This window comes from Triturus cristatus, chromosome 10 (assembly GCF_964204655.1).
Source record: "Triturus cristatus chromosome 10, aTriCri1.1, whole genome shotgun sequence".
Taxonomy (NCBI): domain Eukaryota; kingdom Metazoa; phylum Chordata; class Amphibia; order Caudata; family Salamandridae; genus Triturus; species Triturus cristatus.
The window spans coordinates 1,169,702,801-1,169,991,158 of NC_140593.1; the positions used below are offsets into that span (position 1 = coordinate 1,169,702,801).

The 288,358-nt window shown below is 43.7% G+C and overlaps 2 protein-coding genes across 2 annotated transcripts in view; both read right to left on the reverse strand.

Annotated features, from left to right (window-relative positions):
- Positions 1-25,750: 25,750 nt before the first annotated feature.
- Positions 25,751-205,555, reverse strand: LOC146796878 (extracellular calcium-sensing receptor-like). The gene is made up of 6 exons (XM_085631412.1): positions 205,329-205,555; positions 119,646-119,937; positions 46,534-47,370; positions 46,041-46,268; positions 30,693-30,816; positions 25,751-26,670 (listed from the first exon to the last, which is right to left on the reverse strand). The coding sequence occupies exons 1-6, from the start codon at positions 205,553-205,555 to the stop codon at positions 25,751-25,753; spliced, it is 2,628 nt and encodes an 875-aa protein (XP_085487538.1).
- Positions 205,556-250,726: 45,171 nt separating this feature from the next.
- LOC146796879 (extracellular calcium-sensing receptor-like) overlaps positions 250,727-288,358 on the reverse strand; it is a 222,025-nt gene continuing 184,393 nt past the window's right edge. Inside the window, exons 5-6 of the mRNA XM_085631413.1 lie at positions 256,775-256,898; positions 250,727-251,646 (exon numbers count right to left, since the gene is read on the reverse strand). Coding sequence (XP_085487539.1) covers positions 250,727-251,646; positions 256,775-256,898 — 1,044 coding nt within the window. The remainder of the gene's footprint in view (positions 251,647-256,774; positions 256,899-288,358) is intronic.

Below are 288,358 nucleotides of genomic sequence, written 5' to 3' on the forward strand. Positions count from 1 at the left end.
CCTGCATGGCCTACATTGGTAAAATCTGGTACCTAATCCAGAAAATATGACTTAGAGATTTGAGCATGACTTGTATTCTTTCCTTTGCCATTGGAATTGATTAAAATATAAGTGTGATTCATTAGAGGTTGGAAGTTAGTAAAGGGTGGCATTCACAAAGGTAGCTTACATTTGTGAGTAATTTAAAGTGTGTAATTTACCCTTTGAGTTTGATTACCTTTAGTATCATTGGCTATTCACAAAATGCAAGTGTAAAGTTACCCAAAAGTGTGGTTTTACACTTCTCCACCCCTTGAAACAGGGGCTGAGGATACATTTAAAAGTGTCAGTTACTACTGCCAAAAAGAACCAGTAGTAAGTCCAGAACAACACATGGCCAGCCACTGGTACTGTAATACCCTTCTTTCACGAATAATGGAGGCTGAGAAATCATAAAAGCTCATGGGAAATAGTGTTAAATTAAAATAAAAAAATAGTTACAAATGCAAATAAACATATTTTAGTGCTAACAAAATCTAAATATAAAACACATTTATTATTTAATTATATCATTTTAACAAATAGTTTTGAATATATAAATGTATGTATCACTATTCTTTATTAAAATATAATTCAACTACTTTTAAATAACACTATGCATCACTTAACATTTTTTTTAATGTATAATACAAAATGTAAGCTGGAGACCCTGTTTGACCCTAGTAAATTTGAAAGTGCAGTTTGTAAATTGTAATCGGCTTATTTTTTGTAGGTGGGTGCATATCCACTCTAAACCTCATTAGTACCTTCCCTAAATCCTTCCATTTATGCCTCTTTTCCTAGCCCTCCTGTTCCCCCCACATTTTCTATTAAACAGTAACCTTCCATATGCCAGAATATCCCCAGAGAAGAAGATAGGACAGGTGGGGATTTACACGTGCAGGTTTGTGAGTAGCATTTTGTGTATAGTACTTTAGTAATATTATTGTAGTACTACTGAGGTACTATAAAATTAAATTTGTGAACTTTCCTTATATATCCAAGCCCCTAGAGTTATCAGAACCCCCATAGTAACCAAAGAAAATACTTATTTGAGGTAGGGAGATTTGTTGTTAATGCAGAATTCTCACTCTCTCTTTAAATTCTAAATTGTGCCATCATCTAAATAGCCTTGCAGTTTGTACATTAGCTACTGTTTTCTCTGGGCTGCAAACGTTTGGGTGAAGTCTGAGCAACATTAAACATACATCTGAGATGTAAACACACCTATGACATGAGGTGTACAACAAGAGAGACAGAGATGTAGAGCAGACCATGGTCATATTGTTTGGAACAGCAAATGTCCCCACTATTAGAGTGATCAATGTTATTTGTTAACTTATTCCCAGCAAGAAACAATATCTAGGCTTTTCACTGCTATTGTACTTGGCAGGATGTCTTATACAACTCTTGCTGTACAAGTGACTAGTGACCAAATGCAGCTGTTTACAGGGCCATTTATTGGATAGCTTTATCTCTTTCCCTAACATTTGTAATGAACAAAGAAATTAAAAAAAATAATACACAGAGAGCTTTAGCTAGTCATTGCTCGATAGGTGCATCATTCACATTTTGTTTTAATCCAGAGGACAAAACAATTAAGTCTTCATAATGAGTAGCTTTGAAAGTGGGCTGTATTTTCCTTAACTGCTGAGTTACCAATACAAGGGATACCTGTAAACCAGGAGTTTGGAAATATCCAGTTTATTTTGAGTTGGACTCTATGGTGCCATTAAGAAATGAGGAATTACCAGAGAAATCAGTAATTCCATGTTTGATTTTCCCCGTAGCTCCTCATTTTGGGCTTTACTTTCACCTAGAATTTCATTCAGGCCGACATGGAACAGCTGTCAGAAAGTGCCATCATAATCCCGACGGCAGAACTGCTGTCCATTAGGGATTATGAGTCCCTTCTGACTGACCGACGGGCTCCTTGAGCCCATCGGAACCTAGTCGGATTAACCGGCCAGTTTATACTCCGACCGCCATCTTTGTAATATGGCAGACGGAGTTTAAACCTTAGAAGTTGGTCAGAAAGCCTTTGTCCAGTGGTCGGAGGGTTTGTGACTGACATCCAAATCATGTGCACCAGTGACTGACATCTTCACATGGCTGTGATCTCCAAAGATACTGTTAGTGTTTAAATATAAAAAGCTAAAGCTGGTGACACCGCTTGTCATCAAGTGTTTCACAATCATTTTATGTACAATACAATGATTTTAGCACAGGAGAGAAAACATATTTACTGGAAAGGTAGAGTGGATTATTTCTAATATAAAGAAATGCCTCATGTTAGATTGGAATACAAAGTACGTCTAATTGCTGAAAAATCATTAAATGGTTGCTGCTATATTTCAAAGGAATGTTGGACTGCAGATGTGGGAATGCAGATGGCCTGCTGAGCCATCACCAGGGACAGGTTGTTGTATGGGAAATAAAGGGAACAAAGGCTGCAGTTTCACAGACAGAAGAACTAATTGTGATTGCTTGTGTTCACTTCAATGAAAAAAAAATAGTATATTCTGCGTATCTGCATATATAGTTTATACCAATGTATTTTATGATGTTATTGTTTTAACAAAACATATTTAACCAAAAACAAAAGGGTTTAAATGTGGGTAGCATGGGAAAATCATATTGAAGAGAAATTGTGACTATTAGGAGAGCTATTTCCATGTGTAAAGTTATTATTGCATGCAATTTGTGAGGCAGTTAAATGTATTTTTCTCCTGAAAATAATATTACAAGACTGGGCTTCAATAGTCATTAACTCTTGCTGTTAATTTTCATTTAACAGTTACGTTTAAGGATAAAATTACAACACCCATAATGCTTTTTTTCTGATAGGGAGTAGCAACATGAAGAAAAGCTCCCATAATGTATAAAAGTTCATCAAATCAGCACTACCTCTTTTCTTGCAGCTAAACTTAAAGTAACACAAAGTTTCTCTGTGTGCTATACACTACTTTCAGATACTTTTTATGCCCCATGAGTACTGAATGAGCATTTCCATGCAACCGATTTACTAAGATTTATAGATTGGCTTTGCATAAAACTATTTTACACCTTGACACAGGCCTGAAGTAGGAGAAACATTTATTTTTCTCCAAATGTTTCTCACTCTGCATGTGTGCTGGACTGTAGAGCAAACATCCAAAGTATGCATAAGCATAGTATTTTGTACTGGAAGGACACCTTCTCAGGACTAAACCTATACAAGAAATCAAGTGATCACCTTTGCTTGATGGTTCAACGGTGTGAGCATGGCACATGGCTGCCAACTTGTGTGCAAGCACTTGAAAAGAGAGCAGCGTTGCCATCTGTTTGTAGATTTGGCACTGTCCTGCCCTGCCCCTCTCATGCAGTGCAGCAGCTTTGGTTGCTGCACTGTGTTGTATAAAACATTAGTACATCTGCCCCAATACCAGGCTGTATACATAAACACAAATGTTTGGGCTTATCCAAGTAAATCAGTGTGACCTCAGCCCATAGTTGCGTTTAATTATTTATAATGGAACATTAGCATTAATGCAATGCCAGCTCCACAGTGAGGGATGGGAAGGTAAGAAGAGTCTGCTGTGGTCCAGACAGGCTTTCAGAAGAGGTGGAAATGAAACGAAAATGTAACATTGTATAATGAATTCTCTTTATATTACTACACAGTTCCTCATTTAATCACTATTAATACAGCAATACACTGTGTTAATTGATTGCAAATTTCACCCAAATTCTAAATGTTTTTAATTGATCATCAACCACTTTGTGAAAAAAAATTATATAGTACTCACTAGTGCCAGGATACCCTGAGTCCTCACCCATTTTGACTTTAAACATGTTGCCAGTAGGACGACATCTCCAGGGCGATGATTCCATACCAACTGTAAGGCTGTAATTCTTTCTTTTAACAATGATTGACCCTTTTTCATTCTGTCTTTCTTGCTGCTGGAAAGTGTGCTATTGCTGCTGAATATTTTCTACAAAAATTCTATTAAAACTGAGGTGCCTCAAATATTTTGAAAAAATAAGAGCTGAATAGTAACCCTTACCATGTAATGGAACTTTTCTAACATTGGTATTAATTCTTCTACCCTATTCTGCTGACCATCTTTGTACCTCTTCTGAACTTTCAACCTAATAAGTTGCACCTCAATGTGAAAGAAAAAGATATCAATAGTCATGTGATTCTAAATAACTCTCATCAATTTAATTCTCTGTAACAGTTTTTGTGCTTTGTGGGTGAAAAACCCACAGTTTTGAAGGAAGACTGACTATAATAATACTCCACAGAAAGGGTAAAAACATTTGCTGGCTCAAGTTCACATTCCTTTTTTTGCAGGCTAAAGCATGTTGCTAAGGAATAAAAATAAAACAGTTTGCGTCAACAAATTAACACTCACTGAGCTGTCAGGGAAAGCTGCATGCTTAACCATCTGCCGCAAGTATTCTCTGTGTGTGAAAAGGTCTGCTTATTAATTTGACTGCCTATATAATGGAAGCTTTTATATTCCTATTTACCTCCCTAGGTAGGTCGGAGTCCAGGGATATGGCTTCTATTAACTCACCTGCACTGATCCCTTGATCATGCGTGCTCCATCCCACATCCCATTCTCCTCCCACTAATGATCAAGTGGCTGTAGAAGAAATTAGCACCTTTCATGTACAGTGACTTACTCTATACAATCAAAATGCATTTGAGACATGACAGCTGCACAGCAAAGGAAATGACTTACCAACACAAGAATGATATCACCTTACTGATGGTCATTGGTGTCATTTATACATTTGCTATGTCTTCTATATTGAAGACTTCCTATCACAAAAAGAAATTAGAGAGGACCTAACCATATTTCTTCTCAGAGAGTACTCATTATTTTGAGGGTGCAATATTATGAGTAGCTATCATGTTGATTAGAATTAGAAATGAGAATTGTTTGCTCATGAGGAATTCAAATTACTTTCCATTTGCATTTTAACGTTTTTAATTCATTTTATACAACATTAAAGAGGAGCATCCGTAGTATATAGCTTAAATCTTAGCATGTCCTAAACCCTGTGGCCTCCTTGTCAGTCCCTAGTCTCACTCATTCCTTTCCAGGACCACTAATGTCACTATCAAGAAATATTTAACATCTACTAGATGGCAAGTCCCCGCATTCATCACACCCTGCTTATTTCATGTACTCTCAAATCAGTTTACCCCACATGCAGTTCCAGCTCCTTCAAATGTGTCTTCCTCAGTAGCTACATCTAACTAATGCCACAGTAACGAAACACAACATTGAAACCATGAACAGAAGTTAGGGAACCAAAAAGTTAAACATTACTTGCAAACAATAGAGGCAATGCCACATCATAGGCTAAATTCAAGTTTTGGACAAAAATGGGATCCAGGATTTTTGCTCTATTTGATTGTCTCCATCACCATATACCCTTCATTGCCCTCTTTGCTTCCTGCTTCAACAAAATGGATGTTTACTATGTTTCCTAAATGCCAGCAATGCAGTTTGACACCAATATAAAAAACAAGAAATTCTTTGTATTATTATTATTTTTATTATGATGTCATGGAACACTGTAACTAAAAAACATTTCACCAAAGCTGATTCCAGACTGTCATGTTTCTGCCATCCTTTCATCACATGGTGCTTAGGACAGCCCTGAGGGGTTCTGCCTATACACCAGTATATGTCAAAACACTTTCTAGTAGATTGCACAACTTGCTCGAAATCACACTCCATTGCAGGTTTCACACCACCACTCTAATGCATTATGTTCTTAGTAATTCCTTTTATTGACAAGTGTTAGCCGGATTGTGTATAAATCTTGCCTGGATCACGTCCTGGAGGTTGAGTTTTGTTCAGTATCATGGTTCCTAGATTCTAAGGTTATTGTAAACCCTACATACATGCAATCCCAACTTTTCTTTCTCCAGCTCCAATTCACACTCAGTTCCCGGTTTTCCCTTTTCCCTTCTTCCTATGATTTCCTGCACCAAAGAGCAGTGCAGCATTTCCTCCTTTTATGGTTTCCTGATTCCCGGACCCTGGTTAATTACTCTCTTCTGGCTCTGACCCTGAACCTGTGCTCTTACCCTTAGCTTCCCACTATTGCTTTCATGTTATGTTAATCAAGGGTTTTATGTAACCATCTTTACCATTTAGATTCAGTGTGAACTGTGGCTGTTTGATGCTCTGCAATAAGGTGTACTTCTGGTTTCTGTGTGCTTTGGGCATTCTTTGCTTCTTACTTTTCTCATTTCTTGTATTGTTCCATAAGCTCTTCTGTTCCTGTTCCTTTGTGTTATAGCTCCTCTGCCCCTGTTCCTGTTGTATATTCATTGTCATGTGCTCAAGTGTTCTTGGGTCTGTCTGCACATTTCTAGTCTTGTCCCTGTATGTATGGTGATTCCTTGCTGTAGATAATGCACCTTTTCTGTATGGCCATCCCAGATTTTTGGCCTGTTTCTGGACTCTATTTTTGTTGCACTTAGACTTCTGTGCACTGTTACCCCTGCTAAATAGCAGTAAAATGCCTGTGCCCCCCTTCTTTAAACATGGTTAAATTGAATCCAGAGCCTTCACGTTATATGCTACCCGTGGACTGCAGCACCTATTGACCCATCCACTAAGTTGATCTGTAAAGCACGTTTCGGGCCTACCATGTGTAGCTTGACATCAGTAGCCCGAAAATCTGCTCTTAAACATGTCATAAGGACCTTAGTACATGATAGGATACCCTGCTTTTAAATATTAATAAGTCACTCCTAAGTACACCTTGTTGACCACAAGGAATGGTGACCAATAGTTAAAAGTGGAACCAGTGTGAAATTAAGATTAGCATGCTTCTCCGGTGACTAGGCTCTAAAATCTATTTTTACTGGCAATGCTATAGCTAAATTCAGGAAAATATAAAAATACGGATTATATATTAACATATGTAATTTTTGAGAGGAAACAGCTGCAAAAATAATTCAAAAACTATTTTTTTATATTTTTTAAAATCCCAATTTAATAGTAAAGTAGGATTTTTAATAAATATTCAGGATAATAGAAAGTCACCTTTTACCTGCCTGAACCTCCAGTAAGCTAACTTGCTTTAACCTACTTATAGCTAGTCTGCCAGTGCTTGGTCTTAATGAGGAGAGATAACTGTGTCCTGAGCAGAAACAATGGCCTTGGGGTGTGAAGAAGTATTCCCCCTCACAGGAAGACTAGTTAGGGTGGACTCAGGAACTTCAGTTACTTGTAAAGGGACATCCCTTTCACAAGTAAATGAAAGGTAAGGTCTGGAGAACCCATCCCTTTGTTGCCCCAGCTAGGCTTGTACCAAACCCAGTGTGAACCTCTGACCTTACACTGCAATACTGAAGTCAATGAGTCTAGTCATTTGGCGCAAGCAGCATGCACTTGCACTCAGGTGTCATGGTTGACCTTAGCCTGCATACCTCTTTGCAGTCAGCGCAAGCAGCCTGCATTTGTAATGAGGTGTCATGGTTGCCCGAGGGTTGGGCTGAATCCTGGGCCGATAATAACATCCATATTACCAGGGCCTGTAAACTAAATGCTCCTAGTGGAACTGCTGCACTTATTGCGCCACCTGCTTAAGTAGCCTCTCAAAATATTTTCCAGGCCTGTTATTGTAGCTTGGATGTAGTTTTAAAATTGACAAATTCGACTTTACAACATAACCCCTTTGCCAAACCTTAAACTACCCTTTTATTACATATAAGTCGCCCCTATGGTTGATCCTACATAACACATAGGGCAGGGTGAATTGTTTTACATGTCCTGGTCGTGAAAAACTCCTAAAATAAGTTTTCACTACTGTGAGGCTTATTTGTACCATAGGATAACATTGGGTTCCCTTATTACATTAAAAAAGTGCTAACATTTGTTTGGGAACAGATAGCATTTCATGTTTGGTATCTACTCCCACCCAACCTAATTTAACTATCGAGGAGCACCCAATTATTCCACCCAATTATTCCACCAAACACTGGGACCGGTACTGATGCCCGGGTCGAAGATTCCGCCCAACTATTACGTAGGCAGTCCATCAACACCACTATGGCCCCAATTGAGTTGAACCCCAACAAAGAAAAGGACTTCGGGCCTAGGGAGGGCGCTATACCGAAGAAGAGAAAGGCCGTTACCTCGTCACGGGGAGGAAAATCGAAACATTCAAAAATTTTGACTAAATCTCCTCCCCGGACCATGGTCCCCACGGTATCTTTGGAGTCCTGCTCCCCTGGGACTCCAATAGATACCCTCGCTGAGAATGGCTCACCACCTGTAAATTCATGTCCCCTGAACTTAGACTCACTGGTGGGAAAACTGAGCCTTGTTCTATCTTCTCTCATCCAGCCCGTGGAGCAAATGCTGCAACATTTAGATGTCAGACTTGGAAAAATGGAGGCATTATTCATGGAAAACATGGCCACTACTAAAGACTTATTGGCCATACAAACACAAGCCAAAATCTTAGTTCCTCCACCTAATGCTACCAACCCACAAACTGATATCATTCCAAAAGACCAACCTTTAAGGCCCAACATTCAGGGCTCAACAGTGGGCTCTTTTATTACTGACTCTAGTAATAGTTCCAATCTCGCGGATAAGGTACATCCCATTCAACCGCTGTTACCGGCATCCCTACCAAACTCTGCTATTCCAGTGGTGGAGCATGTTGCCGAAAACACTAACTCTCAAGTTTTACCATGCATTAATTTACCTCCCGATTGCGCTCCATATGTTGTCGTTCTAACAGAGGTTCCGGAATTACCAAGTAATAAATCGGAATCTTATGAGGAGCTTAGGAATAAGACTATGCATTGGTTAAACTCATATAGACCCCTGCCTAGTCTTATTTATAGCAAAATTCTGCATGTCAGAAGAGTGAGGTGGGTGGGCTTCAGACCTAAAAATGTACGAGGAGATTGTATAATTATTAATTTTGAGGATTCTAGGGCAGTTGATCACATATGCAGTTGGCAACAACCAAGCTCTAACACAATGATTAAAACATGGAGGCTAGACTACTTTTATCCAACAGTTCATTCTTATTCCTCCCCCGAACACGGGGGGTCTGATCTGAGGCCATACCAAGAGGACCTCTGGCAGCTCGCACCCAGAAGTAGGGGTAGACCGCCTAGGGGGGAATTGATGGGTATCTCGTTACATAATCGATACAGCTTGCTTGATCAAGTTGACTGACTTTTTGTGCCGTCCCGTCGCCCCCTGGTCCACCTAATTGATGCCTACATAAATGATGAAGTTTCTGTAACTATTAGAAATAAGCATCCAGAGGTGGCTAACGTTTTATCCAACCCCAGATCGTCTAAAGAGGCTGATGCAGTGCCCAATGCGAACTTGCCTACAACATCTGGGGAGTCTAGGGACGTCCGATCATCCCCTATGACTCCTAATAGCTCATTGGTGCCTCAATCTCATTATATTGGTGTTCAGACAGATTCTAATCTACTTGACGCTGTGACACACGACCCTGCTGCTCCCTGCGATGAGGGCAATGTGGGAACTAAGTGTCTAAACTCTAGAGGCTCCCTAAAATTTTTATCATGGAACATAGCAGGACTTGTTTCTAATTTAGATATTCCTGATTGGTACACTTTCGTGGATTCCCATGGGATCTGTCTATTTCAGGAAACATGGGCTATGGCTCCCACCCATAGAGCAGGGTATGTAACATATGCAGAACCAGCAGTTAAAGGTGCAAGGGGTAGACCGTCAGGGGGGTTGTGTACTTGGATAGGCATCCACCTTGGATTTACGTTGAAACGAATGGTGACAAATAGTCCGGATCTCACATGCATACTGATGTCACATAAGAGAACACCCAAGCTGGCCCTGATTAATATTTATTCGCGGCCAGTAAAACCTGGTGGCACTTCAGACACTCTGGATATGCTAACTGCGTTACTACATAAACTGGGGGGCGATGTAGTATTGTTGATTGGAGGTGACTTTAATTGCCACTTTGAACCATTACATGGGGTTCCTACAATGACCAAGGCTGAGGACGAGACCTGGTCAATTCCTCCACCTATTGCTTACCCTGTAAAAAACTGGTCAGCTTTAGCTTTACAACTGACCTCCCTCTCCCTCACATTCTCCCTCAGAGCCTGTAATGGTCGTTTTAATAGCGACATCCCTGCTCACTTTACCTATAACGGCCTGGGGCACACATCAATTATAGACTACTTTCTGGTGAGCCTGATATTTTGGTCTAACATTTTGGATTTTACCGTCTGTCGGCGCTCAGAAAGTGATCACAACCCTTTGACAACTGAGTTGAATCTCCAACTAACTTGTAGGGAGAGTGTTAAAATCAGCTCTCCTAGAACCGATTTAAGGCTAGTACAAGGTGGGAGAAGAATTCGATGGGCAGCTGCAAATTCCTCTGCAGATATAATGCCAAATCTATATAGAAACGTAGTTCCCCTACTTGAAAAAACCAATCAGGTTATCAGTGACACTAATGCTATGGATATGTCTGTATTTACAGCTATCCATGGTGAGATGCTCTCTTTGTTAACGGACACCTTTTACAAAGTAGGTCCCATTAAAACCAAGCCATGTCTCGGTGGGAATCCCTGGTTTAATAGAGGTTGTAGAGATGCCAAACTAGCATTACTACTGGCTCTAAACCAAGGAAATAGTCAACACATCATCCAGGCTAGACAAACCTATAAGAAATTGATAAAAAATGCTAAATCCGAATGGGAGGCTGATCGCTGGGCCGCTATTTCAACTGCCCTCGCAGCAAAGGATGCGAGGTCTTTTTGGAACCTTGTCCATACTGGGAATCCAGAAGGAGGATCTGCAATTATCCCCAATATATCAGAGGAAGCTTGGTCCTCCCACTTCAAAGATCTCTACTCTCTCTCTCCCTCCTGTACTCAGGTGGCTCCGCAGAGTCCTCTGCCTGTGACCCCCACTCTGCCTGTGCAAAAAATTTCATTGGCCGAAGTAAAGATGGCAATACTTAGGATCCAGCCCAATAAAGCTCCGGGGCTCGATCGTATCCCAGGTGATCTATTTAGAGAAGAACCATCAGTCTGGGCCCCTTACCTTTTGGTTTTATTCAACGCAATACTGGAGGGGCAACCTTTGCCTAGTTCCTGGCTTGGGGCGGAGATCATCCCAATATATAAGAAAGGCTCCCCGCTCCTACCCTCAAATTATAGGCCGATTAGCCTCATCGATGTCACACAAAAAATTTACGCCAGGGTATTGGTACAACGTTTGGAGAGCTGGTCTAGTGACAATAACATTCTGACGCCACTTCAGGCGGGATTTAGGGCGAAAACCTCAACAATGGATCAACTATTCCGGCTACAAGTGATATATTGGAAGCATGTGGCTTTGGAAAGGGGTAGTCTCTATCTTACTTTTGTCGACTTAAAATCTGCTTTCGACATGGTGGATAGAAAACAATTATGGTCCATCCTATTATCAATGGGGGTTTCACCCTACTTATGCCACCAATTTAAAATCTTACATGCTGGTACTTTTGCAAAAGTACGCTTCGGTAAACAAGGACAGCTAACCGGAGCTTTTCCGATTGAGAAAGGTGTTAGGCAGGGCTGTGTCCTTGCCCCAACCTTATTTTCCCTCTTTCTCAATGGGCTTATCGAAGACCTCATGGCCATAAAAGATATAGACTCCCCCAAAATAGGCGCCCGTAAATTTCCCGCCTTAATGTTTGCGGACGACACGCTTTTGCTTTCAAAATCTCCAATGGGGATGCAGCGCGTGTTAGACCAATTCTCCAATTTCTGTTTAAAAAGAAACCTGGTGATTAACATAGACAAGACTAAGTACATGGCTTTTAATGCAAAAACTGTTAACTGCCCCCACCCAACAATGGGTGGTAGACCTCTTGAAAGGGTTTCAACATTTGAATATCTGGGTGTGATTTCAAATGATAAAATGTCTTGGGGTCCCCAAGTGGCAAAGTCTAATTTAAGACTAACGCAAGTAGCAGGGGGCATTCTTAAAGTACAGAAGAGTTGTACACTAAAAATAGTTAGTGCCCCGCTTGAAATCTTTAAAGTGAAAGCTAGGGCCTCCTCTCTCTACGGGGCAGAACTTTGGGGTCACACACCAATAAATACCCTATCTATAACTGAAAATAACTTTCTTAGACAACTATTGGACCTCCCTAAAAGCACTCCTCTACTCCCATTAAGACTTGATCTTAATGTCCGTCCAATTGCAGACGCTATTGCCATTCGACCGCTACTCTATTGGAAGTGTCTTTGGAGTACACCTGAGTTGGCGAGCTATAGGGAGGAACTACAAATTGTCATGGCTTCTATTGGTTCTGGAAGGATTCCCTGGCTAGCCTTTGTAAAACAGTCACTTATATCGAATGGCTTTGAGGAACTCTGGTTTAATCCTGAAGTTTCCTGTTCAGCTATTCCAAAGAAGTTTCTGAATAGTGTAGTCAGGGAAAATAACCTAAGTAACCATTTTCGCTCAGTAAAATCCTCAAGCTTAACTGATGATTTTCTGGATGTAAAATCCGTTTATAGCTTTGAGTCTGCGATTGATTTAATCCAACCAACACTAGCCAAGAAACTGTATCTACAGTTTAGATATGGTACACTGCCATTATTTTCTGTATCTGATAGGTGGAAGGGGGGAGCAGTACGACCCTGCCCGGGCTGCACTGTTGAGGATGAAACCCCGGTCCATGTTATCTTATTCTGTCCTGCTTATGCTTTTATCAGGAAGCCATGGATAATACAGTTGTGTAAGAACCTGGGCATAAAACATTATTTGGCCTTTTTTAGGATACTAAAAACAGACACTAATCCACTAATTGTCTGTACAGTAGCCAAATTCCTACACTTAATGTGGATTGTTCGAAGGAATTTGATTAATAATGTTATTTTAACTTAAGACTAGCCAAATTGAATTCAAGAGAGCAAGAAATATTTTACCTTTTTTAGGATTGTATTGTTATGATATCTTTTTAAATCATGGAATTATTTATATTTTTAACGGATCAATTGTTTTTAAATCATGTAATGTTGTGTAACTGCATCTATGAATCGGACTGTCTGTTTCTTTGTTTTGTTTATGTGCTTTTATGGTAAATTCAACCGCAATAAAGCTATTTGAATTGAATTGAATTGAAATTGTGAAAAAAAATCCTCTTTCATGGTAAAGTCGTAATATAAATTCAAATTTTGAAAATAACACTTTCAGAAAGTGGGCTATTTCCTACCCTTTGCCATTTGGTGCCTACAGAGTGCCCTAGGATATATGACTAGGAATGAATGGCAGTTAGACTTTGTGAATTATTCCCCAGACAGTCACACAATAGATGTAATATATGTGCTTGATTGGGCCATCTGCTGGAAAGCTGGGGAAGGAACTGGGGACAGCTCCACTTGCAACTAAACATGCTGCACATGCTCTGCCTTCACATAAAGGGCTTGTCAGCCCCACATTGTCCCTGCAGCCATCTTTGAGCCATGGCAGGAGAGTCATGACATTCCAAGCACTTCAAACAAAACCATCTAGAAACTTCTCCAACTTCAAAGAAGGCACCAGGTATAAAAGTAGGGTTCTCTGACCTACTCTACAGTTCACTTTCTTGACCTGCGGAAGGTCTCTTAGAGGACTGCCTGCTGCTGTGGCCTGCTGTGTACTCCACGAGGATGCTTTGCAGCCACTGGAAGGACTGCTTTGCTGCATGGAGCCTACCTTGAACCCTCAGAGGCCTGTCCTTCTGCTTGAGCCATGTGTCATCACCTGACACTAGGACTACCAGACTGACTCCAACGTCTAATTTGCTTGCCTCCTGTTCAGAGCTTCAGGTACAAAAAAAGCTCCCACCATCTTGAAGCCGCACCTAGTCACTGTCTGAGTAAGTACTCAACCCCCAAATGGTGCCCTTCCAGTTCAGAAACCTTGGTTGTGGTGTTAAATGTGTCCAGATGGCCAAAACCCTAAATTTGAGACTTTTGGCTAAAAACTGTTCTGAGAACCGAGAGAAGACAGGGACCAACCTGCTTGTCTATCTGTCGAAGGTGCATTGCCAGTTGGCCTGACATTGCAGCAGCTCCTGCTAAGTTCTTCTTTGCAGCAGAAAATCCTGTTCAGAGGTCCCTCAGCAAAGGGTATCCAGACTCCTGGAACTCTCATCAGTTACAGCCTCCAGCTTTGTTTTGGTAAAGACTTTCAGCTCCCAAAAAAGAGACTGGGGACCCGATTTAGATCTTGTGGATGGGTTACTCAATCACAATGTTGATGGATACCCTGTCCACTTAAATATAAATCCCATTGGATGTAATGGGATTTATATTTCGGTGGATGGGATATCTGTCACTATCGTGATGGAGTCACCAGTCCACCAAGATCTAAATCAGGCTCTAAGACCGATTGTAGACATTTTCAACTTAACTTTGACCAATCGCTCCCCGACTATGACATTTACTCCTCTAAAACAGCCTGCAGCCAACCAATCAGTCAATCTATCACGACATTTGTAAAGCGCGCTACTCACCCGGAAAGGTCTCAAGGCACTGGGGGGGGGGGGAGGGTACGTTACTGCTCGAACAGCCAGGTCTTGAGCTGCTTCCTGAAGGAGAGATGGTCTTGGGTTAGCCGAAGGTGGATGGGGAGGGAGTTCCAAGTCTTGGCTGCCAGGTAGGAGAAGGATCTTCCTCCGGCGGTGGCTCTGCAGATGCGTGGTACGGTGGCGAGGGCGTGGCTGGTCGATCGTAGCTGGCGGGTGGGCGTGTAGAAGGTCATGCGGTCGTTGAGGTACTTGGGGCCCAGGTCGTGGAGAGCCTTGTGGGCATGGGTGAGGAGTCTGAACGTGATTCTCTTGCTGACGGGGAGCCAGTGCAGGTCTCTCAGGAGTCCGGTGATGTGGTTTTGTCGGGGGATGTCCAGGATGAGTCGTGCGGAGGCGTTCTGGATGCGTTGGAGTCTTTTTTGAAGTTTGGCTGTGGTTCCGGCGTAGAGGGTGTTCCCGTAGTCCAGTCGGCTGGTGACGAGTGCCTGGGTAATGGTCTTCCTGGTTTCTGTGGGGATCCATCTGAAGATCTTGCGGAGCATGCGCAGGGTGTTGAAGCATGATGAGGAGACGGCGTTGACTTGTCTGGTCATCGAGAGGGAGGAGTCCAGGATGAAGCCCAGGTTGCGCGCGTGGTCCGTTGGTTTGGGAGTGGTGCCCAGGGCAGGGGGCCACCAGGAATCGTCCCAGGCGGAGGGGGATGATCCCAGGATGAGGACTTCCGTCTTGTCTGAGTTCAGTTTCAGGCGGCTGTTCTTCATCCACTCGGTGACCTCTTTCATCCCTTCGTGTAGTCTGGCGCTGGCGGTAGCGGGGTCATTGGTGAGGAAGAGGATCAGTTGGGTGTCGTCAGCGTAGGAGATGATGTTGAGGTTGTGTTGGCGTGCGATGGCTGCGAGGGGGTTCATGTAGACGTTGAAGAGGGTTGGGCTGAGTGATGATCCTTGTGGCACGCCGCAGATGACTTCGGTGGCCTCGGATCTGAACGGGGGGAGGCGGACTCTCTGGGTTCTGCCGGCGAGGAACGAGATGATCCACTCCAGTGCCTTCTCTTGGATTCCGATGTTGCTGAGGTGCTGCACTAGGGTGCGGTGGCAGACAGTGTCGAACGCAGCAGAGAGGTCCAGGAGGATGAGGGCCGCTGTTTCCCCGTTGTCGATCAGGGATCTGATGTCGTCGGTTGCTGCTATCAGGGTGGTCTCGGTGCTGTGGTTGGCCCGGAACCTGGACTACGAGGGGTCGAGGGATCTGTTCGTCTCGAGGAAGGCGGCGAGCTGTCTGTTGACGGTCTTCTCGATGACTTTGGCTGGAAAAGGAAGGAGCGAGATGGGATGGTAGTTCTTGAGGTCAGTGGGGTCCGCCGTTGGTTTCTTCAGGAGGGCGCTAAGCTCGGCGTGCTTCCAGCTTTCCGGGAAGGTGGCGGTGTGGAAGGAGGTGTTGATGATGTCCCGGAGGTGGGGTGCGATGATGGCGTCGGCCTTGTTGAAGACGTGGTGGGGGCAGGGGTCGGTGGGGGATCCGGAGTGGATGGTGTTCATCGTGTGGGTGGTGTCTTCGGTGCTGATCGGGGTCCAGTTGCCGAGGATGGTGGCGGCGGGCGTTGGTTTGGTGGTATGGTGCGTGGTCTGTGCTTTGAAGCTGTTGTGTATGTCGGCGATCTTGCGGCGGAAGAACGAGGCAAGTGAGTTGCAGAAGTCTTGCGAGGGAGTGATGTTGTTGTTTCCGGCGCTGGGGTTGGAGAACTCTTTTACGATGCTGAAGAGTTCCTTGCTGTCGTCGGCTTTGTTGTCCAGTCGTTCTTTGAGTGCTGTTTTCTTGGTGGCATGGATCAGCTGATGGTGTTTGCGGGTGGCGTGCTTGAGGGCGGTCCTGTTGCCTGTGGTCTGGTCGAGCCGCCAGGCTTTCTCGAGGGTGCGGCAGTTCTTCTTGGAGTCCTTGAGTTCGTCGGTGAACCAGGGGGTTTTCTTGCTGCCGGGTCTGCTGGGAGGGTTCTTTAGTGGTGCGAGATCGTCGGCGCAGGCGGTCAGCCAATTGGTGAGGTTGCTGGCAGTTTCGTTGGGGTCCGTTGTTCTGGTGGGAGGGTTCTGGCTGAGGGAGGTGGTGAGCTGCTCGGCGGTGATCTTGCTCCAGCTCCGGCAAGGAACCTGTTGCGGGTGGTGGTGGTTCGTGGTTCTTCTGAAGCTGAAGTGGACGCAGCTGTGGTCAGTCCAGTGGAGTCCGGTGGAGTGGCTGAAGGATATGTGCTTGCTGGATGAGAAGACGGGGTCAAGCGTGTGGCTGGCATAGTGGGTGGGGGTGTTCACCAGTTGCTTGAGTCCGAGGTTGGCGAGGTTGTCCAGAAGCGTGGTGGTGTTTCTGTCATTGTTGTTTTCCAGGTGGAAGTTGAGGTCCCCTAGGAGGATGTAGTCAGCGGAGGGAAGGGCGTGCGGGCTGATGAAGTCTGCGAAGTCTTCGCTGAATTGTGTGCGTGGTCTAGGGGGTCTGTAGATGAGGGTGCCTCTGAGGGTGGTCTTGGGGTCAGTGTGTATCTGGAAGTGGAGGTGTTCGGCGGCGGTGAAGGTTTCGTCGGAGTTGGTCGAGATGCGGATGGTGTTCTTGTGTGCGATGGCGATGCCTCCTCCCGTCTGGTTGATGCGGTCCCTCCGGGTGATCTTGTATCCGTCCGGGATGGCTATGGCGATGTCGGGCGCTGAGGAGGCGTTCATCCAGGTTTCAGTGAGGAAGGCGACGTCTGGTGCTGTTGCGTTGAGCAGGTTCCAGAGTTCGACGGCGTGCCTGTGGACGGAGCGGGTGTTGAGCAGGATGCACTTGAGGTGGTTGTTGCTGGTGCTCGGCTTGGCGGGTGTGGTGCCGGTCCGGAGGCAGGTGAATTTGCAGGCTTGGCAGGTGAAGGGTCCGTGGGTGCGTCTCAGGATGGCTCGGTAGCAGGCGGGGTTCCGGCCGGTGTTGAGTGCGTTGAGGGTGGTGGGGTCGTAAGTCCGTCGTGTTGGCTGGCGTTCTCGGGGGCCAGGGGTCCTGGCGCTGGGCGCAGTCCAGGCGCGGACGGGCGCAGACGGGCTTGCCTTATGCGGGCCTTCGGTGCGCCGGCGGCACGCCCGCTGCGCGCGCCTGCTGCGCAGCCGCTGCGCGGCTTCCATATGAGTGGGAGAGGGAGGGAGGAGCAGCTGGGAGGCGGGATTCAAGGGGGTGGGGCCGCAGGGACGCAGCGGCGGGAAAGGAGCGGCGGGGGCAATGGTACAGAAGGAAAGGGTGCAAGTGAAATTAACGGGCGAGGGTACAGAAGGCAAAAGTTAGTGCAGGCAGTGGATACAGAATAAAAATAGGGGTACAATGCAGAGTGACGGGCAGGGGTACAGAAATCAAAACTTAGCACAGGCAGAGAAGTGGCAATCAGGAAGCAGAGCAAGCGGCAGATGTGAGCGGTAGACGGCGGGATGCCTGACACACAGGGGGCTGCGTGGCGGTGAGGGGAGCGACCTACCTGAGGCAGGGACAAAGGTCGCTCTCTCTACCGCTGCGCGGCCTCCATATGAGTGGGAGAGGGAGGGAGGAGCAGCTGGGAGGCGGGAGCGGGGCGGCCAATGGGATTCAAGGGGGCGGGGCCGCAGGGACGCAGTGGCGGGAAAGGAGCGGCGGGGGCAACGGTACAGAAGGAAAGGGTGCAAGTGAAATTAACGGGCGAGGGTACAGAAGGCAAAAGTTAGTGCAGGCAGTGGATACAGAATAAAAATAGGGGTACAATGCAGAGTGACGGGCAGGGGTACAGAAATCAAAACTTAGCACAGGCAGAGAAGTGGCAATCAGGAAGCAGAGCAAGCGGCAGATGCGAGCGGTAGACGGCGGGATGCCTGACACACAGGGGGCAGCGTGGTGGTGAGGGGAGCGAACTACCTGAGGCAGGGTCAAAGCCACTGAACTGTACCTTCTTAGAATGTTTTCTTCAAAATTTCTTCATAGCCCGAAGGTAGCGCCGACCGGGCCCAATTCACTTCTTGCATCCAATCCGCATGGTGTCCCTTGCCCAGAGAGCAATCTGGAGCCACTCCTTCGTAGGGGCTGCTGGGTGTCTCCCAAGAGTCTGTGAGATTAATGGTTCTTTGCTTTTTGTCATATGATGTTCCATTACAGATAGACAATTTTCCTCAGAGCATGCAAACTATAATTTATGATAGTTTTTCTATTTCTCTCCAATGGCATTCTGTAACTTCACATCGATTGCTTACGTATGCGTTGTTGTCCAGTTGTGTCTTTTTTAGGCTTAACTCAATTCCTGGACAGACTTTTGATCCCATTCCATTCCTGTCTCCTGCTCCGATCCCTATAGTACTCCTTACACATTTTAAGGTACACCTTTGTGTGTGCTACACCTCTTCTCCTGAATGCTTGTGCTCCTGCAGGGTGCAGGCTCTCCTTGTTAGTGTAATCCTGATACCAGCAGAGGTCCTGACATGGTCTGAAAGGTAAGCCACCCAATGGTTCGTTATCTCAATTGCCTTACATTGTGTACTGACCATGCTTCATTGAATAATGGAAATTAAACTGAATTGAAATTGCATCTTTAAGAATCGGGATCCAAAATCCTTTGGCTTTTCTCTCTCCCAGAATATTGAACTAACAATAAGGCCCTGTAATTGTAAGGGAAATTGTTTAAAAAGTGTTTTTTGCTGACACACAACTGTGAGTGCAGTTCTAAATGCGTTCCCCTGCCTCTCAGCAAAAATGCCGCTCTTATGTATGAATAATAATAATTCGGTAGTGGAACAGACAAAAACAGCACCCATGTGACATGCACTGTATTCATATGTTTTTCAATGACAAAATGGCAAATTATATGTCTGAGGTTTTTTGGGTATAGAAATACTTTTGCAGCCAAACAAATCAGCCACAGACATTTCCTAAAGCAGAGATGCAGCAGAATCAAAAGAGGTATATTCTGTATAATTTTCACTACAATTGCAGTCGGATTATGCCCACCCCAATCACCAAACATCAAGTCAATGCAGTATTTCAGAAAATTAATGTGTTTTAAAAAATTCATATTTGCATGTGTGGTTGGAAACACAACATGGGAGTGGAATGTGCCAACATGTTAGCATGTTATCGTATTAAATGTATTAGTTGATGCTTTTTCACATTTTATAGGCTCTTTTTTACAGAAACTTGCCACATAGGATGTTCGTAATTTTAGGGTGAACATGTTAAAGAGGCATCAAGAGAAACCTACTGAACATAGTGTTTTTTTACATTATAGATCACAGGGATTGATTGCTATGTGACTCATTTGGATTTTATGTTCTTGCCTGGAATTCCCTGCATAATTGCTGTAAAACAATATTTCCTCACATTTACATACACAAATTGAATTTTCTGCCATGCCTCTTTTCCACATTTCTTTCAATAAATCAGAAACACATTTATTAAAGAGTTGCTTCTCCCTTGCACCGTGTATTGGGGCACAGGAGCGACGCAATTCTTAAGTTTGATTTATCAAGCCACATAAGGCTACCTTGCTTGGCCTTTAGGGGATTGAAAAATCTAGAGTAATGCAACGCTTGCAGCGCAAATTGCTGTGTTGCGTTACTCTACCCCAGGGAGGCATTCCATGTGTGGAGCTTGGGCATTCCCACGCATCCACCTATGGATTTTGGCACAATCCCAGATTTACCAACACTGGTAGACCTGGTAATGTGTCACAATGTTATGCCTCCTCAGATGAGGCATAACAAGGAGAAAGCTCTTTATTTCACCTTGTTACTTCCTCTTTCTATGTGTGCTACACTCTGTAGTCGATTCCCAGAAAAAAGTAAAAAAATAAAGAAAAGGGGACAGGGTAGGAAAACCCTGACCCCACGGATATGGTGGGGGTGGGGAGGGGGGATTCCCACAGGGAGCCCAGTGGGGTTGAAAAGCTTTTTTTATTTTTTTATTTTGCCACAGACTTGCGGGTGGATCCGCAAATCTGCAGCAACATTTAAAAAAAAGACGCACGGGCTCCCGCACATCTTTTTTATTAAGCCCCTAGGTGGGCCAAATCATGGGGGCATATTAAAAATAAAGGAGGGGGTGCACGAGGCCCCTCCTCGGGCTATTCAAGGCCCTGGAGCCTGCCACCTCCCTGGGGCACTGTTGCAAAGAAATGCGGGGGGTGCCACTGTCTCCCTATCCTTCAAGGTGACAGGAGATATGGCAGATTTATGATACAGTCCAATCCTAAAATATATGCAAAAACTGAAGTTGTGTGAGGCTAGAGAGCCTGTCCTTGTCTGTGGATCCTGCTGTTCATATCATATTCATGGTGTGCAGTGGGAATGGTTCCTGCTTTGTTCTTGAGTTTACAAAGACTAAGAGATTCCCAAAGATGAATCCTTGCCAGAGTGTTTCATTATATTGGGGAGAGTCTCTAAGTTCCATAGGAGCCCCCCCCATATTTACAGGTCTCTGGGGATCTGAGATATGTGCCCAGATGTAGTACTGCCAATCAGATGCGTAGGTTTACAGATTAAGAGCTACACAGGCTACCAATGAATTGCTAAAACCCAGTGGTGTGTGATGGAATGGCAGAGTATGTGGAAGAGGGTTTAATTCAAACCCAAAGTGTTGGACTATGGTAGTTACCTGGGAACGTAGGGTGCATAGCAACCTAGTTTATTCTCCCTTGGGATGCTTCTACTTCACTGAAGGGACCCTAGATGTAAGTACAGTCCCTTCTGGAACAGTCAATGTGCGGGCAAACATTGTATGCAAGTGCAGTAAGAGAGAGAATGCGTAATTTGCTTGGCTGTGTTCTCATGCAATAAAAGTAATTCCTCTTCCCATACATTTGTGATGCATTGCTGACAAAAAGAAAATGGGCAAGGATTTCTAAAAGACACATTAGTTGTGTACCATCTAAAAAACACTGCCCGAGCAGTCTGGCACATCAAGGTTGGGTTGCTTCCATATGCAGCCTGACATATGAGTCATAACCTGACTGGTGAATGTAATGTACCAGCACTAAACATGACATTCAGTTTTGATTTTGGCAATTGATATGCAAAGCACTCACAATTACGTGGTTTGCATAGCTGCCTTCTGTGGAGGAAGGAAGGAAGGTTTCATTAAGGCATTCTCACTAACCTGTGATGTGACTCTTCAATTTCCATTAATTTGGGTGAGATGCCCAATTGATCAATAGGGGTATGAAGATCAGAAAGCAGAGTATCTCTTATTCTGAAGTGATTTGCAGGGGAGAACATCCTAAATGTATCAGTTAGCCTCATTGGCATGCGAATCTTCAATATGTAATGAATAGAGGAAAGGTTAAATGTGTGATACTGCAAGACAAATTTTCCAAATTCTAACAATCTATTTCTTTTGTGTTTGTATGCAGGATGGAAAAACCAGTTACAAAGGCAAACAATCTGTATTTCCCTTTGGTGTGTCTTCCCAAGCAGACTGTAGGAGTTCCCTGTTTTACAGATATGTGCAGGTGCCCAAGAAAAATCCTTCTGCCCGAGATACTCTTGGAGCAAGAACTCTAGGTAGAACTATTCAAAACAGATACTACCCTCTTCCTGGAGCATCAATATTTTGTCCTCATTACTTAATCTCGAACAGCAGCTTAGCTTCCAATGTGTAAAAGGTTTTTCTCAGTCATGCAGTGTTGGACTTGGCCCTTTTCTCTGAATTTTTTCGCTTTTATGGGAAACAACATGTTATGTGAATGCATGTTAAACACAAATGTTAAATGCTGTGCAATGGTGTACGCACCTTTATCTACCCATGGTAGAGAAGTGTGTAGGCCATGTGTGGTGTGAGATGCCATAATGCATGCTGCGCAATGGCGTGCGCAGACTGACTTTTCCTATTTTAACATGCTACTTTTAAAATGGATGCCATGGCTGTGTGGTTGTGCTGCCTGACTGAGCTGGGTTACCAGTCTAGTTGTTATTTCCCAGCAACCCCAGCTTTTGGAGGGAAGCCTGGCACCCAGGGTGCTGGACACCTCCCCCTAGACCAGTTAGAGCCAGTTTCCCCAGACGCTTCTAGAAGCTTCTGGCACTGTCTGGTAGGTGGGGTGAAGGGCATATAAAAAGCGGAGCTGTGCTGCCATGTGCTCAGTCAGAGCGTGGACCTGAGAGAAAGGAGACCTGCTGCCACGGGTTACCGCCACATGGGCCTGTGTGCTGAGCCCTGAGCTTATCTGCACCCCTCTGCTGCCCACAGGGCCAGGGAGAGCCATAGTTGGGGCACTACTGGACCGGGGGAACCTCTGCCGGAGTATAGGCGGTTGGAGCTAGGAGGAGACTACACTACTGTAGCTGTCTGTGCTGAGGCTCTGCTGTCCCCAAGATAGCTGAGTAATCCTGCCTGCCTATCTGACCTTGCTCAGTGTGAGGGGAACCAGGGAGATCACCTCCCGAGTGCCTGCTGCTCTGCTGACTAGCGCCTGAGGAAGAAGAGCGCTATACTGGACTGGCCTGCGCTCCCTGCCTGCACCCTAGTGCCTCGTGGGACCCTGACTGCATTCCCTGCGGAAGGAGAGCACTATAGTCAAGCTGCCTGGGGTAGGTGAGCGCTATATTTGGTGGGCGCTATACTGTAATTGACTGTTTCCTGCCAGCACCCCTGCACAAGGAGAGCGCTTTAGGGGTACTGTCCAGGAGAAGAGAGGAGCTGGATTCTGCAGCGCAGTGTTGCCCTCGTGTCCCGAGGGAATCCCGGAGTGAGGTATCCCCCCCTGCACTGCTGAACGGCAAAGCGGGAGCCCACCCCGCGTTATTGCGACCCTTTTGATTAATTGAAACAGCGGGAGCCTGGGTACTGTATCTTTACAGCGGGTGCCCACCCCGCATAATGGCGGTGCTTTACTGACTGTCACAGGTGCCCACCCTGCATTGGTGACCTTTTGGAAGGCGGGTGCCCACCCCGCGGTTTTGGCGCCGCTTCATATTTACAACGATGGGAGCCCACCCCGCATATTGCAGCCGAGAAAAGAATCACGGCTGCAGCCTGGGTACCTGAGAGCGGGCGCTCTGGCCTGTAGAAGCGCAACTGGCCGAGATCACCCCCCCAGCCAAGGCACCGAGGAGAGAAGAAGCGCTGCATCCCTGGGCACCGCCGCGGCCCACGAGGCCAAGGGAGGGCCGCCGCGGCTTCAGCCTGGGCCGCGCTCCCCTTGAAGCCGCGCTGTGATTGGTTATGGATCCCAAGACGAGCCAGGAGCTCGGAACCCGCAACCAAGTCCACCAGAGGAGGTCCAGGGAGTGAGCAAGGCCTGGGGGACCCCCGGACTTCCCTCTACCCGTGGGGGAAGAGAACCGCCCCCAACCAGGCCCAGAGAGAGGAAGTGAATGCCGACTGGGAGCAGGGGCCTCGCGCACCTGCATGTACCGGTGGAGAGATCGCCGGAGGAGCCGATTCCACCAGAGGAGTACCGGTGAGTGGGGCCCAGACTTACTTGGGGGGGGAAGTCGGGGCACATAGTCGGTGCCCGCCCCCATTGTGGCTGCACTGAGGGCCCAGTGGGGCCCGTACTTGCTTTGGGGGCATTTCCTGCACTTCAGAGTCCCGGGGGGGACTCCAACATTACGGGAACTTGCTGCACTCAGCACAGCTACACCGCAGGTCTGTGGGCAGCTGCAACGCTTTGGGGCCATTACTCCAACCCCAGAGTACCAGAGGAGGGGCTGCCATGTTCCCCGTACTGGCCTGATTTACTTTCCACAGCTGCCCCGCAGGACAGTGGGCAGCTGCAACGTCCTTGGGCATGTGTAGGCGGGTGGCCCTCATGTATGCCTAATATTCGCGGATTTATGCTTATGATGATGTTGTCCTTCCACAGGCTCACATTGTTGGAGTTCGGCCTGCTGTTGAATCTATGCGTAAGATTGTTGGGGCACTAATGAAATGCTCACCCTGCTGACTGATGGATGCCTGATGTTTTTATTCCAGGTTAATGCTTAAGGACTTTACCTTTATTCTTCACACGTACATTTATCCTAACTGTACTTTGCAACGGTTTGGGGGCATTCTGTATGTCCGCGCCCCAGAGGAGGGGGCACCAAGGTGAGCCAGAGCCCCTTCATTATTGCCACGAAGGGGGCAACTTGGGTGATTGGAGTCCCAGAGTAGGGGCTGCCCAGGCGGAGTAGCGCCAGAGGCTAATCTACAACTTTAGGGCAGCTGTTCCAGAGGTATTTACAAAAGGTGTGCTGTCAATGTTGCTTGCGCCTAAGGCAGGTGGTTATAACGCTGATGGTTTCTTTCCCCCTGATGCTTACAGGATGTTTAGGGTGACCAGAGATGCACCATTACGCCAATGTTCTGTCCTAATGCGCGCAATGATGAAATGCCTCATGTGTATGCCCCATTCTCATATGATTAGGCCCCAAGTACCGCAGGAGGTGCCTTATGCATCTGCTAATGCCTAATGTGATGTTGCCTAGCGTTTTACCCTAATGAGAATGCTTCATGCCTACTATGTTTATGCCCACAGGGGTTATTCATATCGTTCATGCATATGGTGATGCCATGAAGTTTCATTGCAGGTGTTCCGGCCTAATGCCTAACGTTACGCCCTGATGTGTTTTTATTGCTGGAATTGAGGCTGATGGACTTATCGTCATTTTCTTTGTATGTCGCAATGGTTCTGGCAGGGGCCCGATTGGCCCTGCCATGTATATACTCTCCCCTGTAACTATTGACCTAGTGCCGGTTGGCGCGGTATAGAGATTACTGAAATTACCTTGTGTTTCTACAATACAAAAAAGTTATTCTTACACAATCTTGTGTAATGTCTCTTTTTGGAGTGTGCCTTGTATGTCGCCTGTGTGTACTGCGTGGATGCTTTGCACATTTCCTCCGGAGTTTGGCCCACCCGCTCTGCACCACGCTACCCATTTCCAACATACAGCATGTCAAAAGAGCACCCCTTCGAGATCCTTGGTGTTATATTTTATTATCCAATGCTTTCCAGTCAGGAAATGGCCATCTTAGTTTAGGTTTAATTGATTATGAGTTCAGCTCGAACCATGATACATATTATACATTTATTTTAACATATGAGCCAGTTGAGAAATTTGTGGACATAGGATATAAAAAGGTAGGGAAAAATGACAGGTTGTATATCCTTAGAATGCTTTGATTTAGTCTGTACAATTTGATCTAGAAGCAAACATTCCAGTTTATTCCATTGATGCTCTTATCCAGTACACATGGAAGTTGTAGCTTTTTTTACCAAAACGTCCTTGGTATTCATCTCTGGTCTGAGAAAGATAATGTAAATCTTTGGTGCAAAAATACAGTACATGAGGCCAGCACCAGAGGACAAGATTGCAAAAATTTCAACTGCAACAAGGTATTTTTCTTTTGTACTGAGATAAGCTGGGATGAAAGAAATCCAGACACTGACGAATACCAGCATGCTGAAGGTTATGAACTTGGCTTCATTGAAGCTGTCTGGCAAATTTCGAGCTAAAAAAGCAATTCCAAAACTTACAAATGCCAAGATTCCCATGAACACCAACATGCAGCAGAACATCAGGATGGAGCCCTCGTTGCACTGTGCAGTAATCTTCCAGTTGTCTGTACTATTGGTAAGTTCTGGAAATCCTGGTGAAGTTCCCAACCAGATGACTCCAATAGTAACCTCTATGAAAGTACAAACCAGTACATTGATGTAGGACAAGCTGGAGCCAATCCACCTTCTTAACTTGCTGTTGGGCTTAGTGGCCCTAAAGGCGATGACGACCATGACTGTTTTAGCCATCACACAGGAAACAGCAAGCGAGAAGGATATGCCAAAGATAACCTGGCGAACCATGCAAGTCCCACTGCTTGGCTGGCCAATGAAGATCAAGGGACAGAGGAAGCACATCATGAGAGCAAAGAGAAGAATATAACTGAGGTGGAGGTTGTTAGCCCGTACAACTGGAGTGTGCCGATAAGATACAAAAGTACCCAAGATGCCAACTGCATTAAAGAAGAGGAAAATGGAGATTAAAACCAGGATGAATCCCAGTGGTTCCTCATAGGACAAGAAGTCAATTTTCTTTTCAATGCATCTGTCTTTTTCTTTGCTTGACCAGTGATGAATCGGACATTTTAGGCAGTATAAGGAGTCTGAAATAAAAACAGATGGAACCCTTTAATTAAAAAGATGAAGAAACACATACATGCACTCATTTTGTTTCAGACAAATCAGCTTCCATATGCAAAGACAAGTGTATTGTTCATAGAAACTGTACATGGTAAGATTTTGTCCTTTCAGGCTCAATATTTTGCTTTTGATTAAAATATCAGTTGTAAAGGCAAAAGTCACTAAATATCTGCAACAGTTTAATACCTGCCATTGTTTCTTTGTCAGTCAGATTCCATTAGATGTTTCTTGTTATATCACATTTTCAGGAGGGCCTTATCCTAAAGAAACAGCCAAATTGTGGATCAAGTGCTCCTAAGTAGAAGCAGGAGTAGGAGAAAATACTGGGTAAATTTTGATACAGAAGTAATTGCCATTTTTTAACCTAAAAATGGAAGTAGGGTTGCCCTGCATGAGAAAAAAAATAAGTCCAATGCCAAATGGAGGTGCTTTTATTACTCTTGAGAGCAACTTCCCCAGCAGTGAAGTTAATGTGTGGAGTCTACCTGAAGGGCCTTCCCTGCATTCTAATAGGCAGGTGTCTGATACAGGATCAACTCCTGGGGAACTGATGCAGTGACAGGATCCAGATATTTGTGCTAACATTGTGCAATCATCATTAAGCCACACAGCCCTAAAACCTCACATGTTTTCCTCTTTGCCTGCATTGGGCTCCATAGTGATTTGGCCTTAGAGCACTGACATGTGCCCCTGCTGGTTCTGAAGGAGTTGTCCCATGACTGCCAGTTGACAAAGTGATCATTTGCCAGAGGACCTTCAGAAGCTAAGACTAACATGATGGTATTCATGTGATGGTAGTCATATTTTACTTCATCTATAATTCAAACACTGGACTCTGAGACGTTTTATGTTATAGTTTTAGGACCCTGTTCATGCTTTGCTCCAAATGTTTTGTGAAGTTGTATAATACATCTGTTGTTGATAGTTAACAACCATGAACAGTGATTAGTGATGTGCCATGATTTGCCTTAATGATTGTGATCTTCCTTGTTCTATTTGTTCACTCACATTGAAACATTTGTGATTATTTAGTGATCTTGAAAATATGTTGAATACTATCAAAGCTCAACCCTCAAACTGCCTCATCTGAGCTGGGCCTTGACTGATTGATGAGCCTTACCAGGCACTCAAGGTGGCTTGGAATGCAAACTTACTGTTGCAAAGCAAGTACTCACTGTCCTGGTTAGAATTGAATACCTGCATTGTCAAATTTGAAATTGCTTTGTTTTCCCTATGAATACATCAGGGGAAAAAGCTTGACAACAGGACATCAAAGTTTGAGGTGGTATAGTTTTTGTAAATCTGTGACAACTTCAGCTAGTCAGTAAGTTTCAGATGGAGGTAATCCAGATCAAACCACACAATTTTAAGGTGAACCTTAGAATGTTCAGTTTCAAGGAACTTGATAGAATTACACATGGAGCGTGTATAATGGATAATAAGAATAGGGTTACATTATGGAGAGTCGCCACTCAAAGTGGAATGGAACTGAGTATAAAATTATGATTTTTTTTAAACTGATTCATAACTATAACCACTGCAGTCATGTTTTTCTGGTTCATGCTAATTGTGCTTGAGCGGATGAGTTCATCTATGATAATTAAAACTTTCTTTTCACATTTTGTCTCTTGATATGATAACATGTTAATAGCTTTTGCAAGGAAAAAGTTATGTTCTTGATATGTTTGAAGACCATCTTTCTATTTCTCCCACATCAAACCCCTGCACCTACAATCTCCGCTTTGCAGGTGCAGCGTCATCGGAAGCATTTTTGTAAAACTAAAGATTTGTGTCTGATTTTTCTTCAGGTTGACCCTCTGTCAGATCGAATCTGGGACTCACAGATATACTTTTTCTTTTGTTACTGAAGTTTTTAAGATTTGTGCAGAGATTCTTCTTTAACTAAACTCTCCAGTGCTACTGGTTACATTGATTAAATGTCCTTCACATCAATTCAAGTTTATTGTAGATGAAGGTTCCTCACACCTTGCCACTGCCCTAACACATTGCATTTTGTGACTGTGGTTGCTAAAGTAAACAGCAGCTACTGAAAAGATAGTATGCTTGCCCTAGTACTCTTTACCCAGTTGGTTGAGAAGTGCCCAGGTGTAGGTGTCACTCCCACCCACTAGCTGTTGCCAGGCATAAATAGTTCAATCCAAGGCATCTCCTCACAGGTCTTTCTGGATCTGTGGAAGAACAGAAGAGGACTAGGCCTTCTGTCTGTGACCTGAGAGGAGCACTGAAGAAGTGGAACCGCTCACCCTTGAACCCAGGACAAAGCTGTGGACTTCAAGCATCAATTGTTGATCTCCTGTGTGGCAACAGATACACAGCAAGCTGCATGACGACTTTTCCCGGAAACTCTGAGCTGACCAGTTGCAACCAGCACTTGAACTGGACTTTAAAGGTGACCTCTGCCTGACACCCTGCGAGTCTCTAAGTGCCCCACTCACGTCCTGGGGGCATTAGGAGTGCACTTCTGTGCTTAGCTGGGCACTAAATAAAGTTAAGAAAATACTGATAAAAGTTTGCTCCGGATCCTAAAGGGAACCAGCTGAGAAAAGGATCCGACCAGCAGTTCCTTGGCATCGGACTGAATGTCAGGTTTCTGCCACACAGAGATATCCAATCCAGGTGAAACAACACAATTCATAATGATGCCCCAAGTGATTGTTTCAGGAAAAGGCCCACTCAGACTTAGAAAATAAAATTTGATTTTAATACCACAATAAGAATAACCCTTTGTCAGCCAGGAAGTGTTTCTTCCCCTAAGAAACACAGGATGTAGAAAGGATTTGTGTGCAGAAGTGAAAAATAAGGGTCAAGTACAGAAGCTAAGGGCCATTTCACAAAGAGCCTCTGCACTCATGGCGGAGGCTCTGCAGTCATGGTGGGATCTCCACACTTGTAGCAGGATCTCAGCAATGAATAATTGCAGTGAAAAGATCCCACCACGATTGCAAAAAAAAGCCGTCCGCCACAGCAGAGCCTCCGCCACAAGTACAGAGGCTTTTTGTGAATCGGGTCCTTTGTGTTTTATGTTGTGAGCAATTTCCTATCTAGGAAGATTTTCTAATGTTGGTTGAGATGTATGTAAAATATAAGTGACTTTTCAGTGAGTCGAAAGTGTGCTATTTAGGGGCCGATACCGATCTCGGTCGGAAGGGAACCGAATTGGGTTCTGCCGTAGTGGATCCGATTCCGATGCTTCTTTTCTGACCAATCCGTACATGGGTACGGACAACGAAGTATGATGCGAAGATGTGCGAATTCTCCGACCGACTCGTTCCCGGCTATAACCCGATCCGTCCGACTCGGTCACACGCAAACTGATGTGCGCAATGGAGACGATTCTTGACCAAACTAGTACGATGCTCGTATCGGATATCTTGACCGAGTCGGAGCGTCTGGCTCGCAAATGCTCCTGAAGTCGGACTTCGGGGGTCCGCGTCGGACCACCCGACACCCGCAGCCGTACGACTCTCACACAGGGGGAGACCATGGGTCTCTGCCACACAGGCATGTACGGCGTGGATAGCACCGACGCGTACCCACTGTAGGGGGCGCACTTGTTCAAGAAGTACCCATTCAGTCAATAAGAGCGCATGTACGCGTCGTACAACTGGCTCCCATTGACTTCTATGAGAGTCCGGCCGAATCGAGTCCGACAGCATACGTGCGCATCGTACTCGCTCGGCCGGACTGTAGGGGTCTGGCTCGGTCAGAAAACACTCTGGATCTGACTCGGTCGGAGTGCTTTCTGACCCAGATCGGAATCGGCACCTTAGTTGTTAGTTTCCTAAACAGATTATCTCTTAGATGCCTACTTCATCAAACATACCCACTGGCCATTTCCCTTCCTTTCACCGAGAGGCACTTCCTACCAGTGTAGGCTGATTTTCTAGTGCAAGTGGTCTTTGTCTGCTGAGGTGGAGCTGTCTGTTGAATAATATATCTTTCTATAGGAAGATAGTGAACCCACCTGTTTGGTTGTTGATGCTCCCATCAGGACATGGCATGCAAGAGAAGCAGCACTTGGGACGTCCTGTAATGGCAGACTTCCGGTATCCTGGATCACAACTTTCACTGCAGACTGACTGAGGGGTCTGTAATAATGACAGATTGTTTAGGCATTTCCAAATCACAGCTCTCCCTATCTTTAAGCATTTCATTGGAATGTGTGTTACTTGAAACTGTTCTGGATGCCATTTCAGGAAGAGCAGTGGTTCTACTAGTGATGGATTTCAGCAGTCTAAAAATGTGAATTGGTACTAGAAAATGGTGCATCCGGCGCATATTTGAGTGTTCCAACATGATATTACCACAAATAAAATGCCAATAAAGGGAACACTCAGTTTTAATCAATAAGGGCTACTTTACAAACTACATAAACATGTACAATGATAACCCCAGTCAAAGACAACGGCGAAAATGGAGGACCACACCACACATATATTACCAGACAATAAAAAGAACTATTGGAGCTCTCCATCTCTTGTAATGATAAAATCCATGGTCAAGGTAGCATCTGACATGATGAGAGAGTTGCAGCATAGCATATCACTCTTGTATTCACATGTGATGCTGCCTTCTGTGGCTCTACAACTGCCTCTGGTGCCAACACTAGTATGTGAGTATTAAAAAAGGCATTTTGCCCCTCCTATGCTTGGCTTGCTAACATGCCACTGCCAATATCAATGGTAATCTGCATGCCAGAGTCTGCACCAACATTTGACCTTTGTCTTGTCCTTTTGTCATGTTTGCATGCTGTCCTCTCCAGTCCCCCTTGGTGGTTCAAATGGCTAAGATTATTAGCAGCAGCAAAGCATCACTGATGCATGATTGTCAAAAGAAGAATGGTTGAGGGAGCGTTTTCAGGGTTGAATGTGTAAGGTGAAGTACAGGCGATGCATAGCAGAAAAAAGAATGTAGCAGTTTCCATTAGGTGACCCACTATCTTGACCATTATTCACAAGTGGGAATAAGCTGAGCTGTTTATTATGATGTCAGCAAGTCGAAAAGCTGGAGGAGTTGACAAAAGCAATAAATGTGGCAGAGGCCCAGTGAGAGGCATAAAGTGAGATTGAAGGTAGTTTTACTGGCCAGAAGTGCTGGGGTATCCTCTCATAAACAGTACATTCCATACTGCATAATCCTTTACTCCAAGCATCATTTGTTCAAAAGAGGTCAATGGCATTGCATCATTCACATAAACAAAGTCTCTTAGTTAAGGAAGACAGAATACAAATCCCTCCCCCCCAAAAAACACCAAAAATGTTTAAACACAAAAGCCTGCAGCTATTACTCCAATGAGAAAGCCAAAAAGGAACATCACTGAAAAGCTGGCATTTAAACTAAGAAGTGAGAAATGGCCGAATTTACCTTTTAGTTAACAAATGGAAAACACAATGACATCACAAAGAAGAGAGGAAATAAATATAGAAGTGGGGGGATTAGAAGAAAGGAGGAAGAAGCCAATATCATTTAAAATTTGCCTGAAAATTGATGACCAAAACGTCTTGAGAAGAAACAATCAATATAATTTTATTCAGTCAAGTAATCAATTGCTGCCTCTCTCTCTCTAGAGAGAGGCAGCAATTGAGAGAGAGAGAGAGAGAGAGAGAGAGAGAGAGAGTGTGTGAGAGAGAGAGAGTCTATAGATGTAGTTGTCAAATTTTATAGATGGAGGAACACTATAGAGACTTGTGAAGCTCCTGCAATTATCATACATTCACCCTCTTCTCTTGCGAGATCAATGTGAATATAGAAGATTAGAAGCAATTCCAGTAGGACATGACATTACAACACTTAGAAGGTTGTGAAATAACCAACAACACTTAAAAAGTGAGGCCTGCTAATGGCCTGCTTTTACCACCAAGTTCAGATGCTCCAGACAACGTCCTTTGCAAACCTGGAACCAGGATACCGAAATCTGAGTAGTCCAGTGTTTCATTGGATAAAAGTTAAGAGTTCCTGTGAACCGTAACCCAAATGTGTGCCCAAGGCTGAGGCCAAGAAAATATATATATTTTATAGACCAAACAACTCAAAGACATTAGATTGTTGTACATTAAACCAGAATGCTGGAAAAGGATTATTGTAGGCAATTAGCTCAAGAGTTCAAATGAGGTTTTTTTCACAGTTTGATGGGGGAATGAAAAGAGATGAAGCATTCCTAGGGGGAGAGATGAGATATGGGCAGGGGTGACCCCCATTCATAACTCCACATGAATATAATGTCAAAGAAGCAAGCATTAAGTAGGAGAGAAGGAGGGAATCAATATTATAAAACTGAGACAGAGGCAAAAGTAATTTGAAAAGGAATCAATGTAATCCTGACAGGGTCATTCAGGTAGGGTATCAACTATGGATTAGCAGATGGGGCAAGAAACGGAATACCCAAGGAGAAGGAGGGATTTTTTTCAAAAGTAGGACATTTAATGATCATTTGGCAGTCATTGAAGAAGGAATTTAGATACATTTCAAACAACCAGATTTTCTGTTTCCATGCGTATCTCAGAGAGTCAAATATTTATAGGTAAGGAGTTCCATACTGAGGTCACTACTCCTGAAAAACACAAGATTGAAGCTCTATGCATGATAAATTATACACAGCCTCATGCATCAAGCCAAAATCCAGTCGGTAAAATACCGAATCGCAAAAACCGCCCGTTACCGATTAAAAAATACCCACTTCAAATGCATGAACCCAAAACGTGAGCAAATAACGAATCGCTAAAATAAATCAGCCAAAATACCGAATCACTAATAACCAAAATGCAAAATTACCGAATCGCTAAATACCGCTTTAGCAGTTAACGAAATCACTATTAGCTCCCGGAAAGTGCCAATAGCAAATAACGAATCGCACCCCAATGCAACAAAAGTCGCTAATAACGAAAATCCCATAAATCGCTATTTTGCAAGAGCTAAATAAGGGGAATCAAAACCTGGAGGTAAAGTTAAAAAAAAAAAAAAAAAAAAAAAAAACAATTTCAACATGTGCAAATGATTGAGGCAATCACAAAACCCTTAAATGTGGCCCAGGAGACCCTGTTGGCTCCCACAAAATGGCTGCCCTCTACGTGCTTGCAAGGAGGATGCGTATCAATGCTGAAGGACAGCGCAGGAGAAGGGTCCAGGAGCGAGTTTTCAGACTGCACATAACCTTGCTCGGGCAGAATGAGGACGAGGTGTACGAGAAGTATCGCCTCAATCGTGCAATGATCATGCGCCTGATTGCATACCTGGAACCATTACTGCAGCACCAGACACACCGGACCAATGCAATCCCTGCGCACGTTCAGGTTCTATGCAGCCTGCACCTACTGGCCTCAGGGAGTTTCCAGGGGGTAATTGCGGTGGCCGGAGGCGTATCGCAAAGCGCACTGTCACGCTTCTTTAAGAAATTCCTCGATGCCATGCTGACAATGCTACACACCCACATCAGCTTCCCCACAACCCCACAGCAGTTGGACCGCACCAAGCAGGCATTCTACCAGGTGGCACAATTCCCACATGTGATTGGATGCATCGACTGCACGCATATCCCCATATGTCCACCCGCAGCAAATGAGTAAATTTTCCGGAACCGCAAGTCATACCACTCAATCAACGTGCAGGTTGTGTGCGATGCCAATAACATCATAACGGACCTAGTGGCACAATTCCCAGGGAGCACACACGACTCCTACATCTTCCGCCACAGTGGAATGCACAGGCGACTAATCAACGGAGAATTTGGAGAGGGACTCCTGCTAGGTACGTAAATATACGCTTCCCCACACCAACACCACACATGTATGTACATCACCAATGCTAAGTCTATGCTTCTATCTTCTAGGTGACAGTGCTTACGCCCTGCGTGAATACATACTCAAACCATACATCAATCCAGCAACCCCGCAGGAACATTGCTACAACGCTGCACACATCAGCACTAGGAATGTCATAGAGAGGACATTTGGGATTCTGAAGAGTCGCTTCAGAATCCTACACAAGACTGGCGGCGCATTGCTATACAAACCTGAAACATGCTGCCGGATAATTGCTGTATGTGCAATGCTGCACAACATTGCCACCAGAAGGGGGATACCCATAGAGGTGGACAGGGATGACGACCACCGGGATGACCAACCACCCGCCCAACAACGACAGGCACACGTCCCCAACACAGCAGAGGGCCATAGGAGGCGGACATACATCATGCAAAATCATTTTTGAAACATGTGAGAATGAGACATTACAAGTTAGTTTGGGGTGCAACTGTTTAATGCACAGTAGCACTGACGTTTGTGCAACAAAACTAGCTATGTAAATCATGCTCCAATTGCATGAAATAAAATAAAAGGTGCCTTAAAGTCACGCCTGTGCACACTCAGTAAGTGGATGTCCATGGTTGCCCCACCATGGTCCTGTATGCATGTCCAACTGTCTAGTGGCGCTTCCCATGTACCCCAAGTCTCTGCTCAGGTGTCTCCAAAGCCTCACCACGGCCTGTCCCCATGGATGCCCGCGAACTGCGGCGTCTGGTGCTGCCCTCTGCCACAGACACACTGCTCACACTCGAGGCAGCCTCACTAGCGTCATCCCCCCCCCAAAGCTGCAGCACTGCATGTGCTGCTCTGGATGTGTTCCACAGCAGTGGTCAACTGCCCCAGTGCCTTAGCCACATCCCCGCAGAAGTGCTCAAGGTCGACCTGCAAGGACACAGTGCGGCGTGCCAACACTGCGGTACTGTTGCTGTGGCGCGTGATAGCCTTAGTAGCGGCAGCGGAACGCAACAATTGCTGTCGGTGCCTCCTCTTCTGGCACTCATGGCCCTCCCTCATGGCACTGGTGAGCTCCTGTACATCTTCCCTGAGGTGAGCATTGCCCTCTGCCACCACAGTGCTCATGTCCCTGACCGCCGTGCCCATGGCCGTTACTGCGGCAGTCATGGCTCGCATTTCACGCACAAGGTGCACGATGTTGGTGCTGATGGTTGCCATGTGGCGTCCCTGCACGCGCTGGACAGACAGCATCCTCTCCTCAATGCCAGGAGTGTGTTGGAGATCAAGGTTGCCTGAGGAGACTGAACGTTGGCGAGACCTGCGCCGCTGTGTTAGCCTGGCGCGGACAGGTGGTGCATCAGGTGGTGTGATGGCGCGCTGAACGTGTCCCGTTTGTGTGGTGGGTGTTTCCATCAACGCCAAGGGCGCAACCTGGGACCTGCGCCGCGGCGCTTTGGTGGCTGTAGTGGCAGCAGCTTGTGTGGCTGGTGCTGGTGCTGGTGGTGCTGGTGTTGCTGGTGCTGTTGTTGCTGGTGCTGTTGTCGCTGGTGCTGGTGGTGCTGGTGGGGTGGCATGTGTAGGTGATGTGAGGGCATCCTGCGCTGTCTCAAGGTCTGAATCAACCGGTGTTTCGGAGATTACCAGCTGGCCACTGTCATCTGAATCCCCAGGTGATGCATCTGTGTGTGAAACAGTGCATGGTTAGTGGGATAGTTAGACCTACGTAGTGTTGCACACATACATCTCCCTCTGTGATCCACTAAAAATACTGGGGCAGATTTATGTTAACTGGCGCATCCCTGCATATAAGCAGGGATGCGCCAATTATTATGCGCCACAGCTGCGCCACCATGGATGCACCGCATTTATAATGCGGCGCACCATGGGGCAAAAACGGCACAGATGCGTGACGCATCTGTGCCGTAAAAGTGGCGCATTGCTGGAGTTGCGTCGCAAGCGCAACGCAGCTCCAGCAATGTTCTGGGGGGCCCTATCTGTACAATGCTGCGTCAATCCTTACGCCTGCTTCAAGCAGGCGCAGGGTTTTGACGCAGCATGGGCCTAAAAGTGACTGAGTGAAATCTTGTAGATTTCACTCAGCCACTTTTAGGAGGCGTTCCTGCGCCGGAACACCCCCACCTGCCCTGGAACGCCGACATGTGGCGCAGGGCTTTACAACGTAACGCATCTCCCAGATGCGTCACGTTGTAAATACCCTGCACCATGGCGCAGGATTTGCGCCGCTGCTGCATCACAAAAGTGACGCAACGGCGGCGCAAAAGTGGCGCAAGTGCAACATAAATCTGCCCCACTGTCTATACCCAGCTTCTACTGATCTGGTGAATGGTTATTGCATTTACCCCTGTACATGCACACTTGCCTGAGTAGACTACAACTCCCATGATGCACTAGTGTTAGGAGTAAAGCTGTGTGTTGAAAAGCTGCATGCACACTCAGATCCTGCTGGGGGCCTGGAATGGGATTTACGCTATGCTGGGTATGGCAACTGGCATGCATCTTACCTTGGGCACTTGTGGCTGCACCGGACGTGCCCATCTGGGTCACTCCCACGACGGCTTCCCGCTCAATTGTACCTTTCACCAGCTCCTCCAGGGCAGTGTTAGCCTGGACCGTGGAAGGGCCACCTCCCGTTCTGCTAGCATCCCGGAGCCTCTCTGCTATCCTCTCCTTCGCGCGCTTCCGCAGGTCGTACCACCTTTTTTTTAAGTCGTCGATACTGCGGGGCGTCACACCAACTGCATTCACCCTCTCGCGGATGCGCAGCCATATGCGGCGCTTCTCCGCCTCAGGCACCTTGAGGGACAGCTTGCCGAAGAGGCGATCGTGCTTGCTCGACACTCCCTCGATTAGGTGCTCCAGCTCCCTGTCGGAGAACTTGCGCTTGCGCGCTGCCTCAGCGCTGGATGGGGCTTCCTTCTCCATGGATGGTGTTTGTTTGCAGATGGAACAGTCTGTGTGGCTTCAGTCTGCACAGGCAGTCTGCAGTCAGTGCTCCTGTTTGCTCCTCTGTCGATGCAATGAGGGTGGGGCTGCTGTATTTCCTGGTTGGTGATGTCATCTGCACGTTCCCGGTGCGACGCGGTCATTTGCGATTTCGCTAATACCGAATTCGCTATTTGCTAAATTGGAATTACCGAACTCGCTAATAGCTAATCGGAGTTAGCATGCCCCGCTATTGTATAATCGGTAAAAATAGCGATTTTTAAGGAATCGCTAATAATTACCGAATCTGTTGATGCATACCCAAAAGCGATTCCTTAATAACGATTCCTTATTTCTCGCTATTAAGGAATCGCTTTTGGTTAGCTTGATGCATATGCCCCATAGTTTCCTACGTGAAAGTCTATATACTCCTCAGATTTCTATTACCACCCGATTGTTTGATTGTTGGGCATAGTCATCAGTAAAACTTTATTCGGTCATCAGACCATAAAACTACAGAGTTCATAAATACAGTCCAATAAAATGTGTTTTTCTTTATTACAAGCTTATGAAACCATCATTATACATAATAAAATTAGAAAGAATACTTTTAGCAACACAAGCCTTCTAAAGGGTCTAAAAATGTACAGCATTTGGCTTAAAAAGAGACAAAGTTCTTGGCTGGTCAATTCATGAGACCTAATGCAAAGATGCGCTAAAATAATCAGACTATGACACTAAAATTGTATACATGAAACTATTAAAGTGGTGCTTCGCTTGATGCAAGGACACATAGATAAGTACTCAATTAGCAGAACTCCCATTTTCCCTGCTGTTGCACTCACTGGAGTTGTAATAGTAAATTTGATTCCCTTGCTATCCAAAACTTACTCTACTTTTGCACTCAATGGAGTGTGAATAGTAATTTTTTCCCCTGTGCTATCAAACATTTTCCCAACTGTTGCACTCACTGGAGTGGGAATAATAATCTTTACCTCTCTGCTATCCAGCACTTTCCCGACTGTTGCACTTGCATGCATTTTAATATGGACGGTGGTGTCTATCAGACACCGCCACCATATTCAACCCTTTTCCGCCCGGTCGACAGTTCGACCGGGCGGGAAAGCGACGGACGGTCTTCCCGTCCGCCGCGGTACCCCCCGCCATACTGATTTGGCGGGGAGTAATTGGCATGCGGACGGACTTTTATGGCGAGCGGATCGCCACCGCCGTTTAAGTGGTGGCGATCCGCCCACCATACTAATAGGCCCCCAGGTTCCTGAGGAACTTGTTCTCAGTCACTATCAAATCGCTCACTTTCTCAAAGCCCCATAACTCAGCCCCATAAAGGGCACTGCTTACAGCCTTGCTTTAGTATATTTCAAGGGCAGGTACAACCAGTTTTATGTAGGACCAGCAATGTTCCTTCCTTAGAGCCTGTGCTACCTGTGTAAACTTAAGGTAGGCCTTATTTAGATGCTATTCTCAGACCATGTCTTCGGTCAGTTTAATGCACAGGTAATGAAAGCAACTCACTCTCTCCACAGGTGTACTATCTAGAAATAAACGCCCCTTGAATGTTTTGTGTGGGTTCATCATCATCAATTTCATTTTGGAGGTGTTTATTTCAAGGCTCCTCTCGTCGCAAAAGATCTTAAATCGATTAAGTACGGTTTGGAACCCCACTGGTGTTTTTGAGACGAGAAGTGTATTGTCTGCAAAGAGTAGGTGTAGGAAAGTCTGCTTCTATGGTTACCCTCACTTTTTGCTTGATGTAATGCTGTTTTGGACTCCATCGCACCCCACCTGCACAAAATCATCAACCTCTCCTTCGAGACCACCACCTTCCCTGAGAACTGGAAGCGCGCAGAGATTAACGCCCTACTGAAGAAACCCAAGGCGGATCCAAGTGACCTCAAGAACTTCCGACCCATCTCCCTGCTTCCGTTCCCAGCAAAGGTGATCGAGAAGATAGTTAACACCCAGCTCACCCGTCACCTCGAAGACAACAACATCCTGGACCCCTCCCAATCAGGATTCCGCAGCAACCACAGCACCGAGACCACCCTCATCGCCGCCACAGACGACATCAGGATCCTTCTAGACAACGGCGAGACGGCGCCCCTCATCTTCCTGGCTCTCTCCGCCGCCTTAGACACCGTCTGCCACCGCACACTACGCATGCGACTCCAAGACGCAGGGATCCGGGAGAAGGCCTTGGACTGGGCCACCTCCTTCCTCTCCGGCAGAACTCAGAGAGTCCGCCTCCCCCTGTTCCGGTCCGAGGCCTCCGAGATCATCTGCGGCGTCCCACAAGGATCTTCCCTCAGCCCGACGCTGTTCAACGTCTACATGGCACCACTAGCACGCATCGCCCGACTGCACAACCTCAACATAATCTCCTATGCCAACGACACGCAGCTGATCCTCTCCCTCACCAAGGACCCTCCCACCACCAAATCCAACCTCCACCAGGGAATAATGGCAGTCGCCGACTGGATGAAGAAAAGCCGACTTAAGCTGAACTCAAACAAGACGGAGATCCTCATCCTCGGGTCCAACCCCTCAGCATGGGACGACTCATGGTGACCCGCATCACTGGGGACCCCCCCCGGCCCCCACCGACCATGCACGCAACCTGGGAGTCATCCTCGACTCAAAACTCACCATGACCAAACAAGTCAACACAGTCTTCTCCACCTGGTTCAACACCCTCCGCATGCTCCACAAGATACACGAGGAAAACAGTCACATAGGCCCTAGTCAGCAGCAGACTCGACTACGGAAACGCCCCCTATGCCGGAGCCTTGTCCAAGCTCATCAACAGACTGCAGAGAATCCAGAACGCCTCTGCACGCCTGGTCCTCGACGTCCTGCGCCGCGACCACATCACCCCCCACCTGAGGAACCTGCACTGGCTCCCCGTCGACAGGAGAATCTCCTTCAAGCTCCTGATCCACGCACACAAGGCACTCCACAAGACCAGACCAGCCTATCTCAACAGTCGACTCTCCTTCTACGTACCCAACAGGAAACTCCGCTCTGCTGACCACGCCCTGGCCACTGTCCCGCGCATCCGTAGAACCACTTCCGGAGGCAGGTCCTTCTCCCACCGTGCAGCCAACACCTGAAACACCCTCCCCCTCTACCTACGACAAACCAAAGACCTGCTGACTTTCAGGAGACAACTCAAGACCTGGCTCTTCAACCAGTAACAGCAGCATCCCCCCCCCGCCCCAGCGCCTTGAAACCCTCACGGGGAAGTAGTGCGCTTTACAAATGAAATGATTGATTGATTAATTGATTGACTAGTGTGACTTGCTAATCAGGACCCCAGTCTCTCTGCTTTCTCCTCTAAATTGTTATGGCAAGTACATAGGTACATCCGAGATTGGATACTGGGGTATCCTTATCAGTCCCTTGTATATGGTACTAAGGTACCGAGGGCATAGGTAACCCAGAGGTCCCCCATAGGCTGAAGCATGTATTATGCCACCTATGGGAGACCATTCAAACTATCACTACAGGCCTGCCATTGCAGCCTGTGTAAGCTGGTGCTAGCACCACTTACGAAAGATATAGGTTTTCCTATATCTATGGTCACTGCACTTAAAACCTACTCACTACTACAGCAGGGCTTTTCAATCCTGAAGGCAGGGTGCTTGGTTCTAAGTATGAGGGTGCCCCTGCATGATCAGGACACCCCTACAGCCTTCAGAGTCCATTCTCCTGTGTTGTAAGTGAGATAGCCTTATTACATATAGAGGGGCACCGCGTCATTACGCGATGACCATCTCGAAACTGGCTGTAACTAACCCTGTTGTGTTTGGTATCAAACATGTTAGAATCATACCCCTACACCATAAATGGTGTGGGAGGTATGATTCCAAGCATTGTAAGGGCCCTCAGTACTCCTGGTACCAGTCTTCCAGACCCAGACAGCAAACTATGGCTGCTGCCGACCAGAGGCATGATTCTGCCCTCCTGCTGCTGAGCCAAGCTCGAGCAGAGGAAGGCAGAGCAATAGGCATCCTGTCACAGGGAGGTGTGACCACTGCCCAGACAGGGTTTAGTGTATTGGGCATGGTGTAAGCACTTGCTAGCACCACGTACTCTGCATGCAAGGCACAATTGGTGCCCTTCATGCATAGTTCCGTTAAAACCAGTTCAGGGAACCTTTGGCTCCCGCTCAGGTGCGAAACTAGACAAAGGACAGGGAATTTCCCTTGTCCAGTCCCACCTTGGGGAGGGACCCCTGAATCATCTCAACCCTTTTGTTAGGGTATTTAAGGACCGACTTGTGAGTGGGTCCCTAGATTCATCATGGGACATGATACAATTCAGACACCACTTCAACGCCGACTGTCTGGGCACTCTGGACTTCACTGCACTTTGCTCTGGGTATCAAGGCTGTAACCAGGAAGACCACTGCTGCTCCTAATCTCTTCGCCCTGCTGGTCTGCTGCAACATCAGTGCCTGTGCTCCATACAGGAACTCAACCAGGGCCTTTGGACATACAAGACACCTGAAGGAATCTCCCTTGATGTGAAGAAGTCACTTCCCTGCATCTGCAGGCACTGAAACTAAATTGACTGTCTGCTGACCCTGGGCTCCAAAAGACTCCCAAAGTCTCAGCAACACAGGTGGTAGTTATTCACATTCCTCAAGGCCTGCCCTGTTCTCTCACCCAGCTTGAAGCCAGTATCCCTCGTCGGAGCTGCAGGAACAGAACCCCTGTGCCATGCATTGACTTGCAGTTGCAAAGGCTTATTGGCTTTGTTCCACCAAGATCTTTGGGCTCCCAGTAGCCCCAACCTCAAGCATCTCCAGTGACCAAGATCTTCATCCTAATCACATCACTTGTACCATGGGCCTGCATCTTTGGTGAGCTGCTTGAGGTCCTCTGCGACTCCAGTGCCTCGGCCTGTGGGTCTTCTGGAGGGTCCCTTTTGAATTATTTTGGGCTTCCCTGATTGCTCGGAATGTGCCCTGATGCCCCTGCTTGTGGTGAGTCTCCTGGACCTTGCTGCTTCCAACATTGCACCTTCTTCTACTTCAACATTGTTTGCAATTGCCAAGGCTTGTTGGTGATCCCACCAGACACCGACACCACAACTCTCGTAATCCAACATGGAACAGCTCGTGTACAGCTCCTGGTCTTCCAAAGCATCGCCTGGTCCACACAGCTGCAGTTCCAAGGTCACAGTCAACTCTTTCACAGTACCCCAAATCATTTGGCATTCGTCTTCCATGCCTCCTGGTCATGTCCAAGTGGCATAGACTCTGTCCTCTCTGCTTTCATGTACATCTCGACTTAAATCCACCTTTGGGTTCCACTGGACACTTTCGCCTTCTCCAGCAGCGGCACTTTCCTGAAGTCCTCCATTGGGTTCGATGGCGGTTTTCAATGCCACTTCACACCTATGCACCCTTCTCCCATGGGGCAGGTATCCTGGTTCCTAAGGTGTCCACAGGTTGGATGGGTCGCCAACCAACCTTCTGTCTTCCATAGGGTTTCTTCAGGGTCCACTGGGAAGTGTCCTTCTTCTTTAAAATTGTAACTGTGACCTGCACTCTGATTTGTACGGAGAATGCAGATGTGTTCTCACACTGCAAATGACCTCCTTGGGGCTCCTAGATACTCACCTTGGGTGGTTCCTTGGGTCCCCGGCACTTCTATGTCCCTGGGTACTGTCTTGACTTGAGTCGTGGCTTGCATACCACTATTTTAGTATATGGTTTTGTCCCCCCCTGGTGACCACTGTGTATCCTGTGCTACTTACCTGTTTCTATTGGAAAGTATTGTGTGTATTGTGTATATCTCCGGCTACGAGATATCTAAATGTGTGAGTGAGTGTCTTATAGCAAATACATATTTTTATAACTACTCTGTGTGGTTCTTTTTCATTTAATCTATACCTATAAGATTATATACTGGTGAAACAAGCTGCTTTACACACCTTCTGGAAAAAGCCTGAAGGTTGCTCTCCACAGCTTCCACTAAGAGAGCTTTCTAAGGTTGCCTAAGACCACTAAAATCACCATAAAGGTTGTCTGGATCAGTGCAAGGTGTTCACTTATATAAGTGTACATCATATACTGAGCTAGCCTCTCACAGTAGGGTTGAAATGTTGTCTTTCCCTTAGGTGGGCACCTCTTCTAGTGGTGCGGATAAAAAGTTGACCACCTGATTGATGAAAAGGGAAAATAGTGTTGGGGCCAAAACACAGCCCTGTCGGACCCCCCTTTTGATTTTTATAGGATCAGTGACTTTGCCCTGTCCACTTCATCTCACCCTGGCATAATTATCTACTTGAAGGCGTTCAAGTAACAAAAAGATTTCTAGGGGCATCCCCATCTCCTTCAGCACCTGCAAAAGCTTGTATCAAGGTACAAGGTCGAACATAGACTTCGGATCAATAAATGCTACGTATAAAGTCCCCTTGCCTAATACAACCATCTTCCAGTTAAGGAGAATTAACTTGAAGACCTGATTGATTGTTCCAGTTTTTTTGCAGATCCCTGCGTGACATGGGGTCAGGATATGGTTGTCGGCCATCCTGTCCTGTATCCTCACAAGAACGGAGCGGCAGAATACTTTTTGGATGCAATCAATCGAGCTAATGGGCCAGTAATCAGATGAATTTCTCTTGTTGCTCTTTTTGAAGATGGGGATCACCTCAGCTCGTTTCCAAGATTGAAACATGAAAATAAATGAACATAGTCCCAGGCAACTCAAGGGGGTTGTTTTGAGGTCAGAAGTGAATGGAGCCAATGTCTGACCCATTGCAACATGCTGTATACTATGGTGATCAGAAGGAGAGCGTGAAGGACACAACAAAAGACAAATGAATGAAGAGATCCAACTGAAAGAGCGTAAAACCCTTGCCTAACACACGACCTAGAAAAAATTCTTCACATGATACACAATACATAGTGTAGGGCTTTGCATTAAAATAAGCTGGCAGCCCTGTGATGAATAGGTTTCAGGCTATATGATTCTGACAGCAGAGTCTGCTATGGTTCCACTGACTGAATCCAAGTAGTTCTACCATCTCAAACTGGGGTGGGGAACTAAATATTGCTGCAAATGGTGTCTGTCAATTTTAGGTGGTTGCGCCACATCGATGAAACCCTGAAAAATCCTCGTATTTCTCTTCATTATAAGTGGACATTTTCCTTGATCCATGATTATGTAAGCAACATGTTCTGTCACTATTGTGCATCTTTTTAAAGTAGACCTGCACAGGGGATGCAAACTGTTATTGGCTAGTGAGAAAACTTAACTCAAAAAAGGGAAATAGTTCTTGAAAGATATATGCAATTGGACATATATCTATTTAATGAGAGTATTGCTGGCATATCTTTCAAAATGTACATGTTTTAATGAAATTAAGAATGTTATTATAAACCCCATCACTCAGGTAATTCACATTCCTCTGACCTGGAGAGCCACTGAATAGCTTCTTTACAAATGCTTGTCAGCATATACTGGATCTAAGTAACACTCATGCAATCTCTCTAAGGATTATTTCAAATGGCAGTGTCATTGTTGTCATCTGTTGGACACATACAGAGTACTGACTCCAGTCCCTGTCAACAATTTCTTTCCTGTCTTTGATGTTGCTATACAGGAGGACATAAGATCTGCATGCAAAGGACCCCCTAAGCCATGCTGGGCTAATCTGAAAATGTGGTGGATGAGCTTTGCTGACCCAGTCTGAATTCTCTTATCATTTGAACATGGCATCATGTTCAAATGGCAATGTAGAGAAAGGATATGATAGGTATCCTAACATTTTGGAAATAAAACAACTTAGTCCAGGTTTTCTTTTATAAAACTTTCAAGCTGTAATAGGGATGTGGAGGAGGAGAGATTCCTTGTCTCCTGGACCAATAAGCAGAAGAACTCATTTCATGTGCCTGCCCAAGTTGATGATGAAACCATTTGAATTTACTCCCAGGCACTGTGGAATACCAAGCAGACTGTTCTTTGTATTTCTTTCCAACTGTTAGAGGCTGGGATGCCACAAACTGCTAGTAGTTCTCATATTCATGAGAACAGAGTGAGTCAGAAGCAACAACTATTGTCCTCAGGATTTATTATAAGGCACCTACAAAAATGAAATGCCTAGATATGGAACATTCTGCACCTTTTCCATACAATGCATCTTTGAGAGAGCCAAAATCTTCAAGACCCAAACTTTAGGAAGTTAGCTCTTTTAAACTCTACACAGGAGGTTTCCAAAAGTGTCCAGTGAGTGTGTAAAGTTTGGCCGAAAGATGTGTGGGCAGATCCCAAGTCTATCAACATTCTGGCGACATCACTGAATTGAATCTTGAGAAGATATCACTGGAGATAATTCATCATAATGGTAACCTATATAAGTGATGGTAATTTGGCAAGTTTGTTTTGTTTTGTGTGGATTGCTTGTTTAATAAAGTTTTGGAGTCTTTAACAACTCCCGTTCAGGATGGGGGAAGGAATGCTTCCTACTTGGTAATAAATATTCACTCTGAGTCATTTAATTTTGGAGCAGCTGTTGTCTTTCCAGACGTGCCTTTTACAAATGAGCAGAAAGTATTAGTTACTTTTAGTCAAAATGGTTCTCACCTGAGACCCTTTTCCACCCCACAAGCTGACATTCTTGTCAATTACCAATCGTAAGCCTTTGGGAGCACTGACGTCATAGGTCCCCACTTTCACAAAGCGTCTGGTTTCATTGGATGTAATGTGCCAATACAACAAATCAAGGACTGATCGGAAATCTCCAGATGCGTCAAAATATAACTCGCTGCCAGCAGAACTCCTCATGCGTGCATTCTTAACATAATGCAACATCTGCAAACAAACATTATTGTGGGACTTTAAAATGGGTGTAGAAGGATTTGGGAAGCACATTCACTATGTTGCGTGCAATTAGTAATGAAATGTTGAGGCCATAGAGCGAGCCATGCTTCAAAAGATGGTACTCTACTGTAGGTAGAAAGAAGTCTGTGATTGTGGGAATGAGCATGAGGGGGTGTTTTTAAAGCACACTACTATTTAGAAAGCATTTCTCAGACAAAAGCAAACAAGTGACCCTACAACAGATTGGTGCTCTCACCTGCCATGGCTGAAAATTCCTAGGATCTGCACATGAACCATTGGTGAAGGGACCTTCTTTTTCTTTACAATGAAACAGATCGTGTAATGCCTGGGCCAAGGCATAGATTGCTTGGTATGCTGAAAAAGGGTACCGGAAATCATTCACTTCCAACACTGAAGCGTCAAGAGATTCAAGATTTTCTGTTCCACTGCAGAGAGCCTTCTCAGCTTCTTTTTCCCCAGATTTTGTTCCATTAAATGTGTTCATCCATTTGCAACTAAAGGCTTGCTCCCAAAAGGTCTTCATGAATATGTCCTTAGTGTCCCTATGTGGATGTATATTGTACAGGAACTCTTTGAGTCCAGGGATCTCTCCACTATGCACTGCCAGTCCCAGAGTGCCATTTAATATATGCCACATGTCCCTCCATGAGAAAACTTTTGATGGAACCCAGCTTGGAATTCCGATCCAGATTTTTTCAGGGATCCATCCCTGAGATATCTCTTTTAGAAATGGTGCTATATCTATCACATAGGTGTAGCACACAACCACTCTAGCAGTGGATCTTCGCACAATATCAATGGCATGGGCTAAGGATGTCCTGCTTGATTGTGTGGGCAGAGTTTCAAAGAATTCAATGCAGATGTCATTCTTTGCAGCCTCCTCCCTAAGCATCTGACTACCTTGGAGACCATGGTCATTATTTGAGATCAAGATTCCAATCCATGTCCATCCAAAGAGGAGCAACATTTGCATCAAGCCATCCACCTGGAAGATAGCACTTGTTACTGTCCGTAGGAATGATGGGAACTGGATTTTGTCACTCAGGATTGGAAGTGCTGCGACATAGCTGATCTGTGGAGCACAAATTTAACATACATAAATCTAGTATTTTCAAAATAAATATTTGCTTTGAGCATCCTAGAGTAATTTCATATTTCGTTTAGTAAACTTTGCATAAAAGAAAACATGTCTGCATTCTATAGAAAATCAGGAAATAATTTTTGAACATATGTTGTTTGTTGATTACCACATGAAAAAAAAGAATAATGATGACACAATTTATGCAACTGAGTGAGTTTGAATCTATTAGACTGAGCAACCCCAGCTGCCACAGCATCATGAGATCATGCGCATAAACCATAACACATATGCAATAGTAAACTGCTCTGTAATGCTATCACATACCCCTAATCCCAAACCACCCAGTCCAATGAAATTAAGAACCATTCATCCACAAAAGAGAAGTCAGTCCTTAGGGGCCAGTCAGTTGAAATGTGGAAGATGCTGTGATCAGATTGTAATGGAATGGCAGCCAGATATTGCTGGATCGTCAAGTCACAGGAAGTAGAGAATCATGCATCTGGATATGGTTCAAATAAAAACCTGATGCAGGGTAACCTCCAACAATTTACAATGATAGGTCAGTTAGCAAACAAAAAGGGTAGTGCCACAAATCACCTGACCCAAAGTTAGATGTCTCTAGCATCTACCAACAAGGCAAGAGTTGCGAAGAGGGGGTAGAGAGCACCATCATCTCAGCCGGTTTTCCCAAGACTTCCTGAAAAAAAATAGAAATCATTGGGCAAGCCCAAACAAAAGGTATGAAGTCCGCCTCTGGAAACTGACAGCAGTGCCACATCAGTTCTCTACCAGAAATACGCCACACCAAATGTAAAAATTAAAACCAAATGTATTAGTCTATATCTGCTATTTAGTGAGACCAGTTTTGGAAGGGAACAACAGAAGTCCTAACACTATTTGACCGCTCACCTGCTAATCAATACCCCGATCAGGAAGGAGACAAATAAAGAGCTTAGACGGGGCGTAACATAAGTCCCTGCAGCACCTATGCCTCAAGTAGACAGCTAACCCTTTAATGGCGCCCCAAATCTTCAGGGGGCCTCTATTCAGTCTAAGGATAATGTATATCTGTGAGTTATTGGAGACTCAGGGAAACCTCATTACATTCTGCTGGGGGTCCCCATCATTTTATGTTTACGCCATTGCACTGATGATGAGAAAGACAGTATTTAGTGTAGGCAGTAAGTGACCCATATCAGTTATTTTGTTTATTAGTAATTGCAATGGGGTTCAGACAGAAGGAGCACCTTGGAAGTAGGGAACTGTAGTTAACATATAAAAATCCAGGAGTATGTCAAAAGAGTATGTTGGGTTACCCTCTTATCAACTGTCAAATTACTTCTTGAAAGCAACCGCCTCAAAAAAATATCAGTCATAACTACAGATTCAGTTGACACTGGTTGGCAAGGAGTTTTAGCAAGAGGTACCACTACAGGGGTGGTACCACTACAGGGGTATGCAAAATGTATTGTAATTGTTTTTTGCTTAATTGTATAAAACTTCAGAAAAATAAAGCAAAAGTATGGATAATTATGTAAAATGCAAAAATTTATCTGGCAATATATGTTATGGCGAAATACAACCTTGCTTCCATTCTGGACACAATGATGTATTTTGCACATACACAAATAGAAAAACTACAACCAGTCACATTCTGGTTATTTTCACTGTCTGTCCCATTTGCTTCTTCTAAATTTTTGCAGCAAACAATACATAATTATGTGCAATTTTAGGACTTTAGGGGGTCATTATGATGGCGGATGGACTTCAGTCCGTCTGCCATCGTCCCGTCGGGGATGGGGACCGCCCGCCTCTAAGGCGGCCGTCCCACACATGGAATTAAGATGCTACCACTACCATTGTGCCCCCCGAGAGCATACCCAAACTGCCCCTGGTCAATGGGGGCCAGCAACGGGCCCCCAAAGTACATCCCCTCCAGCCTTCCCATGGTGGTTGAACCGCCATGGAAAGGCTGGCGGGGATCCTGCATCCCAATCAAGCGGGCGGTGCCTGCTAGGCACCGCCACTATTCTGGGGATGCGGGGCGGTCCGACACACAGTCAGAACGATTGCTTCTGTCGAACCCATGGCGGTCAGACTTTCTGCCCGCCAGCACATCTCCCACCATCACAATCTGGCAGGCTGAAAAAGGCTGCATGGTGACAGTGGACCCGCCACCGACAGCCTGTCGGGATCACCGCTGTCGTAATCAGGCCCTTAGTGTAATTCACATAAAACGAAATTACCCTAGCTACCCAAGATTACGCCAGTTGAAGGAAAATTTGCCGAGACCTAAATACCAGGCTCAGATTTAACAAACCTTCAGACATTGCACCTCAACAGGGCACCTTGCTGAGCTATGTAAAATGGAGAGGGCAGTAATGCACCATAGTTGACATTATTTGTTGCATTCATGTCTTCATCTTGTGCTGGCACACAATGTACTGCCTTGGACCAATCCAGGTACCCTTGCACTGTTGTGCAAGAGTGCCTGCGCTATATCAAGGATTGTTTTAATGCAGGAAGGGGCACCTTCTTGCACAAAAACAATCGGCAGAGGAATTTTAATTCTTCTAAGCGCGCTGCAGAACGCAGCATACTTAGGGTCCGATTATGAGTTTCGCCAGTGCGAGGGTGGGCAGTACTCCACTGCCGCACCCCCACACCACTGAGATTCGCCACTGCCTGCCTGTCAGATTACAAGGTATTTGTAGTCTTGTGGCATTCCCAGGCCAGTGCCTCTTTCAAAGGTTGCAGTGCCTTGCAAAAGGCACCGTAATGGGAGTACCTCACAAGGGGGACTGATTAGGATGGCGGACGCCGTGGTAGCAGAAATTAAACGCCTGCAGCAAAACCTGCGGTCAGATTAGGATGTCCTGCCTGAAAAACCCTGCTGCGGCGGTTGGATTCCAGGATTCCCCTGCAGAAAAGCTGAAAATCTATCCGCGGTGGTCGGATTTCCAGCGGAAAGGCCAAACCCGCCCTATATCCAGTGGTCACGAACACTTGGAGCTCTCTGCAGTATTGCCACCGCCATCCCCGATTAGACGGATTCTCCTCTGCGGTGTGATGGGCTGTTTGAGGCATTGTGATATGACCGGCGGTCTTCAACGCATTCCGCACGGCGGTCCCTCTCTATTGGCTCCGTCCGCTACTGTTGCAGACGGAGATTTCTGGTGGAACCACAAACACCGCGGTAGACGGTAAATGGGCTATCAATGCCCATCATAATACGGCGGTCGCAATGACAGTCGATGGAGTGCGGAAAAGGGCATTTTCTGCTGCCGCCAGCTCGGCAGTTGTGCCTCCGCCCGCCATCCTAATGAGCCCCAAGGTTCCTACATGGCATGGACAAAATAGTACATGCCATGCAGGAACTGTTGTGCATGCACACAGAGGGGCACATGTTATGACAAGTGGAGGAGGAACAGTGGGTCCTCTAGGCCCCCTTTTGTTTCCTCTCCGTCGGGGTTGACATGAAGGAGGAACCTCCATGTCACTGCCAGCGGAGAGGAAACTGGTCCTACCAAGTACATTGCTAGATTTGATCGCCGCATCACCTCTAGGGAACAGTGGTTCCATGGGGGCGGTCCCATGGAGGTCCAACCGCCCAACTCGTAATGGGTGGGTTGGATCGCCATTGCGGTGGTGGCTGTACCACCAGCGCTAAGCCTCCAAGAGTCTGGTGGTCCTAGGACCGCCAGACTCATTTTCAGGCCCTTAGAAGAAACAATGAGGAGAAATAAAGATATTTCTCCTTGTTGCACCTCTCCTGGGAAGATATAGCATTTTGATGTATTTCCAGTTTTACCTGTCTTGGTAAATCTGGGAATTACCCATAATCCATGGGTTGATGCGTGGTAACACCCACACTCAACCCATAGAATGCCTTTCCAGGGCAGAGTAACACAATGCAGCGACTTGCGCTAACTTGTGTTTCTCCAGATTTAACAAGTCATGCAGGGCCACTCTTGGTGGCCTCAGGCGGCTTGGTAAATCTCATTCAAGGGTTTGCATTGCCTTACGTCGCCTTGCAAGGATGACACAAAAGCTTGATAAATTTGGTCCCAGGTGCGTAAAGTATATCACAAGAATTAGATGTCAAAGTGGCATGTTCCAAAGCAGAGGTGCATGTCACTGTTTTCCTAGCAGATCAAGAATTAGGAAGACATTTGATTTGTACAGTCCACATATATAAAGCGGCAAGCAAGTCAGCTTCTTCAATGAGTGGTGGAAGTAACAGGTTTGGGTGAAACCAATATTACAAGCAAAATCAGTAAAATCAAATCTGCATTGACTGAATGCAGAGGAAGGATGTTCTATCTAATATAGCATTGTTTACCAGTGTACAAAAGCTCAGAGATAGGATCATAAGTTAAAACAGCGTGGGCGAGCATATGCATTGTCTCAATTACATACAAGAACTCGGGAGTATATTTTTCAAAAAGCTATCCGGCCCACAATTGAGACAATTTTGTAATTTTGGAGTCTAATTTATCCATTCCAAGGCAGTCACTATTGCAAGACATGAATGACCTTGTGTATCAAAATGTTTGCCACATTTTGGCAGTCATTACAATTTTATCGGCAAAGGATCTGGTAATTTACTGCATGTGGTAAATACCGTTAAACCAGGGACAGGTATTTACCTCACATGGCAAATAAATATCCAACATTATTATGCATAGCATTGCATTGTGTTACTTAAAAAGGTGCTTTTTTACCGTGTATATATATATATATATATATATATATATATATATATATATATATATATATTTATATGTATATGTCAAGCAAAATATCCCCTGTTCGAAGAGCACTCCAGGTGCAGACGTAGTGAAAGCAGCCAGCATTTCTTTATTCAGAGAATCTTTTAAAAGCCTAACGTGTTTCGGAGTAAGAACTCCTTGCTCACAGGCATCTCCATGGGCTGCGCAGTATTTAAGAAGACATTGTCCCAGCATGCTCTTTTCACCGGTGAGTTCATTATTTTGCATGCTGGGATGTGTAGTACTTCAGTTAAAAAAAATGCCTTCCTTTTCAAGTGGTCGTCCCTTAGTAGGTTCTGCGCCTCCTCACGCTATTTATAGATTTGTAATTTACCCTCCAGTGAGCCTCTGAAAGAATGCTGATAATTTTGCAAGTCTGTTCCTCCCATACAGACTCGATAGTTTGTGTCCGTGGCCCCTGTGTCAGGGTGGTGCCTCTTCACGGCTGGATTGCCGTAGTTAAATGTCAAGCAAAATATCCCCTGTTCGAAGAGCACTCCAGGCGCAGACGTAGTGAAAGCAGCCAGCATTTCTTTATTCAGAGAATCTTTTAAAAGCCTAACGCGTTTCGGAGTAAGAACTCCTTGCTCACATGCATCTCCATGGGCTGCGCAGTATTTAAGAAGACATTGTCCCAGCATGCTCTTTTCACAGGTGAGTTCATTATTTTGCATGCTGGGATGTGTAGTACTTCAGTTAAAAAAAATGCCTTCCTTTTCAAGTGGTCGTCCCTTAGTAGGTTCTGCGCCTCCTCACGCTATTTATAGATTTGTAATTTACCCTCCAGTGGGCCTCTGAAAGAATGCTGATAATTTTGCAAGTCTGTTCCTCCCATACAGACTCGATAGTTCGTGTCCGTGGCCCCTGTGTCAGGGTGGTGCCTCTTCACGGCTGGATTGCCGTAGTTAAATGTCAAGCAAAATATCCCCTGTTCGAAGAGCACTCCAGGCGCAGACGTAGTGAAAGCAGCCAGCATCAGAGAATCTTTTAAAAGCCTAACGGGGATATTTTGCTTGACATATATATATATATATATATATATATATATATATATTTGTATATATATATATATATATATATATATATATATTATCTACTGGTCGCCAGTAGATAGTTATAGTTAGGACCGTGTTTCCATAGGAAATCTGAAAATTCTATTTTGAATAACTTTGGCGCTGGTTGACGGATCCTCGCGAAATTTTCAAAACTAATGGGGCGCTCCGCTCAGCTCCTACCCTGGAAGTCTCGGGGTGATTCGTCAAGCGGGGGCTGAGAAAAAAGGGGGTCCCAAAACGCGTTTTCCCCATGCATTTTCCCATAGGACCTTTAGTCGAAGGTACAGCCCGAACGGCTGAACAGAATTACTTGAAATTTGGCAAAGAGGTAGTCCTCAGGTCAGGGATGTGCTTTTTGCATATATGGTGTCAATCTGTTCAGTAGTTCCTGAGAAAATTGCAGTTAAAAGTACATAAATATCTATAGCCGCGCACCGTGCCGTGCGCGAGCGTAATTGTGATTGGTGGTTACATGTCAGTCAACATTCGAATCGGTTGAAATCAGGAAGTGTTGTCTGCCATTTTGTGTGTGACAGTGAAAAAGAAAGGTGGAGAATGTGAAAAGGGGGCAGGGTACAGAGTTCCTGACCCCCTAGCTTTTGTCAGGGGGTCCCTGAAGGACCATGAAGGGTGAAAAAAACATATATATATTTTTTTGTAAATTGCGGGGTGCAGCGGAAAAAAAATCATTAAAAAAATAGAATTAAAGATCAAATGTAAGTGTTTAGATGTTAGGTGGCTCTAAAAAGAGCCGTTGTGTTAATAGAGGGACAGAGGAACAGAAAAATGACAAAAACTATAGGGTGCTGCACGTGTGCTGCTGTATCTTGCTCTCTATTAGGGGAATGCTGGTGTCCCCATAAGAGAGAAGAGCATTGCACGCATTGCACCGTATATGCACCATCTTAAACAGAGGGTGTATATCCAGAGGAACAGAAGCAGGTGAAGCTGCCGCCGCAGATGAAGTGCTCGGCTGAGCTGCCGATGATGTGCTCGGCTGAGCTGCTGCGGATGTGCTCGGCTGAGCTGCTGGAGGGTTTTCTCTAGCAGCTCGAGCATAAGCCACAGGATGTACATCTCTAACGTGCCTGATCATAGTGAAGATACTAAAAGAGTATTTCTTTTTAGGATCTCCTCTTGATAAAACACGATCACAAAGAGTGCAGGTGACTTTTGGAGCATTCACCTTCTTCTGCCCCTCTGGAAATGTAAAAAATTGCCATATAAAAGAGTCTTTCTGTTTCCTCTGTCTCACAAGGGTCTCCTGCTCACTCCCAGAAGATGACTGCTGCTCTGCCATTCTCAAGTACTGGAGTACTGGAAAAGCTGCTCAGCTCCTTCTCCCAGGGAATCAGAAGTAATAATGAGGGGAGTGGGTGTGGTGTTGGAAGTTTCTGGAACTGAAACTACTATAAACCAATGAAAAGTGTTGTTTCTTAATCACATGACCTGAAACTACTATAAACCAATGAAAAGTGTTGTTTCTAAATCACATGACTTGCCTTGCGCGCGCACGGAGCACGCGCGCGTGCGCGTATGGAGCAAGCGTGTACGGAGCACGCACGATGTACGCATGCGCATGTAGAGCAAGTACGCATGCGCACAAGGAGCACATACGCATGCGTGCACCGTGCGCGCACCGTGCGTGCACCGTGCGCGTCCGGACAAAAACCCTTTAAAAAAAAAAAAAAACATTTTTTAAAGTGTTTATAAGTTTATAGAAGATATTAACTATGCTGTTCAACTCTATCCAAATTAAAAAAAAAAACTGAGCCATTCCATATTACAGGATAAAGTTAATCTATAACTATATATATAGGTAGCTTATTGTAAAATAAATATTTAAAAAATATAATAATACATTCATAAATTAGCATTTAAAAAACCTTGCAAATTCACTTAAAAAACCATAGGTTTCACACACGTTATAGTTAAGAATTAGCATTTAAAAAACATTTGAAATTCACTAAAAAAACTATAGGTTTCACACACGTTATAGTTAGGAATTAGCATTTAAAAAACCTTGCAAATTCACTGAAAAAACCATAGGTTTCACACACGTTATAGTTAGGAATTAGCATTTAAAAAACCTTGCAAATTCACTGAAAAAAACATAGGTTTCACACATGTTATAGTTAGCTGGACATTTCACTCGTAAAAAACCAATGAAATTCCCCCGTTATAGTTAGTTCAGCTAACTATAATTCGCACGCCCGCAATCAACTGCTGATGACGTCACATATTACATCACTCATGACATGGTCAGTGACATCACTCATGCCATCACTGATGACATCTCAAATGACATCACTGATGACATCACTGATGACGCCATCCATGTGATAAATTACCACATCTTCTCACACCCTAATATAACCTTTGATACTCCGACTCAGAGTTCCATTCTCAAAACCATACATACTCCAATACCAATAACTACATACCCACTTATTAACTGTTAGGTCTACATACACCTCCACTCATTCACCTGTACAGTCACTCATACTTAAAGTCACTCCATACAAGACATCATATGCATTTATACACCTATATAGACACTCTCACACCTAGTCAGTCATGCAAATAATTACACTCCCATTTACTCACCTATGCGGTTATACACACTCAAGTTCACTTAATCATAAAAATAGTACCACATTCTTCCGCTCTTATAGAATCATTGATACAAGCACACACTCATCCATACAGTCACTCTCACAATCACACACTCTCACATCTACCCACTTATATACTCTTACACGCATATATACTGCCTTTCACATATGTAGTTAGTCACAAATGTACCACTGAGATATACATTCAATCCCTAACACACCCATACATACAATCACTCAACCATACAGTCCATCACAGATGCACTCTTAAAACCATGCACCCATAGAATCCCCCACGCACACATCTATGCATAGAGTCACACACACCCTACCCACACAAACACTCAGGAACCCATACAGATACTGAGACAAGCAATCAATAACTCATATAGACACTCATATAGGTATTCACAAAACCATGCAGCCACTTATACACCAACATACAGAAACATACAGACATTTACACAGTTTAGTCACCAGTCTGCAGTAAGATACATTTAATGACTCACTTATAGAGTTAGTTACGCACCACAGAAAATCATCCATTACACACTTGTACACCCACTCATTCTTCAACAGGCCTTTCCCTATATATATTAAACATATTAAAATTGTTCAGAAACACATACTCAATGGATGATGTCATCAGTGATGTCATCAGTGATGTCATTTGAGATGCCATCAGTGATGTCATGAGTGATGTCACTGACCATGTCATGAGTGATGTAATATGTGACGTCATCAGCAGTGGATTGCGGGCGCGCGAGTTATAGTTAGCTGAACTAACTATAACGGGGGAATTTCATTGGTTTTTTACGAGTGAAATGTCCAGCTAACTATAACCTATGGTTTTTTCAGTGAATATATATATATATATATATATATATATATATATATATATATATATATATATATATATATATATATATATATATATATATATATATATATATATATATATATATATATATATATATATATCAACTCCACTCTCCCCCAGCATGTAGAGGAAATGAGCACATGCGGGACTCCAGGCAAACTGTAGAATTCCTGCTTTATTTAGGCGTTTAGCATGACGCGTTTCGTTTTATATTAAAACTTCTTCAGATGCCACCAAGGAAATAGACAGTGCTTCTCCCACCCTTTCTTTAAACAGGATGCCTCGCTCTGATTGGTAGGGCATCCCTGGTGTGTGAGCATTGGGAAAGTCGCAAACCCAGGACTGGATTCACGTGGAGCAAACACCATGCGTCAGTACTGGCCCCAGTGGGCGGTGTCTGCTCCCTTCTCCCCGATGCACACCGAGTCCTCTCAAATTGGCGGTGTTACAGTTTGTCTTCTCCCTCACCCCGCCGCTCTGTTTCCCAAAACCGGAGCTCGTGCTTGTCCCCTCAGTAGGCAGCATAGTCCCTCACGAAGTCGTGATCCACTGGTAGTGGCCGAGCTGATCCCAGGTAAGCGGCGTGTCCAGGCGCCACCACAGAACATGTAGTTTCACAAAAGGTTGCCACCAGAATCGCCGGACTCTAAAGGGGTGGGTGCTCTCTGGGACGCTCGTGGCTGCATCCCCAAACATCAACTCCACTCTACCCCAGCATGTAGAGGAAATGAGCACATGCGGGACTCCAGGCAAACTGAAGAATTCCTGCTTTATTTAGGCGTTTAGCATGACGCGTTTCGTTTTATATTAAAACTTCTTCAGATGCCGCTAAGGAAATAGACAGTGCTTCTCCCGCCCTTTCTTTAAACAGGATGCCTCGCTCTGATTGGTAGGGCATCCCTGGTGTGTGAGCATTGGGAAAGTCGCAAACCCAGGACTGGATTCACGTGGAGCAAACACCATGCGTCAGGCCCCAGTGGGCGGTGTCTGCTCCCTTCTCCCCGATGCACACCGAGTCCTCTCAAATTGGCGGTGTTACAGTTTGTCTTCTCCCTCACCCCACCGCTCTGTTTCCCAAAACCGGAGCTCGTACATATATATAATTTACACCTGCCTTTACAATGCATTTCATTTTATAATGCATATTACATCAGGTGTAATTTATGAATTAAAAGATAAGGAAATTAAAAACTATATTAAAGAGCATTAAAAGTACACAAACAATATATTTAAACAATGTACAACAATGAATCTCCAACAAACATGGTACCCACATGCTAAAACAAATATAGGTCAAGACATACATTGTAAGTAGCAATCAATAAAAATAGGTTTTAGTCATACATTGACAGAACAAAAAAGTACATTCTAAATCATATTTTAAAACTCATTAAATACTCTTTATTTCAGCATTTTGTCATAAGGAACAAGTAAATAAATAATTACAACACAAGACAGTACACAATTTAGCTTTGTCACCGACTGAAAAACGAAAATAAAAAAGTATTTTTTGCTGCACTAACACTAAGACAATAAGGGGCCGATTACGATATGGCCCATAAAGGCTCCCACCTGCGGTCAGAGCGCTTATGGCCGCTCGGTTTCCTTTCTGACCGCCTCATTTTGTTGGAGTCATTTGGAAAGCAAACCGGCCGGTCATTCCGGTTGGTTTACGACGGGCTTGGAGAACCAGTCCACTAGTCAGAAGCCTGCAAGTAATCTCAAGGGCAGGTCTTTCCGCCCTTGAGATTACGATCGCATTTTTCGGCATGGTTTCCATGCTGGTCTGTCTGACATGGAAACCATGTTGGACAGCATATTTGGGGCCCCCAGCAGGGCCCTCCTTTGGTGCACAGCCTCCAATTGGAAGCCGAGGAAGCACCTACGGTGCCCCCATTAATCCCCGCACCTAGTGGCAGGCACCTTGAGGTGCCTGCCATAGGGTGCAGGGATGAATTGCACTTCCCTTTTCTTAATGGAAGCTTATGTTATAACCAGTTTACGGCCTTAACACAAGCTCCCATTGAGGAAAGGGACCATGCATCCGAACTGTGTTTGGTCGCATTGAAATCAGTCAGTCGGGACCACAGACCGGGTGTCACTCAGTCCCATGACGTGTCATTGTTGAGTGTGAGTGAATCCGCCCAACATCCCCTTTGCCTTGTGATCGACGTGGGACTACAGCGTGACTCTTTCTGCCCTTCCTGCTCCAGCATCTCGCAGGACCCGCTGCGCGGGTCCCGCAGCGTCCACCGAACACCGTAAGGGCGGTCTGGAACGGGGTTGCCTCAATCGGGGGCAGCGTTATTGTACAGGGCTGCGAGCAGCAGGGGACTCCATTGTCCAGGAGTCCCTGCGAGCCCAATTGCCTACACCTGGGCTGCTCTCCCTGGACGACACGCCCCCCTGCATAGCGGTCAGTAAAAGCGGAGCGCCAAACCTCTATCCTTGGGATTTACCTTTGCCTTGTGATCGACGTGGGACTACAGCGTGACTCTTTCTGCCCTTCCTGCTCCAGCATCTCGCCGGACCCGCTGCGCGGGTCCCGCAGCGTCCACCGAACACCGTTAGGGCGGTCTGGAACGGGGTTGCCTCAATCGGGGGCAGCGTTATTGGACAGGGCTGCGAGCAGCAGGGGACTCCATTGTCCAGGAGTCCCTGCGAGCCCAATTGCCTACACCTGGGCTGCTCTCCCTGGACGACACGCCCCCCTGCATAGCGGTCAGTAAAAGCAGAGCGCCAAACCTCTATCCTTGGGATTTACCTTTGCCTTGTGATCGACGTGGGACTACAGTGTGACTCTTTCTGCCCTTCCTGCTCCAGCATCTCGCCGGACCCGCTGCGCGGGTCCCGCAGCGTCCACTGAACACCGTAAGGGCGGTCTGGAACGGGGTTGCCTCAATCGGGGGCAGCGTTATTGGACAGGGCTGCGAGCAGCAGGGGACTCCATTGTCCAGGAGTCCCTGCGAGCCCAATTGCCTACACCTGGGCTGCTCTCCCTGGACGACACGCACCCGTTCCTACGTACTTCCCAAATATAAGGACCCACCCTTCCGCAGCGCGGGAGCGCCCGGGGCTAAGCCCGGGCAAAGGGCGGGCCGTCTGAGGCCGTCAGAGAACGGAAGAGACCGGACCGGGCCCCGTCCCTAAGACGAACCTGCTATACGTAGTGGTCCGCGTTTTGAAAATTAGCGCCATCACCAGGCTACTATCTTTATGTATGAACGCCCCCTAATTGACTGCACTTCTTTGATTCCATTCACATAAGCTGTCAAGTAATTGTATTGGGTTTTACTAACTATGGTTGTAACAAGAGGAAACAAAATTAAAGTAAAGGGGGGCGGGGGAAAGTCTCTAGGCCCTATGGACGATTTTATCATTAAGGCAAATACTTTTATAGACCAAAGCATTAGTCTAATTGAAGGCAGGGTGTCTTTGGATCTTGCGTTGGCAAAAAGGTCATCTATAGGAAATTTAAGGGACGCAAAAACTCCGGATATGCCGGATAAGAGTGGGCGTGGGCCGATTTGTAAGGGCAGGAGTAGCCTTCCAAACAATGTAGACCTGTCGGCCTCCCAACTTTCCAATTTTCAACTAAGCCTAGATCTAGAAAGGACACCAGAATTGATTCCCGAATTAACACCAGATGAAATAAGGCATACTAGAGGAAGGAGGGAGGGTGCGATAAGGAAACGAAAGAAGAATTTAAAAAATCCTATCCACCGTGACATTAGCATCCAACATGAAGGAAAAGCTACAGCACCTCCACATGTAGATTACTTTCCTGACTCCTCGGCCATTAACCAGTCCACACATGAGAATTTAGATCCTATCAGTGTGGAAAACTCCACCCATTCTCCATCCAGTAACATGCAAAGGGAAAATGAAAACTCACAACTGATAAATAACATTGCAGAACTTCTAAAAACCTTCATCGCTCCACTTGAAGTAAGATTGTCCCAGATGGAGCACCAGTTACTGCACCTTGTTAATATCATGAAACCTAAGCAGGTTCAGGGGGATAAGGGAAGGAGGGGAATTAAGCCACCTCCTCAAAAGACGCCACACATGCAAAATAAAAAACACAAAACTGCACCCTCAGAAACTCCATCTAAATTACTACCTTCTGAAGCACGAAACATAGACAGAGCAGAAGAACCTTCCGTTAACATTACTACTCTCCAGGGTATTGTCCCGATAGTAAAAACCTCAGGGCCCAAAACTTCTCCCCCCAAAAAATCGCTGTTTAAAACTAATACTCTGTCCTTAAATAAACTGGCTCCTAAAATAGCAACAACTGGAACCATCAGAGCCGATATGGGGGGATTTCCTGAAAGTAGACTGGCGGTAGACTTGCCACCGGAAGCAAGCCCATTTGTTGTAGTTATGACAGGAGTGCCTGAGCTAGAAGACCATGTTGTGGAACCCACATGGTCGCTGAAAAATAAGGTTCAATACTGGTTAAACAACAATCGCCCCATCTCAGAACCTGGGTCATCTAGGATTCTGATGGTTCGCAGAACCCCTTGGGTGGGAAATAGTAGGAAAACGATACCGGGAGACTGTATCTTGATTTCATTTGAACATCCTTGGGTGGCGGATTACATTTGCTCATGGGAGTTTCCGAACGTATACGGTGAAATAGGAACCAGGCGACTCTCCTTTTTTTATCCCTCTGGGCTTCTTAGGGAGTTTCCCAATAACTATGCTCCTCCCTGGGAAACATTAGCTCCAGCTCACGGCAAATATTCTAACCAACGGCAAGTAGTGGGCCCCCGTTTCCGCGAGCATGGTGGTCCTCGGTATATACCGGGACCACGATATTGGGGTGGAGGACGAGATGAGTGGGGTGCCCACTCACAGCGGACGGCAAACAGAGAGCCACCCCAAAGGGAAGCCTGGCCCAGTATTCCAACGGACAATAGATTCAGTGTCCTTGAAATGGTTGACTGACCACTAACTCCATCTAAAGTTACTAACTATAGCATATCGCATCCAACGCCTAATTCTATAACGATTTGCCCAATACATGAAGTTGTGACAAATGCAGAACCGCAGCCGTTATCTATTCTCTTTTGGAACATAGCGGGTCTTCTCTCCAAAATTGAAGATGGCTCGGCTGCAAATTTCGTAGAGCAGGGTAAAATTATATGCCTACAGGAGACATGGTCTTTGACGGAGCTTCATCTCCCGGGTTTCCAAACATTCTTTACTCCAGCTTTGGGAGGTGGCATTGGCAGACCCAAGGGGAGGTTGACCACCTATATAGCTAATACAGTAAACTATTTCAAAACATCTTTAGTTGTATCCGACCCAAATTTACAACTATTTAAGCTTGTCTTCAATAAAACAGAGTCTATCCTCTTGCTTAACTTTTATAACAATTTAGAGGATGATCAATTTTTGACTCTTCTCTCCAAAATTAAGGAGAAATTAATAAATAATTCTACGGCTGGTAAAGGGCCAGTCCACCTTATATGGGGTGGAGATTTGAATCTACATCCATGCCCACACGTTGGAAAAAATAGGTGTGGGATCGTGGATGAAGACAATGCTCCCATTATGCACTTTACTCATAGCAAAGTGGGGACCGCCATGAACAATGTTTTACTAGACTTGGAACTTGAAATAGCAAATGAATCAATTCCAGGGTCAAATCTTTTGCAACCAACTAATGTGGGTAGGGGCCATAGTACGACAGTAGATTATATTTTCTTCTCGTCAGGTTTGTCCCCCCGAGTGAGGTCTTTTGAGGTTTTGTTAAACACTTTAAGTGATCACTCTGCTCTTAGATTAGAGTTATATCGAACCAAGTGTCAACCTGCAACTGTTGCTATAGCGACAACTCTCGCACAGAACAACCTGGAGCTAGGCAGGATAAACGGTTATACACTGAAATGGAGAGCGATAAACCCGGAAGTAATTACTGGAAAACTGGTAAAGGAGGCATATATAAATATAATTAAATGCCTTGATTTATAGCAATCTGATGAAGAAATTTTAATTAATTTCGTACAAATATTGGAGAATATCAAGGTACTTCTTACCACAACTCAAAAGAGGTCACATTCAATCAACAAAGGGTGGTTCAATCATTGCTGTACTACGGCCCTAACTAATCTAAAGAAAGAATTGAAGAAAACAGATAGAGTTCCGGCCAAGATACAACTTTTGAGACGGCAATATGTTTGTGCACGTAAGCAAAGAATCCATGAACTAAAAAAGAAATTATGGGATGACTTACACTCTAGTGCCGTCTCAAAGAATAGTCGGATTTTTTGGCGAACTGTTAAATCACCATATTTATTAGATTTAGATAGTCCCAAGATAGAAGTGGCTATAGACGAAGATACTTGGGTGGCACACTTTTCTAAGATCTTTAAAGAGACAGCAACAGCAATAACAGGATCAGAACTCTCTCTCCCAAAAGTTGACTACCCTATTTCCCTGCACTTTGACATTACCGAGGTCCTAGCGGCCCTGGAAGCAAGTAAAAGTGGGAAAGCCCCAGGCCCTGATGGGGTCCCAGTAGACCTGTTTAAATTCAATCTGGATCTCTGGTCCCCCATCCTTACCAGAGTATGTACTGCAGCGGCAAAGGTGGGTCTGATTAAATCATGGACTAATTTAATTATGGTCCCAATCTTTAAAAAAGGAGATCGTCAGGACGTTAAATGTTATCGTCCTATCTCCCTATTGGACTCTCTAGGCAAGGTCGTTGGTAGAGTCGTGCTTGAACAACTCCGGCAGTGGGCTGAGGAGGGAGATATCATCTCAGATCTTCAATTTGGATTTCGAGAGGGGTTTGGAATGGTGGAGCAGGCCCTTAATCTTAGCCTGATCATGAGAAAATATTTCCAAGCAAAAAAGGAAATGGTATACATTTTTATATTGGTAATGAACATACATATTTATATTACATATTTAAAAAATCCATATGTGCTATAATTTTATTCAAAATATAACACATTCTTAAATAGTTGTTAAACAAATACAGAAACATGTATCTGAATACCTTTTCAGTAATATTTATTTTCCTATTTGTTTCAACATTGTAGTTTTTATATTTTGCAGAAACATATAAATATACATTTTAAAACTGTTATTTAGGATCCGTTAAAAACAATTACAGTACGACTCGTATCCGTATTTTTTTACGTACGAATCGTACAAGTCCCGCACAAACGGCGGAGTACGATTCGTACGTGAAAAATACATACGAATCGCCTTGGGAAAAGTCTACGAGACGTCCCCGGACAGTTTTACTTACAAATCGTAAAACTGAAGTTCGAGCGTGCAATTACGATCCGTACCGCCCGTCCGAAAGCGCATGGAAAAGGCCCCGTACGGAGCGAACTTTGTATGACCCCTACCCCGAGTACACTTGTGCCCGGGGTACGAGTCGTACAGTCCCCCCAGCCTCCCACCTCTCCCGCGTATGTCTGCATCGTACCCCCACCCCCATATGTACGGACCGTACCCCCCACCCCCCGTAGGTACGGACTGTACCCCCCACCCCCCGTTTGTACGGACTGTACCCCCCCACCCACGTATGTCCGCACCGTACCCCAGGCGTACCCCCCCCACCCGCGTATGTAAATGTAAATGTAAATGTCAAGGTACTTATAGAGCACACTGTCACCAGACAGACACCTTGCGGTGTCGCCTTTGCGGTTTCCTGGCGCTGATACTCATACCGCTGTGGAACCCCTCCTGGCTTTCCCTGTGAAGTGTCCACTCCTGGGCACCCCCAGGGTGAAGCCAGGCTTCCTTAGCGCTGTTGGGGCCGGTGTGGAGGCTAAGCAAGCTATTGCCCAGAGTTGCAGCGTGGGGCCCGTGATTAGAATAGGCACCGAGGCGAGAATAGACAGGTCCGAGGAAATTGAGCCCGAGCCCTGCCGAGGCAGGAATTGAACCCTGGTCTCTGGCCAGAACTCTGCTTCAGGGTCTGCCGCTCTAACCATTGAGCCACACTCCTCCTCCTCCTGTCTGCACGGTACCCCAGGTGTACCCCAATCCTCGCGTATGTACGGTCTGTACCCCAGGCGTACCCCCCACCCGCGTATGTCCGCACCGTACCCCAGGCATACCCCAATCCTCGCGTATGTACGGTCCGTACATACGCGAGGATTGGGGTACACCTGGGGTACGGTGCAGACATACGCGGGTGGGGGGTACGCCTGGGGTACGGTGTGGACACACGTGGGTGGGGGGGTACGCCTGGGGTACGGTGCAGACATACGCGGGTGGGGGGTACAGTCCGTACAAACAGGAGGGGTGGGGGATACGGGCCGTACATATGCAATGATGGGGTATGCACCGTACATGATTACATGTACGATGTGGGTGATGGCGTGTACGTCGCGTAGCTGGCCCCCTTTTCCTCATGCATCGCAGCGTACTTAGATTTTCCGGCACTTTTTGGCTCCCGTAAAAATATAGCCGTGCGGAGTGCTGTAGGTACAAATCGTACTTGCTGGTCCGTAAAACGCTGCCTGACTCCGTGCGGACGTCGCGTACGCGCTGTCCAGGATCAGAATTGTATGTATTTTTTAGCCGTACGGTGTTTTGTACGATTCGTACGGAAATGGTATTTCTGTACGAATCGTACTTGCTGGTTTGTACGGTGGAATTCCCAGGTACGAGTCGTATGGAGAAAACGCTCCGTACGACCATTTGTACCCGGGTTTTACAGGATCGGAATCAGCACCTTAATGTAAAGATTTTTAATATATATTATATAATTTTATATGTGGTATAATATTATGTAATAAATATTTTACAACATTTATAATGCTGTTTGGAGCGCATATGTATTATAGTTTTTTAACATTATGTAACTTTTTATTATACATTTGTATAATATTTGTGATATTTTTCCCATTTATTCCTATGGGGGGTGGTAGTCTTTTTCTTACTTTTATTAGGTGCCCATATTTGTTTACAGCTAACTCAATTAAGTAGTCTATTGCTGTTATTTTTCGGTCATTCATGGAGGAAAGAGGTTACGTTTGGGTGCTGCTCTTCTTCAGTCAAGGTAAGTTAATTTCTACCTATTTTTAAGGCATTTCTGGGGTATGGGGAGATAGGAGAGTTGTGTATATGATATGTGTGGTGTTAGTAGAGATGATTTTATTATGTTATTTATTGTTTTGTTGATGCTATTTGGTGTTGTGTAGGTATATTATGTGTTGTAGAAATTAAAGTTTGTATTAGTCTAAGTTATGTGTGTGTATGAAATTTCTGACTAGTTTTGTATAGAGTAATATTAAATATATATAAATATATATATATATATATATCTATATTACCTACTGGCGGTCGCCAGTAGGTAGTTATAGTTAGGACCACGTTTCCATAGGAAAACCTCAACATTCTATTTTGAATAACTTTGGCGCCGGTCGACGAATCCTCGCAAATTTCTCAAAATAGGTGGGGCGCTACGCTCCGCTCCTACCCTGAAAGTCTCGGGGGGATCCGTCAAGCGGGGGCTGAGATAAAAGGGGGGTCCCAAAACGCGTTTTTCCCATGCATTTTTCCATAGGACCTTTAGAACGAGCTACAGCCCGAACGGCTGAACAGAATTACTCAAAATTTGGCAGAGAGGTAGTCCCTAGGTCAAGGAAGTGCCTTTTGTAGGTTTGGTGTAAATCTGTTCAGTAGATTCTGAGAAAATAGCCTTTAAATCAATATATATATCTGAGCCCGCTTACGGTACGCTTACCGTATGCTTACGGTAAGCGTACGGTGGCGTGCGCGAGCGCGATTCTGATTGGCTCTTAGATCTTAGTAAACATTCGAATCGGTCGAAACCAGGAAGCGGCGGCCGCCATTTTGTGTATTTCACTCTGAAAAAAAGAGTGAAAACAAGGAAAGGGGGCAATGAGGAGAGTTACAGACCCCCTAACAATTGTAAGGGGGTCAAAGAAGGACAGAAAAGTACAAAAAAAACATTTATTGATTTTAAAAAAAATCACGGGGTACGCGTACGGTAAGCTTACGGTAAGCGTACGGTAAAAAAAATAAAAATAAATAAATGAAAAGCAGATTTAAGAGTTTAGAAATTAGGGAGCTCTAAAAAGAGCTGTTGTGTTTATGAAGTCATTTTTTTAGTGGTACCTACAAGTAAGTACCGATGCAGAGTCTAAGGTTCAAGAGGAAGACTCTGTTCCCTTCATCATTGAAGTGCACACCATCTCCTCTATAAATGTCTTGCATGTCATAACGCAAGTTGTTGTGGTAAATGGCACCCATACCATAGTCACGGAGGAAAGCAGAAACAGATTTGTTGACGTGCTTTCTTGCTTTGTCAATCTGCGGACAGAAATGATTGGACCAGTTCCATTTTTGCCTTTGGCATATGTTGGAAAACACAAAGGCAGTTTTAGGGAAAAGTGTAAACAGTTGTGCAAAGGTGTCCTTCATAAGCATTTCCAGACCTACCCCAGTCAAAGTGCCTAGGTCATTGCCACCACAGTGCACTATTATGAGGTCAGGGTGTTGGATTTGAATGAAGGATTTCACCAATGGCATCAATTGGTGCCACTTTAACCCTCTCTGACCAATCCATTTAATGTCTACATTTGGCAAAGCAAGGTCTCTCACCATACCTGTTTTCTCTGCAAACTTTTCACTCCAGAAGACATAGCTGTGCCCTACAATCCACACTGTGAACATCTTCAAAGGAGAACTGGATGCACTCAGGAGGTGTCTTTCAGTAGAATGGCAATATGAAAAGAAAGACAGTTTGGAAATGGAGGCATACATATTTTTTTAAAACAAAAAGAACTGATTGGCTGTTTCATACCATTCCAGAATAAAAACTAGGCTGTATGTGAAAATTAATAGAAGCATGTTTTGTATTGGTACAAAAAAATGTGTAACCAAAGAACAGTACTATGGATTTGCTGTTAGGTTTGAAAAGTCAAGCACTCTTGCTCTGTGGAATTGAAACATTGTGTGTCGAACTTCTGACCTAACTGCACACAGCAGTGTTCCATGAGCTGTTGCTATGGTAGCAGGCAGAAGTCAAGTTGGGGGAAGGGTACTAGGCAGAAGTCAAGTTGGGGGAAGGGTACTTTTGGAAAAGGGTTCGTTTTCAACCAATAGAAATGTGTGAATACATGTGAAAAAAAGGGGGAAGCACTGAGATTTGAAACTTACATGTATATGTGTGGAAAAATAGAGGGAAAGTTTGCCATTATCTGGTTCTGCTGAGAGGAGAGAGGTGAACACAACAGAGATCCTGGCTCTGATAATCTGCTGTTTGAGTGTCACATTTCTTTCACAACTAACTAATTTTAAAGGTGAGTTTAGAGTTTGAGAGGGGATGTATGTGGTAACTTAAGAAATGAATAATAGAAATGGGAATTGTTTTTGTTGTAGTTACACATGGTGGTTTCATAAAGTGTCAGTGTGTAAAAGTGATTTACACTTGCCCCGAAAAAAAAAAAGAGCAGTAAGTGTGCTTTCAAATTGGCAAAGAAATTTCGTTTTGGGACTAATGTGAAAACATGACTCTGTGTGCATAGAAGAATTATAGGCAGAGATTTATTGCGTCTTGCTCTGGTGATTTCACAGTAGCATTAGATGGAAAGGGGGAGCGAATTATTGGGGGAAGAAGCAGAGGCTTAGCACACACCCATGTCCTTGCCGTGTATAGTCATGCACAGTATTTACAAGCCAGTGGGGTTTTCAGGTTTAAGTCTGTAATGCAAATACATTCAGCATCACTAAGGCTGGTTGCCCTTGGTGGAGTGTAGGCAGTCACAGAGAATGCACATGGTGGTGGTCTGAAAAAAAAACAGCTTGGACACGTGCAATTAAATAAATCAAAAATAGTGGTTTCATAATGTGTCAGTCTGTAAAAGTGATTTCAAATTGTAAAAAGAGATTTTCACTTGGCCCGAAAAAAAAAGAGCAGTAAGTGTGCTTTGAAATTGGCAAAGATATTTCGTTTTGGCACTAATGTGAAAACATGACTCTGTGTGCATAGAAGAATTATAGGCAGAGATTTATTGCGTCTTGCTCTGGTGATTTCACAGTTGCATTAGATGGAAAGGGGGAGCAAATTATTGGGGGAAGAAGCAGAGGCTTAGCACACACCCATGTCCTTGCCGTGTATAGTCATGCACAGTATTTACAAGCCAGTGGGGTTTTCAGGTTTAAGTCTGTAATGCAAATACATTCAGCATCACTAAGGCTGGTTGCCCTTGCTGGAGTGTAGGCAGTCACAGAGAATGCACATGGTGGTGGTCTGAAAAAAAAACAGCTTGGACACGTGCAATTAAATAAATCAAAAATAGTGGTTTCATAATGTGTCAGTCTGTAAAAGTGATTTCAAATTGTAAAAAGAGATTTTCACTTGGCCCGAAAAAAAAAAGAGCAGTAAGTGTGCTTTGAAATTGGCAAAGAAATTTCGTTTTGGCACTAATGTGAAAACATGACTCTGTGTGCATAGAAGAATTATAGGCAGAGATTTATTGCGTCTTGCTCTGGTGATTTCACAGTTGCATTAGATGGAAAGGGGGAGCGAATTATTGGGGGAAGAAGCAGAGGCTTAGCACACACCCATGTCCTTGCCGTGTATAGTCATGCACAGTATTTACAAGCCAGTGGGGTTTTCAGGTTTAAGTCTGTAATGCAAATACATTCAGCATCACTAAGGCTGGTTGCCCTTGCTGGAGTGTAGGCAGTCACAGAGAATGCACATGGTGGTGGTCTGAAAAAAAAACAGCTTGGACACGTGCAATTAAATAAATCAAAAATAGTGGTTTCATAATGTGTCAGTCTGTAAAAGTGATTTCAAATTGTAAAAAGAGATTTTCACTTGGCCCGAAAAAAAAAAGAGCAGTAAGTGTGCTTTGAAATTGGCAAAGAAATTTCGTTTTGGCACTAATGTGAAAACATGACTCTGTGTGCATAGAAGAATTATAGGCAGAGATTTATTGCGTCTTGCTCTGGTGATTTCACAGTTGCATTAGATGGAAAGGGGGAGCGAATTATTGGGGGAAGAAGCAGAGGCTTAGCACACACCCATGTCCTTGCCGTGTATAGTCATGCACAGTATTTACAAGCCAGTGGGGTTTTCAGGTTTAAGTCTGTAATGCAAATACATTCAGCATCACTAAGGCTGGTTGCCCTTGGTGGAGTGTAGGCAGTCACAGAGAATGCACATGGTGGTGGTCTGAAAAAAAAACAGCTTGGACACGTGCAATTAAATAAATCAAAAATAGTGGTTTCATAATGTGTCAGTCTGTAAAAGTGATTTCAAATTGTAAAAAGAGATTTTCACTTGGCCCGAAAAAAAAAAGAGCAGTAAGTGTGCTTTCAAATTGGCAAAGAAATTTCGTTTTGGCACTAATGTGAAAACATGACTCTGTGTGCATAGAAGAATTATAGGCAGAGATTTATTGCGTCTTGCTCTGGTGATTTCACAGTTGCATTAGATGGAAAGGGGGAGCGAATTATTGGGGGAAGAAGCAGAGGCTTAGCACACACCCATGTCCTTGCCGTGTATAGTCATGCACAGTATTTACAAGCCAGTGGGGTTTTCAGGTTTAAGTCTGTAATGCAAATACATTCAGCATCACTAAGGCTGGTTGCCCTTGGTGGAGTGTAGGCAGTCACAGAGAATGCACATGGTGGTGGTCTGAAAAAAAAACAGCTTGGACACGTGCAATTAAATAAATCAAAAATAGTGGTTTCATAATGTGTCAGTCTGTAAAAGTGATTTCAAATTGTAAAAAGAGATTTTCACTTGGCCCGAAAAAAAAAGAGCAGTAAGTGTGCTTTGAAATTGGCAAAGAAATTTCGTTTTGGCACTAATGTGAAAACATGACTCTGTGTGCATAGAAGAATTATAGGCAGAGATTTATTGCGTCTTGCTCTGGTGATTTCACAGTTGCATTAGATGGAAAGGGGGAGCGAATTATTGGGGGAAGAAGCAGAGGCTTAGCACACACCCATGTCCTTGCCGTGTATAGTCATGCACAGTATTTACAAGCCAGTGGGGTTTTCAGGTTTAAGTCTGTAATGCAAATACATTCAGCATCACTAAGGCTGGTTGCCCTTGGTGGAGTGTAGGCAGTCACAGAGAATGCACATGGTGGTGGTCTGAAAAAAAAACAGCTTGGACACGTGCAATTAAATAAATCAAAAATAGTGGTTTCATAATGTGTCAGTCTGTAAAAGTGATTTCAAATTGTAAAAAGAGATTTTCACTTGGCCCAAAAAAAAAAGAGCAGTAAGTGTGCTTTGAAATTGGCAAAGAAATTTCGTTTTGGCACTAATGTGAAAACATGACTCCGTGTGCATAGAAGAATTATAGGCAGAGATTTATTGCGTCTTGCTCTGGTGATTTCACAGTTGCATTAGATGGAAAGGGGGAGCGAATTATTGGGGGAAGAAGCAGAGGCTTAGCACACACCCATGTCCTTGCCGTGTATAGTCATGCACAGTATTTACAAGCCAGTGGGGTTTTCAGGTTTAAGTCTGTAATGCAAATACATTCAGCATCACTAAGGTTGGTTGCCCTTGGTGGAGTGTAGGCAGTCACAGAGAATGCACATGGTGGTGGTCTGAAAAAAAAACAGCTTGAACACGTGCAATTAAATAAATCAAAAATAGTGGTTTCATAATGTGTCAGTCTGTAAAAGTGATTTCAAATTGTAAAAAGAGATTTTCACTTGGCCCGAAAAAAAAAGAGCAGTAAGTGTGCTTTGAAATTGGCAAAGAAATTTCGTTTTGGCACTAATGTGAAAACATGACTCTGTGTGCATAGAAGAATTATAGGCAGAGATTTATTGCGTCTTGCTCTGGTGATTTCACAGTTGCATTAGATGGAAAGGGGGAGCGAATTATTGGGGGAAGAAGCAGAGGCTTAGCACACACCCATGTCCTTGCCGTGTATAGTCATGCACAGTATTTACAAGCCAGTGGGGTTTTCAGGTTTAAGTCTGTAATGCAAATACATTCAGCATCACTAAGGCTGGTTGCCCTTGGTGGAGTGTAGGCAGTCACAGAGAATGCACATGGTGGTGGTCTGAAAAAAAAACAGCTTGGACACGTGCAATTAAATAAATCAAAAATAGTGGTTTCATAATGTGTCAGTCTGTAAAAGTGATTTCAAATTGTAAAAAGAGATTTTCACTTGGCCCGAAAAAAAAAAGAGCAGTAAGTGTGCTTTCAAATTGGCAAAGAAATTTCGTTTTGGGACTAATGTGAAAACATGACTCTGTGTGCATAGAAGAATTATAGGCAGAGATTTATTGCGTCTTGCTCTGGTGATTTCACAGTTGCATTAGATGGAAAGGGGGAGCGAATTATTGGGGGAAGAAGCAGAGGCTTAGCACACACCCATGTCCTTGCCGTGTATAGTCATGCACAGTATTTACAAGCCAGTGGGGTTTTCAGGTTTAAGTCTGTAATGCAAATACATTCAGCATCACTAAGGCTGGTTGCCCTTGGTGGAGTGTAGGCAGTCACAGAGAATGCACATGGTGGTGGTCTGAAAAAAAAACAGCTTGGACACGTGCAATTAAATAAATCAAAAATAGTGGTTTCATAATGTGTCAGTCTGTAAAAGTGATTTCAAATTGTAAAAAGAGATTTTCACTTGGCCCGAAAAAAAAAAGAGCAGTAAGTGTGCTTTCAAATTGGCAAAGAAATTTCGTTTTGGGACTAATGTGAAAACATGACTCTGTGTGCATAGAAGAATTATAGGCAGAGATTTATTGCGTCTTGCTCTGGTGATTTCACAGTTGCATTAGATGGAAAGGGGGAGCGAATTATTGGCGGAAGAAGCAGAGGCTTAGCACACACCCATGTCCTTGCCGTGTATAGTCATGCACAGTATTTACAAGCCAGTGGGGTTTTCAGGTTTAAGTCTGTAATGCAAATACATTCAGCATCACTAAGGCTGGTTGCCCTTGGTGGAGTGTAGCACTGTGGACATGGGCTTTTTAAAAAATCTGAAAAGTGGTTTCATAATGTGACAGTTTGTAAAAGAGATTTTCACTTGCCCAAAAAAAAGAGCAGTTTGTGTGCATTCAAATTGGCAAAGAAATTTCGTTTTGTGACTATTGTGAAAAGAAATGTAGTAATATATTTAAATACAATAACAGATTTTTTTTTTAGTTAGTAGAAGATGCTGATGTTGGGAAAAAGAAAAAATCTTCTGGTAAGCAAAAAAAACAATTTCTAAACAAAATATTCAAAACAAAGAAAAATGTACAAAATGTCTGTTCTCGGAAAAATGTAACAAAACATAGAGAACAGCAAAAAATTGAGAATTTAGTTAATGCAAATATACCTTCTGCAATTGAAAAGTTTAACATAAACAGAAAAACAGCATTTAAAGAGATACGTAGAAAAATGTTTCAGAGAAGAGTTATGTCCAATTTGATAAAGGATATAAAGAAATATAAGCAAAAGGCTAAATATTACAAGAGAAAAAAAGAAATTGAAGCCATTGCAGCAAAAGCATTAGAATTAAAAAGGAAACTATTCATATTAATTTTGAATAGGATGCGTACATTAGATAAAATGGTTAATGTACTGAAATCACAAAGCAAAAGCAAAAGAGTAGTGAACAGAACAAACTTTTGTAAAGTGTTTTTAGGAAAGTGGATGCATAGTTCAAGTAGTGAACCTTTTTTTAATGAAGAGAGCTATTTTCAAAGTAATAGTTTGCTGCATGCAGTTGACACCAGAGGTCGTTCATACGAAGTAAAAAATGGTTGCATAATGGAGAAGGAGATAATGGTTCCAAGAGATGAGGTACAAGTGATGGCAGATGAGGCAATGGGGAGACGTCCTAAAGCCCCAGTGTACACTTGGAATTGTAGTAGTATTGCACTGTGCGTCAGGAATCTATTGACAGATTTCGAGAGTTTCTAAGAGAATATAGTAAAAAAAGTGTAAAACAAAAGATTAAGGTGCTTCAAAGTCTGGATCCATGCAGAGTGAGAGAGAATACTGGTTTGCAGGGTCATTCTCTTGCTTGTCTATCTAGAAAAGTGTGCAATAGTGTTTTCCATCATTTTAGGATGCTGGCTGTTCATCATACTGAAATGAGAAAGTTTGTGAGACGGTTGTATTTTGCCAAAAGTCCAGCAATAAAGTTAAATGAATTGAATAGGGCTCTGTTCTGAGGAACGGTATCAGATGTAGAGAAGGTTGTTGATGAAATTCAGTTTTGTTACTTTGGTCCTGAACAAAACAGTGCAGAGAAGGACACAGTAAATGAGGCAGAAGTGGAAGACAATGTAGAACCCTCTGTAAGTAACACATTTAATGATCATATAACAAAATTTGCAATAGTCTCTAATGAAAGACCAAATTTTACTTGTATTTGTTGCCGCAGAACTCATTATAGAAAACAAACTAGGAATGTTGATCTCTACAGAAAGAGTGAAAATGAAGATAATTATAAGTGGAAGGAATTTGCCACATATATATTTCTAGAAAATTGTTTTGAATTGGGTGAAGATCAGCGTATTTGTAAATACTGTTATAACAAGTTAGAGGAAAATAGAATGCCGACCAGAGCTGTACATAATAATTTAGAATTGGATGCTATTCCTGCTGAACTTTCTGAATTAAATACATATGAGTCTATACTCATTCAATGTGTTCATCCGTTCCAGACCATAGTACGTATGGAGCCCAAAACTGGTAAATTACCTCCTTCAGATTTACTGAGAGGTTTAAAAGGTAGAGTGGTGTATTTGCCCTTGGATTTGAAAAAAAATATGGAAACTATTGATGCGGATACTTTGGAAACTGAACCATTAATTATTCTGGTTAATGGTGTACCTACAAAGAATAAGAAGATTTGGCAGGAGCTGGTAGATGTGCGGAAAGTACAAAGAGCAAATTTGTATTTGAAAAAAAATAACAAATGGTATGAATCAATTTATATAGAAGAAGAAGAAGAAGAAGAAGATTTACAAGGAGACACAGAAACACCAACTGGACAAATTGAAAAAGTGGACAAGTCAAAGGAAGAAGAAATTTATGAACATTTTAGCATACATCCTCTCCATTCGAAAGAAGTTATGGGAGACAATATTGATCTGTTTCAGATGAAGAAAGCAAAAGGAAATCCCGTGAGTGTATGGGAGGAGAGCTTGGAAGCTCGATGTTTTCCCCAGCTGTTTCCTAAAGGAAAAGGAGGACGATACGATGAACGTCCAGAACAGATTCCAGCTTCAGAGTATCGAACTACAAGACTATATGCTGAAGATCCCAGTATTCCTTATTTGTTCCATCTTTTATTTGAAAGCGACTTGTCTGCACTGTCTTATGCAGTAAATCACATTTTAAAAAGTGGAGTACATTTACAAAATGTGTCTGCTAAGGATTTTATGGAGAAAGTGCAGCACCGAGATGATCATTTGGAAACACAACTGATTAATCTGATGGCTTGTCAGCGTGGGACAAATGAATATTGGTACCGACGCCATGGTGAACTAAAATGCATGTTACGCAATTTAGGAACACCAACATGGTTCCTTACCCTAAGCTGTGCCGAGTACGCTTGGGATGATTTACTGGATTTTCTACGAGAGGCCAATTCAAACATTAAAAACATCGAATACAAGACAGCAGGAGAACTGTGCTCATTGGATCCGGTTAATGTTTGCAGATATTTCAATCATAGATTTGAGGCTATGATGTCCTTCATCTGCAATAAAAAAAATCCACCCCTTGGAGAAGTAGTGGATTTCTTTTGGAGAAAAGAGTACCAGGCAAGAGGTGCTCCTCATATTCATATGCTGCTGTGGATCAAGGATGCCCCAAAGTTTGGAACAGATACTGATGAAGCAGTGTTATCTTACATTGAAGAATATGCAACATGTGCTATACCAAAAAGCACAGAAGAGAACAAGTTAAAGGAGCAAGTTCTACGTTTCCAAAGTCATCGGTGTGGAAAATACTGTCGACGGAAATACAAGAGCAAAGAAAAATACTACACTAAATGTCGATTTGGATTTCCTAGACCTGTTCTTTCAAATGGAAGAGTCAACAGTTTTATGTCAGCTGTGAGACATACTATCACAAGAAAATCACCTAAGAATACCTACAACCTTAAAAGAAAAGAAGAATCTAAAAATATAAATGACTACAACCCAGTCATTTTATCCATGTGGAACGCTAACATGGATATACAGTATGTTGCTGACAATTCCATTGCTGTTGCTCGATATGTAACGTCTTACATTACGAAATCAGAAAAAACAGAATTGAAGGAAATGTGGGAAGAGATTTCTCACGAGAAGACTGTCAGTAAGAAGCTGTACAGTTTCAGTTTGAAGATGTTATCGCATCGAGAAATTGGATCCTACGAATGTTCAGATAGGTTATCTTCTGCAAGTCTCTACTCGAAGTCAAGAAGAATAATTTGGGCAAGTTTAGGCCTTGCAGCAATGAGAAATCGGGTACTGAAATCTGTTGGAGAAATTGAATATTTGGCTGAGAATGACCCAGAAAGTACAGATATATTGAAAACAAACATGTTGGACACATATTATCCCAAGAGAAGTCATCATCTGGAGAACATGTGTCTCTATGAAGTGTTACAGAACTACATTTATTCACGGAAAGCTGCAGAAGACATCAACAGTGGAAAATATAAAGTTGTTGGTGAAGAAGGATGTTTGGTGAAGCAAACCAAAGGAAGTTTGATAAATCACCGGAAGCTGAGTTGCGACACTACCGACAAGAAAGAATTTTACTACTTGGCTCTTTTACAGTTGTTTAAACCATGGCGTACAGAGGATGAACTACTGGGAGAATTCCAGAGCTATGAAGATTCTTTTAATGCTTGCAAAGACAGCATACAATGCAGTACATTCTCAACTTATCTGCAAATGTTAAATGAAGAAATTGAACAGGAAACTACAATTGCAGCAGAAATAGCTAGAGACAGTTCTCAGGACAGCCAAAGTTCAGGAACATACAGTCAAGATCCCCTAGGACAACCAATCGTTGAAAATGAAGCATCAATAGCCATGAATGAAGTGGAAACGGCTATGAATCAAGGTCAAGAAGAATTTATAGACTTAGAAAATTTGGAAAGACAACTGAATCAAGAGCAGCAACAAATTTATGAAGAGATCAAAAACAAAATTGATCACGGATTTCTACATATCAAAAAAGAGTGCTCATGCACATCATTTCATCCAATCAGGATGTATGTAAGCGGACAAGCTGGCACTGGAAAAAGTTTCCTAATTAAAGTCATCAGAAGCTACCTAAAGCAAAAAACGGATTCTACTTTGTCTTGTGTGGTTACTGCTCCAACTGGGTTAGCAGCATATAACATAAAAGGAATCACCTTACATCGTTTGCTAATGTTACCAGTGGAGCATGAGAACAAAATACAATTCAACAAGCTAACTGGAGAAGCATCCTTGGAAGTTTCAAGAGTATTGAAGAAGATGCAAGTTCTCATTATTGATGAGGTGAGCATGGTATCAAACTTAATGCTTGCCTTTGTGCATTTAAGAATGCAGCAAATTTTGAAGACAGACTATGACGTGTTATTTGGTGGAAAACACGTCATAGTTTTTGGGGATCTTTTGCAACTTACTCCAGTTAAAGGACAACCAGTGTTTAATACTGTGACACATGAAGACACGAAGAAGTTATTGGGAAGCATTGGAAATACAAATATTTGGTCCTTCTTTGAGTACAAGGAACTTACAACTAATATGAGGCAAGCAAACGATGAAGAATATGGAAGTATTCTGAAAGATATCAGGATTGGAATACTCACAGAAGTTGGGAAAAAAGCATTACAGAGTCGGCTGCTACATAATTTATTTCCAAAGGAAGAAATAGTTGCAGAGAAAATATACAAGAATATTGCAGAAAACAAAAGTGTCATCTGCTTAATGCCAACTCTACGTGAATGCTCAATATTCAATGAGGAGCTTTTGAAATTGGAAAAGGAAGAGATCAGGAAATTGGAAGCAGTGGACAAAATTGAGGATGGAAGAATTACTGTCACAGTAACAGGCAAAATGAAAAATAAATTGGACTCACTAGAGAAGAACATCTCCAAAACAGCTGGATTAGAAAAAAATCTATATGTTTGCATGAACTGTAGAGTATTTTTAAGAAGAAATTTGGATGTTGAAAAAGGTTTAGTTAATGGAGCGATGGGAAGAGTTGTGGGTTTTATTAATTATCAGAAAAAAGAAGGAGTTGAATGTTTAAAAATAAAATTTGATCAGATAGAAGAAGTTAAAGATATTTGTCGTTGTTCAGTTCGTTTCATGCTTGTGAAAGACTTGTATGTACGTAGGAAGCAGTTTCCGTTTTCTCTAGCATATGCTGTAACTATTCACAAGTCTCAAGGATTGACTGTAGATTGTGCTTTTGTGAACATTGGTTCAACTGTGTTCAAAGAAGGTATGGCATATGTAGCTTTGTCACGAGTGAAAACATTATCTGGTTTATTCATGATAGACTTTGATGACTCAAAAGTTAGTGCTGATACAAACTGTGTAAAGGAGTATAATAGATTGAGAAGAAGCTATGCTCCTCATTTAGGTCAGTATCCTGTGTTGGAGAAACGTGTAGTTTCTCGTAAAAGGAGAAATGAGAATATCTGTAATGAAGATGTAGAGAGGAGGAAAAAAAAGAGGAGTGATGTAATTGCAAGCAAAAAGAAAAAGGAAAATGAAGAACAGGTTGTAGGATGTCATTTTGAAAATAGCTCTGGTGTCAACTGCTACGCAAATGTAGTGCTGAATGTTGCATTTTATCTGGAAAGTTTGCAAGAGCAGATAATAGTAAATCAGGGAAAAAGATTCTGTTCAGAGCTGAGTCTCCTTTTTCAAAAGCTGAGTAAAGATAAAACTCAAATAGAAAGTGCTACTGACATTAGAAAACTTTTAGATGTATGTTCAGGACGAACACAGTTTTCTCAAAATGAACAGCAAGATGCACACGAATTTTTGATGTATTTTCTTCAGGTAGTGGAAGAAGAAGGAGTTCCCATTGACATTTTTTTTGGTCTCTCTTATAAATGGGAACATAGTTGTGATAATTGTTATAATATATGTGGCTCTATTGTTGATAATGAAAGGTTTATTTATTTGACATTGCCAGAGAGTAAAACAGTCACTTTTGCAAAATTAGTTAAAGATGCTAATCATAGCATGAAATGTGGTGAGTGTAATTCTGACATGTTATCAACATTAATTTTAAGGGAATACGGACAGTATGTAATTTTAATGATGCAACGATGTAGAGCTGATGGATCAAAATTGGATACTTTAATAAAGAAGTTTACAGGACAGCAATTATCAATTTCAGGAAAAACTTTTGTAACTGTTGCAATAATTTTCCATGATGGACCTACTGTTACTTCTGGACATTACACAGTTTATCTAAAATGTGCAAAAGGCTGGACACTGTGTAATGATTCCCAATTGATTTTCAAACAACGTTTGCCTTTTGATTTAGCAAATTCCTATCTAATCTTCCTGAAACCTAAATTTTAGAGAGACTTGGCAAGATCTGGACAAAATAATTTTACCATTTTACTGGATTCCCATTGCAAATTTGTAGAAAAAATATTTTTAAAATTATCATTTGGCCTAAAGGAAAGATAACCAATTGTAATGTGGACTTTTTTAATTTTTAATGCAATTTTGAAAAACCAATAATTTAGAGATAATCGGTAACTTCTGCACATTTTAAATTTTGGAATGCTATTGAACTGCCATTGGAAATTTTTTCAAAAATGATTTAAAAAATTACTATTTGGCCATGTGGAAAAGTAAGCAAGTCTATTGTGGACTAAATAAATTATTCAAAAAATTTTAGTGAACCAAAATGTTACAGAGAATCGGTGAGATCTGGACAGATTAAACTTTAGAATTTTAATGGATTTCCCTTGGAAATGTATTCCAGGAAAAAAAAAAAATACTATTTGGCCTAAAGGAAATTAAATCAGATGTATTTTGGAGTTATTTGAGATATAATATTGTGATTATACTTCTCAAACAAACATATCAGACGGTATTTTAAAGAAAAAAGTATTGTTTTTAGATGATATTTTTTTAGAATAATATGCATTTCTGTAATGATAAGTTTAAGTGAGAAGAGATTCTGGGCTTTTTTAATACAATCTTTGAGATTGTTAATTTTTTTTGCCCGCTGTAAAATGATGAATGCAATTGCTTTCACAATTTATAGTGAAATGCAATATATTCTGAAAACAGCAAAAATAAGGCAAAAATATTTTTTGGTAAAAAATGTAAATATGTGTACTGTATTATAAAATGGTTTAAAAATATTAATACTTTTTTCTTTATTTTCAGATCGATATAGAAAATTTTCGGAAACTACAACCATTTTAAAAACTATTTTTTAAAAAAACAAATGAATAAATATTTTTTTGAGTGAGTATGGTAAGTCAATAATAATAATTGTAGTCTCTCAAGGACCTTGTAATGTGATAAATGATTTTTAGTGTTTTTTTTAAAAAATAAAAAAAAAGGTACGCTTACCGTACGCGTACGGTAAAAAAAAAAAAAAAAAGTTTTTAAAAACATGTAAAAAAAAGATGAAAGATAAGGTTGGCTCTTAAAAGAACCGTTGTGTTCATGCAGGGACAGAGGAAAGGAGGCATGGGAAAATCATTCATAGCTACAAATGTGCTGATCTATTTTGTTGTTCACTAGGGAAACACTGGTCTCCCTATGACAAATTAGACCTTTACAAAATGTGCAATGAATATCAACCTTCCGAAATCGAGGGTTCATTTCCAGAGGGCCAGCAAAAGGAGATTCTCCCCCCACAGATGAAGGGCTCACCTGACCTGCAGAAGAAGGAGTAAGCCCTGCAGGTGATGGTCCAGGCTGAGCTGCTGTGGATGTACTGGCTCGTCTTTCTGAAGAGTTACCTCCAAAAAGATGACCATGTGTCCTTCTGTGTACATCCTGGAGGTGTCTCTTCATGGTGTGATTCCCAAAGGAATACTTCCTGTTAGGATTACCTCTAGAAAGTACACGCTGACACAGCTTGCAAGTAACTAAGGGTGCATTCACCTTTTGCTGGCCTTCTGGAAAAGTAAAATAATCCCAAACATAAGAAGGCTTTTGTTTCCTCGATCTCTGCCTCAAGACAGTGCTGCTGGTGCTAGCCTCACTCTCAGAAGAGCTCTGCTGTTCTGCCATCGTATCCCAAAGACAAACCAGCTCCTTCTCCCAAGGGATCACAAGCAGAAATGAGGGGAATGGGTGTGGTGTAGGAGAGTTCTAGAACTGAAAGTAGTTTCAACCAATCAAAAGTTGTGTTTCAAGATCACATGACCTACCGTACGCTTACGGTACGCTTACGGCAAAAAGTACGCGTGCGCGTAAAAAAGACACGCGCTTCCGCGCATGCGCATAACAGTCACTCCCCGGCACTTCCGCGTAACGTGCGCGTGTGGCGTAAGCGCGCACGCGTCCCACGCGCAGTACGCGCGGCTACGCAAAGTACGTAACTATACGCAAGCAGCGTAGATAGATTACGGACGTTGCGTAAACCGTACGCTTACCGTGAGCTTACGGTACGCGTACTATAAAAAAAAAAAAAAAAAAAAAAAAATCTGGAAATAAATTTTACATGTTTATTTTAAAAAATATATATAAAAAAATATTTAAGGATTTTAAAAATTTAAGCATATTCTTTATAAAAGGTAAGAAAATTAAATTAAAAATATGTTTGAAAAAAATGAAGAATAAAAAAAAAAATAGCATTTAAAAAACCTTGCAAATTCACTGAAAAAACCATGGGTTTCACACACGTTATAGTTAGGAATTAGCATTTAAAAAACCTTGCAAATTCACTGAAAAAACCATGGGTTTCACACACGTTATAGTTAGGAATTAGCATTTAAAAAACCTTAGAAATTCACTGAAAAAACCATAGGTTTCACACACGTTATAGTTAGGAATTAGCATTTAAAAAACCTTAGAAATTCAGTGAAAAAACCATAGGTTTCACACATGTTATAGTTAGCTGGACATTTTACTCGTAAAAAACCAATGAAATTGCCCCGTTATAGTTAGTTCAGCTAACTATAACTCGCGCGCCCGCAATGCACTGCTGATGACGTCACATATTACATCACTCATGACATGGTCAGTGACATCACTCATGACATCACTGATGACATCTCAAATGACATCACTGATGACATCACTGATGACATCATCCTTGTGATAGAGTGGCAGACCTCCTCTCACCTTAATATAAGCTTTGATACACACATTCAAAAATAGAGACTAAAAATTTCAAAACAATGGACATACCAATACCAGTTACAACAACCTCTTCAGTAATTCTAAGATCCATATACACATCCACTCATTCACCAACAGTCCTATACAGTCACTCATACATGTACTCACTCATCATATGTACTCATACACCTATACATCCTGTTACATAATGCCACTCATCCATAGAGTTACTCACACACATAGTCACTCATGCTAATAAAGAATCAAACATACATTCACCTGCATATACAGTTATACACACACCACCACACTTACTTCTACGGAAACTTACACATACTTAGTCTTTTAAACAATCACTTATAGAAACACATACTTATTCATACAGGAACTCTTTCAATCTCTCCCTCTCACATATACTCACATATATACACCAATAGTCACATATACTAGTTTAAAACATATGTAGTTACTCCTGAAGACACTATTGAGACAGTCTTTCACTCACTAACACACCCATACACACACTCATCCACCCATACAGTCCTGCACACATGCTGTCTTCAACACATACAAACAGTGAGTCACTCATTCATGCACCTATGCACTACGTAATACCCCCCACCGAACCATACAGACACTCAGACTGATACTCAAAAAAACAACTAATAACCTATATAGACACCCATGTAGCTACTCACCAACCCATGCAGCCACTTATACACAAAGTGAGAAATACACTTAATCAGTCAGTTACACAATCAATTTTTCAAAAACAAATCATCCATTTAGACACTTATATACCCATTTATTCTTCCATCGACCTTGAGATATACATATATAAAACATATTTAATTTTCAGAAAAACACACATTCACTGGATGATGTCATCAGTGATGTCATTTGAGATGTCATCAGTGATGTCATGAGTGATGTCACTGACCATGTCATGAGTGATGTAATATGTGACGTCATCAGCAGTGCATTGCGGGCGCGCGAGTTATAGTTAGCTGAACTAACTATAACGGGGCAATTTCATTGGTTTTTTACGAGTAAAATGTCCAGCTAACTATAACATGTGTGAAACCTATGGTTTTTTCACTGAATTTCTAAGGTTTTTTAAATGCTAATTCCTAACTATAACGTGTGTGAAACCTATGGTTTTTTCACTGAATGTATATATATATGCAAACCAAAAGCTCACTTAACATATAAAGTAAGCAGGACACAGCTCCGGTTTTCGAGTGGATTTATTGGAATTGAAAGCGCAGTAGGACTCACAGGTTCGTGAAACGCTAGGGCAGACGCGTTTCTGGCCGGATCGGCCTTCATCAGTGCCAGTCTCACAGGTAGGTAGATTCACCTGGTGTCCCAATAAGTAGTCTCTCAGCCCCTTCTCCTGAACAAGGTGTGTGCCTCCTTGCGCTGCATCGCCAGACAAACTGCATCATGGGTCGTGTAGTTCATAGAGGTAATCCGTACAGTGAGGAATCCGTTCCAAAACACCCAGTGGTGTCCCACATTTTGGCAATGACTCACGCACCCTCGTAGATGTCCAGAGATGCGGTGTTCCGGTACATACCACTACTGATCACCTTCTCAGGCGGTACGATACCGCCTCCTCTCTCCCCATGCTGAAGCTGACTGCACTGTGGCATTTACTCATCTCGAGGGGGCTCCGTGTTGCATTTTCATGCTCCTCCAGAAGTTTCGCAGACCAATACACGGTGCTCCAGATAGAGAGGGCGTGCTCCTCGCCGGTGTCAGCGATACCGGCCAAATATGCAAACCAAAAGCTCACTTAACATATAAAGTAAGCAGGACACAGCTCCGGTTTTCGAGTGGATTTATTGGAATGGAAAGCGCAGTTGGACTCACAGGTTCGTGAAACGCTAGGGCAGACGCATTTCTGGCCGGGTCGGCCTTCATCAGTGCCAGTCTCACAGGTAGGTAGATTCACCTGGTGTCCCAATAAGTAGTCTCTCAGCCCCTCCTCCTGAACAAGGTGTGTGCCTCCTTGCGCTGCATCGCCAGACAAACTGCATCATGGGTCGTGTAGTTCATAGAGGTAATCCGTACAGTGACGAATCCGTTCCAAAACACCCAGTGGTGTCCCACATCGTGGCAATGACTCACGCACCCTCGTAGATGTCCAGAGATGCGGTGTTCCGGTACATACCACTACTGATCACCTTCTCAGGCGGTACGATACCGCCTCCTCTCTCCCCATGCTGAAGCTGACTGCACTGTGGCAATTACTCAGCTCGGGGGGGCTCCATGTTGCATTTTCATGCTCCTCCAGAAGTTTCGCAGACCAATACACGGTGCTCCAGATCGAGAGGGCGTGCTCCTTGCCGGTGTCAGCGATACCGGCCAAATATGCAAACCAAAAGCTCACTTAACACATAAAGTAAGCAGGACACAGCTCCGGTTTTCGAGTGGATTTATTGGAATTGAAAGCGCAGTAGGACTCACAGGTTCGTGAAACGCTAGGGCAGACGCGTTTCTGGCCGGGTCGGCCTTCATCAGTGCCAGTCTCACAGGTAGGTAGATTCACCTCTTGTCCCAATAAGTAGTCTCTCAGCCCCTCCTCCTGAACAAGGTGTGTGCCTCCTTGCGCTGCATCGCCAGACAAACTGCATCATGGGTCGTGTAGTTCATAGAGGTAATCCGTACAGTGACGAATCCGTTCCAAAACACCCAGTGGTGTCCCACATCGTGGCAATGACTCACGCACCCTCGTAGATGTCCAGAGATGCGGTGTTCCGGTACATACCACTACTGATCACCTTCTCAGGCGGTACGATACCACCTCCTCTCTCCCCATGCTGAAGCTGACTGCACTGTGGCAATTACTCAGCTCGGGGGGGCTCCGTGTTGCATTTTCATGCTCCTCCAGAAGTTTCGCAGACCAATACACGGTGCTCCAGATCGAGAGGGCGTGCTCCTCGCCGGTGTCAGCGATACCGGCCAAATATGCAAACCAAAAGCTCACTTAACATATAAAGTAAGCAGGACACAGCTCCGGTTTTCGAGTGGATTTATTGGAATTGAAAGCGCAGTAGGACTCACAGGTTCGTGAAACGCTAGGGCAGACGCGTTTCTGGCCGGGTCGGCCTTCATCAGTGCCAGTCTCACAGGTAGGTAGATTCACCTGGTGTCCCAATAAGTAGTCTCTCAGCCCCTCCTCCTGAACAAGGTGTGTGCCTCCTTGCGCTGCATCGCCAGACAAACTGCATCATGGGTCGTGTAGTTCATAGAGGTAATCCGTACAGTAACAAATCCGTTCCAAAACACCCAGTGGTGTCCCACATCGTGGCAATGACTCACGCACCCTCGTAGATGTCCAGAGATGCGGTGTTCCGGTACATACCACTACTGATCACCTTCTCAGGCGGTACGATACCGCCTCCTCTCTCCCCATGCTGAAGCTGACTGCACTGTGGCAATTACTCAGCTCGGGGGGGCTCCGTGTTGCATTTTCATGCTCCTCCAGAAGTTTCGCAGACCAATACACGGTGCTCCAGATAGAGAGGGCGTGCTCCTCGCCGGTGTCAGCGATACCGGCCAAATATGCAAACCAAAAGCTCACTTAACATATAAAGTAAGCAGGACACAGCTCCGGTTTTCGAGTGGATTTATTGGAATTGAAAGCGCAGTTGGACTCACAGGTTCGTGAAACGCTAGGGCAGACGCATTTCTGGCCGGGTCGGCCTTCATCAGTGCCAGTCTCACAGGTAGGTAGATTCACCTGGTGTCCCAATAAGTAGTCTCTCAGCCCCTCCTCCTGAACAAGGTGTGTGCCTCCTTGCGCTGCATCGCCAGACAAACTGCATCATGGGTCGTGTAGTTCATAGAGGTAATCCGTACAGTGACGAATCCGTTCCAAAACACCCAGTGGTGTCCCACATCGTGGCAATGACTCACGCACCCTCGTAGATGTCCAGAGATGCGGTGTTCCGGTACATACCACTACTGATTAGGGGTGGGCGGAATTTGCGAAATTAACTTTCGCAAATTATCGCGAAAATGTTTAAAATTATCGCAAACAAGCGGAAATATCGCGAAGATGCGGAAGTTTTTTTCCGGCATGTTCGCGAGATTTTCTGCATGGTTGCGGGTCGCCAACTTACCCATGTGGTTGCTTGCGGGCGCGGCCATCTTGTTTTGAGTTTTCTCGCGGTGCATGATCGCGAGAAGAAAGACGTGATCGCGCGACGCATGACGTCACTGCGGGCGCGAACTGTCGCGAGACAGCGCAAATGGCTGAAAACAATACAACATCTCATGGAGAACACGACCGGATCAAGAAAACTTGTCGGCGAACGCAGGGATTCAGGTAAGGCGATCGCGCGCGTGCGAGAATGTATTATTTTATAGCGCGAGCAAGAAACAAATTATCGCCAAGCTGCGGAAACCGGAATATTTGACATTTTCGCGCTCTCCGCGGAACGCGAAAATGTCAAATTATCGCAATTTCCGCGAACGGAACGAAATTTTTGCCCAGGCCTACTACTGATCACCTTCTCAGGCGGTACGATACCGCCTCCTCTCTCCCCATGCTGAAGCTGACTGCACTGTGGCAATTACTCAGCTCGGGGGGGCTCCGTGTTGCATTTTCATGCTCCTCCAGAAGTTTCGCAGACCAATACACGGTGCTCCAGATCGAGAGGGCGTGCTCCTCGCCGGTGTCAGCGATACCGGCCAAATATGCAAACCAAAAGCTCACTTAACATATAAAGTAAGCAGGACACAGCTCCGGTTTTCGAGTGGATTTATTGGAATTGAAAGCGCAGTAGGACTCACAGGTTCGTGAAACGCTAGGGCAGACGCGTTTCTGGCCGGGTCGGCCTTCATCAGTGCCAGTCTCACAGGTAGGTAGATTCACCTGGTGTCCCAATAAGTAGTCTCTCAGCCCCTCCTCCTGAACAAGGTGTGTGCCTCCTTGCGCTGCATTGCCAGACAAACTGCATCATGGGTCGTGTAGTTCATAGAGGTAATCCGTACAGTGACGAATCCGTTCCATATATATCATCATCAAAGACATCTTTATTTCGGCAATTTGCCTTAAAAAGAATACTAAAATAAACGTATGCATAAACATCACCATACATTGTATTATAACTTGTCGTAGCATTTTCTTGAATGTTAATCAAACCCCATCTCTTGTTCCACATTGCTAATATAAATTGGGAAACTGCAAATACTATGTATTTCGATGTACCTGTTTTTGAAATTCTAAAAGCATAGTTACACTGTCGAAAGCCCATATTTTTACAGAGAGGTACTAGCCAATACTTCCTTGCTTTGGTGTACGCAGGACAAAAAAACAATACATGGAGCTCATCCTCTTTGTCACAGGTGCATCCAGGACAAGTCTTGATAGAAGTATTTGACCAATTGCTAGTAAAAACTCTCAAGGGTAAAGTACCATATCTCCATTGGAGATATAATTTTCTTGATGCAATAGGATAAATGATATCCATAAAATTCTCAAATTGATAAAAATCCTTAAAACTTAAAAATGATTTAGTTAAGACTCCAATATTGGGGGCAGACTGTACACTAGTAAGTTGCTCAGCCACATAAATCTTGGTAAGCAACCTCCGCGGAATCGCCTGGCAGCTCCTTTCAGGGTCATACCACATGTCAGGCAAACCCAGTCTGGTAAATTGGGATTTTAAAAACCTGAACGAAGGGATTTTTGCTGCACCACTGCTACTCAGTATTTCCTTTAACTCTGCCCTATAGTGCAATAGTTCAGGCGTAGTCCACAGCCTGTGCCAATACCTGAGAGGTTTCAAAGCCAGTTCATCTTCAATAGACCTCAGGCCCAGGTCCATCCTTAAAGGATGCAGCGGGGTGCTTTGTGGGAGTGTCAGTAGCTGCCTAATAAACTTATTTTCTATTTTGAGAAATTCATTCCCAGTTAGATGCCCCCATAGTTCCCCGCCATACAGAATTGCGGCCCTCGCCTGACTCTTGTAGATCTCCATCGGTGGTTTTATGGGTTTGTATGTAGACGTGTTGGACAGCCTGAGAATACCCCCTACATACTGGGTTAGTTTCATTTGCGCTTTTACTTGTTGGGGGGGCCATGAGAGACTTTCGCTTAGGGTTACCCCCAAATACTCAAAAGTTTTTACCCTTTCGAGTCTCACTGTGTCTAGTTTGGGATTCGGCCTAGTAGAGAACGAAGGGTTAAAGACCATATACTTTGTCTTATTAGCATTTATTTCAAGGCCACAACTTTTACAAAAATCCAGCTCCCAACACCTTTCACATTGCACTCGTGGATGGGTGCTTGTATCTTGGGGGTGTACCCACGCAGTCAATAAAAGCTCCCTTCTCCTTCTATCATAAGGAAAACGGCACTCGCAGGGGCCATTGCAAAAGTTTATTCCTCACAGCATACCCAACAGACGCGTTTCGGCTTACGCTGCCGGTACTGCCAGAAACGGGTATTTTTAAATTAACCATGTGATTTCATTAACAGTGAAAACAGACAAATCCATAGTTGCAACAGAGGTGCCATCTTGGCACGTTGTTACATAGTATTGCCTGTATAGCATTGTCATACTCTGTATTCAATTCTAGGGTATGTGCTGTAAAATGTAGCTTTGCCATAAATACGCATTGCATCTTATTCCTATGCATAAACATTCCATAGAAACAACATATTTACATTTTCATGAAAAATTGTTATAAAGCTGTGTATCGGCTCCGTCTCTAAGTTCTCAATGTTAATCACAATTGATTAATTCATTGCCATCGGAATACAACAAAATTAATCAATATCTGGCCGTATATCAGCTTTAGTCACAGTCTCCTTAATTCATTACACGCTCAAAATTCATCATATGATCAATAGGTTTTATTAAGTAATAAAAATATTTCTAGATTTTCAAAATGTCATAAAGATTTATCAACCTTAATCACCCAGATGAACAGCTAGTTCCTCCCCGCTGCTAATTCCATTGGGGGCCTTAGTTGTAAGTCAATAATATATCTTGACTCCAATCTTCAAAGTTTAGGGATACGATCACCTCCCCTGATGTTAACTGATACGTGATCAATTCCATAATATTGTAACAGATCCCTATTTCACTGATGATTACCCTCAAAATGTCTTGCCACTGTGTATGTGGTGTCCCTTTTGGTTATTGCTCTCATGTGTTCCAAAATGCGGATCTTTATAGGATGGATTGTACTTCCTGTATATTTCAATACACACCCACAAATTAAGCAGTATACTGAATAGGCAGTGTTACATGTAAGGAATTTGGTTATGACTTTCCGTTGTGAATAGCCTGGTATTTCATAAGTTAGTGTCTTTTAGCTGTTGATGCAGGCCTTCCATTTGCTACATGGGAAAAAACCATTCACTTCTTTAAGAGTGCCTGTTTTCTGTACCTTTTTCTCCATATTGCTATGCACTAGTCCGTCTTTTAATGGCCTCGCTTTCTTAAAGGTAACCAGGGGAATGTTTGTTATATCTGAGCCTATAATTACCTCAGTTTTCAAGATATGCCAGTTTCTGCGCAGTATGTCCCTTAACTTATTTGTCTCATCCGAAAAAGTAATTACCAGTCTGAATTTTCCTTTATCTTTGTTCTTATCTATCGGAGATTTCTCTATCAGTAGTCGTTTTCTTGGTATAGTTTCTACTCTTTTCAGAGTCATATTTTGTTTTGATAATCAAATTTATTGAATTTAGAACGAACCACAAATTTACATTGGCATAAAAATCAAGCATAATATCATAGGGTACAGCCACATGAGAAATGACTTGTGAATCAATTTGTAGGGTAAAATCATACGTGAGGCTATCCTGAATCATGAAAGACACCCACCCACCCCTCAGGACAACAGGTTGAACCATTTACCCCATATCTTTTCAAAGAGTTCAGGGCAGCCCGGGCTTCAAAGAGGGGCTCTTCTTGAGTTCCGCACCAGTCCACTCCCCGTCTCCACCTCCGCATAGTTGGGGGTTTGGCCTGGCACCATAGTCCCGCTATATCTCGCTTCGCCACCGCCACCGCTGTCCCAAGGAAGCGCTTGTCGGCCTGAGAGCCGTCCAGGCCATCAAATACGCCTAGAATCAGACGCAATGGGTCATGGGGAACCGTCCACCCCAGGGTCTGTGAGAGTTCCAGTTCCACACCTGCCCCGAACGGAGCAAGGACAGATCATTGCCAGATCATATGATAAAAATTCGCTGGGCGTGGTTGCAGCGTGTGAAGGCAGGGAAAGGGCACAGCTGGGCTTTGTATAAGCGTGCGGGGGTGAGGTATGCCACGTGTAAATAATAGAGTTGGACTAACCGCAGTTTGGAATATGAGGTCTTCAGGGTCTTGGAGGCCATGAGAGCGTCACTCCAATCCGCCTCCTCCAGGGGGCCCAACCAACCCTCCCAGCAAACTCGCAGAGAATCTCGGGTTGTGGGACCACTGTTCATGAAGGAGTGATAAATCCGAGAGACCCCCCTCTACCCAGATTCCCCATCATCACCTGGGCCTCGAGGGAACTAAACTCAGGAAGGGAGATGGGAGACGGAAGGTGCACCCCAAGGGCATGCCTAAGCTATAAATCTTTGTAGAAACACTACCCCAGCATGACCCCCTACACTGCCCGAATACCACTGCGCTGCCCTAAACCCTGAAACACCACCCCCAGCATGACCCACCAACACTGCCCGAACACTACTAAATAAGACAGATCTCAAAAAAGCAGTGCAGGCATTGGTCATATCAAGGATAGAGTATGGATGCACAACTCTGGCCGGGCTCCCCATTATCTCAACAGCCCCACTGAAAGCTTGTCTTAATGCAGCCACAAGACTAATATCTGGAGCCAAAAAATTCAACCATATCTCCCCTCATTTGAAAGCACTCAACTGGTTGCCTTTCGAAGCAAGAATTAAATTCAAGTTAGCATGCATCACTCACAAAGCGATACATTACAAAACACCAGGTTACCTAGCCCAGAAACTCAATCTATCAGGAGGGTGCCGGTTTTCCAGGAGCCATGCAGACCTTCTACTGAAACCGGCTAGATTTTGTAAGAAAACAACTTATGACCGAGCGTTCTCCGGGGCAGCTCCAAAAATCTGGAACCCTCTCTCACCTAACAATTAGAAGAATCCCATCCATCGCGGCATTCAAAAAGGAAGCAAAATCGTCCTATATGAGGAAATATCTCCCTTAATTTTCAACAATCGAGCTGTTGTCTACAGACCTATCATGACTGTTTTCTTGCCACCTCTCGTCCTTCATTAACCCTTTGTGGGTTTGTATATATGTACTTTAAGCTTAATGTTTAGTTCTAGTCATGGTACAATAACTGATGACTTGGAAACATAAATGTTTTTGTTTTTGGAAATGCAATTGTAAAGCGCTCTGATACCCTACGCAGGGTCATGTTCGTGCTATGGAAAACACCAAATAAATAGAAAAAATAAAAAACCACTGCACTGCCCTAAACCCTGAAACACCACCCCCAGCACGACCCCCTACACTGCCCGAACACCACTGCACTGCCCTAAACCCTGAAACACCACCCCCAGTAAGACCCCCTATACTACACAAACACTGCTGCACTACCCTAAACCCTAAAACACTACCCCCAGCACAACCCCCTACACTACACAAACACCACTGCACTACCCTAAACCATAAAACACTACACCCTACACTAGCCAAACACCACTGCACTACCCTAAACCCTAAAACACCACCCCCAGCATGACCCCCTACACTGCCCTAACACCACTGCACTGCCTAAACCCTAAAACAACACCCCCAGCACGACTCCCTACACTACACAAACACCACTGCACTGCCCTAAGTCCAAAACACGACCCCCAGCACGACCCCTACACTACACAAAGACCACTGCACTACCCTAAACCCTAAAACACTACCCCTACACAACACAAACACCACTGCACTACCCTAAACTCTAAAACACTACCCCCAGCACTACCTCCTACACTACCCAAACACCACTGCACTACCCTAAACCCTAAAACACTACCCCCAGCAGTACTCCCTACACTACCCAAACACCACTGCACTACTCTAAACCCTAAAACACTACCCCCAGCAGGACCCCCTACACTACACAAACACCACTGCACTACCCTAAACCCTAAAACACTACCCCAGCAGTACCCCCTACACTACAAAAAACACCACTGCACTATGCTAAACCCTAAACCACTACCCCAGCAGTACCCCTATGCTACCCAAACACCACTGCACTACCCTAAACCCTAAAACACTACCCCAGCACGACCCCCTACACTACCCAAACACCACTGCACTACCCTAAACCCTAAAACACTCCCCCCAGCATGACTCCCTACACTACCCAAATGCCACTGCACTACCCTAAACTCTAAATCTACCCCCAGCACGACCACCTACACTACCCAAACACTAATGTACTGCCCTAAACCCTAAATCTACCCCCAGAATGACCCCCCTAAACTACCCAAATACCACTGCACTACCCTAAAACCTAAATCTACCCTCAGCACGACCCCTACACTACCCAAACCCCCCTGCACTACTCCATACCCTAAAACACTACCCCAGCATGATCCCCTACACTACCCAAACACCACTGCACTACCCTAAACCCTAAATCACTACCCCCAGCATGACCCCCTACACTACACCAACACCACTGCACTACCCTAAACCCTGAAACACTACCCCAGCATGACCTACTACACTACACAAACACCACTGCACTACCCTAAACCCTAAATCTACCCCAAGCATGACCTCCTACACTACATAAACATCACTGCACTACCCTAAACCCTAAAAAACTACCACCAGCACAACACCCTACACTACACAAACACCACTGCACTACCTTAAACCCTAAAACAGTACCCCCAGCACGACACCCTACACTACACAAACACCACTGCACTAACCTAAACCCTAAAACACTACCCCCAGCCCGTCTGAGGGGAGGTGCACGTTGTTGTGAGGAAACGGAACAGCCTCTGTTTCCTTACAACGACATGGATCATCTACATCTTTTTAGAACGCATGGTCATTTACCATACATACCTTTACAAAATATATTGAAAATAATACTTTAAAAATACGTTTATTAATAAATTTAGACAAACACTTAAAGGAAAACTTTTATTTATAATTAATTTAAAGATATTTCATACATTACAAATTATGCCGACCCCAGCACGACTTCTGTATAATATTAAAAAAAAAAAAAGAATGAAAATAGTTTTCCTAACCAAAAATTATTTAAATTTTTTTAAAAATATATATGTATATATATATATTACCTACTGGCAGTCGCCAGTAGATAGTTATTGTTAGGACCTATTATCCGTAGGAAATCCGCAACATTCTATTTGGAATAAACTTTGACCCCGGTTGACGAATCTTTGCGGAATTTTCAAAACTGGTGGGGTGATCCGGTCCGCTCCTATCCTGAAAGTCTCGGGGTGATTTGTCAAGTGGGGGCACAAGACACCTAATAACAAAACACGCAAAACACGAAAAAAGGGGGCAGGGTAGAAACACCCTGACCCCCTAGGCCTGCTCAGGGGGTGCCACAAGGACCCCCAAGGCACCCCCAATTATTTTATTTTTTTTAAATCGGCAAAATCCGTGCAGGGAGCGCGGATCCTGCCGATCAAAAAAAAAAACGAATCGCGGGCTCCCGCGCTTCAATGATAATTAGCCCCCGGGGGGCCAAATCCCGGGGACATGTTAATAATAAAGTGTGGAGGGGCCCAGTCACCCCCACACTGCCCCGGGGACCACCACCCCCTGGGGCAAAGTATGAATAATTGTGGGGGGCACATGGCGTTGTGCAGCCCCGGGGACCGCCACCCCCCAGGGCTTAATAGTTTAATGTGGGGGGCCCCCCGAGCCCCGAGGACTGACAGCCCCTGGGGCTTGACTTTACTAACATTGCGGGGGTGGCACACAGCCACCCCGCTGCCCCAGGGACCACCACCCCCGGGGCTTTTTTAAAATAAATAAATACCCTGCGTGGGGGGCTCAAGCCCCCCCACACGCCCCAGGGATCACCACCTCCCCGGGGCACTAAAGACGGACCCCCCAGCCCCGGGGACCACCCCCCTGGGGCTTTGTAAAATATGGGAGGGGGGCCGTGCGGCCCCCCCTCCTGGAGCCTTGTTGTGGCCCTAGGGACCGCCACCCCCCAGGGCCAGCTCCTGCAGTGTCCCAGGGTGCCCACCCCGGGACCCTGTAGTTTGCTATGTTGTCATAGCAAACTGCTTTGCTATTTGGAAGAGAGAACAGCAAAGCAAATTGCTTTTCCACAGGGGGAGCTGCATCTTAGCAGCTCCCCATGTGGAAAAGCAATGCCCGCTCCCGCAGGAGGCGGGGAACCGGCAGGACTGTGGGGGGATTGGGGACCCACGATCCCCAACAGAGAGGGCAGCCCGGGGGATGGGGTCCCCAGGGCTAACAGTGGCCCGGGAGGGGCCACATGCCCCCCTCCCCAAAATATAATAAATGGCTTAAGGAGGGGGACAAGGCAGCCCCCCTCCTATATAAAAAATAATTTTTAAAAAAGGACCATGCCCCGGGGGATGGGGTCCCCGGGACCGATTATGGCCTCGGGAGGGGGGCCACGCGGCCCCCTTCCCGAATTTTGTATTAAAAAAAATTAATTAGGGGGCAGGCCCTGGGGGATGGGGTCCCCAGAGCCAAAATATTAGGAAAAGAAGGGGGGCCACACAGCCCCCTTCTTAAACAAAAAAAAGGAAAAAGACCAGCATCGCGCCGGAGGCCACGCTCCCTTCTTGTAGCACTCTGCATAGGGGGAACGGATTCCCCTTAAATACTGGGGGTTCCTGGGGGCCAACTAGCCCACCAGAAACCTCCAGTATGTGACAGGGCGCTGCGTTGCAGAGAGGTGGTCTGAGGCCATGCCCCTTTTTACACCACTCTGCAATGGAGCTCCGTGGCACTTACTGGAGGTAGCTGGTGGGCTAGTTGCCCCCCAGGGACCCTCAGTATTCAAGGGGAGTTAATCCCTCAACTTTAAGCGTGCCACGGGCGCGTTTGCACAGTGGTGAAGGAAGGGGACGGGCCTGAGTTCACATGTGTGCAAACTCATCCTGTGGCGTGGTTTAAGTTGGGGAATTAATTCCTTGTCAATCCTGAGGGTCCACGTACCTCCAGTAAGTGCCACGGAGATGCGTTGCAGAGTTTTGTAAAAAGGGGCGTGGCCTCTGAACACCTCTCTGCAACACAGCCCCATGGCACATACTGGAGGTACCTGGTGGGCTAGTTGGCCCCCAGAGACCCACAGGATTGAGAAGGAATTAATTCTCTAACTTAAAACGCGCCACAGGGCGTGTTTGCAGACATGTCCCCTCAGGCCACGCCCCCTTCCTTCACCACTGTGCCAACACGCCCTGTGGCGCGTTTTAAGTTGGGGAATTAATTCTCTTTCAATACTGAGGGTCCCTGAGGGCAAAATAGCCCAACAGGTATCTCCAGTATGCGTCAGGGAGCTGCGTTGCAGACAGGTGTTCAGAGGCCACGCCCCTTTTTACACCCCTCTGCAACGCAGCTCTGTGATGCTTAATGGAGGTACCTAGTGGGCTAGTTTGACCGTAGGGACCCTTAGGATTCAAGGGGAATTAATCTCTCAACTTAGAACGGCCACAGGGCGCATTTACACAGTGGTGAAGAGAGGGGACGGGGCCTGAGGTGATGTGTGTAAACACGCCCTGTGGCACGTTTTAAATTGGGGAAAAATTTCCCTTCAATCAGTGATGTCATTTGAGATGTCATCAGTGATGTCATCAGTGATGTCACTGACCATGTCATGAGTGATATAATATGTGATGTCATCAACAGTGCATTGTGGGAGCGGGTGTTATAGTTAATTGAACTAACTATAACGCCAGACTATCTATGGTTTTGTACGAGTGAGATGTCCAACTAACTATAACATTCCTGAAACCTATGGTTTTTTCAGTTAATATATATAAACATAAACCATCTTTAAACTTTACAGAAGCACGCAGTCACTGGATGATTTAATCAGTGATGTCATCAGTGATGTCATTTGAGATGTCATCAGTGATGTCGCTGACCATGTTATGAATGATGTAATATGTTGTATCATGAGCAGTGCATTGCAGGGGCACAAGCTATAGTTAGCTCAACTAACTATAACTGCCAAATTTCTCTGGTTTTGTACGAGTGAAATGTCCAACTAACTATAACGTCCCTGAAACCTGTGGGTTTTTTCAGTGAAATTATTTATATGTGTATATATATGCATATATATATATATATATATTTATATAAATATATATATATATATATTATCTACTGGCGGTCGCTAGTAGATAGTTATAGTTAGGATTGTGTTTCCATAGGAAATCCGCAACATTCTATTTGGAATAACTTTGGCGCCGATTGACGAATCCTCGCGAAATTTTTAAAATAGGTGGGGCGCTCCGCTCCGCTCCGCTCCGCTCCTTCCCTGAAAGTCTCGGGGGGATTCGTCAAGCAGGGGCTGAGAAAAAGGGGGGGTCCCAGAACGCGTTTTCCCCATGCATTTTTCCATAGGACCTTTAGTCCAAGCTACAGCCCGAACGGCTGAACAGAATTACTTGAAATTTGGCAGAGAGGTAGTCCTCAGGTCAGGGATGTGCCTTTTGCAGGTCTGGTGTAAATCTGTTCAGTATTTCCTGAGAAAATAGCATTTAAAAGCATATATATATATCTATAAGCGCGCACCGTGTGCGTACGGTAAAACTTACCGTACGCGCACGCTGCCGTGCGCGAGCGCGATTCTGATTGGTTGTTAGATCTTAGTAAACTTTCGAATCGTTCGAAACCAGGAAGTGTTGGCCGCCATTTTGTCTCTCGCAGTCTGAGGGGGTGAAAAACAAAGGTGGAGAACGTGAAATGGGGGCAGGGTGGACAGTTCCTGACACCCTAGCCTTTGTCAGGGGGTCCCAGAAGGACCCCCAAGGGGCAAAATTTCCTTTAATTTTTTTGAGAAAAATTGCGGAGTACGCGTAGCGTGTGCGTACGGTAGAAACGGAAAAATTCCGCGAACTGCGTACCGTGGGCGCGCGGTGCGCGAAGCGCACCGTGCGCCCACAGTGCGCGCACGGAGCGCGAAGCGCACCGTGCGCATACGGTACGCGCACGGTGAAAGACCTTACAAAAACAAAAATTAATAACTTAGCATTTAAAAAACCGTACAAATTCACTGAAAAAAACATATATACACATATAATTATTTTCACTGAAAAAACCCACAGGTTTCAGGGACGTTATAGTTAGTTGGACATTTCACTCGTACATATATATATATCTCCACCGATTTCTGTAGTGTAGTGTTTTGTGTGAGAGAGTGTTTGTCTATTATTTGCAGGTTTTTCTGGTTTGTTGTAAAGGAAGTTGGATAACCTGTTTTTCTTTTTAATTATGTTATGCTGAAATACTTACTATGTTGTTTTCTAGAACAGATGTGATGTATTTTTAAAATGTATGCATAGGTAGTTTGTTAGTATGTTTTATGTATAAACTTTTTTTTAATTAATAATGTTAATATTTTTATTATCTCAGTGAGTAATGCACAATTTAGGATAATTGTTCCACTGATATATTAAAAATATTTTGCAAGTTTAAAAAACACATGTTTACATTATTATGATGTATTATGTTGTGGTTTCATAGATTCCGGGTAGAATTTATAATGTAGTTTAGAGGATGGATTTTGCTATTACTTCTAAGTAGTCAAGTCCTTTGCTGTTTATAAATTGTCTAGCATTGAATTGTAGATGTTCTTACATTTTTCTGGTTTGTTTGATTACTTCAGGGCAGTCTAAGTTCTTGGTTGTTTTGCTCTTTTTGTAAGGCTTCTAGTAGTTTGTGTAGGGTAGGTTGAGTTCTGCCTAGTGTAAATTGGAAGGCATCATGCCATCCTTCCACTTCATTGTATGTTTTTACTTTCTGTGCCACGGTGCTGTCATAGACATTCCATCATGGTATGTGGAAGTTTGGCTGACATCTGTTTCCTGGCCTATGTAGTCTCCATATCCATGCGTACTCGAAGAATTCCTTTAGGGGAGCTAGTTTGTCTTCATTATTTTGGTAATAGGGACTTTCTATTAAGATGTTCATAAGGTTGGCTACTTCAGTCACATGGACGTAGGCTAGTACAATCACTTTTTTTCTTTCAAAGTTAATTGCCTGTTGGTGGCATACTCCATACTTAGGCCCTGATTACGCATTTGGCAGTCAGACCACCGCGGTCACAGTCCATAGAATACGGCTGCACCATTGTATTATGAGACATGCAGCCTGAAACGCCGACTGCGTCTATGGCATGGTTTCTGTCTGAGCCACAGCCATCTGTAATGTTGGTGATTCATACTCCAATGCCGTCAGGGCTGCGGCTTCCTGCTAAGTCTGTTATGACAATACAGTTGTACTGGTGGTCCCCTACTGTCGGTTCCCCTACCGGTGGTTCCCCAATGGCGGACGCTCGCGGCAAAGTGACACAACAAGGCCTATTGGATGAATTATAAAACTACACAGCTGATGTATTTTCCAAATGGACATGCCTACAAATCATATTATAAAACACACCCCTGATCATGGTCCTTTGCTCTCAACTGCATCCCACAAGACAGGCACCACTGTATTTTGTCATTTGAGCTAAGGCAACCCTTTTTTCTTCTTCCCATTTTGTATTCTCTACACACTTTTTTTAGCCTATTTACAATATCCCTTGTGCTTTTCGTTCATTTGACACTCACTTTATTTGATAGTCATGGATCGTCCCAAAAATCTATGTATCACAGAGGCTGAGTTGTTAGTCACAGTGGATAAAATCATTAGAGTAGAGTCACACATAATCGACAGAGTGAATGTTGTTGGCACCACCCTGCGTACAAAGGGTGAAATTAGGAAGAGGTGGCACAACCTGATGTGTAGGGTGCGTAACCTAGTCTCCAAGTACCACCTGGAGGCCCAGAGGACTGAAGGCAGCCCTCCCAGTGGCCCATTTCAAATCTGTCCCTGAGAGAAGGTCTTGGCCGTCCTGCATACTGAGGGTGTGACAGTAATACCTGTTGGAGTGGAGTCTGGTAAGTTACACCTCACTAACTTTCACAATAACTCGCTATCCTGTTGGCTCTCAACTCTGCTTTTGCTATTGAGTTGTCTATCTACTTTCTTGGCATGCAATCCTCAAAGTTTCAGAGATGATGGTTTGTCAGTGTTAATGTGTGATGTTGCATAGAAGATCACATGTATCAATCTTCACTACATGTCACATGCTGGAATACTGTCCGTAAGTGTATAATTAGAAAACTATCACCCCAATCCTATGATATGTTTAAATATTTTAAGGTGTGGTCCATCCTAAATGCATGTTGATAACAGGTATGTTACACTAACCATTTGTCAATTGTTGGTAAGTCGAAATAGAAATGACTACAACCTTCATGAAGCCCTGTGACTGTAACTCTAACCAAGATGCACTAGTCCTTTTGCCCCGGCTCGCTTGTCTGCCGTGTTGCAACTGATGTTCACTTATCATGCTGGTTACCATTTGTCAAGTGTTGGTAATTTGAGATACACATGTATAAAGCCATCATAAGGCCCTGTGACTGTAACTCTAACCAAGGTGCAATAGTAGTTTTGCTCCTGCTCACTTGTCTGTCATGCTGCAACTGATGATCACTTCTCATGCTGGTTACCATTTGTTAAGTGTTAGTATTTTGAGATGGAAATGTCTCCAACTACCATGAGGCCCTGTGGCTGTAATTCTAACCAAGATGCAATAGACCTTGTGCCCCTGCTCTCTTGTTTGCCATGTTAAAACTAATGTTCACTTATCATGGACAGTGCATTATACATGCAATGCTCTACTCGGAGACATGACTGACTGCTTTGATTGATGGTGTCCTGGTCTCCTCAACTGAAACCATTAATGGCATGAGTGACAGCATACCAAGTGTGTACCTCAAATATATGTAAGCCATATAACCCATTGACTCTCCACTGCTCACATGATGAAGAATGATAAATATTCAACCAGGGGCCCTATTACAATGTAGGGCGGAGTTTCCTCTGCCTGACATTGTCTTGGTCATTGGACCGACCGACACCCAGCCGGTGGTCCCGACCGACTGACTAATTAGGATGTGACCGAACACCGTTCTGTCCAATTCCTATATTTTTCAATGGGAGCAGCATGCATTCCGGCCATAAACTGTCCGGAATGCAGGCTACCATTGAAAAATGGGAGGTGCAGCTCATCCCTGCACCCCGTGGCAGGCACCTCAAGGTGCCTGCCACGGGGATCAACCCGGGGGCACCATAGGTGCCCTCTCGGCCTCCAACGGGAGGCTGTGCACCAAAGGGGGCCCAAAGTCGAGTTCAAACAGCCTTTCTGTGTCAGAAGGCTAGCACAGAGAGGCTGCCAAAACCCAACATCATAATCCCACGGGCGGAAAGAGCCACCCTTGGGATTACTGGCCGCATTCCAGCTGGAGGGTGCGCACTGCGAGCCCATCAGAAGCCAGTCGGAATGACCGTTCAGATTCCTTTTCGACTACCTCCATCGTAATGAGGCAGTCGGAAAGGAATACAACTGGCATATTATGATGCTGTCAGAAAGGCTCCCACCAAAGTCCCATCACACTATCGGAAAAGGCCATCGAACAGAATAAGCCTATGACTCTAGTCCAAACCAAGAGACAGAAGAAACGTGCTAGGAAGGCAGAAAAAAACTTTCAGTGCATAGCGAGAGATGACAAATTAAATCCCATCTTTGAAGTTGGGGCAGGAACAACAAGACTTAAGAACAGCAAACAGCTCAATGAACCGAGACTTAAGAACAGCTGACACCTCAATGACCCGGGCTGTGGACATCAGATGAATTTGAGGAAGTCGAAGAAAAGCAGTCATCTTAGGATTCATTAGACAGAACAACAGATCCTAGAATCAGAAAAGATTGTGTCTCTTTCAATTAAGAGAAAACCACGGCACAAATCAAACATGTCATTTGATCACACCTCTTCAACAAAAAATAAAGCTAGTGATAACGAAGCGCTGAAGGCCAAATATTTGTTTGTCATATTATCACAATATCTAGTAACGAACCTGAAAAAATGCACATGAAGCCGCCCGGTGGGGCCCTAACTCAAAAAAGTCTACCCAAAGTGAGAAGATAGTAGTAAACATCAACATGCAAAGAGAAAAGAGCGCAACCAGTGCATCTCACTTTCAAAACTTAAATGGGGAACTCAAACTAACAGGTAATTTTAACTCCTCAGTACGTCAAATCCGCTACACCTGGAGAACAGAGATAGAACTCCTAATTATCAATGCAAGCCAGCAGTTCAAAACATGTGGCATAGCGCTCTCAAAACGCACAAAACTATTCTACCCTTTGTTGATTCGGGCCAGAAGATCAAGCACTGAATCAGGATCAACTTCTATGTACTCAGTTCTACAAAGTGTTCATGGTACAACAGGAATAAATGTTCAATTTAAAAAAAGAAAAGTGATTGGAACCAGAATGAATGGTACTGGTTAGTGTCATCCTTACATGTGACAAGAAAGGAGTGACTCCCTATACAAGGGCCAAGCAACCTCAGGAGGCATCATTAAATATACTTATCCTGAAACATCGCAGGAGCAAGACATAAATATCGCAAGGGGGTCCCCCCTGGAGAACTGGGGAAAATATTATAAAATTGCTCTTCAAGAGACCTGGCTGATCAATCCAGTGCAACTGGTAGGCTACACACTTCATCACGTTGAGGCCAAAAACTACATCAGTTTGGAATACCAAAGGAGGGCCTTGCAGTTTACGTACCGACAGCATTAAACTTTACCTCTGATCAACTACTCCCCTCGGCCCGACTTACAAACAGTCAAGTGCAGCAAACACTTCACAAGAACATTAATATTAAACAATGTCTATTCCAAGATAACGTAAGTAAGGTTTTTGAATCCCACCTGGGAATTAATTGTGACAGGTGATTTCAATACCAACCTAGTTTATACCCCAGATGAGGATGAGCATCTGGCAGCTGAAAACGCAATTTGGGAGGTACAGCCACAGGCGAGCCCCCCATCAAAACGTCCTGAAATCAATGGGCAAAAACTAGTAACTGCCTTGAAACATCTGGGCTTGAGAGTATTAAATTACAGATTACAGGATGATAAGCCCCCCCAGGTACATGCATCATGATGCAAATTTAAGATCCATAATAGATTATACAATTCTCTCTTTGCCATTACTAAAACCTCTGAGGACATACACAGTTAAATATACAATGCGAAGTGATCATTAGTATTAGCACCTAGAATTGAATTTAAATGCCACAAAAGTAAAACCCATGACTGCAGCAGTTGAAATATGCCTTCTTAAAACCACTAATCTGAAATGACTGAGATAGACATGCAACTCCCTACCAAAGCTGGTGTCTAAAGTGAAAGACACATGGGAGTCTAGTAGTACATCTAATTGCACACATTTGGAAGCCTGGGTGTCCTTTTCTACAAGGTTGCTCCTGTTTTAAAACCTAGCAGGAGACAAGTGGTCAAGCGTTCAGATGGCTTGACGAACAAATGCTGAGCTTTGAAAAAGAATCTGAGAAGAGAAGCTAGAAGTAGAAGAAAGCCCAAATGCCCCAACCCATATCTGGAAGAAAATAAAAAACAATTTTAAAGACGGCTCTGGGAAGACTGAAAAATCGAAAAACTTATGAGTTATGAGTTCTTGACAAAGTTATTTTTTGATGCCAGACAAGCCAACACCAGAACCTTCAGGGAAACCTTAAATGGAATCAACAGAGATGTATGAGTAATAATCTCCTAAAGAATGCTGTAAAAATCCTGGGTTATCAACCTTACGAAGACATTTACCAAATGCCTACAAATGGGAAACTTAGCGCAAGATTGTAGTTAAAGTTAAATACATCATTCCCTTCAACAAGCAGGGGATATCTAACCTATGTAGTATCCCAGTTAGTTTACCTGAGCTGGTCAATCAACAGTACTCAACAGAGAAAATGGCAAAAGTGAGAATGGCAGGATGAACACATCAGGGCCAAACGGCATCCTGCAGGCCATCTTCAAACTCGACTCCAATTTCTGGACAACTCCACTATTAGCACTATATAAAGAGATGGAAACAACTGGCATCATTCCTAGTAGCTTGAGAGGGTCAATAATAAATCCAGGGGGATAGTAAAATGTTGGAGTGCGGTGTTACTCCAAAATTGGTAATGCTGCACTCCAACATTTTTTAAACCCAGGGATGCGCCGCATTTAGAAAAATATGGCACTCCCCTGCATTTCCCTAGCACTGGTGCTAAAAAAGGTGCCTAGCACACATAGAAAGAGTAAAATACGAGGAGAAATTAATAATTTCTCCTCGTATTGCTATCCTAAAACCAGGTTTTACCTGGCCTTGGGTGCTGCCCCATCCTTGTAAATATGGGGCAGTGTCAAAAAAGCAATGAGTGTTGCGGTGGAACGCCCACTGCAACACCCATTGCACGCCCCTTACACGCTAAGTGAAGCGTGAAAAGGGTCCTTTATTAAAATGTGGCTTTAAGCCACGCTAAGTGGCTTAACAACGCTTTTTAAATAAGGAGAAGGGGATATCGCCACCAGAATGTCACTAAAAGTGACGTTCTGGTAGCAATATCCCCTTGTAAATATGCCCCTCAGTCTTCAAGGGTGGAGATCAGTTCAACCTCTCCAATTACAGGCTTATAGTGCTCATAGACTCTGAGGCTAAATATTATGCAACACTAATCCTGGAGGAACTGGTAGAATGGTCAAATATCAACAACATGGCCCCCATAAATCAGACAGGGTTCCAGAGAGGATTTGAAACTACTAGCCATAACTGTCAGGGATCGCGAATCACGCCACCATAACACGCAACGCACCTGCCTGGCCAAAAACACCCATGAGGCCACAGCAGAAGGGGTGGAGCCGCGTCCTTAAAAGAACACGACACGCACGGATTGCGTGCGTAATTCCCTTAGCGAGTCCGTCCTCGCTTTTGTACTTTGCCGGCATCAGCAGATACGAACTGCACAGAGCTTTCCTGGCCGTCTCCGGGGCGCGTCTCATCCCCATAGAGATCAGCTGGTCCAGCTGCTCCGTTTCCCAGCACCTAGCTCGCTCCCTTCTACGACCGGGAGAGGCGTGGTCGGCACCAGCACCGTCTTCCTGACCATCGCATAAGATCTTTGAAGCAATCCGGAGTGGTAGAACCGACATGGTGAGTCCAGCCGGTGCTTTCCTAGAGCCCTCTTAAGTTGTAAGAGCCCCGTGCATTGAGCAGAGCCCTGCGGGGGCCTTTAGTGGCATTTATCCAGTTCCTGGATTTCCTTTGGCTTGTACAGGGCTCCGAGGCAGGAGCATGCCCTGTACCCCTTGTGCGAGACTTTTCCTATTAACACGTACTGAGTGTCAATAACAGTGGATTATTATTTGTAACTTGCTTCGCTCTGGATTAAGAGCCATTTCCTAGAATCATTAACCGCTCCCTAAACCCTACTGCAGTGAGGTTAACTGTCTAGTGGAGAACTTCTTTGTTGTTTGGAAATATCGTTTCTTAATGTTTTCTGATCAGGACAGCAGAATGGATTAACCTGTAAGGCACTGGCTTTTAGGCTTGCTCAAGTGCTCCTAATGGTGAAAGGACCCCCGAACCTTACCTGTGGATGTTCTACAGCCTCCAGTGTAAGCTAATGCTGATTCTACTTTATCTGTGGTGAGCGTGGATTTCACAGGCGGCCGGTGCTTCCTTTGGTGTGTGTGGGCAGAGCGCTAATACCTGTGTTATGTTTTGTAGTGTGTGCTGGTATGACGAAATACCAACAGTGGTCGGTCTGAAGAGGAGATTTATCATAGAGCACTCAGCCTAAGGTAGATATCGACCTAGTGAGAATTCACGAGAGTAGTGTTGCATGTCATGTTGTTTATGTGGTGTTCTTTTTCTTTCAGGTTCTAATCCCCACTGTTCCCTTTCTACCCTTCCCTCACTTGATCACTCTAATCCTCCATGCAGTAATTGCTGGAGTTGGAGATATCAAGAGGTGGATACCCTATTGCATCACTCGGATCCTGAGGAGTACCGGATCAAGGGCGGAATTGAAACAATAACAACAATAGCTGACCAGTGTAAGCGTCTACAGAAAAAGCTACACATAGACCTGCCCTTGGTGAAGAGCCAAGCGCTGAGAAGAGGAAAGGGGGGGAAGAGCGGTCCTCCACTGATGAGCAGGAGTGGCAGAGGAGAGCAGCTGGAGGAATCAGTCATGCAGAGAGGTGAGGTGACTGCATGACTGCGGGTGCCTTCCTGGGGCCTCGTGGCCGCGGCCTTCTGGAGTCTTGTTCTGCCAGCGTGAGGTGACCCCTTGCAGTGAGGAAGTCAGTCTTGGGGCGGAACATTCCTAGGTGAAGGGTGGTGATCTGGGGGACTGAGATCTGTACCAGAGGAGCCCGGGCGGGACTTGACTTACTTTAATAGGGTGCCAAGACAGGACTTGCCTGACCTTAACATGGTGCCCACCTCATAGGGAGGCAGCATGCAGGATTGAGACTGACTGCCACACTGGGAATTGTCATACAGGAGGACTGCTCGGAGTTGTTGACCAGCGGTGAGCGGGAGCTTTGAGATCTCCACCCCCAACGGTGGAAATGTGTGCCGGCTTTGGATTTTGCAGGTGCTGAACTTGGTCCTCAGTGTTGGGGAGGGGCACAGGATTGTTTCTTGTGAAGAAGTAGGAACCCCCCCCCCCCCGGGAAGTGGTGGAGTGGCATCACTATGGAGGTGCCTGGGACCCCCTACACACTTTATTCTCAGCCGAAATATTCCTTACAGAGCCCTCTCAGGATAGTGCCTGACCTCAAGATGGTGTCTGGATTTTGTTCATACTACGGTATCTCATCTCTCCAACTCCCCCGCTTTATTATGACATTCTCTGATTGCACCTGATCATTATCCTGACTGCGGAGTCTGAGCACTTTGTTCGATGCCCGGTAGAGCTGCTCGGTTCAGCTCTAGAGGAGATCGGCCCTGGTTCATGCCCTCGGCCATCACCTACCCAACCGGACATTGGGCACAGTTTCTCCCCATCTCCCTGTTTTTCTCCCATCCCTCCCCCTCCCCTGACAATTTTCCATAACTTTGCTTTCTTTTTTCCTATGTCTTATTTTTGCTCTTGGAACAAATGTAACTTGTAACCTGTAACTCTGATCCTCATGCAAAGCGCTTTGATACCGCCGGGTCTAGCCAACGCTATATAAAACTCAAACAAATAAAAATAAAAAAATACATATGCTTCACAAACTTTAAAGCAGAATTAGAGTGAATGGTCTGGGGCCTTTTGTGGGGAAAATTAAGAAAGTGGGGGGTCCCACAGAGAAGACTACGTGCCATCGAGCAGTTGTACATACACACTTCGATCCAAGTTAAACTGGCCGATGCTACTTTAAATAAGGATGTGCCTTAGCCCACATTTGTTCAACTTGTTTATGGCTGACCTGAATCCACAACTTGACCTGATAAACTCTCACCCACCATGATTCAACACCTTAAGATTGACGCATCTTTCTTATGCAGACAATATGGTCTTACTCAGCCAAACAAGAAGGGATCTGCAAAGATCACTCACAGAAATAGCAGAATTAGTCAAGGTCTATAAATTCGAAATTTACACGGCAAATACCAAAATAATTTCCATCAGGAATCAACCTGCCCCTCCCTCAGAATCACACTTGGAGACAAGATTCGAGAAGAAGTCAACAGTTATAAGTATCTGTCAGAACCTGCAGGATGACTATAATGAAAGATCTTAATCTACAGATCAACTGTAAAATTATTAAATTCTTACTTTTATGCAACAGATTGTTTAAAAGGGGTGTTACTACTACTAGACATTCTAACATCAGGGGCATTCAAACCTAATTTGTTAAAAATTGTAAATGGCACAGAGGTACTATATTGATATTAAACTCTAGTGCCAACATCTCTGTTTGATGCACATACCTACTATGGGATTATGCGTTAATAACACAATGGGACTTGCATCCTACTTTTAAAAAATCATTAGCAATAATGCATTGCATTTCAAAAAGAGTTTATGTGGTATTTATGTAGATTTCAATACATGGCAATATTGTTACGGTTTTTATTAACTTAAAAGAATATAGTTTGAAAGAGTGATAGGAAGAGCCAACTGAAGAAGAGTAAAATTAAGCTAAAGTACACCACTTTGTGAAAACCAAGGCTTCCATTAGAAGGGAATTAGCAATCAGAAATGCATATTTTTTTTTTAAGATACCCTTGGTGATAGGTTAATTATATCGATGAGGCTGCTCCACATTGCCGACATCAGAGAAATTTAATATGGTCATGGACATTACTGAAAATGGAGGCCCTCACAAACTCTCCATGGGATGGTATGACGGGGGTATAGGGTTGCTAGAAATAGGACTCTACTATCAGGCTTCACAACTGACTGCTATCAATAGATGGGTGTTTGGCCCACACGATGATCCCAATTTGCGCACCGACCACTGGCTCATGGGGCAGGGTGGTTATAATAGGGAGCTATACACCAATGACCGTAAAATTAACTTGACTGGCCCCACGGCCTGTACAAATAAGGTGTGGCATGGAGTCACTGGGGTGGCACAACCGTCTAAATAAAGCATCTCCCCGACTCAGCAACTGCCCAGGTTTTGATAAATAGGACACTATCGGGATCTCCACGGTTGGGGACATGTGGGTGAAGGGGAAATTAGCCACATTTGCTGACCTCCAGACTAAGTACCAACTTGCACCTTCGGAGACCTTTCGACATCTCCAAATCAGCCACGCTATTTCTACTGCCCTAGCAAAGGGAACCCCTCTCCCTGACTCTTCCCCTCTAGAGGACCGGCTGTTATTAGATCCAATGGACCGCAAGGCCATCTCCCTCACCTATAAGAAACTGATGAACAATCGGGCTGATCCGATGCGGAAATTATGGTTGCGATGGGAGGATGACCTGGGAGACATAGATGACGAGGACTGGAGAGACGCACTGGCCTCTCCCAAAGAAGTGGCAATTCCCATGTGACTCCGAGTCGTTCAACTCAAAATCCTTCACTGGGTTTACTTTGATACTAAACTATTGTTTTGATTGGGTAGGAGACTTGATCCACTCTGTCTCCGACACTGCAACCAAACCGGCACCTTTACACATATACTTTGGGAATGCCCACACATACAGCACTATTGTGACCCACCAAATTGCCAGGACATGTGACAAACCCCTGAGGCCCTCTCCCAAACTCTGCCTCCTCAATGTATGGGAGGCCACAGACTTCTTCCAGGTGGAGCAGGCGTGGGCTACGATGGGTTGGATTATCGCAAAACGCAACATTGCACAGAAACGAGGGCGGCCACGATCCCATTGTTAAGTGACTGGGCAAAGGACATGGATAGCGCAATGATTGCAGAAAAAACAGTATTCAAGGGACAGGGATGCCCCAGGAAATGGGACCATAAATGGGGAAAGTGGAACAAATACAGAGGTCACATCTGCATTTTACCCTACTGTGGAATTGCGGCGAGAGTGACGAACACTGATGGCCCAGTTAGCAGATACTGTTGGATCCTCCCCACTGGCAAGCTGGAACAAATTTGTCCGTTTGGCCCTGTCATTTCATCGTATCATTGTATTTATTACTCTGGTTTAGTGATGTATCATGTAGAGGGGTGGGCGTCTTCCAGGGGCAGCTAGACGATGTACTCTCTGTTCAATGTATGGAATGGGATGATGTCAATGTTTTGTTTTGGATATACCAATACGATTGTACAATGCTATGCACCGATGCACTTTTGTTGCAAATAAAAAAAGTTTAAAGAAAATGGAGGCCCTCTTTCAGAAAGGGTTGTTTAACAAACATCTGGCTGTCTTCTTAATCTTATTCTCATTTCCATTTTTGTTGTGTAAATCATGCAGCATTAGTTTGTGACAGTGTGCAATAGATATGCAAGTCTATGTGTGTACACCATTAGTCAAACCAGGGTAAAACACAAACATTATATCACTTGATGAAAGAAAGTCAGTGTAATTAGCAAAGTTGGTGCCAAGTACAGAATGGTTCTCAGTCTGCTATATTTCTTCACCACACCACCTGTGTGGGTACCAAGGGCATGGTTTGCCGAACTTGACTCATGCCTATCATCTTTCATTTGGGGGACTGACCGACAGAGGGTGACACTGAAATGAGTGGCTGCAGAGGGGGGACTGGCTGTCCCTGACTTCAAATCATATTACTTGGCAGGGCAACTACAGAGGCTTACACAGTGGATAGCCGATAGAGAAATAGGGCCCTTCACCCCAGAGACAAACTCTTATGCACCCTCCTGCGGACTGTAGGAACTGCAGGATCCCATTGATTGCGATCCGAGCGCTGCCGCATGGGCATCAATGGAGGGGACTAGAGGACTGGATGCAGGCGGGGGTCACCAAATTGGGAGACCTATATAGCGATGGTGAACTATTACCATTGGAAACATTAAGAATGGACTGGGACATCCCTCAAGGCCAGTTGTTGCTCTATAGAGTGATTATGGGGTCTCTACGAAGACACTGGGGGGATAGGTAACTTAGAACCTGACCATCACTCCACGTGTGGATACATACTGTCACCTGCCTTTACAAAGCAATAGGCGAAGACTCCATCAAACCTTTGGTGACGTTGAGAGACCATTGGACAGCAGACCTAGGTATGCCCTTGGAAGACAAGGATTGGCAGAACATACTGGATAGAACTCTCAGGGTCTCAAGAAACACACGTTTTAGACTTATCAGCTTCTACATCGTACACTGAGCATTCTCACTCCAAATCGCATCAACCGCTACTTCCACAGGGAGCATGTGGGATGCCCCAGGTGTTATATATGATTGGGAGATGCCAGGGTTTGACTACATATTGGAAGGAAGTGACGACTGAAACAGCCCAAATTATCGACCAGGAGGTTCCGTGTATACTGGCACGTTCCCTTCTTAACATATTCCACCATACAGCTAAAACAAAGGTCACCGAAAAATTTTAGGACTTGGCCTATGTTTAGCCAAGCGTGAAATTAGTAGCCAATGGAAAGCACAGGGGGGACCAAGCATTGCTAGGTGGAAATATGAACTGGAGAAATGGGCGAGCTGTGAGGGCAGGATTCTGGTTAGGAATGCAGGAAGGGGGCAAGGCAAAATTGAAAGGGCCAGGGCATGGGAGGCTCTGGTGGAGTGTGTGTGACACACTGAACTGGGGTCCGGCAATTCAACACTGGGGACAAAATCCCGTCTGGAAAGCCCAATACGACAAAGTCCGGAACGGGACTTAACGTAGGCGCCGCCAGCTGAGCCGGGAAGTTCACGGTAGGCTCAAAGGAGATGACTAGTAACAGGAGAGACAGGCATCAACACTTTAATTGACAAAAGGCACCCCATACGTGCATAACAAAACACCAATAGTGACCTACAGTGGGGATAAGGGAGTGGGGGAAGTTGTTGGGGATCATTACCTATTGAACAGATGCATGCTATGCAGCAATGGGATAAACCAACCTGAAATTGTAACTATGAAAGTAGGTCAGAAAGCCAACAAGGAAACTGTATGTAACTTGATATGCGAAATAAGAAAAAAGGAAATAATATTTGTTTACAAAAAAGTACAGAATGGTTGATAGCGGCTGCAGAGATAAGACTGGGTGATTTTCAACAGAAGGGAATTAATGAAGTGAGTATGAACACTCTGAGAGTTTCTCAACATTGAGTTGAGGCCTTCAAAGTCTAACTGAGCAGCCCAAAGTCAAGCTGTCTGAAGAACATGTTCCTTGTTGCTGTATTCTGAGTGGGAGAACCAAAGAAGACATCCCTGGGGTGGACAATTAAGCTTGAAGGGGCCCTACCTGGATAGCAGAATCGACCATTGGGGTCCCAAGGACTGCACATTAAAATATGGGAAGTGTTTGAAGTACAAGCAATAATATGCTTGTGACTACCCAGAGAGTGGTTGACCTAAAAATACACATTGAATTGGTGATGTTCCAGGGGTCTCCACCAGCTCTGGTGGGTGAGAGATTGTATGAGGTTTTTATAGTCTCATTTATGGCTTATGCTACTGATGTGACTATGAAGCAAAACAGAAAGTTGCTGCTTTTCATCAGGGACTCCAGAAATGCCTAACATTATGTGGATCCTTAGCATGCTCAAACCAATAACTTTTATAGGGGCATATTTACGAGAGAAGTTGCGGAGCGTGGCTTTAGCCTCCTTGGCTTAAAGCCACGCTCTTCCACTTCTGAAACGCAGGAATGCACAGTTTTTACAAGAATACGGTGCAGACCTGCATTTTCTCCTGCGATGGTGCTAAATTAAGCTGAATACCATAGTGCAAAGGTGGCTGCATTGCAAGGGAAGGGACACCTTCCTGCACATAAACAATCAGTAATGACCCTTTGTAACTTCTGTGTGTGCTGCTTAATGCAAAACTGTTTTTTTTCCAATGACTGTTTATGTGCAGGAAGGGACACCATACTGCGCATAAACAATCATTGGTGTTTTGCTGTTTCTATGTTTGCTGCACAACGCAACACACATGGAATCAGCATAAACGAGGAGAAATAAAGCATTTCTCCTCGTTTTGCCTGTTTAAAACCAGGTTTTCCCTGGTCTTAATTTTGGTGCTGCCACCTATTTACGCCACCCTTGTAAATAGGGGAAACGTCAAAATCAATGGGTGTTGCAGTGGAACACCCACCGCAACACCCATGGCCCTCCCCTTTCACGTCTGAAAAAAGTGACGTGGTGGAGGGGCTTGCAAATATGCCCCATAGTTTCATGATGCTTTACTGCTGTCTACCATCAAGGAGCAGGTTCCGAATAGTTCCAGGTTTGTGTGAGAGAGGGAAAATGCATCCATCTCCTTGGATAGAAATAGAACTATTGACAATACCCCTTGTGGTAGTGATCTGGATGTATGACGTTACAACGCATGCTATTACAACGCATACCTTTACAACGCATTTTTTACAACGCAAAATCCATTACAACGCATTCCATTACATCGCAGGACACTACAACGCATTTTTAGAAACTACCTTTACAACGCATTCCATTACAACGCATACTACCTTTACAACGCATACCATTACAACGCATTATATTAAATTGCATTTAAGGTAAGTATTAGATAGTATAGGGGTAAAAATTACTTTTCTAACTCCAGGGGGTGCAACTGTAGGGTAAGTGTTGGATAGTATAGGGATAAAAATTACTATTCTAACTCCAGGGGGTGCAACAGTAGGGTAAGTGTTGGATAGTATAGGGGTAAAAATTACTATTCTAACTCCAGGGGGTGCAACAGTAGGGTAAGTGTTGGATAGTATAGGGGTAAAAATTACTATTCTAACTCCAGGGGGTGCAACAGTAAGGTAAGTGTTGGATAGAATAGGGGTAAAAATTACTATTCTAACTCCAGGGGGTGCAACAGTAGGGTAAGTGTTGGATAGTATAGGGGTAAAAATTACTATTCTAACTCCAGGGGGTGCAACAGTAGGGTAAGTGTTGGATAGTATAGGGGTAAAAATTACTATTCTAACTTCAGGGGGTGCAACAGTAGGGTAAGTGTTGGATAGTATAGGGGTAAAAATTACTATTTTAACTCCAGGGGGTGCAACAGTAGGGAAAGTGTTGGATAGTATAGGGGTAAAAATTACTATTCTAACTCCAGGGGGTGCAACAGTAGGGTAAGTGTTGGATAGTATAGGGGTAAAATTTACTATTCTAACTCCAGGGGGTGCAACAGTAGGGTAAGTTTTGGATAGTATAGGGGTAAAAATTACTATTCTAACTCCAGGGGGTGCAACAGTAGGGTAAGTGTTGGATAGTATAGGGGTAAAAATTACTATTCTAACTCCAGGGGGTGCAACAGTAGGGTAAGTGTTGGATAGTATAGGGGTAAAAATTACTATTCTAACTCCAGGGGGTGCAACAGTAGGGTAAGTGTTGGATAGTATAGGGGTAAAAATTACTATTCTAACTCCAGGGGGTGCAACAGGGTAAGTGTTGGATAGTGTAGTGTAATATTATGCGTTGTAATGGTATGCGTTGTAAAGGTAGTATGCGTTGTAATGGAATGCGTTGTAAAGGTAGTTTTTAAAAATGCGTTGTAGTGTCCTGCGATGTAATGGAATGCGTTGTAATGGATTTTGCGTTGTAAAAAATGCGTTGTAAGTGTAGTGCGTTGTAAAAGTTGCGTTGTAAAGGTTGTTCCCCTAGTGATCTACATAGTCTAATCAAATTAGTTCAAAAAATGGGCTAACCGAGAACTAATTGCAATACAATTTCTGTGAGTGGATTGTTATTGAACTTTTTCATTAGAAAACGATGGTGAAACGTCTACCACTCTATCATGACGCGTTAATCCAATATGGCGGATTTTTCCAAATGGGTGCCCATTATTTGAGATATAGGGTATAACTGTTTATTTGCCCATGTGTGGTATCATTTTATATGTTTTTAGGAACGGGAAAGTCAAAAATAACATCAAAAATTGTTTCTGATGACCATATCAAATTGGGATTAATACAATAAACAACGATAATTATATGTTAATATGCCAAACATAGTTTTGACATTATTTTTTATTTACATTTTTTTAACATCATTTGAAAAGGATAAACACATTTCAACTAGATAATATAGCACTTCTCAATATGACACTGACAAATGAAAATTGTTAAAAAGATAAATTCAAACAGCACTCCTCAGTATAAGAATAGTATGAGTTCAATCATTGTCCATGTCCACTTCCATGGAATTGCAACAGCTTATTCCTCGACAATCCGTGCTCGCATCTGTGCACACTATTCCCTGTCTTTTGCATATACATTGCAGAGTCGCACATTGACTCTTGCTACAGCCACATTTCACACATTTTAATAAATGATCTGGTGCTGGTGCTTGACTCATTCTAATGGGAACCAATCTTCCATCTTTCACTTCAAATACCCACTGTAATGGATCCATATGAATACCCATCCACTGCTGCACCTGATGATATACTCTGAGTGAATGAAATTTGCAGGCATCCTCTGTAGGAGGCAAGACTTCCGGTTTCACATGTATTTTTAATTTTGTTGCCTTTGAAGTGAAAGTGTGAAGTCTCATATCATGTAGTCTGCTGTCTCCTGTTATTCCTCCATACAACTCTATAATAGCATTAAGACCAGCATTTTCAAATTCTTTTGTTGCTTTTTGTGAAGTTTGGAATACGGCATCACTTTCTTTGAAGCTGCCTGATTTTCTTAGCAACTTTATGGAGTCACATTTTCCTAATCCAAATGGTTTGGAGGTGGTATCACATCCTAATACGGCGTGAGAAAATAAGATGTGAGAGCAGATGTCATTACCTAAAGCTTTTGCTAATTTCCTAATATCATACACAGTTATGTTTTTGGAAGATTTCTTAGGTTCTGGGCAAAAGAAAATATCAAATTGGTTTTCTTGTAAATGATGAAGGAGTAGTATGAGAAGATCGGTGTCCTCGCCAACAATGGCTGTAGGATGAGTTTTGGCCGACTCAAGAGCTGCAGAATCCCATATGATTTACTGCTTCAACTACAAATCTCGAGCTTGTGTTGTCATGTAATTGAACTGCCAGCCCTAACTGCAACGGTCCAACTAAGACTCATGGGCGCACAGCTTGCATAATTGCCTGTCCTATAGAAGCTACTTTTCTCTCTCTGTTGGTTTTATCAGTAACAAAAACTGATAATAAGAGCCGTAACGAATCAGGAATATAGCTCACATTATAGTCAACACTACTCATGTTTTCAATGGGTGGATATGTTTCTGGTTCTACAGGGATGCCATTAATATAATTTCTTATTATTTCAGCAGATGCCATAAGGAGATTGTTTCGATCCTCTTCAACATCTTCATGGTTATGACTGTGGTACTCTTGCAATACATGAGCAGCTGTACTTTTAAAAGTAACGACATCAGCAGACCCTGCAACTGTTCCTATGAAGATTTCATCTTCAAAATGCTCTTTGAGTTTTTGTTTCATATACTTCGAACTGTATGGTTCGCTATCTTCTGGCAGTAATTCTCGCATTTTATTAACACATTTTTAACAGTAGTTTGTTCTTCATCATTTACCTCCATGTATTTAACTACTTGAAGAAACTTTCCTGGCGAACTGAGTCCTCTGGTCGAACTGAAGATATTGGAGGGTTATCAGTGAACTGCCCGAGAATTAATTTTCCAGTATAAAAATTGACGTAACACTGTTTGTGGTAGCATGCATCTACAGCATGTAAATCAGACACATTTTGGATACGTCTCTTAACTTTTTCTGCCCATTAATCATTGCATTTGTTGCATTTTTGTAAAACTGATGATTTGAATTCAACTGTTAAACCACGCATTTTTTTTCCTCTCCCTGAAGTATAAACTTAACTCAGTACCACAGAAAAAAAATGTTTTTCTAAAATCAAACGGGGTTTCACACGACCGTAGAACACAAGAAGTTGTGGGATCAGATTCTTTCTCCTGGAACGGAGTTTTCAAGTTAACAAAATGTGCTCTACATTTCTTGTGAACTTTCTGCCCAACACAAACGTGAAACTTAGATATTTTTCTCTCCTTGCATGTTTTTTGAATTCCAGTCACTCCTCTTTCAGTGAGTACAGATACATCGTCATCTTCTTGAAACACCACATTACGAATGAAACACTTTTCTACGTCCATTTTCACTGTATCTCACAGCAATTTCAATAACAATCCACTCACAGAAATTGTATTGCAATTAGTTCTAGGTTCTGCAACAAATTGACTAGTCTAACAGGGGACAATGCATATTTCTTAAATGAGTTCTAATTGATAAGCACAGACTCAGCTCTTTTTGACCAGTGCGGTGTGCAGCAGGGCCATTTGTGATCTGCTGACTCAGAGAATTAAATAGGAGTAAATAAACTTCACAGTATGACTATTGACTTGCTGAGTAAGAACCCATAATGAACTGTTAAAGTGATACATAAATAGGGTTAGTCCACCTCAAAAAGAAGGTGAAGGCTCTAATTATATGTATAAAGGTGTACAGAATGATTCCTATCTGAGCAAACATTTGCTTTCACCACATAAGGATGTGAGCAGGATGTTACACAGGTTAGATTAGATAGAATTGTTGAAAGCTCCCCAGGGTTTCAATACATTTCAATGAGTTTAATATATATAAGTTGGTTGCCCAGCCCAAGACAGTAACAGACAGTCACCTCCATACACTATGGGCCACATGCATCAAGCATGTTTGACCTCGCAAAAACAAAAAGGCCTTTTCTAATGCATGAACTGCTATTTTTTGCAATTACCTAAATTGCTAATGCATTTAGGGAATCACAATTTCCGATTTGCTAATGGCGATGCATGTAGCCTTTCCTAAATGCAAACTGTGCATTTAGGAAATACTAATGACCATCAACTTGATGTTAATTTGCGCATTCTTTCAAAAATGCACAAAAGTGCATTTTTCAAAGTGGCGTGCAGCGGACATATGCCCTTAGGGCATGTGTGTGTTGCTCATGTGCACACTTACCTTTTTGAGGGGGTGCATCAGGGGGGCCTTAGGCCCCCAGGCACCCTTGCTTTTGCATCTGCAATTTGCGATTACTAATTTGGTAATGGCAATTTGCAAATTCATTCCTAAGGACCTGTAGGCCCATAGGAATAAATGGAGTCACATTAGCTAATAGCAATTCGCAATTACCGAATCGCCATTAGCTAATGTTTAGGAATCGCAAAAAGTATTGCGATTCTTACATGCATAGGCATTTGCAATTACCAAATTGCGATTCCTTAAAAATCACTGTTTGGTAATCACAAATCCTAATGTTGATGCATGCGCCAGGTAGCTACTTGTCATACTATACTGATGCATTATTACCATTCACTCTTTTATACACAGGCTTATTTTTTTGAACCCCTCTCCACATCTACTAATTTTTAGAATCAGTTTACTGTGCACCACTAGGTACATGCACCACATAGCAGAACAGCCACATATGGCAACAACTTGATTATTGTGGTCCTTGACAATTTTCCTTTTAAGCAGCTATGCATTGCTCAGTTCCCAGATGCTGTGCCAAAATGGTTTCATTGTATATCATTTCCCTCATGCATTAGTTGTACATTGTCCCCACTGCTTAGTTGAGCCAGTGGATTCAGATGGGGCGCGCCAGCACCCATTTTTGAGAAGCAGAACCTATTTTTCAAAATCTGACTTTGACCCAGAAAAAGTGAGAAAAAGACACGAAAGGAGAAAAGAAAAAGGAAGATAAAGACAGAAAACCAATGAAAAATGAAGAAAGGAGGAATTATATAAAGTTTAATATAGTCTGTAAGAGTGACATAAAGGGGCAGGGAGTGTGTGGTGGTTGATTAAAAAGTCTTGGTATTCGGCAGCGTGACAGACTGTAGCAAAGGACATGGGCTTCCGACATGAACATTTTGCTCAGCACTTCATTACTTTTATAGATTAAGTACTGATTGCCCAGTTTATCATTTAGACTTTCAGTGATAGTCTCTAAACCCATTTTTGGTACTTTTTACTTTACAAAAATGATGAACTTGAACAATACATTGAGCCAACCTTAGTGATCCGCATTAAATTATCGCCAAAGATGAAAGTGAAATACGCACCTAAATGGCTGTTGATGTCTGAAACCATTTTGCATGTAAGTATAGTTAGTGTAAGGCTATGTCAGAGCTAGAGGTAGAGCTAGCAACCAATTTAATTAGTAATGGATACTTTGGGCACAATTCATAAACTGCATTTTGTAGTATTATATTTTAAGATATTTTTCAATTTAAAAGTGAATGTCATTTTTAACATAATTAAATGAATGTTAATTAATTCTATAAACATTATACCTTTAGTGGGATTGGTTTAAAAAAAGTAAACATTATTTCAACATTTTTAATTGTATCAAATATTGAATTCAACTTTAGGTTAATATTTGTATGTTGCTCTAAATTTGAAATAAAGATATATAATTAATTTACAGTAATATGTAACAGAAAAATAAACCTTTTACATTTTCCCTATTCTTTACCATAGGAGATTTGACCTCCACCCTCTCATTGGCAGAGAATTCTGCCTGCATGTGAAAAGTTACTAGCAGTAACCTTACATTATTACCTTAATTTTGAACTAAGTATGTAATACATTTAAATATTTTAAAAGTAATATAGGTTATTTTTTAAAGGAAAGATTGTTTAAAAAATACCTCCTAAAATAAAATGTTCACTAATTCTGCAATAAAATAAAAAATACAAAATGGTGTGTATAGAATGAAATGTATATATTTTTAAAAACTCCTAATATTTTTTGTTAACATTATTTGTTATGGGGTACTATTTTAATTCCCTGCCTCAAATCTTTTTGGTGGTAAAGTGTTTCCAATTCCAGTGGTTGGCCATGTGCAGGATGGAATTGTTTTTCACTTCACACTCTTAAATATGGCTCCACCTCTTGCTTCAGGTTGTGGAGGCATGTAAGTCTACAATTCGAAGTAATTTGTGCTTAGAAATGGTAGATAGCTAAAGGCAGCAACTTTACTACAACTTGTAAGAGTAAATATATATGTGTAGATTCACTCTTTGTAGTTACCTTTGTGAATAGGCCCTTTTGTAGTACATTTACATTTACAATTGGTGAGTAGCCAAAAGTCCAATTCATCAGATGTACATTTACTTTTTTGAATAGGCTCCTTTGTCTTACTTGGAGACTGCTCTGAAACTCAACCCAGCCTCCCAGCCTTACATTGTCTCGCTGTGCAGATGACTTAGTAGGCTAGAAATTAACACTTAATAAGCACTTCGTATAATAAATGTGATTTTTTTATTTGTAATAATACTGCTTATGTCCCTCTAAAATCACTTACTTTCATTGGCCAAGAATAATGTCTGGGACTTTGACTGGGGAGCAGAGATTTCTTATTTGTAATTCACTTCCTGATTCCTTTGAACAATACCCAAAAGTTTCAATCATATATAATATAATATAATATAATATAATATAATATAATATAATATAACATAATATAATATAATATAATATAATATAATATAATATAATATAATATAATATAACATAATATAATATAATACAATATAATATATTATATTATAATAGAATAGAACATAATGTAATATGATATAATATAAAATAATAATATATAATATAATATGAAATAATGTAAACTAATTGTAATTGACAGTTTTGAAGAATACAGACTTTAGTAAATATAATATGCTACCTTTAACCTAGGGTTGCATTTCAAATTTAACAACCTGTACTTCTGTTGATAATATTTAGTGTCAAATATTTAAATTACTAAATGTGGCTAACACTTGGTTGCAAAATAATCAGTAATGAAATATAAACAATTGATCATGACAACCATTAAATAGTTCAGGATCGCAGATCAAATATACAAATGAATAATGATATGTGCATGTTTATCAGCACCTATCATCGAAAACTTAAACATCACTTTTATGTTTTCATTGTTTTCCCATACATAACAGGCTCATACCTTACCTGAGGGAACCTGCTGAGCCCAAGTATTCTTGCCATAGGAAGAGTTTCTGGTGAGGGTCCATCTCCGATGAAGCCAACGAGCTTGGAGCTTGAAGGGTGGCTGTAGTTGGGTATTGTTTCTTTGCCCCCTGAGAGCTGCTGCAAGGTCCCCTGAATAGCCCCCAACTCTGAGGAACAGGAGTCATAAATGTGAAATCCCAAAGTGGTGTTAGGCAGAAGATCTGGACTACTGTTAATTTCACTGATGGCAAAGACCATGGCAAGGACACTTTGATAGAATTCTGAATGAATCCTGGACATAAAGAAACAACATGAAACTAGAATAAATTTAAATGACAGCAGTGATTCATATTAATAAAGTAGAATTAAATGGTATTTATAACATTTAGAAGCCATAAACATTAGCAAACCATCCGGTCACATAGGTAATTAATTTCATGTAAAAAATGTTTACATCTTATTTTATTTTTATTTATTTTTATTTTGTTTCATTTTATTTTATTTAAATTAGTTTTACCTTATTTAGTAGAGATATTTATAATGTTTGTTTTAGACGATTATGTGCCACACAGGATTATACTCTTCATTGCACACAAGACATTTCTGGAGTCATTGCATTTCTGATGGAAGGAGGGGGCAGATTCACTTTCAGAGTGAGTTTAGTCTATTGCCCCTAAACACAGTTTAAAATGTCTTGCCATTCTGCCCTTTCCTTTGGCCTTTTATTGACAACTAACATTGACAGGATGTTGCTCTTTGCTTCTCTGCAAAAAAATCAAGCTTGTATTGATGGCCTTCAGGAGGATGCTGAATCTTGCACTGGAAGGAGAATAAGCATAACATGGGGTGGAATTGTGTTGCAATTTATTTGCATTTATATTGCACTTCATGTCACTAATGAGGTGCTGAAGGGCATTTGCTGACTCGTAGAAAGCTGTTCAGCGGCATTGCTCAGATGAATGAATGACCAGTGTGACAATGTGTGTGAAGACCAGATTTTTACTCCTATGCTACCTTTGTTGATAGATCTTGGTGGGTATTAAAGAAACAGGAGTGGAAGATAGGATGCTTACTTGCCAGTTAGTGTATGGATGGATAAATAGTGTACAAGTTTAGTGCAGCCCATGTTGGAAGAGTTTTGGAGTTGTGCATGTATGTCAGAAACTGCTCATATGATGTTGCTGTGTAAACTTAGCTGCATGCAAATATGAGTTTAAGAGAAAAGTGTGAGAATAGACAGAGTAAAGCATTTGACTATCTACCATCAATATAGTAGTTTTTGTCATGTTTGTAAGCCACTTTGAATATAAACAAAGACAAATTCTCAGAACTGAAGGATGCTAACCTTTGAAGCAGCAATCTTCCATGGACTTTAGTAGGCACTGTGCAGTATACATCTAGCAGCAGAATATTCTCTCATCGTTCCAATTATGTGTGGCAGGGAACAACTGATAGGAATGGACATTGTACAACCAGCATATACCCAAATCAAACAGAGAAGCATCTTTTAGGAGGGCATTGCTTAGATACCCAATGAATGTAATATCTCAGGAGTCATCCCAGGATGATGGGAGTATAACTCTGAATAAATATCTAGCGTACCCAGTCATATAGGTGTCAATTAGAAGGAAACCACCACTGGAGGAAAAAGAAAGGTGTTGAGGAGGAGACATTTTGAATGGATAAAATGGATTATAGTTCCACCCAAGTGCTGGTTGATAAAACCACCAGGACATAAAGTCAAGATGAAGCAAAGGCTGGTGGGTAATACATTGGAAGAATGTTGTTAAATTTGAACAGTGAAAAAGAGTGGTAGAAAGGCAGATCCAGGGGATCATCCTTAGGTCCTATCAGGTTTTAACAGGCCCAAATAGGGAAGTCATCAAATGGAAGTCACTGTCAAACGTTCAACCTTTTTTCTAGGTCCCTTTTTGGGATTGAAACACATAAAGAAGCAATTAAATTGAAGATTTTATAGCTGGGAGACGAACCCAGTCCCTTGAATCAGAGCTCAAATAATTCAGGGAGAAATTGTAGGACAAAACTTTAGGCATTAAAGTCCCAGGTGAGAGGAGACTTGTGAACCTGACTAGCCCTGACTTTAAAAGACCTCGATTAATGAATACACACAATTTCATTGAAATTGAAACAGGCTACCAAACCTGGTAGCCATTCATCCCACCCAGCCATCCACATGGCAACTAAAAAACCCAGAACATGGGACTTTCAAGCAGGTGCCAGTGCTGAAGTGGACCATTGATGGTGAGCATGAAATGGGGCACAGATCTTGACTCACCCAGCCCTCAAGCACCCGCTTCACAGTATGGTTCGGAGGTTTTGAGTGTTCAGAAGACTGTACATTCATGATTATACTGATACATTTTGAGGATATCTCTGCACAATTCCTCACAGCCTATTCTGTCAGCAACTTCCCCACTTAATTTTGAAGTAGACATTTACATTGCCCAATGTAGCCATTAGCTGTTGCTGTCCACTCTTGATCAGTGTATCAGGCATACCCTCCTCTGGGCAAACCCATGAGCTGATGCCATCTATACAACTACCGAGTCAACTAATATTTCTCAAAATAATTACAAGTAACAAGCATGTTCATGCTCCACCTGCAATGATTCCAGAAATTATGATAAAAGCAATTTAAAGATATCAATGATGTAGGAGCCTCTAAAATAAATGTCATTTGCTTGGACATTGCTTCCTTCCAGTACCATTCTTGAAAAATATCAACAACACACCTGATTAAGAAGACATGACGAGTAATTGAACTAGAAGATACATCAAGATGTGACAATGTCTGTCTTTTCGGGTGTGCTGGAGAAACCAGAGAAAAGCAGTATGATGGCATTCCTGATTAAACTAATTCTGCACCTGTTCTGCACCTGAATCAGGCCACACATTCCTACTTAGCTAGTACAGCCTGCTTTCTGTGACAGCAGCAATCCAGACAGGTGATGCAATCAGCCAAAAAAGAACAGTCCAAATTGTTACAATAGTCAACAGATTTTTTATTTGGCACTAACCTCAGGAGAAATATGGGCCTGGTGCTCTATCCTAGACTAAGATGAATGGACAATAAACAAAGCCTCTATGACCTGCCAATGATGGTGATGACAATGGGCAACAAAGCAACTGAATACATTGATCTTGACAACCTGGATAGTTTTCTCTGTATCGTGATTCTGCTTGCATGGAAGTATTGCATGGGCCACAATACCAGTTTCAAGTACTGATCACTGTCAACATTGCAACAAGTGTCCCCACTCTTAATCAAGTTGTGGAACCATTTGCTAAACATAAGGAGAAGGAAAGGCTTCAAATAAAATGCTAAGACATATTTCTCACCCCACATCTGATACACTAGCCTGCCAAGATGGTGGAGGATAATGTCTCTACCACCCTGGCTAAGGAACATCTTTCCTATTTAATGGTTCTTGGCTGTCTAATAGGGATTTCTATGCATCATTCACTTTCTAAGTGGGCACCATGTTTAAAGCACCCAATCCGCAAACTTTTTTATGAGAAAATAAACTCCAATACAGAGATTTATTTTTCAAAGCAAAGAAACACATGGCCCTTGATGAGCAAAGAGATTTCACCATGCACCAGATGCATCATTGATTCCAATGCCGGTGAGGTGTTGCACCTAATTTCTCCATGTAACTACGGCGATGCGTTGGTCCATGAGTGAAGTGTCGGTTCTGAAGTGAGACGGTTCTGAAATCATGTGCTGGATTTCTCCACACTGTAGAGGTGATACGTCAATCTTCTCCACACAGTGGCGTTGATGCATCCGTTCTGAAGTGGTGGTTCCGTGTGTGATGCAGGGGTTCCGAGTGTGACACACCGGTCCTGTTCCCGCATTAGCAGCGATACTTTAATTCTACTCTCACAGCAGAGGATTTGTCCGGTCCACCAGAGCAAACCCCTAGGTCCACTTCCAAGGAACCAGGACTGGGATTGCACCAGTTGGCAGGACAAACTCACAAACAGATGACCCCAAGGTTTGGAACAAGAGAGTTCTAAGTCTTTTGTGTCCTTAAAACAGGAGGCAAGCCAGCCAGCCATTGGAGTTACTCTGGGTTCAAGTGATGCAGGTCCAGTCCTTCCCACCCAGGCAGGGGAACAGCCGGCAGCAGGGCAGCCCACCAATGCATAGCACAGTGAGGCAGAGTACAGCAAAATAGCAGTCCAGCAGAGTAGCAGTCTTTTCACCAGTACAGCAGTTCTTCCTGGTAGAGTAGACACAGGTCTAGAAATGTGGGGCCAGGGGTCCAGTACTTATACCCAGTTTTGCCTTTGAAGTGGGGCGAGTTCACAGAAAAGCTTAGAAGCGCACAATATCCCTGCCCTTCCTGTCCTGGTGTCAGACTCACTACAGGGGGTATGCAGCTCTTTGTTTGGGGACAAGCACAACTCTTTCAGGAGCAAATGTTCAGCTTCTCCCTCCCATCCAGCCCAGGAAGCTCCATTAGCCGGGTGATGGGCCATCAGGAAGTAAATGACCCATCAGGCACACCTAAGCAACCATTGTATATGGTTGTCTAGAGGGCATGCACAAAGCCCAGCTGTCACGCACCCCAGATGTGTATTAGAGACAGGCATAAGGCACAGAATGGTTTAAGTAAGGAAAATGCCCACTTTTAAAAAGTGCAATTTTTAAAATTGCAACTTAAAATTCAACTTCATCACAAGTTGTTATTTTACATTTTGCGTGAAAGGGATGTGCAATGGGTGTTGCTGTGGGGGTTCCATCGCAACACCCATTGCTTTTTGATGCTGCCCCAGATTTACAAGGATATGTAAATCTGAGGTAGTGCCAAAAACTAGCGCTATGCAAAAGCATGCATTAGATTGGTGCAATGAGGAGAAATCTTTTATTTCTCCTTGTTCATGCTTTTTCTATGTGTGTAGCATTCTGCAGCACACATAGAATGAGCAAAACACAATTTATGATTGTTTTTGTGCAGGAAGGGACAACTTACAGTACATAAACAATCATTCTTGCAATGCATGCACCCTTGCACTATGGCACAAGGATGACTGTGTTGGCACTAGGCAGCTATTTTCAGTGCCAGCGCAAGAGAAAACACAGGGGTGTGCCATATTCTTGTACATGTGGCTAATGTCTGCATTTTTTAAATGACATAGTGTGGTGCTGCAAAATATTCTTGTAAATATTCACAGTGTGACTGGCAAGTCTCTGTGCAAGTGGCATACTGAAAAAAAAAATGCACCAATTATGAAATCTCAAGGTACACAAACCAGTTCGACAGATTTGACAGGCTAAGGAGAGCTGTCTCTCAGTTCATGGAAAGCCTGTAGAATTGGTCACATAGGGATGGACAGCAGACTCCAGTCTCACAAACCATGACCTCACTGAGAGTGAACGATGCTGTAGTGCAAAGAGTTGGTTCGATGGAACTTCACTTTGGTTGTTGGCATGGGCAGCAAGGTTCTGGTGCCAACTGGATCCGTTCGTGAAGAGCCCAACAACATTAAGGGAGCTCAACTGAGTCAACACCAAGGGTCCAAGATCTGAGGGGCACCTTTGTGGGGTGAGAAACTCACTCTTGCTTGGTCCAGGAGCATTTTCAAGATAGTTGGAGCCTATTATCTTACTGTGGCTCTCAACAGGAGGCCCGCAAACTTGCCATATGAGTCATTCTGGTAGTGCTGGGTTTAGGTGAATATGCAGGCTTTACCTCATGGCTGGCTCCTGATGTTTCAGGACTAGCTCCAAGCAGCAAAGCAAAACTTCCTGGTGCCACAAAACAGTCTTGAGTAGTAGACAGCAGACCACAGCAGCAGGCAGTCCTCTAAGAATCCTTCTGCAGGTCCAGAAAGTGAACTAAAGAGTGGGTCCGAGGGCCGTATTTTTATACTTGTTTACTTCTTTGAAGTTGGGAGAAGTTTCTAGAGGTTTCACTTTGAAGTGCTTTGAATTTTCTGACTCCACTGCCCTGGCTTAAGAAACTATGTTGAGGTGACAAACCCTTTATGTGAAGGCAGAGCACAGCCAATTCAGATACAAGTGGGGTTGTGCCTAGTTCAGCTCCCCCCATCCTGTCAGCAGATGACCCCTCATTCAGGCAAATCTAATCCCTCTAGTGTGTGGCTGTCTGAGAGGAATTCACAAAGTCTAACTGTCAGTTTCACATAGTCATGTGATACAAGGAAGGCTGCAGGAACACAAGGGCTAAGGGCAGACAAATGCAAACGTTCTTATGTGAAGGCAGAGCACAGCCGCAGAGCACAGCCAGATCAGATGCAAGTGGGGTTGTGCCTAATTCCGCATCCCCGTACTGCCAGCAGACGGCCCCTCATTCAGGCAAATCTAATCCCTCTACTGTGTGGTTGTCTGAGAGGAATTCACGAAGTCTGTCAGTTTCATCTAGTCATGTGATACAAGGCAGGCTGCAGGCAAAAAAATGCTGACTTTCTAAATGTGTAAAACCTCAAAGATTCCAGGAGAAAGCATAAATATGTGCCAAGAAATTAAAACCTTGTCCTCACAAAAATTCAAAAACAAATTGGATTATTATTATAGAATACATTGTACAAATCAATCATAATACAACATGCAAACAAATTCTTTATGCTCAACATATTACACAAAACAAACCCATTCAAACATTGCACAGTGTTAACAAAAAAGAGTAAAATTCCAAGGGATCTCGAATTTAGTTGAATAGTCTGCAAAAGATAGGACCTATTGCAGGTATTGTTCCTTTACCTAATTTCTCAATAGTGCATCAATGGCATTTCAACGGTAGCAATTTACAGGGTCATCATCGGGACAGAATTATTTTTGAGCAAAACTAACAGAAATCTGAAAAAAAACAATAACAATAATGAGGGACACCATAAAAGATATGATAAACAAAATCATAACTAAGAAAATATATAACCACAGCCAAGCACTCACATTAACTACCTCTGAACAAAACAAAAAGCTAACAACTTGGAATCTCGAGTGAATTGAAACTAAATAAAGTCTATGTATATTTATTCAAAATCAATTACCAGTGAAGAAAGTCTGTGCCATACAACCAGGATTAAAAGTTAAAAACATAAACCGTATTACCACCACCAAATTATTATGACCCTGTAAAGAAGTCATGAAGTGTCAGCAGAGAAAATACCTGAATTTGTGAAACCACCACCAAACCGTGGTCACCTACAATTTGTGCCATCACCCAAATATCACCAAACATAATTCCTAGGGAAAATCCCCTCTCACTGTGGTTAATAAATTTAAAAGAAATTATGTACAAAAGAGTCACTTATGGTTGGCGTATCCATAAATGAACTGCCTATGAGGCAGAAGAGCAACATCAACTGTCTTCTCAGAACCAATACCTTTTACTTAGGTCCAACCCATTATCTGCTATCCACAAAAAGATTTAAAAAACCACAACAAAGGACAAAGATCTTAGCTTCGTAAGTTCCAAAGAACTTGAATATCTTAATTCAAAAATACAAAGGACTCCGGTCCATGCAATCTACCAACAATGCATAAGGACATATCATGCCTGCCGAGAAGAACTATTGTATCTGGTTTTAGATCTATGCTTGAGCCCTTATGTAAACATATTTATATCTTTATTAAAGAGTTTGTTGTGAATACCCAAAGCTATGTTTGTGAAATGATCAGTCTAACTGAAGATGCTGGCTTCAATCCGGCAGAGGAATTATTAGTCTGCTTAGACATTTCAGTCTTTGTACACTAATATCCCACAGATAGAGGGTGTAATAAGGGATATTTTGGACAAACGATCAGGTCAAGTGATTGTTCCTATAGAATTGTGAAAAAAGTTGAGGCCTGGGGATAACCAAGGAGATTAATCAAGCATTCCCTGAAAATAGCATGGTATAACCATATGGAATTTCTATTGCTACCTAAGCCAAAGGAAACCATAGAGAGGGTGGAGTGTGTTACAACATTCTGTACACAAAGTAATAACGTAACTAAAATTGTTAATAAAACACTCTACCTTCAATATCAAACAGTTAATTCTTGGTAATATCACACATAACTTACGAGACCATACTAACTGTAATTACCGGAATGTTGTGTATGTGATTTAGTGCTGAGTAATCTGATATATGTGGGATTAACAACACAAAATAATTAAGTCATGGTTGTCACAATATAAAAGCAGGAATTAGTGCAAATTCTATCTGCACCTCTGGTATCACACATTCATTCCCCTAATGGCATCAGATGACAGATTATCAAGCTGATAAAGAGACTCCCTCATGGTAGTGACACTCAGGTTATCCTTGTTCACACTGAGTGCTGTTGGAGCCTTAGATGTGTCAGTGTCATAGAAGGTTTAAACACAATGGAGGAATGTAACTCCTTGACACTGCACTAACTGTATGAAAAGGTTTTACTGTGTTCCATCTATAAATTGTGCCATATTGATGTACATTTATTTACACATGGAAATAATCTCATGAATTTATGTGATGTTATTGCGTGTATAGGTTCTACTGTGGTCCATCTGGAATTTATGTCTTGTTTATGCATGTTTACTTCTTCATGTAACCAATCTTATGTCATTATGTTATGTCAACTTTTTCAGTTTATATCAATGTGAATTAATCGGAAATATGCAATGATCCGAACAACGCTTTTATTTTCTTGTAATATTTATATTGTGACTATGGGCATGATTGGGAAGTCAGAGGAGGGCAACACTCAGTCACAAACGTGATGGAGCTCCCATCCACCATATTACAATCACATTCTATCCTAGATGAGATGGTAATATGGCGGAAGGGATATCTGTCATGTTTGTGACGGAGTATTCCGTCTGCCGACTTTGAAATCAGGCCCTATATATTGTAATATGAGGCTTATGAGAAGTTCTGTATGTTTTGTTCCATTACAAATTTTGATTGCATATATCATTCCTGTGTGTTTATTTCTTTTTATAATTTTGCTATTATATATAAACCATTGGTCAAGTTACTGTGTCATTCCTAACAGACCTCCACTGGAATAATCAATATTGTGACAATTCTGTTTCACTACATAATTGGTTCCTGAAATATGTGGACTGTATCATAACAAGAGTGTTTCATTGCATGGCGGTCACTGAGTTAGTTTAGATATAACGTTTGAATAAGTTCAATTACTATAGTGTCTCAATTGCAACTAGTGTTTGGACTTTTAATACAATTGAAATATGACTCCACTTTGAATATTGTTTGCTTAGTTCGTTCGTCATATGATATGTTATGTACATTGTTATGGGGTTTAGCAACATATGTGTTACAATATGAGCAGGCCACTATTGAATGAGTGCTGTTCTTTTCCCAATGTATTTTTCCAGAGTTGTTATTCGAGCTCAGATTAGGAATATGCCCAGTCAATCCTCTCCACACAGTGAAGGCAGTGCATCACAGGACACAGTGTTGAGAGGCACCGAGCGATGCGCTAGATTCTGCCATGCAGCCAAGTAGATGCATCAATCGCTTGAAGCTGCAGCTGCTGCGTAAAGCTGTCCAATCCACTGCTGATCAGTGCTAAAGTGCATTTTCTCTACCTGTAAATCACGTTTATGGATTGGTGTTTCCATGATTGACTTACATGATCTACTACTAAGTCCCTAGTACGGTACGCTGTGTGGGCCTAGGGCCTGTAATTCAAATGTTGCTAGTGGGCCTGCAGTGGCTGTTTCTGCCAAGAAGGGGACAAACACTGAACTGTGCTGCGCATTCTGCTTGAAGAAGATCTCCAAGGGCTTAGTGTAGACCTTATCTCCTGTTCTGAAGTCTTGGAACACAAATACTTAATTTCCTCTGTCCTCCTGTACCTGAAACTGCTGTTTCAGCTGCCACAGAGAGAAATAGCATGACCGAGGCCGGCGAGTGATGCCGCGGCCTGCCTCCGATGGACTGTACCGACTCTGACACCGTCACCCAGGCCGTGGCCTGCACAGGAGCCAAGGGTACCGCTAGCAACTCTCACACTGCACCATCCCGACTCGCACTGCAGCCCCGATCTCACTGACACATCCTCATCGCAGAGACGATACCTGACATGGGTGACCGCCCGAATCCATCGACCCCGCCTGACCTCCCCTGCATCACAGTAAGGAACGGAGGCCTCACCTTCGCTGTGACCGTTAGGAACTGACACTGCCCGGCGTCAGCAAAGCATCACATCCCCAAAGCTGTGCACCATCTTTGTTTTCACTGTTTGCCAAGGTACTGTTCTTTGGGGTCCATGTGACTCCGGGCCCGAGGTTGCACACCTCGCAGTCAGCGCCATACTTTGGGATTTTCATCTGTCATGATGTCGTAATAGGCTCTGTAGGAGGTCTTTGTTGCTTCAAGCTTTATTTTTGTGAATAACCTATTTTCACCCCTCTTCAGCCAGGATAGCTTGATTCCAGTGGCATGGAGAGCACGGAACCCAAGTCTGGGCATACCCTTCTCACTCGGGGTGACAAATGCAAAAACAACAGTGGATGGACAGAATGCAGAACAATGTCATACATTCACCCCAGTACAGATATCTGGGCCTAAATCCATCTTTTTTTGCTCACCATGCCGTTCCAGTTTGAACCCAGCCATATTCAAATCAGTCTTTACCCTGTGCCTCATGGGAACAGTCCAGCCCAAACTGCCAAGTCAGGTCCTCCCTGGACTGGAAACAAGCATCCCAGGACCGGTTTCGGGGTTTCACCCCTCTTCAGCCAGGATAGCTTTTTTTTTCTCGGTGGGAGGTTCTGGCTTGCTCGCTGCGCTCGCTCGCTACAGTGCGGTACGAATTGTTTAATTGTTTTACGCCGCACCACTTTCAAATGTCACCAGCCGCCAGCGCTCCATGAGTGAAAATCCCATTAGTTTGTCATTGAGGAAGCGCTTGTAGGAAGAGGTTGAACCTACACTTGCTAACTTGAGCCAGATTAGGCAGTACATAGACTCTTGAGGACACATCTCAACCTAAGACAAAAAATAAAAAATTACGGGGCATATTATCAAGAAACGGTGTTAAAATTAACGCCGCTTTAGCGGCAGAAAACTGCAGCTAAAGCGGAAATGATGGGCTTGATAATAAGCCCACGTTCTGGTGTCAACATGGGCTTCTATTGGAATTCTCTGCGGCATATTATCAAGCCCATAATCGCCGCTTTAGCTGCAGTTTTCTGCCACTAAAGCAGCGATTATTTTAACGCCTGTCATGATAATATGCCCCCAAATGCTTCTAGCCCAGCGCTGTGTTACTGTCTTGAACTCGAGCCTTAGTTGTACTGGGGAAGCTCTCTTTGGCAGACAAAGAGCAGCTTTGTAAATTCACTTGGTGCAGTTGTCCAGAGTGGGGACATTACTGCACAGTGATTTCATTTCCATAGGACATTGCAGGGATGACCTTGGCTTTCATCACCTGGAGAAGTGAGTTGAGGCTCGGTCCTAGCAGTTTCTCAGATGAAAGAGCAAACATGAGGCTGGGGCCTTTGGCTTTCAAAGTGCGCACAAGCTTTAAATTATCCTTTGCTATCCAGGTAGAAACCCAGATACTTATACTTGGGCCTATGGTGAATATAATATTACCTTGTTTAGGGAAGAGAGTACAAGCACTTTAGCACTGGCTGGAGTGGTTAACTGCACAGAATCCTAAAGCCAGCAAAAATGAGCACAGTAAAATGGAGGAAGGGAGGCAAAAAGTTGGGGGAAAAACCCAGTTTGGTGCCCAGTAGTGCAGACTTTGGTGCCAACAGGTAAAACGTTGTGGGAAAACCACCCTAAGGCTGTCCGGTCTAACATTTCACACTTTTTGGTTGAATCTTCTGTTTTTCTTTTTTCCACTGGTTATCGCGTTACTTGTGTTTGAAGATGATGTCAAGAGCAAGCATCGCCCCTGAACACTTTTTTTTCCATGGGGTCTTGAGTCTTGAGGATAGATCTCAATAAATACTGTTCAGTACAGAAAAGCCTACACTATGTGCTCTTATTATGTTACTTGCATTGTATAATTTTAGTGTCTCTACTATTTAAAGTGATTTAAGAATATATAGGGGCATATCAACAAGGGCTTTATCTCTGCTTTTTTGGCTTTAAAAGCCAAAAGAACAGAGATAAAACTATCGCCCTATCAGCAACAGGGTGCTAACACGCGAATTCGCATTTTAGCACCCTTCTACTCTACGCCTCCCCTTGCATCTCTAATTAGATGCAAAGGGAGCGTTCCAGAGTAAAATAATAGGAGAAATGTCGCTAAGCGACATTTCTCCTATTATCAAGAATATCGCTAACCCTGTTAGCGATGAAAAAAGCAGCGCTAACCGTGGTTAACGCTGCTTTTTTACGTCTGGTATTTTTCTGACTTAGCCATGATATCCTATGTAAGGTGGATATCATGGCTAAGTATAACTATCCCTATCAGCAAGCTATCGCCAAACCTTGTGGGATTATCGCTGTATTTCCAGCGATAATCTCACAATTGGCAGCTTGCGCTCTGAATTTTATCGCTTTGGAGATAAGCGTTGCTGATAGCACGCTATCTACGCGATAAAATTCAGAGTTGGCTGGCGATAATTATCCTCGCGCTAAGAGCGCTGAGCGATAATTATCGCCGGCCCTTTCTGATATGCCCCATAGTACTTAGTGACATTGCCTTCTAATTGTTTCCTCGGATGTTCCTTCTTCGGCTCTTCATAATCACTTCTACTCTGTCTCTTCCATCGCTTATTCAGGCATTGCCTCATATTGTGATCAAATTATTATGTGTATAATCTAGGTAACCAACACTGTGATGCGGATATCTGAACCTTCCCTCTAAAAGACAAAAAGCCTGTTTGATGGTGTTATGTGTCTAGATGTGTGCCCAGTTGTTTGAGTGCCATTGCATAGTCTCAGTTTCTTGCAATGGTATTATCAGCAATGGCTTCAGAGGGTATCCTGCCTCATCTAGAGGGGATGCACAGATGAGTGTGAGTGATGGGGAAGAGGATGACCAGGACAATTGTCAATGTTTTCTAATGAAAAAAATAATAATTGTGAATACTTATAAAGGAATATGGTGAAAAGTCTTTATTACTTGAAGTCACCAACCTGACGCACTTTTTTGGTTTATATTGCACATAATCCAAATTGTAATAGAATTCAGATTTTATTATTCTGAGTTTCAGATTTGTTAAACAAATAGAAAACCTGACTCAACCATAATAAGGGGTACGTATTATAAGGTTATCCAGGGCATGTTTTGCTCCAGGCCTGTCAGGCACAAAGCCGTTCTTTTTTTTACAGTAACCGATTAAAGTATTAAACCAGCTCACAACTTGGGAATGCTGTCAATCAGAACCCCAGTGGCTGGGGAATACTATGTGTTGTACAGATAAATGAAGGAGAAAGTAGGAGAAAGAGAACACAGGCCACCGGTACCCACCTCACAATTAGGCAATGAAACAAAGGAGGTACTGAAATGCATAGGGAACATATTGTACTACTGGATAGGTGACTACACTATTCCCTAAATCAACCTGAAATGCAGCAACACCAGGAGTCTGACACAAAATCTAGAGGACGCTGGTAAGTAGCTTCTCCCAGTAGTTAGTCATCTCAGCTCTATTCGATTTTTCCTTTAAAAATCATAAAAGCAAACACATAAGCAAAATACATAACAAATCCTCACATAGCATTTGGTGAAAGATACCAAATCAAACTGAAATGCAAGTAATATATATTTTTATTTTATTATTTTTTTTTTTAGTCCTCATCTCACCTGATCAAGCGGCAGCGGGTTTAATAGCCAACAAATAAGGATGGAACGGGGGGAGGCCCAGCGGCTTACCGCGCTTGCTTGGGATCACCAGACCCATCCCTTCTGATGTTTCTCAGGGATATGGTGTAATCATAGGACTGATGGTAACAAGCTCAACGAGCGACCCCAACACATTAACGGGTGCCAGATATTTAAGACCTTGTCCACAGAGCGCTCATACTCCAGCCTAGCCATACTAAATGCCGCATTCAGCCAATCCTCTCTTTTCGGGGGGAGTGAATCCTTCCATCTCTTGCAGATCTCTCTCCGTGCCAATAATATCAAGTACATTAGTAACCCTTTATCCTGCTCGGTGGTGGAGCTAGTGAAATGGCCATCGGCTCCAAAAAACACCAAAGAGAGATTTACTTCCACCTTGGATTTAAAAATGTCCCGGAGGGATAACCCCACTTCATTCCAAAATGCCTCCAGATTGTGACATTGGAAAAAAATATGCTCATCATTGGCTAACGGGGTATGACACCTTGGACATTTAGGAGGGGGGAGGGGGGCAAACTTAGCGATCTTATAGGGAGTTTAGTAGAGTCGATTTATAACAAAAAAATGATTTTTCTTTAAGCAGGCTGGCTTTATAAATTTATAAAGAGTTTTTAAAGAAGGCTCAAAGAGGGCGTCGACTTGGGGGCCCATGTTGGAGGAATACCATACCTCAATCGCCTTGGGTATTTTGATGTCATCTGCCGCTAGAAGAAGATTGTACCAGACCAAAATCTCCTTCTTTAGGGGCCCTTGCTGACACAATCTCTCGATTTCCCCATTTCCTTTTATCTCGTCCTTCTCCTTTTCCACCCCAAACCAAGAAGTTATCTGAAGATATTTGAATCTAGACAAACCTGGACCTATCTTGATTCTTAGGTATTCCCAGGGTAAAACACCTTCACCATCCAGCAGATCTGACCAGACAGAGATAACAAGCACATTTTATTGGGATGGCTAGGGCATCCTTGAGCCAGAGAGGTGTGCCAGGAGAATCCCAAATAGGAGCCAGGTCTGAGAAATAACCAATCCCCCAACTCGATCTCACCTTATACCATAACTCTAGAGCAGCCCTCAATATCTTTAGTCTAACCCGCTTGAAAAATCTAGGGGAACCAAATTTGTAGAGAAAAGCCTCTCCTACATCCCCTCCCTCAGTTCTCACCATGTCAGCTAAAAGTTTGCCCCAGCTTGACTCATCCAACTTCCCCAACAACATTTGTATGCTCCTAAAATGAAAGGCTGCTGCATAAAGGCTTAAGTCTGGGAGAGCCAATCCGCCTTTAAGGAGTCTACGCCTGAGCTTTTTCCAAGAAAGCCTTACTCCCTTATCGCCCCATATAAAACTCCCACTCCTACCCTGTATTTTATTAATACCCTTCAATGAAAATGACAACGGAATGGTGGAGAATAGAAAAGAGAGTTTAGGAAGAATGACCATCTTTACAAGGTTAACCTTGCCAAAAATCGTCAAAGGAAGATTGCCCCATTTGTTTAACAGACGGACTATTTCCTTGGAAACTCTATCTAGATTGATTTGCGGGATTCTATCCATATCTGCGACAACTGTAATTCCCAAGTATCTAAACTCAGTAGAGACCTTCCCACTCCAGTTGTCTATGTTCCAGCACATGACCTCCGTTTTGGAGCTATTTACTTCATACCCGGACACAGCACCAAATGAGGCCACTAGATTATCTATAACCGGGATCGTGATTTCCGGATTGCCAGTATATACTACTAGGTCGTCCACATAGAGGGCTAATTTCGAGCTGTAAGGGCCAGATTGAAAGGGAACTATTAGATTATTTAGCCTAATCGCTTGGGCCAACGGTTCAATATAAATATTAAACAACAATGGGGAAAGCGGACAACCCTGCCTAGTCCCTCGTTGGATGTAAAAAACAGAGGTAAGCACACCATTCAGGAGTATCCGGGCCGAGGCCCCCTGATAATATCTCTGAAGGGTCTCAATAAAGATCGGGGCAAATCCCATCGCCTCAAGGACAACCCACAAGTAGATCCAACAAACTTTATCAAAGGCCTTGGCCGCGACCAGCGAGACCAAGGCCATGGGAACTTGTCTTTGTACCGCAAGATCTATATTTCCTAGCAGTATATGAGTCAAATCATCTAAGTGTCTTCCGGCCATAAAACCCTTCTGGTCCTGATGGATCAACTTCGGAGCCAGTTTTGCCAATCTCCCCGCTAGAATGCCGACAAAAAGATCTTATAATCGGCATTCAGCAGGGAGATCGGTCGATATGAATCTGCCTTAGTGGAGTCTTTACCTGGCTTCAAAATCAGAACCAGAATGGCTTCCTTCCATGATGCAGGGACCCTGCCTCCTATCGAAAAAATAGAGTTAAAGATTATCTTTAAGGCCGGAACTAGTTCTTTCGCTAAGAGTTTATAAATCTCACTTGGTATTGCATCGGAACCAGCCGCTTTTTTATTCTTTGATCTCCTAATTTGTTCCTGAATTTCTTCTTCGGAGATGGGAGCATCTAACCATAATTTATCCTCCGAAGATAACGCTGGGAGCTGTTTATCCACTAGCCAAGCTCTTATTGCTTCAAGGGTTGGAACAGACCCCTCCCTATATAAATCAGAAAACAGAGATAGCAGACAAGTTTGCATGTCCTCAACTCTATTTGAGATCTCTCCTTCATTATTTACTACCAGTTCTTTAATATTATTTTTAGATCTATCAAGTCTAGCCTTCCAGGCCAACAAAGCCCCGGCTTTCTCCCCATATTCAAAATTCTCCATACGAGATGCTTCCCACTGTCTAGCGGTAAAGAACGAGGGCAGACAAGGTGGACACTAAAGAGGGTAATGTTCAACAACCCTGATGTAATACTAGCTATTAAGACCCTTTCCGTCAACTTTTTCCCCAGAAACATCGGTGGTGCCTCGCTTGATGTGGTGTGGGATGCGTATAAGGCCACTCTAAGAGGGACCCTCCACGGATTAATTTCAGGAATTAATAGAGAGGAGACCAAAGTCTTAAAAGATCTAGAAGGGAGAATCGGCCAGCTTGAGTCTGCCTGGTTATCCCTCTCCTATGATCCTGAGCAAGCCCGACTGATTTCATTAGACCTTGATAATGCGAGACAGGATTATAGGGTGAAGCTGGACAATAAATGCAATGCAAGTAATATTGAAAACATCATCCGGTCTATTGGGATATTTCCTTCATCTGATCACAGACCCTTGAAAGCAGGATATTTTGCAGCAAATTGCCAAAGGATTCAGGGCCTCATTTATGGGTTTTTTTGCTGTAGGGCCGCGCAGCAGGCCTTTCTGCTGTCCCTTCCTGCGGCAAAAGAAAAAGCCAGGAATGCGCCGTATCTATTATCCTGTGTCAGCGCAGACACCTTTGCACCCCTGGGGAGGTGTAGATTTTTGGGGCTGCCTCAGACATACAATTTCTCATAAATCTGGGGCAGTTTCCAAAAGCCATGGTTGTTGCTGAGAACGCAATCAGCAACAACCATGGAGCGCCCCTTTCATGCAGTTTTCTGTGTGAAATGGGCATATATTTATAAGGCCATGAAAAGCCACATAAAACAGCTTTACGAGGCCTTATAAATATGCCAGTGGCACATTGCGCCACCGGAACATATAAAAAGTGACGTTGCAGCAGCTCAATAGTGCCATTAGGGCCTCATAAATAAGGCCCTCAATTGTTGGAGAAACAGCAGAGCAGGCCAACACTGCTTGAAATTGTTTATAATCATATAGAATGGGTAAAATATATCGCTTATGGGGTAGAGCCTAATAGGAACATAAGAACCTGAAGTGCAGAGTGCATTGAGTTGAAAAACCGTCAAAAGGACAGTTTATTAGGGCCATTGACCAATCATTAATGGCTGGAAGAGTGATTAATTGGTGAAAGATATCCAGCATAAAGCATGTGAGGACGTACTGGTGCCATCGATTATGTACAGCGGTGCAATAAGGCTGAATCGTGTTGGTAGCTAGAGTCAGCTGGTTCCTAATGACACTAGTGTCCAGATTTACTAGTTTTTAAAGCAGTGCAATGCAGCAGCCACATAGGCTGCACTGTGCAGTGTGAAAAGGAGAGAGCAGCCAAGCACCATATTACAGAACTCTCCTCCCCCTAGCGCCGGCACAGAAATGTGCTGCCGTACGCCACACACACCTTTGCACCATAGTGCAAGGGTATCTGCATAAGTCTACCATAGCTCTTGTACTTGGAGGATATCCTTTGAGTACAAAATACAATGCTGAGACTCACTTTACACGTTTTCCCACCTTGCATGTGTACTGTACACTGCTGTGCACATGCAAAGAAAAGAAAGGAGAAATTAAAGCATTTCTCTGTGATAGCACCTTTTTAAACAGGGCACTATTTTCTGATGCTTAACCTTGTCTAATTATTTAATTAAATATGGCTTAGCATCAGAAACCTTGGGTTTGTAGCATGGGAATGTCCATGCATCACCCATGGTACTCCTCCTTGGCGCAAAGTAATGTGAAGCAGTGCAATGATATTTTTGAGAGCTTTCCAGCGCCAAACAAGTTTAGCACTGGAAAGTTAATTATTAAAATAAGATTTAGCATCAATTTGCATCACTTTTGTGATGCAAACATGGTGCTAACATTTAGTAAATATACTTCTAGGTTTGGCCATTTCTCTGCAGGACTGTTGGTCAGAAAGAAAAGACCAAGGGCCAGATGTACGAAGATTCAATTTTGCGAGTTGCGAATTGTGTTGAATTGCGACTCGCAATTTGCAACTCACAAAATTGAATTTACAACAGTGTCTCGCAAATTGCATGCCTCATTAATATTCATAAGGCAGTCACAATTTGCGGCCCAATTGGGACTGGCTAGCACTCACAGGGATGGTTCCCTGCTGGGTCAGCAGACCACCATATCTGTGACTGCTTTTTTAATAAAGCAGTTTTGTTTTTAAAATGCAGCCCGTTTTCCTTAACCCCTTCAGTGCCCATGACGAGCTGGACTCGTCATGGGCCGCGGTTGCGCTGTGCCCATGACGAGTCCAGCTCGTCATAGACCCCGCCCGCTAATGCAACGGCCGGCACAGGGCGGGGAAAGGGCACTGAAGGGGTTAAAGGAAAATGGGATGCATTTAAAAAATAAAAATTAAACATTTCAGTTTCATTTTTTAAGGCAGGCAGTGATCCCTGGGACCAATGCCTGGTCTTAAAAAATATTTTTGCACCCATTCACAATGGGGGAGGTGAACCCAGGGGACCCCTTCCCATTAGCGAGTTGCTTACCACCCTTTTGAAAAGGATGGTAAACTGCGAGTGTTTTGCAACCCCAAATGCGGTCGCAAATCAATCATACATTGCAGTCAGACTGGCTATTAGGAAGGGACGACCTTGGCACGCCCCTTCCTAATAGCGAGTCGCAAACCGTCTTTTGTGAATCGCTAATTGGTTGGCGCTCCCAAAATATGGTTTGTACATGGGGCTGACCAATTTCTGTTTGCGTCCACAGAAAGCTGTCATACATCTGCCACCTAGAGTACCTTTTTAGATCACTTCAGATTACTTTAGATAAAACATTTGGGTTGTCAAAATATTCAGCGTGACCCAAATCTGTCTAAACTGTATGATGAACTTAAACCAAGGGAAAAAACCCAGAATAAGTTAAATGTAAACTATCAATTAAAATTGCGCGGTTAAAGATGGTTACATCGTGGACCAGACATTATGCATTAAAAGAATGGGCTGAATAATATTCAAATCAATTAAAAAGGAAGCCCCTAGCTCTACGGGGCAAGAGAAGGTGGAGCAGCTACTAGGGACAGCTAAAAGGTAATTAAAAAATTGTTTTTCAAGATACTGAAGCGAGCTAATGCTTTTAAAGCCCCAAACACCATCCCCATAGAGGGCTATGGAAATAATTTTTGTTTTATAAAATAATTTGCATTTCATTAACCGATTTGTCCATACGTGGGTCCCTTGCTCACTTTGCCACTGGATTCAAGCTAGCCTGGCTGAAGACAGCTGATTAGACAGAAACCGGTCCCAGGATGCTTGTTTCTGGTTCAGGGAAGACATGGCTTGGCAGTTCGGGCTGGACTGTTCCCATGAGGCACAGGGTCAGACTGATTTGCATATGGCCATGTCTGAACTGGGGTGGCGGAGTGAGCTAAAGAATGATGATGGATTAGACCCAGATCAGTTGACTGGGGGTGAGTGCTTGCACTGTTCAATACTCTGTCCATCACCCCCTTTGGTTTTGCTTTGTTCGCCCTAAGTTGGCAGGGTATGCCCAGACGTGGGTCCCTTGCTCACTTTGCCACTGGATTCAAGCTAGCCTGGCTGATGATGGCTGATTAGCCAAAAACCGGTCCCAGGATGCTTGTCTCCGGGCCAGGGAAGACATTGCTTGGCAGTTCGGGCTGGACTGTTCCCATGAGGCACAGGGTCAGACTGATTTGCATATGGCCATGTCTGAACTGGGGTGGCGGAGTGAGCTAAAGAATGATGATGGATTAGACCCAGATCAGTTGACTGGGGGTGAGGGCTTGCACTGTTCACTACTCCGTCCATCATCCCCTTTGGTTTTGCTTTGTTCGCCCTAAGTTGGCAGGGTATGCCCAGACTTGGGTCCCTTGCTCACTTTGCCACTGGATTAAAGCTAGCCTGGCTGATGACGGCTGATTAGCCAGAAACCGCTCCCAGGATGCTTGTTTCCGGTCCAGGGAAGACATGGCTTGGCAGTTCGGGCTGGACTGTTCCCATGAGGCACAGGGTCAGACTGATTTGCATATGTCCATGTCTGAACTGGGGAGGCGGAGTGAGCTAAAGAATGATGATGGATTAGACCCAGATCAGTTGACTGGGGGTGAGTGCTTGCAATGTTCACAACTCCGTCCATCATCCCCTTTGGTTTTGCTTTGTTCGCCCTAAGTTGGCACGGTATGCCCATACGTGGGTCCCTTGCTCACTTTGCCACTGGATTCAAGCTAGCCTGGCTGATGATGGCTGATTAGCCAGAAACCGGTCCCCGGATGCTTATTTCCAGTCCAGCGAAGACGTGGCTTGGCAGTTCGGGTTGGACTGTTCCCATGAGGCACAGCGTCAGACTGATTTGCATATGGCCATGTCTGAACTGGGGTGGTGGAGTGAGCTAAAGAATGATGATGGATTAGACCCAGATCAGTTGACTGGGGGTGAGTGCTTGCACTGTTCAATACTCTGTCCATCACCCCCTTTGGTTTTGCTTTGTTCGCCCTAAGTTGGCAGGGTATGCCCAGACGTGGGTCCCTTGCTCACTTTGCCACTGGATTCAAGCTAGCCTGGCTGATGATGGCTGATTAGCCAAAAACCGGTCCCAGGATGCTTGTCTCCGGGCCAGGGAAGACATTGCTTGGCAGTTCGGGCTGGACTGTTCCCATGAGGCACAGGGTCAGACTGATTTGCATATGGCCATGTCCGAACTAGGGTGGCGGAGTGAGCAAAAGAATGATGATGGATTAGACCCAGATCAGTTGACTGGGGGTGAGTGCTTGCACTGTTCAATACTCTGTCCATCACCCCCTTTGGTTTTGCTTTGTTCGCCCTAAGTTGGCAGGGTATGCCCAGACATGGGTCCCTTGCTCACTTTGCCACTGGATTCAAGCTAGCATGGCTGATGACAGCTGATTAGCCAGAAACCAGTCCCAGGATGCTTGTTTCCAGTCCAGGGAAGACATGGCTTGGCAGTTCGGGCTAGACTGTTCCCATGAGGCACAGGGTCAGACTCATTTGCATATGGCCATGTCTCAACTGGGGTGGCAGAGTGAGATAAAGAATGAAGATGGATTAGACCCACATAAGTTGACTGGGGGTGAGTGTTTGCAATGTTCAATACTCCGTCCATCATCCCCTTTGGTTTTGCTTTGTTCACCCTAAGTTGGCAGGGTATGGCCAGACATGGGTCACTTGCTCACTTTGCCACTGGATTCAAGCTAGCCTGGCTGATGACGGCTGTTAAGCCAGAAACCTATCCCTGGATGCTTGTTTTTGGTCCAGGGAAGACATGGATTGGCAGTTTGGGCTGGACTGTTCCCATGAGGCACAGGGTCAGACTGATTTGCATATGGCCATGTCTGAACTGGGGTGGCGGAGTGAGCTAAAGAATGATGATGGATTAGACCCAGATCAGTTGACTGGGGGTGAGTGCTTGCACTGTTCAATACTCTGTCCATCACCCCCTTTGGTTTTGCTTTGTTCGCCCTAAGTTGGCAGGGTATGCCCAGACAAGGGTCCCTTGCTCACTTTGCCACTGGATTCAAGCTAGCCTGGCTGATGATGGCTGATTAGCCAAAAACCGGTCCCAGGATGCTTGTCTCCGGGCCAGGGAAGACATTGCTTGGCAGTTCGGGCTGGACTGTTCCCATGAGGCACAGGGTCAGACTGATTTGCATATGGCCATGTCTGAACTGGGGTGGCGGAGTGAGCTAAAGAATGATGATGGATTAGACCCAGATCAGTTGACTGGGGGTGAGGGCTTGCACTGTTCACTACTCCCTCCATCATCCCCTTTGGTTTTGCTTTGTTCGCCCTAAGTTGGCAGGGTATGCCCAGACTTGGGTCCCTTGCTCACTTTGCCACTGGATTAAAGCTAGCCTGGCTGATGACGGCTGATTAGCCAGAAACCACTCCCAGGATGCTTGTTTCCGGTCCAGGGAAGACATGGCTTGGCAGTTCGGGCTGGACTGTTCCCATGAGGCACAGGGTCAGACTGATTTGCATATGTCCATGTCTGAACTGGGGAGGCGGAGTGAGCTAAAGAATGATGATGGATTAGACCCAGATCAGTTGACTGGGGGTGAGTGCTTGCAATGTTCACAACTCCGTCCATCATCCCCTTTGGTTTTGCTTTGTTCGCCCTAAGTTGGCACGGTATGCCCATACGTGGGTCCCTTGCTCACTTTGCCACTGGATTCAAGCTAGCCTGGCTGATGATGGCTGATTAGCCAGAAACCGGTCCCCGGATGCTTGTTTCCGGTCCAGCGAAGACGTGGCTTGGCAGTTCGGGTTGGACTGTTCCCATGAGGCACAGCGTCAGACTGATTTGCATATGGCCATGTCTGAACTGGGGTGGTGGAGTGAGCTAAAGAATGATGATGGATTAGACCCAGATCAGTTGACTGGGGGTGAGTGCTTGCACTGTTCAATACTCTGTCCATCACCCCCTTTGGTTTTGCTTTGTTCGCCCTAAGTTGGCAGGGTATGCCCAGACGTGGGTCCCTTGCTCACTTTGCCACTGGATTCAAGCTAGCCTGGCTGATGATGGCTGATTAGCCAAAAACCGGTCCCAGGATGCTTGTCTCCGGGCCAGGGAAGACATTGCTTGGCAGTTCGGGCTGGACTGTTCCCATGAGGCACAGGGTCAGACTGATTTGCATATGGCCATGTCCGAACTAGGGTGGCGGAGTGAGCTAAAGAATGATGATGGATTAGACCCAGATCAGTTGACTGGGGGTGAGTGCTTGCACTGTTCAATACTCTGTCCATCACCCCCTTTGGTTTTGCTTTGTTCGCCCTAAGTTGGCAGGGTATGCCCAGACATGGGTCCCTTGCTCACTTTGCCACTGGATTCAAGCTAGCATGGCTGATGACAGCTGATTAGCCAGAAACCAGTCCCAGGATGCTTGTTTCCAGTCCAGGGAAGACATGGCTTGGCAGTTCGGGCTAGACTGTTCCCATGAGGCACAGGGTCAGACTCATTTGCATATGGCCATGTCTCAACTGGGGTGGCAGAGTGAGATAAAGAATGAAGATGGATTAGACCCACATAAGTTGACTGGGGGTGAGTGTTTGCAATGTTCAATACTCCGTCCATCATCCCCTTTGGTTTTGCTTTGTTCACCCTAAGTTGGCAGGGTATGGCCAGACATGGGTCACTTGCTCACTTTGCCACTGGATTCAAGCTAGCCTGGCTGATGACGGCTGTTGAGCCAGAAACCTGTCCCTGGATGCTTGTTTTTGGTCCAGGGAAGACATGGATTGGCAGTTTGGGCTGGACTGTTCCCATGAGGCACAGGGTCAGACTGAGTTGCATATGGCCATGTCTGAACTGGGGTGGCGAAGTGAGCTAAAGAATGATGATGGATTAGACCCAGATAAGTTGACTGGGGGTGAGTGTTTGCAATGATCAATACTCCGTCCATCATCCCCTTTGGTTTTGCTTTGTTCACCCTAAGTTGGCAGGGTATGGCCAGACATGGGTCACTTGCTCACTTTGCCACTGGATTCAAGCTAGCCTGGCTGATGACGGCTGTTGAGCCAGAAACCTGTCCCTGGATGCTTGTTTTTGGTCCAGGGAAGACATGGATTGGCAGTTTGGGCTGGACTGTTCCCATGAGGCACAGGGTCAGACTGAGTTGCATATGGCCATGTCTGAACTGGGGTGGCGAAGTGAGCTAAATAATGATGATGGATTAGACCCAGATCAATTGACTAGGGGTGAGTGCTTGTAAATTTAAGAAGCACTGAGATGAATTGGTAAATTATTGACTGCTGGATTCCATATTTATTTTATTTATTTATTTATGGCGATTTTTAGAGCGCACAAATACCCGAGGGTGTCTCGGCGCTGTTGTCACAGAACTCTCTGTCGGAGAAGGGGGCTTGGAACAACCATGTTTTCAGTTTTTTTCTGAAATTAAGCAGAGTTGGTGCACATTTGATGTGGAGAGGGAGAGTGTTCCACAGTCTAGCTGTGGCAACGATGAAGCGTTTGTCTCCCCAGTTAGCCCTTCTTGTGCGGGGGACTGTTAGCAGATGGGCTGAGGATGAACGCAGTATTCTTCGCTGTTCGGGCGGATGAAAGGCTTGTTTTAGGAATAGGGGGCCATGATTGTGGATCGCTTTATAAGCTATGCACAAGGCTTTAAATTTGATGCGGCTCCTCACCGGCAGCCAATGTAGCTGTTGGATGTAGGGGGAGACAGATGCAAATTTGGGAATGGGTAGCAGGGTCCTGGCTGCTGCATTCTGTACAGTCTGTAGTTTGTTGAGGACCTTTTGTTGTGCATTTAGAAGCAAGGCATTACAATAGTCCGTTTTAGAAAAGACTAACGTGCTGACTAAAGTTTTGCCTGCAGAAGATGGTAAGTACGGAATGAGTTTTTTGATCTTTTTTAAGGTGTGGAAGGAGGATGAAACCACTGAATTTGCATGCTGCTGGAAGGACAATTTGTTGTCAAAGATAACCCCCAGATTTCGTACCTTGACTACTGGTTCTGGAGGTTGTCCCATTTGTTGGGGCCACCATTGTGGAGACCAGATAGGTTGTAGTCTCCCGAATGTCATCACTTCTGTTTTATCAGAATTTAGCTTGAGGCAGTTTGATGACATCCAGGAGCTTATTGCTTTCATACCAGATTGGAAGTTTGAAGCTACTGTTTGGCCATCATCGAATACGGACAACACCAGTTGTGTGTCGTCTGCGTATGTGGTGAGAGAAATTCCGTGGGATTTGATGACCCTCGCTAAGTCAGACACATATATATTAAATAGTGTCGGGCTTAGCGAGGATCCCTGTGGTACACCGCAAGGCAAGGAGAAAGTCTGGGAGGTGTATTGTCACAACTTCACCGTTTGTGGGCGGTTTGACAAGAATGAGGCGAGAAGTTCCTTAGCCTTGTCCCTTATTCCTATAGCCGCGACACGGTCGATCAGTGTGGTATGATCGACCGTGTCGAAGGCTGCGGACAGATCTAAAAGTATGAGGATTGCAGCTCCTCCATTGTCCATAGTGGATCGTATCTCGTCCGCAGCTTTCAGGAGTGCTGTCTCCGTGCCATGTCCCTGACGGAACCCGAACTGGGCGTCATCCAGTAAGTTGTTATTGTGGATGTATGTTGACAATTGCTGGTTCATGATCTTTTCAAAGATTTTGGCCGGAAAAGGGAGGCATGCAATAGGCCTGTAGCTGGCTGGAAGAGAAGGGTCTAAACTGGGTTTTTTGAGTAGCGGTTTAATAATGGCTTCCTTCCATACCGAAGCGTAGGTGCCGGATGTGAACATTGCGTTGCAGATAGTGGTGAGTGACGGGGCAACGACTTCTGCGACGAGGTTGAGAACGGCAGGAGGGCATGGGTCAAGAGGTGATCCGGATTTGGTTCGGGCGATCAGGGGTTGAACAGTTTCTTTCGTGGTATTTTCGAAGGCTGAAAAATGTGGAGTATTATTGGCAGTGGAGTGATCGGTATGGGATAAGGAAGGGTCAGGCGAAAAAGTGGAGAAGATGGCTCTGACCTTATCTTCGAAAAATGTGGCCAGTGCATCTGAAAGGGCCTGGGATCCCTCTGAGGAGGGTGGCAGAGGGTTGGACAGGTATGTTACCACCTGGAACAGTTTTCCTGATGAGTTTTTGGCATGATTAATTTTGTTGGTGTAGTAGGTGGTTTTCTCGGATGTAATCAGTTTTTTGTAATTAGAGAGGGCGTTTTTATAGCTAATCTTGTCCGGGTTATTATAGTGTCGGCGCCACTGCCTTTCTAAGTTTCTGCAATATTGGCGCTGTAATCTGAGGGATTCCAAGAACCAGGGGGCGGATGGAAGCTTTCTGTTCCTGTGAGAGGTTTTTGTGGGGGCTAGTTTGTTACAGGCTGCGTTCAGATTCTCCAGGTAGGTAGCTGAAGCAGCTACAGGGTCCTGATTGTTTAGCGGAGGGCTGTCATGTATGATCTGAGTGAGCTGCTTGAGATTAATGTTCTTCCAGTCTCTGAATTTCGTTGATCCAGAAGTTGTCTGGGAGGGTGGACAGGGATTAATGGGAACTGAAAAGCATACTGCAGAATGGTCTGTCCATATTAGAGGGATGACCCTAGTGATTGTGATGTCTCTGTTGTTGGTAAATAGGCCGTCTAGGGTGTGCCCTACTAAGTGGGTGGGTTATTTGACAATTTGCATGAGGCCTACTGTCTCCAAGTCACCGAGTAATGTTCCTGTATCAGGGTCTTCATGAGATTTAAGATGAAAATTGAAGTCACCTAAAACGGTGAAGTATTGGGATCCAATAGACATCTCGATGATTTTGTCTAAGTTTGAAAGAAATTTTGATCTGGATCCTGGGGGGCGGTAGATTAGCAAACCTCTAAAGGTAGTTTTACTGGAGATGCGTATGGCGAAAAGGAGAGCCTCGCACTCAGGAAGAGTTGTTTCTGATGTTGTTAGTTTTAGGTGTTCTTTGTGTATAATTGCTATTCCTCCGCCTTTTCTTAAGGGTCTATCTAGCTTGCTTACACAATAGTTGTTAGGCATGGCGTCTCTGAAGTCAGGTCCAGAGGATTCGTCTCCCCATGTCTCGGTAATAAATAATATGTCCAGATCATGGGAGTCAATGAACTCGGCGATTTCAATTTTGTGTTTAGGTAAGGAACGGACGTTTATTAGGGCTGCCGACACTGTGGGTGGGGAGGTAGTGGTGTCTGTGGACGGCGTCTCCGTGCATGTGGGACATTTAAGCGGTCCGATGCAAGAGTTGTGGTTAAGGAGGGGTGTGAGGTGGGCTTTCTCGGCGTATGGTTTATAACTCAGGAGTTCTGCGGAGGAGTAGGATAGCAGAGGAGAGTTGGTGATGGGCCGCGGACCAGGCAGAGCAGGGGGGGTGGCCCTAGGCCCGGCCTCGGCGCAGACGAGCGCAGACGAGCTTGCCTTACGCGCGCCTTCGGCGCGCAATCGTCGCGCCCGCTGCGCTCGTCCGCTGCGCTTCCGGATCCTGTGCATGTAAATAGTATTGAGTTGGATAAAAGTAGAGGGCGTGGTGAGCGCCGATGGGCGTGTCCTGTGGCCGAGGGCGGCGTTGCTGTGGCAACCCTCTCCGCTACAGCAATGGATCTGCTGGGCGGTCAGGTGTCATCAGCGAGCGAGCGCTTCAGAGTAAATTCAAGTGACAATCAATTACAGATTTAAAAAACATAACCTGCTAGTGAGGCTAAAATCTCCCGGCTCCGCCTCAGGAGAGAGTCTGTGAAACAGCGCTAGTACGCAGCGCGAATCAATTTAAGGACTGGCTTGTGGGCGTGGTGAGCGCCGATGGGCGTGTCCTGTAGCCGAGGGCGGCGTTGCTGTGGCAACCCTCTCCGCTACAGCAATGGATCTGCTGGGCGGTCAGGTGTCATCAGCGAGCGAGCGCTTCAGAGTAAATTCAAGTGACAATCAATTACAGATTTAAAAAACATAACCTGCTAGTGAGGCTAAAATCTCCCGGCTCCGCCTCAGGAGAGAGTCTGTGAAACAGCGCTAGTACGCAGCGCGAATCAATTTAAGGACTGGCTTGTGGGCGTGGTGAGCGCCGATGGGCGTGTCCTGTAGCCGAGGGCGGCGTTGCTGTGGCAACCCTCTCCGCTACAGCAATGGATCTGCTGGGCGGTCAGGTGTCATCAGCGAGCGAGCGCTTCAGAGTAAATTCAAGTGACAATCAATTACAGATTTAAAAAACATAACGTGCTAGTGAGGCTAAAATCTCCCGGCTTCCGCCTCAGGAGAGAGTCTGTGAAACAGCGCTAGTACGCAGCGCGAATCAATTTAAGGACTGGCTTGTGGGCGTGGTGAGCGCCGATGGGCGTGTCCTGTGGCCGAGGGCGGCGTTGCTGTGGCAACCCTCTCCGCTACAGCAATGGATCTGCTGGGCGGTCAGGTGTCATCAGCGAGCGAGCGCTTCAGAGTAAATTCAAGTGACAATCAATTACAGATTTAAAAAACATAACGTGCTAGTGAGGCTAAAATCTCCTGTCTTCCGCCTCAGGAGAGAGTCTGTGAAACAGCGCTAGTACGCAGCGCGAATCAATTTAAGGACTGGCTTGTGGGCGTGGTGAGCGCCGATGGGCGTGTCCTGTGGCTGAGGGCGGCGTTGCTGTGGCAACCCTCTCCGCTACAGCAATGGATCTGCTGGGCGGTCAGGTGTCATCAGCGAGCGAGCGCTTCAGAGTAAATTCAAGTGACAATCAATTACAGATTTAAAAAACATAACGTGCTAGTGAGGCTAAAATCTCCCGGCTTCCGCCTCAGGAGAGAGTCTGTGATAGACTATGGTCATCATATAAAATGCTAAGAGAACAAAAGGACAGCACAATACCTAGCTTAAAGCTATTTATCCTAAAATCGCAACATTTCTTATTATGGCTCCCACATTTCATTACAAAAGAGTTCCCAATACTAATGGAGAGGCCAAGATTTGTCTTGGAGTCTGAAAAACTGTTAAGTAACAGCTGCAAGCCCTTTGGGGTCTGTGACATTAGACAGTCTAATCGGCATAGAGAAAGTAGGGAACCAGTTTATGGCCAATCTGAGGGGGATCACCACAAATGTTGCACAGAACATACGCTAGTTCAATGATATATATATTGAATAACAGAGGCGCAAGTATGCAACGCTGTCTGACCCATCTATCAGGGTCAAAGGTGCTAGTGCATTCGCCCTTAAGACCAAGGTGAACTCTAGCCTTCTCTGCAGAATATAGGTCCCTAAGAAATGCTATAATCACCATATCTACCCCTAAGTCAAAGATGACTGCTGTGCTTGACGCACTCGGTTGGTCCACAAAAACGAGGAAAAGGTGACCCTTCTTCATAGAGGTATACTTGACAATAAGTTAACTTAGGTGAAGGCATTGCTCAAATGTTCACAGACCTTTAAGGGACCCATATTGGCCTCAATCCACTCCTCCAGGTGACTCATCAAAATTCTTCCTACCATTTTAATCATGGAATCAAGCAAAGATCAAAGAAAGATCCTGAAAGGTAGCATGCAGCACGATTGCCATTTTTGATAATTTTTTGAAGATAGGTACGATTACAGACTCTGACTAAGTACAAAGGATACCGTAATGACAACAAGTCTCTTGCACCCTTGTTATGATAGTACTCCATCAAGGACTATTTGCCTTAAACAAATCAATGAGGATACAATCTTGGCCAGGGGCTTCACCATCCCTGCTCCCTGCCAGGGCCTCGTTGATTTCTTCTAAAGAAAAACACAAACTGGAGAAGTGATGGTACATAATATCTAGCACAATGCTATTGGAGTCCTGACATGATTGGTGAGGGTTTAGAATACAGCTTTGAAAAATGGGTAACCCACTCAGATTCCCTAATTGTCAAGGCTGCGGTCTGAATCATCCTTTGAAAGTGGACAGTTGATGACCTTCCATAAGGCACAAGTGTTTTTAGAGACACTGGGTTCAATAATTGAGACCCAGGCCATGGTTTTCAACTCTCTCTTCCTGGTTTTTAATGCCAGATTATAAGCTGATCTACATCATCTCACTTCCTGGGGGCAACGGGGTAACTTGTGAAGAGCTGACAAAAGGTATTTGTGAGCCCTTGAACAATTACTGTTAAACTAGTGAGGTTGCCAAGGCTTGAGTGGGTTGGCAGAGCTGGTTAGTGTAGTTTTAACAGCTTTCGCAATAGACAGAAATGCTGACTCAGTTTTGGCATCGGTAGATATGGTGTCCAGACATGTATTAAAAGCATCCCACTGAGAGGAAACCACATTTTCAAGAAAACACGAGGATCCACCATAGAACAGTGCAAGGAAATACCATTATATACCTTGAGAGCAATATTTCCAAGAATATGTTCCACTGGGATGTTTCTGTGGCTAAATTTCACCCTAAGTGAGATGAATTGGGGGAAGTGGTCACTCTCACAGATCAGAGGAGTCCTGAAGTCTGCTAAAACCAATTTACAATTGACAGAGCATCATATAAAATTAATAACTGAATTGTGACGACCTCCAATGTAAGTTGAGGTGAAAGGAAGACAGGGGAATATAACTCATTTGTAAAACCAAGATTACATTTGAACAATACATCATTCAAGAGCATACCATGGCCATTGTGAAGAAATGTGTTTGATCATCATTAATCAAATCAACCATCCCGCAAATTTCCTTGGGGAAAAAAGGACACAAGCAAAAGTTAACATCTCCACCCCAGACCAAGAGAAATTTCTTTCCTCCACTAATTTTTCTGATCTCCTTTTCAAACTAGGACAGGACAGAGTTGATATCAATGGGGAGGGGTGGGGTTTATAGAAGTTCAGCACTCTAAGGTTTGGGTTGGGGTAAGCGCACACACAACAATTTAAAAATAGAGAGAGAATGAATCGGCACTGGTAATACAGTTGGGCAGCCAGCTGGAAACATAGCTGGACAGCACCCCTTTGTTCTGCTGGCTTGGGATAGTGTAGTGGCTAGATGGAAAGTCTTAAATCCATTAATATGGATAGGGCCCACTGCCCATGTCTCCTGTAAACAAAGAAACAAAATTAGACAAAATCCAATCAAGTGGAGATAAGAACCTTAGGGCAAAGTCTCACCACATTCTAAAAGAGGAGCTGGGAAGGAAGAGGCTGCACAATGACCGACATCCTGGGGTTAAGAGCTGTAACAATTGTGTCAATTACCACCGGTGAAACAACCTCTTGAACTAAGGTGAAAGGACTAATGCTGCAGCTAGAAAATTGGGGGATCGCAAAGTTCAGGGGATTTTGATGGTTGCTTCTCCCAGTAGATTGGGGAATGTCCTGCACCCATATAGTGCCCAGTAATTGCAATCAACTGAAATAAGGTTCCCAAAGGAAGAGAAGCAACAAACAGAATGTCATAGAGGCACTAAAAATTACATTCAATGTCTCAGTGTGTTTGTAATAAAGTTCATGTAAAATGCAGGACTGTCCAGCAAGTTTTACCCCAATGGATTGCAGCAAACAAGGCAAGATAAGCATGAGACATAAACGTTCCAATCAAGGATAAACAGAGGGTTTTCCGGAATAACCCCCGGACAAATAAATTGAGTAAGTTTTAATAAATTATATATAATGAAAACTGTAGAAATCAAATCAGTAGTGCCGGAGGAATTGAATTAAAAAATTTTAGATAAGTATAGCACCTAAATGCAAAAAGCGCCACTCTGCTGTTATCTGGTCGTGTTGATCGGTGGAAAATTTAAAGTTCAGGATGGAGCTCAGGTTGGATACAGGGCTAGGTTATTAACCCTAAATAAGTTACCTTCTCAAAGGCTGGTGTGAAGAGTCCAATTTGCGATGGAAGAGTTTGTAAGGAACAGGGACAGCATTCCAGATGGCCTTCACTGTAGCGCAAAGAGCAGGTCAGTCATCACAATGATCTGGTTGGTTGTTGGAGGTTGACATTGGCAGTCACCATGGGCTTATCAATACAACAAGGACCTGGCTAATGAGAGTTACTCAAATAACACTTCTGGGCACTGCTTTCAATACGGTGTTCGCCTTTTACACCCAATTTTTAGGCACCCTGTCCAATTTAAGCAGTCCCAATACTCTCAAATTATAAAAAAAATTTAAAAAGAAGAAAGAGAGAAGAATCACTGTAACTCAAGCCGCCTCACCATATCTTTTTCGCCCCCACAACATGTGAGTGAAAAAACGTACTTAAAAATAAGTGAAAGAGTGAGAGGGCACCTCACGTATGCAAAACAAGGGAGGCTACCGGCAGGTTCTCGCCAGTATGCCCACATCTTTCATCATTGGTTGTCCACTCACTGAAACAAAAGAAATAGTGTCCAGGAAAAGGACAAGAAAGGCAGAAGAAAAGAAATCAACTTGTCCCCAGATATAGAACCCATGATATGTAGAGAACAATATGTTCAGTGCAACTTAAAATCGAGTTAAGGCTCACTGTTACGTTGCCTCTTTATTTGAAAAACGTGAGCTTACTCAAATTAAAAGCACTTCATGTTGCTAACCGTTTACAAGAAGGCCAACATGTTTCATTGCCAATTCACAAACGTTATGGCAAATTCATCAGGGCTAAGGGTTCAATCGCTTGCCTCTCTGGACAATACTTTCTATAATGTGGGTTGGTTGACAAGACAAAAGTAACAATGAAAATCTCTCAATAAAAACTGGATAACCAGATACAGTCACACCACAACGTAATATGTAAGCATCACTTCATGGGTTCTAAACATATATAGTTACCTGGTGTCGGCAGGGGACTTTCATACCAGCCTGCACCAGACCAAAAGGGGGATATGCTCCACTGTTACCCCTTACTTTGAAGCACTATCGTTGCTTATCAGTTGCACCTGTAGAAACAATAATCATAAACCTTACATCAACGCTGCAAATCTAGTAGCAGTTCCTATGTCCCTTTTCTATTCATCAGGTATACGCTGATCCTGTCACAATCATAAAACATTACAGCGGCGCTGTAATTATTATATCTGTTCTCTCCCCATTGCTTGTATACTGACCCTGTCTCAATGACATCGTTTAGTCAGGTAACGTTTACATTCTCCGTTACAGTCAAAAAATCATATGCCTGATTGGCCGTGTCCTCAACTTCTCGAATTTCATCACACTAATACTAAACATTCCTCATGCTCTTATACTCGACTCTGTTCTCGGGGCATGATACTAGCACTTCAAAAACCGCCAAAGTAACAGCCCCGATAACCCCATGAGTGTCCTTACCGCACCCGCAAATGGATAGCACCGCGTATCGTCCCAGCATCAACACACGGTGAGTTTCCGGGCATTATCTACCCGTCGTTGTACTGCGCGCCGGTCACGTTCCAATCATGTGACCGTGCGCTGTGTTAAAAGTCACCTGACTTGTGCCATTACTTCAGCTGCCATATTAAAATGGTATGATGTTTGTATAGTTCTGAAGTTCCCGTGTGTGTTACACTGTGGGTTCTACTTCATGCCAAATGCCACAACGTTATATTCACATGAGTTTAGTATTCTTGCAAATGCACGCCTCACTCTAAAGCTCTTTTGTTTCAGTGAGTGGGCAACCAATGATGAAAGACTTGGGCATACTGGCGAGAACCTGCCGGTAGCCTCCCTGGTGTTGCATACGTGAGGTGCCCTCTCACTCCTTCACTTATTTTTAAGGAATGTTTAGTATTAGTGTGATGAAATTCGGGAAGTTGAGGACACGGCCAATCAGGCATATGACGTTTTTTCACTCACATTTTGTGGAGGCAAAAAAGATGTGGTGAGGAGGCTTGAGTTACAGTGATTCTTCTCTCTTTCTTCCTTTTTAAAAAAAATATTAATTTGAGAGTATTGGGACTGCTTAAATTGGACTGGGTGCCTAAAAATTGGGTGTAAAAGGGGAACCCCATTTTGGAAGCAGTGCCCAGAAGTATTACTTAAGTAACTCTCGTTAGCGTTAGCCAGGTCCTTGTTGTATTGATGATTTTTGAGAGGAGGCTGTTTTGTTTTTTGTTTTTTTTTTTCTCTTGAACTCCTTATTGTGAATAAAGTCACCATGGGCTGTCAATACTGTAGCACGAAGTGCAGATCTCACAGTGCCGGACATCACATACAGTCACTGTAGTTCAAGGAGTCAAACACACCGGGACTTTGCGGTGGCTGTCATCAAGAGTGGCAGAGTCTCAGTGTGAACAGGCCCATTTGCGGTCGCTAGGAGTCCAAATCCTGTTCTTCAAGGAGGAGCCCCACAGACGCCAGCCAATGGCCCATAACCTGGGTAGGCATGTCTTGAGGATCGGGAACATACTCCAGGAGAGGCCGGCAGAGCTCAGGCAATCAGGGCAGCTGGGCAGTTGCAGGGGGGTCTCTGGAACTTGTTGTGTCCCTGTAGCACAGAACAGGAGGTCACCCAACTGGACCTTGGAGTCACTTGGGATAACCTGGGATGAAGGGAGCAGGTCCAGTCTTCCTTCTCAGAGAGCAGGGAACACCTCAAGCAGCAGGGCAGGCCTCTGGAAAATAAGGCTGGCCTTAAGTAGAAGTGCAGTCATTTTGTAGCAACAGGACAGTCCTTAGGGGAACAAGGCAGTCCTTCTTCTGTAATATCCAGCGGTGTACTGAAAAAGTGTCCTGAGGGTCCAGTATGTATATCTGGTGCCAGCCTTTTAAGTGGGGGAATTCCCTATAATAACTCAACATCTGGTTCTGGAAACCTCGTCCCATCCACTGCCGAGGCTCCATGAAGTCTGGGATGACAAAAGTCCAGTGTCAGCTTCCTTTCTGTGTGCTGGAGGCAAGCCCTTTGAAGTGGAAATGGGGCAGAGAACAACTCTGCGCTTAACCATCCTGGCAGGATGGCCAATCCATCCTACATTCAATCCCTTTTGTCTCACTGTCTGGCAGGAATACACAAACCTCAACAGTAGAGCAATTCACATTCATGTGACCCAGGACACTGGCAGCAGGTACTAAATGATTAAGACATGAAAACTTGTGTAATAGTTGCACTTGCAGAATTGTGACTTAAGATCTGACTTTGCCATTCAAGAGGATTTTAAATTACAATTGATTTTAGTGTAAACATGACATTTCTACCTGCTCCCAATCCATATTTATCACTTATTAAATGCAATAGGGCAACCAAATGTTATCAACGGAAGAGATATGCCTTACAGTAGTGAAAAACACATGTAGGAGTTTTTCAGAACTTGGACATGTAAGACTTAAAACCACTTTACACTTTTTAAATAAAATTCACCCTTCTGTATGGGTCTTTATTGCCTACCTTAGGGATGACTTATTTAGAAATAAAAAAGGTAGTTCTAGGCCGAGCAAAGGTTTATTTTATTAGGTTGACAAGACTGTTTAAAACTGCACTACAGACTGTGATGGCAGGGCTGAGAAACCTTCAAATGGATACTTTAGTCAGAGGCACAATGATTGGTGCAGGCCCACTAGTAGCTTTTAATGTACAGGTCCTAGGCACAGGTGGTACCATATACTAGGAACGTATAAGTACATTAAATGTGCCAAACAGGTGTAAGACAATATCAGTTTACTAGCCTTTACTCAGTGTAACACATGGATGACAGTTGGCACTTTTTACATTCTGCATAGGGTGTACTAAAATGAATTATCTGTTACATCAAGCCATAAATCATTTATGGCAGGGCAATGCAAGGACAGATGCAACAAACCTACTGGGTTTGTGAGGCAACTTTGACACTGGACGCTTGTGACTGTCTCAAATTTACGCACTACTTAAATATACTTACACATATTTAAATTCTACCCAGGCAATTCTGAGGTGTTATTGTTAAATCAAAGATTATGGAGGCACTTCCAAAAATGCACATTGAGCATAGATGATGCAATCAATATAGAATGTTCACACAAAATTAAAAAAATAATATAGCATGCATCCTTGTAACAGACGTCACCAAATATTATGTCATATTAATTTAATCCCCTTGTTATCAGCAATCTGAGACAAAACAAGGTCCACTAATTTTTTTGAGGATACTTGGGTTGGTCACCAGCACCTATCAGGCCACATATACCAACCCAAGTATCACATTCCATGGTGGAACATCAATAATAGTACCAAGAAGCAAAGACAAATGGCAAAGTGGGATGGGTGGCACAATACCTTCCAAAGAATACTCGGAAAAAGCCACCCAACATTCCAATTCCTAGAAATAGTTAGAAAAGTACAAACCTACCAAGAGCTAAGAATGGAACAAACTGTAGCCGAACTCGCTAACCAATCAACTAACTAAGTGAAACTTTCCAAACAAATTAAACAAATTAATCAGCTCCTAGCATACAAAGTAAGATTCCTTGCTAACATTGCAAGCCTAGCATATCTAAATTTAATAGCAAGAACCAAACTATAATACCACAAAACAGCTCCATTTAACTTCATTAAAAATCAAATGGTATTCATATTTATTTCATATTGATTTCTAAACATTATTGAATTTAATTTGAAAGAACGATTGATTAAAAATATAATTGAAAAGACACAAATTCAGTTTGATAGTAAATATTTCCTTTAATAAATATGTAAGAAATATATAAATACACAATGTAAACTAACCATTATTATTTTAACATTAAAACACTTTTTTTAGCACCTCATAAAAATATGTTAATACCATATACAATAAATAAACAAACATAAGATCAAAAAGTGAACATTTCCAACCTAATCATATAAATACATAAAATAAGATAAAACTATTTCATAGTGGACAAGTAAGTAAAAGGTCGAGCCCAAAAATACAATACAATACTCCCCAAAATTTGTTAATAAACAGCCCAAAATGTCAAACATAAACCAGTAATAAATTTAGTTTAATTTTTTACGTTTTTTGTTTAAGTTTGTTGAAATGCTAATAAGGCAAAACAAACATTAAAACCATACATATTGTTAACAATACATACAAAAGTGTTTAAAACATTTTGCAACCTTGATACACATTCCACACGAAGGACATCGTTTTCTTGTAGTTATGATTTTCTCACATTAGATCATAAACCAAAGCACTACCCTGATGCACACAGATGTATTTCAAATGGAGTTCTTAACTGAAAAAAAAACCAGAATTCTGTGGAGTTCTTGAGAAATTCCACCAAATCCCGTGGAGTTCTGCATGCAGGTGGAGTATTGCTCAACCACCTGTAGCTTGGAATGCAGCAGGCCGCGTGCAGGACACCGTAAAGTGCAGGACTGTAGAAGGATGCATCAATTAGAAAAGAGAACTTAAAGTGCTGGGCAATGGGTGAAATGACTGCGTCACTCAGCTTTATGTACAAAGTCCAGAGAGGGAGAGCATGCACCGCGCATTGGATTTTGCATTGCACGAAAATAAAGAAATAAAGGCTAGAGGAGAAGTTTGGTGTGGGACAGGCCACCTAGAACTGTGAAGAAACCTGCCATGGGGCTTCGGCATGCCCTCCCAGCCAGGCCCCCTCATCTGTGTGCTATCAACACTGTTTGGGGCTCCACATTCCTCTCGCTGAGTACAGTAACTCTGCTTCACCAACAGTTAAGGAGTTTTTGCAAAACTCTGCAATTTCTGTTGGCAGAGTGGAGTTTGCCGCCCACCCCTACAAAAGAGATTACACATTATGCTACTCTATTCACAGCCCTTTAAGGAAAGAAAATAGAAGGTCTTTAAAATTAGTTAAAATGCAGTGAAAGCTCATTATAATGTGCAAAACAGCAAGTAAAGTGCTTTATAGAAATTAAAGTGAGAAGCCAAAGAATGGACTACACCAAAAGTTAGTTAAAGTGCAATAGTATCTCTTAAAATTGATCAAACGACATAGGAAACAGTTAGGAGTTCGAGAATATCTTATAAAAAATAAATAGAATTAAAATATTGAACAATAACTAAGGAATTATTGTTGCATTAATTATCACTCATGAGGTAAATCTTGTATTTTCTGAGCATTTCTTTTCTGAATGGTATCTACAAATGTACCCAGCATAATACATGACTTCACATTTTCACATTTCTTATATATCCTATTAGCTCTGTGACATGGCAAATATGCAATTATCTAATCACCGGAAGTATATACCAGAAGTATACACATCTTTCTTTCCAGATCTAAGGATACACAAAATCTTAACACATTGTATTGTATTGTATTGTATAGAGTTTTGTATAGCGCAGCTGTCACCCAACGGGTATCCTGGCGCTTGGATACCATGTTGACCTGTAGCAGCAGAAACGGCTGAGCTACTAATCAGGAGTGTTGCTACCTGTTCCTGGCAAATAGCCAGGTCTTAAGGCTCTTCCTGAAAACCAGCATGGAATTAGCTTGTCTAAGGTTTTGGGAAATCTCATTCCAAAGGCATGCTGCTGCTGTGCCAAAGGCCCTACCTCCCATCCTAGCCAGCTTTACTCTAGCGGTAGACACTTGGCTTTGAATAGTAGACCGGAGGTGTCTTTTGGGCTCATACCAGGAGAATCTCTCTCGCAGGGGTAGCGGACCTGTAATGCTCTGTAAACCATACAAAGAGACTTAAAGCAGATTCTGTCTTTGATGGGCAGCCAGTGAAGGTCCCTCAGCGCCAAGGCAGCGGAGGAGCCACGCTGTCTATTAAGAGCTAGTTTGGCTGCTATAGACTGGACTCTTTGCAGCCCCTGCAGGATGTATTGAGGAGCACCCAAATACAGGGAGTTGCAATAGTCCAGTCTACTCAGGATTATGCTTCTAACCACCAGGGGTCTAGCCTCACTGGGTAGTAGGGTAAGAATTTGCCGAAGAGCTCTCATCAAGGCAAAGCAGATGCCGATTGTTTTGTTGGCCTGGGATTGCATCTGAAGATCCTCATCCACCATAACCCCCAGATTGCGGACTGTTTTTGCTGCCACTATGGGATCATCCTCAGGCCTAAGCCTGAATTCGCCCATCAGGGGTTTAGGCACTCTCGCTGCAGAACAATACAGTAGCTCTGTCTTCCCACCATTAAACTGTAAGGAGTTGGCCTGTTGTCGATTTGACAAATAGAATTGTAGCCATTTAAGGGCACAGCCCTTCACCCCCAGTCTCTCCAACCTTCGCTACCAGTACCGCATGGCTAACCGTGTCGAATGCGGCAGACATATCCAGTAACACCAACACCGAGGAGTCACCGTTGTCGGCTCGCATTCGGAGTTTATCCAACACAGTTGTCAAAGCGGTTTCCGTCTCATGCCCAGGCCGAAATCCAAACTGGTCCCTGTCCAGGAGATGTTTTTCTTTCAGGTAACGTGACAAGGACTTGCTAACCATCTTTTCCAGGATCTTGATGGGAAACGGCAAAAGGGATATGGGTCGAAAGTTGGCTGGTATTGTTGGATCCAGAGATGGTTTCTTCAGCAGAGGGGTAACTACTGCCTGCTTCCAACCCTCTGGGACTGCTCCTTCACTCAGGGATTGGCAGCATATTTGACGCAGCCATGGGAATAGGTCAGGGACGTGCAGCACGATTGCCATTTTTGATAATTTTTTGAAGATAGGTACGATTACAGACTCTGACTAAGTACAAAGGATACCGTAATGACAACAAGTCTCTTGCACCCTTGTTATGATAGTACTCCATCAAGGACTATTTGCCTTAAACAAATCAATGAGGATACAATCTTGGCCAGGGGCTTCACCATCCCTGCTCCCTGCCAGGGCCTCGTTGATTTCTTCTAAAGAAAAACACAAACTGGAGAAGTGATGGTACATAATATCTAGCACAATGCTATTGGAGTCCTGACATGATTGGTGAGGGTTTAGAATACAGCTTTGAAAAATGGGTAACCCACTCAGATTCCCTAATTGTCAAGGCTGCGGTCTGAATCATCCTTTGAAAGTGGACAGTTGATGACCTTCCATAAGGCACAAGTGTTTTTAGAGACACTGGGTTCAATAATTGAGACCCAGGCCATGGTTTTCAACTCTCTCTTCCTGGTTTTTAATGCCAGATTATAAGCTGATCTACATCATCTCACTTCCTGGGGGCAACGGGGTAACTTGTGAAGAGCTGACAAAAGGTATTTGTGAGCCCTTGAACAATTACTGTTAAACTAGTGAGGTTGCCAAGGCTTGAGTGGGTTGGCAGAGCTGGTTAGTGTAGTTTTAACAGCTTTCGCAATAGACAGAAATGCTGACTCAGTTTTGGCATCGGTAGATATGGTGTCCAGACATGTATTAAAAGCATCCCACTGAGAGGAAACCACATTTTCAAGAAAACACGAGGATCCACCATAGAACAGTGCAAGGAAATACCATTATATACCTTGAGAGCAATATTTCCAAGAATATGTTCCACTGGGATGTTTCTGTGGCTAAATTTCACCCTAAGTGAGATGAATTGGGGGAAGTGGTCACTCTCACAGATCAGAGGAGTCCTGAAGTCTGCTAAAACCAATTTACAATTGACAGAGCATCATATAAAATTAATAACTGAATTGTGACGACCTCCAATGTAAGTTGAGGTGAAAGGAAGACAGGGGAATATAACTCATTTGTAAAACCAAGATTACATTTGAACAATACATCATTCAAGAGCATACCATGGCCATTGTGAAGAAATGTGTTTGATCATCATTAATCAAATCAACCATCCCGCAAATTTCCTTGGGGAAAAAAGGACACAAGCAAAAGTTAACATCTCCACCCCAGACCAAGAGAAATTTCTTTCCTCCACTAATTTTTCTGATCTCCTTTTCAAACTAGGACAGGACAGAGTTGATATCAATGGGGAGGGGTGGGGTTTATAGAAGTTCAGCACTCTAAGGTTTGGGTTGGGGTAAGCGCACACACAACAATTTAAAAATAGAGAGAGAATGAATCAGCACTAGTAATACAGTTGGGCAGCCAGCTGGAAACATAGCTGGACAGCACCCCTTTGTTCTGCTGGCTTGGGATAGTGTAGTGGCTAGATGGAAAGTCTTAAATCCATTAATATGGATAGGGCCCACTGCCCATGTCTCCTGTAAACAAAGAAACAAAATTAGACAAAATCCAATCAAGTGGAGATAAGAACCTTAGGGCAAAGTCTCACCACATTCTAAAAGAGGAGCTGGGAAGGAAGAGGCTGCACAATGACCGACATCCTGGGGTTAAGAGCTGTAACAATTGTGTCAATTACCACCGGTGAAACAACCTCTTGAACTAAGGTGAAAGGACTAATGCTGCAGCTAGAAAATTGGGGGATCGCAAAGTTCAGGGGATTTTGATGGTTGCTTCTCCCAGTAGATTGGGGAATGTCCTGCACCCATATAGTGCCCAGTAATTGCAATCAACTGAAATAAGGTTCCCAAAGGAAGAGAAGCAACAAACAGAATGTCATAGAGGCACTAAAAATTACATTCAATGTCTCAGTGTGTTTGTAATAAAGTTCATGTAAAATGCAGGACTGTCCAGCAAGTTTTACCCCAATGGATTGCAGCAAACAAGGCAAGATAAGCATGAGACATAAACGTTCCAATCAAGGATAAACAGAGGGTTTTCCGGAATAACCCCCGGACAAATAAATTGAGTAAGTTTTAATAAATTATATATAATGAAAACTGTAGAAATCAAATCAGTAGTGCCGGAGGAATTGAATTTAAAAATTTTAGATAAGTATAGCACCTAAATGCAAAAAGCGCCACTCTGCTGTTATCTGGTCGTGTTGATCGGTGGAAAATTTAAAGTTCAGGATGGAGCTCAGGTCGGATACAGGGCTAGGTTATTAACCCTAAATAAGTTACCTTCTCAAAGGCTGGTGTGAAGAGTCCAATTTGCGATGGAAGAGCTTGTAAGGAACAGGGACAGCATTCCAGATGGCCTTCACTGTAGCGCAAAGAGCAGGTCAGTCATCACAATGATCTGGTTGGTTGTTGGAGGTTGACATTGGCAGTCACCATGGGCTTATCAATACAACAAGGACCTGGCTAATGAGAGTTACTCAAATAACACTTCTGGGCACTGCTTTCAATACGGGGTTCGCCTTTTACACCCAATTTTTAGGCACCCTGTCCAATTTAAGCAGTCCCAATACTCTCAAATTATAAAAAAAAATTAAAAAGAAGAAAGAGAGAAGAATCACTGTAACTCAAGCCGCCTCACCATATCTTTTTCGCCCCCACAACATGTGAGTGAAAAAACGTACTTAAAAATAAGTGAAAGAGTGAGAGGGCACCTCACGTATGCAAAACCAGGGAGGCTACCGGCAGGTTCTCGCCAGTATGCCCACATCTTTCATCATTGGTTGTCCACTCACTGAAACAAAAGAAATAGTGTCCAGGAAAAGGACAAGAAAGGCAGAAGAAAAGAAATCAACTTGTCCCCAGATATAGAACCCATGATATGTAGAGAACAATATGTTCAGTGCAACTTAAAATCGAGTTAAGGCTCACTGTTACGTTGCCTCTTTATTTGAAAAACGTGAGCTTACTCAAATTAAAAGCACTTCATGTTGCTAACCGTTTACAAGAAGGCCAACATGTTTCATTGCCAATTCACAAACGTTATGGCAAATTCATCAGGGCTAAGGGTTCAATCGCTTGCCTCTCTGGACAATACTTTCTATAATGTGGGTTGGTTGACAAGACAAAAGTAACAATGAAAATCTCTCAATAAAAACTGGATAACCAGATACAGTCACACCACAACGTAATATGTAAGCATCACTTCATGGGTTCTAAACATATATAGTTACCCGGTGTCGGCAGGGGACTTTCATACCAGCCTGCACCAGACCAAAAGGGGGATATGCTCCACTGTTACCCCTTACTTTGAAGCACTATCGTTGCTTATCAGTTGCACCTGTAGAAACAATAATCATAAACCTTACATCAACGCTGCAAATCTAGTAGCAGTTCCTATGTCCCTTTTCTATTCATCAGGTATACGCTGATCCTGTCACAATCATAAAACATTACAGCGGCGCTGTAATTATTATATCTGTTCTCTCCCCATTGCTTGTATACTGACCCTGTCTCAATGACATCGTTTAGTCAGGTAACGTTTACATTCTCCGTTACAGTCAAAAAATCATATGCCTGATTGGCCGTGTCCTCAACTTCTCGAATTTCATCACACTAATACTAAACATTCCTCATGCTCTTATACTCGACTCTGTTCTCGGGGCATGATACTAGCACTTCAAAAACCGCCAAAGTAACAGCCCCGATAACCCCATGAGTGTCCTTACCGCACCCGCAAATGGATAGCACCGCGTATCGTCCCAGCATCAACACACGGTGAGTTTCCGGGCATTATCTACCCGTCGTTGTACTGCGCGCCGGTCACGTTCCAATCATGTGACCGTGCGCTGTGTTAAAAGTCAGCTGACTTGTGCCATTACTTCAGCTGCCATATTAAAATGGTATGATGTTTGTATAGTTCTGAAGTTCCCGTGTGTGTTACACTGTGGGTTCTTCTTCATGCCAAATGCCACAACGTTATATTCACATGAGTTTAGTATTCTTGCAAATGCACGCCTCACTCTAAAGCTCTTTTGTTTCAGTGAGTGGGCAACCAATGATGAAAGACTTGGGCATACTGGCGAGAACCTGCCGGTAGCCTCCCTGGTGTTGCATACGTGAGGTGCCCTCTCACTCCTTCACTTATTTTTAAGGAATGTTTAGTATTAGTGTGATGAAATTCGGGAAGTTGAGGACACGGCCAATCAGGCATATGACGTTTTTTCACTCACATTTTGTGGAGGCAAAAAAGATGTGGTGAGGAGGCTTGAGTTACAGTGATTCTTCTCTCCTTCTTCCTTTTTAAAAAAAATATTAATTTGAGAGTATTGGGACTGCTTAAATTGGACTGGGTGCCTAAAAATTGGGTGTAAAAGGGGAACCCCATTTTGGAAGCAGTGCCCAGAAGTATTACTTAAGTAACTCTCGTTAGCGTTAGCCAGGTCCTTGTTGTATTGATGATTTTTGAGAGGAGGCTGTTTTGTTTTTTGTTTTTTTTTTCTCTTGAACTCCTTATTGTGAATAAAGTCACCATGGGCTGTCAATACTGTAGCACGAAGTGCAGATCTCACAGTGCCGGACATCACATACAGTCACTGTAGTTCAAGGAGTCAAACACACCGGGACTTTGCGGTGGCTGTCATCAAGAGTGGCAGAGTCTCAGTGTGAACAGGCCCATTTGCGGTCGCTAGGAGTCCAAATCCTGTTCTTCAAGGAGGAGCCCCACAGACGCCAGCCAATGGCCCATAACCTGGGTAGGCATGTCTTGAGGATCGGGAACATACTCCAGGAGAGGCCGGCAGAGCTCAGGCAATCAGGGCAGCTGGGCAGTTGCAGGGGGGTCTCTGGAACATGTTGTGTCCCTGTAGCACAGAACAGGAGGTCACCCAACTGGACCTTGGAGTCACTTGGGATAACCTGGGATGAAGGGAGCAGGTCCAGTCTTCCTTCTCAGAGAGCAGGGAACACCTCAAGCAGCAGGGCAGGCCTCTGGAAAATAAGGCTGGCCTTAAGTAGAAGTGCAGTCATTTTGTAGCAACAGGACAGTCCTTAGGGGAACAAGGCAGTCCTTCTTCTGTAATATCCAGCGGTGTACTGAAAAAGTGTCCTGAGGGTCCAGTATGTATATCTGGTGCCAGCCTTTTAAGTGGGGGAATTCCCTATAATAACTCAACATCTGGTTCTGGAAACCTCGTCCCATCCACTGCCGAGGCTCCATGAAGTCTGGGATGACAAAAGTCCAGTGTCAGCTTCCTTTCTGTGTGCTGGAGGCAAGCCCTTTGAAGTGGAAATGGGGCAGAGAACAACTCTGCGCTTAACCATCCTGGCAGGATGGCCAATCCATCCTACATTCAATCCCTTTTGTCTCACTGTCTGGCAGGAATACACAAACCTCAACAGTAGAGCAATTCACATTCATGTGACCCAGGACACTGGCAGCAGGTACTAAATGATTAAGACATGAAAACTTGTGTAATAGTTGCACTTGCAGAATTGTGACTTAAGATCTGACTTTGCCATTCAAGAGGATTTTAAAATACAATTGATTTTAGTGTAAACATGACATTTCTACCTGCTCCCAATCCATATTTATCACTTATTAAATGCAATAGGGCAACCAAATGTTATCAACGGAAGAGATATGCCTTACAGTAGTGAAAAACACATGTAGGAGTTTTTCAGAACTTGGACATGTAAGACTTAAAACCACTTTACACTTTTTAAATAAAATTCACCCTTCTGTATGGGTCTTTATTGCCTACCTTAGGGATGACTTATTTAGAAATAAAAAAGGTAGTTCTAGGCCGAGCAAAGGTTTATTTTATTAGGTTGACAAGACTGTTTAAAACTGCACTACAGACTGTGATGGCAGGGCTGAGAAACCTTCAAATGGATACTTTAGTCAGAGGCACAATGATTGGTGCAGGCCCACTAGTAGCTTTTAATTTACAGGTCCTAGGCACAGGTGGTACCATATACTAGGAACGTATAAGTACATTAAATGTGCCAAACAGGTGTAAGACAATATCAGTTTACTAGCCTTTACTCAGTGTAACACATGGATGACAGTTGGCACTTTTTACATTCTGCATAGGGTGTACTAAAATGAATTATCTGTTACATCAAGCCATAAATCATTTATGGCAGGGCAATGCAAGGACAGATGCAACAAACCTACTGGGTTTGTGAGGCAACTTTGACACTGGACGCTTGTGACTGTCTCAAATTTACGCACTACTTAAATATACTTACACATATTTAAATTCTACCCAGGCAATTCTGAGGTGTTATTGTTAAATCAAAGATTATGGAGGCACTTCCAAAAATGCACTTTGAGCATAGATGATGCAATCAATATAGAATGTTCACACAAAATTAAAAAAATAATATAGCATGCATCCTTGTAACAGACGTCACCAAATATTATGTCATATTAATTTAATCCCCTTGTTATCAGCAATCTGAGACAAAACAAGGTCCACTAATTTTTTTGAGGATACTTGGGTTGGTCACCAGCACCTATCAGGCCACATATACCAACCCAAGTATCACATTCCATGGTGGAACATCAATAATAGTACCAAGAAGCAAAGACAAATGGCAAAGTGGGATGGGTGGCACAATACCTTCCAAAGAATACTCGGAAAAAGCCACCCAACATTCCAATTCCTAGAAATAGTTAGAAAAGTACAAACCTACCAAGAGCTAAGAATGGAACAAACTGTAGCCGAACTCGCTAACCAATCAACTAACTAAGTGAAACTTTCCAAACAAATTAAACAAATTAATCAGCTCCTAGCATACAAAGTAAGATTCCTTGCTAACATTGCAAGCCTAGCATATCTAAATTTAATAGCAAGAACCAAACTATAATACCACAAAACAGCTCCATTTAACTTCATTAAAAATCAAATGGTATTCATATTTATTTCATATTGATTTCTAAACATTATTGAATTTAATTTGAAAGAACGATTGATTAAAAATATAATTGAAAAGACACAAATTCAGTTTGATAGTAAATATTTCTTTTAATAAATATGTAAGAAATATATAAATACACAATGTAAACTAACCATTATTATTTTAACATTAAAACACTTTTTTTAGCACCTCATAAAAATATGTTAATACCATATACAATAAATAAACAAACATAAGATCAAAAAGTGAACATTTCCAACCTAATCATATAAATACATAAAATAAGATAAAACTATTTCATAGTGGACAAGTAAGTAAAAGGTCGAGCCCAAAAATACAATACAATACTCCCCAAAATTTGTTAATAAACAGCCCAAAATGTCAAACATAAACCAGTAATAAATTTAGTTTAATTTTTTACGTTTTTTGTTTAAGTTTGTTGAAATGCTAATAAGGCAAAACAAACATTAAAACCATACATATTGTTAACAATACATACAAAAGTGTTTAAAACATTTTGCAACCTTGATACACATTCCACACGAAGGACATCGTTTTCTTGTAGTTATGATTTTCTCACATTAGATCATAAACCAAAGCACTACCCTGATGCACACAGATGTATTTCAAATGGAGTTCTTAACTGAAAAAAAAACCAGAATTCTGTGGAGTTCTTGAGAAATTCCACCAAATCCCGTGGAGTTCTGCATGCAGGTGGAGTATTGCTCAACCACCTGTAGCTTGGAATGCAGCAGGCCGCGTGCAGGACACCGTAAAGTGCAGGACTGTAGAAGGATGCATCAATTAGAAAAGAGAACTTAAAGTGCTGGGCAATGGGTGAAATGACTGCGTCACTCAGCTTTATGTACAAAGTCCAGAGAGGGAGAGCATGGGCATGCACCGCGCAATGGATTTTGCATTGCATGAAAATAAAGAAATAAAGGCTGGAGGAGAAGTTTGGTGTGGGACAGGCCACCTAGAACTGTGAAGAAACCTGCCATGGGGCTTCGGCATGCCCTCCCAGCCAGGCCCCCTCATCTGTGTGCTATCAACACTGTTTGGGGCTCCACATTCCTCTCGCTGAGTACAGTAACTCTGCTTCACCAACAGTTAAGGAGTTTTTGCAAAACTCTGCAATTTCTGTTGGCAGAGTGGAGTTTGCCGCCCACCCCTACAAAAGAGATTACACATTATGCTACTCTATTCACAGCCCTTTAAGGAAAGAAAATAGAAGGTCTTTAAAATTAGTTAAAATGCAGTGAAAGCTCATTATAATGTGCAAAACAGCAAGTAAAGTGCTTTATAGAAATTAAAGTGAGAAGCCAAAGAATGGACTACACCAAAAGTTAGTTAAAGTGCAATAGTATCTCTTAAAATTGATCAAACGACATAGGAAACAGTTAGGAGTTCGAGAATATCTTATAAAAAATAAATAGAATTAAAATATTGAACAATAACTAAGGAATTATTGTTGCATTAATTATCACTCATGAGGTAAATCTTGTATTTTCTGAGCATTTCTTTTCTGAATGGTATCTACAAATGTACCCAGCATAATACATGACTTCACATTTTCACATTTCTTATATATCCTATTAGCTCTGTGACATGGCGAATATGCAATTATCTAATCACCGGAAGTATATACCAGAAGTATACACATCTTTCTTTCCAGATCTAAGGATACACAAAATCTTAACACATTGTATTGTATTGTATTGTATAGAGTTTTGTATAGCGCAGCTGTCACCCAACGGGTATCCTGGCGCTTGGATACCATGTTGACCTGTAGCAGCAGAAACGGCTGAGCTACTAATCAGGAGTGTTGCTACCTGTTCCTGGCAAATAGCCAGGTCTTAAGGCTCTTCCTGAAAACCAGCAGGGAATTAGCTTGTCTAAGGTTTTGGGAAATCTCATTCCAAAGGCATGCTGCTGCTGTGCCAAAGGCCCTACCTCCCATCCTAGCCAGCTTTACTCTAGCGGTAGACACTTGGCTTTGAATAGTAGACCGGAGGTGTCTTTTGGGCTCATACCAGGAGAATCTCTCTCGCAGGGGTAGCGGACCTGTAATGCTCTGTAAACCATACAAAGAGACTTAAAGCAGATTCTGTCTTTGATGGGCAGCCAGTGAAGGTCCCTCAGCGCCAAGGCAGCGGAGGAGCCACGCTGTCTATTAAGAGCTAGTTTGGCTGCTATAGACTGGACTCTTTGCAGCCCCTGCAAGATGTATTGAGGAGCACCCAAATACAGGGAGTTGCAATAGTCCAGTCTACTCAGGATTATGCTTCTAACCACCAGGGGTCTAGCCTCACTGGGTAGTAGGGGAAGAATTTGCCGAAGAGCTCTCATCAAGGCAAAGCAGATGCCGATTGTTTTGTTGGCCTGGGATTGCATCTGAAGATCCTCATCCACCATAACCCCCAGATTGCGGACTGTTTTTGCTGCCACTATGGGATCATCCTCAGGCCTAAGCCTGAATTCGCCCATCAGGGGTTTAGGCACTCTCGCTGCAGAACAATACAGTAGCTCTGTCTTCCCACCATTAAACTGTAAGGAGTTGGCCTGTTGTCGATTTGACAAATAGAATTGTAGCCATTTAAGGGCACAGCCCTTCACCCCCAGTCTCTCCAACCTTCGCTACCAGTACCGCATGGCTAACCGTGTCGAATGCGGCAGACATATCCAGTAACACCAACACCGAGGAGTCACCGTTGTCGGCTCGCATTCGGAGTTTATCCAACACAGTTGTCAAAGCGGTTTCCGTCTCATGCCCAGGCCGAAATCCAAACTGGTCCCTGTCCAGGAGATGTTTTTCTTTCAGGTAACGTGACAAGGACTTGCTAACCATCTTTTCCAGCATCTTGATGGGAAACGGCAAAAGGGATATGGGTCGAAAGTTGGCTGGTATTGTTGGATCCAGAGATGGTTTCTTCAGCAGAGGGGTAACTACTGCCTGCTTCCAACCCTCTGGGACTGCTCCTTCACTCAGGGATTGGCAGCATATTTGACGCAGCCATGGGAATAGGTCAGGGACGTGCAGCACGATTGCCATTTTTGATAATTTTTTGAAGATAGGTACGATTACAGACTCTGACTAAGTACAAAGGATACCGTAATGACAACAAGTCTCTTGCACCCTTGTTATGATAGTACTCCATCAAGGACTATTTGCCTTAAACAAATCAATGAGGATACAATCTTGGCCAGGGGCTTCACCATCCCTGCTCCCTGCCAGGGCCTCGTTGATTTCTTCTAAAGAAAAACACAAACTGGAGAAGTGATGGTACATAATATCTAGCACAATGCTATTGGAGTCCTGACATGATTGGTGAGGGTTTAGAATACAGCTTTGAAAAATGGGTAACCCACTCAGATTCCCTAATTGTCAAGGCTGCGGTCTGAATCATCCTTTGAAAGTGGACAGTTGATGACCTTCCATAAGGCACAAGTGTTTTTAGAGACACTGGGTTCAATAATTGAGACCCAGGCCATGGTTTTCAACTCTCTCTTCCTGGTTTTTAATGCCAGATTATAAGCTGATCTACATCATCTCACTTCCTGGGGGCAACGGGGTAACTTGTGAAGAGCTGACAAAAGGTATTTGTGAGCCCTTGAACAATTACTGTTAAACTAGTGAGGTTGCCAAGGCTTGAGTGGGTTGGCAGAGCTGGTTAGTGTAGTTTTAACAGCTTTCGCAATAGACAGAAATGCTGACTCAGTTTTGGCATCGGTAGATATGGTGTCCAGACATGTATTAAAAGCATCCCACTGAGAGGAAACCACATTTTCAAGAAAACACGAGGATCCACCATAGAACAGTGCAAGGAAATACCATTATATACCTTGAGAGCAATATTTCCAAGAATATGTTCCACTGGGATGTTTCTGTGGCTAAATTTCACTCTAAGTGAGATGAATTGGGGGAAGTGGTCACTCTCACAGATCAGAGGAGTCCTGAAGTCTGCTAAAACCAATTTACAATTGACAGAGCATTATATAAAATTAATAACTGAATTGTGACGACCTCCAATGTAAGTTGAGGTGAAAGGAAGACAGGGGAATATAACTCATTTGTAAAACCAAGATTACATTTGAACAATACATCATTCAAGAGCATACCATGGCCATTGTGAAGAAATGTGGTTGATCATCATTAATCAAATCAACCATCCCGCAAATTTCCTTGGGGAAAAAAGGACACAAGCAAAAGTTAACATCTCCACCCCAGACCAAGAAAAATTTCTTTCCTCCACTAATTTTTCTGATCTCCTTTTCAAACTAGGACAGGACAGAGTTGATATCAATGGGGAGGGGTGGGGTTTATAGAAGTTCAGCACTCTAAGGTTTGGGTTGGGGTAAGCGCACACACAACAATTTAAAAATAGAGAGAGAATGAATCGGCACTAGTAATACAGTTGGGCAGCCAGCTGGAAACATAGCTGGACAGCACCCCTTTGTTCTGCTGGCTTGGGATAGTGTAGTAGTGGCTAGATGGAAAGTCTTAAATCCATTAATATGGATAGGGCCCACTGCCCATGTCTCCTGTAAACAAAGAAACAAAATTAGACAAAATCCAATCAAGTGGAGATAAAAACCTTAGGGCAAAGTCTCACCACATTCTAAAAGAGGAGCTGGGAAGGAAGAGGCTGCACAATGACCGACATCCTGGGGTTAAGAGCTGTAACAATTGTGTCAATTACCACCGGTGAAACAACCTCTTGAACTAAGGTGAAAGGACTAATGCTGCAGCTAGAAAATTGGGGGATCGCAAAGTTCAGGGGATTTTGATGGTTGCTTCTCCCAGTAGATTGGGGAATGTCCTGCACCCATATAGTGCCCAGTAATTGCAATCAACTGAAATAAGGTTCCCAAAGGAAGAGAAGCAACAAACAGAATGTCATAGAGGCACTAAAAATTACATTCAATGTCTCAGTGTGTTTGTAATAAAGTTCATGTAAAATGCAGGACTGTCCAGCAAGTTTTACCCCAATGGATTGCAGCAAACAAGGCAAGATAAGCATGAGACATAAACGTTCCAATCAAGGATAAACAGAGGGTTTTCCGGAATAACCCCCGGACAAATAAATTGAGTAAGTTTTAATAAATTATATATAATGAAAACTGTAGAAATCAAATCAGTAGTGCCGGAGGAATTGAATTTAAAAATTTTAGATAAGTATAGCACCTAAATGCAAAAAGCGCCACTCTGCTGTTATCTGGTCGTGTTGATCGGTGGAAAATTTAAAGTTCAGGATGGAGCTCAGGTCGGATACAGGGCTAGGTTATTAACCCTAAATAAGTTACCTTCTCAAAGGCTGGTGTGAAGAGTCCAATTTGCGATGGAACAGCTTGTAAGGAACAGGGACAGCATTCCAGATGGCCTTCACTGTAGCGCAAAGAGCAGGTCAGTCATCACAATGATCTGGTTGGTTGTTGGAGGTTGACATTGGCAGTCACCATGGGCTTATCAATACAACAAGGACCTGGCTAATGAGAGTTACTCAAATAACACTTCTGGGCACTGCTTTCAATACGGGGTTCGCCTTTTACACCCAATTTTTAGGCACCCTGTCCAATTTAAGCAGTCCCAATACTCTCAAATTATAAAAAAAATTTAAAAAGAAGAAAGAGAGAAGAATCACTGTAACTCAAGCCGCCTCACCATATCTTTTTCACCCCCACAACATGTGAGTGAAAAAACGTACTTAAAAATAAGTGAAAGAGTGAGAGGGCACCTCACGTATGCAAAACCAGGGAGGCTACCGGCAGGTTCTCGCCAGTATGCCCACATCTTTCATCATTGGTTGTCCACTCACTGAAACAAAAGAAATAGTGTCCAGGAAAAGGACAAGAAAGGCAGAAGAAAAGAAATCAACTTGTCCCCAGATATAGAACCCATGATATGTAGAGAACAATATGTTCAGTGCAACTTAAAATCGAGTTAAGGCTCACTGTTACGTTGCCTCTTTATTTGAAAAACGTGAGCTTACTCAAATTAAAAGCACTTCATGTTGCTAACCGTTTACAAGAAGGCCAACATGTTTCATTGCCAATTCACAAACGTTATGGCAAATTCATCAGGGCTAAGGGTTCAATCGCTTGCCTCTCTGGACAATACTTTCTATAATGTGGGTTGGTTGACAAGACAAAAGTAACAATGAAAATCTCTCAATAAAAACTGGATAACCAGATACAGTCACACCAGAACGTAATATGTAAGCATCACTTCATGGGTTCTAAACATATATAGTTACCCGGTGTCGGCAGGGGACTTTCATACCAGCCTGCACCAGACCAAAAGGGGGATATGCTCCACTGTTACCCCTTACTTTGAAGCACTATCGTTGCTTATCAGTTGCACCTGTAGAAACAATAATCATAAACCTTACATCAACGCTGCAAATCTAGTAGCAGTTCCTATGTCCCTTTTCTATTCATCAGGTATACGCTGATCCTGTCACAATCATAAAACATTACAGCGGCGCTGTAATTATTATATCTGTTCTCTCCCCATTGCTTGTATACTGACCCTGTCTCAATGACATCGTTTAGTCAGGTAACGTTTACATTCTCCGTTACAGTCAAAAAATCATATGCCTGATTGGCCGTGTCCTCAACTTCTCGAATTTCATCACACTAATACTAAACATTCCTCATGCTCTTATACTCGACTCTGTTCTCGGGGCATGATACTAGCACTTCAAAAACCGCCAAAGTAACAGCCCCGATAACCCCATGAGTGTCCTTACCGCACCCGCAAATGGATAGCACCGCGTATCGTCCCAGCATCAACACACGGTGAGTTTCCGGGCATTATCTACCCGTCGTTGTACTGCGCGCCGGTCACGTTCCAATCATGTGACCGTGCGCTGTGTTAAAAGTCAGCTGACTTGTGCCATTACTTCAGCTGCCATATTAAAATGGTATGATGTTTGTATAGTTCTGAAGTTCCCGTGTGTGTTACACTGTGGGTTCTACTTCATGCCAAATGCCACAACGTTATATTCACATGAGTTTAGTATTCTTGCAAATGCACGCCTCACTCTAAAGCTCTTTTGTTTCAGTGAGTGGGCAACCAATGATGAAAGACTTGGGCATACTGGCGAGAACCTGCCGGTAGCCTCCCTGGTGTTGCATACGTGAGGTGCCCTCTCACTCCTTCACTTATTTTTAAGGAATGTTTAGTATTAGTGTGATGAAATTCGGGAAGTTGAGGACACGGCCAATCAGGCATATGACGTTTTTTCACTCACATTTTGTGGAGGCAAAAAAGATGTGGTGAGGAGGCTTGAGTTACAGTGATTCTTCTCTCTTTCTTCCTTTTTAAAAAAAATATTAATTTGAGAGTATTGGGACTGCTTAAATTGGACTGGGTGCCTAAAAATTGGGTGTAAAAGGGGAACCCCATTTTGGAAGCAGTGCCCAGAAGTATTACTTAAGTAACTCTCGTTAGCGTTAGCCAGGTCCTTGTTGTATTGATGATTTTTGAGAGGAGGCTGTTTTGTTTTTTGTTTTTTTTTTTCTCTTGAACTCCTTATTGTGAATAAAGTCACCATGGGCTGTCAATACTGTAGCACGAAGTGCAGATCTCACAGTGCCGGACATCACATACAGTCACTGTAGTTCAAGGAGTCAAACACACCGGGACTTTGCGGTGGCTGTCATCAAGAGTGGCAGAGTCTCAGTGTGAACAGGCCCATTTGCGGTCGCTAGGAGTCCAAATCCTGTTCTTCAAGGAGGAGCCCCACAGACGCCAGCCAATGGCCCATAACCTAGGTAGGCATGTCTTGAGGATCGGGAACATACTCCAGGAGAGGCCGGCAGAGCTCAGGCAATCAGGGCAGCTGGGCAGTTGCAGGGGGGTCTCTGGAACTTGTTGTGTCCCTGTAGCACAGAACAGGAGGTCACCCAACTGGACCTTGGAGTCACTTGGGATAACCTGGGATGAAGGGAGCAGGTCCAGTCTTCCTTCTCAGAGAGCAGGGAACACCTCAAGCAGCAGGGCAGGCCTCTGGAAAATAAGGCTGGCCTTAAGTAGAAGTGCAGTCATTTTGTAGCAACAGGACAGTCCTTAGGGGAACAAGGCAGTCCTTCTTCTGTAATATCCAGCGGTGTACTGAAAAAGTGTCCTGAGGGTCCAGTATGTATGTCTGGTGCCAGCCTTTTAAGTGGGGGAATTCCCTATAATAACTCAACATCTGGTTCTGGAAACCTCGTCCCATCCACTGCCGAGGCTCCATGAAGTCTGGGATGACAAAAGTCCAGTGTCAGCTTCCTTTCTGTGTGCTGGAGGCAAGCCCTTTGAAGTGGAAATGGGGCAGAGAACAACTCTGCGCTTAACCATCCTGGCAGGATGGCCAATCCATCCTACATTCAATCCCTTTTGTCTCACTGTCTGGCAGGAATACACAAACCTCAACAGTAGAGCAATTCACATTCATGTGACCCAGGACACTGGCAGCAGGTACTAAATGATTAAGACATGAAAACTTGTGTAATAGTTGCACTTGCAGAATTGTGACTTAAGATCTGACTTTGCCATTCAAGAGGATTTTAAATTACAATTGATTTTAGTGTAAACATGACATTTCTACCTGCTCCCAATCCATATTTATCACTTATTAAATGCAATAGGGTAACCAAATGTTATCAACGGAAGAGATATGCCTTACAGTAGTGAAAAACACATGTAGGAGTTTTTCAGAACTTGGACATGTAAGACTTAAAACCACTTTACACTTTTTAAATAAAATTCACCCTTCTGTATGGGTCTTTATTGCCTACCTTAGGGATGACTTATTTAGAAATAAAAAAGGTAGTTCTAGGCCGAGCAAAGGTTTATTTTATTAGGTTGACAAGACTGTTTAAAACTGCACTACAGACTGTGATGGCAGGGCTGAGAAACCTTCAAATGGATACTTTAGTCAGAGGCACAATGATTGGTGCAGGCCCACTAGTAGCTTTTAATTTACAGGTCCTAGGCACAGGTGGTACCATATACTAGGAACGTATAAGTACATTAAATGTGCCAAACAGGTGTAAGACAATATCAGTTTACTAGCCTTTACTCAGTGTAACACATGGATGACAGTTGGCACTTTTTACATTCTGCATAGGGTGTACTAAAATGAATTATCTGTTACATCAAGCCATAAATCATTTATGGCAGGGCAATGCAAGGACAGATGCAACAAACCTACTGGGTTTGTGAGGCAACTTTGACACTGGACGCTTGTGACTGTCTCAAATTTACGCACTACTTAAATATACTTACACATATTTAAATTCTACCCAGGCAATTCTGAGGTGTTATTGTTAAATCAAAGATTATGGAGGCACTTCCAAAAATGCACATTGAGCATAGATGATGCAATCAATATAGAATGTTCACACAAAATTAAAAAAATAATATAGCATGCATCCTTGTAACAGACGTCACCAAATATTATGTCATATTAATTTAATCCCCTTGTTATCAGCAATCTGAGACAAAACAAGGTCCACTAATTTTTTTGAGGATACTTGGGTTGGTCACCAGCACCTATCAGGCCACATATACCAACCCAAGTATCACATTCCATGGTGGAACATCAATAATAGTACCAAGAAGCAAAGACAAATGGCAAAGTGGGATGGGTGGCACAATACCTTCCAAAGAATACTCGGAAAAAGCCACCCAACATTCCAATTCCTAGAAATAGTTAGAAAAGTACAAACCTACCAAGAGCTAAGAATGGAACAAACTGTAGCCGAACTCGCTAACCAATCAACTAACTAAGTGAAACTTTCCAAACAAATTAAACAAATTAATCAGCTCCTAGCATACAAAGTAAGATTCCTTGCTAACATTGCAAGCCTAGCATATCTAAATTTAATAGCAAGAACCAAACTATAATACCACAAAACAGCTCCATTTAACTTCATTAAAAATCAAATGGTATTCATATTTATTTCATATTGATTTCTAAACATTATTGAATTTAATTTGAAAGAACGATTGATTAAAAATATAATTGAAAAGACACAAATTCAGTTTGATAGTAAATATTTCCTTTAATAAATATGTAAGAAATATATAAATACACAATGTAAACTAACCATTATTATTTTAACATTAAAACACTTTTTTTAGCACCTCATAAAAATATGTTAATACCATATACAATAAATAAACAAACATAAGATCAAAAAGTGAACATTTCCAACCTAATCATATAAATACATAAAATAAGATAAAACTATTTCATAGTGGACAAGTAAGTAAAAGGTCGAGCCCAAAAATACAATACAATACTCCCCAAAATTTGTTAATAAACAGCCCAAAATGTCAAACATAAACCAGTAATAAATTTAGTTTAATTTTTTACGTTTTTTGTTTAAGTTTGTTGAAATGCTAATAAGGCAAAACAAACATTAAAACCATACATATTGTTAACAATACATACAAAAGTGTTTAAAACATTTTGCAACCTTGATACACATTCCACACGAAGGACATCGTTTTCTTGTAGTTATGATTTTCTCACATTAGATCATAAACCAAAGCACTACCCTGATGCACACAGATGTATTTCAAATGGAGTTCTTAACTGAAAAAAAAACCAGAATTCTGTGGAGTTCTTGAGAAATTCCACCAAATCCCGTGGAGTTCTGCATGCAGGTGGAGTATTGCTCAACCACCTGTAGCTTGGAATGCAGCAGGCCGCGTGCAGGACACCGTAAAGTGCAGGACTGTAGAAGGATGCATCAATTAGAAAAGAGAACTTAAAGTGCTGGGCAATGGGTGAAATGACTGCGTCACTCAGCTTTATGTACAAAGTCCAGAGAGGGAGAGCATGGGCATGCACCGCGCAATGGATTTTGCATTGCACGAAAATAAAGAAATAAAGGCTGGAGGAGAAGTTTGGTGTGGGACAGGCCACCTAGAACTGTGAAGAAACCTGCCATGGGGCTTCGGCATGCTCTCCCAGCCAGGCCCCCTCATCTGTGTGCTATCAACACTGTTTGGGGCTCCACATTCCTCTCGCTGAGTACAGTAACTCTGCTTCACCAACAGTTAAGGAGTTTTTGCAAAACTCTGCAATTTCTGTTGGCAGAGTGGAGTTTGCCGCCCACCCCTACAAAAGAGATTACACATTATGCTACTCTATTCACAGCCCTTTAAGGAAAGAAAATAGAAGGTCTTTAAAATTAGTTAAAATGCAGTGAAAGCTCATTATAATGTGCAAAACAGCAAGTAAAGTGCTTTATAGAAATTAAAGTGAGAAGCCAAAGAATGGACTACACCAAAAGTTAGTTAAAGTGCAATAGTATCTCTTAAAATTGATCAAACGACATAGGAAACAGTTAGGAGTTCGAGAATATCTTATAAAAAATAAATAGAATTAAAATATTGAACAATAACTAAGGAATTATTGTTGCATTAATTATCACTCATGAGGTAAATCTTGTATTTTCTGAGCATTTCTTTTCTGAATGGTATCTACAAATGTACCCAGCATAATACATGACTTCACATTTTCACATTTCTTATATATCCTATTAGCTCTGTGACATGGCAAATATGCAATTATCTAATCACCGGAAGTATATACCAGAAGTATACACATCTTTCTTTCCAGATCTAAGGATACACAAAATCTTAACACATTGTATTGTATTGTATTGTATAGAGTTTTGTATAGCGCAGCTGTCACCCAACGGGTATCCTGGCGCTTGGATACCATGTTGACCTGTAGCAGCAGAAACGGCTGAGCTACTAATCAGGAGTGTTGCTACCTGTTCCTGGCAAATAGCCAGGTCTTAAGGCTCTTCCTGAAAACCAGCAGGGAATTAGCATGTCTAAGGTTTTGGGAAATCTCATTCCAAAGGCATGCTGCTGCTGTGCCAAAGGCCCTACCTCCCATCCTGGCCAGCTTTACTCTAGCGGTAGACACTTGGCTTTGAATAGTAGACCGGAGGTGTCTTTTGGGCTCATACCAGGAGAATCTCTCTCGCAGGGGTAGCGGACCTGTAATGCTCTGTAAACCATACAAAGAGACTTAAAGCAGATTCTGTCTTTGATGGGCAGCCAGTGAAGGTCCCTCAGCGCCAAGGCAGCGGAGGAGCCACGCTGTCTATTAAGAGCTAGTTTGGCTGCTATAGACTGGACTCTTTGCAGCCCCTGCAGGATGTATTGAGGAGCACCCAAATACAGGGAGTTGCAATAGTCCAGTCTACTCAGGATTATGCTTCTAACCACCAGGGGTCTAGCCTCACTGGGTAGTAGGGGAAGAATTTGCCGAAGAGCTCTCATCAAGGCAAAGCAGATGCCGATTGTTTTGTTGGCCTGGGATTGCATCTGAAGATCCTCATCCACCATAACCCCCAGATTGCGGACTGTTTTTGCTGCCACTATGGGATCATCCTCAGGCCTAAGCCTGAATTCGCCCATCAGGGGTTTAGGCACTCTCGCTGCAGAACAATACAGTAGCTCTGTCTTCCCACCATTAAACTGTAAGGAGTTGGCCTGTTGTCGATTTGACAAATAGAATTGTAGCCATTTAAGGGCACAGCCCTTCACCCCCAGTCTCTCCAACCTTCGCTACCAGTACCGCATGGCTAACCGCGTCGAATGCGGCAGACATATCCAGTAACACCAACACCGAGGAGTCACCGTTGTCGGCTCGCATTCGGAGTTTATCCAACACAGTTGTCAAAGCGGTTTCCGTCTCATGCCCAGGCCGAAATCCAAACTGGTCCCTGTCCAGGAGATGTTTTTCTTTCAGGTAACGTGACAAGGACTTGCTAACCATCTTTTCCAGGATCTTGATGGGAAACGGCAAAAGGGATATGGGTCGAAAGTTGGCTGGTATTGTTGGATCCAGAGATGGTTTCTTCAGCAGAGGGGTAACTACTGCCTGCTTCCAACCCTCTGGGACTGCTCCTTCACTCAGGGATTGGCAGCATATTTGACGCAGCCATGGGAATAGGTCAGGGACATGCTCCTTCCAGATCTTATGAGGGAGAGGGTCATGGGGCGATCCGGAGGATATCTCCTGGGCAATACTATTAAAAAGATCTTCAGTAAGGGGTTGGAAGTACTCAAGAGATATATCAGTCCTGACTTCCTCATCGGTCACCAGGGTACCAGTGGTACCCTGGTAGAACCCCCCCACAATTTTAGCAACCTTGTCTTCGAAGAAAGTGGCAACTTTGTCACAAAGTTTTTGTGATGCCTGAACTCTGTTAGCCAGGCACCTGGGGTTGCAGAGGTCCCTCACGATATTAAAGAGAGCCTTTGTACTATTGGGTGCCTGTAGAATAGAGCTGGCATAGAATTGTGATTTGGCCCCACTAATGTCCTGCTTATTTTGTGCCTGTATTAATTTCAGTGCTTTTTTTTATCTATTTCTGAGTAAGATCTGTGCCACCTTCTCTCGGCCTATCTGAGAGCAGAGCGTAGCGACCTCAGCTCCTCGCTGAACCAAGGGGCTGAGGGTATTCTCCTAACCTTAAACTTTTTTCTAGGGACACATCCGTCAAAGATATTGTTGACAAAGTTGCTATATCTATTATAGTTCTCATCTACTGACTCATCCGAATTAAACAGAGTCTGTTTAGGGAAGAGAGGAACTGGGCTCAATTTTCGCCCAGTCTCACCCCACCAATAGGTAGTTTGATTTTTCCTAACCAATGTGGCCCTAGGTATAGTTATCCTAAAATGTATGAGAAAGTGATCGGTCCAGCTTAAAGGTGATATATTAAGCACTTCTGACTCGGACTGATTGGCAAAAACAAGATCGAGCATATGCCCTCTCTGGTGGGTTGGCTCTTGAATAAGCTGGTGTAAGCCAAGATTCTCACAGGTTTGGCTCAGAGCTTGCAGATGGTTCCCCAGGCTCCTTGTGTCCCAGAGATTGAAATCTTCTAGGAGTAACAGTCTAGAGTGTGTCAGCGCTAACCAAGATGGCGCTCGGTGGATGACACTAGCCTAATGGAGTCTCTTGTTTGTCTCGCTAAATAGCGAGGTGGTATTCCGATACTTTATGGTGCGGGTAAGTGGGCAGGACAAGTTAAAAGTATTTTAGCAACATTAAATCAAGATTCCAACAATTGACAAAGCTTGGCGCAGCGCTTGTACCTACACTCGCGGCAGCGAGAGGGCACAGTGCAGCGGTGCAGCAGTGCGAGTAAAACAAGGAACAATTTCCTAGATCGATGGTCAGTACGTTCTGTGGTCTGCGTTAAGCTTTCTAAACGTCTCCTTCAATTACAAGGCGCGCTTGCATTCCCCCCCACTTAAATAGAGCCAGCCACCAGAGTGCTAACCAAGATGGCGCTCGGTGGATGGCACTAGCCTAATGGAGTCTCTTGTTTGTCGCGCTAAATAGCGAGGTGGTATTCCCATATTTTATGGTCCGGGTAAGTGGACAGGACAAGTTTGGCAATACTAAAAGTATTTTAGAAACATTAAAACAAGATTCCAACAATGACAAAGCTTGGCGCAGCGCTTGTACCTACCCTCGCGGCAGCGAGAGGGCACGGTGCAGCGGTGCAGCAGTGCGAGTAAAACCAGGAACAATTTCCTAGATCGATGGTCAGTACGTTCTGTGGTCTGCATTAAGCTTTCTAAACGTCTCCTTCAATTACCTAAATTACATAAAAAGGATACGGTCTGATTTTGCTGATAAGCTAAACCAGGACTTCTTAGAACCTGTTGATTGTACTGTGTACATTCCTTTTCTAATATAAAGATGGAGAACTTGGGCCCAGCTTAAGCTTAAACCTCCACCTCTTTCTTTGTATCGTTTTGATGTTTTTTACATATGCTTGTATATCACCTCTGAAATCAGTATGCTGCAAATTTTCCAACTGTTTTCATCCCAAAGAGTCCCCTAGATCGTCCATAATGGCACACGCTGTAACCATGCTTTGCATCCTCTTTTTTCTGCTTGCAAAAGATGACTCCACATTTTCCCAAAAATACCTTTTGTCTGAAGGTCCCATTATTTTATTCATGTTTTCGAGCCAAAATAGAGCATGTTAAGCTTCCAGGTGTGATCTTATTGTGTGTTGGATGGAATCTCTTCTGACTTAACAATGCTGAGCCAATATTCTATTGATCAATAGTAATATCTGAACATGATATCAATAAAGCCTAATTCAAGCCTTAATGCACTGCTAACTGTACCTCTCGGTAACCCAAGCCACTTTTTCCAGATATTTATTTCCACTTTTGGATGTGACTAAATTCTTTCTCTTCTAGGATCTCACTACCATATAATAATTGATCTACTATTTTCATGGCCAATATTCCCTGCAAGACTTCAACCGACTTATGCCCCAGAGAGAAATTCAACGCCTCAGCGGTCATATTGCTTTCTTGTTCCAATTGCTTAAAGTGGCTATTAAAGTTCAAATTATTCAGAAAAACTATTCCTAGATACATATAATCTTTCACAAATTCAAGTTGTTCACTAAATACCCACCATTTCAGAGTTGATTTATTAGTGAAAACCATGACTTTTGTTTTGGTAGCATTTATTTTTAGTTTGTTTGCAGCACAATATTTTCCAAATTAATTCACTTGTCTTTGTAAGCCAACAGAGTTTGACTGATAAGAACAGTACCATTGGCATAAAACATGATATAAATATATTCCTTCCCTAATTCTGGATGAAACAAATAAGTGAAACTCAGGGCCATATATATTGAGAACAGCACCCGCGACAGAGCCCATTTGGAGTCCTTATTTTTATGGACAGTGCCCCTTTACTGCCCAGCTCAATTTAGTCTGTGAGTCTTCAGGCAGTTGGTGGGACCTGTCATCCTTACGGTAGTTTTCCCCCAAACCTTTTGACTCTACGCCACCATTTTGCTTAACCTATTTTTGTTGGCCTTTGGACTCTGTGCACTTTACCACTAATAACCAGTGCTAAAGTTTTTGTGTTCACTCTCATAAAATATGGTTAGATTGTCTTATACCCAATTGACATATTTGAATTACTTGTAAGTCCTTTGTATATTGGTATACTATATTCCATAGGGCCTGTAAATTAAATTCTAACTGCAGCACGTATTGTGCCACCCACTTGTCCCAGGCCTGCCACTACAGCCTAAAGACAGTTTTAAATTGCCATGTCAACTTGGCAGTACAACTCCCTTGCCAAGCCTTAAACTGCAATTTTATTACATATAAATCACTTCTAAGATAGGACCTAGGTAGCCCGATGAGCAGTGTGCCTAGTAATTGAAAAGTTGGACATGTGCATTTGGTTGTACATGTCCTGGTTGTGAAAAACTGCTAAATTAGTTTTTCACTAGTGAGTGGCATTCTCCTACCTTAGGATAACATTGGTGAATCCTTATTGCATTTAATAAGCTGTGAGTTCCAATTGGGAGCCGGTAACAATGTCATGTTTGTTGTCTTTGGAACTGTAATGAGAAACCCTATTTAATGGCAAGATTGGGATTTTTATTACAAATCTGGCATTTTATGTGCCTTTAGCCCTTTCATGCCTGCAACCTGTCTTGGGTCATATGACTAGGTGCAACCAACAGTTAGACTTTGTGTAGTTCCTCCCAGCCAGTCACACAATAAAGGGATTTGGTGTGCCTTAATGGGCCATTTGCTGGCAGGATGGGGTGGATCTGAGAACAGCCCCACTTGCAACTGAATAAGGAGTGTTCTGCCTTGAAACAAAAGTCCTATCACCTCCAATTTGTCACCGCAACCAGCTTGGAGTCAGAGGAATCAGGAAATTCCATGCACTTCAAAGCCACTGTCAAGATAATTCTCCCACCTTCCAGAAGGAGAGCCAAGGATTTCAAAATACGACCTCAGGCACCAAATCTTAACTTTACTCTTGATCCTGCAGAAGGACACTCTGAGGATTCCCTGCTGCTGCTGTGACGTGTTGTGCACTCTGGAAGACTGCTTTGATCTACCAGGAAGGACCTATTTGCTGCCTCATGCATGCCTTAAACCCTCAAAGGCTAGGCTTGCTGTGGAGCCCCGCATTTTCACCTGAACCCAGGACTACCTGAGTGACTCTAAGGGCTAGTTGGCTGGCATCAAGCTCAGAGCCACAGGGACACAAAAGGTGTACACCAACCTGAACACGCACCTGGATCCAGTCGGAATGGCTCCTAAAACTCCAAGTGGTGTCCCACCAGTCCTGGACCCTTGGTTTCATGCTAAAGGTGCCCAGATGACAAAATCTCAAAACTGGGGGCTTACAAAATGCTAGCCAAAAATAGCTCTGAGAACCAGGAGAAGACAGGGACCAAACTGTTTGCCTATCTGCTTAAAATGTATCGGTTTGGTTGACTTGCACCTTCTCCCGCTATGTTCGTTCTCTGCAGCAGCAAATCCTTCTCAGCGGACCTTCTCCAAAGTGATATCCAGCCTCATGGAGCTGTCTTTGGCTACAGCCCCCTGCCTTGTCCAGTGATAGATTTTCAATTTCCAAAAAAGAGACTAAGGGCCTGATTATGAGTTTGGCGTGCGGGAGCTGGCCTCAATGCCAGCTCCCTGTTCCCACACCACCAAACTCGTCCGCTGACCGCCTGCCAGATTAGGAATTTTCTCCTGGTCTGGCAGGAATTGCTTTGGCGGTCCCAGGTGGAGAGCGTTAGAAAGGCACTGCAATGGGATTGCCAAAGCAAGTTTCTACATGGCATGGACTGTTAAATCCATGCTGTGCAGGAACCCTAGGTCCATGCATATGGGGGGAACACCTGTAGGGCCCCCTTAGTTTCCTCACAGCGAAATCTTTCATGGCGGGCTGACCACCATGAAAAGTGTGGCAACTCGTAATATGATTGGCAGTACCCCAATGGTACGGCAAACAAATTGCGGCCTCAGACCGCTGTGCCACCACAGAGGGATTACGGATCCCAGGAAGTTGTGGCGGTCTAATGGCAGTCTGACTGCCAAAGTCATAATACAGCAGTCAGACTGGTGGTACAGTGGTTGCCGCCCCGACCCTGGACCCACAAACTCATAATCAGGCCCAAAGTCCCAAACAGAACTATTCACTGCAGCTTAAACCCAAAGCTCCCTGACAACAACGCTACCTCCTCGGACACAGCCTGCAGCCTTGCTCTTCTGAAATGTGCCTTATCAGAACATTTTTCTCAAAAATTATTTTAAATATGAAGGTTAGACCTGACCAGGCCTTCTTATATCTGAAAGGCACTTCCTCGTGGACTGCTATATTTTTCAACTTTGACTCCTGCACCCGCTGCTCTCTATTCCCTTTTGGAGTGCTTCAATGAATCTGCTGACTCTCCTTCCCACACAAATTGAGAAAAATTGAGAACTGGTAGCAATCCAAAGCAAAATAGAGAGGGAAACATTGCCAATCATGCAGTAGAACTTGATGCTGATTGAGCTGGTGGCACTCACATTGCTAGAGTCTGACTCAGAGCAATCCATCTGCCCTCCAGATTTCCATCACAAAGGCTCCTCCAGACAGCCATGTGTGTTTTTGTGAAGTTCATGACTCTGGTGCAGCTGATTCCAAAACAGCAGCAGCAAAATTCAATAGTCAAGTCAATCAGGTCAAAATAAACATCAGGCATATATTTATATATTTATTTATTTCGGCCAAAAACATGATCATAGAGAGGACAAGAAAAAAATCACAAAAACATATAAAATGCTGTCAATGAAATCTATGCACAATAATTAAATATTCTCATTATTTCATCAATCAGTGCTAACATCCTTGAGAATTCTTTAAAAAAAAAAATGACATGGCAAGCAAGTTTAAGAGTTATGTATAAAAATATGAAAAATATAAAATGAATTAAAATTTAATTTAATTAAAAGAGAGTATACCATTGTTTCTACAACTTTTTGGACTAGAAACCCATTCTGACTACTCACTGTGTTTATGCCCAAGGAGCTACAGAAGGTCTATTTTAACCATTTTGGATCTCTGCCACCAGGCATAGAGAAGGTACCTAGATAAAGTGAAGACAAACCACCTTGTTGTATCGGAACAATATACACGTAGAGCATCTGAGGACAGAGTAAATGACAGCAGCCTACAAACAGGGATAACCCATAATTTCCTCAAGTTGGCATAAGCAGGGAAAAAAACCTTAATGCTCTATAGTTTCTATGGAGGAATTACAAGAGAGGTACATAGGAGTGACAGTGGCGTTCGCCCATCTACTTTTCATGGTGTTCAGAGGTAGGGTGCCAGATCTAAATTGTATATAAAGTGCTTGTGCTTGTGGTGGTTCAATGCTATCCATAAAAATTTGAGGTGAAAACAACTTTTAACATTTAAAAAACACGATGCTAAAGTGCCAAGTACCCTGGACTCATTGCCTTAGGAATCAACGAAGTTCCAATAGGTTGCTTTGAGCTGTGGTAGCATATTCTCTGTAATAGAATGTGGATCATCCCACAAATTCCCTACCCCCAATCTAAAGAGCCATGCTTTGATTTTCCCAAACCATGGAAGGCACCCTGATTTTCTTTGGAGGATTAATAGTTCCTCCACTGCATCCTTGACAGGACCTTGGGTATTACTAGTCCAAAGTCTGAACCAGAACGTGAGCGCCTTGAGAACAGCAAAATGAGTAATGGACTTTAGACCAAGATCAAGGTGTAAAGAGTAACATAGGAGTGTTCTTAGGAAGAAGTAAAAGAGCACTTAAAAACTTGTCTTCAGTGACTTCCAGCTGGCTAATATTCTCCAACCCCCATAATTCGGCCCCGTAGAGAGCTGCGCCCAACCCTTTTGCTCTGTGTATTTCTAAGGTAGGCGAGATTGGACGAAAGGTTGAGCATTTGACTCTCTTAATGATGGCACAATCCGCATGCTGAACGGTCAGCACGCTTTTCTTGATTTGGGGGGACCATGCCAGATTTTCACTAATTCTTTCACGCAGATAATCAAATGCTGTGACCGATTCTAATAATTGAGTGTCAAGCCTCACCTTCCCTTTAGTGGATTTGTAGGGGTTAAAGACAATGAACTTTGTTTTTAGACTATTGATTTCAAGGCCACAAGCTTTACAGGCTATTGCAAACTTGGTTAACACATTTTGGATGCCCATTGGGGCTTTTGATATGAGCAGTGTATTGTCTGCAAATAACAGGGCTGGTATTTGCCTGCCTCCTTGTTCAGGCGGATCACCTCCACAATCATACAGCCCGCTGATAAGCCCATTCATAAACAAAGTGAACATTGTTGGGGCCAGCACACATCCCTGACGGACTCCTTTTATGATGGGAATACTGGTGGTTAGGCTACCATCAGGGCTCCATCTGACCTTGGCATAATTGTTCTGATGTAAACTAATTATAAGTTGGAGAAGACCAGGGTGAAGTCCCAAACCCCTACGGGCGACCCATAGCTTAGTACGGTCAATGGAGTCAAACGCCATTTTGAGGTCAAAAAATACTACATAGAGATGGCCTCCCTGTAGTTTGACCTCCTTCCATATCAGCATGAGAAGTCGAAAAACCTGGTCAAGGGTGCTGGTAGAGGCCTAAACCCCACTTCATATGGATGCTCGTATGCTTGTGTAGGGCGCTTTGGGGTCTTTTGGAACATCCCCCACATACAATAACACAAACACAGGAAGGAACACACATGAGTGAACTGATCATGCAGATCAGGCCAGTTGAGTAGCTCAATAGGAACCAATGAGCTGATAAAGTAGTCAATAGGCCAATATTGGAGTGAGATTGTCTATGCAAGTATAGATGTCGTTCTATATTTTAGGATAGTCAGATAAATGGGTCAAACGTGGGGGGAGAGACGCACTTGTCTTAAAATATAGGCTGTGAATGCAAGCTGCTTGGCCGACAGCTTCCGTGCTTCCACAGCGACTCGGATGTCCTTAGTACTTGGGTCTCAGTATTCACCTCCGAGCTCCCCCCAAACTCGGCTGACCTTCACAACTGGCAAAATCAGTTGTCTTGGCTGCCAGCAGCCCCGAACAATGCCAACAATCAGCACCAGCAGCATCCCCCAGTGTCTCTTGCTCCACTGCTAGTGTCAAATGACCACCAACCAGACAAACGCAAAAAGAGAGAAATAGACCACACAATACAAACAACAATTGTCCAAGGAATCAGTCGAAAGCCTGATAAATCTAAAACAAAAAAAACAATGTTCCACAAAAATACTAAAATCAGAAATAAGTAACAAATAATTTTGGTTAGCAAAATACAATGCACCCATGTAAAAATCAAGTCTGAAAAACCTGTAGAGAAGAAACAAACAAACCCACTCCAAAAATACTTACAAAAATACCACAAAACAAAGCACAGTAACCTAGCATTAAAAACCATTGTTAAACACATAGAAAAACACACATAAAGTAAAATTAAACATTACGTTTCACAATAAGGCCAACTGCAATACAATAAATTAACACGTACTACGCTAAAAACTAATAAACTGAAACAATATCCATTTACAAAGACTAGTCTAAATAACCCCACAATAAAACCAAAAGAAAATACATTTAGAATAGTGTCGCCTGAGCTGGAGACAAGCAATGAGAAACTGCTGCTGCAAAATCCACAGGCAACCCAAAATGTCAAGGAAAGTTGTCAAAATCAATGAAACTAGATAAAAACATAGAAACGATTACTTTCATCTCATTGAAATCACTGTTGCAAAATATATAATATATTTGTTAATGTTTCTAAGATAATAAACAAGTTAAACATTTTAAAACACTTTTCTATATTCAAAAAATGCACAAATGTGTTTTCTACAAAGATATGTTAGAAACTACTGATACAATCATATAATTATTTTCCACTACTATGTCATATATTATAGAGTTTAAACAATGTAACTAATATAAAGAAATATACGTTGGCTAAAAATTCCAGTACAGAATGTTTAAACATAATGTATAAATACAGGTATGAATGTATGTACACTACAGCTATATCATACGTGTCATTGCAATTGTTCTTAAGTAAAAAGAAATCTCAGGAATGAAAGAACAATTTCACATTATTGAAAAACAATGCACAGAATACAGTCTATAAATTAAAAAAAATCAGAAGATTTGTGTAATGGAATGCAAAAAATTATCTTATAAAACCTACATACTGAGGATTGCAGCGCTCACAGTGCTGCAGGTGCAAAATAAAACCCTCCTTTCTGACTAGCTAGGGGTGTGCAGTGTCTCCAGCAAAACTTGTAGAATTAATCACACTCCCTGCAAATGACTGCTAAGAGTCAATCTTGAAACATGTCAATCACAAGACACAGGCCTCGCTCAAACATATGAAATAAACCTATGACCTTGAACACACCTGTCCACAAAAATGCTTCATGTACTCATATTGACAACTATCGCTTTTGCTGTCCCCATATACTGTGCTTACAGCACTGCAAGGTACTGTAGCAGCCACCACTCTCCATGTGGCATAGGCTCTGCCAGGACTGGCACAACATGCCATCACTTAGGAGGGTGAGTTTTAGAGCATTTGCATGTGGTATCATTCTCGGTGTTGTTGAACTTCACAGCTGAATGCCATTTAATATACTAGTGTAATATGCCACTTCCACAATTACTACCAATAACATATCACAAAATGTGCAACTTCACAACATCAGTCTCTCAACTTAACAGATGACAACACTAACACCAACCTATCACATTGTGTCAGGAATTGCATTGAAGGATAGCTGCCATTTCCCACCTGTCAGATGTATGTCTGTTGCTCAAAGGCCTTCATAGCACAGTTTAAACTGGGGGCTTAATTTATAAAGGTAACTTACACATTTGAGTAAATTACACTTTTGAGAAAGTTGATTATTTGCTTACAAACTCCAAGTGCATGTTTCTCCCAAAAAAATCTGTAGTAAGTCCTGCACCCATTATGGCTAACCACTGGTACCGCAACACCCTTACATAGAAAATAAGGTAGATAGGAAATTTAAAAAAACCTTCAGAAATAATGTTAACTTAAATTAAATAATTTAAAATAGTTCTTCAACAGATTGCTTTTAAATACAGTTTGCCTTTAAATTGTTTTAATGGTAGTGATGTGTGAAAGTCTGTTACAAGCATTTTGCAGAGAAATGCTATTTAAGTTTCATGCAACATCCGTCAATAATGTTTCTAATAGATAAAAACAGAATATCATATATGGGAAATAGGAGGGTGTCACAGAGATAATTTGTAGTCATATTAGTGAGCTGCTGCTGTATTACAATATTGAAAATACACCTCTCTATTCATAAATATATGATGTAAGAGCTTTAGAACTCATTTATTCAAAGCTGTTTTGAAAAGGGGCCCCAAACATTTTTTTTTTGCCCTGGGCCCCCTAAATCTTTAAAGTGTCCCTGGTCATGTCTGCCCTGCCTTTTATCTCTCCCTGTGACACTGTGCAGTCCTATGCGGCCCCTGCAACTGCTGAAATGGCGGAGCACGAGAGAGATAATATGAAGAAGTGAGGCTGTGGTGAGATTATGGTGAAAGTATGGCAAAGGTATGGCTGGTTATGTCAGGTATGGTTCTGGCAGGGGAACAGCAGAGGGGAAACAGTATTTACAATGTGGTCATTAACATGCATTACTTTTACCATGCATCGATTACAACCCATGTGCTTTAAAAAAGTGTCCTGAGAACATGGGCATGCCAAGATTGTATGATGAAACAACACATGCCATTAACATGCATGCCTTAACAACGTCGTCTTTACATTGCACTAGTCTTTACAACAAGTGTCTTTACCATGAACCTTTTTACCATGCATATACCCCTTTACCACATATGTCTTTACAACGCAAAAGCAAGTAGTTCACAGGTAAGTACAAAGCATATATATATATATATATATATATATATATATATATATATATATATATATATATATATATATATATATATATATATATATATAATTTTAATTACACACAGGTCAGAATTGACCTGTACGAGTATGTGCACAAATTAAAACTAGCAGAAATACATGAAAGCAAGCAAAGCACCAAACCTCCTGAAGTAACACCACAAAGTGAACATGTAGAACCCATTTGGACATTAGAAGAAATACCGGACCTCCAAAATATGTTTGATTTGATTTATAATCAAAGTGGTGAAGAAGTGACGGAAACACAAATAATTGAACATCTCAATGTGAACACTAACAAAAGAGTAGACAGTGGGCTCAAAAGGAAATCTAAATACTGCCCAATCCTTTCTCCAGGCAATAAGTTTGACCTATTCTCCGATGCCATTATCTAGGAGCTTGAAAAAATACGTAAATCAAGAAACTCTAACCAAAGGAAAATCTTGACAACAAAAGAGAGAAAAGCTAGAAGAACCTTAATGGAAGATTAAAATCTGACAATCAAGCCTGAAGACAAAGGGGGAAATATTGTTTTTATGGATACCAAAGATTATGTGAATGAAGCCCTACGTCAACTCAATGACACCGGTAACTACTGTAGAATATACAAAAATCCAATCAATAAAATGACAATGGAACTAAATGTGTTTCTACAACAGTGTTACAACAATAGTTTACTCAGCGATGAAGAGCTCAAGTTCCTCTTAAAGGATTTTCCAGTGACACCAACCATATACTTCTTACCGAAGATCCATAAAACTTTAATTAATCCACCGGGCAAGCCAATAGTTTCCTCTTGTAACTCACTCTACGAGAATGTTTCACAATATGTGGACACATTTTTAGCACCCATAGCTAGAAATATGAGCTCATGCATAAAGGATACAGGGGATTTTCTCCGAATCCTCAATGGGATTACTTGGAGTCAACAATATTCGCTAATCACAATCGATGTAGTATCCCTATATACATCTATTAGCCACGAGATGGGATTAGAAGCATGTGGATACTTTTTGAAACAAAGAAACATCACTGAATTACAGCACACTCAAATGCTGCTCCATATGATTGAAATGTGTCTTACAAATAACGTTTTTCTTTTCAACAAACAGCTCTTCAAACAACAATGTGGCACTGCCATGGGCATATCTTTTTCGCCGAATTATGCAAATATAACCATGGGATGGTGGGAAAGAACAATAGCCTGGGACTCAGTGAACCAAGAAGACCTAGACCGGATAATATTATGGGTCCGGTACATAGACGACTTAATCCTAATATGGAACGGAACATCACAGAGTTTCAATCAGTACTACTCTAAACTAAGCAATTCTGTTTGTAATTAGGTGGCTTTTTAGCTTTGCTTGTATTAGTGTTTTTTCAAACTTTCATGTACATAACATGCAAATGTATGCATATATGTATATGTATATGTATGCATGCATTGATATTTGTATTGATATAGATATGCAGATTATATATATATGTTTATATAAGTATGTATATATATATGCACATACATATATATAAATGCATATGCATATATATGCATATATATGTGCATATGTGTGCGTGTAGAGAGAGGTGTAGAGGTAGAGGTGTAGAGGTAGAGGTGTCGAGGTAGAGAGGTATAGGTAGAGAGGTAGAGGTAGAGAGGTAGAGAGGTAGAGAGCTAGAGAGTAGTAGAGAGGTAGAGAGTAGTAGAGAGGTAGAGAGGTAGAGAGTGGAGAGTGAGTAATAGAGAGTAGAGAGTGAGTAGTAGAGAGTAAGAGTAGTAGAGAGAGTAGCAGAGAGTGAGTAGTAGAGAGAAGACTTGAAGGGTGCCTAGAAGCCTTGGAACCCTTTATCAGACATCTCTTGGAGGTCTCATTTAAGACCAGTACGGTCCCTAGCTGTTGGAAGGAGGCAGTTGTACTCCCTCTCCCTAAAAAACCGCACCTAGGCCTTGAACGCTTAGATAACTTGCGACCCATCTCTCTTCTTCCTTATTTTGCCCAAATCGCAGAGAAAGTGGTTAACCAGCAACTCACGGCACACATTGGAAAATGCAATCTCCTGCACCCCACTCAATCGGGCTTCCGTGAATGTCATTCGACTGAGTCGGCCCTTCTTCTAGCTACTGAGACCATTCGGCAACTCGTGGATGCGGGTCAGACAGCGGCCCTGATCCTGCTTGATCTCAGTGCGGCCTTTGACACGGTGGCCCACCAAATCTTGGTTTACCGTCTGAAGAAGGAAGGTGTGTCGGGGAGGGCCTTAGGCTGGCTCACCTCTTTTTTGGCTAATCGCAGCTTCCAGGTGAGGCAGGGGAAGTTCTACTCTAAGGTTATGGAATTGCAGCAGGTTGTCCCTCAGGGCTCAATTTTGAGCCCGACCCTTTTTAATCTGAATGTGGCTCCCTTAGCTGAGATTGCTGAAGGCTTTGGGATCAGAGTGGTATCCTACGCTGATGACACCCAGTTGGTTGTAGCCCTGACTCAGGAACAACAATCGGGGGCTCCCAACTTGGTGGCATGCCTTCAAGAACTTGCATCCTGGATGGACAAAAACTGCTTAAAACTTAACGGCGATAAGCCCGAGGTACTGGTTTGTGGGAAAAGCACCTTCTGTCTGGTCGTCTGCTTGGTGGCCGCAGAATTTGGGTCCCACCCCTGCTCCCTGTGCCCAGGCAAAAAACCTAGTGGTCTGGATAGATTCTCACCTTTCTTTTGAATATCATACCAGACGGGTTGCGGGAGCCTGTTTTGGAGTACTAAAGGGACTCAGAAAGACATTGCCTGCTGCAGCCAGGAAGACCTTAGTTCACGCACTCGTGACTTCCCGCCTCGACTATGGGAATGTTCTCTATCTGGGTGCTACAGACAGGTGTATGCAGAGACTCCAATGCGTACAGAATGCAGCGGCTCGATTAGTCCTGATGCGACCGAGGAGAGCCCCCTCTAAACCGGCTCTCACCTCCTTACACTGGCTTCCAATTCGGGAATGAGTCCGTTTTAAGGCTCTATGTGTGTGCCATCGCATTATGCATGGGACCTCACCGGACTATCTGCGGAACCTCCTCACCCTCTACATTCCTACCCGCCGCCTTAGGTCTGAGGGGATGGGTTTGGCTTGTATCCCTGCGGTTAAGAAAGCAAAGGATGGGGGGCCGCTCTTTTCAATTTCTGGCGGCCCAACTCTGGAACAAACTTCCAGTGAGCCTCCGACTGGAGCCCTTTGAAGGCATTTTTAGGAAGAAACTTAAGACTCTCCTGTTCCCTCCTGGATAGATCTCAGTATTTCTGCTTTTGCTGCCTCACCGTAGCACGGGACACACTGTTTTTAGTGTAACCAGGCGCTTTATAAGCTCGTTAATAATAAAAATAATAATAATAATAGTAGAGTGAGTAGTAGAGAATGATTAGTAGAGAGTGAGTAGTAGAGAGTGGTAGAGAGTGAGTAGTAGAGTGAGTAGTAGAGAGTAGTAGAGAGTAATAGAGAGTAGTAGAGAGTGAGTAGTAGAGAGTGAGTAGTAGAGAGTGAGTAGTAGAGAGTAGGAGAGAGTGAGTAGCAGAGAGTGAGTAGCAGAGATAGTGTAGTAGAGAGTAGTAGAGACAGAGTAGTAGAGAGTAGTAGAGAAAGAGTAGTAGAGAGTGAGTAGTAGAGAGTAGTAGAGAGGGAGTAGTAGAGAGTGAGTTGTAGAGTGAGTAGTAGAGGGAGTAGTAGAGAGTGGTAGAGAGTGAGTAGTAGAGTGAGTAGTAGAGAGTAGTAGAGAGTAATAGAGAGTAGTAGAGAGTGAGTAGTAGACAGTGAGTAGTAGAGAGTGAGTAGTAGAGAGTAGGAGAGAGTGAGTAGCAGAGAGTGAGTAGCAGAGAGAGTGTAGTAGAGAGTAGTAGAGACAGAGTAGTAGAGAGTAGTAGAGAAAGAGTAGTAGAGAGTGAGTAGTAGAGAGTAGTAGAGAGGGAGTAGTAGAGAGTGAGTTGTAGAGTGAGTAGTAGAGGGAGTAGTAGAGAGGGAGTAGAAGAGATTAGTAGAGAGTAGTAGTAGAGAGAGTAGCAGAGAGTGAGTAGTAGAGTGAGTAGTAGAGAATGATTAGTAGAGAATGAGTAGTAGAGAGTGGTAGAGAGTGAGTAGTAGAGTGAGAAGTAGAGAGTAGTAGAGAGTAATAGAGAGTAGTAGAGAGTGAGTAGTAGAGAGTGAGTAGTAGAGAGTGAGTAGTAGAGAGTAGGAGAGAGTGAGTAGCAGAGAGTGAGTAGCAGAGAGAGAGTAGTAGAGAGTAGTAGAGACTGAGTAGTAGAGAAAGAGTAGTAGAGAGTGAGTAGTAGAGAGTAGTAGAGAGGGAGTAGTAGAGAGTGAGTTGTAGAGTGAGTAGTAGAGGGAGTAGTAGAGAGGGAGTAGTATAGATTAGTAGAGAGTAGTAGTAGAGAGAGTAGTAGAGAGTGTGTAGTAGAGAGTACTAGAGAGTGAGTAGTAGAGAGAGAGAGTAGTAGAGAGTGAGTAGTAGTGAGTAGTAGAGAGGGAGTAGTAGAGAGTGAGTAGTAGAGATTGAGTAGTAGAGAGTAGTAGAGAGTGAGTAGTAGAGAGAGAGTTGTAGAGTAGAAGAGAGTGAATAGTAGTAGATAGTGAGTAGTATAGAGTAGTGGAGTAGTAGAGAGTGAGTAGTAGAGAGTAGTAGTGAGTAGTAGAGAGTGAGTGGTAGAGAGTGAGTAGTAGAGAGTAGTAGAGAGTGAGTAGTAGAGAGTGAGTAGTAGAGAGAGAGTAGTAGAGTAGTAGAGAGTGAGTAGTAGATAGTGAGTAGTAGAGAGTGAGTAGTAGAGTGAGTAGTAGAGTGAGTAGCAGAGAGTAGGAGAGAGCGAGTAGTAGAGAGCAAGTAGTAGATAGTGTGTAGTAGATAGTGAGTAGTAGAGAGTAGTAGAGAGTGAGCAGTAGAGAGAGTAGTAGAGAGTGAGTTGTAGAGAGTATTAGAGAGTGAGTAGTAGAGAGTGAGTAGTAGGGAGAGAGTACTAGAGAGTAGTAGAGTAGTAGAGAGTGAGAAGTAGAGAGTGAGTAGTAGAGAGTAGTAGAGAGTGAGTAGTGGAGTGAGTATTAGAGAGTAGTAGAGTGAGTAGTAGAGAGTAGTAGAGAGCGAGTAGTAGAGAGCAAGTAGTAGAGAGTGAGTAGTAGATAGTGAGTAGTAGAGAGTAGTAGAGAGTGAGTAGTAGAGAGAGTAGTAGAGATTGAGAAGTAGAGAGCGTAGTAGAGAGTAGTAGAGTAGTAGAGAGTGAGTAATAGAGTGTGTATTAGAGAGTAGTTGAGAGCGAGTATTAAAGAATGAGTAGTGGAGAGTGAGAAGTAGGGAGTGGTAGAGAGCGAGTAGTAGAGAGTGAGTAGTTTAGTAGTAGAGAGTGAATAGTAGGGAGAGAGTAGTAGAGAGTGAGTAGTAGAGAGTAGCAGAGTGAGTAGAAGAGAGTGAGTAGTAGAGAGAGAGTAGTAGAGAGTGAGTAGTAGAGTAGTAGAGAGTGAGTGGTAAAGAGTAATAGAGAGTAGTAGAGTGAGTGGTAGAGAGTAGTAGAGAGTGAGTAGTAGAGAGAGTAGCAGAAAGTAGTAGAGTAGTAGAGAGTGAGTAGTAGAGAGTGAGTAGTAGAGAGTAGTAGAGAGTAGGTAGTAGAGAGTGAGAAGTAGAGAGTAGTAGAGAGTGAGTAGTAGAGAGTGAGTAGTAGAGAGTAGTAGAGAGCAAGTAGTAGAGAGTGAGTAGTAGAGAGTAGTAGAGTGAGTAGTAGAGAGTGAGTAGTAGAGAGAGAGTAGTAGAGACTGAATAGTAGAGAGCGAGTAGTAGAGAGTGAGTAGTAGAGAGTAGTAGAGTGAGTAGTAGAAAGTGAGTAGTAGAGAGAAAGTAGTAGAGAGTAGTAGAGAGTGAGTAGTAGAGTAGTAGAGAGTGAGTGGTAGATAGTAGTAGAGTGGGTAGTAGAGAGTATTAGCGAGTGAGTAGTAGAGAGTGAGTAGTAGAGTAATAGTAGAGAGTAGTAGTGAGTAGTAGAGAGTAGTAGAGAGTGAGTAGTGGAGATTGAGTAGTAGAGAGTAGTAGCGAGTGAGTAGTAGAGAGTGAGTAGTAGAAAGTGAGTAGTAGAGAGAGAGTAGTAGAGAGTAGAAGAGAGTGAGTAGTAGAGAGTGAGTAGTAGAGAGTAGTAGGGAGTGAGTAGTAGAGAGTAGTAGAGTAGTAGAGAGTGAGTACTAGAGAGTAGTAGCGAGTGAGTAGTAGAGAGTGAGTAGTAGATAGAGAGTAGTAGAGAGTGAGTAGTAGAGTAGTAGAGAGTAGTCAGTCAGTGCCAGTCAGTGTCAGTCAGTCAGTGTCAGTGTCAGTGTCAGTCAGTCAGTGTCAGTCAGTCAGTCAGTGTCAGTCAATCAGTGTCAGTGTCAGTCAGTGTCAGTCAGTCAGTCAGTCACTGTCAGTCAGTCAGTCTCAGTCAATCAGTGTCAGTCAGTGTCAGTCAGTCTCCGTGTCAGTCAATCAGTGTCAGTCAGTGTCAATCTGTCAGTATCAGTCAGTCAGTGTCAGTCAGTCAGTGTCAGCTACAGCAGCTCTGCTGACCTGGTTCTCTGGCTCTAAAGCAGCTCTGCTGACCTTGTTGTCTCCCTCTAAAGCAGCTCTACTGCCCTGGTTTCTCTGGCTGTACAGCATGTCTGCTTACCTGGTTCTCTGGCTCTAGAGCAGCTCTGCTGACCTAGTTCTTAGGCTACAGAGCAGCTCTGCTGATCTGGTTCTCTGGCTCTACAACAGCTCTGCTGACCTGGTTCTCTGGCTCTAAAGCAGCTCTGCTGACCTGGTTCTATGGCTCTAAAGCAGCTCTGCTTCTTGGTTCTCTGGCTCTAGAGCAGTTCTGCTGACCTGGTTCTCTAGCTCTAAAGCAGCTGTGCTGACCTGGTTCTCTCCCTCTAAAGAGCTCTGCTGACCTGGTTTTCTGGCTCTAAAGCAGTTCTGATGACCTGGTTCTCTGCCTCTAGAACAGCTCTGCTGACCTGGTTCTATGGCTCTAAAGCAGCTCTGCTGACCTGGTTCTCTGGCTCTAGAGCAGCTCTGCTGACCTGGTTCTATGGCTCTAAAGCAGTTCTGCTGACCTGGTTCTCTCCCTCTAAAGCAGCTCTGCTGACCTGGTTTCTCTGGCTCTACAGAAGCTCTGCTGACCTGGTTCTCAGCCTCTAGAGCAGCTCTGCTGAACTGGGTCTCTGGCTATAGAGCAGCTTTGCTGACCTGGGTCTCTGGTTCTAGAGCAGCTCTGCTGACCTGCTTCTTAGGCTCTAGAGCAGCTCTGCTGACCTGGTTCTCTGGCTCTACAGCACCTCTGCTGACCTGGTTCTCTGCACTCACGATGCACGCACCTGACTTCGCGAAAATATATTTAAAAATAATATAAGTTTATTATAAGTACAAATATCTTATTTTTATGACTATCTTAGATAACCTCTTGCTCTAATATGTATATTAAAGACACATACATTTCATTTTGGAGCATAACATTTTTTTGCGGGAGTTGCGCACCCAGCGCGCCCCAGCACGTATATGACATCACGCGGGACCCGCCACCGCACAAGCATCTCGTACCGTAATGCGCATGTGTCGCGAATGCGCGAGTCGCGGACTGGTGGCATACCAATCGCGCACATCACGTAATATTAAATATATATGATGTAACTGAAAAACATGCAGCTGTCGCACACCGTACGCGGATCCTTCACGACTTTACTAAAATAGCGGCTAGAATCCGCACACCCACCATGATGTGTATGCTTTGAGTGCGCGACTCCGATTTTTTTTGGGGAAAAAACATTTTTTTAAAGAAATAATATAAATATATTAAAATAAAAAATGAAAACAAAAAAATTAATCAATATTTCAGTTTGAATTTTATTTAATGTTTTTTTTTGCAATTTTTAGAAAAATATATAATGTTATTTAATGATTTAAATATTTATAAATGAACAGTTAAAAAACTGTAAATAATCAGTACAAAAAAATAGGTATAACTGCTATCACACTAAAAAATTAGCATTTAAAAAACATTTGAAATTCACTGAAAAAAAACATAGGTTTCAGAGACGTTATAGATAGAAATTAGCATTTAAAAAACCTTAGAAATTCACAGAAAAAAACATAGGTTTCAGGGGTGTTATAGTTAGCTGGCCATTTCACTCATACAAAACCATAGAAATTCCTCCGTTATAGTTAGTTCTGCTAACTATAACTCGCGCGCGCGCAATGCACTGCGGATGATGTCACATATTGCATCATTCAAGACATGGTCAGTGACATCACTGATGACATCACTGATGACATCACTGATGACATCATCCATGTGACAAACTGATACAACTCATCATACACTAGTATAACCTTTCATCGCTCACTGTAAAATACAGAGTACCATATTTGAAACCATTGACACACCAATACCAGTTACTACATACCCTCTCACTCATTTCTAAGTCTACACACACAACTACCCATTCAACAATAGAATCATTTATACATGCAGTCACTAATTAATAGAACACTATCAAATGCACTTATACACATATATAGACATTGACACATCAGCAGTCATCTTAGTTGGTTATGCAGTCATCCTACTCACTCATGAAAAAAATTAATCACACTTACATTTACTCACTTACACAATTATCCAACACCTCATTTATTCAAACACATAGTAACTCATTGTTAATATGTTAAAAAATCAACATTACAATTATACACTCATTCATATAGTTACTCTCACAATCACTGACTCTTACACACACTTATTTATATACACCAACTCTCACATACAATGCCTTTTATTTTTTTACTTTGTTGAAGATGTACAACTAAAACATATGTTCGCTCACCAACGCACAAATAAATACACTCAGTCACCCAAACAACTGTTTCCACATGCACTCTTAAACCTATACACCTAGTCAATCAACCATTCACATATCTATGCATAGAGTTACACACACCCCATCCAACCACACACAAACTCAGTGCCCCATACAAATACTCACCCAACTAATCAATAACTAATAAACACACTCATGTAGTTAGTGACCAACTGATGCAGCATGTTATACAACAACAGAGACAGTGATGCACACATTCACATAGTTTAGTTACTAATCCATGTATTAAGTGAGAGACTTTTAATTACTCACTTAACCCCTTGCATGCCCGCCCCTTTCCCCGCCCAGTGCCGCGCCTTTCATTAGCGGGCGGAGTTCATGACGAGCTGGACTCGTCATGGGCACAGCGCCACCGCAGCCCATGACGAGTCCAGCTCGTCATGGGCATTGAAGGGGTTAAACAGACAGTCAGACAGCTACTAAATCCTCCATCCAGACAGTTATATATCCAGTCAATCTTCAATACAGATTGGTATATATATATAATACATATTTAAATTTCAAACTAAACTACATTCACTGGATGATGTCATCAATGATGTCATCAGTGATGTCATTTGAGATGTCATCAGTGATTTCATCAGTGATTTCACTGACCATGTCATGAATTATGCAATATGTGACATCATCAGCAGTGCATTGCGGGCGCGCGAGTTATAGTTAGCAGAACTAACTATAACGGAGGAAATTCTATGGTTTTGTACGAGTGAAATGGCCAGCTAACTATAACACCCCTGAAACCTATGTTTTTTTTCTGTGAATTTCGAAGGTTTTTTAAATGCTAATTTCTAACTATAACGTCTCTGAAACCTATGGTTTTTTCAGTGAATATATATATATATATATATATATATAAATATATATATTATATATATATATATATATATATATATATATATATATATATATATATATATATATATATATATATATATATATAGAGCACACACTCAAAAGGGTCACAATACAAAAGATTTATTTTTGTAATGCACTTTGACTGCAGACAGTCTTATTCGCACAGAGATTATCCTTAGATTGCCTCGTACATATCTCATTGGACATAATGGACTAGAACACTACTATGCTGTGTTCCTTGAAAACAGCAGCCATCTTGTAACATATTTGATTCAATTTGAAATATACAAAACAAATTGCAAATCTTATTGAAAACCATATGCTATAACACGAGTTGTATGCAAACATCAAAAAGGTTCAACAAATATAATATATAGTGCATTAAGCATATATATAATGCTGGTAATGATGACAAAACTAATAATGCCAAATGTAATGTGATGAGTGCCGCAGGGGAGTCAACATGTGTCCATCTGCTGATGCTAGCGTTTAACCCAATGTAAACAGATGCATAATATGAAAACATGGAAATATGGAAAATATTGTCATATTCTACAGCCCCATCATAAAGGTAAGATGCTTAAAGTGCCCGTATCTGTTCAATCACATATGAGTATTGGTGAGAGTGCTACCTGTGAAGGTGTACTATCTTAAAAATCCCAATGGATATGATAGAGAGACCCCAGTGGTCACATGCCTTCTAATCCTTCCCCAAGGATATAACCTATACTTGCTCAAGACAATGTCTTGGCAAAATGGGAACATGTTTGTTTGCATATACTGTCACGTGTTTCAATAGTGAATATATGATTATATACAATTCCTGTGCCAAGTGTAGGCTAAAGTAAAAAACACTGTATATTTCTTCAAATATAAATGTCCTAAATTGCAAGGACACTATCTCTATCAAAATAAATGACAGTCTGTGCAAACAAACGCGTTACCTGACCATGTCATGAGTAATGTAATATGTGAGGTCATAAGCAGTGCACTGTGGTGGTAGGGGCGAGAGTTATTGTTAGATAACTATCACTGCTGAATTTCACTGATTTCATTACGAGCATAACCTGAGCCTAACCATAATGTCCCTAGTCTTTTCAGTGAATTTCTAAGGTTTATAAAATGCTAATTCGTAACTATAACGTCCCTATAATATGATGATCTAATACTCACTTTTAAGAATATCATATTCTTAAATAACAGATGTTCCTGCATTATCTTTGTTAATAGGCCCTTTGGTGATTCTTTGGCAATAGGATGACAACCAGTTGAGCGTCTAAACATACATTACTTAAAATACGGATAAGTACCAGTGCAACGGTCTGGTATCCTTATTGTCCGTTATCTTTTTTGTAGAAATATATTGTACCTGTAACCTTTGTTTTTTTCAGTGCATATCTACTTTTTTTTTAAGTAGTAGTCACATTTGCAGAGTGGTGGAGAAAGGGGCCTCCAAGGACCTCTCAGCAATCGCGCTCGGTGGGACATACTGAATGTAACAGGATGGTTTGCTAGCCCCCAAGGATCCTCTGGAGCCAAGTGGACTACATCCTCCAACCAGCAGCGCCCCAGGAGGTGCGTTTGCAGAGTCGTGGAGAAAGAGCGCAGGGCCTCCGGTGAGTTCCCAGTCTTTTTTTTTCTTTTTTCAGGGCAGGCCAGCTGCGTAGTCCCACTTCCCTGTGCCAATTTAGGCCCCAGGGACCCCATCCCCCTGTGGCCAGTTCATTATTAAATGTGGAGGGGGCCGCTTGGCCTAGGGGGTCAGGGTGCCCCCTTTTTTTGATCTATTTGCTGTGACATGGTTCAACCGGGTCAAAAGGCATTTAGTAGTAGTAAAGTTAGGATTCCTAACTTTACTATTTCTAAATGCCTTTTGTTAATACAGAAAATTGTAAAATTAGGATTTTGTCTCAGTTTAGTAGTAGTAAAGTTAGGAGTCCTATCTTTACTACTACTAAATGCCTTCTGTGAATACCAAAAGTAGTAAGTTTAGGATTTTATCTCAGATTAGTTCTGTGAATCGGCCCCTGCGTTTTTAACGCATGCGTGGTAATGGCATGCATAGGTCCTTCATGAAACCCTGGCATTGTCACATTTTCAGGCCATTTTCTACATCCTAACCCTTTACAAGTACATTTTCAATGAAAGCTGCACACTGCAGCCACATGGGGGAGGAACAAAACCACTCTCATAATTCCAGTTTATACATTCCTGGTGTATAAAGTGCTTCTGCCATTCTACATTGTAGCCACTCACTTTGTAAAGCACCATTCCCATCTTACTCCACCCATATATAAATCACAAAACAATACAGTTTTATGTGAAGATGCTTTGTTGGGAATTTTCCATGTCACACACAACTCACAGGATGCTGTGCGTGCAGTCCGGGATAAGCGCTACATGGAGGGACCGCTTCTGCAACCCTTGATGACTGTTATGGTAGAATGCCTGACCCTAAAATGGCGGTCTCATGATGACGTGGGAGGTAAATTTTCCTGATGGTGCAGAGCGCTGAAAGATATGCGAGGAGGCATTTGTTCTCAAGTCAACGCCTGTGGCAAGTGAGGAGCGCTTTATTGTGAGCCCAATGTTGATGTGAAGCGCTTAGCAGCAAGATTATCTTTGTGATAAAGATTTTCTTCGAGATCAAGATTGGCCTTTATTAAAGGTCTCTGAGCCCAAGATGGCGCCGGATTACTGAACCACCGCACCTTTGTATGATTCTGTTCTTGCTTAACTCTTAAGTAAGGTTTTGCCCGATTTCCTCCTTCTCTGTCAACATAAGCTGGGGGGCGCCTTGCTTTAATTATCAGGCTTCCATCTCTTATTCTGCAATGTGTAGGAGCCTTCCATGTCCAATATAGTGCACTGTTGTTTTGTGTTGTTGTTTCCCTGCCATTTAAGTCATCAGCATACCTCTGATAGGCATCCAGCGGTAGATGGGACTTCAGAACATTTTTAGGGCGCTCGGTCCACTCAATATCTTTCAACATTGCTAGGTTTGCCCAATATAACATACTAGGTTATGTTGCCTTTTTTCAAATTGCGCCGGTCAGGCGATTTCAGGTCTATGTATGGTCCCCAAAGGTGAGCAGAGGGGCCGACTGGACATCAGACACTGTCTTCTTCTTCATTTTGCTTTTCTATGTTTATTGAATGCACTAGCAATAGATCTAACTATAATGTAACTGCAATTGATTCAACTCTGTAACATGCCTTAATCCTCATGTAAAGCGCTCTGATACCTCCGGGTCTAGCCTGGACTTCCTTGTCTCCTCGCTATGTCTCCTACCCCCTCCCCACCTCTTCCCTCCTTCATTTTTGCTTGCCTCCCCTATTCCTTGAATCCCTTTCCCCCTACCTGCTTTGTTTATCCCCCGTCTATGCTCCGCTCAATCTCCCTTCCCGTCACCCTTTTACATTATCCCCTTACCCTTCTACACGCCGTGAACACATGGATGTAACTCATAAATGACGTACCTTCTGTATTAATGTGTAATTTGTAACCTATGCAACCCTACCAGTCCGACTCCCCTACCAGCCTAATTCCCTATTATGGCCCCCTCTAGTATGCCCTTGTCTAAAGCACTCCCATTCCCCTTGTTGGGGATGGCTCCAGCATTTTTGCCCTGGAGTCTCAGAGACCCTTCTGAGAGAGTCCACAGTGACAAGGGAGTCTCTCACACAGTGGAGGTCTGGGATTGATCGCCTTACCACTGGAAACCGTCTCCTACCCTGCTGGAAGTCGGACACTGTGCTCATGCTGGGTTTCCTTCCCCCTCTTCCTCCCTCCTTCATTCTTCTAAGTGTGCCCATGACCAAAGCACTCCTCTCCCCTTGTTGGGGAGGGATCCAGCATCTATGCCCTGGAGTCTCAGCGACCCTTCTGACAGAGTCCACCGTGACAAGGGAATCACACTAAATGGAAGACTGGGAATGATCCCTTTACCGCGGGGAGCCATCTCCCACCCAGCCGGACATCAGACACAGTCACTTCCGTGTCTCCTCGCTGTGTCTCCTACCCCCCACCCCTTCCCTCCTTTATTCTTTGCTTGCCTCCCCATTCCTTTCCTCTCTCCCCTGAATCTCTCTCCCCCTACTTGCTCTGTTTTTCCTTGTGCCAATTATACACTTAATTTCCCTCCCTGTTGCCCTTTTACCTTACCTCCTTACCCTCTACACGCCTTGAACCAACGATGTAATTTGCAATTGACTTACCTTCTGTAACAATGTGAAACTTGTAACCTATGTAACTCTCCCTATGTAAAGTGCTCTGATACCTCCGGGTCTAGCCAGCGCTATATAAAACTCAAATAAATAAATAATAAATAAATAAATAAATACATTTTAAAAAATGCAGAGAAATGTGGTGCACCTGAACTTCACATACCCCAACATTTAAGAACAATTGATATTGCTACACCATTTCCTAACATGATCGCCTATAAAATCAAAATTATAACATCTCAACCTGTTTTAAGATCTGAAGTGACAACCAGGCTCTGCTGCATCTGTGGGGTGAAGGGTATCAAACGTGTCTCTTAGTTGGCACAGAGCATTCTAGCACACACCCATTGCCCACTTACCTAGCTGCGTGTAAGTGTGACATCAACCTTCTTGTGTCAGATAGTCAGCTCTGGTCCTGCACCCTCACTGAGGCACTACCTCTCTAGCGATTGCTACTCCCACTTCTGCACCCATGTCCAAAGGCATTACTTCCTGGAGCGCAGCTGCCAATTTCCTGCTGGCAATTGTTGCACCATACAATCATATGGTGTGTGCTCACATCCAGTCAGTCCAGGGTCACCCGCTTCTTAACCCCTAATGGATTGCTTCCAGCTACATAACTGGTTTCTACACATGAGTGCAACAAGATCTGAAGCTGCTCCCCCTAATTAAAGGGACAACATACGGTAGCTAATAGAGCTATTTACCATTACCTCCTGCAACAATTTTACAATTTTGTTAATAAGTTTACTAATACTATAACAATTTACTTTGCATAAAGTGAAGACTTTGATATCTTGTTTTTTTTCAGGAATATTTCTCCTATGCATCAGTGCTTATTTTGTGGAAAAATAAGTGCCAATGCTTAAAGCTCTGTTCAAAAACCCACGCCGGCACCCGATTGCTAAATACCATGGCAATGTAGTCTGGAATCCATCTCATGTTTCTTTAATCCACTACCAGACACTCCCTGCTGCTTTATTCCACTCTTACAGGTCTGCTTTCTCCCTTTTTGATATGTTTTGTCTTTCTATTTCTCCTTCTTTGCCCTCTGAGCATTTTTCCTCTCCTGCTCTCATGAAATGTCCGAATGATAAGTGCCAGTCCCTTAAAATGAGTATCAGAAGGTCCTACCAGCAACTACCAGCTCAAATTCAGCACTGCCTCCAATGGGAACATGTGCTGCAAATTCAAGCTGCCTACATGATTAACAACAATAAAGACAGTCTCAGAGTCGGAACATCAATCAGCATTCAAGAATAGCATTGCCCCATGCTTTTGTCCATGGCAAAGCTGCACAGTGCACTATTTGAATTCAGGGCAAAATGTAAACAATGTAAACTCACATTACCCAATATTAACTCAATGCCATAGGACTATATTTCATCCAAATTGTGCCAAATAACCACTACACCACATAAACGCTGTGAATTGTTTCAATGTATTAATGCAGAAAGAAGTATGGTATCAAAGGCGATCTAATTACCTTTCACATTGCCTGGGAACAGGGGGCTCTGTGAACAAAGACTTGATGGAAGGGTAAACTGTTTCTTCATGAACAGAAGCCAGAATGCCAAATACTGCATCCCCTTCCCTGGAGTACGTCTCCATATTTGGTAGTGAGAGTTCACAAAGGAGTGGTCGGCCATCAGATGCAGCAGTGGACGCAGTTGCCCACAAGACCATTACAATTATCATGTATGTCATATCCATTTCCAGGTTTGGAACTTCTTGGGAACCACACTGGGCCTGCTACTATCTAGAGATGATTTTCAAGCTAGAATAACAAAATGGCGGTCAGTGTCTCAGGGTAAAATAGTTGTTTAGATCTAAGAACATGCTCATGGCTATCATAACCTATTGATTACTGTTCTCAAACTTGACATAAAAGTTATTCAAATCGCTCAGTACATCACATCTCACAAGCTTTGGGTGGCAATCCATTATTACCATGGCACAAATTAACATGAACCATTGACTCTTGAAGAACCCATAACCAGTTGTGATACCTTCTTAGTAGCCATTAGTATAGTAGCCAGTTGATGGAGTTATTTAGATATGCTGCACAAGGCTGTTTACAGCCTACTTAGCAAAGTGCCTCCCCGACGCACTTTCCACTCTGATAAAACCCCCCTCTGTAACCACTGACACGGCCAAAAAAGAATGAACTTGCTGCAATTAAATTTCTCATTCATTTCTCTGGAGGTGAACAGCCCACTATTAGCCCACTATTAGTTTCTATCGCATTTTTAAAACAAAATGCATGTTGTAGATTCCTGACCTTCTCTTTCAGTAGTGGCATAGTCCTGAACCCATTGTAAGGGTTCCTGTAGCAGTGTAGAACTTAAGCCTGATAAGGACATTGCTCGTATGACTGAGCATGGAGGGTGAATGGATTGGGAAGTTATCAACTGTCTCCTAGCTTTCTGTCATATTGTGTTAGACAAGGGTGACTGAGTGCAGGAGATTAGGAAAACATGTGGCAGCTTGGTGAGCATAGCAAAAACACAAATTTAATATGCAGGTTCCCTTGGATCATAAAATTGTGTTCACTGTCACAAATCAGAACCATCTACCTTACGCAACTCCTAATGCAGGCATGTGCACTGCAAAGACATTCACTGATAGATCATAAAGTATTTTTAACGGCTGATTATTCACATGTTCTCTCTTCCCATTTCGTCACTCACTTCAAACATCCACTCACTATGGGCCTGATTATGAGTTTGGTGGTCCTCCTGCAGCACCGCCACCGCAGCACCCACAGGAGGACCGCCAAGCCCATGGTGCACCTGCCCGCTGGTTTCTGAGTTGAATCCAGGGTGGGCGGGTGGTGTTGCGGCAGTCTCCCAGCAGTGGCTGTGTTAGGCTCATAGGAGAGCCTTAACAGCTGACTGTTGCCTTGACAGCACCTGCAGCACATTCCTGCACGGTGTGGCATGCACCATGTTGTGCATGCCAGACTGTGCATGAATGGGGGTGCAATTCCAGGGGGAGCATAACATGTGCCCCCCCGCATGCACCCCCAGGCCCAGAGGCAGTGGGGGGGCCTAACAGGGCCCCCTTCATTAAATCTCCACCACCCTTTTGAACTGGGCGGTGGAAATACAGCTTGGAATAGGCTCAGCAGTGCTGCAGCAGCACTGCCAGCATATTACTGTCCCTTTCCGCTGCACCAATGCTGTGGGATCCTGTATCCCAGTGAAGGTGGTGGTCCTGGGGCAGTCCGACTTCCAACCTCAAAATACTGTGGACGGACCTGCATTGATGGCCATAGTCGAACCACCACCACGAGTGCGGCAGTACTGAGGACATCGTACTGGAATTAGGCTCTCAGTCTCAACAGAGGTAGAACGAAACACACTTTCTGAGCTTAGGTTCCATAAAGTGTATTTTTTACATCCTCATCTTGTGCTTCAGATGCCTAGATCTCACGAGGGGCATTGTACTATACTCCTTTGATACAGTCTGCAAACCCATCCATGCATGACTCATCTGGTCCAATGCAGCTCCTTAAGCAGGGATAGTGCCCATTGATCAAGGCCTGCATTTATGCAGCCGACTTGTGCCTCATCCTTCCCCAGAGAGCCATGCTTGGTTATAACATCACAGTGAAAGGACTTGAATCTAAGATGAATGAGGAGAGTGAGTCTGTCCACATATACCATTTCCTACTTCCCACTACAGGAGGACAAGGCTTTTGAGAGGTCCAGAGCGAGGGTATAATCTGTCACCCTGTACAGAACTGAATTATGGGGCTGTGAAATCGTCAGGTGCTGTTTTGAAGGGAAAACGAGTTTGCTCGATCGCTTTTTAATTTGCCCCAAAGTACCTCCTGGTGCATTATTTCTTTGACACAGATCTCAAGACAATTGATTACCTTTCTGTCTTGAGACGATCATTATGTTGGGTAAGATTGTGGATAACAGCTGACCTTAACTTTTATAGGGCTTGTCTACTAGAAGTCCTATCTCTAGGTAAGGCAGTTTCACTGCCAAGGTTAGGCCATGGAAAGCATTAGTTAAGTACCTTGGGGTTAGAAACCATGTGGTATGAGCCTTGTTCTATGCACCAGACATCCAAGGGCACTTCGAAAGCTTATTAGCATTGTGTTGTGTGCAGGAGTGTATACAAAATGGTAGTTTAACTGACACATTTTTGGAGTTTAAGCTGGATGGGACTTATTAATCCATGAACTACCCTGTGTATTTTCTTCTCTTCTTTGCAACAAATAAAATGCATTAATATGATGACGATGGCATGAGGCCCAAAGTGGACTTTAAAAATGGCGCTGGGAGAGACAAATAGCGTGTCTGCAGGTCAGTTGTTGCATCTCCTTCCAAACCATTATCTATAAGTATGATGGCTCCCCTATTCCATCCACTCATAGGGTCTGTTTGTGTTCTCTCCATTGTCAGTGACTGGACCAGTTTCTACACGTCCACAGGTTCATCTGTTTCAGCCGTCTCCATTTCTCCAGCGAGAAACTGCTGGCCGGATGCCATTTTCTTCCTGACCTAACAGCACCAGAACATCTATGAATGGTCAAGTCAACTTTCAAATTTTTTAAATCTTAGGCTGCCTTTTCGTTTATGGTGCTAATTATTATTTTTTTTTTAAAATGGCCAAGGTTTTATACAATACAGAACTACTTTGTTGCCCAAAGATCCTTGCGATTTAAATAGAGTCTACTTTCTGTCTACAACACATTACAAATTGAAAAAAAGCACTTACTGAATTATCAGAGATGTATATGAGCGTTTTAGACCGAAGAGAACCCGCATGTCTGCACCGACTCGAACAATTACAGGACATTTAGTATGAGCAGCAATTTTATAAGATTTTTCTCTCCTAGGCATGCAGGTCACCAGAGAAATGGCTTCATATTAATCACCTATGCTGATCCCGTGGTGGTCCACCTACCACCCCACAGACAGTCCTCCTCCAGGTAATGACAGGTTAAATCCAGCAGAAAATAACCACCTTCCATAAATACAATTATAGCCTGTCTGCATACCAGGTAGTTATCAGGCACAGCTGTCAGTGACATCTCCATCATGACGGACATCTGGTGCACTTCTGAGGCTACTCTGAAAAAACTAGATTGTGACCAAGTGAATGAACTCAGTCATAAGCACTTGCTGATGAAGCGCGTGTGCGAACTTTAGTTCACAAAAGTAAATGCTGCCAGGGGCGGCTAAGGGTCTGATTTAGAGTTTGGTGGAAGGGTACTCCATCACAAACTAGAAGGATATCCCATCCGTCTTATTACGAGTGCATACCACGTATATCATTTATACCACCTGTATTGTAAAACACTTCAATATGGCATGACTGCAGTAGTAAGTGCTATATGAAAATTGAGTTATCAATATTTTTGGAATGTACTGTAAAAGGAGTGTCTACATGTGTTGAAGGCGCAATTTTTTTCTCCGGGGTTTTATATAGCACAAACTTGACCTGAAGGTATCAGAGTGTTTACACGAGCACCAGTTGCATTACACAAGGATTGTTGGTTTGGTTAAGATGATTCAGGCCAAAATATCTCCCCTAAAAAACAGGTGACAACCTTATCAGCAAAACTAGGTGAGGTGAAGTTACTCCTAGCATCTCTTTGAAATAAACTCTCAGAACATGAACCAGCTCTCACCTACACAGCCTTATTAAACAAAAAAGATATATGAGGAAGAATTGCAGCTAGAAGCAAAGCTTTGAGCTGCAACCCACCCACCACTCTCCTGTTTGAACCAAGGAATTACTTCCTGTCAGACTATCAATTAAAGGCATCCCCCTTGTACAGTTTCATAGGCGTGTAGCTAAAGATGTAGGTGTATCAGAGGAACCTAATTTTATCACTATGGGTCCATCCCTTAATTATTCACTAGGAAAGCCAGCAAGGTTGCACCCCGAGAGGAAGGGGTTACTATAAATGCTAGGGGTACCCAAATTGCATGAGGGAGCTTACATGGACAAGGATTCCCTTAACAATAAGTGCATACATCATATAAGGTCCATTTGGAATTTTCACTCTGTTTTACTTTCAGACATTAGGCATGCAAGATGGTACCCTGACCCTTCAGACCAACTTGGTTTCTCAAGTTCAACACTCTCGCTGATGGAATAGTAGGATTAGGATTATGCAAAGATCCACCATCTGGTGCAACTATAAGATTTAAATTGCCTCCTTCCAATCTGTCTTCCCCCTGAGACATCTGTTTCATCAAAATCTCTGGCCACCAGAACATTGATCCATCTCCCCCTTGAAGTTCTTAATACACCAAACAACCTGGGTACCTCTATGATAAATTGACTGGGAGGCTCTTTCCATCTGGATGACACCAGGGAATTGTGGCTCTCGGAGCCTAATAATATACTAACGCTGGATGGTTCCCAAAAGTCTATGACTGAGAGTGGCGAGCTTCCAATTAGCTCACCGCTGACAATTACCCTAAGCACTCTTTAATAACTAATCTCCTGTCTTGGAACATCACAGGAATTAAACCTAAGCTTGACGACCCAGCATGGGGATCTTTTATAGATCAACACAACATATGCCTCTTACTGGAGTTTTGATCCTTTTAATAGAACATGCTACGTCAATTTCTTTAAACCTGCACATTACACAGAAAAGATGCGCCCTGCAGGGGGTCTTTTGATCTGGGCACAAATCTCTTTAAATGTGATATTATCCCCAGTTGATATTGCCTCTGATGACATCCTTGGAATTAAGATGATAGTGGAGGACTTATGTGCAATCTACATTTATAATGCATTCAACAATGGGATAAGGGGGCTAAAGGATTCCAGACCTTGCAGCAGCTCATTGAACACTTAAATCTTTTCACAACGCATGAGCCGCTAATTTTTGCAGGTGATTTGAGCACGACATGCGAGCCTTTAGAACACAATATCTCCTCCTGCCTTGATGCAGAGGACGAGATATGTGGCATTCTGCCCACAGATGCTCCCCCTGTGAAGCGGTGGACTGATGCGGCGTATCAGTTACTATCCTTTACAATATCTTTTTGGTTGAGGGCTTGTAATGGCCACACCTTGTCTGATCAAACTGCAGCACATACCTTTAGTTGACTAGGCTCCTCCAGAAGACTACATTGTGGGTCCGATTTCGATCTCGTTTGGAAAGTATTTCTACCGAATCTGTTCCAGGATGCTTTCTGGATGACTCAGATTGGGGGAGTCCGACCAAGTGATTTGGATTTATCCTGATGCTTTCAGATACGTTTCGGTCTGACTCCCATTGACTTCAATGGGAGCATGTGTTCCGAACGAAAACACAGGCTCCCATTGAAGAAAGGGGTGGCTGGGGAAAACCTTACACCCTGTGGCAGGCACCCCATGGTGCCTGCCACAATGTGCATGGTTGGAAAGGGGGGTCCCTTGGGTATCCCTGGGGGCCAATTCAGTAGGCTATGGGCCCCCAAAGACAGATTCCGACAGCTGAATTGTTCCGAAGAAACCGTAGCGGAACGGCTGTCCAAATTGATCATCGTACTTGCTGGCTCAGAAACCGAGTCCATAGAGCTTTACGATTCGGCTCCGAAAGACGCAACCTGTCCGAATGCCTTTTAAACCAACTCGGACTGACCTACCGCTTTCCGGGCATCATACTTGGTCATTGGGAAGTGTGTACGATTAGGTCAACAACAAGGGTTCCGGATCAGATTCGGCAAACCAGAATACGATTTAGAGCCCTTCTGAACAACATCGGAATCGACCCCTATATATTAGTTGGCCTGCATAAACGGCCCTCTGTTGTGGATATAAGGGTGAAACCTAGGATAGATCGCGATTTTAACACATTGCATTGCTCGATGCGAGATATCTTCAAACAACCAGAAAACACATAAATTTTACTTACTGCATACTTAATGCCTTTTAATAATAGGCGAAGGGTAAAATGAGCTAGTGTAGCAACACATCTGACCTTAGGGTCAAAATGCATAGGGCACTGCTAAGTGTAATCTCATTCTTAGATATCTCCCTGTCTTCCCAAAAAAGGGACCCTGCTGCCCTACAGACACACAAGAACTTACAAATCATAATGACACATGAGAACTTACAAATCATAATACACCCAACTATAAGGCACCCAAATCAGGCTGTTCTTGGTTTAACATTGACTGCAAAAGGGCAAAATTTGAGCTGCGCTTATCCTTAAAAAGAGGCGACCCTAGTGAAATTAGAGATATAAGGAAACAGTACAAATTACCCCAAAGTAACCACAGTACTTGTGGGATACGCAACTCTGAGAAGACATGCATGTGGCCTCAGTTAACAAACACACAAGGAAATTCTGGCAGGTAGTCGCTCCACAGGAAAAAAATAGATTATAAGAACAGCATGTTATTATCATTTTATTTTTCAGTACACTTCAATAGGGCAACTGGAATGCCCACAGAGCTGGGATGAGGAGTGGTGGCACTCTCTAAGGGGCCGATTCACACAACTAATCTGAGATAAAATCCTAAACTTACTACTTTTGATATTCACAGAAGGCATTTAGTAGTTGTAAAGTTAGTACTCCTAAATTTCCTACTACTAAACTGAGACAAAATCATAACTTTACGACTTTCGGTATTCACAAAAGGCATTTAGTAGTATTAAAGTTAGGAGTCCTAACTTTACTATTACTAAATGCCTTTAGTGATTACTGAATTATCTGTTTGCTCAAGCTGGAGCACCTCCTTTGATATTGCCAAGGTATTCCCGGTATGCCTCCAAGAGGAAGAAACTTTACCACATTTTCTTTTCTTCTGCCCTGGTTATGTCCAACCAAGTAAAAACTGGATTCACCTGATCTTCAGACTCCTTGGCTGTAGACAGTGCCTTCCGATGGGTAGGCTTCTACTCACTGAAACCAGGGAGTCAGATGTCTGTGCAGTTGCTAGATTTCTTCATTGGAGTTGGGCCTCGAGAGTGAAGGCAATGGTGTAATTTCTAGCTGAGCCCAACCCTAATCTGGTCTTATGTAGTTAATTTTTTTATCTTATTGCACTGCACCTTCACTTTTGTTCTGAGAGTGCTGAATAAGGTTATAGACGTGTATTTCTTAGGCTCTCTGTGCCCCTGCTGTATATATAAATATTTTAGGCCCTACAACCTTTTAATAATTGTTTTATGGTTAATTTATATTTGTTTTAACTTTGATTTTACAAATATTGCTTTCTTGTATATTTATTTGTGATATTATACTGTGTTGTTCTGCCCTGATGTATGTGCTTTTATGGTTGCAAAAACGAAAAAGTAATCATGATGATGAAGGCATTTGAATTGGCCCATATTCCCAGATGAGATTGTCAAGGCATCAGAAGGCATGGACCCCTTGAAAGTCTCCTAAAAAACAAAAACGTTAGTTGTCAGCCACATTTATTCTCTACCTTACTGCCGCCCAACCTCTCTGTAGTATCTTCATGCAAGGTCATTACTGTTCTCCTGTATCTTGTAGCTAGCTGCTCAGCCAGTGTGAGTGTTCCATGTGGAATGTTGACGTGACTGGAATGCTGGTGTGGTGTGAGACAGTTGAGAGGATGGGCTGAGCCTCTAGCAGGCTGCTCCTGGTGGGGCTATTCTATGGACTTTACCAACTTAATAAATATACTAAAGATCTATCCTGGCTACGTCTGCTGTGTCACATCAACTTATGGAACCAGGTCACTTCAATTGGCGACGAGTTGGACTAAAGAAACTGTGCGTGTAACCTCAACAGACTGGTGTGTAACTAAACGGGTGTGTCTTGAAGAAATTTGGACTGAAGAAAAGAAACTCCTCATTTGGCGAAACTACCTGGCAATGTGAGCCCCACCAGTGACCACAACACCGGTCGCCCATACCTCTGTGTGCCAGGTGGAGTGAGGAGTGGAGCTGCAAGCTGTTTCCCAGTGCGGCAGTAAGGAGTGCCTCAGACCAGCTGCCATTGTGAAGTATCGAGTCCCAGAGCCTTTTTGTGGAAGTCTCACGACCAAGTTTGGTGTTTGAAGGCTGCTAACCCCTGAGACTGTTGTGTAGGAGAAGTACCTGCAGTCTCTTTTTGTGGGACCTTGGAGGCTCTGTTGACGGTCGTGAGGTGAGCGTTTGGGGAGCTGCTACCGGAGGAGGTGTCTATGGTGAGAGGTGTGACTAGCCCCCCAGAGCCCGTGTGGTAGTGTCTCTGACAGGCTGGGTTGAGTTGCAGGCATGAGGTGTCCCCGTGTTATGTGACTCAAGCGGCGCTGGGAAGTGGATCCTGGACTCGTATGTGTCCTTTCATCAACCAGCAGACTGTTGTGCAGTGTTAGGTGCAAGATGTATTTTTCTACCCGCTTCATTTATTTTTTGTGGTTTGGCTGGGGGACTTGAAGTGCGGTGTTTGGCGCTTCTGATGCGTTTTCACATCGTTTTTACTTGACATTTTATCTCTGCACCTGGTGGAAAATTTGTTAAAAAAACAAAAAAACGTTGGCTCACCTGATTAACGGGCAATCCTTGTGATGCCAGCGCGAGCCATGTCTTCAGCAGCTCGCGGTGTATCCTGCGGATTCCACGCTGTGCAGCATGGACGTGCCTGGAGCCACCCGGCTCTACGTCGTGCTGCGTGACGCCATTTTAAGTTTACTAAGGTCTTCAAGTACATTTGCGGAATCCAACCGTGCCAACCACGTTGTGTTCTTGTTTTCTTAAAAGTTTATTGGCACATCATCATCTTCGTTTGTTCTTTGCTGTCAGCTGCGTTTTACATTGTCCTGTTTTCAAGGGTTTTGACACGTCCTGTTTTTGGTACGGAGTTATGAGTAATTCTACAGTGCCATCTAGTGGTTTTTGAGCGCCATCACTCCTTAACAAGTAATAGAAAGGCTCACTCGTTGGTGTTTTCGTGAAGATTTCATGACCTCTTGTGTAGTGACTGTGATGGACATGACACCAAGTTGGCTCCAAGGTAAAGGAAACTACACGGGGCGAGTGAGATGTATTTCAAATTCATCAAGGGAGGCCTGATGTGGATACAATTAAAAGCTGCTGTGAAGAAACTTTTGGATTCGCCTTTTTGGTTCGTGCAGTGGTCATCGTTTGAAACAAGGTGACTTTTCAAAATGGTGTTACTTTCAAATAGGCCGTGCTTTCTCTTCAGTTTTGTTGGCGTCCGAGTGTCAAGTTTTCACATATGTTCAGCAGTTCTATGAAAATCTATCTGCCTCCACATATTCTTAGAATTCAAGAGACATCATTTGTTTAAACTTCATGCTGAGGTTCTTGAGGTGTTTGCAACAAGTCACTTCACTTGTACTTGTATAGGTTAAATTCAATATTTGTGTACTTCCATTTACAGAGTATTGTCTTGTTCAGCGGCAGTTTAGCTTGGTCCTGTGAGGTGTGTGAGTTTTTTAAAGGATATATCTTACTTGCTATTACTGAGGGGTTATGGTTGTATGCCTGTTTCTGTTTTACACCCTGCCTCTCTTGTTTGACTAGTATAGCATCGTTTACTATGGTTGGGTGGGTGTTAAGCCCATTTTCTGTGTTCTGTTGTAGTACCACTTTCAGTTTGTTGTAGTTGTGTCGTGTGTATCAGTCACTTTGTGCTGCAGGTGGTTTTCTATTCTGTATGTTGGTCATGCTGTGACTCATTTGTCGGTGTATAGGGGGTGTTAGTCCCACCTATTAAATTTGTAATGGGTGTTAGTCCCATATACTTAGTGTCTGGGGGGTGTTAGTCCCACCTAGGTCATTGTTAATGGGTGTTACTCCCATATTCTTAGTGTTTAGGGGGTGTTAGTCCCACCTAGGTCATTTTAATGGGTGTCAGTCCCTTTTACTCTGTTTTAGGGGGTGAGAGTCCTTCCTATGTTATTAGTAATAAGTATTAGTCCTTTTTACTAAATTTAAAGGGGGTGTGAGTCCCACCTTTGTCATGTTGGTGTTGGGTTTTTAGTCCCTTCATTTAATTATTAGCTGTTGTGTGTGTGGGTAGCCGTCTTTTGATGCCTCACTGTGCTGCGTTTCTGTTATGCTTGCTGCACAAGTTTGTGGGTTTTAGTCCCATTTCCGTATTCTGTAAATTTGGGTGTTAGTCCCATTTACTCAGGGTTTAGGGGGTGTTAGTCCCACCTACGTTTTAGTGATGGGTGAGGTCCACCCATTGTGTATTTGTTCTGGGAGTGATTTTTCCTGTATGTTTCTTCAATCTAGAGTAATTTTAGTCGTTCTCTATTGTGATTCTCTGTGTTTTCTTTCATATGTATCTTATTTGGTGTCTTTTCAATCTCCGTTTGGTAGCTTAACGCTCTTTTTGTGTCTTATTAAAAGAGGAGGTTGGTGATAGTTCATTCTTATTTTTTCATCCTTTTCTTATCCTTTTTCTTCTGTTTTATAGTCTGGTTCCCTTTCGTAGTATTGTTTATTCATCTTACCCTTGGGTTTTGGACTATTTATCTCTAGTTTATATTTTGTGTATAGGTGTTTTGAACTTTTAGTATTCTTTGGTTCATTTTCAATTGTAAAGAAGGGAGATATTGTAGTATCTTCATGCAAGGTCATTACTGTTCTCCTGTATCTTGTAACTAGCTGCTCAGCCAGTGTGAGTGTTCCATGTGAAATGTTGACATGACTGGAATGTTGGTGTGGTGTAAGACAGTTGAGAGGATGGGCTGAGCAGCTAGCAGGCTGCTCCTGGTGAGGCTATTCTATGGACTTTACCAACTTAATAAATATACTAAAGATCTATCCTGGCTACGTCTGCTGTGTCACATCAACTTATGGAACCAGGTCACTTCACTCTCCTGCCCCATTCATCTCCCTCTCCCCCCCAAGCAAGCTCCTCTCCCTACAGTAAACAAAAGAAAGGAGTATATCCAGTGAGTAGCGTGCTGACCCGTGCATCTGCTTGAGTCAGAGACAAGCTGAAAGGCGGTACAGTGGCTCAGCATTTGTTGTGGCATTCATAATTAGTTTCAAAATGGAAAGAATTATTAGCCATTTTTTTACCTTAAGTAATGCTTATTGATTCCACCAGCGAAACGGTGGAATTTATTAGTAATTCCACATTACAAGAGTGACACAGAAGTACTAAATGTATCCGATTCCCCCAGCAAAATTAAATATTCCACTCACCCCTAGTCAACAGTCAAGTAGATTAATTTAAAACTAGGGGTGGGCAAAGAATTCCACCCCGCCGGCGGAGTTCGTGGAGTTTGGCCTACTCCGCGCTCCATTCCAGAATCTACGCTAAGTGACATGGAGCAGAGTTTTTTTTCTTGTGTGGCTTGCCAATGTTTAGGGTGTGATTATAATGGTGGGTAGATCGCCACCGCCGGGCCGGCGGTGGCGATCCGCCCACCATCCCAACGTGATTTACCGCAGCCATATTATCATGGCGGGTGGTACCGCGGCAGACGGAAAGTCCGTCTGCCGCTTTTCCACCTAGACAATCGTTATGCTTGCCGGCTGGGCGGAGCTGGGGCATAATACCATCCATATTATGATGCCAGGCTGACAAGGCCTTTCCATGGCAATGCACAACATGCCATTTCACCATTTCACCATTGCTGCGGGTGCTGCTTACAGCAACACCCTCAACTATGTTAAAAATGCGGAATGCGAACGCCAGGGTGGCAGTTGCATCCTAATTAGCGGACGGTCCCAGCATCGCTAGGATGGCGGGCGGATGGGCCCCTAAGTTGGCGAGCGCTTGCTTGAAAAAATGACATGCTAGAGCACCTAATGGCGAGATTTCTCATTGTGGGCACTCGTGGCATGTCGCAACCGCTAGCATTGAGAAACCTGCCATTCGCGTTGAGGATACTGCTGCCCAATTAGAATGTCTACTCAAGTGGCAGATAGCAGCAGCACCCTCTGCAAACTCCCCGCAGGCCTACTGAAAATATACAATAAAGTTAATATTTATTTTTACCCACCCACTATCCAACACTTTCCCTACTGTTGCACTTGCTGGAGTGGGAATATACATTTTTACCTCCCCACTATCCAGCACTTTCCCTACTGTTTCAAGTACTGGAGTGGGAATAGTGATTTTTACCCCTCTGCTATCCAACACTTTCCCTACTGTACCATTAGTTGGAGTGGGAGTAATATTTTTTACCCACCCGCTATCCAACACTTTTCCTACAGTTGCACTCACTGGAGTGGTAATAGTAATTTTATCCACCCGCTATCCAACCCTTTCTCTACTGTTGCACTCACTGGAGTGGGAATAGTAATTTTTATCCACCCGCTATCCAACACTTTCCCTACTATTACACTTGTTTAAGTGGGAATATACATTTTTACCTTGAGAGGGAAAAGCAATTTTTACCGCTCTGCTATCCAACACTTTCCCTACTGTACCATTCGTTGGAATGGTACAGTAGGGAAATCTAAATTGCGATCACAAAACCTGAAATTCGCAGAATTTCAGCGTTTTTAATCGCAATTTAGCTGTGTGCAATGTAGAAATGAAAAACCCTACTCGCAAAATAGGGAATCGCAAAATTTGTGAATCCCTTTTTTGCGCAAGCATTTAGAGAATTGCAATTTGCGATTCCCTAGATGCCATTCTGGTAGCCATCGCAAATTGCGATATTGCTGTAAGCAATCGCAAATTACCACCAACTTCAAGTTGGTGGTAATTTGCGATTACCTTGAAAAATGCACTTTTTAGCATTTTTCAAAGTGCCATTTGGCACAGTGCACCACATATGCACACATGCACATTTCAGGGTGCAACAGGGTACCCTTTAGGAACCCTTGCACCCTTGAAATTGCATGCACAATTCCCATTCAGACGCAAATAAGGAATGTGTAGGAATCGCAAAATATTTACAAATTCCTACATACACTGCATTTTGCGAGTCTATTATAGCTAATCGGTTAAATTCGCTATTATAGATTCGCAAAATGTAATGTTGATACATCTGGCCCCTAATGCCTAGGCATGAATAATAACTATTAAGAGAATCTTTTTAAGTCTGAGTGCATGGATGAAAAGTACAATGAGGATGGAATTGTTAAAACTTGATGGCTACTTATTACTATATTGGTCAATATGACGTGTTCTAATTTACACTTTAATACCTTTTTTTCTGAAAATTATATCAAGGTCAAATTTGTGTATGTTAATTTCACATTGCAATGATAGCCAGGATTTACCTAAATAAGAGTATACTAAATGTATCTTTCTAAACAAGTCATCAAATAAAGAATCACTGAACTAAGATTGCCAGCCTGGGCATTTTCTCAAATATGTTAAGTGCAAAGGTCAGTCTTATTTTTTTTCTTTCTGAATGATTGTAATTAGAGAAAAAATAGATGATAAAGTCATGAGTAAGCCACAACTGTGTTGCTCTATGCGGTCGGCATAGTCCTCCTTAGACAAACAGCTATGGTACAACAAAGATTGATTAATGCACTGCACAGACATAGCAGTTCACAGCAATGACAGTACGTTTAGAAAAAAACAATATTGTAGTGTTTAGAAGAAAAAGGATAAAAACAGGGGTTTGGTTCATACACAAACCCCGTTTGACTCAATCAAATAAAGATAAATACATTGAGTGCTGCATGGATGACAAAGGAGGTCACTTATCGCATCTCAATTCGCTGAAACCAAAAAAGGCTTCTCTTCAGTTTGCCTTTCAAACCCTGTTACAAATGACAAAATGGCCTACTTTTGAAACCATCTTGAAGATAGCGGAAAATTAATTCCAGTGTTGGTGTATGGTACAGAGGCATTTCCAGGGAGATTTGGCATCTTTTTTAACAAAGTACAGAGTAACATCCTCTGGTCTTTGTTTCAGCTGACACACGTACATCACTGACCCAATTTAGGCTGGAATTCAAACTTGGGGGCATATCAACAACGACCGGCGATAATTATCTCTAAGCGCACTTAGCGCTAGGATAATTATCGCTGGCTAGCGTGAATTTTTATCGCTGAGATAGCGTGCTATTAGCAACGCTTATCTCAATAGCGATAAAAATCCTCATGCTAACAGGCTAACGTGAGATTATCGCTGGAAACCCAGCGATAATCTCACGTTACCTTGTTGATAGGGACAGGCAAATTTAGCCATGATATCCTCCTCCCATAGGATATCATGGCTAAGTCAGAAACATACCAGACGTAAAAAAGCAGCGTTAACCGCGGTTAGCGCTGCTTTTTTTGTCTCTAACAGGGTTAGCGATATTCTTGATAAAAGGAGAAATGTCGCTTAGCGACATTTCTCCTATTATTTTACTCTGGAACGCCCCCTTTGCATCTCATTAGAGATGCAAGGGGAAGCGTTGAGTAAAAGGGTGCTAACATGCAAATTTGCATGTTAGCACCCTGTTGTTGATAGGGCGCTAGTTTTATCTCTGCTTTTTTGGCTTTTAAAGCCAAAAAAGCAGAGGTAAAGCCCTTGTTGATATGCCCCTAAGTTACCAACAAGTTGCACAGAAAGCTAATTTTCCTAAATATATGTACTCAGTTGCCAACATAGGATGCTTAAAAAATGTAATTTGGAGTGAAGTAATGACCTCAACCCACGTGACCACATGGCCCTAATTTCTGGTCAAATGCACTTACAGAGGGTCCAAAAAATGGAAGCTCTTGCTGACTTACAAAACTAAGGAGCATATCAACAACAACCGGCGATAATTATCGCTCAGCGCTCTTAGCGTGAGGATAATTATCGCCGGCTAGCGTGAATTTTTATCGCTGAGATAGCGTGCTATTAGCAACGCTTATCTCAATAGTGATAAAAATCTACACGCTAACAGGCTAACGTGAGATTATCGCTAGAAACCCAGTGATAATCACACGTTACCTTGTTGATAGGGACAGGCAAACTTAGCCATGATATCCTCCTTCCTTAGGATATCATGGCTAAGTCTGAAAATTAGCAGACGTAAAAAAGCAGCGTTAGGGTTAGCGACATTCTTAATAATAGGAGAAATGTCGCTTAGCGACATTTCTCCTATTATTTTACTCTGGAATGCCCCCTTTGCATCTCATTAGAGATGCAAGGGGAAGCGTAGAGTAAAAGGGTGCTAACATGCAAATTTGCGTGTTAGCACCCTGTTGTTGATAGGGCGCTGGTTTTATCTCTGCTTTTTTGGCTTTTAAAGCCAAAAAAGCAGAGATAAAGCCCTTGTTGATATGCCCCTAACATCTGCCCCATCATCAGTTCAAAACTGTACTAAATAAAGTGGTACATACAGCTTTCTTTAGGCTGGACTGACATAGCTTAAAGAGAAGGAAGCATGCCCACCTCGGCTTTAACAGCTATGGGCGACAAGGGATTCAAAGGTATCTCACTGAACCATTTACATTTTGTTACTATCTGAGGGCTTGCCAGATTCGGATGGGATGCTTTTCATCACTAGACTTTCTGCCATAATTGTTGACCCAACCAGCCTCCAACAAGTGTCGCCTACAGCATCTGCATCAGGAAACGTTAGCACATCTTCTCTGCATTTGACCTTATGTAAGCAGCTAACAAAGATCCTACCTTCGATGGCCCCTGATTCACCAGGGGATACGGTGAGTTCAGGTGACTGTTGGCTTCTTAAAAGGAGAGCATCCGCAAGTGATAGTAAGACTTATAAGATTATTGCATAGAGTAGAAAGATCATTAGGAAATGCAGACTTGTCAACTTTCCCTGGAGCAACCTAGCTTACTCCTACATGGGACCCCTTTCTGGCCCAACAAGGTTTTGGCCAGGTGTATCACTCTGGCTATCACAGGGGCTCTCGAGGCTCTGCCATTCTGATTTTAAGATGTACCTCCTGGTGATCTCCAGGGTATGGCATGATGGGCAGGGGTTATATGTGGTGGTAACGGTCAACTTGCACAATTACGCTTCTGTGTATCTATGCTCCTCCTCCGCTGACATCAATTGGTGATCTTATAGAGGAGCTTTCAGACACCCTGTGGCTGCTGGGGGCCAATCTAAATTGGGTGTGCGACCTGGGCCTCGACTGCTTTTTGACTTTCATTAATGCTGGTCGTCATCAGACCCTCCTCTCGGCCTTTCTGCATAAGTGAAATCTGATTGCTGTATGGAGAGTGCAGCATCCAGAGAAAAGGGGTTATGCTTTTATTCTGGCGCACATCAATTGATTTCTAGCCTTGACTATTTTCTTATGCGTTGGTGTGATGGCCATCGAGTTTTAGATGTGAGACTACTGGCTGTGGGCCTATCTGATCATCACTGGTGGAGTTGCAAATTACTTGGGGACCGAAGAGAGCGGTGGGGGACTGGAACCTCAACTGCTGGAACCTGAAGAGTTAAGGGAAATGTGCCAATAGGCATGTCAATGATTCCTTACCGAAAATGAGGGATCGGTGGTCTCTAGGAGTACACTGTGGGAAGCCCAGAAAGATACAGTCTGGTGGGATATCATTAGTTAAACTAAAAACTGGATGGTCCAGGCCTAGCAGATGCTCAAAGACTTGGAGGATTGAATACTCAAACTCAAGGGACGGTATGAGAGGTTGCTGTAAGATTCCGTCCTACAAGACTCACTGCATATGCAGACAATGCTAAGGGAGGAGCTCACACTGTAGGCAAGTCAGTCATAGATGGCCACACGCAATATGATGTATTAATGGGTCGACAAGGCCACCAAGACTTTACACTGTACTCCTAAGGAGAGCAGCGCATCGGTGGCTTATCTGTTGGCTGGAGACGGCTCTTGTGTGACTGGGAGCGAACCCATTACACATGCCTTTGCATCCTATGATCAGGAGCTGTATAGCACAGATCCCTTGAATCCTCATGCAGACTTACATATGTGTGTGGAGGACCTGCCAATGCCATGCTTAACCCCTGCAGAATACGAATGTCACCTGCTATGAGCTGTGTGGAGCCTTAGTGCAGCTACAGGCCAGTAAGGCGCTGAGGCCCAATGGCTTCCCAGCAAATTTCTGCCATCTGGTATGGCCTCAGATAGACCCTCTGCTGTTAGATACCTTTCAGTAGCCTCTGTAGTGTGGCAAACTGCCCACAGATGTTCGATCTGTAGAAATAGTTGCATTACCAAAGCCAGGTGTGGAAGGAACACACTGTGAGGATTTTAGAGATATTTAATTATTGAAGTCCAAGGTGAAAATCTGGGCCAAGATGTTGGCTACCCACCTAACAGGGGTTGTCAATCCGGGCCAATCAGCGTTTATGCTGCACCGGGCCACTTGGTACCACGTGGCCACAGATCCCTCCTCTCAGTCAATTTTAGAAAAGACTTTGATTCAGTGGACTGGGAATACTTTGCCCTCTTGCCTTGCATGGGGTTTGGGCTTAAATTCATTGATTATGTGCACCTACTTTACACCAATCTCAAGGCTAAGGTACGTATAAGAGGGCAGCGGAGATTCATGCAGGTAAGCTTGGTGGGACGGGGCAGGGCAAGAGGAGGGGTGTCGACACACGACAGAATAGGGAAAATTAAATAAATAAATACATCCTATTCTGTCATCTGTTGACATCCACCCTGCCTGCCCCACCGCGCTTACCTGCACAGACCGTTGCTGTAGGTGGAGTGACTTCAGAGTGGTTCCCTGTAACACGCAGCACCCATCAGGGATATCCCTTATCGCCTCTGCTGTTCGCTTTGGTGATCGAGCTCCTAGCAGCTTGGGTGCGAGTAGATGCGCTGTTCCAGGGCTATCATTATAAGCAACCGAATCGTACTATACGTATATAATCTCTTGTTGTTTTTGGGTGATAGGGACCTACATCCTTTAAAATGTTATGCATTTTCGGAACATGAATAAATCCTCAATTTGTCCCTTAGCTCTTTGCCCAGTGGATATGCCATGGCAGCAAGAGATACAAATACATCCTGAAGGGTTCAAATCATTGGGTGTATTTATTATAGGCCATGCATCCCAGTCATTTGAACAAATACTAGTGCCCAAGTTTGGAAGGCCTTGTGAGGGAGGTTGAATTCTGGTCCACTCTTCCTCTGTCCCTTCCGGGATGCTCCACCATCTTTAAAATGGTCTCCTTACTGCGCCTTCTTTACCAGCTACAAAATCACCCTTACCCAGGGAGGGGGCCTTTTTCACTGAATTGAATGTTTGTATCAGAACACTTTTATGGGGACGGGGCATTCCCTAAATAGCTTTGGGGAAATGCTATTGGCCGGTCTACAAGGGAGGTATATCTACTCCAGATATGCTAAGGTATTACTGGGCGGCACATCTCCTAGTGGTGAATGACTAATGGTTCAGGGGATTTAATGCTCTGGCATATGCAGTGGAAGGATCTGAGATGGGTTGTCAGAAATTTCCAAACCTTCAGTATGGTGGCATTCTCTCACAAGCTCGTCCATCTGCTACACGAGTGGTGCCTACGGTTTGGACTGCTGCAATAAAGTCTACATGTCGGGCCGGTAGGTTATTGCTGGAGCCTCCGCTGCAGTGAGGTGCTAGGCTTCTCCAGGTCACTGCCTTGCAGGTTTTTTCTACCTGGAACACCATAGGCATTTCCACACTGGGTACATTATCCACAAAGAGACATTTAAGTCCTTTCAGTTTTTACAGCAAGAATATGAGCTGGACCGAACACAGTTTTTCCACTACCTTCAACTTTGGCACACACTCTTGCCTCTCATACAGTGAGATGATCATATCCCTGAATTTTCTCCATTAGAAGCAAAGATCTTGCTCACAGACATGAAGGATCACAAATTGTCTGATATTTATAAAATGCTCTTATGCAATCTTCCTGACACAATTCTGGCATTAATGAGGGCGTGGGAGGGGGACCTTGTTCAGTTGGCTGATGATGGTGACTGAAGGGAAGCAGTGGAGGCCCCCAGGGAGGCAGTATTAGAATCCCAATTTAGACTGACAAAGCTGAAGGTGCTCCATTGGGTCTACCTCACTAGGGTGCATCTACATCGCATTGGACTGATAGACACAGGAAACTGCTTGAGGTGAAATGATCCACTGGGGGATCTACCACATACATTCTGGCACTGCCCCCACTCTCTCATTTCTGGAATGGGGTTCTGGTATGGTTGGACGAATTACTGGGATGGCCTATTCCCAGGGACCCTAAGCTTGACGACTTGGGGGGCAATTGGTATCAGAGGACCTTGCTTTGGCTAGGTTTTATAATTGCTAAAAGAGATATTGCGAAGGCTTGGAAGGAAGGACACATCGGTCCCTCTAATGTAAACATGGGCTTAGGGCATGGACCACTTCATGGGGCTCAAGCACCTGATTTACTTGGCAAGAGGATGCCCCCAATAACACTGTTAAATCTGGAAGGAGTGGGTGGAACCGTGCACAGACAAACCTTGGCCCACTTTCAGAGACACACATCATCGCAGCATCACCATAATTGAGTCACACATGGGATGAGGTGGACAGGTCTTGCTGCATAGCTCCATGATAATATTTCATATTCTCTCTGCACAGTTGCAGTGCTGCTTTGTTGTTCCACTGTTTATTTGTGTTGTGTTCTGTGCTTAGTATGGAATGCTGCCGCTCACCTTGTATGTTAATTAAAAATATTTTTCAAAAAGAAAAAATAACTTCATGATCAAATCATTGTTATTATGCATATCTGTATTTTATATTGGAAATTACAACCAGTCTTTTATTTATTTTTTGCAGCTTGTAGTGAGAATAATGTGCTTGATTTGTATAGTTTTTTAAAAACATGTCTGCACTTTAATGACTTTATTGTCAAACTAAAGTGCAGTCCAAAATTGTCAATTGGCTATGTAGAAATTCATTTTTTAACTATCCAAAAATCTTGACCCGGCACCAAAAAGGTTTATCCACCAAACAAAAGAATAAAGAAAATGTGATAAAAATGTTTGTTACATTTTATAAAAGTTAAATATTGCTACTGACTCTAGTCTGCCATCCTTTCATCAGGTGGTGCTCAGGAGGGCCCTGAGGTGTTCTGCCTTTACACTAGTATATATCAGAACACTTTCTAGTCGATTGAATACCTTGCTCCAAATTACACTCCAGTCCAGTTTTCCACACCACCACTCTGATGCATTAAGTTCTTGGTAATTCCTTTTATTGACAAATGTCTGAATTATGTACAAATCTTACCAGGATCATGTCCAGAAGGTTGAGCTTTGTTTAGTATCATGGTTCCTAGATCCTAAGAGTATTATAAAACCTACATACATGGAATCTCAACTTTTCTTTCACCAGCTCCAATCTGCACTGTACCTGGTTTTCTTCTTCCCTTCTTCCTATGATTTTCTGCACAAAAGATGAGTGCAGCTTTTCCTCCATTGGTGGTTTCCCTTTTTCCAAGCCCCTGGTTAATTACTCACTACTGGCTCAGTCCCCCAACCAGTGCTCATACTTGAGCTTCCCGCCAGGGCCGGCTCTAGGACAGTGCGACCAGTGCCATCTCACCGGGTGCTGACTCTTCCAGGGGTGCCCTGTTTGGAAGTATTCTATGGTTTAAAAAGCACCCGCTGCTGTATTGCTGGCCTCGGGCAATTTTCACACAACAATACAACTGTCAAGATAACTCCTGTGATTAATGTTCTTCTTGGGGAGAGAAGGAGTTTTGTCTAGTGGAAGTTTTAACTCATTTTATGGTAGCACAGAGGGTTAATATGCATGCTGCACAGAATGTGTACCATGCAGATCACAAAGTGCATATAGTTTAAATAGGTCAGGGCTTTTGTCAGAGAGATCCTTTTGTTACTAGCAGTGTATACGTTAAAATCCTAACATGGAACAGTGAGCTAATAACTGTCATCAAAGAGCTGCATGATAACTGCAAGGTATAGAGCATTATGATTTTTTCCTGTCTTTCCTTATTCTAATGTTTCAAAAAGGGTTCATTCCGGTAAAAAAAACGTATTATTTAAATGTAACCCCAACCATGGGGTTATGTTTTAAATTCTGAGTTTGTGCTTCTTCAGACCTAGCACTCTTAAACTATACTCTCTACCAATATGGATGCCATGTGACTTGCCTTGTAGTCTTCTGGCTTATGTAACATTTCCTATATACTGATTTACACCCATATGGTTGATTGTCTCTGAGTAATGTGTGTTTGATGAAAAGTGCTCTGACACCCTACACTGGTATAGGCGGCGCTATATAACTAATTAAATACATCTGAGTGAGAGTGGTTATGGAGACTTGGGGGGCACTGTTAAAGGGTGGTAGTTAGGGAATCTGTGGGGGTGTCCTTGGGGGGGCGCAACAAACATTGTCGCACAGGGCACCACCAGTGCTAAAGCCAGTCCTGCTTCCCGCTATTGCTTTCATGTCATGTCAATAGAAGGATTTCTTACAACCATCTTTACTGTTGAGACTCAGTGTGAACTGTGGCTATTAGGTGCTTTGCAATAAGGTGTACTTCTACGTTCTGTGTGCTTTGAGCATTCTTTGCTTCTTATTTTTCCACATTCTTGTATTGATACATAAGCTTTTCTGTTCCTGCTCCTTTTTGTTATAGCTCCTCTGTTCCTGTTCCTGTTGAATCGATATTCCTTGTCTTGTACTCAAGTATTCTTAGCTCTGTCTACACACTTCCAGTCCTGTCTCTGTATGTATGGTCACTCCCTGCTGTAGAAAATGCACCTTTTCTGCATGGTTACCCCAGATGTTTTGCCTATTTTTGATGGACTTAGACTTCTGTGCATTGTTACTCCTGCTAAAAAGCAGCAAAATCTCTGAGCTCCCTTCTTTAAACATGTTTAAATTGACATATTGTGGATTGACATATTTAGCTGACTGTTTTAAGTCCCTAGTAAGTGCAGTAGAAAATGATTCCAGACCCTGCAAGTTATATGCCACCTGCGGAATGTAGCACATATTGTGTCATCCACTAAGTTGGTCTGTGAAGCATGGTGTTGAGCCTACCATCTGTAGCCTGGGTTCAGCAGCCTAAACATCTTCTGTTAAACATGTCATGAGAACCCTTTTTAAAAAGCGGGGCATCCTGCTTTTAATTAATAGATCACAACAAAGTGCACCTTGTTGACCACAATGTAGGATTCTCAACATTTAAAAGTGGAATCTGGGTAAAAGTAAGATTAGCATGTTTCACCAGTGATCATAATAGAAAAGTTATTTTCACTGGTAAGCCCATAGCTGAATCCAAGAAAATGTCCAAATAAAGATTATAAATATATGTATGTATATTTTGATAGGAAATGGATACAAAAGTAAATCAAAAGCTTTTTAAAAATCAAATTTAATAGGAAAGTTGGGTTTTGTATAAACATTTAGGAAAATAGATAGCTACCTTTTACTTGCCTGAACCTCCAATAAACTAATTTGCATTAACCTACTGATAGCTGGTCTGCCAGTGCTTGGCCTGAATGAGGAGAGATAACAGCTCCCTGAGCAGGAACGATGGCCTTGGGATGTGGAGGTGTTTTTTCCCACACAAGACCAGTTAGGGTGGACCCAGGAACTTCAGTAACTTCTAAAGAGACTGGAGAATGCATCACTTGATTACCCCAGCTAGGCTTGTACCAAACCCAGTGTGAGGGGAGCTACCCACAACCGATTTTGAGTCACTGCAGACATCTTACATTTTTGGAGTAAGGTGCACTGTGGGACAGTTTGTAGTAGGCCAAATAGGAACTGCAAAAGTGAAACAAAATTCCCCCTAGGAACTTTTACCCCATTGATTAGGGAGGAGCCAGGAGTCACTGTACATAACTCTATTTGCTAATTCAGTATGAGATTTTTATTGTTTGGTGTTTTGACTTTGTTACTCTTTTGGTACTTTATAAATACTTTAAACATTGCTCTGAAATAAGCCTGTCTGGTCCATGCTATAGGTTCCAGACGGTTGACCTCAGGTTAATTTAGTGACTTAAGGATTCACCCTGACTAGTTAGTATTATTATTCCTTTAGGTTGGCATCCACCCACTCAAAATAATAATCCACTTTCTTACACTTCAGTCCAGGACCCTTGGTTGCAGTGTTAAAGATGCCCAGATAGCCAAAATCCTAAAATTGGGACTTGGAACATGTTTGGCTAAAACTGCCCTGAGAACAGCAGGAAGACTAGGACCAACCTGCTCATTTATCCGCTGAAGGTGCATCACCGGTCAGTCTGACTTCACGGCAGCTCTCACTACGTTCCTCTACACAGTAGCAAATCCTGTACAGTGGTCTCTCGGCAAAGGGGTAATCGGTCTCCTGGAACTCTTATTGGCTACAGTTTCCAGCTTTGTCCCACTGAAGAATTTCAACTTCGAAGAAGATACTAAGACCAAATGCAGAAATCTTCACAGTGATTCATCCAGCTGCTCCCTGGTGATGACACTTCCTCATCAGAAACCGCCTTCAGCCTTGCCCCCCTGAACTTCACCCACTCAAAATTGTTTCTTCTTGTATCCCACCCATGCTCCATCATGGTCAGCCATATTTCTTTACTTTGACCCGGTCTCACACAACTAGGTGTCCTCTGTTGGCACTTTGATCGTTTAGGTGCTAGTTTTTTGTGAAAAACTCATTTCAAAATACATATAATTTGTTAAATGTACCTCTAGTTTTCCAAATTGGTGTGGGGCTTTTTCTTGTGCTGTGTTTTCACTTTACTACCATTTGTGCGCTGCATAAATACTTTACACGCTGCCTCTCGGTTAAGCCTGACTGAGTTTGTGCCAATCTACCAGAAGTTTAAGCACAAGTTAATTTTGTGAACTTTGTGTTTCACCCTGACAGGGATTGTTACTGTTACTTGAACAGTGGTCACCCCCTTCAATCAACAACCACATTTTTCATATCTTGTATGCTTGCATTACTTCATCTGTGTACTTACAGTTCTGTGCTTGTTTCTAAGAGTCATCTCCTGATTTTCCCTAAGGACTGGCGCAGTCCCGCTCAGCATATTACGAGTTCCACCACTGTCAGCCATTTCATGGTGGAAGCCCCACCATGAGAAGGCTGGCGGTGGATGAACAAAGTGGGCGCTAAATGGCCCCACATGACCCCGAGCCAGGGGAATACATTCAAGGGACCACAACATGTGCCCCCCTGTCTTTATTCCCCCAAAGTTTCAACAGGGCATGGACATCACTGTCAATGCCGTGCTGGAAATATTTTGCTGTTCCCATTGCGGTGCCTGTTTTCCAGGCATCACCATGGGAAAGACAATGGACCGTAGACCATACACAAATTCAACTAGTAATACGGTGGGCAGTCCTTGCACAACTTTGACACAGAGAGCCAGCACAACTCTACCAAAGTCATAATCAGCCCCATAGTTATTGTTCTCAAGGATGCCAGTGAGTTTCTGGGGCTTGGTAGTTCTTGCACAGAGAGTAATCCTGTGCACCTCCTGTGTATGAGCTGCTAGGTATATCCCAAATGTTTGTGAGGTTTACGACTCCTTGCTTTATTGACATATGATTTTCATTACAAATAGATCTCTTTCCTAAGAGCATACAAACTATAATTTATGACAGCTTTTCTATTGTTCTCTTGCTTCGTGTTTTTCAATTGCATTCTATCATTTTCAGTTGATTGCTGACGCGTGCGTTGTCTGTCCACTTGTGTCTTCTTTAGGCTTAACTCGGTGCCAGAAAACTCTTTTGATCCCATTTCACTCCAGTCGCCTGCCCCGGTCTTACATTATTCTTTACACTTGAAAACTTTGTGTGTGCTAAACCTCTTCTGAATACCTGTGTTCATGCAGAGTGCAAGCTCTCCCTGTTAGTCTAATCCCAATCTTAGCAGAGGTCCTGCCATGGTCTTAAAGGGAAGCCACCCAATGATCGGTTATATCAATTATATAGATTGTGTACTGATCATGCTTAATTTGAACATGGAAAATAAAATGTATTGAAATTGGGTTTCAAGATAACATATGCATCTTCAAGAATCAGGATCATAAAACCTTTGGCTTTTCTGTTTCCCAGAATATTGAATTACAATGCCCTGTGACTGTAAGTGAAATTTAGAAAAACATTGTTTTTGCTGGCAATCACCAAAGCAGTTCTAAACGCATTCCCCTTGCCTCACAACAGGAATGCCACCCTAATTTATTAATAAAAATATGGCATGGTAGTGGAACAGGCCAAAGCAGCATCCATGTGAACTGCGCTCTGGTCATGTATTCCAATTTTAAAAAACTGGCAAATTATATGTCTGAGGTTTTTGGTATAGAAATACTTTGCAGCCAATCAAATTAATAACAGACATTTTCTAAAGCAGAGTGGCAGAAGAATCAAAAGAGGTGTCATCTGTATAAATAACACTACTATTTCAAATGGATTATGCCCCACAAACATCAAATCAATGCACTATTTCAGCAAACAAATGTGTTATAAAATGTTCATATTTGCATGTGTGGTTCGAAACACAACATGGGAGTGGAATGGGTCAACATGTTAGAATGTTATTGTCCTAAGAATATTTGTTATGCTTTTTCTCATTTTGGAGGCTCTTTTTTTTACACGTAGGATGTTTGCAATTTATGAAACCAGCCAATTGTACTTATTTTTGTACATTATAGATTGCAGGGGATTTATTGTGTGTGGCTGAAAATGAGGAGGTGTGCTGCCAATGCCCCTGTTGGCTAGCACTCGCCATCAGGAGTAAAATGAGCCCAAGTCATCAGAATCAGCTCAACGGGGCCCGAATTCAGGCATTTTGAAATATTGGCAATGTTGGACTTGGCCCTTTTTGGCAGGTTCATCCCCAAATGTTTTGCCTTTCTCCTAGCCTTTTCTGTGACATGGTGTTGGTAGTTTTAGGCCTCTGGGCACTTTAGCACTGCTGTCCAGTGCAAATTGCACGCGCTCTCTGTTTACATTTGGTAAGATTGGTCTGCCCTCCCATAGGAATGCATTGGGGATGCCCTGATCAGTGTGTCAGTGGTAATTCCTGGAATGAGAGGCGCAGCGTGGTCGAGTTTAGTATATTTGAAATTGTAATAATAAATGCTGCGCAATGATGTGCGCAGATTTATGATGATTATTTGAGAAATGCCACTTTTAGAAGTTGGCATTTCTGGCTTGTGAGTGACAGGGGCTGGGAGGTGTGTGTGGCTCCAGGAGGGGCAGAGTGAGTGGGAGGAGTAATCCCCTGACTCTGAATAGGACTGTGCCCAGCCTGGACAATGCTGGCTCCACCCCTTGTGGTGTGTCTGATCACCTAGCCCCCACCTGACAAAGGGGAAGAGGAGCTTGGAAAACAAAGTGCTCCAATTCCCCCCTGTACCAGTTGCATCTGGCTCCCCCAGGCCCTGTACTGCAGACAAAAAGATCGTGTGGTATAAGAATAGGGGCTGTGACCCCATGAAAGTTGTTCTGTTCTGTGCTGGTGTGCTGTTCCCGGACCTGCTGGGGCATGCTGCTGCTGGAGCCCAGGAGGAACCTATGAAACCACAAGGAACCTCCAATCCAGTTCCCTCAAGCTGCACTGGCACACTAAGGTTTGAATCAAATGAATCAATTTCATTATTTTACTCTCATTTTCTTCATATTTTAACGGTACGTTTTACTCTCTTTCTCTCATGTCGTGCTCAATTCATTTTACTCAATGTTATTCAAGGCGTGCATTTGTTCACAAAAGCTCAGGAGTTCAAATTGGGTTCCACGTGCCATTATTTTATTTTAGCAGCCCAATGCATTTCGAGAAATTAAGTTCCCTTCATCAGGGGCATCTACAAACACAAAATACAGAACAAAGTTTTTAGCTAACATATTTCAATGTATAAAGTCCTCAATTACTTTTAAAAACAAGGTTAATCAATTATGCAACAAAAACGTATTTGCAAGCATTTTAGAAAATGGTTTAACCCACGTGTAGAGACATTTACATTTCCTGCTTGGTCTTACCCCTTAACTTCAGTACTATGTTTCCCTATACTTTCACCCCTCTTTGTAATATATAATACAACAATTTTTTATCCTTGACATGCTTCTAAATATCAATTACTCTACCCTTACCATGGCTTACGAGTCCCAGTATTTATTTAAAATAAAAGCCTCCTCCCTTTATTTCAGACGTGTAACCACACTGCTGGTACAAGTAAAGTTTTCTAACTGTCATAGCGTCCTCTTTTATATTCCCGCCCATATTCAATGTCAGCTGGTTATTCATTACACGTGTCTAAACAGCTCTACGCTAACATTAACAACGAACTGACGCTGTTCTCCTTCATCAATCATTTACGTGACACTACAATTCCCAGAATACCATGCGGTTCCTTCTCCACTCGTTTTGTATATATGGTGCTCTCGTTAGTATACTTATGTTTTCAATGCTTTTGATAAATTCGTTCAAATTTTTTTCAAAACAGTCCTTTTTTCTAAAAAAACATGGTAATTTTGTTTGCAGTAAAAGGTTGTCTCTTTTTCTCATAACCATGGTAGCGAACCTGATTCATGTGATTTTTCGCCATTCTTAACTTTACGTTTCAATTCCATTTTAGTTTCGTGTTTCTTGTGTTTTCTTGTATTCATAATTCAATCGCGGGTGCAATCTCAAAGTGAGACGAAGAGTTCATGCTAATGATTAAAGAGAAGAGATGCACTCCCTTTTATAATCCTGCGGTTAAACATGTTCTCTCTTTGTAGTTTTTTGATGGCGTGCAATACCTGCTTTGCGCTTCGTCTCGTGGCGCTGTGACAATACTATGAAACCACAAGGAACCTCCAATCCGGTTCCCTCAAGCTGCACTGCCATACTCTAAGGTTTAAATCAAATCAATCAATTTCATTATTTTACTCTCATTTTCTTCATATTTTAACGGTCCGTCTTACTCTCTTTCTCTCATGTTGTGCTCAATTCATTTTACTCGATGTTATTCAAGACGTGCATTTGTTCAGGAATTCAAATTGCGTTCCACGTGCCATGATTTTATATTAGCAGCCCAATGCATTTCGAGAAATTAAGTTCCCTTCATCAGGGGCATCTACGACCACATTGGAGGTGAATTCAATCAGTACATTGTCTATTTGGGCCACTATATAGAGGAAGGAATGTGCACACGGGACCGTAAAGATATACAACAAATTTTTCATAGAGTACGTTTTGGTGGGCCATACTCGGCTTGGCAATCCCGTGGGGCACGACGCCACTGGAACGTTCGTCCTTTTGGAGCTGATTGGACTCCTAGACAAACATATGCATTTGAATATTGACCAGGTGTAATAGTGAAACGTTTGGATGGATCACTGGCATTTTTCGCATTGGTGAAATTAATATTTCATGCCTTAAAGCCCTGAAGAATTCTTGGGTGTTGACCTTGAAGAAACACGTGTCGGCTGGGCATAGTGACCTACAATAAACTAACAAATACAAACGATTTGGAGTGTTCCACAAATGTTATCATGTGTTGGAAATTGGATTGTTACGAACATTGTATCATTCTAATGTGGATTTAAACTGGACAGTACTTGTTGTCTTTGCTCAAGCACGTGTGTGCACAGGCACATAATAGTACATATTGTGGGTCTGTTTGGCCCTTTCGAAGGGTTGAGGGCTTTCCCTTTGCTTGTAGCACCACACTGATTTTTGGAATTGGTAATCTTTGCGTGATTCTGGGAGGCGCCGTCGCATTCCGCACAACTATTAGCCCAGTAGTTTGTTTGCATCAATTGTTTAGCGGTAGGGGCAGCCCCAATGCATTAACCTATTGTATTACATTTTTTATTGCTACATATGAGTATACAAAGCTTTTGAAAGTGAACAGTGATCAAGTAACTGAAGAATTGTTTCAGAATCTCGCCAAAGGCGACACAGTGGCAGCCAGCATGAAAAGTACTACTATCTCACGTAGTGAGGGACTGAGGGAGAAGTTCACCAGACTGGAAAAACTAAAAATGAATGAAAACAGTAAATGGTGGGATGGTGTCACTCTTAAACAATATCTTAGATTGGAGAGGATACCTAGAGGCTTACGTGCACAAATATTTCCTACCTATGACGAACTGGATGAGGATCTTCTAAAACTGTGGGAGGGAGCGCTAATCTCTAATTCCAAAACCCTAATTGGGATATTGATAGAAAATGCAGAACGGAAAGTTGCTGCCTTCCAAACAGAGATTCAGAAGTTGGAACTGGAGATCAAAGGACTTGGCCTAGTAGAAGCAACAGAAAAAAACAATGCTATTTTGACAGACATACTTGCAAAACATCAGGAGGAGATTAAACAACGCAAGGCAAGGAAATTAAAAAGAGATGAAGTAGATTACAGAGAAGGAAGAGTGTTTACTTTTGCCAAAAAATACGACCAGGTTCTAGCTAATGATCAAGAGAATAAAAACTTTGGCAGGCATCAAAATATCTCCATTTCTTCCAACTCAACCTCTATTAGTGTTACTTCATCCGTTGACAGTGATTTAGAAAGCGCACCAGGCACATCCAAACTAGTAAGATCAGAAAATTATTTTTTAATGGAAGTGCAACGTATCAAGAGAGGCAACAGGATACAAACTGCACGAGGGGGTCAATCAAAAAACCCGCAGGGGGAAGAGAGCAGGGCCCAACCGAAACAAGGATGAACCTAAGATCGGGAGACAAGAAGAACTAAATGAGACTATTGGGGAGGGGGTGGAGATTATGAACCTCTCTTCCCTAATATTAACACATGACATGACTACAGTTCTTAAGAAAGGGTTAGGCTTTTGCCCTACTGAAAGAGGTGACACTTGTAAGGCTAAGATAGATTTGTTCAAATTCATTAGAAACTTGAAATTGAAATAAATGTTTATGAACAGTCCATTACAAAATAAAGGTACCAAAAACATTCCAGCGTGTGGTGTCTCAGATGTACTCAGCATACAGGATGTATATGATACTCAGTTCTTACTTTCCATCACTGAGCATGATGTTATTCCTGATAACATAACACTTCTTCTGAGGGAACTTAATGTGGAGACTGATTTCTCCATATCAAGTGGACTCAAGTCCAGTCAAGATGGACCCCTGTCATGCCAGGGGGGAACACCATTGATATCTTTTATAGCTTGGTCTTGAAAGACATTGACAACTAAGAGTCAAAGCATAAATCTAGAAGGGACACCAAACAGGGGAATCTGTCTCATAATGAACGCCTTGTATACTCTATCTACTGACAATTCCATCATTATCAGAGAGGCGGATAAGGGTGGCAATATTGTCATAATGGATAAGGGGGACTATAATGGAGAAATCCTTAAGCAACTAGGAGACACAACATGTTATCAGTTGTTGGGTTCCAATCCTATTGGACCTCTGACCACTTTAATAAACAAACATTTAAAACAGTGGCAATCAGAAGGACTCTTGAGTGAGGAGGAATACATGTACCTGAGAGTACAGAGACCAAGATTTCCTGTACTTTATACACTGCCTAAGGTACATAAACAACTTCTATTTCCACCGGGAAGACCTATTATCTCCAGTATTGGGGGGCCGACTGAGAGACTGGCTGAGTATGTAGATTTGTTTTTACAACTGATAGTGCAGAATCTGCCCACATACATTCGAGACACCAAACACATTCTCAGTCTACTAAACGACCTTACCTGGCAAGACGATATGATCTTGGCCACGTGATTTCACTCTATACTAACATTGATCCACCTAAGGGCCTACAAGCAATGGAGTGGTATTTGGGCAAACAACCAGCAACCCAATTCCATCACTAGAAAATGCTTTTACAGATGGCAGAGATAATCCTCTACAACAATTGTTTTTTGTTTGAGGGCCAGTGGTATAAACAGACTTGCGGGGTGGCCATGGGCTCAACATTTTCGCCCTCTTTTGCGAATATCTTCATGGAATTTTTCGAGGCTAAATGGATTTGAAGTGACATTGGAGGTGAATTCAATCAGTACATTGTGTATTGGGGCCGCTATATAGAGGAAGGAATGTGCACATGGGACCGTAAAGATATACAACAACATTTTGACTCATAGAGTACATTTTGGTGGGCCATACTCGGATTAGCAATCCCGTGGGGCACGACGCCACTGGAACGTTCGTCCTTTTGGAGCTGATTGGACTCCTAGACAAACATATGCATTTGAATATTGACCAGGTGTATTAGTGACACGTTTGGATGGATCACTGGCATTTTTCGCATTGATGAAATTAATATTTCATGCCTTAAAGCCCTGAAGAAGTCTTGGGTGTTGACCTTGATGAAACACGTGTCGGCTGGGCATAGTGACCTACAATAAACTAACGAACACGAACGATTTGGAGTGTTCCACAAATTTTATCATGTGTTGGAAATTGGATTGTTACGAACATTGTATCATTCTAATGTGGATTTAAACTGGACAGTACTTGTTGTCTTTACTCAAGCACGTGTGTGCACAGGCACATAATAGTACATAGGGCATTTAAGCCCTCTGAGAAGGTGAGTTGGCCAGGGGGACAGTGTGAGGTTTGTAGGGCACCAGGCCCTAATATGATTTATATGGTGCTAGGAAATGCGATTTATGCGCTGTGATTTCTGTTTAGGAGGTTATTCCCTAATCTGAGATTTCTGCTTATGAGGTTACTGCAAAACGTATTTATGCTGGTGAGGTTTATTGCATAATGTGTTTATGCTTGTGAGGTTATGGTCTAATGCTTTTAGGCTTATGAGGTTATGGCATAATGTGTTTATGCTTATGAGGTTGGCGCAGAATGTATTTCACGCCTAATGTGATGTTGATTGCATAATATGATTTGTGTTGCAGGATATAATGCTGAGTACAGTGTTTTGCCAGTAATTACTAGTTGTGTTCTACATTTACTATTTGTGCTTGTGATGGTTCTGACATTGGCCCAATTGGCCCTGTCATCTGTATATAATCCCCTGTAAATATTGCCTAGTGCCAGGTGGCACAGTGTATATTGTGTGACTACTATTCTAATGTGTTTATGACAATACAAAGGCTATTTTTGATATAACCTTGTGTGGAGTTGCTTTTGTAGTGTGCCTAGGGTGTTGCTGCTGTGTGTGTTGCGTAAACGCTTTACACATTGTCTCCGGGATAAGCCTGACTGCTCGTGACAAGCTACCAAGGGGGTGAGCAGGGGTTATCTTTGGCGTGTAACTTCCTTGCCTTGACTAGAGTGGTGGTTTCTGCCTGGCTTTGGCGCAAGCCTTAGCCAACCAGAAATCCAATTTCTAACAGGCAACCTTCAACTTTTTCTTGCCGCAAAGCTCGTGGGGTTCCGGCGCAGATTCACCAATTACCCCGGAGATGAGCCAGTGCCTATGGGTTTATTCATATTTTTCAGAGAGGGGGTGTGTATGGGCTCGCAACACTTTGTTTTGGGCCATTCTCACTGAAAACGGGGCTGGGACCCCATTTCTGGCCTGCCAAAGCAAAGGAGGATGTAGAAGTGCCATGGCGCTGCACCAATAGTGGTAGCCTCACCCTCGCTCCCCATGCCCATGTCTGGAGGAGTGGGGAAGCAACCGCTAAAGGTTGCACTAAGAAACACGTTGCCAGCTCCAGCAACCGCACACAGAGGTGTGGACAGAACAGAGCATTTCAGGAGAGAGAGAGTGTGGGCCCTTGACTGCCCCACCTGCTGGAGCCATGGGGGTGTCTGGGAAGGACCGGGGATCCCAAAAACAAAAAAATATAATTTGGAGAAGCTGCTTTGTGCTAGGCCACACAGCAAAAACAAAGCTTCAGCTCTTCCCAGAGCTACTCATCAAACTGCTTCCGGAGGAGCTCCCCATAATGCTGTTTGGGGCTCTTCAATTTATATATATTTCTCTTCTCGTGTTGGCCCCATGGTGGTTGGAGCATGACCAACATCCCAAGAAAGTGTGGGGGGGGCTGCAGGAATGCAGAAGTGCCCTCCTTAATAATTTTTAAGAATGACTGAGCCTAGGTTTGCGGGGTCATTGAATCCAGGACCCCTCCAGAATTTTCTCATGTTTTAAAGCACTCCGAAGGCTGGAGCTTATGCTATAGAGCAGGGCGTGCCGTGTCCTCTACAAGCTAATTGTGTAGTTGCATTTACTGTTGCCTAAGGAGGTTGGAAATGAGTACATATTGTACAGCGCTCTCTAGGGGCTAAGTCTATAGTTGCAGAACTAATTCATTAAAATATGATGCTCACATTTTCATGGTTTAAAATCCTACCACATGTTGTGCTCATTTTAAATGCTTTATTGAGATAATAATGTTGACAATGATTATTTATCCCAGTAAATATGCTTTATTAACAGTAACAAGTGCATTTACACATTAATATTGTTATTGATGATTGCATTTATTTAAAATGAGAAAGAATATCTTAAACATGGGGGTTGACCAGGCGTAGTCTATTTCTTGAGGGATCTTCTTGGCCACACAGCATTGTCCGTTAGGTGCCCCAATGATTCGAGCTGTACACCCAGGTTTAAGATAAATAGGGGGGGGGGTCAGACAGGGGTGTATTCTTGCCCTTTATATATTAACAGTCTTAAACAGGTTTGAGGGAATGCCAAGGAAGATTGTACGGAGGTTGGAGGCCGGTTGCTCCCCGTTTTCTGCTGTAAGCGGACAATGATATTTTAATGGCAAGACCTGCGAGGGGACTCCAAGCCCTTCTTAATACCTTTCAGGAATTTATTAACCACTAGATTTAAGTATTGACATTGGTAAGTCATACATGATGGTGGTAAGTCCCAGATCCACAAAAACTAAGCCTTTAAAGTGGGATGAAGGCTTTATCCCGGGTCAATGCCTTCTCATATTTGGGTATTATGTTTGATTCAGAACCCATCTGCCAAATGGAAAAAGGGCTGAACTAGTAAGGGCCAATGTAGCAGTCTGGAAGTTTGCAGCTACACTGGGAAGTAATCCGATTGGTGCCTTAATGCAGGTTTATATGGCAAAATGTGTTTTGAAAGCCTCCTACTGGAGAGACATTTGGTATAAGCTGAGCACAAAGCTTTACGGGTTGTAGAAAATCAGTTTTTGAGGTTTTTTCTCAGTCTTCCACACTGTACCCCATCTTACATAAATCATGAAGAGCAAGGAGCCAAGTACCTCACAGGTACTATTGACTTGCGCTCACTTTTATGTTTATTAGATACGTGGATTAAGGATGCGCCCCATTTAACGAAGCAATTTTGATAGATTGCCTATCTCTTAATTTCGTTCATTTCATCCTGTTGTTCAAATATATCAAGTCCACATGTTGGAATTTAGGCAGGGCAGAGCTCCTTACTAACCAGGAGGGTTAGGGAAAAGATTTTAATAATTAGGTATCTGGACAGAAAGAAGGCAACTTTACAAAAGCCCTCAAGAAGAGGTTACATGCTGTTGAAGTCCATTCAATCCATGGAGCCATACTTCACTATGGTTACCTCTAACTATGACAGGTTGCTGCCTACAAGGTTCAGGATAATCTTGCTACCTCAGCTGCTTGCATTTCTCTGGGGTTGGCTGGTTGCTTACCATCTAGCTCCCTGTGGTTGAAACCATGCTTTTCTGCAGGACACAAAGCACTTTGTCATGTTTTGTAAATATTTTAATTTACTTAGGACAGTTTATATCTTACTGCTTGTAGCTGACTCAATTTTTAATGTTGCTAGTTTTTTAAAGGCAGCATTGTGACTCATGAACTCAATGGGCGATTGAACGCAGGAATGCAAATTATGCAGGTGCAGAGAGCCATTCTGTCTGTCAGGTTGTTTTTAATGTCTTATATGTTTTTAATGATCAGGTATGTTCATTTCTATATAGTGAAATGTTTTGACTGTGATGCTTTTAAGGTTTCTCATGTTCACAGAATAAAGCGTATTTGATTTGATTTGAATTACAAAATGATGTCTTTAACATTTGGTTTGCTGCTCTTGAACCTTCTGACCAACCCAATAGAGTTATTTTAGATGTTGGCATGACCCCCTTTAGGGGTTTAAAGGTTATTATGTGATGTCATCTATGGCATTTTCAATCTGCCTATATTCAAATTTTTACATTTCTGCATAATATTTAGTAGTGTGTGTATGTGTGTGTGTAATAAATCTACTCCTTTTTCTAAAGAAGAAATACTGACAGGACAATCATTTATTGAGTGTTGTTATTGTGTGCCAGCGAACGATGATTACTAACCCACAGCAGCTTACCTGAGTAGGCCTTAGACTACTGTTCTTCACTATCCTGAGAGAGGCAAGTGCTACAATGGGGTGTTTGGTTCCCAGTAAGGAATTGTGAATCTATTACTTGTGCAGGTCATACAACTATTAACTCAATTTCTTTCAGTGGGCATCCATGCCTACATAGGGCCTGATAACAATTTTGGGGAAACCGCCTCCGACATGCCATTGGTGGCGGTCCACCTGACATCCAGAATATCAGTCCGACCGCCAGAATTACAATGACGGTGTTCGGAGCGATTTGTGCGGGCCGAAATACTACCACCTCTGGCAGGCTCAAGGAGCCAGTCGGGGCGGTGGTTGGACTGTAATTACTATAATGGGGTGGTGCCTGCACAGACAACACCGTAGGGATTGTGATGTCCATTTCCCTTTGCCCTTACATGGCATTCCGGAAGACTGTGAAGGCAGACAGAAAGGGACTTTGGGGCGCCCTAACAGGATGAATGGATGTTAAAAGCATCCCTTTTTCCATCGCGGCTTGTGCTGCGGCCCTTTTCTGGGCTGCAGCGCAAGCCGCTATGAAAACAGTGATGTTTATGACTGCCTGCACACCAGTAGTATCATAATTGGGCTGTTGAGACTGCTGACTCCTTGTCGGATGGTCTCAAGCCCGAAACGATGGCGATCAGATGATTGTCCGATAGCCATCGTAATGAGGTCCTTCGTTTTTAAGGGAACAGGAGCCTGGGGAGGATATAGTAGTTGGCAATTTCTGCATCTCATTATCAGGGAGATTATACCAGACATATTACATTTTTTTCCCAAAAATAATCCTTGGATTGTATAGTTGGCGCTCAGCTCCATGGCATGAAGATTCAGGGATAAGTGCTCTAAATTTGCACTGCCCTCAGTGTGAGTGATAGATGGCCGATGAAATGCAGGGACCCAGGACTGATGAAGAAAGAAGTCAAGCCTCTTCTGGTGACCATTGAGTGGAACTCCGGATTGGGGATTAAGGAAGCCTGCTGTTGAATCTGCCCTATGCAACTCTGCCTCCCTATAATTGTAGGTGACAGGAGATATTGCTGATTTATGACTCTGTTAAATCCCAAAAAATAAACAGAAACTTGTGTTGTGTGAGTCTAGAAGGTTTGTCCATGTCTGTGGATCCTGCTGTTCATATCACATTCATGGTGTCTACTGGGAATGGTTCCTGCTTTGGGCTTGAGTTTGTGAAGGCATTCCCAAAGATGAATTATCGCCAGAGGATTTGATTAGAATGGGGAGGGTCACTCAATTCCAAATGAGCCCTCCTCCTTACATGTCCCTGGGGATTGTCAGACTTATGTGCCTCTATGTGGTGCTGCTAATTATATCTGTTAGTTTACAGATGTAGTGCTGCCCCATGCTACCAATGAATTGCTAAAACACAGTAGTGCATGATGGGATGTTAGCTCCTGTTGAAGGGTTTGCAAAACAAAATCAAACTACAATGGTTGGATTATGGACGTGCCATGGAAAAGCAGGGTGCATATTTACTCACTCTGGGGGGGGGGCTGCTTCCCAGAAGGGACACTAGATGTGTGTTCAGCCCTTTCTGATACACGCAATGTGCAGGCAAACATTTTCTGCCTGTGCAGTGACAGCGAGCATTCGTGTATTTGCATGGGATGTGTTCTCATGAAATAAAGAGAATGTCTCTGACTGGAAGAGGAAGAGGAGGAGCAAGTCGAGACCGCAGGACCGCAGCAAGACTGAGGACGCAGGACGCCGCGGAGGGCGGAAGGCGTGAAAGCCGTGAACTGTATCACAGCATAGCAGGAGCGAAGTCGGCTGGTGGTACGTTCGAAAGGGCTGGAAAAGGGCTGGAAAAAAGGAAAATCTATTGCAAGCTGCTAACCCGCCACACCGCAACACCGCCAGCACGTACCTCTGCTACACTGCCACCATACCGCGCCCATACCGCTGCTGAAGCTGCCGTGGTAGGGCAGGCACCAGGGGGATAGCTGACACCGCTGCGACCATCATCGGAAAACATCGTCGCAGCTGCAGTTGGTTACGGAGGAGGCTGGTAGGAGCACCGCATTTGTTCCCATTTTAGATATGCTCACCCAGCGCCCCACGCCCCCATGTCGTCATTGACATTGGGCGGAAGGGAATGGTAGCATGGGTTGGAACCAGCAGAAATAACAAGGAGCCCCAGGGCGTGGGCCCAGCAAGTCACAGCGCGGGTCTAGCCGCAGAAAAGCTGGGTGGGGTGAGTACCCACCTAGGGGGCGAGCAGCTGCGGGGGGGGTCACTGGGGTCGCCAAAGTGGATTCCGGACAATAAAGTTATTATCCCCATACGCCAAGCATCAAATGACACCGTAAAAGAGTAAAGAGGAGAGGGGATACAGCAGTAAGCAGCGGAGTTAAGCCAAGCCAAGGAAGGACCGCCAGGTGCATTGTGGTAAGGAGAGTCAAGGGCGCATTGCAACCCTGAGATCTAGACAGGGGAAATGAGATCGGGGAAAACACGCCAACCTGTGGAAAGTAAAAAAAAAAAAAAAAAATTGAGAAAGTCACCCGCGGAAGCCAAAAGATCACTGGAAACGGGGCCAGAGTTAAAAACCAGGGAAAGGTTGGTATCGGTACCAATCCCCGAGCTAAGATCAGACTCTAGACGGAAACCCGGACTCCTAAAATTTTTTATCTTAAGGACCCAATGGCAACGATCTACGCACCAATTGCGGAGGCTTCTAAGCTACCAAGCCCCATCGCGCCATTAAACATGCCAAGTACCAAACTAGAGTTTCCAACCACTCCAACGTGTTCGGGCCCCTCCCTTCAAGGCAAACACACGTTGGTAACCGCACTAGTGCATTGTCCGAATACCCCCGCAGCCTTAAATGGAATCAAGGGAGGTTGCGCCGTAAAGGACACTGCAGATAATTGCCTCGCAAAGGACCTTAGGCTGACATCAAGAAAAAGTGAGATAACAGCTGAGACAATCGATGTTGGTGACCATGTAAGAGGAAGCAAGGGGGTCCAGGAGGGAAACTCAGGTCACAAAAATCAACCCACCCTATTAGGGCAAGAAGGGGACTCATGGTTAAACCCCCTTTTTCTATCAAATGACTCCCGATTAGAGGAACTTACCGAGAGAATCACAAAGTACATTGACACACAAGGGAGAGTATCACGAGTAGAACACGGCCTTGGTGATCAGCATCTGAGTCCGGGCATGCTGGTCTCAACCCCTCGAGGCCCTGACCTAAGTAGAGACCAACAAAAAGCAGGCACAAATGACTCTATAAACACGCAGGCAAATCATCTACTCCCCAGCTACCCAGTGCCAATCACAATTTCATCGGGGAGCACGTCGGACTTAGAGCTCAAGGACCTGAGCAAAATCAAAAAAGACGAGCCATCAACACCATGGACCCAATCCTTGCTAAGCACCCTAGAGCAAGCAATAAGGGTGCTGAATTACCAATCCAACAAAATGGAAGTCCAGATTGACCTCATCACACTAGTGGCTGGGCATATCTCGGGTATAAACGTAAAATTGGACTCCCTTTCATCGCTTTTAACATCTCAGGGGAAATCAGAGCCCAACACAGACAGGAGTAATCAAAAACAAAACTGTGGATGTGGAAGTATAATTGAAAAACTAACAAGCCTTCCGGCCATCCTGATGGACATACTAGGGGAGGTAAAACTATCACGCGCTAACAGACAGGCATTGGAAATAACTCCTTCCCCGAAAAAATCACCAACAGTCAAGAGAAAGGCCACAACAAGCAAACAAATAACGTATCAGGAACAATCATTAAAGGAATGTGGTCTAGGCAAAACAGTTTCAGATTCCGAAGAACCACAGCCCATCCACCAATTTCCCATCGAGGAAAAATTTACAAAGAGAGAAAGAAAAAGGGCGAGAAAGGCTAGGTCCAAGAACAAGAAACAACATAACGTTGATCCTGATAAAATCTTCCCCATATTTAAAAATAAATCCCATCATGGAAACAAATCTAACTTTTTGAACGGGTTAACAGCAGGTGAGGATTTTCCTGCGGACCCAATCGACAAACCAAATCCATCAAATACACGAAGGGGAGAAGGCCCCAGATTAGGAGACAACCCAAGCCCACATCCACCTACAGGTGATATCAGCAAAATGGATATTAGAACAAACCAGCAATTACTAGTACAAGTGCTGGGAAGCAAAGAATCCAAGCTAACACAAGTGGGCGAGTACGAAGCTTGTGAGCAGCACGACTCGACACGAGCCTCGGTAATAAACAGTCTGGTCACAAATAACAGCTACAAAGAGGGCTTTAACCCAGCCATAAAAACTTTTATTGAGCAACAATCATTTGCAACACCAGAAAGGAAAGCATACGAACAACGTGGTTCAGTAGCAGTAGTTGAAAACAAATCAGCGTTAACCCCCTTGCGAATTACTGTCCTGGAAAAGGAACGTAAATGCTTGCTACTACAAAGGGAGCAAAGTACGCCCCGATTGAAGATCAAGAACACAGCCCTCACACAGAAAAATGTATCAAAAACTGAGGCTGCACAGAATGAGCAAGAACAACAACCGACCAAGTCTGTCAGCACCAGGATTCACGCTCGTAACCTCACTACTTGCAAAATAGGCCCAATGTACAAGGAGCAAAGTAAACACTTAGACCCATATGAGCTAAAACTAACATTTATTCCTGAATATTCGACAAGGGGGACGCAGGACATTCTGAACCGAGGCAACCTGTTAACATTGTTTAAAGAAGTATCGGACCTAAAAGGCATTACTTCCCAGGACCTTTATTCTGTCGAATTCCAGCAAAACGCTAACAACGCGGACATAGAAGAAACAGTTACAACTTGGGCCTCAAAGGACCTGGTAGATAGGATATACCTCGCAAGATCTCAGTTCGAAACATGGGGAATATCTACTATGCGTCACAAGCGTCCGAGGTACCCATATCCACTACAATTTAGTACACGGGACCAAATGAAGGGGAAAGAGAGCACACGCCAATATTCCGCTTGTCCACGCGGCGCCAGGGCCTCCACGCCAGAGCCTTTAAGTGTAAGTCGTAAGCCACAAGAAACCGGTCGCCATCACGCAGACAGAACGGATTGGTCCGGGATACTCAACGTCCTGAGTAATAAAGCTACCTAACCCTGATTTAAACTCCACCGAAATTTCGCGGAACTTGATGCCCCCCCAGAAAGTAACAAAGAAGCCCACAGTTTCAATTGGCTCATGGAACGTGCACGGCTTTCGAGAAATGGCCCATGATCATGAAACCCAAGCCTTTTTCTTACGACAAGACATAATTCTGATCCAGGAGTCTTGGAAACTAAGATAGACTCCAATTCCAGGCTTCAAAGAACATCAAATATACGCTGAAAGCCTTACCACGCATGGCCATCCTGGCGGTGGATTATCGACATATGTAACCCTCAAGTTCAACTGGGCATCTGAGGAGATAGACGTGGGCCTGAAGTGGGTCCAAGTGATTAGAATCACCGAAAACCAGTCACCGGGGAAGGAACCGGGGAAATTGTTCATACTTAATGTTTATATCCACCCTGACAGACAGTCACAAAAAGAAAAACATGTGACCTTACTATCACTTATCAAGCTCATGCAAAGAACTTATCTACAATATCCACTGGTCATTTCCGGGGACATCAACAATGTCCTTATCGATCAAAGTAGGGCAAAGGTGAAGATAAAAGTAAACAGTGGAGGAAAAAAGTTATCATCTAGCCTAAATGAATATGGACTGTCAATACTAAATGGGAATTCTAAGGAGGATAGGCCGGCAGCTGCCACATACCTACATGGCAGGGTTCATTCAATAATCGACTATTCTATAATAAGCGACGCGTTAATCCCCAGTATCGAAGCATTTGGTATAGAACATCGAGCTGAAAGTGACCATCTTCCCCAAATAATAAGTATGAGTATTGCACCAAGCATGGCGCCAATAATGACCTCCTTACTGCAACACGCATCAAGGTTTAACCTGAAAAAATTAAAATGGCGTGGAGAGGGTTTGGGCAAAATCACGGACTTAGTTAAAACACAGATGGCTAACCTTGGAAACCAAAGGGAGGAGGACCGAGTACCCAACTGGGAGCAAATGATCCAGGTCCTGCAGCAAAAGTTCCCAGTAAGCTCAGGGAATCACAGAAATCTTAACAACAAAAAGGAGCCTTGGTTCAATATGGACCTTAGAGCTAAAAAAAGAAAGGTGACCAAGGAGGTCCGGGACCTCGTAAATCAAAAAACATTGGGATCTGAGGTAAACAAATCCAAATTGAGGAGAGCCAGGAGTACTTATAGGAAGGCACTGAGTGCCGCAAAGCATACATACAAAGAAACCATCTGGAATAAGTTGTTAATTTCGCGAAAAAATCCTAACTGCCGGGATTTCTGGGGCATCATTAATGATCTCAATCAAGGGGTTAAACTTCAACAGGAAGCTGGGGTTGGTGCAGATACCTGGCTCAGACATGTGCAAACTCTATACAGCAACATGGAGGCAGGTCACAACAACAGCTAAGGGGAAGTGAAGGACCACATGGAGGAACCAAAAGGAGAGAATAAAAATAAAAACCGGGAACTCGAGCAGGAAAAACCGGAGAATGGGTCAATAGTATTAGACAATCTAACCACCAAAAACGAACTGAGGACGATAATTTTAAGATTAAAGACCGAGGGGGCAGCAGGACCAAACGGGCTGCCAAATGCAATCTTTAAGCACGACCCGGACCTGTGGTCGGAGATACTAACACCTCTGTTCAATCAAATATATAAACAAGCAGAGTGACCTGCCTCCTGGAAAGGTAGCATCATTCACCCCATTTTTAAGCACGGTGACCATCGCAACCCCTCAAACTGCAGATTGATATCCTTAATAGATGTAGAGGCCAAACGATATGCCTCTTGTATTCTACTCGAACTACAAGCTTGGATATCAGAAACAAAGATTATGCCAAAATTCCAAACAGGATTTAGGCAAGGAATGGGAACAATAACTAACCTAACTTGCCTGGCTATCCTAATAGACCAAGCTGTAGAAAAGGGCACTCGCCTGTATGCCTGCTTTATAGATATCAAGTCCGCCTTCGACCGAGTGAACAGAGAGCGCCTATGGAGAAAGTTGGAGAGCTGGGGGCTGCCATACCAGCTCTTAACAGCCATCAAAGCCCTACATCACAATACTTGGACAAAAGTGAAATTGGGAAATGGAGGCAGTACTACTAGGAGCATTCCAACGCACCAAGGTCTTTAATCTTTTTCTCTCCGACCTCACAAACGTGATCGAATCAGTAGATAGTCACCCTCCACACTTGGTAAACAACCCAATATACTATCTACAATATGCTGATGATATTGTTCTGTTGAGCAAAACCCCAATCGGCATACAAAGAGCCATCAACAAACTAACATCGTACTTAGAAACGGAAAGTTTGGACCTAAACAAAGAAAAAACCAAAGTGGTCCGTTTAGTCGACCCGCAAAAATTAAAGTACAATTGGACGGCACAAGGGATAATTGTGAAAGAACAAGAGAATTACAAGTATTTGGGAATAATAATAACAAAAGGAGCAAATTACAAGGACCACAAAACAGCATTAAAAGCAAAGGCGCAATCCTTTATTTTTGCCCACCGCTCCCTAAAAGGAAAAATGGACTGTCCTAACTATAACCACCAATTAAAAGTAATGGCAGCACAGATAATGCCCACCCTATCTTATGGTTTAGTTACATGGTGCGGGAAGGAGGCCGATCTTTTAAACAACTTACAGATCAAAATATACAAAGAGGTCTTCAACCTGCCTAAATCTGCCTCAGCCTCACAAGTCAGGCTTGAATTTGGTCTGCAAAATCAGAAGTACCGGAGCATGAGCAGCTTCGTGAAACTTTGTCATAAACTTCGAATTGCACACCTAGAAACACTGGACTGGCTAAGCTGGGAGGAAATAAAAAAAAGTGGGGAAACTGAAAAGCCGAACACCTGGGGACAACATCTGAAACTATGTGGAAAAGTTGGAGCTGGAATCAGTCTGGAAAGCAGGGACAGACATGGCAACGCTAAGTAAACTAGCCAACGCGGTAGCAAAAAGGAAATCCTTTATGGAGGATAAAGAGATATTGGCAAAACGTCGCCACGGCTGGACCATCATGAACTCTTTCACAACTCTAAAACCCCGGCTATATCTAGCAGCCCACTTTAGCGGTCATCTTAAAAAGGCCTTTATAGCCTATCGGATGGGGATGCACGTCTCAAAAGACTTACTACCATCTTGGAAACCGCCTCACCAGACGAAACGATGCCGCCTTTGTGGGTATAATACAGAAACTTTGGTCCACCTTTTCTGTACATGCCCGGCCCTGATAAACCAGAGACGATTCTTACTGAAACCCATCTTCAACGAGTTAAACACTCACTCTTGCAGACATGCAGTCACAAGCTGGCTCAGAGGCTCCTCCATAATCTTGGCATGCCGTGGAGTCAAATTTCTGGAAGAAGCAAAAAAAAACCTAGAATTAATAGAACAGGAGGGCCAAACAGCCAGTGGGCCACTTGGGACTTTTTAACCTCTGGACTATATATGCACCGTTCCCACAAAAATGGTAGCTGAGAATAATTACCTTCAGTAATTTTTTTAATTTTGTACTGTACTGTCATTTTACTATGTGCATTTTGTAATAATTTTAATTAATTATGCAAATAAAATCTTCTTCTTCTTCTTCTTCTCTTCCCATACACTTGCGAAGTATTGCTGGTAAGGGAAAAGAAGAAAGGATTTCTAAAAAGATTCATTAATTGTGCACCACCTACAAAACATTGCCTGAGTAGTCTGGCACATCAAGGTTGTGTTGCTTTGATATGCAGCCTGACATATGACCTGACTGGTTAATTAAAATGTATCAATGTACCAGCACTAAACTTGACAGCTAACAAAGAGATGTTTTTTTATATGGCACGACATTCAGTTTCCGATTTCGGCAATTGATATGTGAAGGTCTCAAAGTTGCCAGGTTCACACAGTTGCCTTCTGTGCTGTGGAGGAAGGAAGCTTTCATCAAGGGCATTCTCACCAGCCTGTGATGAGACTCTTCCATTTCCATTCATTGGAGTGAGATGCTCAATAGGGGTAGGAAGATCAGAAAGCAAAGTGTCTCTTAGTCTGAAGTGATTTGCAGGGGAGACCATCCTAAATGTATCAATTAGCCTAATTGACATGACAATTTTCAATATGTAATGTAATGAGTAGAGGAAAAGTTCAATATGTGATGATGCAAGACAAATTTCCTGAATTCTGAAAATCTATTTCCTTCCTGTTTGTATGCAGGATGGAAGAACCAGTTACATAGGTGACCAATCAATAGTTCCCTAAGGTGTGTTTTCCTAAGAAAACTCTAAGAGTTCCCTGTTTCACAGTTATGTACAAATACCCAAGACAAATCTTTCAAGCCCTAAACTGGTGCCCTAGGAGCCATCCGAAGCACTTGGCAGGACTATTCAAACAAGACACTACCCTCTGCCAGGAGCATCAGTATTTTGTTCTCATTTGTTAATCCAGAAAATAGCTGCAAATGCACACCTGTTTTTTCTCACTCTCGCACAGTATGTCAAAAGAGGATCCCTTCCAGATCCTTGTTGTTATATTTGATTTTCCAAAACTTTACATGCTGTAATAGTTACATTTTAATAGATGAATGAGAACAGCTTGAAGCATGATGAATATTGTACATCAATTTTTACATGCGAGCTAGTTGAGAAAACATTTGTGTACATAGGTCATACCAAGGTAAGGAAAAATCACAGGTTGTATAGCCTCCGAAAGCTTTGATTTAGTCTGTACCATTTAATCTAGAAGCAAACATTCCAGTTTATTCCATTAATGCTCTTATCCAGTACACATGGAAGTTGTTGCTTTTTTTACCAAAACGTCCTTAGTATTCATCTCTGGTCTGAGAAAGATAATGTAAATCTTTGGTGCAAAAATACAGTACATGAGGCCAGCACCAGAGGACAAGATTGCAAAAATCTCAACTGCAACAAGGTATTTTCCTTTTGTGCTGAGATAAGCTGGGATGAAAGAAATCCAGACACTGACAAACACCAGCATGCTAAAGGTGATGAATTTGGCTTCGTTGAAGCTGTCCGGCAAATTTCGAGCTACAAAAGCAATTCCAAAGCTTACACATGCCAAGACTCCCATGAACACCAACATGCAGCAAAACATCAGGATGGAGCCCTCGTTGCACTGTGCACTAATCTTCCAGTTGTCTGTACTATCAGTAAGTTCTGGGAATCCTGGTGAAGTTCCCAACCAGATGATTCCAATAATAACCTCTATGAAGGTACAGGCCAAGACATTGATGTATGACGTTCTGGAGCCAATCCACCTTCTTAACTTGCTGTTGGGCTTAGTGGCCCTAAAGGCGATGACGACCATGACTGTTTTAGCCATAACACAGGAAACAGCAAGCGAGAAGGATATGCCGAAGATAACCTGACGAACCATGCAAGTCCCTCTCCTTGGCTGGCCAATGAAGACCAAAGAACAGAGGAAGCACATCATGAGGGCAAAGAGAAGAATATAACTTAGGTGAAGGTTGTTAGCCCGTACAACTGGAGTGTGCCGATAAGATATGAAAGTACCCAAGATGCCAGTAGCATTAAAGAACAGGAAAACGGAGATTAAAGCCAGGATGAGTCCCAGTGGGTCCTCATAGGACAAGAAGTCAATTTTCTTTGCAATGCATCTGTCTTTTTCTATGCTTGACCAGTGGTCAATCGGGCACTTTATGCAGTCCAAGGAGTCTGAAATAAAAACAGATGGCAACCTTTATAATTAAAATAATTTATTAGATATTCATTTGAAGAAGTACATACGCAAAATGTAATGTTCTTGATATGTTTGAAGACCATCTCTCCATTTCTCATGACCTCAAACACCTGCACCCACAATATTCCCATTGAAGGTGCAGCATCATTGAAAGCCTGTTTGTAAAACACTCAGGGGTGTTTATGATGCTGCCCATTATGGCTTCGACCATCGGTTGGAGCCTTCAGGGCCGCATCCTAATCTACCCATGGTTTACCTTCCCACCGCCTAATTATGATCTAGGCGGTCAGAAACTAAACCGGCTGGGTGTTCCAGCTGGCTTCTAACATGCTGTAGGAGCCCGTTGGCCAGTCAGAAGCCAGCCAGTGATATCAAGGACGGGCCTTTCTGCCCTTGAGAGTACAATGCATGGTTTCCAGCATGGTTTCCATGTCAGACGTCGTGCTTGGGGGGCCCCCAGCAGGGCCCACTAGTGCTTGCCGCCTCCTGTTTATCCCTACATCTCCCTTTTCTCAATGTGAGCTTGTGTTAGCTCCCATTGAGAAAAGGGAGCGTGCGACCGGAAGTCGGTCGGTCCGAGGACCGAGACGGTGTCGGGCAGGCAGACTGAAGTCCACCCAACATCGTAATAAGGCCTTGTATGTATTTGTGTCTTCTTTTTCTTCAGGGTGACCCTTTGTCATACTGAATCTGTGACTCACAGATATATTATTTTTTTTCTTACTAAAGATTTTAAGACTCATGCACAGATCTTTCTTTAACCGAATTATCTAGTGACATTGGGTGAATTGATCAGAAGTCCTTCACATCAGTCCAAGTTTAGTGTGGGTTAAGGTTCTCCACATGTTGTCACTGCCATAGCACATGGCATTCTGTGCCTCTTTATGCTAAAGCAAACCGAAACTACTGAAAAAGTAAGTATGCTTGCCCCAATACTGTTTACCCCTTTGGTTGGGGAGTGGCTGTAGTGGGGGCTGCCCTTTACATACATACATTGCTAAGTTAGCATAACCGCTAGAAAGCCATCTTGCCACTTTTGCTGCTTTTTGCACACGATACTGCAGTTACATGTTATTATTTGAAAACTGCTTGCTCGCCTTTTCTTCACATGAGAACTGTCTGTTGTTCACATCCCCAGCCGTGAGCTGCGACCTTGGTCTGAACATTGTGTAAAAGAAACAGTCTGGGTCGCTAGACAATGCATGTTTTTGAGTTCAGGTTGATCGGCCCACTCTTTAGCCATAACAAGCATGCAGCTGCAAATACCTGAAAGTCGAGTGCTTTAATATTGCAGGCTGCATGTTTAACACACATTCTGAAGAAGAGCTTTCCCAGGAGAAGACCACATCTGATCCTGTGATGTGATTCCACTAAGCTGATCTTTACGTTATGGGGTTCCCCATTCAAGCCTAGAGACCTTTTTTTATAATAGAATAGTTTATTAGTGAAGGGAAGGTGGCTGTAACCCACTGTCATTCATAACATGATTTCTCCCTTTATTTTTTATGGTATTGTAACAATGCTGATGGTTTTGATATTAATCATTTGTCTGCTTATGTTAGCCAAAGTACTGCATCTGAGGACACGAGGTTTATAAAATAAACTCCTTAAACTTTACTGTGTCTTTGTTTACTCTTTTTGTGGACTGATATGAGAATAATTACGAACAGGTATTTCTGATTCCCATCATTCCTGAGAGTACCCTAAGTCGCTTGTTCTGGGTTGTCTATTCATTGGGACCTCCGTGATAATACGGATAATGAATGGGACACTGATGCTGGTCGGAGAAGGGGTTCTGGGTTCTGAGGTGAGTTTCTGGTACACCACAATTCACTGAGGTCCTGGTTTCCTGCGCATAGTTCTGTGTATGAGCAGAATCCCTGCAGCATGCCCAGGTGTCACTCCCAACCACTAGCTGTTGCCAGGCATAAATAGTGTAATCCAGGCATCTCCTAAGAACTCTTTCTGGACCTGTGGAACAACAGACGAGTACTGGACCTTCTGTCTGTCACCTGGGAGGAGCCCTGAATGAGTGGACCTGCTCACCCTTGAACCTGGGACAGATATGTGAATTCAAGGATCATTTGCTTAATCTCCTGTGTGGCAACAGCAAGCTGCAAGACTTTTCCTGGAAAATATGAGCTAACCAGTGGCAACTGGAACTTAAACCTGGATTTTAATGGTGAACTCTGTCTGACACCCTGAGGTTCTCAAAGTGCCCTACTCATGTCCTTGAGGCCTTAAAAGTGCACCTCAATGTTTATTTGATCACTAAAAGAAGTGCAGAAACCTTTGAAAAACTATTGCTCCAGATCGTAAAGGGGACCTGTTGAGAAAAGTATCTGAACAGCAGTTCCTCTGAATCTAATTGAATTTCAGGTTTTTGCCATGTGGAGATCCCCACTCCAGGTGAAATAACACAACTCATAAAGATGGCAAAAATTATTGTTTCAGCAGAGCCCACCCACACTTCGAAAGTTAAATGTGACTTTATAACCACATGAGAATACTCCATTGTCAGCCTGGAAGTGTTTCTTTCCCTTAGAAACATAGGATGTAGCAAGAGTTTGTGAGTGGAAGCAGAAATGAAATATAGGGGTCAAGTACAGAAATTAAGGGCTTGATTTAGATCTTGGTGAGACTGGTCCTACCACCGCTTTTTTGGTGGTCTTCCCACCCAACTAACTGGGGGTCCTCCAGCCCAATTAGAATGCTGGATTTCAATAGGTGAGAAGACTGCTTTGATCCTGCCGACACTGCCAGGACTTTGCTGCCTGCATCAATGGCGGGTTGTGCTGGAGGCAGTGGCAGTGAGACTCCAGCCACAATTGCTGCAGTTGGTATTTGGATGTAGGCTGTTGCCATAGGAATTGCAATGGGAATGCCTCCCACTTCGAGTCAGCAGATTGGGACGAAAAGGGGTGAATACTCACTGTTTTTTGGGGTACACGGTGCAGTTTCCTCCTCTTCTCCTTCACTCAGGTCCCCCCAGTCTTTCGCCGCAGGTCCCCCCAGTCCTGCGAAGTGCCGGCACCCCATTTTGACAGAATTGAAGGTAAGTGTCCATGGTGTATGCGGGTGTATGCGGGCATGGTGTGTGCATGTTGGTAGGGTGCAAGGCAGTATGTACACAAAATGCACACTACTCATATCCTGCAAGCACATATGTACACAGACACATCATACATATGTTTTACATTGAAAAAAGTATATTACTTACCTATCTCCCCACCGCCGCGGTAGCACCCCGTCAGTATTCCACCGCCAGGACATCGCCAACCCTTTGGGAACATCCAAATCAGCTCAGTGGTACCCTGCTGCCAAGACAAACATGGCAGGACCTTTGCTAGCATAGGAGAATGCCGCCGTGGTGGTCTTGCCTGTATCGCGTATACATCTAAATACAGTAGGCAAGAGACTGCCACGCGGCTGGACGCCGTTAGGACCACCAAGATCTAAATCAGGCCCTAAGTGTTTTATTTTGTGAGCAATTTTCTATCTAGGTTTGTGATAAAATTTTCTAATGTTGGTTGAGATGTATGTAGAATAATTAAGTGACTTTTCAGTGAGGAGAAAAGAGTGCTTTTTAGTTGTTCGTATGCCATCCCAGTTGAACAGTTTCACAACTGTTCTTGCTTCATACACAGATTGGGCCCGATTCACAGTACTAACTTAAGACAAAATCCTAAACTTACTACCATTTTGGTATTCACAGAAGGCACTTAGGGGCATATGTATCAAACGATTTTAGATTCGCAAACGCTGCGATTCGCAAAAAAACAGCGTTTGCGAATACAAAATCGCAAAATTAGATGTATTTGCCATTTACACATCGCATTATTAAGAAATCGCTAATTTTGCGATTTCTTAATTTTGCGGAAGCATTTAAGGAATCGCAAATTGCGATTACTTAAATACTATGTAACATGCACCCAAGTAGTGCGATTTCTCCTTAAGAAATCGCAAATTACCACCAACTTCAAGTTGGTGGTAATTTGCGATTTCTTTGAAAAATTCACTTTTTGGCATTTTTCAAAGTGCCATGTGACGCACATACATGCCCTTAGGGCATGTATGTGCGCCATATGCGCACACATGCTAATTTCAGACGTGCATCAGGGTGTCATCATGACATCATGACACCCTTGCACCTTTGAAATTATTCTCAATTTGCGATAAGCAAATTGTGATTCGCAATTTGAGAAAGACTTCCCATTCATTGCTATGGGCCTCCTGGCCCATAGGAATGAATGGGAAGGTATTCCTTAATTGCGATTTCGCAATTTGCTAATCGTAATTAAGGAATTTTAAGAATTCGCAAAATATGTGCGAATTTTTAAATACATCCCGTTTTGCAATTCTCAAATAGCCATTCTCAAAAAATCGCTATTTGAGAATCGCAAATGGAGATTTTGATACATATGCCCCTTGCTCATTTCGGTATTCACAGAAGTTAGGAGTCCTAACTTTAGGACTCCTAAATGCCTTCTGTGAATTCCAAAAGTCTTAAAGTTAGGATTCTTCACAGTTTAGGAGTCCTAAAGATAGGAGTCCTAACTTTACTACTCCTAAACTGAGAAAAATCCTAACTTTAAGACTTTCGGTATTCACAGAAGGCATTTAGGAGTCCTAAAGTTAGGAGTCCAAACTTCACTACCCCTAAACTGAGAAAAATCATAACTTTAAGACTTTCGGTATTCACAGAAGGTATTTAGGAGTCCTAAAGTTAGGAGTCCACACTTTACTACCCCTAAACTGAGAAAAATCATAACTTTAAGACTTTCGGTATTCACAGAAGGCATTTAGGAGTCATAAAGTTAGGACTCCTAACTTCTGTGAATACCGAAATGAGTAAGTGCCTTCTGTGAATACCAAAATGGTAGTAAGTTTAGGATTTTGTCTTAAGTTAGTTCTGTGAATCGGGCCCATTGTCTCTTTGATGCTTACTTCATCTTACATACCAACTGATCATTTCCATTCCTTTCACTGACAGACACTTCCTACTAGTTTAGGCTGATTTTCAGATGCAAGTAGTCCTAGTCTGCTGAGGTGGAGCTGTCCACTGAATATTATATCTTTACCGTAGCAAGTTAGTGGACCCACCTGTTTGGTTGGTGATGCTCCCATCAGGACAGGACACACAGGAGAAGCAGCACTTGGGATGCCCTGTAATGGCAGACTTCCGGTATCCTGGATCACAACTTTCACTGCAGACTGACTTGGGGGGCTGGAATAATGACAGATGGTTAGGCATTTCCAAATCACAGCTCTCCCTATCTTTAAGCATTTTATTGGAATATGTGTGTTACTTGAAACTGTTCTGGATCCCTTTATAGGAAGAGAGATGGTTCTACTAGTAATGGATTTCAGCAGTCTAAAAATGTGAAATGCAAAATGGAGATGCCTGCAACATGTTTAAGTGTTCCAACATTATATCAATAAGATGCCAATAAAGGGAAATCTCAGTTTTAACAAACAACTTTTCAAACTACATAAACATGTACTGCAAAAACCCAAATTAAAAAATGTGTGGAAAATGTAGGACCACACCACACACATATCACTAGATGTTAAAGAGCCCTATTGTAGTTCTACGTCTCCTATAACGAAAACAAAACATGGAAAGGGTAACAGCTTACATAATGGGAGTGTAGTGACAGAGCATATGACTCTTGGATGCACATAAGATGCTGCCTTCAGCTACTCTACAACTGACTCTGGTGTCCAAACTAGGACGTGCGTATTGAAGAAGTCATTTTGCCCCTCCTATGCCTGGCTTAATAACATGCTACTGGCGGCAACAGTGGTAGTCTACATGCCAGAATCTGCACCGAGAGTGTACCTTTACCATCTCTTTCTGTCAAGTATTCATGCTGTCCCATTCAGTCCCCCTCGGTGGTTCAAGTGACTAAGATTATTAGCAGTAGCAAAGCATTCTTGATGTATTTTTATCATAAGAATAATGATTGATGGGGCATTTGAGAAGTTATTGAGTAAGGTGAAGCACAGTATATGCATTCGAAGAAAAAAGAGTGTAGAAGAGTAAACACTGTGGGACACCTTGAAGTATCCTTTAGTTTGGCCATTAGTCACAAGTGAGAATAAGCTTAGCTGCTTTAATATGACGTCAGAAAGTTGAAGACCTGGAGGACTTGACAAAAGCAACCAATGGAAGCTTTGGCAGCCAGAAGGGCTAGGCCAACATCTCATAGGCAATACGTTCCAAACCACATAGTCCTTCACCCCAAACCTAATTTGTTCCAAAGAGTCACATGACATTTCTTCATGCGCATAAACACATTCTCTGAATTAAGGAAGACAAAATGCAAAGTGCCCCAGAAGCCCACCAGAAAATGTAAAACACAAAGGCCTGCAGCAACAACCTCAAGGAGAATGGGACAACAAATCATCCCTGTAATGATGACTATTAAATTAAGAAGAGAAAAATGGCAGAATAAGAGTTCAAAGTTGCCCAAGTGTCTCTGCTGAAGGTAATAGAAGTGTATTTTTGCTTTAACACTGTAATACTTCAAGATAGTTAAGTAAAATGGACAATAAGGATTGTATGTGATGGGCTGAGCATAAACAAATAGGAAAACTCCATGACATTTTAAAGAAGGGAGGAAATAAAATAAGAAGTGGGGTGATGACATGAAAAAAGTAAGTAGCCAAAGTCAGTTTGCATACGTCTGTACATTTCTGACCAAAGCATCTTGAAGAGAAACAAACAATGTAATTTCGTAGCTAGGAACATACAGGCCTATTCAGCAGGTCAACCAATCAATTGCTGCATCTCTCGAGAGTGTCCATAGAATGAAATTGCCAAATGGCAGCGTTAGTGGCCGAGTAACACTATAGACACTATGAAGCTATAGTAATTATCATATCTTCATCCCCTCCTCCCGAGAGATCAATGTCAAAAGAGGAGATTAGAAGCAATTCCCCAAATTCATAAGCATTAAATATGTAAAGGGAGCTAACAGCCATTGTATTGGCCCAAAAAGTGATCTTCCAAGTCATACAGAGGATAAGTAGGACTAAAGCACAGAACAAAGTGAGGCCTACTAAAGGCCTGCTTCTACCACCAAGTTTATATGCCCCAGACAACAGCCTATGCAAACCTACAACCAAAATACCAAAATCTGACTAGTCCAATATTTCATTGGCTAAGCCACCCTGCGAACCATAACCTAAATGTGAGCCCAAGTCTGAGCCGTAGAGAATATTGTTTTTATTTTTACATTCTTATGGACCAATCAACAAGAAGACATTAGATTGCTGTACATTAAACCAGTTTAAGACAGACAGATATTATAATGAACAGAATAACAACCATGTAGAACATATGAAGCAATAACATGACCTGAAAGAAAATATCAGCTAGGGATCAGCAGAAAGAAATGGTAAGGAGATGGAGGGACAGTTTTCAAATGTAAGAAATGTAGGAAATGTAATAATTTTATGGAAGTCTCTTGAAGAAGGAACTTAGGTCAAATTAAAACAACCAGATTTTCTGTTTCCTTCTGGAAATCACTAGTATATCAGGCAGTCAAATATTTAAAGGTAAGGGAGGTCACTGATCCCTAACAAGACAATATTGAAGCTCTCTGCATGATAAATTATTTAGTTTCCAAGTGAAATTGTATTCACTATTCGGATTCCAATTACCTCCCGATTGTTTGATCATGGGGCATAGGTATTCATGTTTGTGGAGATATACAGCGTTGCAAGTAATACAAAACAAACCAAAAAACAAGAGGTTTAACCTAACTTTTTTCATTAGATTTGGAATCAGTTTTACATAAAATCAGGACATATTCTTTTCCCTCATGGTTCCATTTAAGGGGGTTAGAAGACATCCATCCTTGATTCTTCAACACTCACTCTTTCAGTATAGAAATGCCTTCTATTTAGGAGGATCTTTAAGTACTTACAACTTCTATCTACATATTGATGAATGCTGTGTCTCCTCCATTGGAATTCATCAGCAATTTCATGTATAAATTGCATAACATTGGTGCCAGTATCAAACCCTGGGGAGCACCATAGATCGCAAATGTGCCTTGGATGTGTAATTACCTAATCGGACTAATTCTTAATGACTAGTCAGGTCGGGGGTCAAAGCTACTGAAGACCTCACCACCTATGTACAAACAAGTCTCCAGGATTGGTAGGAGTTTAGGAAGACCATTCTTGTCAATAATGACAAAAGAATAAGAGGGCAGGCAGGCAGGACCAATATTAACATGCAATTAACATCAGCAAGTATTTTAAGAGTGACAGTTTCTCTCACACAATCACTTTGGAATCTGTGTTGATAGAAGGCCCAGGTGTTTATTTTGACCAATGTAAATCTTAATTGTATGTCCATACATTTCTTGAGAGCCTTATACGCCCTTGTGAGTTTTGATGTTTTTATAAGATATGGAAAGTGGTAATCTTCTCTTATGTAAGAGTTATTTAATAGGCAGCATACAAATCAAATTGCTGAAGTTATTTTTGAATATCTGAGACAGAATGACATCATCATAGAATGTGTCTTTTAATCCTTTAATTGTGTCTGTTACATTGAACATTGTGAGTAGAGAAAATCCTGGCTACACCTCAACTTTTGGTGATTGGAAGATATGAAGTGAGGTGGTTGACCTCCAAAATATTGTGATTTTTGTGTAGAATACATTTAGGAACTTGTTACATTGATTTAGGTAGACTCTTGTGTTGCCCAACTTTGACATGTTAAGTTTCACCCATTTTGTCAGTCAGTCAAAATTAACTTTATTTGGCTGATTATAGCCATCAAAGTACAAATAACAAAACAGGACAGATCAAATCTACAATCATAAAAGCAATAGATATGAAATCAATTAAGATCCCCCGTCTTGTAACAGTGTAACAGACATAAAAATAAAAAGCCAGAAGACAATTATTAATCTTCGTAGAGTCGTGCTCCACTCAAGATTCATTATCTACAATAGAATAAAATACACTCCATCGAGTAATACGACACTTCATACAAGAATCAGCACACCTCGAGGATCCATAACAGGGAAAATAACAGCGAAAATGAGAATACAGCCCACCAACACATAATTAGGCCTGGGAATAGATAAAGTAATAGGATAACATTAGCCCAACTTACACTTGTCCAACTTTACATATAAAAACATAAAAATAAGTTTTTAGATAAGGTGATTCAAAGCCGTGTCAACAAGGGAGTTCATAAGTGACCTAATCCTATGCCTGATTGCTCCTGTTAGAAAGCGTGCTACCCCAAAACAGACCGAAGGTGACGCTAGCATTTGTAAATATACCAGCGCCAGCCTAACTTGTTCAAAGTTACAACCTCTAAGCAAAGGAATAATAAATTTTCTGTGCAGTGAATTATAATATGCACAGAAGAATATTATGTGAAGAGTGTTCTGGTTCGAGAAATTATCGCAAGGACAAGAATTTAATGTTCCTTCTTTGAAATACCCTTTAGGAAAAGCAAGGAGCCAGGGAACCCTATTCAGTCTGAATCTTGTCAAAACAAAAAGATGGTACGGTTTGTTTATATAAGATAAATATGATTGCATCTGTCGACCCAGGCTCAGTGTAACAAATCTTCTCACCATGGGTTTTTTCAATTCGTTCTCCTCCCTTAGAGCTCTTCGTCTATCTAAAAACTGCTGCTTGAGGTCTCTAATAGCCGGATTACCCAATGCTGTGGGGCTCAAAAATAGGTCAGGGCAGCCAAGGGTTTCCATCTGGTCCTTAATATATCTAATCCATGGAATGTCTAACACCTTTTCTAGGGTGAAACAATCTTGGATGATCAATTGCTTAAGATTTGGAGTGGGTTGTGCCCAAATTCTCAGCCAACGTAATAAAGGGGCAACCGCAATCTGGTCAGAAATAAAACCTGCACCTAATTCATGGTGTATATTAAAAATTGGCGTGGAAGCATGGACCGAAAGCCATCTATGCAAAAAAGTGTTTTCGGCCCGCTGGATTTCTCTGACATCTGTGTAACCCCAGATGTCACTCCCATAAGTAGCCATGGGGAGACACTTAGCATTATAGATCTTCATAAGTGCAGGGAGTGGTTTTGATCCTATTCTTTTTGCAAAGTCTAAAGTGGCCCCCGATGCTCTAGCTAAAACATTCTTTTTGTGTGTACGCTGCGCGCACCATGACCACCGGTCATCAGAAAGTACCCCTAAATATGGAAAAGCGGGGACTTTTACTAACTCTAGTCCCTTACAATAGAATTAAACCTTCATTGCCCTCTTTGAACCTATGGACATAGCATGTGACTTTTTGAAATTAGTGATTAGGTCCAATGACTCCATAAAATCTATAAAACAATTTAAAAGCGTTTGCAGCCCCCTTGCAGTCCTGGCCACCAACACCGCATCGTCAGCTTACAGAAATGCGGAAATCATTTTAGTACCGGCTCTAGGGATATCTTTACAGCAAGAAATCAGAGAATCCCCTAACTTATTAATGTAGAGGGTGAATAGCAAGGGGACCAAAGTGCACCCCTGCCGGACGCCTCTTTTTACTGCCCATGAATCAATCAGGCTACCATCTTCATTAAAGCGCACTGTCGCTGTTGTGTTTTCATGGATGGCTGCCAAAAATGAAATCAAGTCAGCATCTAGCCCTATATCTTGAAGGATCACCCAGAGTTTTGATCTGTTAACAAGGTCAAAAGCCGAGGTTAGATCCATAAAGGCCAGATGGAGGTCCACGCGCTTTTAGACTGTATACTTCCCTATCACCAAATGGAGATTAAGGCATTGGTCCAGCGTACCTTTTCCTTGCCTAAAACCATATTGGAGATCGGAAACTATATTTTGCTCTGTTAGACGTGTCAGAACAACTTTCCCCATGATTTTGGCCGCGGAGTCAAGAAGCGAAATAGGCCTATAACAGGCCAGGTGGTCCCTTGCGACTTTCTTAAAGATCGGTATAATAACCGCCTTGGCCCAAGACAGGGGAAAACCAGACAGGCAGGCTGCATTAAAAACATGGGTTAAAATCTTGGCCCATAGCTTAGGATCTGCCTTGTAAAGGTTAGCCGGTACTCCATCGGGACCTGGAGCTTCCCCCCCTAAAGTTGATGTAATCACCTTATTGACTTCATCAATAGTAAAAACAAGAGGGTGGCATACGCAATCACCAACTGATGTACCTGCCAGAGTTCCGGAGGTCACATAGCTGTACACTTTCCCAAAGTGTTGCACCAGCCTCTTAGCAGGAACTAGACAATCTTTACTGAAGTTTGGTGAATTGTCAAACAATGGACTATTTACAACAGACCAGAATCTGGAACTGTTGGCCAGCACACTGGCCTGACTAAGCTCCTCCCACGCCATCTCCCTTAATTTTCTTTTCCGCCTTTCCACTGCAAGTTTGTATGCACTTCTTGCGTTCTTAACCTGTAAGGCTACCCTAGGTTTTTGCTTAAGTTCCTGTATGAGTTCCTTATGGGTATTCATACAGGTTTCATCAAACCATTTTTTAAATTTTGGGGGCCTTTGACTACAGGATACAGTTAAGTTCAAAGCGACCTGCTTTGTGATTAGGTCAAAGGCATCAAGGACAGATAGTGATTGGGAGTCCTGGTCTGAATAAATCCCAAACTCTTGCGCACAGTTGGTGATTAAACTGTCAATAAAACTGTCAGGGGTGATCCTTTCCCACCTCATTCTACGTGCTTGATCTATAGGCGCAATATTAGCGTTAGTAAATTGGGTCATGGTCCTTCCTTTATTTACAGCATGTATATTAAGGTCCAGTGTCAGTGGATTGTGATCACTAAAACAATTTTTTGTTGCACTTAATGTACCTAGTGTCGACATCAATGAAGAGGAGACCGAAATATAATCAATTATACTGTGACGGGCATGACCAACATATGTAGGTACGAGGGCTATCCTGTCCGACTGCACAGGGCAAATCAAGTTGTGGGTTGATAAAATCTTTCTAAAAACGTGCCGGAAGAGGTATGTTCCAAATGGTTTAGCCCCTGAGGGCCATAATCCTCCTCCAGCCTTGCTAAGCAGTTGGTAGGGCAAACATGAATATTAAAATCTCCCAGGACTAATGTGTCATAATGTGTTTCAGTGCTGTCACCATAATTTCCCAGAAAAGCAGTGAGAGCTTTAAGGTGCTCTAGCTCATCAATTCTAGTGAAAGAATTATAAAAATTAACCACTAGGAGAGTTGGCAAGTTTTTTCCTGTCAATTCTACTACTAAGATATCGGGAGAACATGATTCCATCAACTTTGCTTTATAAGACAACTTGAAGTTAATCATCAATAGTAACCCCCCCCCTTGCTCTACCAATACTGGATGGTGTAGCGAGTTTACAAAAAGATATAAACCCATCCAAATAGTAGGTTTTGTTTGTCCCCCACGTTTCCTGAAGGGCTATGCCATGTGGGGTGCCGCAGGGCTCATCTCTTAGCCCTACACTTTTTAATATCTATGTGGCACCCCTGGCTGGTATCATTAGATCGTTTGGGTTTCAGCTCACCTCCTACGCAGACGACACACAAATTGTGTTGTCTGTGACGGAGGGAGCTGAAAAGGAAACAGGCGCACGTTTCTCAGATTGCATGGGATCCATTTCTAGGTGGATGTCGGCAAATTGCCTTGAGTTAAATTCAGCTAAAACAGAGGTTCTGAGATTCGGCAATAATCCTCTGATGTGGACACCTGACTGGTGGCCTGACATGCTTGGTCTCTGCCCTACACCATGTAGGAAAGCTAAAAACCTGGGTGTGGTGGTAGATGACAAACTCAACATGGGCGACCAGGTGAGTAAGGTGACGTCGGGATGTTCTATGGTACTTAGAATGATCAGAAAAATCAGGTCATATCTATCTGAGGGGTGTCTCAGAACGGTGGTGACTGCACTTATATTATCACGCCTTGACTACTGTAACAGTCTGTATGTTAATATGCAAGCACAACATCAAAATAGGCTGCAGGTTATTCAAAATGCTGTGGCCAGACTGTTGACCCGGACTCCCAGGACTGTGTCAGTCAAAGGCGAACTTAAGAAACTGCATTGGCTCCCTGTCAACTTGAGAGCTCGCTTTAAGTCCTTGTGCATAGTGTTTAGAGCTTTGAATGGGACAGGTCCTGAGTTTTTAAAGAATAAATTCTTCTGGTACATTCCCTGTAGAACTCTAAGATCTACTGGGTTAAAGCTAGTGAAGACACCTTGCTTTAAAAAAGTAAACTGGGGAGGCAGAAGTTTTGTTTATAGTGCGTCTAAAATCTGGAACAAACTCTCTTTTGTGCTAAGAAAGTCCTCGGATTTCAGTTTCTTTAGGAAAAGTCTCAAAACATTGTTCTTCTCTCAGTTTTAGGTTCTTGTTAGCGCAGGTTATCAATGCTTAGCGCCAGGACACCGTAAGGTAATCATGCTCTCTATAAGTTATAATACCATAACATAACATAACATAACATGATATGATGTGTGGCAAGGAAAAGTTCCCAACTGGCGTCACCCTTTTTTGCCCTTAAACCAGCAATATTTCATGTTAAAACTTTCATTATGCCTCCATCAATTATTGTTAAGGTAGAACTGGGTTTTACTATGCCAGCTGATGAAGTCTGGTGGTTCAAGGGACAGGACGGAATAAGATTCGATAAACTAACCATGGGAACATGTATTACATCGTCCAGTATTTCCACTAAATTGTTTAAGACAGCAGGTACTGCATTACTAACAAGTAGTCAGTCTTGAGCATCTAAACCAGAAAGTTCATGAAACCTGTTAGACAAAAAAATGGAGGGAGCAGTCAACGTCAAAGTTCTCACTGAAGTCTTTCAAAAATATCCCAATGGCAAGGCCCAGATGGAGGTGGCGAACATAGGGCGTGGTTCCTGCGCCCTTAAAATCGTCTGAACAACCGCAGGATTTCGAAAATAATGACCACACAATCCCCCTCGAAGTTCTTTAATGATCGTCCCACCCACCCAACTCTGCGCACCATGATGATATTGTTACTCATGGGTATCCTAAAACCTTTATGTTTGGCTAACCAATCTACGGTTTTATTGCGCGGTGTTATTGGGTCCAAGATTCAGTTTGGTCTGGTCTAAGCGGTGGGACACCGGCCAGAATCAACACAGGACATGCGGCCGGGGGGAGATCTACGACATCTCCAGAGCAGTTAGCATTCACGGAATTCAGCGCAATGGGACCATCTCTGTGGTGATTACTAGCTCTCATAGTAGACTTGGCCTGATCAGCAGATAGTGGTCTCAAAGGACCCACAGGCTTGTGCGGGATCTGATCAGCTGGACAAAAGGAATTGACCATACCACCTATCCCCAGGCCTCCCAGGCCCAGATATGCGGTATTCCCCCCAGAGCCAGATTTCATGCATAATGCTCGAGGCGTAGCAGGACTCACATTACCAGTGAGCTCATTTCCTGCTCTGCGGACCAATTCCCTTTTGTTACCCCCCACCGGGCCAATAGCTTCTGGCATTACTGGGTCCACGGGTGCTTTAGCTGCCCCTTGTACCGCACATTGACACCCACATGCCTCCTGATTAACTAGGTCATTACTAGATTTTAAGAGATCTGACAATTTTTCTTCGATCGCCCCTAGTTTGCTTAAGAAAGGTGCTAAGAGAGCAGATATTAAAGTCTCCAAGTGTTTCCAGTGGTCAGGATCACTTCCAAGATCCATCATGGTATGGTGGTCAGTGTTAAAAAAAGAGGCGTGCCACCATTAGGTTTCGGGGAGTGATTCTCGTGTGTCCCTAAAGCTTGATGTTTAAGCTTAACTTTGGCCTTGTTGCTCAGTGCCACACTTCCCCTTGTACGTTTTGCAGGCGGCTCACCATTCCCTCCCTCACCATTCCCTCCTAACCTGGATTTAGAAGAGCATGCCATACTCTCCCTTTCCCTAGCAACTCTTTTGGATCTAGTTGCAGGATCACCTTGGGCTACACAGGTCGTGATTGAGGTATGTGCTAAAGTTGAGATAGGGGGTGCAGGCAGATCTATTTTCTCCTCAGATGAAATAACCAGCGATTCCTTAGGTAAGCTCAGTCTCAGATTTTGGGTAAGTTCCAAAGTGCCTAGGTGGTCTACCTCCAGTACCCCTGATTTGAAAGCTATACCATCAACTAGCTCCCCAGCCGACAGCCGAACTTGCAGCTAATGCATCCAAACTTAAGTGGTCCGTAATTTGCGGAGCACCCAGGGTAGATTCGACCAAAGTTTTAGCCCCCAAGGATGATCTTTTTTGCCCTGCATAAGTGCCCAGAGAGAGCCCTTTTTTCAGTGAGCTGTATTTCATGTGTTAAAACAGACTCCGCCCTTGATAAAAACGCATCCAATGTTCCCGCTACTCCCCTCCTAGCCCTCAGACCTGTAGCTTTACGTTTAGTGGTCATGACCAGTGTCTCAATATATAACACCACCTTCTAGACAAGCAAATGTGTCTTGCACGGTGAAGGGGCGTGGCCCAGCCCTGCCTCCTCCTGGCTCGGACGGGCTCAGATGGGCCCGCCCTTGGCCCCGGCCTTCGCCCGGCGCGCGCGCACACATCCCACGAAGCGGGTGCCGCGAGGTGTAATGTAGGCTTTTTCCCCTGCTCAGGTGTCGCGCATTAGTGGCAGGCAAGGCTTCCTGGGACTTGCAGTCCCCTCGATGTCCAACAGCGTCCTCCTGCAAACAGCGAAGTGGCTCCCGCGAAGCGGGTGCTGCGAGGTGTAATGTAGGCTTTTTCCCCTGCTCAGGTGCAGCGCATTAGTGGCAGGCAAGGCTTCCTGGGACTTGCAGTCCCCTCGATGTCCAACAGCGTCCTCCTCCTAGCAGCGAAGCGGCTCACCCATTTAACTATACCTTATGGGCACTTTAGAGAGTTGGTAATGCACCTTTGGCTTTTAAAACAAAGGTATCTGTTATTTTTTCTAGACTTTCTCCATGGAGTCTAAACATAGTGCCATGTTCTCTATAATTTTTGAATTTACAATCTTGTGTGGAAAGGATCATCTAAGAACCATGATTTTCCATTGTTTTTTATGCATTTCATTTTTCTCAAAGGATAAAATTGCGTTAGACAAACAGATAAAGGAAGAAATACATGTCAAAACAAAATCATAAACAGCAACAGTCACAAAGTTTAAAAACAAGACGGCACAGAGGATCAAAAAAACTGATTTTAGTCTGACCTAAAGTAAGCGTGGTATGGTTGAATCTAAGATAAGTAGCACCATCAACTCTGAAGAACGGTGATAAAGAAAGTTTATGAGAGCTCTTAAATTGAAACTGGTAAGAAACAACCTAAAACTGCAAGGTTTGCTTGAACCCTGATAGTCCTACTATAGAGATTAAGCAGGCCGTAAATTCAAACCCTTTAAACTCCCTACTGTCTAAATCAATACAATTGGTTAATTACATGACCATGTTATTTTCCTGAACAATTACCCACCTCACTGCCACGCCCCATCTATGATGGAAAGATTTAATTGGTTCTAAACCCATTTATGCCAGCCACCACACACATTGCTCTCATGTGCTTGAAGCCCTGTCCCGTTCAACAATAGTAACACAAAAATGCCCCTTTGTGTGAAATTGTCATTATGTTTTTACTCATTTTCTCATTGCTTAATAAAGTATAAAAGTCTTTATTCTTGAGATGTGCTATATAAGTTTCAGTTAAGTTGATAACACATCCCAAAAGTGGTGTATAACACTGTAACAAAATACACTTGAGGGTTTATTTTGCTACAGTACAGACACAAACAACACATTACACGGCACACTTGAACTATTACATCTGCACACTCAGTAGTGCAACTTGCCACATCTTTGGCATCACCAATGTATGCAGCATTGACAAATACATGCTCCTTTTATTTGCGAGTAACTAAGGGGCATATCAACAACAACCGGCGATAATTATCGCTAAGCGCACTTAGCGCTAGGATAATTATCGCCGGCTAGCATTGATTTTTATCGCTGAGATAGCGTGCTATTAGCAACGCTTATCTCAACAGCAATGAAAATCCTCACGCTAACTGGCTAACGTGAGATTATCGCTGGAAACCCTGCGATAATCTCACGTTAGCTTGTTGATAGGGACAGACAAACTTAGCCATGATATCCTCCTTCCATAGGATATCATGGCTAAGTCAGAAAAATACCAGACGTAAAAAAGCAGCGTTAACCGCGGTTAGCACTGCTTTTTTTGTCTTCTAACAGGGTTAGCGATATTCTTGATAATAGGAGAAATGTCGCTTAGCGACATTTCTCCTATTATTTTTCTCTGGAACGCCCCCTTTGCATCTCATTAGAGATGCAAGGGGAAGCGTAGAGTAAAAGGGTGCTAACATGCAAATTTGCATGTTAGCACCCTGTTGTTGATAGGGTGCTAGTTTTATCTCTGCTTTTTTGGCTTTTAAAGCCAAAAAAGCAGAGATAAAGCCCTTGTTAATATGCCCCTAAATTATTACTTGCACATCAAAAGTTACCAAATGCGGACCCAGCCAAAAATCAACAATCCAGCATCAACAATATTATGTGCACCTCAAGCAATCCCTAGCAAACAGGTAGATTGAGAAGGCTGAAGGAAGCAGATGTCATAACATCACGAATGACATTGTTTCAATCTTTTGACAGCACTTCTTTTTCTTCAGAAGATTCCACAGCATCAACACTCTCCTCCCAGTAATCTAACAAGTAAGAACAAAAACAAAATGAATATAATACTTGCAATAATCAGAGCTACTGGTAATTACTCTGGCTCACATTTCATATGTATAATTCCATTGTTTTTTCCTCACTCTACAGACAGGCACCAGCCACATATAAACTTAGTCCTGGACCTGCCGAAAAAACGACACACAGATACATTACATGTCCCCGCCATGAAACACAAGTGACTCCAGTCAAGTTGCAGCTTTGTTGGGTCTCATCAGTGAAATGTGGATTGTATCCCATCACACAGTTAGATACCACGCCAGCAACTGGGCATACCCATGGTCATCTCATGGATACTAAGGGCACAATTTAGGGGTAGATGAGGGCTATAGTCGGTCCCAGTCTTTAGTGGTGGGGATTCAAAATGGCTGACTTTAATGTGTCTGTGAAAAAGTACCAGTTATCGTGATTATTTCAACTTGTTTTTCTCAATGCCACCCCTAATAGCCTTAAGAATATCATTTTTATTAAATGACATATTAAATAACAAGCACTTGCTTATGTTTTTCCTTCATGTCTTCTTCCATGTCTTGCTTCATTTCTTCCGTCCTTGCTTCCCTCCTTCTATCCTAGTATCTCGTTGGATCCATGGCATTCCTGATCATGCAGGGGCTTTTTCTCTTCAGTTTTAAGAGGAGGTGGGGGCAGAGAAGAGAGTTAGTGGCATTCCTGCTGCTTTTAAGGTAATGCTTAGTTGTTGTTCTTCTTTAAATCATCTATGTAATCTCTTCCTTGGATGCAGTGCAGCTCCGGGTTGTAGATATAAATAAACACTGACAAAGTAAAAACGTCTGTGGTTGTCCGACTTCTTATTGAAATGACCAAAACATGCTTTTTAAAAATGTTTTAGTAAATCCTTATTACAAAAAACATAAAAAGCAGGTGCCCTTGTGTGCACATGCATGAGACAGACAAATGTATGCAAATACTTCTGTAGTAAAGCTTCACAGAAACATGCATATTGGTGGATATATGAGCATGCAGCTAGCAAACACAGAAGAATACCTTGACAGAGCACTATCTGCACATCTGGGTATAAGGTCTTGAGAAGACAATATTTTCTATATCTGAGGAGTGAAGAAAAGGAGGAAGATGGTGAACGCCGAGAAAAAATTCTGAATGTGGCGGTTATTCTCAAGTAGTAGTATCATTTATGTTCAGCAGCCTTTTTAAATGCACATTTTTTAGTTTATATAATGCATTCCTTTATTTGAGAAAAAAATGGGATTAAAACATTTTGCAAAAAAAATGCCATGCTTGCAGAGCAGATGTGGTGCACAGCAAGCAGCATTGGCAGCTCAGTAGACTGGAGGCTTATCTGGTCCTTGCAGAGAAAATAAATAGAAACTAAACATGTAAATAAATAAAATAGTCCCAGGCCACTCAAGGTGATTATTGTTTGGGCAGAAGTGAAGGGAGCTAATGGCTGACCAATTGCAACATGATGTATGCTATGGTGTGCAGAAGGAAAGCGGGAAGGGGACACAAAAAGGAAAATGAATGAAGAGAGTAAGCTGAAACCTCCTAAATGCCTTGACTAACACAGAGCCTAAAAATATTCTTCACATGGTATGCAACACATAGGGGTCGATTCCGATCCGGGTCGGGCAGCTCTCCGAGAGCTGTTCGTAGCCTTACCTTGTGACCGACACGTAACGGTAGCCGGTCCGTCCTGTAGATGAAGTACGATGCGCATAACTGCCAAAAACCCGACCGACATATAGGCTGTGATTCAAGCTCCATTCTCCGTCTGAGCCGTAACCCCTAACGCCGAACCGACTGACAAGTACGATGCGTACTTCCTACGCACTGGACGGGTCGCCACGCATGGCACGTCACAGCATCCGGAAAAGAAGCATATCAGCTATGATTCGCGCCACAACTCAATCCATGGCTACGAGACAGACCAGCTTGCAGCGGGTACGAGACAGAGCAACAAGCAGCGTGCACGAGATGAACACATCATGAATCCCATCGCGCAGGTCATACCAGTACTCTACATCTATGAGCGGATTAGGAACAGACGCGGACGGCGTCTACCACCCAAACAAATGACACGTACCCGCAAAATGGCACACACACACAGGGGATCCATATCCTGGCCACTAACAACAGGCCACGCTAGGGGTTGAATGGTCAGCACCACTACCACCCACACCCATAGGGGACCTGTTGCCCATCACCACTGCCACCCCCACTCATTGGGCTTATGTTGCCCATCACACCTGCCACCCCCACCCATAGGGGACCTGTTGCCAAGCACCCCTGGCACCCCCACTCATAGGGGGCCTGTTGCCATTCACCCCTGCCACCCCACCCATAGGGGACCTGTTGCCCATCACCTCTGCCACCCCCACCCATAGGGGACCTGTGGCCCATCACCCCTGGCACCCCCAATCATAGGGGACCTGTTGCCCATCACCCCTGCCAACCCCACCCATAGGGGACCTGTTGCCCAGCACCCCTGCCACCCCCACTCTTAGGGCTTATGTTGCCCCTAACCCCTGCCACCCCCACTCATAGGGCTTATGTTGCCCATCACCCCTGCCACCCCCACCCATAGGGGACCTGTTGCCCAGCACCCCTGGCACCCTCACTCATAGGGGACCTGTTGCCCTTCACCCCAACCACCCCCACCCATAGGGGACATGTTGCCCATCACCCCTGCCACCCCCACTCATAGGGGACCTGTGGCCCATCACCCCTGCCACCCCCAATCATAGGGGACCTGTTGCCTATCACCCCTGCCACCCCAACCCAAAGGGGACCTGTTGCCCAGCACCACTGCCACCCCCACTCATAGGGCTCATGTTGCCCAGCACTACTGCCACCCCCACCCATAGGGGACCTGTTGCCCAGCACCACTGCCACCCCCACTCATAGGGCTCATGTTGCCCATCACCCCTGCCACCCCCACCCATAGGGGACCCGTTGCCCATCACCCCTGCCACCCCCAATCATAGGGGACCTGTTTCCCATCACCCCTGCCACCCCCACCCATAAGGGACCTGTTGCCCAGCACCCCTGCCACCTCCAATCATAGGGGACCTGTTGCCCATCACCCCTGCCACCCCCACCCATAGGGGACATTTTGCCCAGCACCACTGCCACCCCCACTCATAGGGCTCATGTTGCCCAGCACCACTGCCGCCCCCACCCATAGGGGACCTGTAGCTGAGCACTATTGCCACCCCCACTCATAGGGCTTATGTTGCCCATCACCCCTGCCACCCCCACTTATAGAGCTTATGTTGCCCATCACCCCTGCCACCCCCAATCATAGGGGAACTGTTGCCCATCGCCCCTGCCACCCCCACCCATAGGGGACCTGTTGCCCAGCACCACTGCCACCCCCACGCATAGGGCTCATGTTGCCCAGCACTACTGCCACCCCCACCCATAGGGAACCTGTTGCCCAGCACTACTGCCACCCCCACTTATAGGGCTTATGTTGCCCATCACCCCTGCCACCCCCACTCATAGGGCTTGTGTTGCACATCACCCCTGCCACCCTCACTCATAGGGCTAATGTTGCACATCACCCCTGGCACCCCCACTCATTGGGCTAATGTTGCATATCACCCCTGCCACCCCCACTCATAGGGCTAATGTTGCACATCACCCCTGCCACCCCCACTTATAGAGCTTATGTTGCCCATCACCCCTGCCACCCCCAATCATAGGGGAACTGTTGCCCATCGCCCCTGCCACCCCCACCCATAGGGGACCTGTTGCCCAGCACCACTGCCACCCCCACTCATAGGGCTCATGTTGCCCAGCACTACTGCCACCCCCACCCATAGGGAACCTGTTTCCCAGCACTTCTGCCACCCCCACTTATAGGGCTTATGTTGCCCATCACCCCTGCCACCCCCACTCATAGGGCTTATGATGCACATCACCCCTGCCACCCTCACTCATAGGGCTAATGTTGCACATCACCCCTGGCACCCCCACTCATTGGGCTAATGTTGCACATCACCCCTGCCACCCCCACTCATAGGGGACCTGTTGCCCATCACCCCTGCCACCCCCACCCATAGGGGACCTGTTGCCCATCACCCCTGCCGCCCCCACGCATAGGGGACCTGTTGCCCATCACCCCTTCCACCCCCATCATAGGGGACCTGTTGCCCATCACCCCTGCCACCCCCAACCATAGGGGACCTGTTGCCCAGCACCCAAGCTACCCCCAATCATAGGGGACCAGTTGCTCATCACTCCTGCCACCCCCACCCATAGGAGACCTGTTGCCCAGCACCACTGCCACCCCCACTCATAGAGCTCATGTTGCCCAGCACTACTGCCACCCCCACCCATAGGGGACCTGTTGCCCATCACCCCTGGCACCCCCACCCATAGGGGACCTGTTGCCCATCACCCCTGCCACCCCCAATCATAGGGGACCTGTTTCCCATCACCCCTGCCACCCCCACCCATAGGGGACCTGTGGCCCATCACCCCTGGCACCCCCAATCATAGGAGACCTGTTGCCCATCACCCCTGCCACCCCCACCCATAGGGGACCTGTTGCCCAGCACCCCTGCCACCCCCACTCATAGGGCTTATGTTGCCCCTAACCCCTGCCACCCCCACTCATAGGGCTTATGTTGCCCATCACCCCTGCCACCCCCACCCATAGGGGACCTGTTGCCCAGCACCCCTGGCACCCCCACTCATAGGGGACCTGTTGCCCTTCACCCCAGCCACCCCCACCCATAGCGGACCTGTTGCCCATCACCCCTGCCACCCCCACCCATAGGGGACCTGTGGCCCATCACCCCTGCCACCCCCAATCATAGGGGACCTGTTGCCCATCACCCCTGCCACCCCCACCCATTTGGGACCTGTTGCCCAGCACTACTGCCACCCCCACCCATAGGGGACCTGTTGCCCAGCACCGCTGCCACCCCCACTCATAGGGCTCATGTTGCCCATCACCCCTGCCACCCCCACCCATAGGGGACCTGTTGCCCATCACCCCTGCCACCCCCAATCATAGGGGACCTGTTTCCCATCACCCCTGCCACCCCCACCCATAAGGGACCTGTTGCCCAGCACCCCTGCCACCTCCAATCATAGGGGACCTGTTGCCCATCACCCCTGCAACCCCCACCCATAGGGGACATTTTGCCCAGCACCACTGCCACCCCCACTCATAGGGCTCATGTTGCCCAGCACCACTGCCACCCCCACCCATAGGGGACCTGTAGCTGAGCACTATTGCCACCCCCACTCATAGGGCTTATGTTGCCCATCACCCCTGCCACCCCCACTCATAGGGCTAATGTTGCACATCACCCCTGGCACCCCCACTCATAGGGCTAATGTTGCACATCACCCCTGCCACCCCCACTTATAGAGCTTATGTTGCCCATCACCCCTGCCACCCCCAATCATAGGGGAACTGTTGCCCATCGCCCCTGCCACCCCCACTCATAGGGGACCCATTGCCCAGCACCACTGCCACCCCCACTCATAGGGCTCATGTTGCCCAGCACCACTGCCCCCCCCACCCATAGGGGACCTGTTGCTCAGCACTACTGCCACCCCCACTTATAGGGCTTATGTTGCCCATCACCCCTGCCACCCCCACTCATAGGGCTTATGTTGCACATCACCCCTGCCACCCTCACTCATAGGGCTAATGTTGCACATCACCCCTGGCACCCCCACTCATTGGGCTAATGTTGCAAATCACCCCTGCCACCCCCAACCATAGGGGACCTGTTGCCCAGCACCCAAGCTACCCCCAATCATAGGGGACCTGTTGCTCATCACTCCTGCCACCCCCACCCATAGGAGACCTGTTGCCCAGCACCACTGCCACCCCCACTCATAGGGCTCATGTTGCCCAGCACTACTGCCACCCCCATCCATAGGGGACCTGTTGCCCATCACCCCTGGCACCCCCACCCATAGGGGACCTGTTGCCCATCACCCCTGCCACCCCCACCCATAGGGACCTGTTGCCCAGCACCCATGCCACCCCCACGCATAGGCCTTATGTTGCCCATCACCCCAGCCACCCCCACTCATAGGGCTAATGTTGCACATCCCCCCTGGCATCCCAGGGCTAATGTTGCACATCACCCCTGGCACCCCCACTCATAGGGGACCTGTTGCCCAGCACCCCTGCCACCCCCACTCATAGGGCTTATGTTGCACATCACCCCTGCCACCCCCACCCATAGGGCTCATGTTGCACATCACCCCTGCCACCCCCACCCATAGGATGGGTGATGCGCCACACATCCATCATACTCCAACATTAGGTATGTCAGCAAAATACATCCCCCCTAAAATCATGACAACAGTGTGTAGTCAGTGACAAATGCCCACAACAGTGATTATGACTTCGAACATACAATGTAACTAACTACCAGCACATGTGTGACAAAAAAATGAGTGTGGCCTACACAAGGCAAGCATCACTATATCACTGTGTCAATGTACAAATAACACCCCCTCACTGTGTAGAACAAAAGTTAAGTGTGGGGTTCCAAACTGCAGCAAATGTCGAGCATTGTGGTGATGGGGTCTAAACCCCCCTCATCACAGTGACCAAAAGGGAAGTGTCATCATGGTCAAAGATGCAAATGCCAAACAGCATGTATGTTTCCCGGTCCCAACACATCAAACACTTTTGGGGCAAAGTAGTGGTTGTGTCCCAAACCCACAGAGATGTGGTGAGGCTAACAGTGCTGTAAAAACAAAACATACTCTCGGCCATGTGCAGACTAAGCCTGGGCAAAGCACTACGCTACGCTCGCGTAGTTTGCGAAGTTTGCGCTACTTCGCACTACGCGAATTTCACGTAGCACAGTGCAAACACGTGTAGCGTAGTGCAGCGGTCATTTTTTGCTTGCTCGCAGTCCTCAACGTCAAGTTGGCGACCGCGAGCAAGCAAAATGACATCCCGGCGAGACCTTTTCCTCGTTCGCGATCAGCAACATCAAGTTGGCGATCGCGAGCGTGGAAAATAAACTTCCTGGCGAGATTCTCAACGCGAGGAGGTCATGTTTCTCATTGCGAGTGGTCGCGTATGCTCGCGACCGCTCGCGATGAGAAACTACCAGTCCACGTTGAGAAAGCTGCTGCTCGAGTAAAAATCTACTCGAGCAGCAGAAAACTATAGCTCGCACTGTGCAAGATGCTGTTTTCAATGATTGCACAGTGCCGGTTGCTTGTCCGCACTGTGCAATCATTAAAAACAACATCTTGCACAGTGCGAACAGGGTACTACGCAGTTCGCAAAGTGCTATGCGTAGCTCGTGTAGTGCGAAGTGCACTTTGCGTAGCTTCGCGAAGTGCTACTTCGCGAACTACGCCCAGGGTTAGTGCAGACAAGCACCACACATGGGGGCTGACAATGCATACAGTGTACAATGACAAAAGAGCAGAAGTGACCATCACAAAGCATACACACATCTCGAAAATAGACACACTAATCAAAACAACCTGTGTAGACTGTAGGTGTCAGGTCACAAACTCCCATTCCATGCCAGCAATGGCACCCAAAAACCAGGATGAATGTGCAGAATGATGTGATATTACTCACAGGGACAGCAGGGCAAATCACAGAAAGAGCATCCAGACAATGGCCCTCAACAGCAATATCAATGCACTGATGCCGATGAACAAACACAAACAGGCAACCACACACTGCACATATGACACATCATGTGTGTGTGTGTCTCATTATCCCCAGGCAACTACACAACACATGAGGGGGGCTGCACCACAGTCACACTGATGTGGACACAGTGCCAGACAAAAGTAACCAATCATTGGGACCCCCTTAGTGGACAATCAGGCATTGTTAGATGAGAACAAAAGACATGTGACACAAGCTGGAATGAACTCAAACTAACACAGCAAGAGACTGACACACAACAGCAGTACCCCCAGGGACCAGACATTGGGGTGACACAAGCATGCATGACACCTCCACTGTGATGATAAAGGTAGATGTCTTACGAACTGTGAAAAACAGACATGTGTCCTATGCCACAAACGTACATCACATCTACACAAACACAAATCACTCAGCATGGCCCGACATCCATGGACAAATGGGAACTAGGGGCCCATCCATGCAAACATTTACATCAGTCCACCCTCAACACCACACACCCTGAACTGCAACAATGCGAATCTGTGACACCCACATGGACAGGGGACATTGCACATGCACCCCTAACAAACTTAGGAATGTTGGGAGGAACTAAGGTGCACAGACTCATCACACAAGGACAGTTTGCAACCCTGGTGATTGACAGACATACTGCACAGTATGCGGTACACGGCCAAGATGGCAAAGCTCACATAACCTTCAGAATACCTCCCACAGTCCCAGGACAATGCAGAAGCCAAGGAAAACTACAAGGCACACATGCTGACACCTGCAAACATTGCAGCCCTGGCCCGGAAAAGTGGGAGCAGTCACACACACATACACATGTCTCAATCACTGAAAGGGATCGCCTAGGGACAACTACATGATATTGCGAACTAACAAGCACGTTGGGGATAACTGACTGTGTCCCATCTGCATCTGACAACATCATCACAACTCAGAACTGAAAAATCCCAATTATGAAACACCAATTAACAGTAGTGTGTCATGCACCCACACATCTGGTAGCCCATGAGAAAGTTGTGGGATGAACACAGTACCACTCAGCGAGCATAAAAAACAGGAACATATCAAGGGAACACTGCCTGTGTATGAAAAGGGATGTGGATACACATGCTCACACAACACACACCATGGGCCCAGGCTATGTCACGGAACAACACACTTACTTGAGGGGACCCAACTTCTGTGGAAGTCCAGCTGTGCCAAACATAGTCACAGCATGTCTCAGTCATGTCAGCAGAACACTTGGTCAGTCAGCCATCAGTTACCACACAATGATGGCTCTGGTCACAACATCCTGGGTACTGGAGTCTCCCCTAAGTCATCTGCACATACTCAACACATATGTACAGAAAGTTGCACAGAGGATCCAGTTGCTCCTATACCAATGATGCCCACACCTGTAGGTCCAGTGGTGATGCGCACAAAGTCAGGGAAATAGACAAATTGGACAATGGGAAGCACATCATATGTGCATGGGTGCAAGCCACAGATGTGACCAAGCAAATTAAATGTTCACAGAGATGTCCACAAATTTTTGATCATGACACACCCAGTTAGCTGCAAAGGATGACATGGATACCAACCAGAATAGGATACATATCTCATGGACCACATGGAGTACCTCACATCAACACCTCAGTATTCAACATTGGAAACCAAGCACTAAAGGTGCAAGGGCATGTTAAACTTTATCAACCTAATGTACAGCTAAATCAAGTTCCCTAGGATAAAGAAAAAAGCTTTATTCAGCATAATAAAATTTAAACGTCCGTTCAAACAAAAGGCCAATGGCCAGTCCATTATCAAATGACAAGGAGTGAACTTGAGTGACAACTGTCACACGTTGCCTGCACTGGTAAGGACCGGGGACCACCCCTCGGAGGGGCATACATGGGGGCAGGCCAGGCACCGCAGGGGCAGGATCAGGGCACAGCAGAAGGAGGCAGTGAAGGGGTGGTGGATGAAGGAGAGACACTTGCAACCGCAGTGGAGCTGACTGAAGTGGTAGGTGCAGTCACAACTGTGGGGCACAAGTCAGATGGGGTGGGTGTCAACAAAACTTCAGTGGGCAGGTCAGATGGAGTGGATTGGGTCCCCACTGCAGTGCCCAAGTCAGACGGGGTGGTCGTGGACTCCACTGTAGTGCCTAAATCCATGTGAGCGGAATGGGGTGCAGGTGAGGTCAGCAGGACAGAAGGGGGGACACTGTCCCCACATCAGTGGCACTAACCGCCTGACCGGGTGTGGAGGAGCAAGTGGTAGGGGGGGAGGGCCCCAGCAATTTGGGGATGGTGTATCTGTGGGTGGGGGAACCCGGGGCAGTGTGTGGTAGGGGAACCTCTGGAGTGGTGGCCTGGGGGATGGAGGACGGAGACTTCGCCTTGGAGCTGCATTGCGGCGGTGGGGTCTTGCTCTTCCGGCTCCGGGGGGACATGCGGGTGGGGGCCTCAGTCTGAATGCACCTGTGGGAGGGTGTCTGGGTGTGAGGGTCACTCCCCTCTGTGTGTGGGGACTTCCTCTTCCCCTTGTAATCGGGATCTGCTGGGTCGGTGGGGAAGAGGCCAAGGTCACAGAGGAAGAGCTTCTGTGGAAATGGGGTTGCATGTGAGGCAAGGGAAGGGGGCTGGGAGGGAGAGGTTTCGGAGGACTGCGGAGTGGTTGTGGATGATTGTGTGTGTGTCTGCAAACCATTCCCTGTGAGTGTGGTATCAGTCCCCTGCGCTTGCTTGTGTGAACGTCTAGCCCTTGGTTTGGGTGTTTGTATGCTGCCCGTGTCTGTGGCTTTGTGAGAACGTGCAGGTGTGTGTGTGTGCTTGGGACAGGTAAGGTGCTAGGAATCATGGGTGGTGCAGGGATAGGAGGGATGCGGGACTGTTGGAGGAGGGACACTGCTTCCGTCAGGGAGGAGGCCACGGACTGATTGGTCCTCTGTAGGGCAGACATGCCCCAGGAAATGCCCTCCATAAACGACACCAGTTGCGTCAACAGAATGGTGTCCACATGGAGGACCTTCAGCATCGACGTCTGCCCTACATGGATATGTCTAAGTAAGTCCACAGACTCCTCACTCAGGGCAGCAGGGGACACAGGGGCAGGGGGTGCGGTGCCTGGCACAAAGGAGACATGCTCCCGAACAAGGGAGCTTTCACGGACCTCTGGGATGGGAGCCGATGGGAGGGTGGTAATGGTGATGGTGGGGGCGGTAGCGGGGACAGCCTCACTAGCTGGGGTTTGGTGGCTGCTGACACCCGCCTCCACAAGGGAGTCATCCTCACAGCTGCTGTGGCCCTCAGCTCAGGTTGATGGTGCTGACGACTCCTCTGTGTGGCTCCACTCGCCCTCCATGCCACTGGGTCCCCCCGACTCCTCTCCTTCTGTCCCTGTCAGGCTCTGTGGCTCCTCCTGGTCCATGGAGCTGTCCTCTCCTGTGGCTGTGGATGTATCTGGATAGGAATAGGAAGTAAGAGAACAACATCAGTCACCTGCACTGACTGCACACATCACAGTGAGTACATCACATCACAGGGCAAGCCCTGGCATCATCAGCTGAACACAGCTCAAAGTGCCAAAACTGTTTAGAATAAGCCAATTGTCATTCTCAACATCAAACATGGCACACATATCCCTCCTTGACTTGCACACATATGTCTGTTGCATGTTGAATGCTAATACCCCAATGGCTAGACATGCACCACCCACACATTAGTTGGACATGCAAGTGAACATGTAGGAGTATGTCACTATACACACAGCACATCTCTTGCTACTGACTCATGTACAGGTGTCCGGATGAAGGGATGGGCAGAGATTCATTTCACATGCTTGTTATGCATGCCAGCAACACACACTATGATGTTCTCATGTCCTGATAGTCAATGCCACAATTGGGTGCATGGTGCACACTTGAACACAATGCAGGATCACTCATAGCAAGTTAAATGCCATGGCACTGGCATGCCCTGAAGGCCAGTCAACACTGTCTCGAGTCACAGGGGCAGGGCATCCAGACAACAAGAGTATGCACTGTGTCACAATCATAGCTCAGGGGTAAAGCTAACTCTGCAGATGACAGGTGCACTTGCCTATCCCCTGCAAACAACATATCCAGGACCCAGAAGACCCCACATCATGCAAATCAGACATATGAGTATCTGCAAACACAACTCCCTGTACATTAACACATCACAGTCTGCCGTGCATGTAACCCAGCTGCCTGAAGGACACAGTTGCATACACCATTGTGCGCTGTCAGATGATCACACACCTATATGTCACACAGGTCTTGTCTCTCACAGTCACATCTCAGATGTCCTACTGACCCTCAAAATCATGGACACCCCAGTTGTACGTAACAGGAAGCCACACCATAATGACACAGGGCACATGTCACTAAGCACAACCTGTATGTTGATACACAGGAGTGGGATTACAGAGTGTTTCTCAATGCCCTTGAGGAGGCATGACTGCCCAGGTCTACGTGAAACAGTGTTTGGCCCTGGAAAGTAGTCATGTGGCTAAGCAAGTGTGACATACTTTATATACATACTCCTGAGGCCCACAAATTGGAGTCCCCTGCTGCATGGATTTGTTTGCAATACCCCAGCCACATGTGGCGAGTCAGACAAGCAATTGTAACACATATCAAGGGCACACACAGATCACATGTCAGATCCCAGGCATTGGGTAAACAATTGAACCACCCATGAAACACACAACAGAGTCACGGGAACAGATGCTGTCCGGAAGCTGAAGCATAGCTGACTTCAGGGACACAGTGCCCTAGTGACACAAGCAACAGACTGTAGGGGCCACACCTGTGGAACAGATGAGGAGGGTGCATCACACAATTGAGGGACATGAGTATTGGACTACAAGACCTACGTAACGTCTAAGTGTGACCAGGCCAAAAGACTGCAATTAGCATGTCAGACATAGTACACAGATTAGGCATGGACTTATCTAACCTGTGAGGATGACAAAGTTAAAAGTCCATTAACACACATATTTGTGCTGCACACATTTGGATATACATGTCATCATCACAAAGGAAAATGAGTAACACAGGTAGTGCAACCATGGGAAAGGACAAATAACCTGCATGTCTGACATGTTAACAATGCCTGGGGAGTTTAAGCTTCCACAAATGCACTTTAGCAGCAGAACACCTGTTCATTACATGTACCTACACACTTTTGGGGTTGATTGTACTCAGTGAGAATGCTTGCTACTGGTGTACACACTGCTATTAGTGCTAGTCAGACAACATGCATAATTAGGAAGGCAGTGGACTGCACACTCACCTGCTCCCCTGGTTTCCCATACAGCTTGCTGTACTGTGGAAGGAGCCCGTCCAGCAGGGCCTGGTTCTCCTCCTCAGTGAAGGTTGGGGCCCTCTCCAGAGTACGTGCCATAGCAGGAGCCATAGGATGCAGAGACAGCAGCAGTGGTAGCAGGGATGTGGTCCAGTAGCATGTAGTGCAGGCAAGTGAGCTCCCTGGGGGCTAGCCAGCCTTATATCTGTGCTGCAGAGGCAGACTCTGTGCCATGTGTCCCAAGTGATGGGTCCAACACGGTTGCATTCTATGAATCTGGCCAATCCATTTAAAAGTACGACTCGTACACGCCTTCCGCATCGTTCAAACCTTCACCTTCATGGAACACTTGAATTTGCAACATTGTTGTAGGCATCCAACTGAATTTGCAGCGCACAACTCGTACAAGTTTTGAATCCGCATCCGTCTCCATGACAGTCCAGAGCCAATGGGTGCTCCCGGCTCGGTCAACTGACTGTACAACGCGTATTTTGAAAATACACATGCACCCGTCTCCATACGATTCAATGGCCAAGGCATACGCCTGTCTCGGACCATGCCTGCCCGACGCGCATGCATGATAGTCACCCGCGTCGGACCTCATTGCAGACAATGGCAAAGCGTACGCACGACTCGGTCATGAACCATGCAATGCGTATGCATTGTCACCCGCGACGGACCTCATTGCAGTCATGGGCAAAGCATACGCACGGCTCGGTCATGAACCGTGCAATGCGTGCGCATTGTCACCCATGTCGGATCTCATTGCAGTCAATGGCAAAGTGTACGCACGGCTCGGTCATGAACCGTGCAATGGGTACGCATTGTCACCCGCGTCGGAACTCATTGCAGTCAATGGCAAAGCGTACGCACGACTCGGTCAGGAACTGTGCAATGCGTATGCATTGTCACCCGCGTCGGACCTCATTGCAGTCAATGGCAAAGCGTACGCACGGCTCGGTCATGAACCATGCAATGCGTTGCATTGTCACCCGCGACGGACCTCATTGCAGTCATGGGCAAAGCATACGCACGGCTCGGTCATGAACCGTGCAATGCGTGCGCATTGTCACCCATGTCGGATCTCATTGCAGTCAGGAACTGTGCAATGCGTATGCATTGTCACCCGCGTCGGACCTCATTGCAGTCAATGGCAAAGCAAACGCACGGCTCGGTCATGAACCATACAATGCATACGCAGTCTTACTTGTCTGTGGGTCGTGGAGGTGCTGGTCTGACCCTTTCTTTGGCGCAGTGCTTGGTTTCCTGGTTGTCCGGTCTCCCGCCGCCGCTCCTACATCTACAGCGGTCGCGGAGCGGACATTGGACTACAATACCCAGATCCCTTAGCGGCAGGAAGTCGCCGCCGACGCCGTATCTTTGCGCCAGGAGGCGCATAAGAGTCGCCTCTGACTCCGGCTGAGCGGGCAGTCTTACTTGTCTGTGGGTCGTGGAGGTGCTGGTCTGACCCTTTCTTTGGCGCAGTGCTTGGTTTCCTGGTTGTCCGGTCTCCCGCCGCCGCTCCTACATCTACAGCGGTCGCGGAGCGGACATTGGACTACAATACCCAGATCCCTTAGCGGCAGGAAGTTGCCGCCGATGCCGTATCTTTGCGCCAGGAGGCGCATAAGAGTCGCCTCTGACTCCGGCTGAGCGGGCAGTCTTACTTGTCTGTGGGTCGTGGAGGTGCTGGTCTGACCCTTTCTTTGGCGCAGTGCTTGGTTTCCTGGTTGTCCGGTCTCCCGCCGCCGCTCCTACATCTACAGCGGTCGCGGAGCGGACATTGGACTACAATACCCAGATCCCTTAGCGGCAGGAAGTCGCCGCCGACGCCGTATCTTTGCGCCAGGAGGCGCATAAGAGTCGCCTCTGACTACGGCTGAGCGGGCAGTCTTACTTGTCTGTGGGTCGTGGAGGTGCTGGTCTGACCCTTTCTTTGGCGCAGTGCTTGGTTTCCTGGTTGTCCGGTCTCCCGCCGCCGCTCCTACATCTACAGCGGTCGCGGAGCGGACATTGGACTACAATACCCAGATCCCTTAGCGGCAGGAAGCCGCCGCCGACGCCGTATCATTGCGCCAGGAGGCGCATAAGAGTCGCCTCTGACTCCGGCTGAGCGGGCAGTCGTACTTGTCTGTGGGTCGTGGAGGTGCTGGTCTGACCCTTTCTTTGGCGCAGTGCTTGGTTTCCTGGTTGTCCGGTCTCCCGCCGCCGCTCCTACATCTACAGCGGTCGCGGAGCGGACATTGGACTACAATACCCAGATCCCTTAGCGGCAGGAAGTCGCCGCCGACGCCGTATCTTCGCGCCAGGAGGCGCATAAGAGTCGCCTCTGACTCCCGCCTCGCAGGACGCGCGCGGGCGGCGCCGGGAGAAGCCAGGGACAAGGGCGGGCCCTCTGTAGCCCTCAGGAGCCGAAGGAGGCCGGGCCGGGCACACCCCCTTAACATTTGCTGGTACTGTTCACAAACCTTTTTTCGTCTTATATGACATCGTTGGACTGTTGGACTGTGATATATCCTCTTTTGTAGCGTTGCATATGTCCATACAGCGGTGTTTTTAAACAAGTTACATCGATATGGCTGATTGCGCTAATAGGGGTACACTTGATGGTTATTTATTGAAAGTTCCCACGGGCTCAGATCGTGAGGCAACACTTGCTGAATTAAGAGTGAGGCGTCGTAATTCTATTGAACTGATTAAAAGTACGCCTTCACTCACGAGCCCACAGCATGTGGCAACTACTCCAGTTGTGAGTGGGTATTCTCCTAAAGATACTCCACTCCCTTCTGGTAAAAATGATTCAATCGTACAACCCCAAAGTGTATGTGTTGTTGAGACATTGATTGATTTATCCCCAACTGTTTTACATATATCCCCGAGCCAAACTGCTGAGCCAGCAGTTTGTAATGGGTCATTACAAGCCGGTAAGACCCCATCCCACAAGGCTAATCCATCTAGGCAATTTAAATCAACGGGTCCTTTGCCTAATAAACGGAGAAAGATAGATCCTGATTTGTCAAAGAATAGAAAGACAAAACGTAGCCGCAATTCTGGTATGACACTTATTGATAAAGATCCTACTCATTGTGCAGTTAATTTATCTTCTCCTGGTAAGCTTACATCCTGTTTCTCAAATAACATAAATGTTAAAGAGTTAATGGGTAATATAGATCAGTTATTGAAATCCCTTCTGTTACCCGTTGTTGATAGCTTAAAAGCAATTGAAAAAAGGCTGGAGAAAGTGGAATTCTTAATGAACAGTAAAATGGAATCAATTGTGGGTTTTTGTACATCGCACACAGTACCTTCCGTTGGGCCAGGTTCTGTTGAAACACCTGATATTGCTCCACTTCTGGAGACCACTTCCCAAACTCAGTCGAGTACCAGTAAGATAACCTGCACAAATGTAGATGGCAATACAATGCAACCCACTACTTCGAATAATACCAGTAATTACTTGGGAGATAATGTTTTGCCACAAAATGGCCAAACGAGTGACAGAAAAGGTTGTAAGTCAGCTCCTATTATCAAACCACATCGAGCTTCCTTTATTAACCTGCCACCGGAAGCTGTCCCCCTTGTGGTAGTTCTTGCGGGTGTTCCTACTCTAAAAAACGGCACAACAGAGGGATATTCTCAGCTAAAAAACAAGGTGATTCATTGGCTTGCCCAGAACCGCCCTCTTCCATCACATATTAATGGGGATATTCTTCATGTACGGCGTTTACCCTGGCTGGGAAATACACAAAAAAAGATAGATGGAGATATTATTTTAATTAACTTCAGGGACCCTAGAGCTGTCAGTCATATTCTTAATTGGCATATAAATTACACGAGATCTTCTATTACTACTTGGGAACTGACTTTTTTCTATCCAAGAAGTGAGATAGTTCCCAATATTAACTTTGAGGCTCCACTTCTTAACCAATTTAATCCTCCTATCCCGCTCAGAAATCGTTATGAGGCACTAGCAAGTCTTGAGGATGTGGACTGACTTGATAGCCCTAAAGCTCCCCATTTGGCCCTTGAACAGCCATCCTCCGATACACTTCTAGCTTCTAGTGACCCAAGCAAGCCAGTATTATTACAAGCAAGCTCAGATACTTTTAATGGCTATCCCCCTGCCCCAGATATTTCACCACCTGTTGACAGTTTGGTTGATACCAAGACTGTCATGGGGAACCTATTCTCCTGGAATATTGCTGGTTTATCCTCTAAAATGGATTCTGAGGATTGGATACTTTTTGTTAATCGTTATGATTTGTGCATATTCCAGGAGACTTGGCTTTGTGAACCTCTTTTTGTGCAGGGATACCTGAATTATTCGGTGCCTGCACTAAAAGGACCAAGAGGAAGACCAATGGGGGGACTAACTATATGGGTCTGCCAGATTCTAAAATTAACTATTAAAGTTGTAGAAACTAATAATCGAGATATCCAACTAATTAAAGTGAACCTAGAAAATTTAGGTATGCAGGATATTTATAATATCTATGTCCGGAGTAATAGGGGAGGGAGCCTAGAGACTCTAGCAGTCTTGAGCCGCCTTCTTGACATCCACTCTCCAAATAACAACATTGTCATTGCAGGCGATTTTAACAGAACATTTGAGCCATTGATCAATGAAGACAATCTTTTTGGAGAGGAAGAGGATTGTCAATGGGGAGTCCCTAAACTAGAGCTCAAACCGGTTGTGCGTTGGACCAGTGATGTCATAGCCCTAAACTCCATCTGCTATGAGAAGGGCTTAAGAGCTCTGAATGGAAGATCTAACAGTGACAGGAATGGAGCCAACACATTTGACAATGGGCGTTACAGTAGTCGAATTGACTACGTTTTATGTAGTCTTAGTTTGTGGCCCTCAATATGCGACATGGAGGTTGTTGGGAGAATTGAGAGTGACCATAATCCTTTGTGTATCACACATAAATGGTGGTCCCTTACCAACCAGCATGCTGGTTTTTCTGAGCCGGTTCCTCCTGTGATCGTTCCAACCAATGATCTACGTAGATTAAAGTGGGAAAAGATAGCAATTAATTGTCAAGTTATTGCTGATATATCTGACCAGGTCGATCAAGCAATGCTGGCAATTGAGCTCTCTAACACACTTGACACCGGTTTAGATAAGGTAGAAGGAATACATAATACCCTTTTCTCCACAATTAAAGATTATTTCCTCAAACCTGCAAAAAATAACGAAGCTAGAATCTTCAAGCCCGCCAAGTGGTATAACAAACAATGTAGAGAAGCACGTCTAGCCTTGGGTAATGCTATTAAAGGTGGTACACCCCTAGTAATTCAATCAGCTAGAAGGGATTATAAAACCAGCATATCAAAGGCTAAGAAAGCATGGGACGAACACCATTGGTCTGAGTTACTGGTAGCCAGTAACAAACGGGACTCCCGGGCGTTCTGGCACATTGTCAGGTGGGGAAAATCTGGTTTTCCAGAAACCCCATACAATAATGTGCCTGAGGAAGAATGGGTGACATTCTTTAGAGCACAGTATGCCAACCCAAATAGTCTTAGCTTGGGGCCAGAAACTAGAGTAGAACAATCCCAGGAAACTTTTTTTAGTGTCTCTGAGATTATGATGGCCCTTGGTTCAGTGGCAAGTGGGCGTGCCCCTGGTCTTGATGGAGTGCCAGCGGATTTATTTATTAATGACAAAGAACGCTGGAGTAAGTACATTCACCTACTCTTGAATGCCATTGCTCTGGGCGCGCCGGTACCCACTTCCTGGCAAGGCGCAGTAATCATTCCTATCTTTAAAAAAAGTGACAGGTCCAAGCCAGGTAACTATAGGCCAATAAGTCTTATAGACACTATACAAAAAGTTGTGGGACGAGTTATCGTCAATAGGCTCCTGGATTGGGCGGAGGAGTTTAATGCTCTTTCACCCTTCCAGGCAGGTTTCCGTCGCTCCACCAGTACAGTCGATCAGGTTTTCCGATTCACACTGCTACAGTGGAAAACCGTATTGTTGGGCGAGGGAAGTCTTTATGCGG

Excerpts from the sequence above, each read along its gene's own strand:
- LOC146796878 (XM_085631412.1), bottom strand. The coding sequence starts at position 205,555 with ATGGATATGACATACATGATAATTGTAATGGTCTTGTGGGCAACTGCG. Across the intron at positions 119,938-205,328 it reads GTTCCCAGGCAATGTGAAAG|GATTCATTCAGAATTCTATC; the intron begins GTAATTAGATCG and ends CTTTATGTCCAG. Across the intron at positions 26,671-30,692 it reads GAGCATCAACAACCAAACAG|ACTCCTTATACTGCCTAAAA; the intron begins GTGGGTTCACTA and ends TTTTTATTTCAG.